The 288358-nt window shown below is 37.4% G+C and overlaps 1 protein-coding gene, 2 long non-coding RNA genes and 4 pseudogenes across 5 annotated transcripts, besides 4 other annotated features; 3 read left to right on the plus strand and 4 right to left on the minus strand.

Moving 5' to 3' along the window:
* Positions 1 to 7548: 7548 nt before the first annotated feature.
* MCHR2 (melanin concentrating hormone receptor 2) lies at positions 7549 to 83253 on the minus strand. Of its 3 annotated transcripts, none has more exons than NM_032503.3 (6): positions 83205 to 83253; positions 44996 to 45204; positions 36792 to 37001; positions 31979 to 32173; positions 23428 to 23547; positions 7549 to 10285 (listed from the first exon to the last, which is right to left on the minus strand). In NM_032503.3, the coding sequence occupies exons 2-6, from the start codon at positions 45175 to 45177 to the stop codon at positions 9970 to 9972; spliced, it is 1023 nt and encodes a 340-aa protein (NP_115892.2). In that variant the 5' UTR covers positions 45178 to 45204; positions 83205 to 83253; the 3' UTR covers positions 7549 to 9969. The 3 variants fall into 3 exon arrangements, with proteins under 3 accessions (NP_115892.2, NP_001035269.1, XP_024302339.1); NM_001040179.2 differs by having other exon boundaries at positions 82966 to 83253; XM_024446571.2 differs by having other exon boundaries at positions 82794 to 83253.
* Positions 20675 to 21174: an enhancer, noted in NCBI's record as "H3K4me1 hESC enhancer chr6:100379521-100380020 (GRCh37/hg19 assembly coordinates)". NCBI's record gives its function as "activates a minimal SCP1, AML or CMV promoter by ChIP-STARR-seq in naive H9 embryonic stem cells {active_cell/tissue: H9 hESC(naive)}" and the evidence as "EXISTENCE:reporter gene assay evidence [ECO:0000049][PMID:30033119]".
* On the plus strand, positions 83068 to 165449 carry MCHR2-AS1 (MCHR2 antisense RNA 1). Its single transcript, NR_038384.1, has 3 exons — positions 83068 to 83234; positions 89824 to 90026; positions 165272 to 165449. It is a non-coding gene; the product is annotated as an MCHR2 antisense RNA 1 (long non-coding RNA).
* Positions 139231 to 140311, minus strand: NPM1P38 (nucleophosmin 1 pseudogene 38; annotated as a pseudogene).
* Positions 182310 to 182843, minus strand: LOC100420742 (tetratricopeptide repeat domain 22 pseudogene; annotated as a pseudogene).
* Positions 216000 to 216049: an enhancer, noted in NCBI's record as "active region_24865". NCBI's record gives its function as "activates an Ori minimal core promoter by ATAC-STARR-seq in GM12878 lymphoblastoid cells {active_cell/tissue: GM12878}" and the evidence as "EXISTENCE:reporter gene assay evidence [ECO:0000049][PMID:35858748]".
* Positions 225028 to 225951, plus strand: PRDX2P4 (peroxiredoxin 2 pseudogene 4; annotated as a pseudogene).
* On the minus strand, positions 238172 to 252078 carry LOC105377911 (uncharacterized). Its single transcript, XR_001743887.2, has 5 exons — positions 251981 to 252078; positions 250311 to 250479; positions 245417 to 245453; positions 240584 to 240658; positions 238172 to 240414 (listed from the first exon to the last, which is right to left on the minus strand). It is a non-coding gene; the product is annotated as an uncharacterized LOC105377911 (long non-coding RNA).
* Positions 257079 to 257689: an enhancer, noted in NCBI's record as "OCT4-NANOG-H3K27ac hESC enhancer chr6:100615925-100616535 (GRCh37/hg19 assembly coordinates)". NCBI's record gives its function as "activates a minimal SCP1, AML or CMV promoter by ChIP-STARR-seq in primed H9 embryonic stem cells {active_cell/tissue: H9 hESC(primed)}" and the evidence as "EXISTENCE:reporter gene assay evidence [ECO:0000049][PMID:30033119]".
* Positions 261246 to 261747: an enhancer, noted in NCBI's record as "NANOG hESC enhancer chr6:100620092-100620593 (GRCh37/hg19 assembly coordinates)". NCBI's record gives its function as "activates a minimal SCP1, AML or CMV promoter by ChIP-STARR-seq in naive H9 embryonic stem cells {active_cell/tissue: H9 hESC(naive)}" and the evidence as "EXISTENCE:reporter gene assay evidence [ECO:0000049][PMID:30033119]".
* ARG2P1 (ARG2 pseudogene 1) lies at positions 266133 to 267414 on the plus strand (annotated as a pseudogene).

Below are 288358 nucleotides of genomic sequence, written 5' to 3' on the forward strand. Positions count from 1 at the left end.
CTTGTTTTCCAAATTCTCTATAGTGAGCATATTCTTATACCTTTTATAAGTTCAGAGATAAAAAAAAATGTTATCTTTAAAACCCACATCTGGACTACAAGAATATATTTAAAAATGTTTTTCAAATAATGCCATCATATTATAATAATTATATGGAAGCAAGATAGAAAGTATTCATGTAGAGAAGACACCTGGTATTATAGAACCAACTCTCTTTAGAATCTGTAGTTATTTAGCTTGATAACATTCACAGGAATTCGATTCATTGAAAAAGACGACAGAACTGAGCATTTTCCACTTGATACCTAATCTAATTTTATAATTTTGAAAAGGTTATTCTTTGAACTTTCAAACATTCTTAAAATATGCTAGGCATTTTTGAAGTTCAGAAATTGGTTTACAGAAGTGCAGGCTTTAAGTTAAGCACTTGTATTATTTATTAAATACCATTTTCATAGATTTACAGTAAGGCATTTGAAGCCACATTAAATCTTTTTTATCTCATTTATTTATATTTTTTCACATGAAATCTTAAGGAATGCAAATTGGTTGCCTTTTAGAAAATCCTAAGCTCAAATAAAGGGAAAATGTCTGCAAGGATTTTAATACATAAATGATATGTCAGTGCTTTATCACTACATTTAGAATAAAGAAATAAAAAGAGGAGGTTTAAAGAGATTAAAACATGTTTACCTGAATGATAAACATGTTTTCTCAGTTTATATGACAAATCTTTCTATTTGTTAACATCTAGATAGATATCTTTCCACATCCATGTGTAACTATGAACATGCATATAAATATGAGTATAAATATATGCACAACACATGCACACAGACACTCCTCAATATCCCTGAGAGTATTCTTTGTCTCTCTTCCTTTCTCATTAATTCATTCCTTTATTTATTTCATTAACTGTTTCCTGAATACTTCTTATGTAACAGATACTTAGGTACCACAGATGCTAAGATGAGTCAGATGCATTCTGGATTTAAGAAGCTTACAATGTAGTATATAAGATAATTATGCAAGAAATATCACTGATTATACTATAATAGAGGGAGTTACAAAGTATTATGTAAGTACTAACAAGAGGATGGCTAACTTGGCTTGCTTTGGGGTTAGGAATAGAAGGAAATAATATTTAAACTTGGTGTAATGAGCAGAGGTTTGTTAGGTGGAGGGGAAAAAGCCCCCTAGATTTGTGAATGTATACCCCTCATGTAGGACTGACCAAACTACAGGGTGAGTAGAGGAGAATGGTCACCGTGGCTCAACAGTGAAAGGCTTTGTACATCAGGTTACACTGAAGCCTCAATTCCAGAGGCCTGGAGCATGACTGTGATCAAGCCCCAGAGTGTCCTTTGTCTCAAGGCCAAGGATCATCTTGTTGTTCTTCTGTTCCAATTATCACAGAGTGCTCCTTGCAGGTATACAATCAGTACCCCTCTGTGCAGAAGGCAACCCTCCATTCTTGCTGAAGAAGTGCTTTAAGTAAGTCCATTTTTCTCTTCAGGTGTACCTTTTTCAGAATCAAATAGTAAACAGTACTCACAGTGCTTTCAGGAGACCTTCTCATTTGCAATGATCTGGGAATCCCAAACTCTGTTAAAAAGCAGCAAATACCTACTCAGGCTGGCAACTGGGTCAAAATGTTAATTACTCTCCAACAATCACATTTTTTTTTTCTCTCTTCATTTGCTCTTTCACCTCTTCAGAGACTGTAATCGAGTTTGAATTTTCCTTACTGCTGAGACTACTGTGGTGTTAAAAAGAAGTTAGCCCTTTGCCTGTCTCCCGGGCACTTATGATGTCAGACGTCATTGGGTTCTCTCCTTTTTCAAGTTAATTACATTCAGTGTGAGTTTGAATTTTCAAATCCATCTGTTTTCCCCATCTCTGTAGGCAGTTTATTTATATCTACCCTTTTAAATAGAAAAGAAATAGAACAACAGCTTCCTCATACTTTAAGCATTTTCTGTTCGCTGCTATAGCTATTTCTTTTAGAATAAAATTGCTGGAAGTGAATTTGTTTCACAGCTGCTCTCTAAGTACTGATGAAAAACTGCCCAGTGCAGGTTGGGTTTCTCTTTGTTATCCTCTCCTATAGGCATCTATTACAATTTATAGACTTGTGTGTTTGCACTTTTAATGCTAACTGGACTATAAACTCTGTAAGGGCAGGAAAATGTTTTTTCACCAAGCTGTATCTGAAACATATTTTATATTCATGCTATAGATATTTATGGAGCAGCTAGCATATTCAAATGGAATAAATGAATGAATGAATGAATCAAGATTCATAATAACTGCATCCTTTAGAGGCTCACAATTTTTTTAATCACAAGGACTATTTTACTAATTTTTACTTACATGGATGCTATTTTGGTAACCTATACTATAATACAAATCACCCCAAAACTTCTGGCTTTAAAAACAAGAACGACTTATTATTTCTCACAATTTTGTGGATTGGTGGTTGATCATTTGTTGGTTACATCTGAGCCACTCTCATGGCTGTGAATGCTGGAGAGTCAGCTGGTCCAGAGGGTATCATCCACATGTCTGGCAGTTGGTGCTGGCTACCATCTTGGGTACCTCAGTTCTCCTTCATGTGGCCTCTCAACCCCAGTAGGCTAGACTGGCTTCATTATGTAGTGTCTCAAGCAGGTTCAAAAGGGCAAAAGTAGAAGGTTCAAGGAAGGCTCCTTGAGGCCTACCTAGGCTTTGGAATTTACATGGTATCACTTCTGCCATATTCTACTGGTAAAAGGAAGTTTCAAGGCAGTCTAGATTAAAAATAGACTACTTCTCAATGGGAGAAATTGCAAAACACTGTGGCTGTTTTTTCAATCAAGTATTTTTAAATAATGATGTTGATAATCATGATAATGAAGATGATGAGGGGAATGATAAGGACACTAAAAGTACTGAGTATTTGCACTATCCAAGGCATGTTTGAAGCACCTTAAACATCCATGTCTCACAACAACAGTTTGAAATGGGTGATGTTATCATCTTCAATTTACAGATAAGGAACTGAGTAGTTACTGAACTTGCTCAAGGTCTTACAGGCAGTAAGTAGCAATTTAGGGATGCAAACCCAGGTTTACTGGCTTTATAGCCTGTGGTTTTTCTCTCTTCTCCAACTTCTCTATATTCTTTATGCAATAATTAATCCCTGGCGTCTGTATTATACCTTTCCATGTCAACATCAGTCTTGATTTTAAGAAACGATACAAAACTATAAAGTGTTAATGATATTATAAAACTAGAAAAATTATTGTGTGGCTGGGTTGCTAATAAACAATATGGTTGAATGAGCATGTAGATATGTACACACTGTTAATTTCTACTAGTAGCCTGCCAAAAAAGTATGTTAAATTCTTTTTCTTTTTAAGATTGATCTAGAAACAGATGAGCAGAAACTCCATTTAATGAATACAGATCGCAGCTGGTCCTTCTCCTGGGTTCTTATGTTAATCAGTAGCTTTCCCATTGGCTAGAAATCTCAAAATGGTTTCATCATCTTCTCTCTTCCTCATTCCACACAACCAAATTTATTTTTGAAGGTTTCTCCTATCTCTTTCCTCCCTTGCATTTCTATTGGACACAACTTTTTTCAGCTTAAAGTGTGTTCTGTGGAACAGCAGCATCAGCATCACTTGGGAGCTTGTTAGAAATGCATAATCTCAGATTGCACCCTAGAGCTACCAAATCAAAATCTGCATTTTAACGATGCATCCACTGTGAAGGCTAAGAAGAAAAGTGGATAAGAGCATCAGCCTGGGGTTGCTAGCTGAGTGACCATGGGCAGGTTACTCAACCTTTCCAAGCCCTGGATTCTTCATGTATAAGATGTGGACAATAATGGTATGTAGCTCTGAGGGCTGTGCAAGGATTATATGAGATTATGCACATTGCCTGGTACACTGTATGCGCTCAACAAATGGTAGGTAAATGTATACACCTTTACTGTCATTGTGCTGGTTGAGGCATTATTTCCTGGCCCATTGTGATAACTTCCTATGATTTTCAGCCTCAGGCTCTTCCTGTTCTTTTCATCACACACTCTAGTGCCAGCTATTTCTAAGAGCACAGATCTGATTCTGATCCTGCACTCCTCAAAAAGTTTCAAGGCATCTCACTGCATTTATAAACCAACTTCTTGGCATGGAATCCACAGCCCCCTACTTTCTGAGTACAGCCTGAGAAAGAAGGATATGGTGGAAACCAGGGAGGGCCTAAGAGTCAGGAGCTTCAAATTTTTGCCCTTGTTCTGGCAACAAAAAGCTTTTTGATTTTGAGTTATCACTTTACCCTCTTTGGGCTCCAGTTTCCAAATCTATAAATTAAGTAGTTTAGTTAACAGTTTTTAAAAAAATATTTTCTTCTGTACAGGATGTGCAGGTTTGTTACATAGGTAAATGTGTGCCATGGCGGTTTGCTGCACAGATCAATCCATCACCTAGGTATTAAGCCCAGCATCCATTAGCTATTCTTCCTGATGCCCTCACTCCCCTCAACCTGCTGACAGGCCTCAGTGTGTTTTGTTCTTCCCAATGTGTCCATGTGTTCTCACTGTTTAGCTCCCACTTATAAGTGAGAACATGCGGTGTTTGGTTTTCTGTTCCTGCATTTGTTTGCTGAGGATAACAGTTTCTAGCTCCATCCATGTCCCTGCAAAGGACGTGATCTCATTATTTTTCATGGCTTCATAGTATTCCATGGTGTATATGTGCCACATTTTCTTTATCCAGTCTATCATTGATGGGCATTTGGGTTGATTCCATGTCTCTGCTATTGTGAACAGTGCTGCAGTGAACATACACATGCATGTATCTTCATAATAGAATGATTTATATTGCTTTGGGTATATACCCAGTAATGGGATTGCCGGGTCAAATGTTATTTCTGCTTCTAGGTCTTTGAGGAATCATCACACTGTCTTCCACATGGTTGAACTAATGTACATTCCCACCAACAGTGTAAAAGTATTCCCTTTTCTCTGCAACCTCACTAGCATCTGTTGTTTCTTGACTTTTTAATAATTGCATTCTGACTGGCATGAGATGGTATCTCATTGTGGTTTTGATTTGCATTTCTTTAATGATCAGTTGAGCTTTTTTTCATATGTCTGTCTTGCCTGAATGTCTTCTTTTGAGAAGTGTCTGCTCATGTCCTTTGCAAGGGTCTTACATCTAGTAATTGACCAGGGTGGAACTTAAACCAGGTCTACTGACACCAGGAATTCCAAAGCAGTCAACACAACATTGAAAATTGAGGAGAGGAGGCCCGGCGTGGTGGCTTACGCCTGTAATCCCAGCACTTTGGAAGGCCGAGGCGGGCAGATCACAAGGTCAGGAGATCAAGACTATCCTGGCTAACACAGTGAAACCCCGTCTCTACTAAAAATACAAAAATTAGCTGGGCGTGGTGGTGGGCGCCTGTAGTCCCAGCTACTCGGGAGGCTGAGGCAGGAGAATGGCATGAACCCGGGACGCAGAGCTTGCAGTGAGCCAAGATCGCGCCACTGCACTCCATCCAGCCTGGGTAACAGAGCGAGACTCCATCTCAAAAAAAAAAAAAAAAAAAAAAAGAAAAAAGAAAATTGAGGAGAGGAATCTCATTCCTTATTTCTTATTCCTGGAAATAATTTTGTCAATTGCTTTGGAACAGACTTACATATGGCATTTTAGATAGCTGTTATTAAAAGATGTCTAGTATATTTGCCTTGAATGTTTTTCAGAGAACTAGCAAATGTATTCAGTTTTATAAATTAGGAAGAACAACACATTTAATAAGCTATAGGAACCACCTGTAGTCTCAGTAAAAATCATATAGTGTTTTAGAAATGCTTTTTTCCCCCACTTCTGATTAAAAGGCTACTTTATACTTTCAAATAGGTTTCTGATAGAAGAGAATACCTTTGAAGTAGTATCCCAGAATTACACTCCCAGTGATGGTGTGGTGAGCCAGAGGTAGCTTTTTATCCTCAAGAAGCTCAAAGCTCTGTTTTCATAATGCAATGTTAAGTTTTTCTGTTGTTAAGGTAGCAAGTTCTTGTGGTTTTGCTGCTGCTGCAATACATTTAATTCAAAATTATTCCCATTTTTCTCAGTTCTTACATGAAAAAGGTAAACATTGTTTGTGAGATATTTAATCTATTTTGACCCTTTGATATGATTCACTTTTGTCTTTAAATTCAGACATTAATAGCAATGAAATCACTTAATGAAGAATCCTTTCATAAACTGATGAGATGAGTACATTTAATCTTAGAAGAAAACGTACTGACAGTTATCGATACAGTTTTTTTCCCCTCAATTCTGTGATGTGCATTCCACATGTGTTTCTGAGGGTATATCTATTAATGTGAATGTTGTGTTTTTACCTCCCAAAGCAGTTATTAAATTAATGGTATATTTTATGAATTATATTTTAGAATCAAGAAACCATTGTAGATTGTTCTCTGGGACACCTAATGGGTACAGTTGATCTACAGGAAGCATAGGAAACACTGGATTTTCAGTTCTTGAGATGAGGTAATGTCTTAGGCATTAAAAAAAATTATTCTCAGTGGAGCTCAGCACAGTGCCTTGGAGATAGAGTGTTCTGTAAATATGTGTTAAATGATGAATTTACAAACACAAGAAATCAAGATACCAATTAAGTATAGTTTTTTGAGTGGACTATAGCTACATCTCAACATTGCTAAAATGGCCAAATGGAAAAATCTGATGCTACCCCTGCTAAGGTAGAGTCATAAAGGAATTGTAACTGTAGGAAGTGTAGTGCTGTTCCTAACTTTAGGTGAGAGAGGAGGCGTTTTGTAGAATGAACTAAATTATTGGTGTAGAGAGCTGTCAACAAAAAATTGGGGGCAGTAAAAGAAAATATTGTTAATTTCTCTATTTTGCTTTGGGCTGATTCCATAGAGCTCTGTGAAGAGAACGGATAATTAATGTCTGCCATTCTGACAAGAAATCCAAGTAAATTCTGAGTCAGGTATTTCTTTAAAATTTGACAACTTTTAGAGCATAATTATACAATCTTGATTTACTCAGTAAACTTTTAAGTATTTGTTATAGCTATTAGCAACTGTATCAGTGTTCCACAAGGGAGGGACCATGGTTTGGTAGAAAGGACTCAGGGCTGGTTTCTAGCTGCTTTTTAGGTGTGGGTCTCTGGACACACAATGAACTGTGTTAAAAATAATTTGGTTTATTTGTGGCTCATTTTTCTCATCTTTAACACTTGACAGTCTCTAAAGTATGTTTCAGATTCAATGTTCCATGACCCTGTGACATTATAACCCACAAAAAGCAGTAATTTCTGAGACATAATACAAGAATCTAGGTTTCCGACAATTTGGTATGATAATGAGTGCCTTCAAACTACTGGCCATATTTAAGATACATTTTACTAATTCAGAAACATTTGCTCTTTGTTGAGGAGAAGCTATTTCTATTAAGAGAATATAAAATCCCTTATAGAAAATCTTAAAAGTAGAAGCTACAAGCCTGAGGTAAATTAATACATAAGCAATTTTTACTCATTCATTTTTATTAATTGAGATCAAAGTTTAAATGAGGCACCTAGAATTGAATAAGAATAGAATAAGGATACGATTATTATTTGACTGAGTGACAAATACCCAAGTATCATTATTAACTTCATTTGAAAGTAAACATGTATACATATCATGGCCAAACATAGAAAACACACAAAGAATCTCTATCAAATCACCTCTGTAAATCTGCATATAAATATGCTTATGCATAGAAACGCTATATAAAGGGACAAAAATAAATTTATTAATCACCCTTTTTATTTTCTACTTTGATTAAATGCTAAATAAAGCTCCTTACAACTCTTAGTAAATATAATTTAAAATAATTCACTGGCCAATTATTTGAGGACTATTGGGACTGCTACTAGAAAAAGGTCTGTGGTTTAAAGCTAAGTCTTTAAAATCATAATATTTTTCTGTATTAAAAAAACAATGAAAGTAAGCAATTGCTCTTCAATTATCACATAATAAGATGTTTCTGACCCATTGTGCTGGGTCTTCAGAAGTCAATATTATTCACTGAGCCCGGACTGTTGCATCTTAGAAAAGTGAGAATGAAGACCCCTGAAACTGTGGCCATGACACAGCTTCTTATTGACGTTTTATAGGAGCATCCAGCTGCATATGTAGGTCTCTAGACCTCAGCTATGGAAATAAAATGTTTCAGATGCTACCTGTCTCAGTGTGTAGTTCTCATGTGGTTTACAGAACCATTCATCCAGATATGCATTTAGATACTATCCAGTTCTGAAATGGTGCCTAAAAATTCTAGAGTAAAATAAATAGGGTTAAAAATCACGTCTGGGTTGATTCAAATACAAGTTTATCCAAACACAATTGAAATATAAAAATGGAGATCAGATATAAAAATGGTTAACTCTTTTTCTAGAAGGGGCTGGTTGAAAATTGGTTTCAGATGTTTACGGAGAAAACAAATTTAATGTATTTAGATGAAGAAGGTGGGTTTACAGACTTTATCCACAAGCAAAAATAACAATATTTGTCTTAGTGTAGAACACAGGCATTAAATGCATTGTTTCCTTTCCTAACTATATATAAGTCTAAAGAGGAAAGATAGATATAATGAATACCTATGAAAATTTAAGGGCTAATTACTTTTTGTACCTTAGAACAAACATGTATACTGTAACCAAAAGGGAATGTTTCTTGTTTTTTTTTTTGTTTGTTTTGTTTTTTTTTTTGAGATGACGTCTCACTCTATTGCCCAAGCTGGAGTGCAGTGGCGTGATCTCGGCTCACTGTAACCTCCACCTCCTGGGTTCAAGCAATTCTCCTGCCTCAGCCTCCTGAGTAGCTGGGACTACAGGCACACACCACCATGCTCGGCTAATCTTTTTTTATTTTTAGTAGACAGGGTCTCACTATGTTGGCCAGACTGGTCTTGAACTTCTGACTTTGTGATCCACCTGCCTCCACCTCCCAAAGTGCTGGGATTACAGGCATGAGCCACTGCACCCGGCCAGGAATGTTTCCTAATTATGCTTAAAGTCCAGAAGTAAAGTATTATTATTAAAGTGCAGATGCCAGTTTCTACAGTTAGCAGGTGTGAGAACAAAGATAATCCAAAATGATGCTTAAAACATCAACTCATTTCTATCAGACTTTAGTTCTCCTCTTGTAGGGCTACAGGAGAAAGCAAAAGAAACTCCAAGTTACTGGGTTCTCCAGTATGATAAGTAAAGGTTGTCAAGGTCGTGCAGTAGAAAAGAAACAGGCAGAGCTGAATGTTAGCTCAGCTCTTAGATAGCTGTTGCAGCATTAGGCCTATCATTTCTCCTTTCTGAGCCTTAGCAAACAAAGGTAATAATACTTATTTCACAGGTTTGTTACATGTAATCTTACACATTGCATGTGTGCAATAAATGGTAACTTATTCTAAAAGGTGGGGCTTAGTTGTTGAGGGTATTAGTATTGGACCATATAAAACTGACATTTTTTATAGATAAAAAATAGCCAAATTTTAGACTTCACTCTAAGGTGATACCCTCCTAGGAACCTTGAGGAAACTGTTACAGTGAGGCCACAGTGTGGAGGGCAAGGTCAGGTTCCTTGGTGAGTTTTGAGTCAATGGTCATGGATGGCCATTTTCATTAGTGACTAGTTTATAATATGCTGAAATAATATACACCATCATGAAGCCTGGGTATCTCAGACTATCCCATTCCCTACCCACAATATAGATCAACATTTTACATCTTGCTAAAGTTAGCATATTAAGCTCATTGTATTTGCATGGTTACACTTCTCTTCCATGCTGCTAAGAGTCACAAGTACACAAGAAGAATGGGCATAAACATATCGGTACACCTGCCCTTTCTGATAATACCAGTAAGATAGACAATCATGTCTAGACTCATGGTGATCCATGTACTTTCCTAAAAGTGTGATTTCAGAGTGTTTCCCATATTGTTGATTTCCTTCTCAGTCGCTCTTCTTTGGATTTGAGGCAGACGTTTCTGGAAATTTCCACTCAGCAGGATGTAGAGAAAAGGGTTAATGCTGCTGCTGGCATAGCTGAGACAGATGGAGAGGTAATAACCCACATAGAAGGCCAGTGTGGGCTGTTCCATCTGTAAGTTCACCAGTTGTATCACATGATAAGGGGCAGCACTCAGGATAAAGACTACCACCAGCACCAGCACCATCTTTGTCAACTTCATCACTCTCTGTTTTGGTACACTGGGATTGCAGCTGCAGAGGAAACATTCAGATAGACAGGGTATAAACAACCATAGAAATTATGGGGCAATGTGTTCCTAGAACCTTTTGGACAGTTCATAATGGCTTTGTAGTGAAATATGAAGCTCATTATTATATTCCTACTTACTTGGTGCATTGTGATATATTCTTTTTTATTCTTGTTGAAAACTTTCCAAAGTTTCCAAAGCTGGAACTTTTTTTCGTTGTTGTTAATTTTTTAAATTTTTTGTGGGTACATAGTAGGTGTATATATTTATGGGGTAAATGAGATGTTTTGATACAGGCATGCAATGTGTAATAATCACATCATGAAGAATTGGGTATCCATCCCTTGAAGCATTTATACTTTGTATTACGAACAATCCAATTATACTCTTTTAGTTATTTTTAAAAGTACAATTATTATTGACTATAGTCACCTTGTTGTGCTATCAAATGCTAGGCCTTATTCATTCTTTTGAACTATTTTTTAATACCCATTAACCATCCTCACCTCACCCTCAGGCCCCTACTACCCTTTCCAGCCTCTGGTAACCATCTTTCTACTCTCTATGTCCATGAGTAAAATTGTTTTGATTTTTAGATCCCACAAATGTGTGAGAACATGTGATGTTTGTCTTTCTGTGCCTGGTTTATTTCACTTAACATAATGACTTTCAGTTCCATCCATGTTCTTGCAATTGACAGTATCTCATTCTGTTTTATGGCTGAATAGTACTCCATTGTGTACACATATCACATTATTTTTATCTATTGATCTGTTGATGGACACTTAGGTTGATTCTAAATCTTGGCAATTTATATAGCCAAGCTTTTCAACTTGTTGCGATCCCATTTGTCCATTTTTTTTTTTTTTTTTTGAGACGGAGTCTCGCTCTGTCGCCCAGACTGGAGTGCAGTGGCACAATCTCGGCTCACTGCCAGCTCCGCCTCCTGGGTTCATGCCATTCTCCTGCCTCAGCCTCCCGAGTAGCTGGGACTACAGGCGCCTGCCACCACACCCAGCTAATTTTTTGTATTTTTAGTAAGAGACAGGGTTTCACCGTGTTAGCCAGGATGGTCTTGATCTCCTAACCTCGCGATCCGCCCGCCTCGGCCATCCAAAGTGCTGGGATTATAGGCATGAGCCACCGCGCCCGGACCCATTTGTCCATTTTTTGCTTTGGTTGCCCGTGCCTGTGGAGTAAGAAATTTTGCCCAGACCAATGTCCTGGAGATTTTCTCCAATATTTTCTGGTAGAAGTTTCATAGTTTGAAGTCTTAGATTTAAGTCTTTAATCCACTTTGATTTGATTTTTGTATATAATGAGAAATGGGGCTCTAGTTTCATTCTTCTGCATATGGACATCCAATTTTACCAGCATCATTTATTGAAGAGGCTGTCTTTTCCCCAGCGTATATGTTCTTGGCACCTTTGTTAAAAATGAATTCATTGTAGGTGTGTGAATTTGTTTCTGGGTTTTCTATTCTGTTTCATTGGTCTATGTCTCTGTTATTATGCCAGTACCAGGCTGTTTTGGTTACCATAGATCTGTAGTATTATTTGAAGTAAGGTAATATGATTCCTCTAGTTTTATTCTTTTTGCTCAGGATATATTTGGCTATTCTGGGTCTGTTGTGGTTCCATATAAATTTTAAGATTTTTTTTTCTATTTCTGTGAAGAATATCATTGGTATTTTGATAGACATTGCTTTGAATCCGTAGATTGCTTTGGGTAGTATGAACATTTTAACAATACTGATTTTTCCAAACAATGAATGTGGAATATCTTTCCATTTTTTGGTGTCCTCTTCAATTTCTTTCATCAGTGTTTTATAGTTTTCATTATAGAGATCTTTCACTTCTTTGTTAAGTTTTTAGGTATTTAATTTTATTTGTGGCTATTATCAATGGGCTTACTTTTTTATTTCTTTTTCAGATTGTTGACTGTTGGCATATGGAAATGCTACTGATTTTTGTATGTTGATTTTGTATCCTGAAACTTTACCGAATTTGTTTATCAGTTCTAATAGTTTTTTTTGTGTGTGGAGTCTTTAGAGTTTTCCAAATATAAAATCATGTCATCTGTAAACAAGGATAATTTGGCTTATTCCTTTCCAATTCGGATGTCCTTTATTTCTTTCTTTTGTCTGATTGCTCTAGCTAGGACCTCAGTACTATGTTAAATAACAGTGGTGAAAGTGGGCATCCTTGTCATGTTCCAAATCTTAGAGGGAAGTCTTTTAGTTTTTTCCCCATTCAGTATGATGCTAGCTGGGTGTCTGTCATATATGGCTTTTATTATGTTGAGGTATGTTCCTCCTATAACTAGTTTTTTTAAGGTTTTTATCATAAAGAGATGTTGAATTTTATCAGATGCTTTTTCAGCATTTGATATTTCTATTTATTATATTGAATTTAAATGATCATATGTTGATCATTTAAATGATCATTCTGTTGATATGATGTATTACATTGATTAATTTACATACGTTGAATCATCCTGGCACCCCTGGGATAAATCCCACTTGGTCATGATGAATGAGATTTCTAATATATTATTGAATTTGGTTTGCTAATATTTTGTTGTGAATTTTTGCATGAATATTCATCAGAGAGATCTGCCTGTAGTTTTTTGTTGTGTCTTTGTCTGATTTTAGTATCACAGTAATACTGGTGTTGTAGAATGAGTTTGGAATTATTCCCTGCTCTTCCACATTTCAGAATAATTTGATTAGAATTTGTATTAGCTTTTTAAATGTTTAGCAGGATTCAATGAAGCCATTGGGTCCTGGGTTTTTGTTTCTTGGGAGACTTTTAATTATGGCTTTGATCTTGTTACTTGTTAGTGGTCTGTTCAGATTTTGGATTTCTTCCTGGTTCAATCTTGGTAGGTTATATATGTATAGGAATTTGTCCATTTCTTCTAGGTTTTCCAATTTAATGGCATACAGTTGCTCATGGTAGCCACTAATGATCCTTTGAATTTCTGCAGTATCAGTTGTAAGGTCTACATTTCCATTTCCAAATTTATTTATTTAGATCTTCTGTCTTTTTCTCAGTTAGTCTGGCTAAAAGTTTGTCAATTTTGTTTAACTTTAAAAAAAATCAGATTTTTGTTTCACTGATCTCTTCTATTGTTTTCTTCATTTTAATTTCATTCATTTCTGCTGTGATCTTTATTGTTTCTTTCTTCTAATTTTGGGTTTGGTTTGCTCTTGCTTTTCTAGTTCTTTAAGGTACATTATTAGACTGTTTATTTGACATTTTTCATCTTTTTGATGTAGGCACTTACAGCTATAAACTTCCCATTTAGTACTGCTTTTGATGTATCCCATAGGTTTTGGTATGTTGTGTTTCCATTATCATTTGTTTCAAGAAATTTTTCAACTTCCTTAATTTCTTCTTTGACCCACTGGTCATTCAGGAGCATATTTTGTAATTTCCATGTGTTTGTATAGTTTCCAAAATTCCTCTTGTTATTGATTTACAGTTTTATTCTATTGTGGTCAGAGAAGATGTTTGGTATTATTTCAATTATTTGAATTTTTAAAGACTTGTTTTGTGACCTAACATATGTTCTATCCTTGAGAATGATCCATGTGCTGAGGAAAATAATGTATATTCTGATGTCATTGGATGAGATGTCCTGTAAATATATATTAGATCCATTTGGTCTACAGTGCACATTAAGTCCAATGTTTCTTTGTCAATTTTCTGGCTGGAAGATTTGTTCAATGCTGAAAGTAAGTTATTGAAGTTTCCAGCTACTATTATATTGGGGCCTATCTCTCTCTTTAATTCTAATAATATTTGCTTTATATATCTGGATACTCCAGTGTTGGGTGAATATATATTTTAAATTGTTATATCCTCTTGCTAAATTGACCCCTTTTTATCATTATATGGTGATCTTCTTTGTCTCTTGTTATAGTTTTCTAACTGAAATCTATTTTGTCTGATATGACTACTCCTGCTTTTTTTGGTTTCCATTGGTATGGTGTATGTTTTTCCATTCCTTTTTTTTCAGTCTATGTGTGTCTTTATAGTTGAAGTGTGTTTCTTGAAGGCAATAGATCAACAGGTCTTGTTTTTTCATTCAGTCAGCCAGTCTTTGTCTTTTGATTGAAGAGTTTAGTCCATTTATATTCAATGTTATTATTGATAAGCAAGGACTTACTCCTGCCATTTTAAAATTTGTTTTCTGGTTGTTTTGCGTTCTCTTCCTTCTTTCTTTCCTTCCTGTCTTCCTTTAGTGAAGGTGATTTTCTCTGGTAATAGGATTTAGTTTATTGCTTTTTATTTTTTGTTTATCCATTGTATGTTTTCTGATTTGAGGTTGCCATAAGTCTTACAAATACTATCTTATAAGGCATTATTTTAACCTGATAACAACTTAACACTGTTTACATAAACAAACAAGCAAAAAGAAAACCAGTAAAAACTCTACACCTTAACTTTGTACCCCCAATTTTTAACTTTTTGTTGTTTCAGTGTATATCTTATTGTATTATCTATGTCTTGAAAAGTTGTTGTAGTTATTATTTTTGTTTTTTTTGTTATTTTATTTTATTTTTTATTTTTATTTTTTATTTTATTATTATTATACTTTAAGTTTTAGGGTACATGTGCACAATGTGCAGGTTAGTTACATATGTATACATGTGCCATGCTGGTGTGCTGCACCCATTAACTCGTCATTTAGCATTAGGTATATCTCCTAATGCTATCCCTTCCCCCTGCCCCCACCCCACAACAGTCCCCAGAGTGTGATGTTCCCCTTCCTGTGTCCATGTGTTCTCATTGTTCAATTCCCACCTATGAGTGAGAACATGTGGTGTTTGGTTTTTTGTCCTTGCGATAGTTTACTGAGAATGATGATTTCCAATTTCATCCATGTCCCTATAAAGGACATGAACTCATCATTTTTTATGGCTGCATAGTATTCCATGGTGTATATGTGCCACATTGTCTTAATCCAGTCTATCATTGTTGGACATTTGGGTTGGTTCCAAGTCTTTGCTACTGTGAATAGTGCCACAATAAACATACGTATGCATGTGTCTTTATAGCAGCATGATTTATAGTCCTTTGGGTATATACCCAGTAATGGGATGGCTGGGTCAAATAGTATTTCTAGTTGTAGATCCCTGAGGAATCGCCACACTGACTTCCACAATGGTTGAACTAGTTTACAGTCCCACCAACAGTGTAAAAGTGTTCCTATTTCTCCACATCCTCTCCAGCACCTGTTGTTTCCTGACTTTTTAATGATGGCCATTCTAACTGGTGTGAGATGGTATCTCATTGTGGTTTTGATTTGCATTTGTCTGAGGCCCAGTGATGGTGAGCATTTTTTCATGTGTTTTTTTGGCTGCATAAATGTCTTCTTTTGAGAAGTGTCTGTTCATGTCCTTCGCCCACTTTTTGATGGGGTTGTTTGTTTTTTTCTTGTAAATCTGTTTGAGTTCATTGTAGATTCTGGATATCAGCCCTTTGTCAGATGAGTAGGTTGTGAAAATTTTCTCCCATTTTGTAGGTTGCCTGTTCACTCTGATGGTAGTTTCTTTTGCTGTGCCGAAGCTCTTCAGTTTAATTAGACTCCATTTGTCAATTTTGGCTTTTGTTGCCATTGCTTTTGGTGTTTTAGACATGAAGTCCTTGCCTATGCCTATGTCCTGAATGGTAATGCCTAGGTTTTCTTCTAGGGTTTTTATGGTTTTAGGTCTAACGTTAAGTCTTTAATCCATGTTGAATTAATTTTTGTATAAGGTGTAAGGAAGGGATCCAGTTTCAGCTTTCTACATATGGCTAGCCAGTTTTCCCGGCACCATTTATTAAATAGGGAATCCTTTCCCCATTGCTTGTTTTTCTCAGGTTTGTCAAAGATCAGATAGTTGTAGATATGCAGTGTTATTTCTGAGGGCTCTGTTCTGTTCCATTGATCTATATCTCTGTTTTGGTACCAGTACCATGCTGTTTTGGTTACTGCAGCCTTGTAGTATTGTTTGAAGTCAGGTAGCATGATGCCTCCAGCTTTGTTCTTTTGGCTTAGGATTCACTTGGCGATGTGGGCTCTTTTTTGGTTCCATATGAACTTTAAAATAGTTTTTTCCAATTCTGTGAAGAAGGTCATTGGTAGCTTGATGGGGATGGCATTGAATCTATAAATTACCTTGGGCAGTTTGGCCATTTTCATGATGTTGATTCTTCCTACCCATGAGCATGGAATGTTCTTCCATTTCTTTGTATCCTCTTTTATTTCATTGGGCAGTGGTTTGTAGCTCTCCTTGAAGAGGTCCTTCGCGTCCCTTGTAAGTTGGATTCCTAGGTATTTTATTCTCTTTGAAGCAATTGTGAATGGGAGTTCACTCATGATTTGGCTCTCTGTTTGTCTGTTATTGGTGTATAAGAATGCTTGTGATTTTTGTACGTTGATTTTGTATCCTGAGATTTTGCTGAAGTTGCTTATCAGCTTAAGGAGATTTTGGACTGAGACAATGGGGTTTTCTAGATATACAATCATGTCATCTGCAAACAGGGACAATTTGACTTCCTCTTTTCCTAATTGAATACACTTTATTTCCTTCTCCTGCATAATTGCCCTGGCCAGAACTTCCAACACTATGTTGAATAGGAGTGGTGAGAGAGGGCATCCCTGTCTTGTGCCAGTTTTCAAAGGGAATGCTTCCAGTTTTTGCCCATTCAGTATGATATTGGCTGTGGGTTTGTCATAGATAGCTCTTATGATTTTGAGATACATCCTATCAATACCTAATTTATTGAGAGTTTTTAGCATGAAGTGTTGTTGAATTTTGTCAAAGGCCTTTTCTGCATCTATTGAGATAATCGTGTGGTTTTTGTCTTTGGTTCTGTTTATATTGCGGATTACCTTTATGGATTTGCATATATTGAACCAGCCTTGCATCCCAGGGATGAAGCCCACTTGATCATGGTGGATAAGCTTTTTGATGCGCTGCTGAATTCAGTTTGCTGGTATTTTATTGAGGATTTTTGCATCAATGTTCATCAAGGATATTGGTCTACAATTCTCTTTTTTGGTTGTGTTTCTGCCCGGCTTTGGTATCAGGATGACGCTGGCCTCATAAAATGAGTTAGGGAGGATTCCCTCTTTTTCTATTGATTGGAATAGTTTCAGAAGGAATGGTACCAGTTCCTCCTTGTACCTCTGGTAGAATTCGGCTGTGAATCCATCTGGTCCTGGACTCTTTTTGGTTGGTAAGCTATTGATTATTGCCACAATTTCAGATCCTGTTATTGGTCTATTCAGAGATTCAACTTCTTCCTGGTTTAGTCTTGGGAGGGTGTATGTGTTGAGGAATTTATCCATTTCTTCTAGATTTTTTAGTTTATTTGCGTAGAGGTGTTGGTAGTGTTCTCTGATGGTAGTTTGTATTTCTGTGGGATCAGTGGTGATATCCCCTTTATCACTTTTTATTGCCTCTATTTGATTCTTCTCTCTTTTCTTCTTTATTAGTCTTGCTAGCGGTCTATCAATTTTGTTGATCATTTCAAAAAACCAGCTCCTGGATTAATTAATTCTTTGAAGGGTTTTTTGTGTCTCTATTTCCTTCAGTTCTGCTCTGATTTTAGTTATTTCTTGCCTTCTGCTAGCTTTTGAATGTGTTTGCTCTTGGTTTTCTACTTCTTTTAATTGTGATGTTAGGGTGTCAATTTTGGATCTTTCCTGCTTTCTCTTGTGGGCATTTAGTGCTATAAATTTCCCTCTACACTCTGCTTTGAATGTGTCCCAGAGATTCTGGTATGTTGTGTCTTTGTTCTCGTTGGTTTCAAAGAACATCTTTATTTCTGCCTTCATTTCGTTATATACCCAGTAGTCATTCAGGAGCAGGTTGTTCAGTTTCCATGTAGTTGAGCAGTTTTGAGTGAGTTTCTTAATCCTGAGTTCTAGTTTGATTGCACTGTGGTCTGAGAGACAGTTTGCTATAATGTCTGATCTTTTACATTTGCTGAGGAGAGCTTTACTTCCAAGTATGTGGTCAATTTTGGAATAGGTGTGGTGTGGTGCTGAAAAAAATGTATATTCTGTTGATTTGGGGTGGAGAGTTCTGTAGATGTCTATTAGGTCTGCTTGGTGCAGAGCTGAGTTCAATTCCTGGGTATCCTTGTTAACTTTCTGTCTCATTGATCTGTCTAATGTTGACAGTAGGGTGTTAAAGTCTCCCGTTATTATTGTGTGGGAGTCTAAGTCTCTTTTTAGGTCACTCAGGACTTGCTTTATGAATCTGGGTGCTGCTGTATTGGGTGCATATATATTTAGGATAGTTAGCTCTTCTTGTTGAATTGATCCCTTTACCATTATGTAATGGCCTTCTTTGTCTCTTCTGATCTTTGTTGGTTTAAAGTCTGTTTTATCAGAGACTAGGATTGCAACCCCTGCCTTTTTTTGTTTTCCATTTGCTTGGTAGATCTTTCTCCATCCTTTTATTTTGAGCCTATGTGTGTCTCTGCACGTGAGATGGGTGTTCTGAATACAGCACACTGATGCATCTTGACTCTTTATCCAATTTGCCAGTCTGTGTCTTTTAATTGGAGCATTTAGTCCATTTACATTTAAAGTTAATATTGTTATGTGTGAATTTGATCCTGTCATTATGATGTTAGCTGGTTATTTTGCTCGTTAGTTGATGCAGTTTCTTCCTAGCCTCGACGGTCTTTACAATTTTGCATGATTTTGCAGTGGCTGGTACCGGTTGTTCCTTTCCATGTTTAGTGCTTCCTTCAGGAGCTCTTTTAGGGCAGGCCTGGTGGTGACAAAATCTCTCAGCATTTGCTTGTCTGTAAAGTATTTTATTTCTCCTTCACTTACGAAGCTTAGTTTGGCTGGATATGAAATTCTGGGTTGAAAATTCTTTTCTTTAAGAATGTTGAATATTGGCCCTCACTTTCTCCTGGCTTGTAGGGTTTCTGCCGAGAGATCCGCTGTTAGTCTGATGGGCTTCCCTTTGTGGGTAACCCGACCTTTCTCTCTGGCTGCCCTTAACATTTTTTCCTTCATTTCAACTTTGGTGAATCTGACTATTATGTGTCTTGGAGTTGCTCTTCTCAAGGAGTATCTTTGTGGCGTTCTCTGTATTTCCTGAATCTGAATGTTGGCCTCCCTCGCTAGATTGGGGAAGTTCTCCTGGATAATATCCTGCAGAGTGTTTTCCAACTTGGTTCCATTCTCCCTGTCACTTTCAGGTACACCAATCAGACGTAGATTTGGTCTTTTCACATAGTCCCATATTTCTTGGAGGCTTTGTTCGTTTCTTTTTATTCTTTTTTCTCTAAACTTCCCTTTTGCTTCATTTCATTCATTTCATCTTCTGTCACTGATACCCTTTCTTCCAATCGATCGCCATCAGCTCCTGAGGCTTCTGCATTCTTCACGTAGTTTTTGAGCCTTGGCTCTCAGCTCCATCAGCTCCTTTAAGCACTTCTCTGTATTGGTTATTCTAGTTATGCATTCGTCTAAATTTTTTTTCAAAGTTTTTAACTTCTTTCCCTTTGGTTTGAATTTCCTCTTGTAGCTCAGAGCAGTTTGATCATCTGAAGACTTCTTCTCTCAACTCGTCAAAGTCATTCTCCATCCAGCTTTGTTCCATTGCTGGTGAGGAGCTGTGTTCCTTTGGTGGAGGAGAGGCGCTCTGCTTTTTAGAGTTTCCAGTTTTTCTGCTCTGTTTTTTCCCCATCTTTGTGGTTTTATCTACTTTTGGTCTTTGATGATGGTGATGTACAGATGGGTTTTTGGTGTGGATGTCCTGTTTGTTAGTTTTCCTTCTAACAGACAGGACCCTCAGCTGCAGGTCTGTTGGAGTTTGCTAGAGGTCCACTCCAGACCCTGTTTGCATGGGTACCAGCAGCGGTGGCTGCAGAACACCGGATTTTCGTGAACCGCGAATGCTGCTGTCTGATTGTTCCCCTGGAAGTTTTGTCTCAGAGGAGTACCTGGCCATGTGAGGTGTCAGTCTGCCCCTACTGGGGGGTGCCTCCCAGTTAGGCTGCTCGGGGGTCAGGGGTCAGGGACCCATTTGAGGAGCCAGTCTGCCCATTCTCAGATCTCCAGCTGTGTGCTGGGAGAACCACTGCTGTCTTCAAAGCTGTCAGACAGGGACATTTAAGTCTGCAGAGGTTACTGCTGTCTTTTTGTTTGTCTGTGCCCTGCCCCCAGAGGTGGAGCCTACAGTGGCAGGCAGGCCTCCTTGAGCTGTGGTGGGCTCCACCCAGTTCGAGCTTCCAGGCTGCTTTGTTTACCTAAGAAAGCCTGGGCAATGGCGGGCAACCCTCCCCCACCCTCGCTGCCGCCTTGCAGTTTGGTCTGACTGCTGTGCTAGCAATTAGCGAGACTCTGTGGGCGTAGGACCCCCTGAGCCATGTGCAGGATATAATCTCCTGGTGTGCCGTCTCCTAAGCCCGTCGGAAAAGCGCAGTATTAGGGTGGGAGTGACCCGATTTTCCAGGTGCCGTCTGTCACCCCTTTCTTTGACTAGGAAAGGGAACTCCCTGACCCCTTGCGCTTCCCAAGTGAGGCAATGCCTTGCCCTGCTTTGGTTCGCTCACGGTGCACTGCATCCACTGTCCTGCACCCACTGTCTGGCACTCCCTAGTGAGATGGACCCGGTACCTCAGATGGAAATGCAGAAATCACCCGTCTTCTGCGTCGCTCACGCTGGGAGCTGTAGACCGGAGCTGTTCCTATTCGGCCATCTTGGCTCCTCCCTCCATGTCCTTTTATTTCTGATTGAAGTTCTCCCTTTAGAATTTCTTGTAAGACAGGTCTAGTGTTGATGAAATTCCTCAGCTTTAGTTCATCTGGGAAAGTCTTTATTTCTCCTTCATGTTTGAAGGGTATTTTTGCTGGATATACTATTCTAGGGTATAAGTTTTTTTCCTTTAGTGTTTAAATATGTTATGCCACTCTCTCCTGGCATGTAAAGTTCAAAGCTGGAACATTTTGAGAGACCAAATAAATAACAAAGCATTAAATTATGACTCAATGTGTGAAAGAAACATATCAGTCTATAGTAATATAAATAATATTGAATAAAATGAGGAGAGAAGAGCCAGACCTTTTTTACAGAAGCATTCTAAATAATATAGGGATTGTTACATAGATACTCCCCTTTCAGCAGATGGAGCTTAATTCCCATCTTCCTGCTTCCCCTTTGAAGGTAGGCTATGTTAGTGACTCATTTCCAAAGAACAGAATAGTGAAAGGGATAAATAGTAGTTTCATGGTGGAGAAACCTAGCAAATACCACCTTAACCAGGTAATCAAGGCTAGTATCAACAGTGATGTAACGTGGCTATCATGTGACCCCTGATATACTGTGATGAGAAGAGTTGATTTTTTTAAATAAAAACATGTAAGTACAGTCTAATCATGATACAATATCAGGCGAACTCGTATTGGGAATGTTCTACAGGATACCTGGCCAGTGCTCAAGACTATGAAGGTCATGAAAAATAAGGAAAGAGTGAGAAACTCACAGATCAGAGGACACTGGGAAGACATGATAACTAAATCCAATGTGCTATTCTGGATTGAATCTGGAACAGATTTAGGACTTTAATGGAAAAACTAGTGAAGTCCAGTAAAGAATGGAATTTAGTTAACAGTAATGTACTGCAATTTTCTTTGTTTTGACAAATATCCTAGGTAATGTAAGATGTTAACAATGGGAAAACTGAGTGAGGGGTATTTGGGAACCCTCTGTACTGTCTCTGTACTATCTGTACTATATCTCTACTATCTACTTTTTTAGAAATGCAAATTATTTTAAAATAAAACATATTTTAAAATTCCCATATTTAATCATGTTATGTCATATTTAGGCGTTTAATGGAAATTTCCCTGGGACATGGGGGTAACAGATGAATAAAAGTTGGGAATAATTTTAAAAGCATGGAAGCTAAAAATCATTTGATTCCCCTGCAATTTATCAGAGTAGGCACTATCATTCCTCTAATTTTTTGCATTTTTATGTGTATGAGATGTGTTTCATAAGATCCTCTTAGCATTTCTGAGAAATGAGTCAGGAGCAAAATGATCTGATTTGGAGAACTGTTTAAAAAAGGCTCAAGCATTCTCTCTAGCTGTTGGTATCTTTAATATTCCATATGATTTCATTTTAACCTTCTCACCAACTCAGCTCCCTGGGATACATTTATAAACTAATTTTTTTTCTGTAACTGTGGCTACTTCCTTTTTCTTCCCAAATGGACCACACTTTACTAGTGCAAGACTTTCAAAGAATTCCAAGAAACTAAGTGGGAAAAAAATGCTGTGAGCCAACAGACTACTTACAAACCTTTGGTTCAAGGGTTTGCCACAAATTTTGAGGAATGGTGGTTAAGTTGCTCACATTTTTTTAAACAAAAAGTTTGTAAAATTTGTAAATTTGTAGTGTGCAGGGAAACCCAGCAAACTTGCCTTTTCATAAGAAACACAAAAATATATTTAAAATATAATGTTTAATAAATGTAAGTGTGTTTTTAACCAACAGGTTATATAATTACTGACTTATTCATTTGAACAAGTAGATTGTGGAATACACAATCTCAAGGTGAAAATAATTTAGATTTATTTATGCAGCTTTAGAGACAAGTATCTTCAAAGGTCCTTCTCAAGTTTATTGACTTTAGGTTAACTCTTTGGTTTCATTTGCTCCTGATTAATCTTTTAATATTAATAAAACCCTTCCTTTAAAATTCAAATATTAATGAGACTTTTCTCCTTTAAATTAAAAAAATTGAAACACAAAAATTAAAAGGTTGCACATAACATCTAAGATATTTACATATGCATGCAACTCTGCAAAATGTGCAATGAAAACAGTTAAATAACTTAATAACAAATATAAAATTATTCTTTAAATAGAATCTTGAGTTCCGTATGCATTTTAATGAAACCATTACATCTGTGATTTCAACACTCGTCACTGAGAGATTCTTAAGCAGTTTATTTAGCACATGTCTTATTTTCCAAAAATTTTTTCTATAGACATATATCAATGTCCACATGTCTAAATGTGGTATGTTTCAAGTCACTGTTGCCTAAGTTTCTATTGTAGATGTCTTAGGCTATCTAAATTGTTCTTTTAACAAATAAAACAAGGCAAACACTTACCATCTGGCATCCTTATTCTGTTGATACATCTCCCAAGTATAGCATAAAATTAAAATATAGCACACCAAAATCAAGGGTAGAGGGAAAAAAAAAGTTGTTATCGTCAAATAAAGTGTATACCTGTAAAATGAGAGAGAGAAGAGAGAGAGAGAAAGAACAACACCATTACATTAATTGGATTAGGAATTGGCTTTTGCAGTTTCCGAGGCATAATTCTTTCATTTTTCAGGGTCCAGGATGAAAGTCCTTGTGGAAAAGCTCAAGATCTTTGGTTGCTTTATTGTAGAGAAGCCCTGATCTTCATTGTTCACTAACAACAATGCTTGTCTTTTCTCTAGCCACACCCAACTCTAATGAGTGTAGAATAAGTGAGGCTACCTATTACCAATCTTCAGTGTTTAACAATGACAGGCAACAGTATGTAACATTTATTATATAGTAGGCACTGTTCTAAGCATTTTGTATATCTTTACTCATTGAATCTGTGAAACCCCATGAGTATGATGCCATTAGTGCCCTTACATTACAGAAGAAGAAACTGAGGCACAGAGGGGTCAAGTGGCTTGCCCAAGATTACCCAAACAGTAACTGGCAGAGGTAAAATTTGAACCCAGGATAGCCAATGATGGTGGGAGAAGTAATGAATAAACAATATTATCTATGTTTCTTCTAAACAATTTTCGCTGATGCATAATAGATGTATATCATTTCAGAGTATATGTGATAGTTTAATACATTCATATAATTTGTAAAAATCAAATCAGTGTACTTGGAATATCCATCACCTTAAATATTTGTCTTTTTAAAAATGCTAGAAACATTCAAATTATTCTCTTCTAGCTATTTTGAAATGTACAATAGGATATTTTAAAGTATAGTCATCCTACTGATTCACCAAACACTAGGTCTTATTTCTTTTATTAAAGTGTATCTTTGTATCCACTTAATTATCTTTTCTTCTTTACCCACTTCCTCTACCTTTCCTGGCCTCTGGTAACCACCAATCTACTATCTTTATGAGATTCACTTTTTTAGCTCCCACATATAAGTGAGAAGATGTGATATTTGTCTTTCTGTACTTGGCTCGTTTCACTTAACATAATAGCCTTCATTTCTATTCATGTTGCTACAAATGACAGGATTTTGTTGTTTTTTATGGATGAATGATATTCTATTGTGTGTATATATATTATACTTTATCCATTCACCTATTGATAGGCATTTAGATTAATTACATATTTTGGTTATTGTGAACAGTACAGCAATAAACATGGTAGTACAGATATCTCTTTGGTATATTAATATCGTTTCTTTTGGATATAAACCCAGTAGTGGAACTGTCGGATCATATGGTAGTTCTATTTTTAGTTTTTCGAGGAGCCTTTATAGTGATTGTAACAATATATATTCCCACCGACAATGTACAAAGGTTCCGCTTTGTTCACATCCTTGTCAGCATCCATTATTGCCTGTTTTTTTGGTAAAAGCTACTTTAATTGGGGTGAGATGATATCTCCTTGTGGTTTTGATTTGCATTTCTCTGATGGTTAGTGATACTGAGCACTTTTTATGTACCCATTGGCCATTTATATGTCTTATTTTGAGAAATGTCTGTTCAGATTTTTGCCCATTTTTTACATTGGATTATTTGGGTTTTTTTGCTATTGAGTTGTTTGAGCTCCTTATATATTCTGGTTTTTAATCACTTGTCAGATGGATGGTTTGCAAATATTTTCTTCCATTCTGTGCGTTGTCTCTTCACTTTGTTGATTGTTTTCTTTGCTGTGCAGAAGCTTTTTAGTTTGAGGTAATCCTATTTATCCACTTTTGCTTAGGTTGCCTGTGCTTTTGAGGTCTTGTATGAAAAGTCTTTGCCCAGACCAATGTCCTGGAGCATTTCCCTATGTTTTCTTCTTGTAGTTTTCATAGGTTCAAGTCTTAGATTTAAGTATTTAATTCATTTCGGTTTGATTTTTGTGTATGGTGAGAGGTATGGGTCTAGTTTCATTCTTCTGCATGTAGTTTTCCAGTTTTCCCAGGACAATTTATTGAAGGGACTTTCCTGTCTCCATTCTTGGCTCCTTTGATGAAGATGAGTTGGCTATAAATGTGTGGATTTATATCGGGCACTCTATTCTGTTCCATTCGTCAATGTGTCTTTTTATGCCAGTACCATGCTGCTTTGGTTACTATAGCTTTCTAGTAAATTTTGAAGTCGGGTAGCATGATGCCTCTAGCTTTGTTCTTTACCTCAGGATTTCTTTAGCTATTCAGGGTCTTTTGTGGTTCCATATAAATTTTAGAATTTTTTGTCCTGTTTCTGTGAAAACTGTTATTGGTATTTTGAGAGAGATTGCATTGAATCTGTACATTGCTTTGGGTAGTAGTGTCATTTTAACAATAGTAATTCTTCCAATTAATCAACACGGAATATCCTTTTTTGTGTCCTATTTCTTGCATCAGGTATTTATGTACGTGTGTATTTTTTTAATCAGAGTTTTATAGTTTTCCTTGTATAGATATATCACTTCTTTTGTTGAATTGAATACTAGGTATTTTATATTCTTGGTAGCTATTTTGAAGGCCACTGCATTTCTGATTTCTTTGTCAGATTGTTTATTACTGCATATGTAAATGCTATTGATTTTTATACATTCATTTTGTATCCTGTGACTTTACTGAATTCATTTATCAGTTTTAATAGTTTTTTGGTGAGTTTTAGGTTTTTCTAAACATAATATCATGCCATCTGTGAACAAGGCTATTTGGCTTTTTCCTTTCCAATTTGAATGCCCATTATTTCTTTCTCTTGCCTAATTGCTCTGGCTAGGATTTCTGATATTACATTGAATAAAAGTGGTGAAAGTGGGTATACTTGTCTTGTTGCAGATCTTAGAGAAAAGGCCTTCAATTTTTCCCCATTCAGTGCAAAATTAGCTGTAAGTATGTCATGTATGCCCTTTGTTATTTTGAGGTATGTTCCTTTTATAACCAGTTTGATGAGGGTTTTATCAGAAAGGGATGCTGAATTTTATTGAATGATGTTTTGGCATTTATTGAAATAATCATATGGTTTTTGTTCTTGGTGCTGTTAATGTGATGTATCAAATTTATTGATTTGTGTATGGTGAACCATCCTCACATTCCTTGGATGAGTTCTACTTGCTCATGATATACGATTTTTTTAATGTGTTGTTGAATTCTGTTTGCTAGTATTTTGTTAAGGATTTTTGCATCTATGCTCATCAGTAATATTGGTCTGTAGTTTTGTTTTCTTGTGTGTCTCTGGATGGTTTTGGTATCAGAGTAACGCTGGCTTTGTAGAATGAGTTTGGAAGTATTCCTTCCTCTTCATTTTTTTTTTTTGAAGTTTGAAGAGAATTGGTATTAATTATTTAAATATTTGGTAGAATTCAGCAATGAAGTCATCAGGTCCTGGACTTTCCTTTGATGAAAGACTTTTTGTTACAGCGTCAGTCTCCTTATTCGCTATTGATTTGTTGAGGCTGTTTATTTCCTCATGGTTCAATCTTGGCAGGCTGTTTGTGTCCAGGAATTTATTTATTTCCTCTATATTTCCCAGTTTGTTGGCTTTTAGTGATTCATTACAGTTTCTAATGACTCTTTGTATTTCTGAGGTTTCAGTTGTTATGTTTCCCTTTTTGTTTCTGATTTTGTTTATTTGGAACTTCTCTGTTTTTCTTAGTCTAGCTAAAGGTTTGTTGGTTTTGTTTATCTTTTTGAAAAGCCAACTTTTCATTTTGTTGATCGTCTGTAGTTTTTTTAGTCTCAATTTTATTTATTTCTGCTCTAATCTTCATTATTTATTTCCTGCTACTAATTTTGGGTTTGGTTTGTTGCCTTTCTAATTCTTTGAGGTACATTCGTGGGTTGTTTATTTTAAGTCTTTCTACTTTTTTGATATAGGCATTTATAACTGTAAAATTCCTTGTTAGTACTGCTTCTGCTATATCCCATAGATTTTGGTATGTTGTATTTCAACTTTCGTTTGTTTCAAAAATGTTTAAATTTCTTTCTTGATGTATTCATTGACCCACTAATCATTCAGGAGCATGTTGTTTAATTTACATATATTTGTGTAGTTTCCAAGGTTGCTCTTGTTATTGATTTCTAGTTTTAGTCCATTGTGGTCAAAGATACTTGCTATAACTTCTACTTTTTTGAATTTGATCAGATGTGTCTTGTGGCCTGATAGGATTATTCTGGGGGAATGTTCTATATGCTGTTGAAAAGAATTTGCATTCTGCAACAGTTGGGTGAAATGTTCTGTAAATGTCAGGCCTATTAGGTCTAGTGTGTAGTTTAATTCTGCCGTTTCTTTGTTGATTTTCTGTCTGGATGATCTGTCGATAACAGAGAATGGTGTGTTAAAATCTCTTACTATTATTGCATTGCAGCCCTCTCTCTCCCTGAAGATCTATTAGTGTTTGCTCTATATATTTGGGAGCCCCAATGTTGGGTGCAGAGATACTGAAAATTGTTATATCCTTTTGCTGAATTGACTCCTTTATCATTATATAGTGACCTTCTTTGTCTTCTTTTACAGTCATTGATTTGTAGTCTATTTTATCTAAATATAGCTACTCTTGCTCTTTTTGACCTCCAGTTGTATGGAATGTGTTTTCCCATCCCTTCACTCTCAGTCTATGTGTGTCTTTATAGGTGAAGTGGGTTTCTTGTAGGCTGCATATAGTTGAGTCTTGTTTCTTTATCAAGCCTCTTGCTGCCTTTTAATTGGAAAATTGAGACCCTTTACATTCAGTATTATTATTGATAAGCAAGGACTTACTACTGCCATCTTGTTGCTTATTTTCTGGTTTTGTAACTTTTGTCTTCCTTTCTTCTTTTCTTACTATCTTCCTTTGTGGAAAAGTGAATTTCTCTGGCGGAATGTCTTAGTTCATTCCTTTTTATTTTTAAAATCTATTATGGATTTTTGTGATGTGGTTGCAATGATGCTGACAAAAAATATATATAACAAGTTATTCTAAAGAGATGATAATTTATCTTACATCAAAGAAAAAAGTGGAAAAAAATCTACATTTTAACTCCATTCCCCTACATTTTAACTTTTAGTTGTCTCAGTTTACGTATTTCCATATTATCTGTCTCTTAACAGGTTGCTATAGCTGTTACCATTTTTGATAGATTTGTCTTTTGGGCTTCATGCTAGAATTATGAGTGGATTATACACCATAATTACAGTATTAGAGTATTCTGGGCTTGTTAATGTATTTAATTTTATCCAGGGGTTTCATACCTTCAAGTATTTTCTTTTTGCACATTAGTGTTTTTTTTTTTTTCTTTCCAACAGAAGAACTCCCTTTAGCATTTCTTGTAAGACAGATCTGGTGGTGGTAAATTCCTTCAACTTCTGCTTGTCTGGAAAACACTTTAACTCTTCTTCACAGTTGAAGGATAATGTGCTGGATGCAATATCTTGGATGGCAGGTGTTTTTTTTTTTTTTTTTTTCAGTTTGAGAATGCCATTTCACTCCCTCTTGGCCTGTATGGTTTCTAGTAAGAAGTCCATTTCCAGATGAATTAGAGCTCCTTTATACGTTATTTGCTTCTTTTCTCTTACTGATTTTAGAGTTCTATCTTTGTCTTTGACTTTTGAGAGTTTATTATATGCCTTGGGGTACAGTCTTTTTGGGGTTGATTTTGTTTGGTGTTCTCTGATCTTCCCATATCTGGATATTTACATCTTTCTCAATTTGGGGAAATTTTCTGTTATTATTTCTTTGAATAAGCTTTCTACTCCTTGCGCTTGCTCAACTCCCTCTTGAACACCGATAAGTCTTAGATTTGGTCTTTTGAAGTAATTTTTTCTATATCTTGTATACAGTCTTCATTTCTTTTCATTCCTTTTTCTGACTGTGTATTTTCAAATAGCCTGTCTTTGAGCTCACTAATTCTTTCCTTTGCTTGACCCGTTCTGCTGTTGAGAATTTTTAGTAACTTTTTCAGTTTAGCAAGTGTATTTCTCAGTTCCAAGATTTTTTTTAATTTTTAAAATTATTTCAATCTCTTTGTTAAATTTCTCTGATATATTTCTGAATTGCTTTTGTGTGTTATCTTGAGATCACTGAGTTTCCTAAAAACCACTATTTTGAATTATTGGCCAGAGAGCTCACATATTGCTGTCTCATTAGGGTCAGTTACTGGTTCCCTGATGGTTCACTGTTTGCTGTTGCTTCTTATGGATGTACATCTATGTCTTTGCATTAAGGATTTGCTATTTATTCCAGTCTTCTCTGTCTGAGTTGTTTTGGTTTTTATTTCCTGTATTTGCTTAGAGAGTCTTTATCGCTAGGTTGCTGTCTCCTTTTGGCTCTAGGTGGTGCCTTAAGCCCAGGCTTGCTTTGGCTCTAGTGACCCATCAGTCACTGGCTGTCCTGAATGGGGGAAGTCCCAAAGGAGATATCCCGGAGGTGTGGGAAGCCTGGCTAGGGGTTTGTCCAGGGGACCTGCTGAATGTACCTCCTGGAGTGTACTGCTATATAGCCACTCTGATTTAGTGTCTCCTTTGGCTGAGTTACAGAGCAACAGTCCCACCTCCCTACTTTGTCTCTGCCTGTTCTCAGGGATATTTCTCCCTTCCAGAACTTATGATACTTCCCATAGGTTAAGGCAGAGACAGGTATTTTGTCAGGGAACCCAAGGTGGTGGGAAAGCTGGTTGTCTACCTTGATCTCGTTTTTTTCAGTGTAGAAACTGTGAGTTGGGGGGAAGTTTTTCATGTGTTTGGTGTCAGGCAGAATGGGGGAGAGGGGTGTCATGGATGTGGAAATCTGATTCTGTTACAGTTGGCTTGGAGGCTTTTTTTTTTTTTTTTCACTTCTCTGAATCCTGAGGAACCATCTCATCCACATATTTGAGTTCTGGAGTTCTGGAGTTCTGGGATATTGCTAATGATAACCTTGGTGCTGTATATTTGTCTTTGATTTTCTGAGGGCTCTGGGAGTGGGGGCATTCAGTCAGCTTGCTTCTATGCTGCCATTTTGGAACTGGAAGTGCAGTCCTATCTATGTTGCACTGTTATGTCCCAAATGTTTGTGTTCCCTCAAAATTCCTATGTTGAAAACCTAACCCCAAATATAATGGTATGAGGAAGTAGGGTCTTTGGGAACTAATTAAGTCATGAGAGTCGCGCCTTCATGAATGGGAATAGTGTACTTATAAGAAGAGACACAAGAGAGCTTGCTTCCTGTCTCTCTCTTTTGCCACATAAGGACAAAATGAGAAGTTGGCAGACTGCAACCTGGAAGAGGGCTGTCATCAGAACTTGATCATGCTGGCAGTTTCATCTTGGATTTCCAGCTTCTAGAACTGTGAAAAATAAATTTCTATTGTTTACAAGCCACCTAGTCTATAGTGCTTTGTTATACTAAACTGAACTGAACAAGACATGCAAGCATATGAATTTTTTTTTTTTAACTGGATTAGCGGATTTGCAGGTCCTTTACCGCCATCTTTCTTTGGCTGTGTCCACATAATGCAGAAATGACTTATCTATTTGACAAGTGATGGAGTAAGAGAAAGTAATCTGCCAGACTGACTTGAGATAGCATATGTAAAAATATCTAACACAGTTATTGGTCATTGGTAGTTGCTCAAATAATTTAATCATGAACTCCAATTCTGTGTTCAAATTTCAAATTGAAGACTTTTAATTTCTTTTTAAATTAAAATGTATAAAACGGCTATGGTAGTTGCATTAGTTTCCTAGGACTGCTATAAGAAATTAGCACAAACTGCATAGCTTAAAACAATAGAAATTTATTCTCTCACAGCTCTGAAAGCTAGACATCTGAAATCAAGGTGCTGGCAAATTTGGTTCTTCAGAGGCTCTGAAGCAGAATCTGCTCTATGCCCCCTCCTACCCTCTCTGCTGGTTTCTGGCAATCCTTGGTGTTCCTTGGCTTACAGACATATCACTCCAATCTCCGCCTCTGTCTTCACCTGTATTCTCTTTTCTGTGTGTCTCTGTGTTTCTTAAAATCTGCTTCTCCTTATCAGGACAATAGTCATTGGGCCCACCCTAATCCAGCATGACCTTAACTTAGCTTGATTACATCTGAAAAAACCCTATTTCCAAATAAGATCACATTCACAGGTATGGGGAGCTGGTGTAGGACTTGAACATGTCTTTATAGGGGACATAATTCAAGCAAACTGCAATTGCATACTGATGAGGTGGAGTCTGAGTGACTCTGGAAATTCCTTACCTCCCTTGATTGCTGCATTCCCACTGCGTCTGGCTGCTATGAATGTTTAAAATCCATGTTTAAATATATTTGTGTCCACTGAGGTTACATGATTGAATTCAAAATCTTTTTCTAAAGGTTACCCTCTCCTTAAAAATCAAACTTATCACCTTGATTGTATGTGTGGAGAAACCTAATGGAGATACTGGCGAGAAGAGGATCCATAAGGATACTCTTTGAGGCTGCTCACATGTTGACAAGGAGAATGAAGTTCTTCACAACTTAATTCAACTCGTTTTTCTTAAGTTTTCACAACTTACCAGAGTACATCGTCAGGGGATGTCAAATCAAAAGCACAACTCTCAACACCGTCTTTAAATTTGATGACCTTCGAGTAGACCCAGACAGGCAATGCCAGGATAAAGGAAGCTGCCCAAAGGCCCAAATTGATCCGGATGGTCTTGTACCTTGTTCTCCAACGTGTCAGTCGAAATGGTTGGACGAGGGCAAAGTACCTGCAAAGGCAGTCAGGAAGAGTTTTGGAACAATCAATAAAAGCACTGAGCTCCAAGGATGAAAGGTTCATGATGAGAGTAAATTCTTAGCATTATTTTCCTTTCTGAAGCACACCTCTATCAGGGCAAAAGAAAGTTTTATATATATATATATTTTAATTTTTATTTATTTTTTTAAATTTTTATTTATTTATTTTTATTATTATTATACTTTAAGTTTTAGGGTACATGTGCACAATGTGCAGGTTAGTTACATATGTATACATGTGCCATGCTGGTGTGCTGCACCCATTAACTCGTCATTTAGCATTAGGTATATCTCCTAATGCTATCCCTCTCCCCTCCCCCAACCCCACAACAGTCCCCAGAGTGTGATGTTCCCCTTCCTGTGTCCATGTGTTCTCATTGTTCAATTCCCATCTATAAGTGAGAACATGCGGTGTTTGGTTTTTTGTCCTTGCGATAGTTTACTGAGAATGATGATTTCCAATTTCATCCATGTCCCTACAAAGGACATGAAAGTTATATTTTTTAAGATCTGCCTGGTATCTGTAGAGAAAACAATTCTTGACCCTGCAAGTCTGAATAAACCACTCACTGAAATAGTTGTTCCTTCTATGAATACATTGATAATGGTAAAATTCTACAGTGCAAACTCTTTCTTTACAAAGGGGCTTTTCCTATAAACGAAACTCTGGAAAACTTTGTCTCTGAACAGGGATTTCCTGCAGGAGGAAATAACCCTTTTCCCAGCAAGATTTACTGACACAGAGGCAGGAAGGAAGAAAATGTGGGGTTAAGAGAATCCCTCAGCAGGAAGGGGTTCAGGCACATAGAACAAACATTTTGCCCTGATGGCTTTATACTTAAGTCACCAGGCTCATGGAGTTTCAGCTCACAGAAGTCACAGTGAGGATTAACAAGTATGGCTAGTATAGACAATGCAAATTCCTTAAGGAACTTAGGCTAGAAGCCAGAGGGAAGAAATAGGCTAATTTCATGGGGAGGCATTTTTCTTTATTTTTCTCTTTTCATTTTAGGGCCAGGAAAAAAGGGGTAATCATTAATCAAACTTGAAATTCTGACATATCAAATGTATTTGGTCCTCCAGCAAATCCAAGAATTTTTCAGAGCAAAATGAAAGCTGAGAATGAAAAACAAGTTCAGATTCAGAAGGAAGGCTATTTGAAAAAGCACAGCTTTGCTGGGAGCTGGGGGTGGTGGAGGATAGTATTAGTAGAAATTAAACAAATGTAAAAATGGTTTTTATGGTCACTTAATTTTCTCCAAGTTTTTGCAAAGCTACTTAATGAAGACTCACAAAAATAACAAATTTCCTGTCCTCTTGCGCTTTCAATTTTGCACCAGAAGCAGGACATTTGCATTCAGTTAAGGGGCCTTTGGTTGCAGAGAGTGGTTTCTGGCCAGGGCTCCTCAGCTACCCATCCTCTCTGCACACTGCACATGCATTCCCCATGGCTAACGAGGGAAGGGCCTCTTTTCTCCCTGCTGCGGAAGTGGATGATGTAGTGACTGCATAGCAGCCCAGCCATCATTTTTACTGGAATTATAGGATGAGGAAGTCATGGGATCAAGCAATTAAGGAATCTTCTCTGATAGCATCCCTCCCCAGCTGAAAACCTTTCAGTGGTTTTCCATCAATTTTCAGAATTCCTCCCATGATCCACAGGTCTTTTTTCCCACCTGGTTCTGCCTGCTGCTCAAGCTGGAGCCTGTGCCAGTCTCTCTCTTGACTTCCTCAAGCTCTTCCCCTTTCAAGGTTAGGCACTTGCTGCTCTACCTGCCTGGCAGGATCTGCCTCTGCTTCTTCTTGCTCTTCCTTCAAGTCCCTATTTAACTGTCTCCCTCTTAGGGAAGACTTCTCTGACCACCCATTCTATAGGAGGGACCATGACTATAAAAGAAGATTATAGGAGACTCTACTTTTCCCTCCTAGTGTATGATCGCTATGTGGAAATATACAATTACTTGTGGGACTCTTCACTTAATGTCTGTCTACACCACTAGAATGAAAGCCCCATGAGGGCAGGAGCCTTGACTATTAGTTTAAGGCCACTGTATCCCCTGTGTCCAACAATCTCTGGCATATGGTTCATGCTCAATAAATATTTTTTGAACAAATGAATGAATCAATTGCAAATTTTGGCTCCTACTTACTGACTCTTGATGTTTTAGAGAATTTATTTATAAAAGTAGCCACTAATGAAAGTCTAGGTAGCTTTCATTTGAAGGCAAACATTTTTAATATTTTGGATATTTATATATTGTTTTTGTATGGCTATGGAGGTAGAAGCCCACTACTAAATATTCTACACACTTGCAGTTATCACTAATTAGGGAAAGCAAAATGAGTTATTGGAAACACTTGAAATGCATGATCTATTAAACTGGCAATTAAAATGATTTAAATATGTAAACACTAAGGCATACTGATGGCACTGACATTTAGTTATGATCTTACAAAGCAAGCCTCATTTCTCTTTTACAAAATTGCAGATTTTGTTAAACTTTTATGAATTTAGTGGAGTTAGAATTACAAGAAATGTGAGGAAGGAAATGGTTCAGTTTTATAGGCTCTTCACTTGTTTCTTACCACCTGATCTTCCAGAATGAGGGGAAGGAAAGGGCAGAATGTCTTAAATGTGAAATGAAATTTTAGCATACTATGTCCATTGGATTAAAACAAAACAAAACAAAAGACTAGGAGTAAGATACCACGCCTGCATGTGTGCACACATATATACACAGAGAAAAACCTGTCAATATTTAAAAACATACACAGTTTGTCTCTTCCAAGGCAGAAAATGCCCATTCACTTCATTTACAGTAAGAGATTTATAGGAGTATACCTGTTTATTTTTTTTTTTTTCAAAAAAAGCCAATATTCTCCTGCATCCAAGGCACAGTATATAAAGAAGCTCGTATTATCCCCAAGAATGGGATTACTGTTGGTATGGTCTGTACTTTAGGTCACTTTTCTACAGTGAGCCTGGCCTGTTCAAGGCCCTCTTCCTGGTATTGGAACCCTGACAAGCATATGGGGCTTTTCTCATGACACAGTCACATTGGCTGGCATTAGCTGAGCTAACCAGAGCTATGCAGTATATTGATTTAAAAATGTGTTAGTTACAAGTTGAGAAGCACATTCTATATTTTGAAAGTTCTCTTGCAGAAAAACAAAAGGATATTTAAAAATTTACCATTATTATTCGTTCTTGTCAGAGTGAATTATTTATATGAACTTTGCAATTCTTTTTTTGTTCATCTGAAGAATGGCTCATCACTTCCCCACCAAAAAGTCTCACTTAGAAGGGTGAAAGAGGCAGGGTTCAGGACAATTTCTGGATGGACCCAGGGAAATTTAACATACCCTTCAAGACATTCATTCATTCATTCATTCATCAATATTTTTTGAGCACCTGAGTGCCAGGCACTGTTACATACACATTTATGATATATTGGTGGACCAAGACCCTGCCTTTGTGGAATTGACATCTGAGGTACAAGGGAATGAGACAATAAATAACACACACACACACGTGATTTATGTAATATATTTGAATCAAAGGAAAAACAGTAGATCAGAGCAAAGAGGATTAAATGTGTTGGGCTAGGGTTGGGTTGGGAAGAAGGCAGATGGAGATTTTAAGTGGGTTGTCCTAGAAGACAGAGTATCACTGTTGGAAGTACTATGGTTGTCTTTAGGCTCTGTTTCTGTTTGGGGTGAGCTGCTAGGACCTGGTGTGGACGTTCTGGCATCTGGATAATGCAGGGCATATCCTAGCTTGCATGCTTCCTAGACAGGCCAGATAGTGAGGCAGTTACAACTATCTGCCATCTCTAGAGTCAGATGGCTTGGGTCTGAACTGGATTCTACCACTTATTGGTTCCATAAGTACTCACCATCACCATCATCTCCTCAAATAACATTAGCTTACATGGATGGTGAAAAGGGCTATGGCACATTTCCAAGACATAGTGGAATACATTTCTAATAATATAAAATAACAGCATTTGTATTAACCAATCACAATAATGTTTGTAAAAGATGATCTCCCTGGCACTGGGAAATTGCTTCATGGTTGTATAATAACATCTATTTACTCCACTGATTCCTTAGAGCTATGAGGCAATAACAAGTGTATGAGACAGTGGACATATCAGAAATAGCCTTGGACAGAGACTAAGGAAACCTACTTTAATTCTTGGTTCTGCCACTAATTCTCTATGTGCTTCTAGCAAATCTCCTCACCTCTCTGGGCCTCAGCTTCTTTACTGTGAAATTGATGGGGGGAATTCATTCTGGTTTCTAATATTTCCTGGTTTTGTGATTTTTTTTTCTTGCACTGAATTGCAAATAAAACTGAGTCAAAAAGAATGATTAGAAAAAAGGAGATTTTTGTGTTTTATGTTTTCCATTAAAAATATTCCTCTGTGAAAGTTGAACAAAATATTCTTAAGTAATCAGTTCTACAGTGAAACAAAGGAAGAAAACCTCTGCTGTTATAAACCAAAACTGGTGTTGGAATTGGAATGAGCTTGGGGAAGCACAGGCACCTCTGAATTATATTAAGATATTTCAAAGTCTTTCACTTACCTGTCCACACTCATTACAGTCATGATGGCACTACAGGCAAATTGGTTACAAGTATCCAGGGATGTGATGATGGTGCAGAGAGGCCCCCCAAACACCCACTCTCCCCCTCGGGCCCATTGGTGAATAAGAAAAGGCATTCCAACTATGTGGACCAAATCAGCCACAGCCAGGTTGCAGATATAGATGTCAGGGACTGTTTTTTTCCTGGATCTGAAAGAGATAGAGGAAACTGAGGATTGACATTGAATGTATACAGACTATTCGATATATGCTACCTCATACAAATTTTTAATTGACATAATGCATTTTAAATGTTAAAGGAAAACCTATACAGATGCATAGAGGAAATGCCTAGTCTTGTGTGTATTTAAGCATTTTGAACTATTTATTTGATAACTTACTGTGGTGGTTTAAAAATATGTCCACAAAATATTTGATATTCCTTTCAGTAGGTGGAGCCTAATTCCCTCTGAGTGCTGACCTTATTAACTTGCTTCTAACAATGAGAATATGGCAGAAGTGCAGTGTGTGACTTTGAAATTAGGTCACAAAATTTTTGTGGGGCTTTCTCTTTGCTCTCTGTTGGATTGCTTTCCCTGGTGGTAGCCGGCTACCATCTTGTGAGGATACTCAAGCAACACTATGGAGAGGTCCATGTGGAGAGGAATTGGTTAACAACCAGTCAGCACCAGCTTTCCAGGTATGGGAATAAGCTACCTTGGAAGTAGATCCTCCAGCCGCAGCCAAGCCTTCAGATAACTGTAACCCTGGAAGACAGCTTGACAGCAACTTTATGACAGATCATGAGCCAGAACCAACCAGCTAAGCTGCTCCTGAATCCATGACCATTGGACACACGTGAGACAGTAAATGTTTATTGTTTCAAGCCACTATGTTTGGGGTAATTTTTTATGCAGCAACAAGTTATACCAACTTTAAATACACTCAGGTAAAAGATTTAGTCTTTACTCATTCCTAGTATTTAAAACAGCTGAAGACTGAAAATAAATGATTTCTGTTGTCTAATGCATTTTTTTTCTTATTGCAGCTTAGGCCATTGTTAAGATTTCAACAATGACTTAGAAATATTCCAGTAAAATCTAACAAATAGCAAAGACTATTAATAAAGACCCTGAGATCCAGACAGTGAGAGTCATCTGAAAAGAGGGAGCTGGTAGATGGCACTGAGAATGATCTCATGTCTCCTGTGGGGAGCCGGGGGTGGGAGAAGTGAATTCAATGCTATCTAGAAGTGGCCTTCTCATCAGCAGGTGAAATACATTTCTGAGAGCAGAAATTTAAAATTTAGTTGGTTCCTACTTCAAGGAGCTGGCACATTCAATAATAAGCAGGTATCATCTTTATCTGGGAGATTCTGTTCATTAATTCAAAAAACATTTTATTGAGCACCAATTACATGGCAGGCATAATGTTGTGCTCTAAGGCTGTAAAGCTGAACTATGTATAAACCCTGTCATCAAGGAGCTTATAGTCTAGACATGCATAAATAAATGATCACATCACAATTTGATGAGAGAAAACTAGAGACAAGTACAAGGACAAGAAGCACAAAGAAGGGGCCCCCTCCTCTTTCCTGGGAACTGTCAAGACAGGTTTATTGGCAGATGTGGACAAATAAGAATTTAAAGAGCATGTTAAGAACCAGTCCTAAGATTATGCCACAATTGCTAGTTTTTTCCTATTTCAGGGCTAGTGCTCTGCTGTTTGGAAGCTAGTGTGTGTCTTTATTATTCATTGGTTACAACTTCTATAGCCTGTGAACTTCATTTCTCAGCTGTCAGATTCTCATGTGAAACATTAGACTGGGCGAGGCCATCTCTTCTCCAGGCCTTGGCAGCATCCACTGTGTGGGGAAGTTACTGCCATGGAGTCCTTATTCAGCAACCATACTGTACGCATTGTTGCTGCCACTAAAAAAACAGGTTGGTTCCTTTCCCTCAGGAGCTTGGTGCCTCACACCAGAATGACCAAGAGGGAGAGGAGACATGAAGAAAAGATCATGTCAAACAAAAGACCAGCCAGCTGACTGTCCTTGGTCTCTCATCCCCTGTCCTCTTCAGGTCATTAGACTGGGAAATGGAGAGGGGACAGGGAAGAGGGACAGATATTAGCAGTCAGATAGAAAGAGCTCCAAACTAAAAAAAAAAAAAATCATAAATCTTAGTCTATAAATAGATGTTATTTTCATGTGAATTGGGATATAAACCATAAGCAGTTGCTTAGGTCTCAATTGCAGCAATTAGATCCATGGCCCTTGCTTTTCTCTAGAGGGGTACCCATCATTTACTGATAATGAATTATGGTAATTCTATTGTGGGAACAGTGCAGGCCATTAACTGGCAATCAAAAAGAATTAAATAAAAGTGTGTCTAGATGATATTCTGTATAGTACAAAGAGAGTTCTGAAGCAACTGATAAATTTATCTGGACATAAGTTACTAGGGCAATATGAATAACACATTATATTTATTATTGTCTTCTTTACTGAAAGCAACAGCATCAAAATTAAAAACAATTAAATAGAAATTGTAAAATTTCTAACTATATAAATTATATCCCTTTTTAGGTCTAATTTATCTTTAGATTTCCTGTTGTCAGACTTCATGGAATTTATATTTCTTACGATGTAAACATTTAATATAAAATACAAAGACTTGTGATAATTTTGGCTAACATGTGCTCCATATGGTTAACGTGGTCATATCTAATACTCATTAATTTGAGGAATGATAAAATAAATTATGGTATTTCCACACTACCACACTCAATAGGATGTACCTGTAGTCATAGTTTGAAAGAATATTTAATCAGATGAGAAAATACTAATACTATTAAGTAAAAAGAAAAAAGAAAGAATACTCATAATGTGTATAGCATGACTCTAAATTTATTTAAACATTTGTTAAAAAATTTGCAGGAACAATATGTCAAGTGATCACAGTGATCATCTATTTGGTAGTAGTATGACTGATTTTTTACTTTATTGTTTGCATTTTCTCACAATTTTTCAAAATTTCTATTAAAATCATGCTTACCTTTTGCCATCAGAAATAACAACATATGATATGAATTAGTAAAACTAACAAAACATAACACTACGCATGTAGGCTGCTGTGCTTGTCATTCGCCAGCCTGTCCTCAGGCCCCTTTGCCAATTGGCTTCTGATTAGGTTTAGCCAGTCAGAAGCACCAGTGGGAACTGGAGAGTAAGGAGGAGAGGAGAAGCCAGAATGTAGCCTTCACTCCATGGTCCAAGATACCAGTGGGGCTCCAGCTCCCACCAGGCAGCCCAGACTCCTGAGGACTGAAAAACCTCTTTCTCCCTTTTCCCTCCAGCTTGGGGCAGGGAGAGGAAAGTGGTGTTGGGGTGAGGGATGGGATAGGGTGTAGAAGTGGCTTCCTGCTCTTGTTAATCTCTGGGTTGCCTCACCATCCCATCTGGCATTTAACTCTAGTTGAATTAAATTGCTATCATGAGCCTATGCCAATGGATTAGTAGTCATTTCCTGAAGCACTGTGCTGAGAAGAATTCTGAGTCCTCACACAGGACAGACCTATACAGGACAGATGCTATACAGGACAGACCTGCGTGATTAGAGATGACTGCTAAGGGTGAGAGAGTTTATAGTAGAGTCCTATATTTGCCAACCCTTCCCTAGATACATAGAGTGACAGAGTGGAAAGATAACCTAACTGGGAATTTTATTTTCATTTCTATGCCCTCGCTCATTGTGTCCTTAGGCAAGCGATTCAACTTCCTTAGATTCCCAAGCCAGCTTCTCATATTGGCCAACTGGACCACAGCTCATCTGAACAGATGTTGTTGCATGGTACTCTGGCATCGAAAACATATCTGTGCAGCCAAGGGTATGGGTCAATTCCAACAAGAGTCTGTGTATGGCTGACACTTGGAATGGTAGAGGGCTGGGTCAGAGGGAGCTGTTAGTTATTATTTAATCTGGGTGGGGAAAAAAGAGACCTGTGTTCTAAAACGTTTTCCATCCCTGTCAGCAGCTGGAATTCTACCATTAGACAGTATTCCTCTAGGTTAACACATTGTCCATCTCGTAACCTCTGTTTCACGAATTCATGACTTAGTGTGAATTAGTTGACCTGACAGGGAGATGAGGGCAGGAAGTGACAAAATGGGAACTCTATTTTTGGAGGATAGGGCACCTTTTATAGAGACTCTGCCCAGTTGAAGGGAGTCTGTCAGTAAACAGAAGAAAGATGTGTTCAGAAGGTAGATGTGGGGGTCTGACAAAACAAAGTTGTCCGTTTATTGAAGTATAGGTGATTCCCAGGGCCTGCTGTGCCTGTGGAGACTAGTTGAGTAATGGGGTTGAGTTCATCAATCTGTCTCCTGGGAATGCAAGAGGAAAATATTATAATTGGCTCAATTTTCTGCCTACATTTTCTAAACTGGCTTCCTTTCACCTGCTGTAAATTTAATGTACAACAGACTAGTGATGATCAGGCCTCATTATTTTATAGTCACCCTCCTAATGCACAAGTTGTTTCTTGCTTTTAAAAAAAGGCACATAGAACATCTTATTCTTGAAGCTCCATCTTCCTTAAACATATTTATTTTATATACGTTTCTAGTCTTCATTTGGCAAAGTCAGAAATTAGTTCATTGCTTGCTTTCCAGCATCATTAATGATTTTATTGACTTTTAGTTCTATTGATGAACAATGGTTTTGATACAATTACTACTGTAAAAGGAAAAGTCATTAAATCTTGTTTAAATGTTATTTATTTCTCCTTATCATTACTGTAGTCTTAATATTTTATTTAATTCACCTGTCTGTTCATAAAGTAACAAATAAAAGATCATGGCAAAGCATGATGAAAACATTAATACAAACTGCCTTAAAATATTTAGAGAGCAATTTGCAAAAAAGTTGATAAATTCCTAGCCAAATAAATAAATAAATGTAAGTTGCTTTCAAATCACTTTTGAAAGATTAATACATTTTTGGAGAGCCATGTGCAAGGAAAAGTGTTAAAATCTTAGCAAAAAAATTAAAACTGTTGTTTTAATTAAAAGTTGTTCCTGATACTTTTTGAAAGATTACAATATTTATTTTAAAAGCTCCATTAGCATTTCTTTATCTAATGTATATTCTCACATTATGTATAAAATGATAATATGAAGAAATGATAGATTTTTCTCAATATTGCAAACCAATTGGTCCGTACAATGGCTCAGGTGTTTTTCTCCTCAGTTAAATGACGGTTGACTTTATGTTGAAAATCTGTTTCCATAAGTTACAGCTCAGAATTGACTTTTAGAAGAGTTCACATTGCCCATGTCTTCCTTTTTTACAACTTTGTCTCTGTATAAATAGATGGGATTAAGCTGTTATCTATTGGTGTAAATTGAGGGATCCAAGAAATTTCTCTGGCTCCAGACATCTCTTCAACAGCTTGTCACAAGAGCTGGAATCCCACACTGAAGAGGTTTTGCATATAAAAGTTGCCTGTGAAAATGCAAACATTTCGGAAGGGCTAACACCTAATAAGGACCTGGTTTTTCAATGGTGGTACCAAGGCTTTTGAGTGTAGGACACACCATATGTATCTGTAGAAGAGCAGGGCAGAAATACTGGAGGCCATGAGGGAGAGATGGAAGGAGAACTGGGCAGGTCCAACAGGCAAATGGGAGTGAGCTAGAAACATTCTCAAGTCTGTGGCTATTAACTCTCTACTCAGCACTATTGCCTCTTTGAAGCTCCCTTAGAATATTGATTACTTCCATTTTCTTTCCTGGAACTTATCTGAGCCATCTTTTTTCCCCCACTTGATTGTTTTTAAAGTCTTTCTTGTATTATTTTTCAAATTATTCCATGAGTTTAAATCTCATCTTCCCCACTAGAATATGAACTTTTTAGATAGACGCTGCTTTTTTTTTTGGTATTTTCATAAACCCTAGGGCAATGCAGGGCATGCAATAGGTATTTACTAATAGATATTGAATTGAATTTCTTCTAGCACTTAAAGAAAAATTTAAAATGCTTGATATTCACAAATAGCTTTACAGGACACAATAAGGAATGCTTGAATTTATTAAGAGTAGAATCCCTATGTACTAAATAAATCTTCAGCTGTGACTGGTGTAAAAAATACCATTGATCCTCTACTTCTAACTGCAGAGATAGCGAAACTGAAGGTTTGAGAGAGGGCTGGCTGATGAGACGCCACCTGGGGAAGTGACAAGTTACGAGCCTTCTCGGGGTGACCTTCTCACATGACCATCCTGAGGGCTCCTCTTGCTCTCAGTTAAGCCTGTGAGGATTCTTTTATCTTTACAGCAAATCCAACAACTGTCTCTATAATTTTGATGACCTCTTTGTTTTCATTAGTTGTGGAGGAAATAGCCTTGGATTCGGAATAAATCTGAGTTCGATTGCCAGGATCGCTACTTACTAGCTCTGATGCTGGACCAGTTATTTACTCATCTGAACCTCTTTTCTTAAATGGGTGTAATAATAGTACTGCTGTGCTTTTTAAGTGTAATATGCTCCACAAAAGTTTGTTGCAGTTATGTGTTAATATGATGCTGAAAACACCTATTAGGTAGTGCAGGTTGGGCATCCCTAACTTGAAAATCCAAAATCTGAAATGCTCCAAAATCTGAAACTTTTTGAGGAATAACATGACCCTACAAGTGGAACGGTCCACACCTGACCTCATGTGATGGGTTGCAGTCAAAATGCTGCTGTATAACACACAGCGTCTCCAAGGGAAAAATGACCCTCCCAGCCCCCTTCAGCTGCTGTCATTTCACAGCTGGTGCAGGTGTTCTGGTGATGTTACTGGGCTGCTTAGTTCCCCTGAACACATTATTTTTCACTGTATTAGTGGTGTTAATGGTCATATTTTTTACTGCTAAGTATTGTTGTGTGAATAAGTTTAAGAAAGTGATTGTTTATTGGTTGGATGTCAATATAGAGTCAGGAATGATGGTGATGCCAAACAACCACAGATGTCCACATGGGTGGCTGAGAGAGTGACGCCTTTACTTTCTGATGGTTTGATTTACAAAAACTTTGTCTCATGCATAAAATTATTCAAAATATTACATAAAATTACTTTCAGGCTATGAGTATAAGGTATAAGTGAGACATAATGAATTTTGTATTTAGACTTGGTCCCTTCTGCAGGATATCTCATTATGCATATACAAACAGCACAAAATAAAAAGAAATCTGAAATCTGAACCACTTCTGGTCGCAAGCATTTTGGATAAGGGATACTAAACCTGCAGTCTAGAATATCTTTTATAACATATGAATATGGAAGAACATTTTGAAAATGGCAATTTTAAGTATAATCAGAAACTAGGATGAAAAATTTAACATCCTATAGTTATTAAAACTAGCAAAACTTACATGTGAAAATAATCAGGATAGTAAATATACCAAGTAGCTATAGGGCTAGTGTGCACTAATTCTGAATCCATTTTGTCAAGTCCCTAGAAAACAAATAATCAGTTCTTATTCTCCAAGTAAAGTTCTTATTCTGTCTCTCTACTTGAGAGGAGGAAATTACCTGAATTAGGTGGGAGATGTGGTGCCCATGCAGGAGGTACTCGGGGGCAGATGTCTCTCAGTTTGGTTTATATAGGCTGGTCTACACCAAAGGGAACAGCCCACTACCTATGACTTCCTGCATCTTCTGGTGATAACATAAAGTCTCTCTTTTGCCCAAGTGAGTAAAAGAATCTCTTTCACCTGCCTAAACAGGTCAGCTTTTTAGGATAATTCTTATTGCTGGAAAATGAAATGTTGCATTGCAGTTTTAAATCTTACCCGGGCCCTACCCTTAGAGATTCTGAGTTAATGGGTCTGGGGTGAAACTGCATATCAGGAGTTTTTAAAGCTCCCCAGATGATTCTAATATGCAGCTAAGACTGAGAGTGAGAGTCATTTCCCTAAAAACTCACTGACCCAGCAGTAAGCATTGGCCTAGGTCTTAGCATGTTGAGATTTGCAACTGAGATGTTACCTAATGCATGACGAAAATATCTGTAGAATCTTCATTAATTATCTTAAGCAAATATTTCCAAAATTGCATTTCATTAAGCAAAATGCTACAGGGGAAAGGACTCATTTAGGGAGCTTTGACTGTAGTTTCCTAAAGTATGGAAGGAAAAAAAAAAAAAAGGAGCCATTCCTTACCTTATTATAGTGAATACAATGAGGATGTTGCCAACCAGCCCTGTTGAACAGATAATCCCAATCATGGAAGGGAGGATGACTGTATCTACCACACTGGCAGTTTGATAAGCAAACTCTTTATTCCAGGATTTGTTTAAAAGTTCGGCAGAGGTGTTCCAACAAGATGCATGAAATGGATTCATTGTTCGTGGACTTTCCAGGGATTAAAGCTGTGAAGTAATAGGAAGTGATTTATTTAGTGAACATTCCCTCAATATAACTTCCTTTACCTAATTCAAATAATATTTTTTGGAACCTCTTTTTTAAAACCAAGATTCCATGGAACACAGGATCCCAGGGTGAGTATGATTGGTCCCTGTTCATAGTAATCTCACAGATTACCACAAGAGATAGGTAAACAGCAAGTTACAGAACAACTTGAGAAGCATCATGATAATCTTTGTATCTTACCACATCTTACTGTACTATATGCTTTGAGCATAGGTGATATTTAGCTAGTATATACTGGTCCTGGTTGTTTACAGATCACGTCTATTCTTATTGGCCTGCAGATCTGTTCATATTGGCTAGTATTCTTGTAACACTTATGTTGTTAAATATATCCTCTCTGTCTGCTATAAAATGCATGGGGTCTACTGAACTCGGATTGTTTAGAAATGGAATGGGTAAGACCTCCTGATGTGATTATTGGACTATGTTGAAGCATGAGGGAGAGTTAGCTCAGCAAATTAGAGTTGTGGGAAGGGAAAAGCGTTGTAGCCAGCGGAGGCACCATGTGCAAAGAAGTATTCAAGGCCAAATGCTCACTGCCAAAAAATAAACAAGTAAATAAAGCAAAATAGAACTAGAAAATTATTTGCTTGATCAAACTTTTGATAAAAGACATTTTAAAAATATCATCTAAGTCTGGTATTTGGAAATGATAAATTGGATTACTCAGATTAATCTTCCCACTGAAAATAAAATATGCTGGACAAAATGTGTGTGTGTGTGTGTGTGTATTTATATTTATGTGTGTCTGCGTGTGTGTATACAGCAACTTAAAAATACTCAAGGTCTGAAAAATCAGTGGGCATTCCCTGGCTAGGTTTTGAATGAGATCTTGAAAAGTAAGTGGAATACTGAAGCACCAATGCTATCTTGATTTAGAAGGCACTTATGGATGACATAACATTTGAAGTCTGGTTCCATGTCTGGATGAAGTCCAGAGAAAAATCAGGGTCCAGGGCCTACTGAGGCTGGGGAATCTTACAGGAGATACCCTCTTCTGAGCTGGAGCCTCAGGGGCTTCATAATTAAGTGTATTTTATCTAGTCAGATTAAGAAAGTTCCCTCTATTCCCAGTTCAGCAAGCATTTTTTATCATCAGTAGATTTTTAGTTTAATATTAAAGATGCTTTTTCCATCAATTGAGAGAGAGATGTGATTTTAAAAAAATGTTCTTCATTTTCATTTGGTTCCTTTTCATGTCTGTCATGTTACTTTGATAATTGAATCTCCCCTGAAGAGAATTTTAATCATGAAATGCTGAACATTTCCCTTTCAAAACATGAAAGAATGTCCACTATCACCACTTTTCTTCAATATTGGACTTTTCTAGTACAATGGGGGAAGAAAAAAATAGGATGTATGAGACTTGGAGAGTAAGAAAGTCTCAGAGTTGTTATTACGTAACTCTAAGAGAATTTAGTAAGTTTGCTGGATATAAAAACAAGCAAAAATTTAATTATATTTCCATATATTTTCTACAAACCATTAGAAAAAGAAAGTTTAAAAGAGTTAACATTTGTTAAAAATATATATACCTAATGCTAAACTCAGCAAAAATTTGTAAGAACTCTACTGGAAAAATTATAACATTTAACTGATGTTAAAGAAAATTTGTAAATGGAGAAAAATACCAAGTTAATGAATTTGAAGACTCATTAATCTATAGATGTCAATTTTCCCCAGACTGACTTATAGATTCAATGCAATTCCAATAAAATTCCAAGTTTTATTCTGTGAAAGATGATAACATACTACTTCTGAAATTTAAACATAAAAGGCTAAGAATACTAAATAAACTCTTGAAAAAAGAGAATCAGATAGAAGGACTTAATTTATTTGATACTAAGACAAATTATAAAGATACAGTAATCTACACAGTGTGATATTTGAATAGGGATAGACAAATAGGTCAAGGAAACATTAAAGAGAGCCCCCAAACAGACCCATACATATATATTACACTTGATATATGAAAAGATGTCACTTTAGAGAAGTGAGGAAAGAATGGACTCTTCCATAAATGGTGCTGGGACAATTGCCTGTCTAAATGGAAAAACCAATCTCACCTATATAAATATATATTATACATACACATATACATGAATTCATATATGCTTACATACATTTATATGCACATTGATTTGAAATCTATACGTACATAAAAATAAACTCCATGTGACTTAAAAACAAATGTAAAAGGCTTTTAGAAGTGAATATAGAGTATCTTTAGGTCCTTGGAGTAAAAAATTCCATAAACAAGACACAGATGTTTAATAAAAACCAGAAAAATTTGATTACAATGAAAAAAAAAATCTGTTCATTAAAAGACACCATCAAGATGGTAAAACAGGAAATCTCAGACCCTCTTTCTCCCATGGCACCACTGATTCAACAGCCATACATGGAACAATTCCCTTTGTGAGAAATCCAGAAACCAGTTAAGAAACTTGCATCCAAGGCAAATGGGAAGCCAGCTACATCAAAGCCAATAGAAGAACCTGTGGCACCCTCTTGCCATAGTCTCTCTGGCACAGTGCCATATGATCGGGGGAAACTTCCAGCTTCTGGCTTCTCCCTGGGGAGAGAGAGAAAACTGGAGCACATGTCCATTGTTCTAACTTTCAAGGGGCTTCCTTGGGGACAGGTTTTTGTCTCATCTATCTCAGTGTACTGCCAGGGAATGGCATATTCTGGATACCTGGGGGCTCCTTAGAACAAAAGAGCTGGGCAGTGTGCTGCTGCTCCAGAGGACCTGTGGTATAGCTGACAGAGGTCAATGCTGCTTGGCAGTATCTTCCTTAGGAGGAGTGAAGATTGGAGCATATATGCAGTGTTCTGGCTTTTGGGGGGTTTCCAGAGGGACTGGTTTCTCTATAGCTCAAACTGGGGCACTGATGAGACCTCATGTACTCTGGATGCCTGGAAGGCCACTGGGAACAAAAAGAGTCAGATGGCATGCTGCTATTTTGGAGAACCTGTGGTACAAAAGATAGATACCAATGGAAAAAGAAATTATGCGTTTCAGGAAAAAAGAAATTGGTAAATCTCTCTAAGTAGGAACCTAGACACACATGTCCAGAGGAGTCATGTCCACAGAAAATGTTTGAGATGTCCCCTGAATCTGTAGCTATGCTGCTTGGTGAAGATGTTTCCCTGTCTGGAGCCAGTCTACAAAGACTGGGAGAGGTAGCTATATTGTTAAAATGTGTAGATACCAATGCAAAGTTACAAGGAAAACAAAGAAGCAGAGAAAAATTGCCCAATCAAATGAGCCAAGTAAATTTTCAGAAATTGATACTAAAGAAACAGTTAGATACTAATTACCTGACAAATAATTCAAAATAACCACCATAAAGGTGATTGATAAACTCATTAAAACAATACAGGAACAAAATGAGAGTTTCAGCAAAGGGATAGAAAATATAAAAAAGAACCAAACAGATTTTGGAGCTGAGAAATGCAACAATTGAAATGAAAAATTCACTATAAAGTTTCAACAGCAGACTTGATCAAGCAAGAGAGAGAATCAGAAAATTTGAAGACAACTCATTTGAAATATAAACTAGGCAGAGGAGTAAAAAGAAACAATAATAATAATGATAATAATAATAATAATAATAGGTAAAAAAAGCCTTAAAGACTATTGGACACCACTGAAAGGATCCATATACATGTTATGGGCATCTCAGAAAAAGAAGAGAAAGAAAGGGACAGAAAGCTTATTTAAAGAAATAATGGCTGAAATCTTCCTAAATCTGGGAAGGGAAATGAACATCCAGATTCAAGAAGACCAGCCTACCTCAAATAGGCTACATCAAAAGAAGTCCACAAAGACAACAGAAAATTTTGAAAGCAGCAAGAGAAAAATGATTCAAGGGACTTCCAATACATCTGTTAGTGGATTTCTTAGCAGAAACCTTGCAAGCCAGGAGAGAGTGGGATGATATAGTCAATGTGCTGAAAGAAAAAAACTGTCAACCAAGAATACTATGTCCAGCAAAAATATTCTTTGAAAATTAAAGAGAGATAAAGACTTTATCAGATAACAAAAGCTCTTCAAGGAGAACTACAAACCACTGCTCAACGAAATAAAAGAGGACACAAACAAATGGAAGAACATTCCATGCTCATTGATAGGAAGAATCAATATGGTGAAAATGGCCATACTGCCCAAGGTAATTTATAGATTCAATGCCATCCCCATCAAGCTACCAATGACTTTCTTCACAGAATTGGAAAAAACTACTTCAAAGTTCATATGGAACCAAAAAAGAGCCCCCATAGCCAAGACAATCCTAGGCAAAAGGAACAAAGCCAGAGGCATCATGCTACCTGACTTCAAACTATACTACAAGGCTACAGTAACCAAAACAGCATGGTACTGGTACCAAAACAGATCTAGACAAATGGAACGGAACAGAGGCCTCAGAAATAATGCCACACATCTACAACCATCTGATCTATGACAAATCTGACAAAAACAAGCAAGGGGGAAAGGATTTCCCATTTAATAAATGGTGTTGGGAAAACTGGCTAGCCATATGCAGAAAACTGAAACTGGACCCCTTCGTTACACCTTATACAAAAATTAACTCAAGATGGATTAAAGACAGAAACATAAGACCTAAAACCATAAAAACCCTAGAAGAAAACCTAGGCGATACCATTCAGGACATAGACATGGGCAAAGACTTCATGACTAAAATGCCAAAAGCAATGGCAACAAAAGCCAAGATTGACAAATGGGATTTAATTAAACTAAAGAGCTTCTGCACAGCAAAAGAAACTGTCATGAGAGTGAACAGGTAACCTATAGAATGGAAGAAAAATTTTGCAATCTACCCATCTGCCAAAAGGCTAATATCCAGAATCCACTTAAACAAATTTACAAGAAAAAAACAACAACCCCATCAAAAAGTGGGCAAAGGATATGAACAGACACTTCTCAAAAGAAGAAAAAAAAAGCGTTTTAGGAACACTTTTTTTTTTAGAATGTTTTAGGAATGCTCTTACACTGTTGGTGGGAGTGTAAATTGGTTCAACCATTGTGGAAGACAGTGTGGCGATTCCTTAAGGATCTAGAACTAGAAATACCATTTGACCCAGCGATCCCATTACTGGTTATACACCCAAAGGATTATAAATCATTCTACTATAAAGACACATGCACATGTATGTTTACTGAGGCACTGTTCACGGTAGCAAAGACTTGGAACCAACCCAAATGTCCATCAAGGATAGACTGGATTAAGAAATGTGGCACATATACACCATGGAATACTATGCAGTTATAAAAAAGGATAAGTTCATGTCCTTTGCGGGGACATGGATGAAGCTGGAAACCATTATTCTCAGCAAACTATCACAAGGATAGAAAACCAAACACTGCATGTTCTCACTGATAGGTGAGAGTTGAACAACGAGAACACATAGACACAGGGTGGGGGACATCACACACCAGGGCCTGTTGCGGGATGGGAGGCTGGGAGAGGGATAGCATTAGGATAAATACCTAATGTAAATGTCAAGTTGATGGGTGCAGCAAACCAACATGGCACATGTATACCTATGTAACAAACCTGCACATTGTGCACATGTACCCTAGGACTTAATGTATAATAATAATAAAAAAGAATATGAAAATCATGTCAAGTATCTTTTCCAACCACAATGGAATGAAATCTATGACAGCCAAACTAGCACGAATTTATTTTTTCCTTCTTCACAATTTCACAGATAGATTTTTTCTCATGGTATATCACATCAAACTCAGCATATGATTTTTAAAATTTCTTTATTAAGTAAAAATCTTTTTACCTTTTCACTTAAAGCACTTTATAGCTTTGCTTTGGCATATCCAAATTGCCAGCATTACTAGTCTTGTGCTTTGGGTCTGTTATTAAGTAAAATAAGGGTTACTTGAACACAAGCACTGCTACACTGTGACAGTCAGTCTGATAACTGAGACAGCTACTAAGTGACTAGCAGGCAGGTAGCATATGCAGCGAGGATATGGTAGATAAATGGACTAATCATGTCTTCAGAGAAATGAAGTTAGATAGCATGAGATTTCACCATGTTCCAGTAATGGTGCACAATTTAAAACTTATGAATTGTTTATTTTGGAAATTTCTATTTACTAGTTTCTAACTGTGGTTGTCCACAGGTAACTAAAATCTTGAAAAGTGAAACCACAGATAAGGAAGGACTAGCGTATGGTCAACTGATCTTCAACAAGGGTGCCAAAGTATACAATTGAGGAGAGGATAGACTTTTCAACAAATGATGTCGAAAAATCTGGATATCTATATGCAAAGGAATGAAATTGGACCCTTATCTTGCACTACACACAAAAATTAACTCAAAATAGGTTAAAGACTTAAATGTATGACCAGAAATGTAAAACTCCTCGAAGAAAACATAGGGGAAATCTTCATGATATTGGTTTTGACAATGATTTCTTGGATATGATATCAAAAACACAGGTAACAAAAGCAAAAATAGACAATGAGTCTACACTGAACTAAAAAGCTTCTGAACAGCAAAGGAAACAACAGAGTCTAAATACATCCTACAGACTGGGAGAAAAATTTGCAAACCACAATTCTGATAAATGGTTAATACCCAAATTATAGAAGGAACTCCTATAACTTAATATTGATAGCAAATAAGCAAATAACTCGATTTAAAAAATGGGCAAGTAACCTGAACAGACATTTATCCAAAGACAACATAGAAATGGCCAACAGATATATGAAAAGATGCTCAATGTCACTAATCAGGGAAATGCAAATCAAAACCACAGTGAGATATCACCTCATCCCTGTTAGTATGGCCATTACTAGCAAACAATAAAAACATACAAATGACAATTAAAAAAAAGTGGCAAAACAAAAAACCCAGAAAACAAGTATTGAGGATGTGGAAAAGTTGGAACTCTTGTGTACTTTTGGTAGGAATGTAAAATAGTGTAGCCACTATGGAAAACAGTGTGGAGGTTCCTCAAGCCAACAGGTAGAAACCATCTTAATGAACACTGATAGATGAATGTGTAAAAAAAGTTTACACATACAATGGAATATTATTCTGCCATAAAATTAAGGGAATTCTGTCATATGCCACAATATGAATGAAACTTGAGGGCATGATACTAAGTGAAATAAGTCAGTCACAGAAGGAAAGATACTATATGATTTCATTTGCATGAAGTACCTAAATTAATCAAACTTATTGAAGCCAAAAGTAGAATGGTGATTGCCAGGGGCTGGAGGATGAGGAAACGGAGAATTGTTGAATGAATATAAAGTTTCAGTCATGCAAGGTGAAAACAGTTTAGGTATTTGCTGTAAAATGTTGTGTTTATAGTTCATAATACTGTACTGTTCATTTATCAATTTGTTTGGGGGTGGATATCATGTTATATGTTTTCTTTTTAATCATAATAAGAAATGCATGTAGAAGACAAAAATGAATGTTTGAGAAATGATGCAGAGTTTACTGGTTCATGTTCTAGGTATAATATTCCATTCAATGTCCTATTGGTAAACTATGTTTGCAAAAAATAAAAAATAACATGGGAATTAAAAATAATGACACAAGAAAGCCGAAAGTCAAGTCTCAGAGTGAAGATATTTCTAAGACATATAAACAACAAAAGGCTCTTGTTCAAAATATATAAACTATCTATACAAACCTATAAAAAAAGATAGAGAAGCCTACAGAAAAATGGCAAGTGACTTCAATAGGCATTTACAAAACAGGCATCCAGCTGGTGAATAAACATATTTAAAAGGCATTTAATTTCACTGAAGATAAGGAAAAGGCTAATTAAAAGCACAATTGGATACCTTTGCTTAACTATCAGATTGGTGAAAAGTTTCATGTCTAACAGTTCTAAGTGTTGGAGCCACAGAAACTCCCACCACTGGTGGCAGCATAAATGGATATATCACTCTGGAAAACAAGGAGGCATTATTAAAGTTGAATAGATACATATTGCTGTATGACCCTGAATCTTCCCCTTAGGTAGGATATACCTAAAGATACACATGTTTATATGTACCAGGATATGTGCTCCAGAATGTTCACAGAAATATTCATTTAAAATGCCTTAAACTGAATGTATTAGTCTGTTATCACAATGCTATGAAGAAATGCCCAGGACTGGGTAATTTATAAAGGAAAGAGGTTTAGTTGACTCACAATTCTGCATTGCTGGGGAAGCCTCAGGAAACTTACAATCATGGCAGAAGGCAAAGGAGAAGCAGGCACCTTCTTCACAGGGTGGCAGGATGGAGTGAGCACAAGCAGGAGAAATGCCACATGCTAATAAAACCATCAGACCTCATGAGACTCACTCAGTGTCATGAGAACAGCATGGGGGAAACTGCCCCCATGATCCAATTACTTCCACCCTTGTTCTGGCCCTTGACACATGGGGATTATGGAGATTACAATTCAAGATGAGATTTTGGGTGGGATACAGCCAAACCATATAACTGAAATTAACCAAATGTCCATTTACAATGGAATGGATAAATAGATTGTGATATATTCACACAATGAAATACTATATAGCACTGGATGGGAACAGACTCTAGGTACACACGATAACATGGATGGATCTAAAATCATAAGGAAGGGCAAAAAGCAGAAATTCATATGTATGATTCCATTTTTATAGAATTAAAAAACAAGGCAAAACGAATCTATATTACTAGGGCTACATATAATGATGGTAAAAATATAAAGAAAAGCAAAGAAGTGATAACTGCAAATGTCAGATTGTTGGCCACCTCTGAAGAGAGTAAGTTGTGACTCGTTAAGTGATTCAGAAGGACCCTGATGAGCCAACAATGTTCTGGCTTTCTTGTCCTTGGTAGCCAGTGTTTTACGTATGGTTCTGCAGGTTATAATAACAGTAAAAGTATTGTTAAAAAACCAGTCTAACATCTGACCATATGGTTTCAAGGCAATAATCTAACTCTCTGTTCTCTTCTTTATTAATGCTTATCTTAGTCTTAATTTTCTGCCACTGTTCTCTTTTACTTTCCAATTTATTTCAAATTTTAAAAATCAGCTAATATGATGTTAACTTTGATTGTGGTTCTGTTATATGAAAATTTAATGCCAAAGTGTTTACAAAAATGTAGCAAAAGAGCTATTTTCAGGCAACACAGATAAATATGACTGACTGGCTGAACCCATTGAGGAAATTCGTATAGAGAAACATATTCAGTTAGTTACCTCATGTTGTTTTAAAAATCACTGATGTGGCTCTTTTAAAAAGTCAAAATGATTAATTTATTTTAATTTTCATTTCATTGTTTAGACAATGAAATACTAGTGTTTAAGAGAGATTTAGGATACACGAAAATCTAGTGTTTTGTAATTACAAAATGTAAAATAACCAGAGAAAGTTAACTTTTATGACACTTGTTTTTTAAGCACTTCTATAAGTTTAAAAAAGAAAATATGGATCATATATGCAAATGAATAGGTTTGGGAGGCATATGCATTTTTTAAAATGATGATTTCAGTTTAAGCCATAAGCAAACTTTTTCCAATGAATTATGTATAGCAATTTTTATGATCTCACAAATCATTTATGAATTTCAATATCTCTTCTCCAAATATAATCTACAGGAAGATAGCTCGCCACATGTGTTTCCAAGACTAATGGCTTCACATCATAAGATTTGGGAGTATAATCAATTTGGCTACGTATTAATTTCTTTTAATGCTTAATCAAAAAGAATTGCAGTCAGAAGGCTTACTTGTTATTGACAACTCCCAGGCTAATGAAATCTCAGCCCAAAGCTTTGTAGCCCCACTCTTCCACCTCTCTATACAACTTGCTTTATTTATTTTCCAGCTCTCAAGTCCTTTGAGGAAGATGGGAGCTTCAAAGAGTAGAAAAGAAAGAAATATGTTAAATAATACTGTGTGTGGAAAGGACTTTGAAAGTAAACTGTAACCTTTTTATCCTTAAATACCTGAAAAAGTAAGAGCTCTTTTATCTTAGCTGTCACTGTTTTTCTTCAGTGTCAATTAAAACTTCATGTTTACTATCTCCTGTAAATGTTGGAATTTGAAGTAAAGGCAAATTGGTGTATCAATGGAAATTCATCATAAATATAATTTTGTGAATCCTTGTCATATTTGTAAGAAATTTGTTGCTTTATTGACTTAATATAATTTCAAATTGGGAAACTCACCAAATCAAATAATAAATCCATGTCAAGAAAAATAATCTACTTGTCTTTCTTCTTGTTTTGTGAACTGTGGCAGGTAGCAGCCTGCCTTCCCTCCAGGTGTATGGCTGCTAAACTTGAAGAGTGAATGCCCAACAATATTTGGTACTTCACCGGTTCAGCAAGTACCATATTCTTATCTTTGTGTTTTTAATAGACTGTTTCATTAGTTAAATATACAGAAACAAAATATTAATTCACTGATGGTTGTTAAATATTAGCTGTTGAAAAAGTTTAAGCATTAGTATTTAAATTATGTTCATAATTTTAATTATTGTTAATATTTAATCAAAGGGTTATTTTAAAGAATCTTTTGTATAAAGAATCTCTCAATTCTTCAGTATGATTTCATTATATCTAGGGGCCATTTTCATCCAGGAAAACTCCCCCTAATTTTATAATGAAAGCCAATGCTAAATAAGATTAACTGCATAAAAACTCCTTTGCAAAAGCCCCCTTGCACTGTCTCTCCATCTGTGCTCATGTGGTACCTTTGGGTTGAACCCATCCATCCTGAATATTAAAGAAAAAAGTACTTTTTTTTGATACTTTTCAAAGTATAAACTTTTTTCTCATTCCTTAAATTGCAAGTTTTGACACTTACTTGAAATATGACCCCAGAAAACAGGTCTTAAACAGTTAAGTCTTTTGGTAGCAAGATTGTTTTTCTTAAAAAAAAAAACAGAAATTTATGCTTGTGAGGTTGGTGTTGAAAGAAGACTGACAGTGTCAGTTTAATGTATTCTGATTCACATCATTCATCTATGTATACTGACATCTTCATACATACACAATTTATTCATGATGACTAGGACAAGCAAAAGGAGAAATGCATTTAAAGAACATTAGGCTTTTTAAAGCAAAAAGACAGTGTTAAGAAGTCTGAAAAGTGATAATAAAAAATGTATGGCAAAGAGGAACATGATGCAGAGATTAAATCAAAAGACCTAACAGATGATGAGCTTACTTACATGGCAGTGATAATTTCATAGTTTTGATTATTTTTTAACATAAACCCTAAAATAATTATCTTCAACTTATTTTAGTAAATAGTCATGATGATGAGATTAAGTGAAATGGTAAGCCAGCTTTTGGCTGCTGGTTTTGTTACTATTTTCAAGTTAAATATCAGGGAAAAAAATCATCTGGGGAAAAAACCTACTGCTAATGGAAAACCACTGAAGACAGTTCAATAGCCACAATGTGCAAAATAGCACAATTACATTTACCTGTCAACAATCCCCCCTCCATACACACCTATGGATCCAAGTTTTATACATTTGCTCTCCAAGTTATGTCCCAACTAACTGGAGGATCTCATTTTTCACCTAATCCACCCATCTCCTTACATTCTATTCAACCTCTATTTGTGAAATCTCTATTTCAGTGATCTCCAGGCATACTCTATCTTATGTCATTCACTCACTTAACACACATTATAGTGTCTATAGCAAAGAATTTGGTTTAGTAATCTCTCTTAGTCTCAGGTTCCCCATTGGTAAAACAGTAATAATAATAGTACCTATCTCATACTGAGGTTGTGATGATTAATGTGATAATCCAAAAAAAGTATTGAGAATAATGTATTCTAGTAAGTATTCAATTAATATCAGTTATTACAATAATCATCATGATCATCATTATGCACTAGATTTAGTTTACTGGGGGTATGGAACCCTGGGATGGAGAGGAGGTGGTAAGAACTGTAGGAATGAGTTGTGAACCAAGACAGGGCTGAGGTTAAGGCTCTCAGTTGTTAGTCCTTAATCTACAGGGAATGGGTTTTGAAACATAGCACCAGCTTTTAGTTCAAAACACTTCAGACAGTGAAGAGAACCAGAGGAAAGTGGATCACTCCCATGATCCCATCTTTATATATTGATATTGTTTAGACAACAGCTAGAATGACTGGATTTAGATATGGGGAAACTAGGCTTGGTCTCCTCTCATAGCTACACAGCAAGCTAGGGGTCATTCTACCTCTCACATCTCAGTTGCCCACATATCTCTAAGTGACATGGAGAAGCTAGACAGAAAAGACTAATGGAGTTTTTCCTAATGAGGAATACACCATGAGTTGGTGATCATGATGTAAAATTACAGTCATATTGGCTGGGATTTTTTTTTTTACTATCAACCAAAAGGATTTAATCAACATTTATAAAATACTCTACCCAACAACAGCAGACTTAACATTCCTTTCAAGTGTTTCTGGAACAAATGTCAAGATAGACCATATCCTTGTTATAAAACAAAGCTCAATAAATTTCAAAGAATTGAAATCATATAGTGTTTTTTTTTTACCATAACAAAATCAAACTAGAAATCAATAACAGCAAAATGTTCTCCAAACATTTGTAAACTAAACAACACACTTCCTCATAATCTATGGGCCAGATAAGTCTGAAGGGAAATTTAAAAATATATTGAACTGAATCAAAATGAAAATATAGCATATAAAATTTTATGACACAGCTAAAGCAGGGCTATAAGGGAAATTTATAGCATAGGTTAAACTTAAGTGCATTTATTATAAATGATGAAAAGTCTCAAATCAATAATCTAAGACAATAAATGTAATTTACCCTTATATCTCTTTACTGTCTCCTTTTTATAATTGTCTTAAATGTTTCCTCTAAATACATTTAGAATCACATCAGATAATGTAATTTTTCAGCCATCTAACGTAATTTAGAAAACTCGAGGGCCAGGCGTGGTGGCTCATGCCTGTAATCCCAGCACTTTGGGAGGCTGAGGCGGGAGGATCACGATGTTAGGAGTTCAAGACCAGCCTGGCCAACATGGTGAAACCCTCTCTCTACTAAAAATACAAAAATTAGTCGGACATGGTGGCAGGTGTCTGTAATCCCAGCTAGTCAGGAGGCTGAGGCAGCAGAATTGCTTGAACTCAGGAGGTGGAGGTTGCAGTGAGCCAAGATCATGCCATTGCACTCCAGCTGGGTGAGAAGAGCAAGACTCCATCTCAAAAAAAAAAAAAAAAAAAGAAAAGAAAACTCAAGAGAAGGAAGCCTGTTGTATTTAGGCATATTTTTGAGTAAAGCATTTTTTCTTTTTTTTCTTATTTTAATATTATTATACTTTAAGTTTTAGGGTTCATGTGCACAATGTGCAGGTCTGTTACATATGTATACATGTGCCATGTTGGTGTGCTGCACCCATTAACTCGTCATTTAGCATTAGGTATATCTCCTATCCCTCCCCCCTCCCCCCACCCCACAACAGTCCCCAGAGTGTGATATTCCCCTTCCTGTGTCCATGTGTTCTCATTGTTCAATTCCCACCTATGAGTGAGAACATGTGGTGTTTGGTTTTTGTCCTTGTGATAGTTCGCTGAGAATGATGGTTTCCAGTTTCATCCATGTCCCTACAAAGGACATGAACTCTTCATTTTTTATGGCTGCATAGTATTCCATGGTGTATATGTGCCACATTTTCTTAATCCAGTCTATCATTGTTGGACATTTGGGTTGGTTCCAAGTCTGCTATTGTGAATAGTGCTGCAATAAACATACGTGTGCATGTGTCTTTATAGCAGCATGATTTATAATCCTTTGGGTATATACCCAGTAATGGGATGGCTGGGTCAAATAGTATTTCTAGTTCTAGATCCCTGAGGAATCGCCACACTGACTTCCACAATGGTTGAACTAGTTTACAGTCCCACCAACAGTGTAAAAGTGTTCCTATTTCTCCACATCCTCTCCAGCACCTGTTGTTTCCTGACTTTTTAATGATGGCCATTCAAACTGGTGTGAGATGGTATCTCATTGTGGTTTTGATTTGCATTTCTCTGATGGCCAGTGATGGTGAGCATTTTTTCATGTGTTTTTTGGCTGCATAAATATCTTCTTTTGAGAAGTGTCTGTTCATATCCTTTGCCCACTTTTTGATGGGGTTGTTTGTTTTTTTCTTGTAAATTTGTTTTGAGTTCATTGTAGATTCTGGATATTAGCCCTTTGTCATATGAGTAGGGTGCGAAAATTTTCTCCCATTTTGTAGGTTGCCTGTTCACTCTGATGGTCGTTTCTTTTGCTGTGCAGAAGCTCTTTAGTTTAATTAGATCCCATTTGTCAATTTTGGCTTTTGTTGCCTTTGTTTTTGGTGTTTTAGACATGAAGTCCTTGCCCATGCCTATGTCCTGAATGGTATTGCCTAGGTTTTCTTCTAGGGTTTTTATGGTTTTAGGTCTAACATGTAAGTCTTTGATCCATCTTGAATTAATTTTTGTATAAAGTGTAAGGAAGGGATCCAGTTTCAGCTTTCTACATATGGCTAGCCAGTTTTCCCAGCACCATTTATTAAATAGGGATTCCTTTCCCCATTGCTTGTTTTTGTCAGGTTTGTCAAAAATCAGATGGTTGTAGATATGCGGCATTATTTCTGAGGGCTCTGTTCTGTTCCATTGATCTATATCTCTGTTTTGGTACCAGTACCATGCTGTTTTGGTTACTGTAGCCTTGTAGTATAGTTTGAAGTCAGGTAGCATGATGCCTCTGGCTTTGTTCTTTTGGCTTAGGATTGACTTGGTGATGCAGGCTCTTTTTTGGTTCCATATGAACTTTAAAGTAGTTTTTTCCAATTCTGTGAAGAAAGTCATTGGTAGCTTGATGGGGATGGCATTGAATCTGTAAATTATCTTGGGCAGTATGGCCATTTTCATAATATTGATTCTTCCTACCCATGAGCATGGAATGTTCTTCCATTTCTTTGCATCCTCTTATTTCATTGAGCAGTGGTTTGTAGTTCTCCTTGAAGAGGTCCTTCATGTCCCTTGTAAGTTGGATTCCTAGGTATTTTATTCTCTTTGAAGCAATTGTGAATGGGAGTTCACTCATGATTTGGCTCTCTGTTTGTCTGTTATTGGTGTATAAGAATGCTTGTGATTTTTGTACATTGATTTTGTATCCTGAGATTTTGCTGAAATTGCTTATCAGCTTAAGGAGATTTTGGGCTGAGACATTGGGGTTTTCTAGATAGACAATCACGACATCTGCAAACAGGGACAATTTGACTTCCTCTTTTCCTAATTGAATACCCTTTATTTCCTTCTCCTGCCTCATTGCCCTGGCCAGAACTTCCAACACTATGTTGAATGGGAGTGGTGAGAGAGGGCATCCCTGTCTTGTGCCAGTTTTCAAAGGGAATGCTTCCAGTTTTTGCCCATTCAACATGATATTTGCTGTGGGCTTGTCATAGATAGCTCTTATGATTTTGAGATACGTCCCACCAATACCTAATTTATTGAGAGTTTTTAGCATGAAGTGTTGTTGAATTTTGTCAAAGGCCTTTTCTGCATCTATTGAGATAATCATGTGGTTTTTGTCTTTGGTTCTGTTTATATGCTGGATTACATTTATTGATTTATGTATGTTGAACCAGCCTTGCATCCCAGGGATGAAGCCCATTTGATCATGGTGGATAAGCTTTTTGATGTGCTGCTGGATTCGGTTTGCCAGTATTTTATTGAGGATTTTTGCATCAATGTTCATCAAGGATATTGGTCTAAAATTCTCTTTTTTTGTTGTATCTCTGCCAGGCTTTGGTATCAGGATGATGCTGGCCTCATAAAATGAATTAGGGAGGATTCCCTCTTTTTCTATTGATTGGAATAGTTTCAGAAGGAATGTTACCAGCTCCTCCTTGTACCTCTGGTAGAATTCAGCTGTGAATCCATCTGGTTCTGGACTCTTTTTGGTTGGTAAGCTATTGATTATTGCCACAATTTCAGAGCCTGTTATTGGTCTATTCAGAGATTCAACTTCTTCCTGGTTTAGTCTTGGGAGGGTGTATGTGTCGAGGAATTTATCCATTTCTTCTAGATTTTCTAGTTTATTTGCATAGAGGTGTTGGTAGTATTCTCTGATGGTAGTTTGTATTTCTGTGGGATCAGTGATGATATCCCCTTTATCATTTTTTATTGCGTCTATTTGATTCTTCTCTCTTTTCTTCTTTATTAGTCTTGCTAGCAGTCTATCAATTTTGTTGATCCTTTCAAAAAACCAGCTCCTGGATTCATTAATTTTTTGAAGGGTTTTTTGGGTCTCTATTTCCTTCAGTTCTGCTCTGATTTTAGTAATTTCTTGCCTTCTGCTAGCTTTTGAATGTGTTTGCTCTTGCTTTTCTAGTTCTTTTAATTGTGATGTTAGGGTGTCAATTTTGGATCTTTCCTGCTTTCTTTTCTGGGCATTTAGTGCTATAAATTTCCCTCTACATACTGCTTTGAATGTGTCCCAGAGATTCTGGTATGTTGTGTCTTTGTTCTCGTTGGTTTCAAAGAGCATCTTTATTTCTGCCTTCATTTTGTTATGTACCCAGTAGTCATTCAGGAGCAGGTTGTTCAGTTTCCATGTAGTTGAGTGGTTTTGAGTGAGTTTCTTAATCTTGAGTTCTAGTTTGATTGCACTGTGGTCTGTGAGACAGTTTGTTATAATTTCTGTTCTTTTACATTTGCTGAGGAGAGCTTTACTTCCAACTATGTGGTCCGTTTTGGAATAGGTGTTGTGTGGTGCTGAAAAAAAATGTATATTCTATTGATTTGGGGTGGAGAGTTCTGTAGATGTCTATTAGGTCCGCTTGGTGCAGAGCTGAGTTCAATTCCTGGGTATCCTTGTTGACTTTCTGTCTCGTTGATCTGTCTAATGTTGACAGTGGGGTGTTAAAGTCTCCCATTATTATTGTGTGGGAGTCTAAGTCTCTTTGTAGGTCACTCAGGACTTGCTTTATGAATCTGGGTGCTCCTGTATTGGGTGCATATTTATTTATGATAGTTAGCTCTTCTTGTTGAATTGATCCCTTTACCATTATGTAATGGCCTTCTTTGTCTCTTTTGATCTTTGTTGGTTTAAAGTCTGTTTTATCAGAGACTAGGATTGCAACCTCTGCCTTTTTTTGTTTTCCATTTGCTTGGTAGATCTTCCTCCATCCCTTCATTTTGAGCCTATGTGTGTCTCTGCATGTGAGATGGGTTTCCTGAATACAGCACTCTGATGGGTCTTGACTCTTTATCCAATTTGCCAGTCTGTGTCTTTTAATTGGAGGATTTAGCCCATTTACATTTAAAGTTAATATTGTTATGTGTGAATTTGATCCTGTCATTATGTTAGCTGGTTATTTTGCTCATTAGTTGATGCAGTTTCTTCCTAGCCTTGATGGTCTTTACATTTTGGCATGTTTTTGCAGTGGCTGGTACCGGTTTTTCCTTTCCATGTTTAGTGCTTCCTTCAGGAGCTCTTGTAGGGCAGGCCTGGTGGTGACAAAATCTCTCAGCATTTGCTTGTCTGTAAAGTATTTTATTTCTCCTTCACTTATGAAGCTTAGTTCGGCTGGATATGAAATTCTGGGTTGAAAATTCTTTCTTTAAGAATGTTAAATATTGGCCCCCACTCTCTTCTGGCTTGTAGAGTTTCTGTCGAGAGATCCACTGTTAATCTGATGGGCTTCCCTTTGTGGGTAACCCGACCTTTCTTTCTGGCTGCCCTTAACATTTTTTCCTTCATTTCAACTTTGGTGAATCTGACAATTATGTGTCTTGGAGTTGCTCTTCTCGAGGAGTATCTTTGTGACGTTCTCTGTATTTCCTGAATCTGAATGTTGGCCTGCCTTGCTAGATTGGGGAAGTTCTCCTGGATAATATCCTGCAGAGTGTTTTCCAGCTTGGTTCCATTCTCCCCATCACTTTCAGGTACACCAATCAGATGTAGATTTGGTCTTTTCACATAGTCCCATATTTCTTGGAAGCTTTGTTTGTTTCTTTTTATTCTTTTTTCTCCAAACTTCCCTTCTCACTTCATTTCATTCATTTCATCTTCCAACACTGATACACTTTCTTCCAGTTGATTGCATTGGCTCCTGAGGCTTCTGCATTGTTCACGTAGTTCTCAAGCCTTGGCTTCAGCTCCATCAGCTCCTTTAAGGACTTCTCTGCATTGGTTATTCTAGTTATCCATTTGCCTAATTTTTTTCTCACAGTTTTTAACTTCTTTGCCATTGGTTTGAATTTCCTCCTGTAGCTTGGAGTAGTTTGATTGGCTGGAGCCTTCTTCTCTCAACTTGTCAAAGTCATTCTCCATCCAGCTTTGTTCCGTTGCTGGTAAGGAGCTGCGTTCCTTTGGTGGAGGAGAGGCGCTCTGCTTTTTAGAGTTTCCAGTTTTTCTGCTCTGTTTTTTCCCCATCTTTGTGGTTTTATCTACTTTTGGTCTTTGATGATGGTGACATACAGAAGGGTTTTTGGTGTGTACTTCCTGTTTGTTAGTTTTCCTTCTAACAGACAGGACCCTCAGCTGCAAGTCTGTTGGAGTTTGCTAGAGGTCCACTCCAGATGCTGTTTGCCTGGGTATCAGCAGTGGTGGCTGCAGAACAGTGGTGGCTGTACAACAGCAGATCTTGGTGAACCGCAAATGCTGCTGCCTGATCGTTCCTCTGGAAGTTTTGTCTCAGAGGAGTACCTGGCCATGTGAGGTGTCAGTCTGCCCCTACTGGGGGGTGCCTCCCAGTTAGGCTGCTCGGCGGTCAGGGACCCACTTGAGGAGGCAGTCTGCCCGTTCTCAGATCTCCAGCTGCATGCTGGGAGAACCACTACTCTCTTCAAAGCTGTCAGACAGGGACATTTAAGTCTGCAGAGGTTACTGCTGTCTTTTTGTTTGTTTTTTCCCTTCCCCTAGAGGTGGAGCCTACAGAGGCAGGCAGGTCTCCTTGAGCTGTGGTGGGCTCCACCCAGTTTGAGCTTCCAGGCTGCTTTGTTTACCTAATCAAGCCTGGGTAATGGCAGGTGCCCTTCCCCCAGTCTCGCTGCCGCCTTGCAGTTTGATCTCAGACTGCTGTGCTAGGAATCAGCGAGACTCCGTGGCCGTAGGACCCTCTGAGCCAGGTGCAGGATATAATCTCCTGGTGTCCCGTTTTTTAAGCCCGTTGGAAAACCGCAGTATTAGGGTGGGGGTGACCCAATTTTCCAGGTATCGTCTGTCACCCCTTTCTTTGACTAGGAAAGGGAACTCCCTGACCCCTTGCGCTTCCCAAGTGAGGCAATGCCTCGCCCTGCTTCAGCTCGTGCATGGTGCGCTGCACCCACTGTCCTGCACCCACTGTCTGGCACTCCCTAGTGAGATGAACCCGGTGCCTCAGATGGAAATGCAGAAATCACCCATCTTCTGCGTCGCTCACGCTGGGAGCTGTAGACCGGAGCTGTTCCTATTCAGCCATCTTGGCTCCTGAGTAAAGTCGGGAATGTATTTTAAACATACTCACTACTTCATTTCTGCCTCTTACCCATCTCCTTAGGATAAGTAGTGGCTAAACACTTAAATCAGTATAGCTTAAACAACTGAACTTTATGATAATTCTTGACTGACAGAAAGGCATGTCACTTTTCAATCACAAACATTCATAGCATCCTTCATTTGAATTCTTTTGCTAAGTGACCAAAGAGAAATTTCTGTCTGCTGGAATGATGCAGGAATTGAATCTCACAGTTTGAGGGTGGGTATGCAGACAGTCAGGAGCAGGTGCAGGGTTTGTGGATCTTTCAGCTTATACAACTAGGGGAAGGTCTTTAGGAAAAACACAAATTTACAAACACAAATATAAGGGCAAAAAAGATATGACAGCACATTACAAATTTTAAAAAGTTAAAAATATCCCAAAGATAAAATCCAGGAAAATAATATAGTGTTTTGATTAACTGCCTAACAAACCTATATCTTTCTTCAACATGTTTGGGTTGCATAATCTTTAATTATCTCTTCAAATGACAATGATGATATAACATCCATTTCTGAACATCCAGTTCAGAATCTATAGCCTTAGGAAACTATGTGATTTTTGCACAAGTCTCAACCTTTTTATGTCTGCACATTTTCAGCCTACATGAAAACCAGCCATAATCTGGTGGGCACCAATTATGTGCAGCTTTGGGGTACCTCCAGGTGGCATTAGTGTCCTAGGAGATGAAGCATGGATGGTGACTGATGGTGTGAAGGAGCAGAACTGCTGTAGGCCCTAGTTGTGTAGCCATAGTTGTGCCACAGCTCATCTCTCAAACCACCATCTATGGCTTTGGTCAAGCTACTCCAGGTGTGGCTGCTGCCAGCTAGCCACATCTGTCTACTTTCGTGGAGCACCACCTGTGGCTTTTTTACAGTGCTCCCCAGCTACCTCATGTTTGCCAATGCACCCACCTGGACCTCTAGGCATCTTCAAAACCCTGTCTCCTACTTCAGTTCACCTTCTGACACCTGCTTTTGCACCATCCCCATCCAGCCCTGCATAGGGACTGCCTAAGCCTTGCTAAGGTAAGGCCTGCTGACTAGGAACCAGGGCCTACTGCTCAAATTCCAGTTTTGCCTTTAAGAAATTGACATCCTTTTTTGACATTCTTGCCTCACACGCTTGCTGGCCCCTTGCCACAGATATTTTTGTCAGCAACTCATACATTCCATAGCATCAAAAGCAACCTTAGGCGAACGGAGGCCAGAATGCCAATATTTACCTGACCTGCTGATTTTCTTTTGACTTCATTTTTATAACAAAGTTATATTTTAGTGATTTTGGTTTGGTATAAGTAAATACTTAGCTTTTGATAAGCACCTGGGGTCTGAGATACAGTCTGACATGTTATCCTACTCATTCATGAATCACTCTCAAAATGTGTGCATAAAAGTTAATTTTCTTCTGTTCAAGCAATATCTAACATTTTAATTAGCATGTTCAAAATCTCCTTTGATCTTGAACTGTATTAGCTGGAAGCGAATGTTCTTTGAGGATTTGAAAAGAAGTTAGGGAGCTCAGACTCAAGTTCTATGCCTTCTAAGACCTATTAGATTCTTAGGAAACCTCCAGTTCATCATTTCACTAGAGAAGTTTTCACACATAGTTGGAGGGAAATTTTGAAGAAAATTTACTCTGCTTAGGAAGAACAGAAGAAAATGTACCCTGCTCCTGAGACTGTTCACAGGAGTTTTGATACCATACGGAGTAGGGCTGCATCATTACTTTCATGGGCTCTAGACACTTTTGTCTTTGTGAGCCCATTCCTCTGCAAAGAAAAAAAAGTCATATTTACCATTGCATTGGTATAAAGGCAAATGTACTTCAGGTTGGGGTACATTTATTTTTTTTCCCTTCTGAATTTAAAAGAAATGTAAACATTTCCACTGGCCCCTAGAGGTCCTGTGGGTCCTGGGCATAATGGCTACTATGCCTAGTGGATAAGTCGGTTCCACTTATTCTTATCCTTTAAAAAAAAGGTAGCAAAGTTTTAAATTAAAAACTTGAAATGTCATGCTATTTCCTCAGCTTCAGAATCAAGAAGACTCATCTACTTAAAAACAAGGCTACTGCTAGCTAATTCAACCATAATAAAGTTTGCTAGATGATAAGTATAATTTATGATGTTAATATTCAATCTTGGACCATATCACTGCTTTTCTGGAAACTAGTACAAACAATGTAAATACTCTGAATATGAGGTAAACTCAAAAATTATACCCACGAAGTGAGCAGGCACAGGGAAGAAACACTTTAAGAATCAATATAAACAGGGATCCCAACATGATGTGGCAAAGGTATAGAGGAATGCAAAGGAAGGAAGTGCAGCCGATGGGCCTCTCTGGCAGGGCCACAATCAGAGACAAGGTAGGTTTCCACTTGATTAGCAGCATTTCAGCGGCTCCAGGGAGATGCCCCACCTCTTACTTACCTGACATTTAATTTAACTGAGAATGTAGACTTTCATCTCTATAGTACAAATGGTGCTTATAATGTGAAAACCCTTAAGATGAAGTATTGTATTCAATGCATGACACAGAATTAAGGACTGCCATCTGACTCTTCTCTGAAAGCAGGTTGTGTTAAGAGGACATTTCCTACACTTGCCCATCTTACAGAGTCTGGAAGAGGCTATGGGAGGTCAAGACAGTTTTTTTTTTTTTTTTTTTTGAGACGGAGTCTTGCTCTGTCAGGCTAGAGTGCAGTGGTGCAATCTCGGCTCACTGCCAGCTCCACCTCCCGGGTTCAAGTGATTCTCCTGCCTCAGCCTCCTGAGTAGCTGGGACTACAGGTGCCCACCACCACGCCCAGCTAATTTTTTGTATTTTTAGTAGAGATGGGGTTTCACCGTGTTAGCCAGGATGATCTCGATCTCGTGACCTCGTGATCTGCCCACCTCGGCCTCCCAAAGTGCTGGGATGACAGGCGTGAGCCACCATGCCTGGCCCAAGACAGTTCTTTAGAAGAAAAGCTCATCCATTGGCCCTCCCTGAAAGAGGATAGCATGTTGGGGGTGGCTAAAAAAGGCTAGGACACCAAAAAAATGTACCCTGCTTCACAGTTTGTGCTGCAGTCAGTGTGAGATGGTTAGTGGGCTTTTAATTAGATGGTCCTGTTCTGACGTTGGTTGGAGTACAGGCAGGGAAAGAACTGGGGAAAGGAAAAGGTGCCATGGCCAGTACTAGGCAAAGGGAATAAGCAGGTCTTCTGGTATGGCTGTGCAGGTTGCGTACTGCTCAAAGGCGCCACATCCAAGTGGTAGGAGGTGGGGCGGAGGGAGGTGGGTTGGATGGGGAATATCATTTACTTCATAGACATAATAGGTTGGTGTATTTATTAAAACAATTTTTCAGTTGATAGTGGTAGAGCGTCTTGTTTTAATAAAATCAGCACATTATGCCCATTTTCTGACATATGGAAGTCCAGTGACTTGGGAACACAGAGGGTCTCTAATTGGCAGAAAGGTCCATAGAGGCAGCACTGTACACGCAAGGAAAGAATCTGTCCCAGCCTGAAAGAATCCCTGCACTTTGCTCACTGAGGGCAGGAGTCATGTTTTATTCATCTTTTTTATTTATTCCTATCACCTAAGACAGCAGCACAGTATGCATGTTCCACTGAACTTCCCTACAACCCCAGTAGCCACTAGCCACATGTGGCTACTGAGCACTTGCAATGTGGCTTGTCTGAATTGAGATGTGCAGTAAGTGTAAAATATGCACCTGATTTTGAAGACTAAGTATAAAAAATGTAAAATAAATCCTTAATAATTACTTTATATTGATTGCACATGGAAATAAAATTTTTAATAGACTAGGTTAAATTAAATGTATTATTAAAATTAATTTCACCTGTTTCTTTTTACTTTTTAATGTGGCTACTAAAAAATTTAAGATTACATATGTGATTTGTATTTGTTCCTCCTATTTGTCTTGGGCAAAGCTGCCTGGGAAAGCTGACTATAGACAATATCCTTGACAGCAATTCATACAGTGATTATTTACATTGTTGCTATTTTAATATCCTTTAATTAAAATAATTCTGATTTACCTTATATCCCTTTTAAGAATTCCACGAGGAGGGATCTTTAATAGGGTTAAAGAAGAAAATTTCTGAAAAATGTATGCTCCTTTGCAGAGACAGTTAAATTCAGAAGAAAAAAATTTGTAAATGGCTTGGCACTTTGCTCAACTGATCTACAAGATTTTGTTTGGTGAAGAGAGTTGTTTGTTGTTGAAATTTGCTAGCATTAAAGTACTGTCATATGAACTTGGTGACACATGCTTGTTAAAGATCTTTGTTTAATTTGATCATTTCAAGTTACATGATGATTGTTCTGTTTTATAGTTTATAAAGTAATGAGAAAGTAAACATTCTAAAAAGCACAGTAGCACACTTGACTCCACCTGCTATGGGCCCTTGTTAAACACTAGTTCTCAGGTACACATATAAATTTTCCCAGCACCACAGTCTCACCTATGGGGATGAGTGAGATGTTTTAAAAGAAGGCAACGTGCTCCACTGAATCTGGACTAAGCTCACTTTAAGGAAAAATATCTTACTTGGGACCATCTGGTTGCCAGGTCAGGGCAGGCTGAGATGGAAGTTGTTTGTGCTAATGGCCTGGTCAGATCCAGTTCTGAGAGCCTGGGGGAAGCTATCGGAGGTCAAGATAATTCTATAGAACTATGGTTCATCCATTGGCCTTCTGAGAGGCAGGGAAGAGCTGTCCAAATAGTCAATGGGATGGACTTGAGAAACTTCATGTGAAAGCATATGTGTGTGTGTGTGTGTGCGCTCACGCACATGAGTGCAAGTGCGTGAGAGTGAAAGAGAGGAGAGTGACAGAGAGAGACAGAGAAAAAAAATTTTCGAGATATAACCTTTCCAACGACTAGATACTACCATTGGCAAAAAAAATACCCTCTATATTGGGATTTTCACTTCTGAATCAAATCATGGATGACCTAAAACTGTGAGTGAGGTATTTAATAGCAATGAGAATGTGGAATAATTTTTTATTCTGCCAATATTCAGTGCTCCACTGACAGGTACTGATTACATGAAACTAGCTCCAAAAACATCAAAGAAAAGATATATCCATTCAGACACCACAATCCCAGAAGGATTGCATGAAAATATTAGCATTCATTTCTGCTGCAGGTTTTATGATAAAAAGTTATTACATATTTGAGTGGATGTCAAAGCAGGGTTGCAAATTTAACAAAGGAAAAATCCTTAGATAATCTTCATGTCTTTCAAATAGGTCAAATGCTTATAAAATAGGAGACATTTTACTTTGACAATCAGAAATCTACCACAGTAAAAATAAGCATCTAGAGGTTTTTCTAGCTGTCAATCCTTTTGCTTATTTATTATTATTATTGTTGTTACTATTTTCACTTTAAAAGTACAGATTGTCCTATGCTGTGGTCCAAACATTAACATAGCAATCCTATGTCTATCATGTAACATTCTAGATTGAAGGCAAAAAACAAAGATGTCTTATTAGAATTGAGATAAAATTGACTGGTACTTTTCTGCTAAACACTTCCCTGTGGGGTAAGCGTTTCAAGCACAAAGAAGAGGGTGGCCATAAGAAAAAACATGTTTCACTACTGGACAGTGGCTTGTGACTGGAGCTGTTTTCCAGTCACTGGAGTCTGGCCGCTGGGAAAATCCTTTCTCTGTGGGAATCTGGCCAATGGTATGTGTGGTTAAACATGGAGATGTTGGGACTGAATCCAGGTTCTACCCTACAGGGATTGAGAATGGGGTCAAATTCATTAACCTCTTTTGTAACCTCAGTTTCCTATTTGTTTAATGGGAATAATATAACCCATTGCATAAGGCTGTTGTGAGGAAATGAGATGTAAGGCACCTGGCACACGGCAACTAGGAAATGAGTGTTGGTTACCATTGCTGTTACTATTAATTTCATATCTGTGCTTTCTCTCATGTTCTCTCTGCATGAAAGTCTCTTTCCCTCCTTGTTGATGTGGAAAGCTCTTCTTTTCAGAAATGGCTCACCTCTAAGAAACAGTCGGTGATTAATTCCAGCTCTGTGAGTCTCCCCTTTCTGTATACTGTCAGGCTTTATACACACTTCATAATTATTAGTTGTGTGTTTACATGCACTTCCCCAAAACTGCTAGCGACTGTAAACATATGGTGTAAGCTCAACACAATGCTTGTTGACTGAGGTGATGGTTTTTCTCTCCAACCCTTTATCCCTCCCGACAACTTCCCACATATCTTGCATCTAATTCCGTACTCTAGATACTGATTTCACATCTCCCTAAACCCCCCGCTCCCTACCTGTCTCTGTTCTATTCAGATGGAACATCGGGTTTTCCTCCTCACAGCTTCATTGCTTCCTTCATTACTTCTCACTGCAGTTATGGCGGCCTTGTCTCCCACTTCGACAAAATTCCTTCTCAGTCTTTTGTGGTCCATTTCAAATCTGCCTCCTAAATTAAGCCTCAGTTAACGACTCACATCAACCCACCTTCCCCAACCCTACTCAGGATGGCTGTTCGGAAATCTAATATTGATATATAAAACAATCTTAATTGGGGCCAGGCACAGTGGCTCATGCCTGTAATCCCAGCCCTTTGGGAGGCTGAGGTGGGCAGATCACTTGAGGTCAGGAGTTCAAGACCAGCCTGGGCAATATGGAGAAACCTTGTCTGTACAGAAAAAAAAAAAAAAAAAAAAAAAAAGCCAGGTGTGGTGGCGCACATCTGTAGTCTCAGCTACTCAGGAGGCTGAGACAGGAAGATCGCTTGAGCCTGGGAGGTGGAGGTTGCAGTGAGCTGAGATTGCACCACTGTACCCTAGCTTGGGCAACAGAGTGAGACCTACTCTCCAGAAAAAAACCACACCCAATTTTAATTGGGGTGCTATTATGGGTGCCATATGAGTTGGGTGGATGAACTCTTGATGGAGAAGTGGATTTTTCCATTTCTCCCTAAACCTCTGATGCAGGCTGATCAAATTGAGCACTCAAACATTAGATGTTAGGAAAAGAAGTTACTATTTAGATGCTGAGACAAATGGAAAGTGACACTAGATGTTCCCTTTCTCCCTTTTGGACTCAAGACAGAGCACTGTCTTGGTAAGTGTGGTCTTTCTTAAGGTATATGTGGCTGGTGCCGGCCATGATGTTTTTGTTTTTTTGTTTTGTTTTGTTTGTCTTATTATTATTAGAGTCAGGGTCTTGCTCTGCTGCTCTGGCTGGAGTGCAGTGGTGCAATCACGGCTCACTGCAGCCTCAACTTCCCAGGCTCAAGTAATCCTCTCACCTCAGATTCCTGAGTAGCTGGGACTTCAGGAGGGCACCACCATGCCCAGCTAATTTTTGGTTTTTTTTGGTATTTTTGTAGAGACAGGGTTTTACCATGTTGTCCAGGTTGGCCTCAAACTCCTGGGCTCAAGTGATCCTCCATCCTTGGCCTCCCAAAGTGCTGGGATTACAGGTGTGAACCACCATGCCCAGCCCCTGCCATGGGGTTAGTAACAACTCATGGAAAAGAATTGTTTTCACTCCTGAGTCCTCATACTTAGATGTTTGTCTATAGAGGATGTCACAAGTAGAATTAGGTCTCAAAAAGCCATCTGAGCTAGCAGAATATGCATGTCACTCATCTTTCCTTTTACTAGGCCCTATACATACTATTTTTTAAATGGACCTGCCCACTACTGTGAACTTTCTGAAGCAAGCCTGATCCCAGTTGTTCCCCAAAAAAGAATTTGAAATCGTCACACTCAAGCTTTTGACTCACCACTCTAAGAAAACCATTGTTTTCAAGGTTATTTAATCTTATTGTTGGCTAAATCCAAGTAATACTTCTTTGTCCTTATTTTAGTTGGTTTCCTGGCAACAACCAACATCATTGCAAATTTCTTCCTCGAAACACTCTCTTCTCTTGACTTCCTTGACATGATGCTCACTTGTTATTAAAAAAGAGTGCCTATGTTTGCATTTACCAGATACACCTTCGCCTATATTTTTATTTTTCAACCTTTCTGAACTGCTTTATTTAAGGGATTTTTTTCTACAGCATAGGGTTGGATATTCCATTATAAGCCAATTTGAAGTTATTTTTCTATATTAGAGATAGAATTTAACTCCTTTACATCTATCATAATGACAGATGTGTTTGTTTTTAGCTCTGGAAGGAAGGATTGGACTCTTTACAAGGGGCTTCTGATTAGGTATTCTTTAGCTGGTAGGTGAATCATTTGGGATGTCTTTGCTAGTTTCAAAAAACTCTATACAAATGGCTTAAACGTAAAGGGTATTCATTATCTTGCATAATAAAGAAGTCCAGAAGTATTTCATATTTTGTCTTCTGTTATACACACATACATGCACATACACATATATACATACATATATATACACTTATACATGAAAGAGAAACATTTATTTCTCTACATTTTTCACTGTATCTTTTTGTTTTTTATTTTTTTATTTTTATTTATTTATTTTTCTTTATTATTATACTTTAAGTTTTAGGGTACATGTGCACAATGTGCAGGTTAGTTACATATGTATACATGTGCCATGCTGGTGTGCTGCACCCATTAACTAGTCATTTAGCATTAGGTATATCTCCTGAAGTTATCCCTCCCCCCCACCCCCGTCTTTTTGTTTTTTAACAATGTTTAGGAAAATGTACATTTTTATTTTATAGGTTACATTTGTTTAATTTTACACACTACTTTTAGACTTTATTTCTTTAGATAACATCTTTTAGTTCTTTCATATGTGACTCACCACATACACAGAATTTTAAAAAACCCTATGGTCACATCAATAGATGCAGAAAAAGCATTCCGTAAAATCTAGCATCCCTTCATGATAAAAAACCTCAAAAAACTAGGCCTAGAAGGAACTTATCTCAAAATAATGAAGGTTACATATGTCAAACCCATAGCCAACATCATAGTGAATGTGGAAAAGTTAAAAGCATTACCCCTTAGAATGGGACAATACAAGGATGCCCACTTTCACCACTACTATTCAAACATAGAACTGAAAGTCCTAGCTGGGGCAAGCAGGCAAGAGAAAGAAATACAAGTCATTCAATCAGAAAAAAGTAAGTCGAATTATTTCTGTTTGTTGATGATATGATCGTATGCCTAGAGAACCCTAAGGACTCCTTGAAGAGACTCCTAGAGTTGATAAATGACTTCAGTAAAGTTTCAGAATACATAATCAATGTACAAAAATTAGTAGCATTTTTATACAAATAATGATCAAGCTGGGAACCAAATCAAGAACTCAATCCCATTTACAATAGCTACCAAAATAAAATAAAATACCTAGGAATAGATTTCACCAAGGAGTTAAAAGATCTCTACAAAAAGAACTGCAAAACACTGATGAAAGAAATTAGAGATGACACAAACAAATGGAAAAGCATCCTATGCTCATGAATTGGAAGAACCAGTATCATCAAAATGACCATACTGCCCAAAACAATCTACAGATTCAATGAAATTCCTATCAAATTACCAGTATAATTCTTCACAGAATTAGAAAAGGCAATGCTAACATTCATATGAAACCAAAAAAGAGTCTGAATAGCCAAAGCAGTCCTAAACAAAAGAGAATAAATCTAGATGTATCACATTACCTGACTTCAAATTATACTATGGCTATACTAACCAAAACAGCATGATGCTGGCGTAAAAACAGACACACAGATCAATGGAACAGTACAGATAACCCAGAAATAAAACCACATACCTCTACAACCAATAATCTTTGACAAAGTTGACAAAAACATACACTGGGGAAGTACACCCTATTAAATAAATGGTACTGGGAAAATTGAATAGTCATATGCAGAAGAATGGAATTGGACATGCATCTCTCAGCATATACAAAAGTTAATGCAAAATTGATTAGACTTAAGTGTAAGACCTGAAACTACAAAAATCCTAGAAGAAAACCTAGGCAAAACTATTCTGGACATTGGCCTAGGCAAAGAATTTATGACTAAGTCCTCAAAAAGAAATACAACAAAAACAATAGGCAAATGGGATTTAATCGAACTAAAAATCTTTTGTACATCAAAAGAAATAATCAACAGAGTAAACAGACAACCTACAGAATAGGCGAAGATATTTGCAAACATTGCATCTGACAAAGGGCTAATATTCAGAATCTACAAGGAACTGAAACAAATCAAGAGGAAAAAAACTCAAATAACCCTATTAAAAAGCAAGCAATGGACATGAACAGACATTTTTCAAAAGAAGACATACAAATGGCCAAAAAACATATGAAAAATGCTCAATATCACTAATCATCAGAGAAATGCAAATTAAAACCATAATGAGATACCACTTATACCAGCCAGAATGAATATTATTAAAAAGTCAAAAATCAACAGATATTGGGAAGGATGCAGAGAAAAGGAATACTTTTACATTGTTAGTGGAAATGTAAATTAGTACAACTTTACAGAAAACAGTACGAAGATTTCTCAAGGAAGTAAAAAAAGAACTACGCTTTGATATAGTCATCTCATCACTGGGTATCTACCCCTAAAAAAGAAATCATGTATCAAAAAGACTCCTACACTTGTATGTTTATCTAATGCTGTTTACATTAGCAAAGTCATGCAGTCAACCTAAGTGTCCATCAACTGATGAGCAGATAAAGAAAATGTGGTATATATGTATACTATGGAATCCTACTCAGTCATAAAAAATAATGAAATAATGTCTTTTATGGCAACATAGATGGAACTGGAGGCCATTATTCTAATTGAAATGACTTGAAACAGAAAGTCAAAAACCACATATTCTCACTTATAAGTGGGAGCTAAACAATGGGTACATGTGGACATACAGAGAGGAATAATAGACACGGAGATTCCAAAAGGTGGGAAGGTGGGAGGCGGGTGAGGGATGGAATAATTCCTATAGGGTACAATATATCCTATTTGGGTGATAGGTACACTAATAGCCCCAGACTTCACCACTATGAAATATATCCATGTAACACATGGATATATTATATACATGGACCCTTAAGTATATACATGGACCCCTAAGTATATAATATATATACATGTATAATATACATGTATATATATCCATAAGTATAATATATATACATGGACCCTTAAGTATATAAAAATATAAAAAAGGAAATGATAACATTGGCATATTTCCCCTTCCTTGCTTTTTTCTTCTGGCCCTCCACTGCTCAATTTTGGTCAACAAATTATATTTTTAGTTTTAGCTTTGTACATTTTAATGTTCTTATACTCTATTGTATTGTGTTTGTTGTGTTGTGTTGTATTTATTTATTTATTTATTTATTTTTTGAGACAGAGTCTTGCTCTGCTGCCCAGGGTGGAGTGCAGCGGTGTGATCTCGGCTCACTGCAACCTCTGCCTCCTGGGTTCAAGCGATTCTCCTGCCTCAACCTCCCAAGTAGCTGGGATTACAGGCACATGCCACTGCACCCGGCTAATCCTTATACTTTAAATACTTGTTTTGTCAGGTTGAATAATATATCCTTTGACTCAGATATATTACACGAGGCCATAAGTGAATTTACTCTACCTTCCACCTTCTTTCCCTCTTCCTCTTCCAGTTTTGGATAGGTATGTAATTAAATTTTTTCACAGCATATAGTATGCCATCCAAATCCCCACCCTTGCTTTAGGATTAGTTCTACAATTAAATACATTCCATGCTCGCTGCCATTCTTTTTGCTTTGGGTTAAGGAATTTGTCAAAAACTATACAAAAATTAGATAACAGAGTCAGGATTTAAACCAAAGTTTGACACAACATTCCATGCTTTTTCCACTACATTATGCTTCTTCTGAAAGTCTGCATACACACACATACAGACATATGCTTTAACTACACTGAAAGCAAAAGAGATCAAAACAGCACACAGAAAAAGTAAGCAAAATATAAGAAATTAAGAGTTAAAAAACAATAAAAATTGAAATAAATGGATAAACATATAAAAGTGACTGAAGTCACTTCATTAGCACCCCAAAATAAACACTGTTTTAAAATTTTTCATGGGGGCACAAAAGGTTATTTTTTATTGATAAGATTGGCAGGCCAATATTGAAAGAAAAGAAAAGGAAACAAGAGACTAACAAGTCTATAGAGGGTTAATCATTTTTTCAAAAAGGCTTTAAAACAGGAGGCTAAGTTAAAAATCATTAGGGATTATTTGCATCTCTGGAACTAAGGCAGCCATAGACTTCAGCAGAATATTTAACTCATTTGATGTCCCAAGGGATGGATTCATTGCAAGAGTTTTCTGATTTGGTTCTCTATGGCTGGTGTGTAAATCATTTGGGCTGTCTCCTACTGTCAGTTTCAGAAGACCCAGCCCTAAATAGCTTAAACATAACAGTGAAGTCCATAGGGTAGACTTTCACAGGGGAAGACAGGGTGGTACTTTCAAGATTGCTTATTTCAGTGGCCTAATGGTGACATCAGAGTCCAGGTCTTTTCCTTCTTTTCCACTGCAGCTATCCTCAGTATACAAATCTTTTCCAAGGATGGTCCCCACAGGGATACCAGATGATTACAGCAGCTAGTCCTCATCCTCATGTAAGCACAATAAAAGCCAGAAAGGACCATCCCTTCTTTGTGGACATTTTAAAGAAAGTGCAGTCCTTTCCCAGCAGCCTCTTTTGCACACTGGCCCACAAGTATCAATGGCTGGAATTGTGTCACATGCTCTTTGCCAAACCAATCATTGCATTGGTAGGAGGAGTGAAATTACAGTAATTGGTCTAAAATAATCTCAATTCATCCCCCCACCCACAGGGCTAGAAATGGACACACACTTGCCTGAAACTCAGAGCCACCCAAACTCAAGGCAAGGAAAAACGAGATAATCAATCAACAACATTTCTCATAGGTAGAAATAGAACAGAAAGACCTTCCTTTTACCCTCTGCCTCTCACTTTTGAACATTCTTAAATACTATAGAGGATTAGAAGACACATCACTCCATCTTTTTTACGTGCATCTTCTAATAGTTGATTGTTATTGGGCACAAGTTGCTACCAGCAGGCATATAACTTTTTCCATATAATGAATGGCATACTGGGTTTCTCTTCCAGAATGGCCATCAGGTAGTATTTATTTATGACTAATGTTAGCTTCTCAAGGCCGTTATGAGTCAATTAAGAGACCAGCCTGAATGTCTCCATGAGCTAAATCGATATTTACCCACATGCATGTACATAGTCATACTTATGAAAACACTTATGACTCCTATGAGAAAAATAAATATTAAACACAGGTTAAGAACAAGCACTTCCAATGGCTGAAAGAGGGTCTAAGATCATATGAAATACACCACAGGTTTAAAATTACTACCTACCAGAAGGATCATTTGAGCCCAGGAGTTTGAGGTTACAATGTGCTAAGACTGTGTAAGTGCACTCTAGCCTGGGCGACAGAGCATGACCCTGTATCAAATTCAAAAAAAATTATTGCCTAGATTTTCATGAAGGAAGACATAAAAAACAAGATAAAGAGGTAAAGTACCAATTTTAAGCAAGATTTATAGAATGTTTGTAATGTGCCAGATACTGTGTTAAGTACCTTATGTACATTACCTCATTTAAAGTTCACAGTCAGATCAAAGGTAAAATTACTATTATCTTCATTTTGCCAAAGAGAATACTGAGGCTAAGAGGGTGAGGATATTGCTCAGGTTCCTCTGTAAGTGAGTGGTAGGGCCAAAAATTGAACCCAGTTTTGTCAGGCTCTAAAACTATGTGCTGACCTTTGACCTCTACCCTGAGAAGACGATGGGAACAATGGTCCCCCTGAAATGTTTCCTCTCTCTTTAGGGTCCAAAACTGCTCCTGAAGAGCTACATAGACTTTGCTTAATAAGCCATCACTGCTGCTTGAAAGAATCAAGACATATTTCAAGAACATTACATAAGTCTCTGATACAGAGGCTCTCTGTAAACAACAAACTGTACTCACCTTCCACTTTTTGAAAATATAAAATATTTTAGGCAGAATTTATGCAATGAAATGCCTTAATAGTACACAATTTTATAACATTTTTATTTGAAAAAATGTTTTTATATGTGCTCCGTGAAATAATCTCCCTCAAAGAGAGCAGCTTCTTTTAAATTTCCGAAGAATTTTAGTTGGAGAAAAAATTCACCTAGATTTTTTTAAGTAGCAATATATAATCTTTTTACATTTCTAAGATTAAAAGGCATTTTCAACCAAGTAAACTTGCAAGTTCATTGGCTTTAAAAAACAAAAAAAAAACTAAATTCCATCTTAATGAAAGTGAGCAGAGCATTGTAAATGAATTAGCTCAATTATTTAGAAGGTTTGGGATGTCAGGTATATTTAGAACAAGGTGGGACCCAGGTGATGAGATTTCAGTGTTTTGCAACCTTACATTAAAATTGGAGTAATGAGCTACTAAATGTGTCAGACTTGAGTTCAGCATAGCAAAAGCTTTGCCAATATTTTACATGCTTAATACAAATCCCAAAGATAAAACTTGTTCTCATAAAACAAGTGGTTTCTATCTGTCTCTCTTAATGTTAGAGTCATAGGATAAACACACTATTTACCCTGTATGTGTGTGTGTGTATTCATTTACCCTGTATGTGTGTGTGTGTATTCATTTACTTCAATGATGATCAGATAATCATGCCAGAAGCTAGTATTCAAGAGAAACTTTATTAGTCCTGAGAGTATAGAAAGATTTAAAAATGTATGTTAATTAAGTAAAATGTACGGTAAAGTTATTTGGAACTGTATTTAATGAAATACACAATTGTTACTGAGCTGCATGGCAATTAGCTGTAAGTCATAAGAAATTTACAAAAGACTGTCATTTCATCAGCATTAATTTTACACAATCAATCTAACTTTTAAAAACTTTTCTATAATCATAAACTTTTCCCTGGATAAAAGCCATTTACATAATTCTGTCTCCTCTCTGTCTCTCTCTACATTTTTTTTCTTATCTTCCTGCCCTTCACCAAGACAGAGGAGACCCAATCCTGGACCCTGCCCAAGGCCTCAGTATCCACCTCTCCTCCTTCCCACCCTGATGATCAGGGTATCAGCTGCTTGGAAGCTCCAGGCCCTCGGTTCTTCAGACCTTGGAGCCACATCTAGTATGTCCTTAGATATGCATCTCCTGCTTTATTTGGAGGGGTCTTTATGAGATTCCCAATAATGTTGGGATGGGACAGAAAGAAGAAACCCAAGCATGTGGTGAAAGGGTGGTAACCCCAGGGAGAGAAAGGGCATATGCCAATGGTTCTGAAATTGTAGCATCGAACAGTTTGGGGTCAGAGGAGTGAGAAGGTGCGGGCATGGAGATAAAGAGTGGGGAAAAGAGGGGAGCAGAGCCGCCTATGGGGCCCAGGACCTCCACAGGAGACCCTAGCGGTGAATACATGCTCTCCAGGCACAGCTTCTGGAAGATTTAGCCTCAGTGCATCCTCCTCAGGGAAGCTGGGAGACAGATGGGGCTGGAGGACAGAGCTGCTTGGGCTTTTCCTGACAGCCCTCACCAGCAAAGCATACAGGCCTTCCTAGAAGACTTTGATAAATTTGGACCTAATCTTGGCTCTGTCATTTTTAGCAGTGTGACTTTAGGTAGTCACCAACCTGTCTGAGCCTCAGTTTCCCCATAGGTGAGGTGAGAATAATACTCTCTACATAGTTATCGTGAGGATTTAATGAAATGAAGCATCTGAGGCCGGGGCGCGGTGGCTCACGCCTGTTAATCCCAGCACTTTGGGAGGCCGAGGCAGGTGGATCAGGAGGTCAGGAGATCGAGACCATCCTGAGCAACATGGTGAAACCCAGTCTCTACTAAAAATACAAAAAATTAGCTGGGCATGGTGGTGGGCGCCTGTAGTCCCAGCTACTCTGCAGGCTGAGGCAGGAGAATGGCGAGAACCCGGGAGGCGGAGCTTGCAGTGAGCAGAGACCGCGCGACACTGCACTCCAACCTGGGTGACAGAGTGAGACTCCGTCTCAAAAAAAAAAAAAAAAAAGAAAAGAAAAAAGAAATGAGGCATGCGAACATTGCCTAAAACAGAGCAGGCTCTTGACAAAAGTGTTTTTCTTTTCTTCAGCCCTGAGGCATGAAGAAGGTTCTTCTTCTCATTTCCAGCTTTGCTCTAATTTCCCCACCTGTATATATTTCATTTCATTTCTGAGAATCAGAATGTTAAAAATAAATGCATAAGGGATTGGAGATGAGTAAATTGGAGGCTGAATAAGTGATAGCTTGGGTTTCTTCCAGCTGGGTTGAAGGAAGAGGAGTCATGTTGGGTGAGGGGGTGTCACTGCGGAAGGCAGAGGCATCCCGGCATCTTCAGGGCACAGGGACATTTTCCATCCCTTGTGGAGTGGGAGCTGTGACTGTCCCTTGCAGGGATTTAGGACCTCTGACTAGACAGTGTCCTGAGCCATAGTTCTAATGGGCATCCAAAGGTCCTGTGAAGGGGGAGGCTCCCTCCCGCACACCTGACTCTAGGACTAAAGTGCTAGGCTGGGGAATTTGGGGTCTGGTAGGATAATTGCTGCCTCTTATGCATTTAGCCCACAACTTGGGTTAAATCTACAGGCTTGCCTCTCAAAATAGACACTGGACTTAGCAGTATACACAACAGACCTCCCCTCAAAATCTATTTCTAGTTTTTGAGGAGAGCCAGGCTGACACTAAAAATGAAATTGGTTCTCTCACAGCATCTTGGACCCGTAGGATTGTTCCTGGCTCCTCTTTACAGTGCCTGGTGGCTTTTCCTTCCCTATTCAATCTCCGTTTAACTAACTACATTAATATTTCAGAAACATTCTGTGGCCTGTACATTGGTGGTACTTTATTCCCCAGGCTTGAAAAACTTTTTTCTTGTAATTGGAATGCTTTGTGCAGTCTAATAGTCTGTGTTAGGCTAAGAGTCGAATAACATTGCCCTTGTAATTATCTTGTCATAGCCATAAGACAGTAAGTGAGGGCATGTCTGCTCTGCAAAAGGCCAATTCAATTGTGACATTAAACATATGCCTGATCCAAATGAAACACAAATAATGGGTTACCAACCCAATCCAGTCATTTCCAGCCAGTCAGCATCCCCACCCCCCCATCTCTACCCACTAAGTTATACTAACAAACAGGTTATTATTTAAGTAGAAAAATGCATTATTAAGAAGTCAGAAAACATTCATTGAAAACAGATTGCCTCCCCATTTGCGCTGAGCTAAGTTCTATGAAATTAGAACTGCGCATTCCTCAAATCCAGAAGATTTTGTGTTCATGCCTGATTCTTTAGTGGTAGCTTCAGGGCCATTTTAATAAGAAGATTCCACCTCAAACAAAGATATTAGGCTTTGGGGCAAAGCCTCATTAAAAAATACAAGAAGCACATTTTTAGAAAGAATTTTTCAAAGGCTGTCAGAAGCCCCAGCTGAGTTGCAAAGGGCCTAGGCTACCACCTGCCTACTTTCCCCAGTTCTCTGACAGCCGCTAACTAACTTCCCTAGGGCCACTGAGGAGTTCAGATGACCTGACCGTGCAGGAGTCCTGTGACAGAGGAATAATATTAACTAAGTTAACTAAGTGGGAATGGGGGCTTCACAGAAGGCCGTCCGGAGGCGCGTACAGGGGACACGGGGATCTACCTGGAGGAAGAACTGAATTTGTCTTTTCTAGTTCAAAAAAGCCTTCCCGAACTCTTAGCAAACAAGCCAGTGATCGCCTCCTCGCCTTCGCCACTTCAGTTCAGCCTCTTTAGTCCCCATGGAGAGCCGGGATGAACTAGCCCGGCGCGCTCCAGCGGTCTCGGTCGGGGCCGCTGCTTCCCGGAAAGCCACTCCCTTTTTCTTTTCCCACCTGTGTTTCCATTTTCTTTGCCGAGTGTGAAACCAGCCGGCCACCCACCCGCCCCGCTCCGTCTCGTAGGTGCCTCCACAGAGCCAAACTTTGTACCTTCTGGGGATGGAGGGGGATCCCCCAGCAATCAGACACTACCGGCGAGCCAGCCCCGGGGAGGGGCGACTGGTGGACCAGGCGCCAGACCTTCCCGGGCGCGCAGCCCACGGGCCCTGGGGCGCGCCCACGCCAGAGCCCGGCCCTCGCGCGGCAGCCCGCGGGACGTCACCTGGGTGCTCGCGTCCTCCCCGCGCGGCGGACAGCCCGGGCGCCCTTCCTCTCTGCGGGACTGCAGGTCTATCCGCTAAGCGCGCGTGACCAAAAACGGCTCTCAGCGGGTCCCAGCTGACGGAAGGTGGGGGAGGAGTGCGAGGGTCTCTGAGACAGGTTGGGAGCCAGCCCCACCTCCATTTCCAAAGCGGGGGTCCAGGCACAGGAACAGCCAAACGCCCGAACCAGCGGGGTTACCTTTGCCACTTCATCCAATCCGAGCATCGGGTGCGTCGTGCTCTTTTCTAGGAGCGTGGGGTGCCTTCGCGAATAAAATCTGAAGGCATCTCTGCTCTCGCGGAGCTTGTTCTTTCTTATTTTCAAGTGCTTATCTAGACTGGTAGTCACTAAAGTTCCTGTGAACATTTGTAGGTGTTTTCAGCTAAGCAGTAATAGAAACTCGACCTCCATTTTATATGAACAAGTGTTTATTGATGTACCAAAGGTTTAAAGGAAGGGAAAGGGGAAAGGAGAGAGGAAAGAAGAAACCCATAATACCACCAAGGAACTTGTTTTGTTTTCACGAACTTTTAATCCACCCAGTACAACTGCTTTATAATGATCTTTAGCTTCATGCTTGCACCCTGATCAAATCTGCTGGCCTTAGTAGCTACTTAGCAAATAAGGTGACAAGGACGAAGCTGGAGTTGGATCACTTTCCACCCAAGGGAGCCTCATACGATTTTGGAGACAGGCAGCCCGCCCCGCATTCCACCTCAGCTTTATCATTTACTGTTAGGCATATGACCTCGGGCAGGTTCTTTAATGTTTCTCATCCTCAGTTGCTCATTTGGTACTACCAGAATTGTAAAACTGCCCTCCCAGGGATGCTAAGAGGCTTCACTGGCTTGACATATGCAAAAGCCCTCAAATCAGGCCTGCCATGTAGTTAGTGCTCAATATGTGGTCCCTATGATAATTATAGTCATTAGAGCACCTTTCAGAATCCTTCCTTCATCTATAAGATGAGTAGTCAGAGTGGCATGGCAAAATGTCCTGTATTTCACATTAAGTTAGGAAAATGAGAAAAACTTGAAAGGTTAGTGAAATTGGTTAAAATTTCAAAATTCAACAGATCAGAATTTTTAAAAGCAAGTGTAGAGTCAATGATTATACATTTCAGAACTGGAAGTCGCCTTAGAGTTAGTGTTTGTGCAAAAAGACATCATCTCTAAAATCTCTCAGAAAAATCAAGGAGATATGAGGATGGGAGATTAAATTTAAAGAGAATTTGGATTTCAAAGTGGGAGATTTCAAAGCATCTCTTAGGAAAGAAAAACAAGAAGAAACACTTGACCCATTTATTAGGCTGATTATCTAAACGCCCTCTACAATACCCTTGTGGAAAAGCCTTTTCTAGTTCTCTAATAATATAAAAATTCAGTCCACTATAAGTTTATACACCTTATGTTTTTTTCCAAGTTAAAATTTTGATGTACATTTTCCTGTTCAACTTTCCTATCCCTGACCAAATGTTAAGTCGTTTCAAAGAAAACTCAGAGTGGCTTGTCTTGAATTTCTCATTTGTAGGCAATCCATTTTAAAAAAGACAGGAATATTGGCAATGCCAATTTTTGCTACTTCAATTCTTTGTTCCAGTGATTGATAATGATGAGGATGATGATGTTGACGAATTCTATCTAGTTGTGTACTCTAAATGAAGGATGAATAAATCTCATTTTGTTGTTGTTGCTAAATTGAAAAGTGAAGAATACTTTTTTTTTCTAGCCCAATATATTGTATTGTGTTTTATGGAGCATTGGTGGCTAAAAAGCCTGTGCTAGACGTCACTATTTAGGGAAATATTAGCATATGAGGCTTAATTGCATCCTTGCTTAAGTTTGACAATTTCTATTGGTGTCAATGGAGGATATGTGGCCTTACCTTACATTTTGGTGCCACTTTTTATGCATACTTTAAAAGGTATCATTACATTATTTTTATAATAATTGGAAGGTACACAAGATGGGTGTTATCCCATTTTACTAATAAAGAAACTGAGGTTAAAAGTTAAAGTAAACCATAGACAGTGAAACAGAGGCTGAACCAGAAATAGAATCCCACCTAATTCTCACCCTGGACCTTGAGCTTTCTGATGAGGTAACATTCTTTAGATAGCAGTAGGAGAGCCAGAATGCCCAGTTAAAACCCCACCCCTGTAAAGTCCCTGCCTTTTTTTTCTCAGCTGGAAACTGGGAAGTTTGTCAGACAAAGCTCTTCAGGTTACTGGCAATTTATGTGCTGGGAGGTGGATTTGTGGGCAGAGCTCCGGCTGACCTGGTGTTGTCCTGCTATGGCTACAGACTTCTGACTATGCTTATCAGAAAAACTTTCATTTGGTTCAAGGATTTTTGGTGAGTCTCATTAATTCTGGTTTTATAAAAATAAAAGAGATTGGTGCAATGACTGACCCCTCATGCTGATGAGAATGAGGCTTATTGTGTTCCAAACGTGTATATACCATGGACTGCAGAGTGTCCGCAGCAGGTCCTGATCTCTATTCCTTCTCATTAAGGGATTGTTCAGGAACATCTCTCTGCTGACTTGGCATGGCTTTCTTCTGAGGACCCAGGCTGTTCTTGAGCTCCTCACTGGCCTGGGCTGGGATATTACTTGTCTCTGCAATCATCTGCTACCCAGCTTGGTCTTTGGCTCTGCACTTCCTCGAAGCACAGTCTCTGAGAACTTAGTCTTAATCATCCACTCCTATCAAAGCATCTGATTCCCTCCAAAATCCTTTGCAGAATCCTGACTGAGGCTCTCTAGGAAAATGATCTCTCTCTAAACTGAACCCGCTGTGTCCATATTGACTCTATAAGCTGAATTTTCATTGAGTTTTCACAACAGAAGGGATTTTAAAGACCTATTAACAAGAAGAATTTCTGCTAGGAATCTAGTAGTGGGTTCCATTTAGATTATAATATTTTAAATTGTCTCTCAGGCTGCAGCATCTCAGGAAATTAGCCTGAATTAGGAAATTCTCAGAAAGTTAGTCAGATGTCATTTTGTGCCCACTAACATAAGCATTGCATAAAAAGCAGTGAGATATTGCAGTGTTTCCAAAAGTGTGTTCTGTGGAGCACTAGTTCCATGAGATGATCCATAAACAAAGAGTTTTGTTGTGAGACAATTGTTGGTCCTAGCTCTTTAACCCCTCCTTGGATCCACTCCTTGCAATGGCCTCACCATGGATGGAGCATATTTCATCACTCCCTGACTTTGGGCTTGGCTATGTGACTTGCTTTGTCCAGTTGAATATGGATTACAGACACAGTATGACAATTTTAGGAGTAGGACTTAAGAAACTTAGTGCATTTTCACTGCCTCTTTTGTACCTCTGGCATTGTCCAAGAAGAACATGTCCTGGCTAGCCTGCTAGGCCAAGGAGGATGAGAGAAGCATAGAAAACACAAATTCCCAGGCCTGCTGCTTGAAGCAGAAGTGTTCCAGTCAAACTTCAGCTCTGTGAGAATACATGAAGATTGTTCTGAGACACTGAATTTTGGTGTGGTTTGCCATCTGGAATTATTGTGGCTGTAGATAACTAATATAATAGTCAAAAGAGTTTGGGACACATATAACTCCCTCTTCTCAGAGTCATAACCCACATTAATATATTAAAGGCTCTGAGAAGGACTGCATTATTTCATTACTTCCCAAACTCATTTCATTTTTTACCTTTATATTATAATAATATTATATAAAATATACACTTTAGATTAAAAAAAAAAAAACAAAGAAGAGCAGTTTGCCTAAGTCCTAAACTTGCTATTAAGAAACGTGGATGAACTCTTAGAACAACTGACAATGATTTTCAAGCCTTACCAATCAATCAGATTCATAAAGTTTACTTACTAGTAAATCCCCATTTACCTTCTCATGGCTGCTGAATTTCACATCAGTGACTTGTCTGGTATGGCTCTAAATTTCTAAATGAGTAAGAATTATTTTCCACTTCTGGTGCTAGCCAAATTTCAGAATGATTTTATAATCAGTATAAAGAACATTCATTTTTTAAGTAAATGACCAATGAATTATATTGATCAATTTTAATTAAATTCTTTTTTTCAAATAACATGACTAATATTTGCTATTAAAATTACTTAGCAGCTATGTTGGTGTTAAAAATGAGAATGAATAACCTAAAATACTGGCTGATCTCTTTTTCTCTTAATTTTTGAGAAATGGGGAGCACTTTCAGGAGAATTCTTTTTCAAGCTTAGTCACAATGCCAAGGCTTGGGACTGCTTTCAAGCACAAAAGAAAACACATGGGTTTCAGGAAACATATAGAAAACACCTCCTTTTTCATTTAATTTGGTAACTATGATGCATTGTTGATATCTGTTTATATTCCCTAAGGGGCCTTGGCCTGTGCTTTCATTTCAAACACAGGTGCTCATGTTCAACACCATTGGCAGTGATGTTTGTACAAGAATTTATTTCTTTCCAACTTCTTGAAGAATGGTCATAGCTTATCATATAAGCTGTCTCAGTAAGCATAAAACATTATGACCTGGAATGTCTTAAAACAAAGTGAAAAATCAGTTGACCTTTTATACTTTTCTTCCTTCTTCTAAGTGGACTTCTTTCTTCTCACTATATTTGCCCCTAGCTGGCTGGTCTATGGTAAGGTGCTATCTATTAACTAAAGCGTTAGTAAAATTCTTTCATTTTAAAAATCTTTCATTTTATAAGTGGTACTTTTAAAAGACATTTATTTCCAATAATAAAATGCTTGGAGAATTATTCCAGATACTAGGGGTACAAAGATGAACAAGATATCATCCCTGCCAATGAGGACCTTCAAATCTTGTGGTGAAAATAAACACATGAATAGTTACAGTGCAAATGAAATGAAAGTATGATATGCATTCTTAAGATAGAAGTAAGACATGTTAATTGAGTATTCTTAAAGTAAGTCATTTTTATGAGTTTGCTCATGTTGGCTAGCAGAATTGTGATGTGTTAGTGAGTTGAGGTATACAGCCTAGTTTTTATTCTTTGAAAAAACATGAAGGGTGCTTTACCTTGGGTTCTAAGAGAGACAATCACCACGATTCACTGTGAACTACTGCCTTTAATATTTGGAATGAGAACTACATACTCTACTAAACAGTTTTCCTAAGCCTAGTTATAGATAATAAACTATGTATAATATAAATAGAGAAAGTGGATGTTAATATCCAACTCCATCCTTAGGAATTATGAGAAACTTTGAGGAAACAAATTTAAATGAACTGTCTTTGGCTTAATCCACTCTGTATTTCTCCTGCTGCATCAGGTTCCGTAACCCTCTGCTATGTCTCCAGTGCTTCTTGGGCTAAGGTAGAAATACCAGGGCTGGTTTTCAGTCTCAATTAATTTGCACAAGTTTCGCTTTGGCTTCAGAGTTTATAGGGATAATTACCTCCCCAAATGCTCTGGGAAATGCATGCTCTTATTACAAGGGTTACCATATATCTCAGTTTATCTGGGACAATCCCAATTAATGCCTACTGTTCTGGTGGGACTATTAGTTATATCTTATGCCAGTGTAATGGATTAACGGGGCAGCCACCTATTAGTCCTGCTCACCCTGTGGGAAAGGGATGGGAGTGTTATAGTCTGCTCCCTTTGTCTTTGAGATAACAGCTGAAAACAGAGCAGAAATGTGGGTGCCATGAAATTTCCTGTGTGCACATTAATATCTTTCTTGGGGGGCAGTAGCTCAGAATTCTAAGGTTTTACCATTTCATGTCCCCATCAAATTAGCCTCATATCCTTTACCTCCCATGCATTCATTCTTTGAGAGTGAAATGTTTAAATGCCTGCATTTAATATTTACATTTGTTTTTTGAATTATTTTTGAATTATAATGATTTATAAATAATTTATAAATGACCTTCATTTTACTGGAATAGATATTCAGAGAATGATTTAATTTACTCAGTTTTAGTGTAGCACCACCATAAATCCAAAGGGAAATTGAAGAGAACTCACTGGTTTACTGTTTCTCAATCTTGGTGAATTTCATCTCTTTATTTCAAAGATACATTGTGTCCTTGTGTATTGAGTAAAAATAGCTCCACTATCTAATAACAAAGGCATACTGTATTTGACAAATTCCAGATTATAAAACATGTTTATAGTGGAATTGATAAAATTCATAGTAGCAGTACAGTAGGGAAGACAGATCTATGTAATGGGTCTAGGTATGGATTGGAATCAAGTCTAAAGGCCCCTTGTGTAAGTTGTGTGCTTTGAGGGAAGTCATTTAATGTTTTTGAGCCTCAACTTCATTATGGATAAAATGAGGAAGTAAAACTTGCCCTACCCACCTCATAAGGCAACAAATGTGATTAATGTAAAAATAATTTATCCAATGCAAAGCACTATGTGATCATAAGTGGTAGCAGAGAGCTCTGTCCTTCAGGCTATTTAGAGGTATTATACTCACAGAAGAAAAGATATCCACTTGAAAAGTGAGATTTCGTAGTCTATCTCTCTTTCCATTGGCAGTTCCATTCCCCCTATACAGACTAAAGCTCAAACAAGTTCAAGCCAACAAGAATTTGTCAGGAACTGATCAGGATACAGCAATGGGTTTGAGGTGGGCAGAAACTGCTAGTCAATGGGGCATTTCAAAGATGCTAGTGTTTGCAAATTCTGTACCACTGGTTCCTACTCTTGCCAGTGCCTGAACTTGATTTGGTTATAAAGATAAATAAGACATGGTTCTGCTCTAGGGAGCCCACAATTCAATGAGGGAGACAGACATACACAAGTTAATTTCAATATAATGTAATAAAGAGTATAATTTTTTTTTTCATCTTCAGCTGACAAGTTTATTTAATCCCTGAACCTGGATCCAAGGCATCTCCCTGTAGAAAACATCAGACCGGGGCAGAGATTGACAAAGCAACCCAAAGCAGCAGCTGCCAACGGCCGCTGTGCCCACCTCATCAGCAGCTAAAGAGTATAATTTTAAAAAAAGTCACAGAAGAATGTGGAGACACTTAGCAAAACGGACTCTCATAAGGTAAGTTTAAAGAAAGATTTCAGGTGCCAACGATATTGTGTATGTCTGAAAGCCTTCTGTAATGATCATTATGGCACAGTTCTCAGGTGTAACAAAGGGTCAGAGATTACACCTCCTTGCTCCTAGCATAAAAATAACAACCACAGATTTTGTTGTAGAACACACCAGTGCCTAATACCTCATTCGGTCAATTACTTGCTACATTTCTGAGCTTCAGCTTCTTCATCTGTGGTGCAGGGGTAATCATATCTACCTCAGTCTACTGGAATGTCAGCTCTACAAGGGCAGGGACTTTGGCCTCTTTTGTTTATTACTGTGTCTCCATCACTTAGAACATGGTAAGCACTATGGATGTTACCTTATATAGGAAGTACTTACCTGGCCCATGGTAAGTACTCAATAAATATTAATAGTTGTGGAATTTGTTTTGTAAATGAAGGTAGCTATTCATCTCCCAATCACCATTTTTTTTCCTAATTTTAATGAAGATCCACAGTAGAGTCAAGGAGATATTGGACCAGGTCCACTGGTTTACTCTTTGCTTCTCAATCCTGACCAATTTCACCTTTTTGTCTTTCAAGTATGTATTTCAAAGGTACATAGTGTCCTCGTGTATTTAGTAAAAATGGCTCCATTACACAAGACACAGGCAAAAGGCAATGGACAGACCATGCTCATGATGCTTCCCCGTGTATATCCATGTGGTCTGCCATGCTGCAATGTCCTTCCCCGTTGAGAAATTTGCAAGGATCTGAAGACTCAGGTCTGTATATAGAAAGGGTATCATCAAATATGCTTACTTTTTCTGTTTTTCAATGTTTGGAGTCTCTGTTTTTATAAGTGTACAGTTATTCTGAAAACAACCTTTTCCCAAATTGTCAGAGAAAAAACTGTGACTATGCTAGAGTAGTTCATCCATCAAGCTACATCCTTTAAGTACTTTCTCATCTAAAGGATTGACAGATTGCACATTTCACTGGAAAGCTGTCACACAAATATTTCCCTGGAGAGTTGGTAGCTCCAGAGCTTGAGAGTCGGATCTCAGAACGGCAAATACCTCATTGAGAACTAGCTCTAACACCAAATGCAGTTCTCCCGACTGGCCACTTGGTGGCAGTGCCAACTAAGTGCCAGCTCAAGCCATTAGATTGCACACAGGCATGTGATTCCTAACTTCTATTTATTCATTCAAATTTTAGGACCTACAAGTGGTTTTTGGTCAATCACATGGGCTAAGGCAAACTTTGCTTACTGACAAAGAGACTACATGACAATTTTAAAATACATTTCTTACCCTAATTTATGACATTATGTTAGGCCCCCAGTTAGGATACACCTGAAAAGGTGAATAATGGCAATTTCCTCAGTGTCTTTTAATAATCTCTATCTTGACATTATACATAGGTCAAACATAATCCAGGTCCTATCCCAGAACTGGTTATTACCCTGAACTTCTCCACCTCATAAATCTTAAACTCTGTTCTCTGACCACAAACATCTATCTCTCCCTCTTTGCTGTTACAGCAAAGGTGTGCTTTCTCAGAGATCACAGTCTCTTGAGCCCTTCTCTTTTTTCCTGTTTTCCATGTTCCATAGTCCATCCTGCAACCCTTCTGTGTTAGGGTTCTCCTGAGAAACAGAATGAATAGAATGTAGATGGTAGATACATAGATTAGATTAGAGCTAGATAGATATAGAGATAGATAAAGACTTATCATAGAAATTGGCTCATATAATGATTGTGGAGACTGAAAAGCCCCACGGTCTGGCATCTGCAAGCTGGGAACCAGGAGAACTGGTGGTGTAACTCCTGGTCTAATTCCTTAAGTCCGGAGAACCAGGAGCTCCAATGTCCAGGGGCAGGAGAAGACAGATGCCCCAGCTCAAACGGGGACAGTGAATTCACCATTAGTCCACCTATTTGTTCTGTGCAAGCCCTCAATGAATGGGATAATGTCCACCTGCATTGGTGAGGGCATGGGCTCACTGCTGCACCTCTTTTGCTGTGAAGTGAGTTTCTGGATCAGAAACAATGCTGTGTGGAAAACCATGATGGTGGATAAGGCATTCTGTGAATCCACAGATGACAGTTTTGGCAGAGAAGCATTGCAGGTGAGAAAAGCAAGTTTGTATCCAAAGTAAGTTTCTATTTTAGTATGGACAAAACACTGCCCCTTCCATGATGGAACTGGTTCAGTGAAATCAACTTGCCTCCAGGTAGCTGGATGATAACCATGGGGAATGGTGTCATATTGGTGTTCAGTGTTGGTTTCTGCTGCTGGCAGATTGGGCACTCAACTGTGGCCATATCCAAGTTGACTTTGGTGAGTAGAAGTCCATGTTGCCGAGCTCATGCATAACCACCATCTCTGCCATCATGGCTACTTTGTTAATGAGCCCATTGGCCAATGACAGAAGTGGCAGGAAAGAAAGAGACTGACTGGTATCCACAGGACAGGTCATTCTATCTACTTGATTATTAAAATTCTCCTTTGCAGAGGTTACTCTTTGGCAGGCTTTCACATGGGACACAAATACCTTCATTTTTTTGTTTGTTTGTTTTTGTTTTACTCATTCAGAGATGTTTCCTCTCTGTGTGTTGGCTCATTCTTTCCCAGGCTCCTTTGACAACCCTTTAAGTGTTGCTGGAATTCTTCCTTAGACTTATTTTCTCTCTATACAACCCCATGTGACCTCTTTTATGGCTTCAATTATCAATTATATACTGAAGAATATACTCCTGAAACAATATCTCTAGGCAGCTTGTCTAAACCTGAACTCCCCATTCCTTCATGTTTTCTACCAAGTCTTTTATTTTATTTTTTTAGATGAAGTCTTGCTCTATTGCCCAGGCTAGAGTGCAGTGGCATGATCTCAGCTCACTGCAACCTTTGCCTCCTGGGTTCAAGTGATTCTCGTGCCTCAGCCTCCCAAGTAGCTGGGATTACAGGAGTGCACCACCACACCCTGCTAACTTTTGTATTTTTTTGTAGAGATGGGGTTTTGTCATGTTGGCCAGGCTGGTCTCGAACTCCTGGCCTCAACTGATCCGCCCACCTCGGCCTCCCAAAGTGCTGAGATTACAGTTATTTACCAAGTCTTCTCATCCTTTATTCTTCATCTCATTAATGGTTCTGTTAACCACCTCGTTATCAAATTGGAAACCTAGAAGTCATGCTTTACTCCCTCTCTCTCACTTCACACATCTATGTAGGCACCAAATTCAGTTAAATGTAGTACCTTTACATCTACTGAGATAGTTCACTTCTCCATCTCCATAGCCACTGTCTTAACTCAGGCTGTCTTCATTTTCCCCCATAAATTACTGAATAAGTTGCTCATTCCTTGTCCCAACAAACCAATTCTCCAAACTCCTGCAAGAGGGAATTTCAAACAGGAAGATCTGATTTGCTTAAATTCATTTTTGGTTTTTCATATTGTTCAGCATAAACTCCTAAGCATAAAGTTTTGGAAATGCATTCTGAAAAAGTGAAACAAATGACAACTTTCTGAAGCTATTGGAAACTTAGATAAAATGTTTAACATTACAGAGAAAGTATTTGTTTTGTGGTAATGACATGAATTTAAATTTTGGTGGAGCAAGGCTTTGTGGTAAATATAACATTTGTATTAATATAAAAATCTATGGAGAAGAAATAAATTTGAAGCTGTTTGTCATGTACGGATAAACCATAATTGTATTCAAACAAACTATGATATCATATCTGTTAAAATAGAGTCTGTAGTTGTTGCAGTTTAAAGAGTTTAACATATCTTACATGGTTAATGTCATAAAATATTTGCTATGAAGTTGATGTTGAATAATAAAACAAGCTTTGACATGGCAAATTGCACTTTATCTCTTTTCTTCCCATCATCAATTGAATTTACAAGTGTTTTAGCCTTTGAAGAACTACTTTGCAAATCAATGTTAATGTTCTACAACAGCGTTCAACTTTTTGTAAATGAGCTTTTTAACCTTTTAGTATATTAAAAAGTCAACTGTACATCTATCAATCATTAAACCATTCTGTGAATGTAATGCCAAAAAGTCAGCTTTGGCAGCATTTACTGAGTTGAAATTATTAAAAAGAAAGCCTGCACCCAGATCCCAGATGTTGCTTTCTAAATATCATTCTCCAATAAAAGCAACCAGGGGTCCTTAGAGAAATGGTTGATGTCAGCAACTCTCAGTTTCGGCTAGGATTGGAACAGGGAAAATATAAGATGAGCTTGAAGCATTTGTAGCCCCAGGAAGCAAGGAAGAACCCCTAAAACAAAGGATAAAGGCATGCCGAAGGGACTAAAGAGCCAACCTGAAAGAGCTCCCAGTGGCCACATTGGAATAATTTGAAAAACAAAATAATAATAATGTTGGATTATTACTGAAAGCATAGTATGATTATACATGAATCTGCACTGAATACATATATACAGTTCCCCTGGAATGGAAGTATAATTCCCTCCTCCTTGAGTATGGGCTGGGCTTCATGATTTTCTTCCAAAAATAGAGCATGAAAAGGAAGAAAAATAATAACTTTATTGTAGAGAAACCTGGCAAACACTACCTTCAGCAAGTGATCATGGTTAACATCACTAGTGCTATGGTATGTTGACACCATGTGATGAGGAAGGCATTTCACCTTTGTGGTATTCTCCCAATCCCATAACTCCAGTGCACCATAAGAAAAACATCAAACAAAAATCAAAGAACATTTTATAACATATCTGACCAGTACTCTTCAAAACTATCAAGGTCATCAAAAATAAAGACAGACTAAGATGAGACTAAGGAGATATGATGACTAAATGTAATGAGGTATCCTGGATGAGATCCTGGAACAGAAAAAGGACGTTAGGGAAAAACTAATGAAATCAGAATAAAGGGTGGAATTTAGTTAATAGCAATGTACCAGTGTCGATTTCTTAGTTATGACAAGTGTACCATGGTTAAAGCATGATGTTAACAAAAGGAGAAACAGGGTGAAGGATATACAGGAATTCTTTGTACTACTTTTACAGTTTTTATGTAACTCTAAAATTATTCTAAAAGAAAAAGTTGATTTAAAAAAGAAAGCCTATAATATTGAAAATGTTAAATGCATTAATCCAGAATTTTGGGAGGCCAAGGTGGAAGGATCACTTGAGCCCAGGAGTTGGAGACCAGCCTGAGCAACATAGGGAGATGCCATCTCTACAAAAAAATTTTAAAAATTACCCAGGCGTGGTGGTGCACACCTGTGGTCCCAGCTATTCAGGCAGCTGAGGTGGGAGGATCACTTGAGCCTGGGAGGTCAAGGCTGCAGCAAGCCGAGATCACATCACTGCATTCCAGGCTGGGTGACAGAGCGAGACCCTGTCTCAAAAACAAAAACCAAAAAACCTTATTTCTACAAAACCAAGGAGAAACTGAAGAAATTATGGGGAACTCAAACAGTGTGTACAGGAATAAATTTTGAGTATCTTGACTTGTAGAAAGAATATTTTGATGGAGCTCCAATTTTTAATTTGATAATTTATATTGACGTCTGGAATTGAAAGATATTGAGAACTCTTAGATTTTGCAGGATTTATATTTGGCAAAAAATTCAAAAGTATATAAATTCAGGCTATGTTTTTTTAGAAGTTCTTTTTTTCCTACAAAATAATTTGTCAAAGAAGTTGTACTCTGAAGGAAAGCAAAAAGCAGTGCTTGTGACAATATTGGGGTAAAATATTTATACATTTCAATTAGAAGAAATTAGATTTGAGACTATTCTTCATAACTGGCTCCGAGTTTGCCAGGAACCTCAGTGCCTATGGAGAGAACATACTATCAAATAAAAAAATAGAGAAGTATCAATTTCGGATGTTAACAATTTCAAATGTATTAACCACCAAAATAACACTTTGCAGACTACAATTTGATGAACAAATTAAAAATAATAAGATGCTTATTGAAAAAACTGCACTCTTCAAGAAAATACTAGTAACATATTAGAGACAGATGCAGCTAAGCAACTGAATATGCATCACAGTCATTGTTTTGTTTATTTCATTTTTAAAGCATTCAGGTAGTCAATATAACAAAATAATTTTAAAAATTGTTTAAGGTGCATGAATGTATGTTATTTTCAATTTTTAGAAGTAATTTTATTTTTTAAAAGTTTTTAATAGAACTGCCAATGTAATACAATAGGACCAATATAGTAAAAACACAATTTGTTGCTCGATAAATATTTTAATTATGTAATTTTCATGATTGTGTTAGCATATTCTCTTTCACTCTCAAACACACTTTCACGTGGATAAATTCACTTAACATAAAGATATCCTTGAGCAGCCTGCAGACAGGCAACAGTTTCTTATTCATTGTTGTACCTTCAGCATCTAGCATGGGGATATTTAATACATGTTTATTGAAGGGATGAATAAATCAATGTACGTTTTGCCCTGCAGAGTGTTCGATGGTGCTGCTACTAATGAAAGGTAAGCAGTAGCAAAGCTTGACATGAATGCTTTTCCTTTTAGCAGCATGTGGACCTTTAACACCTGGGTGAACCCTAAACAGGTGGTGCATGGTGGAAACCCAGGTGCAGAGCGGAGTGCCTCATTCGTCTCTCACAGCTGCTCCCTCCTTTTGGGGTTCCTATAGCCTCAACTTTTTTTCTTTTGAAGCTTTTAAAATCTACCAAAAAATTGAAAGAAGAATATAGGTAACACCCATGTTTCTTTCACTTCAGAAAATTAATAATTTTATACTGTCAAACATGCACTTAAATTTTCCTAATTGTCCCCCAGATATTATTTTTAGCTGCTTTAAACCTGTATCCAATGAAGTTTCAGGCATTGCATTTGTCTGTGTCTCTTTTATCTCTTTTAATCTAGAACAGTCCCTGCCTTCTTTTGTTCATTTTTCACATCCCTGGCTTTTTCAACAAGTCTTGCGGACTGGCCTTTTGTCTACTCTTTAGTTTTTAAAATGTTATAAAGTGAATTAAGAACATGTGGTCAAGTTCCCTTTTACTAGACAAGGATGATTTAGAGAGATGGGCTTTTAGGCAAAAATGCCAGTCAGAGAATGAGGAGAGATTTCATTTAACATACAAGACTTAGGGGCTCCTTTCCATATAGTCAAGGAAAAAAATCCAGCTATTTCACTGAAGAAGTAATCATTTAGAATTCATTGATAATTACTCCTCAAAAATATTAGGTAAAATTTTCATCGAGCAATTTCTGAAGCACAATAACTACATTTGAAAAGAAATATTTTACATATTTAAGGCATTATTTTAATTTAGGTTTTTCCACATACATTATATGTGAGTACATTTAAAGTTAAATGACCTGCTACCACATGTTAATTATTATTTGTGCTAATAAACAACAAAATAGGGTGATAAAGAGGTATTTTAAATTGTATTCCATTTTTCTATACACTCTTGCTAGGAAATTAACTGTGCATTTTTTGGGGGGGGCAGGGAATAAAGCAGGCTTAGGCACCAATCCAAATCGATTCTCCTTTCATTAAAACAGACTGATTTGTTGCATTGAATCAATGAATAGCAGTTACTAGGTGCTGAGAAGAGATAAAAGATAGCAAATATATATAGTATAAATAAGAGAAACATGCTGATACATGTTCTTTTACTTTCCACTTTTTGGTATATACCAAATATTTTATATTTGATAGGTATATATAGTGTACATATATATATATATATCCTATATATCTATATAGCATACATATATCTATATATGTATCTATATATCTATATATATCCTATATATCTATATAGCATATATATCTATATAGCATATATATGCTATATAGATATATATAGGATACTATTATAAATGCTTCATTATCCATGGCCTTAAGTCTTCTTTCAGAATTTGTACAGAAAATGGTAGGCACTCAATAAATGCTTTTCGCACAAATGAACTCGAATTTGTTCCATGCATATTGCTATTTTCAAATTGATGTCACACATGGTCTGAGTGAATTTCATCTGCATTGAAATGTGGAGGAAGCGCTTGACAGATGACAGTGTGAGGCCCTGCAGGGTGAGAAGAAAAGCTGTGCCAGCCTGATGGAGAATACTGTGACCTTAAGGCTGCCCTTGAAAGACAGCGGGATTGTGTGGCTCACACAGCACCCCCAGCACATCCGTGCTGGGGTGGTGGGTCCCAGGATGTGCACAGGAGTAGAAAACAATAACTACATTAGCATTCAGAGCCATCCACACCAAATCGCTGCCTCCTCCAATGTCATCTGCAGATGGGAAATCTGGGGATTTTTAGATGGTTTTTATGACAATTATAATGCCACTTACATGCGCATCCTTCTCTAAAACACTGCTCATGAAGTAACTACCTAACCTATTATGCTGTTGTTAGAGGAGGAAAAAAATTAAAATTACTCCATTTCTTTGTTTACATGGAAGTCTTACCGTGTAGCATATATTTGCATACATTTAGATAAAATGTATCCCTTCTGGCTCCAAACAGTGTTGAATCAGTCCCTTCACCTCTCTGAGATTTAGTTTCCTCATAAGTAGAGAATGAGTAAAAATATTCACTATGTTTATCCCTCAGAGTTGCTGAAAAATCAAATGAGAAAATGAATGTGTATGAAAGTAAAAAAAAAATGTGTTATTACTACTATTACCTGTCTCTTCAGCTCATATGTTTGTATATGACTCACATCCATGGATGGAGAAAGGATGAAAGTTTATTCACTAGGGTCAGAACATCTCCCAAGAATGGCCTGGGACGCTTTGAAGTCAGGAAAGAGGGTGGCTCTATCGGCTTCTTAAAGTTTTCTCACTCTCTCTATATCCACCAAAACCCAGTTCAGTATTTTCCTGTCCAACTTAGTGGTGCTGTGCATCCCCACCCAGAAAACATTATGAGGTGGTGGAAAGACTCCAAAAACAAATAAAACAGCAGGGATGGAATTTCGATTCCACCTTTGTGTTAGTTCGTTCTCATGCTGCTATAAAGACATACCTGAGACTGGTAATTTATAAAGAAAAGAGGTTTAATTGGCTCACAGTTTCACCGGCTGTGTAGGAGGCATGGCTGGGGAGGCCCCAGGAAACTTACAATCATGGCAGAAGGCGAAGAGGAAGGAGGCACGTTCTACATGGCTTGAGCAGGAGAAAGAGAGTGAAGGGGGAGGTGCTACACACTTTCAAACAACCAGATCTCTTGAGAACTCACTGGCTATCATGAGAACAGCAATGAGGAAATCTACCCTTGTGATCCAGTCACCTCCCACCTGGTCCCTCCGCTAACATTGGAGATTACAATTCAGTATGAGATTTGGGTGAGGACACAGAGCAAAATCATATCAATATTTAATTTGGTGTGTGACCTGGTACACACTACTGAATCTTTCCAAGTCTTATTTTTCCTATTTGTGTAACAATCTTAGTATTGTTAGTCAGTTGTGTAACATAGAATGTGTGAAGCAATACATAGGGGGCTTTTAGAAAATAGTTTACTTTGCTCAAAATCGGCAGCCCACACACCTTGAATTTCCTCATTTTAGTATTCAAATTAATGAGACAATGTATGCAAACTCCAGCAAGGAGCTTGGCATGTGGGATGTAATTAATTCATTCAGGCTTCAGCCTTGTAATGGTAACATAGTGAGATGGGGCTGGAGGAGGAAAATCAAAGGAGTCTGTGGCTCAGACAGAGACCTAGGTCATGAGGAAAATAACCTGTGCTGTGTGTAATAGGGCTGAATTGAGTCTGCTTGACCAAGAATTTCTTAGTAAAACCCACATTCTATTTTTCTTTGTTTTAAAGATACAGCAAGTGCCAATCGTTAAGTTTTTCATGCCTGACTTGTCTGTTGACACTGCTGCCTAGAAGGGACTTGGACTAGCAAGTGCAGAAGCTTTTTCTCTGGTGTCAGTAGGCTGGAACATAGGCTTGCCATTCATTGCTCTCCTGATCTTTATTTGGCCTGAAAGAGGAACTAGAGTAGATGTGGGAGAGATACAGTGTTTTCTAACCTGTTTTTTCATACTTAAAAATTTAGCATAAATGCTCAAGTCCCAATCTGGCAGTAAGTCTTCTTGTCCCTGCCTTCAAAATATATTGTCTATTCACTTCTTTCCACCTCCACTGCCACCAGCCCAGGTCAAGTCATTATTATTTTTTAAATTATTATTATTATTTTTTTGATACAGAGTCTTGGTCTTCCGCCCAGGCTAGAGTGCAATGGCGTGATCTCTGCTCACTGCAACCTCTAGCTCCCAGGTTCAAGCAATTCTCCTGCCTCAGCTTCCCAAGTAGCTGGGATTACAGGTGCCTGCCACCATGCCTGGCTAATTTTTTGTATTTTTAGTAGAGACGGGTTTTTGCCATGTTGGCCAGGCTGCTCTTGAACTCCTGACCTCAGATGATCCACCTGCCTCAGCCTCCCAAAGTGCTGGGAATATAGGTGTGGGCCAACGTGCCTGGCCCACTCTGACAACTGTGTCAAAAGTATTCTATCTGATTCTGCTTTTTATTTATTTATTTTTTTTTTTTTTTGCCATTCCTCCCTGTAGTAGACATGGTGATTGTGTTGACAGCCTCCAGTCAACTCTCTGTATTGTGGCAGCTGTGTGGTTTGTGTGGGATTGACCCCACCACCATCTCTAGGGAAAACCCTGATGGCGTAAAGCCTATCAGGAAAATCCATGTGCTGTTGTTGCAGCACTTGTTTCAGACAACCCAGGACTAACCCAAGCAGCTCCTGATATTTATCTGGCCAAAGGATTGGTTCAAGGTAGTTCAATTGTGCAAATCTTAGGGCATTTGTCAAATGGATAGAGGGAGCCATCCTGTTCTCTCCTCCTGGATGTGAAGGAGAAAGCATGATGTGGTGTACAGACTGGTAGCCATTTTGCCCAGGCAGCCTGAGAAAGAAGCCACCAAGTAGGAGGCAAAGCCACTGGAGTCTCAGAGAAGTGGAGTAAAATCCCCAACTAAACCACGCCTAAATCCCTTTCTTCCTTTGAACTTTCAGTAACATGGGCCAATAAATCCCTTCTAAGTCATTTTTGCATTCTTATAATGGTTCCTAATGGCTTTATTCTCTACACTATAGACAAAGTGATCTTTTCAAAACATAAATCAGACTATGTTACACCCTTGCTTAAAATTCTCTGCTAAGAATTTAAGATACAGTATAACTTCTTAATTAAATTGGACATGACACTATATAATGAGATGTTAACTTCTCTGACCTCTGTGGCTGCCACCTACCCTTTCTCTCACTACACTGCAGATACCCGTGAATTCTTTCTATGCCTCAAATTCATCAGGTTTATTCTAATCTCAGATTTACACTTGCTGTTTCCTCTGCCTAGAATGCTCTTCCTTCAGATCTTAAATTGCTGATATCCTCTTCTCATTCAGGTCTCAACTCAAATATTGCTTCCTCACAGAACTTTTCCCTAGCTACTCAATTTCATTTTTCTTCTGATCAATGCCACCCTGTATACTACTAACCTGTTTAGTTTTGTTCATAGCAGCATTTGGTATCTAAAATAATCTTATTTCCTTTTTTTAGTGTCTCCCCACTAAAATAGAAGCTTCTGGTGAGAGAAGACCTTATCTTTCTTCTTCATCCTGTATCTTATTGTCTAGGGCAGTTCTTGGAACCATAGTAAATAGTAAATAAATATTTGATGAATTAATGAAAGTCACTAAATATAAGATATTTTTAATACTCTATTATATGAATGTCCCATTTATTTTTTATTAACTTTTGATAAGTCCTTATGTTGAATTCAATTTTCCAGATCAGCAAAGGACCCGGTGGTCTCCAAAAATAGTTTTAAGTCTGGTATCCTGTATGTCTGAATAAGAGAATACCAGGAACCCATCTCTCCTACGCTTTCCAGTCCTTTGGTCTGCTCTTCTTCATTAGGTTCAATCTCCCTTTGGCTGATGTGAGCTCATTTGCATAGAGTATAATTTGGATAGTGCTCCTGGAGTTTTTCAGGGCCTAGGTTCAGATCTGATCTTGCCTTCTAATTGGTTGGTTCCCTCCCCTGGGCTGGATATGTTTTCTTCATGTTAGCCACTATGTGGCCTGAATGTGGGTCCAAACTACCAAATCACTGGACCACCATGAATCATGAGTTGCTTGTTTTTCATACAGCTAAGGGCTAGAGGAACCTGCTGCTTTGTCTAACTCAGTAGATGGGCATCTCTTAGACTGTGTTGCCTACCTACAGAAAGTTAGAATGTGTCACCTATTCAGCCCATCACAGGCAATACACACAGGAGCTTCCTCCACTCCCCTGCCATCTTCCACCCATGAATCTTTTCAATTTAATTTTATTTTTTTGAGATGGAGTCTCACTCTGTCACCCAGGCTGGAGTGCAATGGTGCGATCTCGGCTCACTGCAACCTCTGCCTCCTAGGTTCAGGCGATTCTCTTGCCTCAGCCTCCCGTGTAGCTGGGATTACAGGCACCCGCCACCACACCCAGCTAATTTTTGTATTTTTAGTAGAGATGGAGTTTCATCATGTTGGCCAGGCTGGTCTTGAACTTCTGACCTCTGGTGATCTGCCTGCCTCGACCTCCCAAAGTACACCTATGAATCTTATTGGGTAGTTTCTCTTTTTCTCCTTGAGCCAGTTGTGGAGGAGCCAGCATGACTTGTGGCTGATCCTACTTTCACCTTAGAAAGATCTTGGCCACTTTCCTCCAGGGTATTCTTGACTGTTTTCCTTCCGGGCACTCTTAACCATTCTCCTCTGAGCTGCATTGTCATCAAAGGGGACAGAAGGATAAATAACCAGTCAGTGTAGGAAAGTGGATTATGGAGTGAAGGAACACTTCAGTTGTGAAAGAGTTAAATCCAAGAGATAGGACAGCTATATTTTCTGTTAACTATGGACATAAAGTGAAGACAAATAACACAACTATTTAGCTGTACTTCCCATTCAACCCCCTGGTTTGCCTTTGTCTTTCCTGTCATTCACATGTGGAGTTGCAGCAGACCAGAGATTACTGGGAGCAGGCAAAGTGACAAAGTGGAGTATCTCTCAGTTCAGAATGTACTGTCTCTTACACCACAGAGGATTTATATTGTAATGTGCAATTGAGAGACCTAAGGGTGTCTTACAGATGAAATGTTGTCATTTAGGAAAAGAAGTAATGCTGTGCAAAAGAAAGTGGGCTGACTTGTAATTTAGAATTTCAAACACTCAGATCTGTTTTTTTTTTGATAATGGAACTGATAAACGTTATTTTGTCTACACCTTTCCTTTTAGATATCTCCATCATTTATTCTGATTTTTAATAACAAAGGAAAAATCCTTTAGATGTAAGACTTTAGTGACCACCATGTTTTAGATTAATCAAAGGTTTGGGGACCAAGTCGGCAAAAAGTGCCATCACCTTAAATCTCCTTGCTCTTCCCATTACTCTTACAGGATTTCAAAGGGGTATTACCACCTGTAAGAGGCCTTGGCTGAGGGGTCCTGCTCCAATTACTTCCAGGATGACCCTGGCACCAAAATTCTTGTGGCTCTGAGCCTCACTTCATACACATGTGAAACAAAAATCACTAAAAACCTTTTTAACTGTTCTATGATTCTAACTCTATTTGTGGCTTTGTTTGGGAATAACTCAGAAACCAGGCGGAAGTGTTAATAAATGCCTTTCTGTTCTAAACCAAAAAGTATCTGTGACAGGTCTCAATCAGTTTAGAAGTTTATTTTGCCAAGGTTAAGGACATGCCTGGAAGAAAAGAACATAACATCGCAGAAACAGTCTGTGATTTGTGCCTTTCTCCAAAGATGATTCTGAGGGCTTCAGTAATTAAAGGGGAAAAGCAGGCTGGAGAGAAAGAGGAGGGGTACAGTAATCCACATGTTGTTAGAGAAAAGAAGCAGACAGGGGAATCGTGAATTATGTAATAGTCTCATGCTCAGTAAATCGGCACTTTACATAAGATAAGGTGAACATAGAATAGCTACCTGTGCAGATATTTAACCTTTTATCTGTAGCTAACTGCTTAGGAACAATAGGAAAGGCAGTTTTTTTGCATGACAGCTTTTGGCTTAATTCTTTCCTTTTGGCATAGTGAATTGGGGTCCCAAGTTTTTTTCCTTTCACACTGCTTACACCCTACCAAAAAGTCCAAATGCAAATAGACATCTCATCTGAAACTCTGTCTTTATGGGAGTACCCAGTAAGTCACAACCAGAGTTCTAGAATCAGGTTAGTCCTTAGAATACTACTGATTGAATTTCTCTCACGAGTTTGTGGTTTGGCCATTCTGATAGATAAGAGAAAATAGTTTCTTTTTACTAAGAAATCTTCTAGACCTATACAGTTCTAATTTATGAACTGTCACAGTATAGGACAAAGAGTGGGGTTTAAGATAATAATGAAAAGTATAAACAAGTCATGGGGGGTTTATAAATCTTGTAAAGAGAATTTTGTGTGTAATTGGGTTGGCTGGGATTAGAAGGGAATTGCTTGTAAGTTTTTCTAAGAACTGGGCATTAATGTCAGGAGTGTGCTGATACAGGACCAGAATCTGATTCTCTGTGTTTGAAGCAACAAGGTTTTCCTAGAATGTTGATCAACTCTTAGTAAAAAAAAAATTGCAAGAGGTTTGGATTTTAATTCTCAAATCCATTTCTTTAAATTTTCAACCATCTTGTGACCTACAGCTTTTCCATGTTTTACAGCTTCTACCTAATTTCAAGTTAGAAGTGCTGTTTTCACTTAAAATGATAATTACATTTTTTGAGTAGACTTTTCCTCTTAAAGCCTTTCAGATTCATATGCCTAGGGTTTGGCTTTTTACTGCATCTCACTACGTGTGATTTGCAGGTCATGCATCATTGCTTTCTGCTTTTCTTCCTTAGCTCCTTGAAAATAGGATACATATTTTGCTTAACTAGAGTGGTTACTTTATTCCTTAACCTTTTCATCCATTTCTGTAGCCTTTTTCCAGGTTTGACTCTGCTATTGTGGTCTAACACTAAGAAAGTTTGTCTTAAAGGACTAATAAAACAATATCTCTTCCATTATAACTTGATTCTACACTCTTGGCTTTTCCTGATGCCTCTAAATTGTTCCATGTAAACAGATAATTTCACACACTTTTACTTTTTCTCAAAGCTATAGATTCCCCTGCTCAAGGTAATGGTTCTCTTGTTTACGTTGTTATTTTATAATAGGGTGTACACTCATAATCATGGACATACACTCTTTCAGTGTCCAATTTAATTGAAATACCTTTTCAACAGGTTTCTACTTCAAGGTTATCTAAATGGGCTTCCAATAAAGAGAAGCACTAATACTGCAGGAGGTGTGTGTGTGTATGTGCGCATGTGGTTGTTTTTTAACGTTTTAAGTAATAAGCCTAAGAAACAGGATTTTTTTTTGTTTTATTCATATAGTTTCTTGTGCTTTCTGCTGTCCTTATTAGGTTTTTGATTACTTAGAAAAGCTGAATCATCTCTAATTAGTGATGCTAAATCTTTCTTAAAATTTATTTATGTAGATGTGTTGATGTTTTAAAAATTATGTAAAATTTATAAAGGTCTGATAGTCCTTTTGTGACACTGTCAGTCGTAATTCTGGTCATCTTAAAATATGGTAGAAGTGACTAAATTTCCTTGTGTTAGTAACAAAAAATTCTCATCAGATTTTTAACCATGGCTATTTTAAGTTTTTGTCATTTACGATTTTGATTTTTCTCTAAAGGCATCTTCAATCAGATTCATAGAAAATACTCTAACAAGTACTTTTGAATACAGTTTCTGATAACTTTAAAATCAATGCATGAAGTAAAAATGTCCAAAATGCTTATAAAAAATAATTGAGGAGTTCATGAAACTGCTAACCAAGATCAGACAAAGCAAGAATTAATTATATGGACTAAACTGATAAAGGAATATGATTTTTATAATATTTATTTAAAATATTTATGGTTCTTTAATGAATTGTGGTTCTTTATTTTTCAGATTTGAGGAAACTCCTAAGGTCCCTCCAGTGTACAACAATTTGGTAAAATATACTGTGAACAGAATTAAAATATTTGCCTTTTCTCTCTATCTGGTCCCTTCAAAATTCAAAAACTATTTGTGGCTATATTTATTTTATGACCACATATTTATTTACATAAGTTCAATACAAATATTTTCTTTATAACAAGATATAATTTAGAATAGTAGCAAGATTTAACTAGGTTGTCATATTTAAAGTTGTTTGTAGATACTATGCTATGGAATTGTATATTTTAAACCAGTTAATTTTATGGGATATAAATTATAATCACAAAAAAGATTTTTAGAAAACAAAAACCAGTTTATAGGTACTACAGGTAAAACCTAAAGCCCACCTTGACTTGTTTTCCTAGCCTTGAAAATTTTTCTAAGTCCAATATGAAATCTAATCACTATTATTATTATATTTATGTAAATAATAAGACCAAATCTGATAAAATTAGATTTATTTAGAGCAAATTAGTCTTAATCTGATTATATTTGGCAAAAATTGAGATGAATACAATATACTTGTTATTGGCTTACTGTCTGAAACATGTTTTCAAGTTTTATTATCTACCTATAGACTGAACTGGATCCTACATTTTTCTAGCTTCTTCCAATCCAATTTTCTCCCATGGAATTACTAAACAAAAACTTCTTTTCCCTGAAGTCCTTTAATAATATAACTTTTCAATAACACTTCAATGCTCAGACACTGACAAACATTCACAAGCATGGAGACCATCCAGGAAAACATGACCTCACCATGTGAACTCAATAAAGCACCAGTGACCGATCCTGGAGAGACAGATATGTGACCTTTCAGACAGACGACTCAAAATAGCTGTTTGAGGATGCTCAATGAAATTCAAGATAACATAGAGAAGGAATTCAGAATCCTATCAGTTAAATTTAACAAAGAGATTGAAATCATTAAAAAGAATCAAGCAGAAATTCTGGAACTGAAAATTACACTAGACATACTGAAGAATGCATCAGAGTATCTTAACAGCAGAATTGATCAAGCAGAAGAAAGAATTAGTGAACTTGAAGACAGGCTATTTCAAAACACACATTTGGAGGAGACAAAAGAAAAAAGACTAAAAACTATGAAGTATGCCTACAAGAACTAGAAAATAGCCTCAAAAGGGCAAATCTGAGTTGTTGGCCTTAAAAAGGAGGTAGAGAAAGAGAGAGAGGTAGGAAGTTTATTCAAAGGGATAATAATGAATAACTTCCCAAAGCTAGAGAAAGATATGATATTCAAGTTGAAGAATGTTATAGGACACCAAGCAGATTTAACCCAAATAAGACTACCTCAAGGCATTTAATAATCAAATTCCTAAATGTCCTAAATGTCTAAAGAAAGATCCTAAAAGCAGCAAAAGAAAAGAAACAAATAACATATAATGGAGCTCCAATATGTCTGGCAGCAGGCTTTTCAGTGGAAACTTTACAGGCCAGGAGAGAGTGGCATGACGTATTTGAAGTGCTGAAGGAAAAATTTTTTACACAAGTATAATATATCTGGAAAAAATATCCTTCAATCATGAAGGAGAAACAGCTTGGAATCTATGCAAACACATGGAAATTAAACAATATGCTCCGGAATGACCAGTGGGTCAATGAAGAAATTAGGAAAGAAACTTAAAAATTTCTTGAAAAAAAAATGATAATGGAAAAACAATGCACCAAAACCTATTGTATACAGCAAATGCAATACTAAGGAAAGTTTATAGCAATAAGCATCTACATTAAAAAAGTAGAAGAACTTCAAATAAACAACCTGATAATGTGTCTAAAGAACTGAAAAAGCAAGAGCAAACCAAACCTAAAATTAGTAGAAGAAAAGAAATAATAAAGATCAGAGCATAAATAAATGATATTCAAACAAAGAAAACAATAAAAAAATTGATAAAATGAAAAGTTGTTTTTTTGAAAAGATAAACACAATTGACAAAACTTTAGCTAGACTAAGAAAAAAAGAGAGAAGGCCCAAACAAATAAAACCAGAGATGAAAAAGTACAGATTACTGTTGATACCACAAAAGTTTAAAGGATCATTAGAGGCTGATATGAGCAACTATATGCCAAGAAATCGGAAAATCTAGAAGAAATAGATAAATTCTTAGACACATAAAATTACCAAAATTGAACCCTGAAGAAATCCAAAACCTGAACAAAGAACATGTAATGAGATAGAAGCCATAATAAAAAGTCTCCCAGAGAAGAAAAGCCCGGGGCCTACTGAATTCTACCCAACATTTAAAGAAGAACTAATATCAATCCTACTCAAACTATTCTGAAAAATAGTGGAGGAGGGTGTACTTCCAAACTCATTTTACAAGGCCAATTTTACTCTGATACCAAAACCATACAAAGATACATCAATGACATTCTTCGCAGAAATAGAAAAAATAATACTAAAATTTATATGGAATCACAAAAGACTCAGAATAGTTAAAGATAGCCTAAGCAAAAGGAACAAAACTGGAGGAATCACATTACCTGACTTCAAATTATACTACAGAGCTATAGTAACCAAAACAGCATGGGACTGGCATAAACACAGACACATAGACCAATGGAACAGGATAGAGAACCCAGATATAAATTCATACGTCTACAGGGAACTCATTCTCGACAAAGGTGCCAAGAACATACACTGGGGAAAAGACAATCCCTTCAATAAGTGGTTCTGGAAAAACTGGGTATCCATGTGCAGAAGAATGGAGCTAGACCCCTATCTCTCACCATATCAAAAAAAAATCAAAATGGATTAAATACTTAAATCTAAGACCTCAAACTATGAAACTACTACAAGAAACTTTGGGGAAACTCTCCAGGACATTGGTCTAGGCAAAGAATTCTTGAGTAATTATCCTACAAGCACAGGCAACCAAAGCAAAAATGGACAAATGGGATCACATCATGTTAAAAATCTTCTGTGTGGCAAAAGAAACAGTCAACAAAGTGAAGAGACAACCTACATAATGGGAGAAAATATTTGCAGACTACCCATCTGACAAAGGAACAATAACTAGAATATATAAGGAGCTCAAAAAACTCTACAGGAAAAAAAATCTAATAATCTGATTTTAAAATGGGCAAAAGATCTGAATAGACATTTCTCAAAAGAAGACATAGAAATGGCAAACAGGTATATGAAAAGGTGCTCAATATCATTGATCATCAGAGAAATGCAAATCAAAACTGCAATGAGATATCATCTCACCCCAGTTAAAATGGCTTTTATTCAAAAGATAGAATAATGAATGCTGGTTAGGATGTGGAGAAAAGAGAATTGGAGGTAGGAATGTAAATTAGTAAAGCCACTGTGGAGAACAGTTTGGAGGTTCCTCAAAAAACTACCATTATGATCCAGCAATCCCCTGCTAGGTATATCCCAAAAGAAAGGAAATGAGAATGTAGAAGATATGTCTACACTTACATGTTTATTGCAGCACTATTGACAACAGCCAATATTCGGAAACAATCTAAATGTCCATCAATAGATAAATGAATAAAGGAGATGTGTTACGTAAACACAATGGAGTACTATTCTGCCATAAAAAACAATAAGATAGTGTCATTTGCAGCAATATAGATGGAACTGGGACATATTATGTTAAGTGAAATAAGCCAGGCACAGAAAGGCAAACCAACTTCACATGTTCTTACTTATTTGTGGAAACTAAAAATTAAAAACACAGACCTCATGGAGACAAGAGAGTAAAATGATGATCAACATCATTGATCATCAGAGAAATTCGGTGGGTGGGAAGGGTAGTGGATGGTGGGGAAATAGTGCTCATTAGTGGGTAGAAAAATATAGTTAGATAGAATGAATAAGACTTAGTATTTGATAGCACAACAAGATGACTACAGTCAACAACAGTTTATTATACATTTTAAAATAACTAAAATAGTATATTTGTATTTTTGTTAAGAAAAGAAGCTTGAGGTGATGGATACCCCACCTACCCTGATGTGATTATTACACATTGTATGCCTGTATCAAAAAAATATATAGAGAGAGTACATAGGATATTTATATATATGTATTATATATATAATATACTCACAAAAATTAAAAATTAAAACAAATAAAAATAAATAAATTAGAAACTCTTGAGGTGAAAAAAATATCAAATGTCAGCTGTGGAGACTAAAGGCATGTCTCCTGCCTGCCTGTGGTCTGGAGGGTCTGTGCTGAAGTTACAGGCCACCTATTCTGCTCTAGGTAGTTTGGGCAGTTTTATTAGAATAACCCATAATAATAAAATATGTGGTTTTAACTTTAGTAATATAATTATTTATAGCAGAGACTATTAATATTAATTACAATGTCAACAGGTTATTTTTACTAATGACTTTTTTTGAGATCTGAATATTTATAATAGAAATCATTTAGGCAGAGCAACATGTATATAAAAAGATTATTGCATATAAACCATTTGAGCAGTGTTGAGTACATTTGAAAACTCTTCAAATATCTAAAAGCATACAGAACAATGCTTTATAGATACGTCACAGCTCCAGGAAAGCACATAGTCAAAAGCTCGACATTGATAGACTTACTTTTCCATAATTTTTCCAGAAAGTGTCTTGAATTTAAACATAATAAAAATTATATTTTCAAAGTTTTCCACTCTCCTTAATTAACTAGTAAGGCAGTATTCTTTAATGCCCTAAGAAACAAGCACATTTTACACTACACATTTTTGCATATGGCTTTGATAAATTTCTGCATATTGCCTAATTCTGCATATTGCTTTATGAGAGAAATTCTTGTATTTCCCTTTAATTCAGTTAGCAGACATTGACTGAAAAGTATAGAAAATGCACGGCACTGTATTGGTTACAGATGAGTACTTTGACATGGAAACCCTGAGTCCAGACTGACCTGCAACAATCCTAGCACCGCTTATGAATCATTTATAAGCTGGGATGCAAGTAAGGCTGGAGTGAGGTGTGTACTATGTCATAGGTGCTTTTGAGAACCAAGACACATGGAAGGTTATTGCTACTTATATGAAAAGTTTAATAGGAAATTAACAGCTAATACAGTATATAGAAGCTGTATAGGATCAATTTAAAATAGGAATTATCTTACCTAGATTGAAAAAACGGAATACTAATTCTAATGATGCAAAAAATACTACTGCGAAAAACAAAATGAATAGATGACACTCTACAGAGTGTAATAATTTATTGAATATAGACACTAAAGCCTGGAAATGCCAGGTAATGGAGAGGCCAAAGAGCTGAGGTAGAGAGATTAATCTAAAAAAAATGTTCTCTATGTTACTTGGGAAAAATGCTATATTTAATAACTACAAATTAATCTTTGTCCTACTTACAGACTTACACATACATAGCATTGTTCCAGTCATTTCTTATGATGTACAAATGTCTTTGGAGATTTTGAAATGTATCAAGTTTTAATTAGCTTAAGCTATTTAAGGTGTTAGAGTTTAACTAGAATTTTATAAAATTTTATTACATCAGTCTAATTCAGTGTTTACATGCCAATAACCAGATGAAAATTAAAGTATTAAATTATTGGCTTTAATTGCATAATTCAACAGCTGTCATTGGGCACTGACTTATGTCCTCAAGAGGCCTATAGTTTGATGACCTTTGAGTTGTATAAATTGGGACATCCCTGACACTTGCATTCTGGTCTCACTTGTTTACTTCTGAATTTATTACAACTGCAATGGTGGAATTTGGATGAGACTTTTATGAGGGAATAATCTACATATACCCTGGGAAACTGAACAATGATAAAATTTCTGAAGGCATTAATTGCCAACGGACAATGGGTGACCGAGTAGTCAGTGACGTACTGGTGGAGAAGTTGAGGGGGCGAGGTGGTGGGCCAGGATTATGAAAATTCTACATTTGACTACTGCACTGAAGGGAGGAAAAAGGGAGAATGGGAAGCAAGCAAACTGGGGATACTAGCTCATTCAGCCAGGAAGAGGGGTGGAGGCTGTGTTGGTTCCGACTTCTTGAGACAAGGAAGCTCCCTGGGAGGCTGAGTGAAGAGGGAGGGAAGGGAATGTGATGTGGGGGTCAGAACACACATCATGTGGCAGGAAGGCCTGGTCTACCCCATCAGGGAGGAAGGAACCTCTGATAGAAATTTGCCAGATGAAAAGCCCTGATTGATAGATTCCAATACCATTTTTTTTCTTTTTCAGAAAAATAATCATTTCTCCATCTGTCTTATTTTAAAGCATTTAGCAAACATTATTTACTGAAATTTCAAAACATACATTAATGATTATCTTGCGTCCTCAATTGTTTTCTTATTTTGCAAGATAGTTACCTACTCTATGCAAATGTAAAATACAGATTTTATTACGTGTAAAAAATTCTGTTTAGAGTATAAGCAAATAGGGAAATTAAGCAGGCCCCATTTTAAAGAATTGGACAATTTGGATTTTCCTGTTTATTTTTTCAATAGTTACCAAAGAAGAGATCCAGTCACCCCTTGGCCAGTGTTTATCGCAAAACTGAATATCTTTTCATTTCTTATGATTCCATCAATATAGAAAGGAGAAATTTAACAGAATAATGTATACCTTTTAGTAGAAAAATGTATTGTTTTATTTTCCAATCATCTTCAATAGTTTAATCCTAATTAATGCCATGTGTTGGTTAAAATAAGTAGATTTTCCTGAAGAATCCCTGATAATCTCAGAGCTCTAGAGTAAAAGGCAAAATCTTTAATACTATAGTAGACATAACTAAAGAATTTTGATTATGGATGCGGTTCTGATATATATACAGCACATCCTGTGTTTATTGACTACAGCAGGTAGTTAAGCATCATTTAGAACCAGTGTTCACATAAAGATTGCTTATTCTTGAATAATGTATATCATTATACACATCTGGCATTTTCCAGGGACAGACCGCATCTATACTTTCTAAGTCCCAGTACACACTGGAATGTTAGAGAAGAAGGGATGCATGGAATGTCTGAATTGTTGGCTAACCCGTGATGTAATTAGTTGGCATTACTTTGAAGTGTTAAACTGTCCTTTGGTTACAGTTGTAGCTAGTGCCATCTGATAGCCTTGAAAAAGACTGTGAGAGCTCTAATTTTTACTTGTAGTGGAAGCAGGCATCACAAACCAGAAGACAATTTATCTTTAAGATAAATAAAAGTGATGTTGGTGAAGGTGGAGGTGAAGGCTGTGGTCAAGGCACAAGGATGAAAGGCACCTATTTCAAAATTTCTTCTTTGGGTTCAGAAATATTGCTTGAATGAAATGTTCTAAAATATTGGAAATAGAAGCAGCATAATTTTCTTGTACTTATCAGAAAAAAGTTAATGTCCTCAGATTGATGTTTATATAAAAATGATTTGAAATCCAATAATAATGGCTACTAGTACTTATTTTCTAGTTTAAAAGTCATCCATGGGAAAAGTAATTTGTATTATGTTTTAAAAATATGTAGCCTAAAGAAATATTGATAATTATATTAAAAATCCTCTTTTAACTCGAAATAAAAGCAGTGCTTAACAGTAGCAAGAAATTCCGCCTTTGGCTAACATGAAGTAGCAGGGACTAAATTTATCCTCACACCTAAAATAACTAGAAAATTGGGAAAAATGTGAAACAATTGTCTTTCAAGAATTCAGACGTCTGACAATGAAGAACAGTAATCATAAAGAGATAGGAAATTGATGTAGCATGATTGCCCCAGCTTACTACCCCTCTCCAGGAGAGTTTCCAGGCCATGGCTCATGGAGGGGGGACCCAGGTGGAGCCCAGCATTATCCCTGGGAAGAGGAGATGGAGCTGGGACTCCAGGCAGGCCAAGGTAGTCAGAGTTTGTGGAGCAGTGGAAATGAGAGAGCTGCACAGCAGAGCACCCTGGAGAGCTGCAGAGGGTCTCTGAATCTTCATCTGAAGACTGATCATCACACACTTGTGAGGAAAAGACCAAGGCTGGGACATGAACCTCTGGAAAGAACTACAAGTAATTATCTTTAGAGATTTCACAGGACCAGGAATAATTCCTATTTTCCCACCAGCCAGAGTAGAAAACCTCATAAATCAAACATTTGTAGGATACTCAGAAGAATTTTTCCTCAGTAGTGGGGCAAAATTAGATCAAAATTAAAAGCTGCTCTGTTCCCACCTAATAAAGCTGAAAAGCAAGATCTGAATGGATCAAACTGTTTCCAAGTAAATTAATTATATCCTACATCAAAGCTCAAGAATATTTATAGGAGTATAAGAACATTCAGCATCCCAAATGTACAATCCACAAATTCTGGCATCCAATAAAAAATTATTAGCATGCAAAAAAGTAGTGGTATACATATTTGAATATAAACCCGTATTGAGAATAACCAATTAATTTGAAACCAAACCAGACCTGACACAGATGTTAGAATTAGCCAACAAGTACATTGAAAGCTATTATAATTGTATTCTATGTGTTTAAAAATTTAAGTGGAGACGGAAGATATAGCGAAGAGCCCAATTAAACATCTAGAGATGCAAACCACAATGTCTAAGGTGAAACTTTATTATAGGCTAAGAATGAAGAAATGTTGTCGGCCTATCAAAATGGAGTTACTGTTAACAAACATTTATGAAAAATATTCACCTCACTACATCAAAGGTGCTAAAACAATGTACCTGCATTTATCAGAAGTAAGTAGAAAGGCCATCCAATTGTTTTTAGATCAGTCCAACCAGAAGTGGATTTCAGTAGATGAGAGTCTCAGGCAGAATGGTAACTGAGACTTTCCCTAATTTCCATTCTTAGATACTGGTTTCACATTTGTTTACCAGTGGGAGAAAAAAAATTATTTTTTAAGTGATAGAAGTTACATATCTCTTTGTATTGAACATTTTAAGTTTATAGTAGCCACGGAATATAAAACATATTTTAATTTATTTCGATAGTCTTTTTTTCTCAGTAGTTATTTCTCAATTATTACTTATAACTGAATAGTGTTAATTACACAGAATCTCTAAAAACAGAGGCAGCCCTGCTGGATACACTCACCACACTTCTACCCCTTGCTCTTTGCTACAGGAGGCTGATGGACTACATCCATGGGGTACTTTGTCCTCTGGCTTCCAATTAGATTCAGACAACAGGAAGCATCAACAGCTAATGGGAGACGAAGAGGAAAAATTGGGGTACCTATTCCCCTAGATTACTCCCTGCTGATTGCTGCAGAGGGGCTTCATCCTTGCCCTGGTTTCTGGAAAACACTCTTTCATTGCCCATGCAGGCCTAGGAGTGATGATGCCTCACTGGATGGCAAAGTCTCTTATTGGTTTCCCTAAATCTTACTCACAACTTGTAGATACTCCCTCTATTAAATCCTTTTCAGTTACCCAGTTTGAGTGTGCAGTCTCTTTCCTGATAGACTTTTACTGATATAGTGTCCTTCTTGACCTTAGTTACAAAGTCATTTTCAAATCAAGTTCATGTCTAAATCATGTTTTCTCTGGCTTCCATGTGTGTAAAACAGTTTCTATATTTTTTTTTTTTTTTTTTTTTTTTTTTGAGACGGAGTCTCGCTGTCGCCCAGGCTGGAGTGCAGTGGCGCAATCTCGGCTCACTGCAGGCTCCGCCCCCTGGGGTTCACGCCATTCTCCTGCCTCAGCCTCCCGAGTAGCTGGGACTACAGGCGCCCGCCACCTCGCCCGGCTAATTTTTTGTATTTTTAGTAGAGACGGGGTTTCACCGTGTTAGCCAGGATGGTCTCGATCTCCTGACCTCGTGATCCGCCCGCCTCGGCCTCCCAAAGTGCTGGGATTACAGGCGTGAGCCACCGCGCCCGGCCGTAAAACAGTTTCTATATTTTTGTGTCTCTTAATCTCTTCAGTTTCTTTTGTGAAACCAGGAAACTTCTGAGAAAGGGTAACAAAGCCTTTTAAATTTTGATTTATATAACAAATAGCCCACTGAATCAACAGTAAACAGGTTTATGCCATGCATTATTTGGTTTCAGAATTTCAATCAACTGCAGCTATTGACTTTAGCCAATATCACGTTGAGTATTCAGCAGAGAGAGTTTAGAGCCACTACCTTCCCTCCCCAACTAAAGAGTGCTACATACTTTGGTAGGAAAGTAACCAATTTACAATTTGTCAGCTTTATGTAAGAAAGTGAATGAAGAAACTAAGTGATGTGAAAGCATAATTTTAATTTATTTAGGTGATGTTTTAGTTCACCTTAAAGGCCTATTCCTTAACTCAGCTTTGACAGGCATTCTTTCTCTAGTTAAAAAACCATTTGGGCTTAAGGTGGAAGTAAGGCAAAGTCTGGCCAATTTTGAGACTTGGTCTTTGGAAAGAGTTTGGGAAAAGAATATAAAATAAATAATGATAGCAAGAGGGGGAATGTCTTAATAAATATAGTCATTAGGATTAAATTGGGAATTCTCTCTCATGTCACAGAAAGGAAACATTAGGATTTCATTGGCTTCATTTTACTCTGAGTATATTTTGCCTATTGAATTAAATTAGCAAAGCAAGAATTCTGGCACCGATGCCTCAGTAACCTTCTCTCTGACAACCATAAGTAATTTTTTTTGTCTGCTTAGTCTTCAGAAATGTTGTTGGTAGATCTGGAATAGCAGTGTGCTGGAGTAAATGTTGTTCAATGTTGAGTAAATTTCAATTAAAGTTAAAAATACAATTCCATAAATTTAAAAAAGTCATCAGCTATCTTGTAAGAATTTTTGATTACGTGTAAACTTGAATAGATATATTAATGACTATTAATGGCATTTAAGATACAAGACTAACCACTTCATACCCATTAGGATGGCTGTTAAGGAAAATAACTAGAAAATGGCAAATATTGGCAGGAATATAGAAAAATTGAAACCCTTGTGAATTGCTAGTGGGAAAATAAACTGGTGCAGCTGCATGGAAAACAGTATGATATTTCCTCAGAAAAGTTAAACAGAATTATTACACAATTAAGCAATTCCCTTTCTGGGTATATGCTCAAAGGAATTGAAAGCAAGGGCTCAAACAGATATCTGCATACCCATGTACATAGTATTATTACTCACAATAGCTAAATGGCAGAACCAACGCATGTGTCCATCAGTGGATGAATGGATAAATATAATGTGATATACATATACAATGAAATGTTATTCAGCCTTAAAAGAGAAGGAAATTCTGACATATGCTACAACATGAACCTTGAAGTCATAATGCTGAGTTAATAAACCACTCACAAAAAGACAAATACTGTATGATATCACTTTTATGAGATACATAGAGTAGTCAAATTCACAGACAGGATGGAATTGTGGTTGCCAGGCACTGGAGGAGAGGAGAATGAGAAGTTAGTGTTTAATTGGTACAGAGCTTCAGTTGGGGAAGATGAAAAGTTCTGGAGATGAATGGCAGTGATGACTATAGAACAATGTGAATTTACTTGATGCCAGTGAACTGTACACTTAAAAATGGTTAAAATGGTATATTTTGTGTAATGTGTATTTTACCACAATAAAAAAGACTAAGCATAGTTTACTGGGGAGAGTTACATATTTTAAGTAAATATTTGGAGTTGGCAATGCTAGGAAAAGAACCTAATGAATGCAGCAACGCTATGTAATGGCCTTCTTTGTCTCTTTTGATCTTTGTTGGTTTAAAGTCTGTTTTATCAGAGACTAGGATTGCAACCCCTGCCTTTTTTTGTTTTTCATTTGCTTGGTAGATCTTCCTCCATCCTTTTATTTTGAGCCTATGTGTGTCTCTGCACGTGAGATGGGTTTCCTGAACACAGCACACTGATGGGTCTTGACTCTTTATCCAATTTGCCAGTCTGTGTCTTTTAATTGGAGCATTTAGTCCATTTACATTTAAAGTTAATATTGTTATGTGTGAATTTGATCCTGTCATTATGATGTTAGCTGGTTATTTTGCTCGTTAGTTGATGCAGTTTCTTCCTAGCCTCGACGGTCTTTACAATTTGGCATGATTTTGCAGTGGCTGGTACCGGTTGTTCCTTTCCATGTTTAGTGCTTCCTTCAGGAGCTCTTTTAGGGCAGGCCTGGTGGTGACAAAATCTCTCAGCATTTGCTTGTCTGTAAAGTATTTTATTTCTCCTTCACTTACGAAGCTTAGTTTGGCTGGATATGAAATTCTGGGTTGAAAATTCTTTTCCTTAAGAATGTTGAATATTGGCCCCCACTCTCTCCTGGCTTGTAGAGTTTCTGCCGAGAGATCCACTGTTAGTCTGATGGGCTTCCCTTTGTGGGTAACCCGACCTTTCTCTCTGGCTGCCCTTAACATTTTTTCCTTCATTTCAACTTTGGTGAATCTGACAATTATGTATCTTGGAGTTGCTCTTCTCGAGGATTATCTTTGTGGCATTCTCTGTATTTCCTGAATCTGAATGTTGGCCTCCCTCGCTAGATTGGGGAAGTTCTCCTGGATAATATCCTGCAGAGTGTTTTCCAACTTGGTTCCATTCTCCCCGTCACTTTCAGGTACACCAATCAGACATAGATTTGGTCTTTTCACATAGTCCCATATTTCTTGGAGGCTTTGTTCGTTTCTTTTTATTCTTTTTTCTCTAAACTTCCCTTCTTGCTTCATTTCATTCATTTCATCTTCCATCACTGATACCCTTTCTTCCAGCTGATCGCATCGGCTCCTGAGGCTTCTGCATTCTTCACGTAGCTCTCGAGCCTTGGCTTTCAGCTCCATCTGCTCCTTTAAGCACTTCTCTGTATTGGTTATTCTAGTTTTACATTCATCTAAATTTTTTTCAAAGTTTTCAACTTCTTTGCCTTTGGTTTGAATTTCCTCCTGATGATTACATAATGATAAAGGTATCAATTCAACAAGAAGAGCTAACTATCCTAAATATGTATGCACCCAATACAGGAGCACCCAGATTCATAAAGCAAGTCCTGAGTGACCTACAAAGAGACTTAGACTCCCACACAATAATAATGGGAGACTTTAACACCCCACTGTCAACATTAGACAGATCAATGAGACAGAAAGTTAACAAGCATACCCAGGAATTGAACTCAGCTCTGCACCAAGTGGACCTAATAGACATCTATAGAACTCTCCACCCCAAATCAACAGAATATACATTTTTTTCAGCACCACACCACACCTATTCCTTCTACCAGAGGTACAAGGAGGAACTGGTACCATTCCTTCTGAAACTATTCCAATCAATAGAAAAAGAGGGAATCCTCCCTAACTCATTTTATGAGGCCAGCATCATCCTGATACCAAAGCCGGGCAGAGGTACAACCAAAAAAGAGAATTTTAGACCAATATCCTTGATGAATATTGATGCAAAAATCCTCCATAAAATACTGGCAAACCGAATCCGGCAGCACATCAAAAAGCTTATCCACCATGATCAAGTGGGCTTCATCCCTGGGATGCAAGGCTGGTTCAACATACGTAAACCAATGAATGTAATCCAGCATATAAACAGAAGCAAAGACAAAAACCACATGATTATCTCAATAGATGCAGAAAAGGCCTTTGACAAAATTCAACAACGCTTCATGCTAAAAACTCTCAATAAATTAGGTATTGATGGGATGTATCTCAAAATAATAAGAGCTATCTATGAAAAACCCACAGCCAATATCATACTGAATGGGCAAAAACTGGAAGCATTCCCTTTGAAAACTGGCACAAGACAGGGATGCCCTCTCTCACCACTCCTATTCAACATAGTGTTGGAAGTTCTGGCCAGGGCAGTTACACAGGAGAAGGAAATAAAGGGTATTCAATTAGGAAAAGAGGAAGTCAAATCGTCCCTGTTTGCAGATGACATGATTGTATATCTGGAAAACCCCATTGTCTCAGCCCAAAATCTCCTTAAGCTGATAAGCAACTTCAGCAAAGTCTCAGGATACAAAATCAATGTACAAAAATCACAAGCATTCTTATACACCAATAACAGACAAACAGAGAGCCAAATCATGAGTGAACTCCCATTCACAATTGCTTCAAAGAGAATAAAATACCTAGGAATCCAACTTACAAGGGACATGAAGGACCTCTTCAAGGAGAACTACAAACCACTGCTCAATGAAATAAAAGAGGATACAAACAAATGGAAGAGTATTCCATGCTCATGAGTAGGAAGAATCAATATCGTGAAAATGGCCATACTGCCCAAGGTAATTTATAGATTCAATGCCATCCCCATCAAGCTACCAATGACTTTCTTCACAGAATTGGAAAATACTACTTTAAAGTTCATATGGAACCAAAAAAGAGCCCGCATCACCAAGTCAATCCTAAGCCAAAAGAACAAAGCTGGAGGCATCACGCTACCTGACTTCAAACTATACTACAAGGCCACAGTAACCAAAACAGCATGGTACTGGTACCAAAACAGAGATATAGATCAATGGAACAGAACAGAGCCCTCAGAAATAACACCGCATATCTACAGCTATCTGATCTTTGACGAACCTGAGAAAAACAAGCAATGGGGAAAGGATTCCCTATTTAATAAATGGTGCTGGGAAAACTGGCTAGCCATATGCAGAAAGCTGAAACTGGATCCCTTCCTCACACCTTATACAAAAATTAATTCAAGATTGATTAAAGACTTAAACGTTAGACCTAAAACCATAAAAACCCTGGAAGAAAACCTAGGCATTACCATTCAGGACATAGGCATGGGCAAGGACTTCATGTCTAAAACACCAAAAGCAATGACAACAAAAGCCAAAATTGACAAATGGGATCTAATTAAACTAAAGAGCGTCTGCACAGCAAAAGAAACTACCATCAGAGTGAACAGGCAACCTACAGAATGGGAGAAAATTTTTGCAACCTACTCATCTGACAAAGGGCTGATATTCAGAATCTACAATGAACTCAGACAAATTTACAAGAAAAAAACAAACAACCCCATCAAAAAGTGGGTGAAGGACATGAACAGACACTTCTCAAAAGAGGACATTTATGCAGCCAAAAAGACACATGAAAAAATGCTCACCATCACTGGGCATCAGAGAAATGCAAATCAAAACCACAATGAGATAACATCTCACACCAGTTAGAATGGCAATCATTAAAAAGTCAGGAAACAACAGGTGCTGGAGAGGATGTGGAGAAATGGGAACACTTTTACACTGTTGGTGGGACTGTAAACTAGTTCAACCATTGTGGAAGTCAGTGTGGTGATTCCTCAGGGATCTAGAACTAGAAATACCATTTGACCCAGCCATCCCATTACTGGGTGTATACCCAAAGGACTATAAATCATGCTGCTATAAAGACACATACACACATACGTATGTTTATTGTGGCACTATTCACAATAGCAAAGACTTGGAGCCAACCCAAATGTCCAACAATGATAGACTGGATTAAGAAAATATGGCACATATACACCATGGAATACTATGCAGCCGTAAAAAAGGATGAGTTCATGTCCTTTGTAGGGACATGGATGAAATTGGAAATCATCATTCTCAGTAAACTATCACAAGAACAAAAAACCAAACACTGCATATTCTCACTCAAAGGTGGGAATTGAACAATGAGAACACATGGACACAGGAAGGGGAACATCACACTCTGGGGACTGTTGTGGGGTGGGGGGAGGGGGGAGGGATAGCTTTAGGAAATATACCTAATGCTAAATGACGAGTTAATGGGTGCAGCACACCAGCATGGCACATGTATACATATGTAACTAACCTGCACATTGTACACATGTACCCTAAAACTTAAAGTACAATAATAATAAAATAAAATTTTAAAAAAATGCAGCAACAAACCTAAAGCACTTAAAAAATGCAGAAAAATCCAGTATTTCTCTTAAAGGTATCAAGTATCTCACTAGATTTTTTTAAAAGCCACCACAAAGTAGATATTATACCCAATAATTTCTTTGAACTTGAAAAGATGTTTAAAATTATGTGCCATAAACTTTATTAAATAAGACATTAGAGGATTTTCTATCTTGGTCTTTATGATGGTTTTTACTTTTTCAAATACATATGATTTTTCTAAATGTTGTATTAAAAAATCAGATGTAGTAAACCCAATTATGCTAACTAGGCAGAACTTTGTGGTTTTGGAAAGAAAATGTTAAGTCTGAATAAAAAATTAGCATTTTTTTCTCTCTTCTAATAACAGGAACTTCCATTTTCTCAACAACTGCTCTTCCAAGATGCTGCCTCATTTCAGAGCCATGTTTTACTCATGAGCTGGTCCTGTCCAGAAAACAGCCAATGCTCATTCCCGACACTTTCTTGTCACTGCTCTTTTCTGTGAGTGAATTTTGTGACATTCTCCTTAAAGATCTGAAGTTACAAATTGTTTCTTTGTTTCTGTTTTATGAAATAGAAAAGTGGCCAGTCACATTGGCTCACACCAGTAATACCAGCACTTTGGGAGGCTAAGGCGGGTGAGTCACTTGAGTCCAGGAGTTCAAGGCCAACCTGGGCAATACGGCAAAACCCCATCTCTACAAAAAATACAAAACTTAGCTGGGTGTGGTGGCACGTGCCTGTGCTCCTAGCTACTCGGTAGGCTGAGATGGGAGGACCGCTTGAGCCCGAGAGGTCGAGGCTGCAGTGAGCCAAGATCGCACCACTGCACTCCAGCCAGGGTGACAGAGTAAGACCCTTTCTCGAAAACAAAACAAAACAAAACAAGGCCCAGTATCAGGGAAAATTGACCTGCCGTGATCAGCACTGAGACATATCCTAATATAATTATTAGACTTTAAAAATGTCCTGAGCATCTCCAGGCCAAAAAATAATAATAATAATAAATAATTTATAAGGGCAAGATAACAGACTGCATTTGACCTCTCAAAATCAAAGTAAGAAAACAAACAATGAAGCAGCCTTTTCAAAACACTCAAGAAAAAAAGAGTATGAACGAGATTATATATTCAGCCAAGCTCAAGTATCAAGCTTCAAGTATCAAGACTACAGAAAACATTTCCAAGAGCCTGAGGGCCAGGATAAACTGTGGCCAGCTAACCTATACAGGCATCATTGAGAATTGATTCTACATAAAGTGTATTTTGAATATTTTAACTTATCTAATTTAAATGGTCAGCTTATATTTCCACAAAATAATTAATCAATATAATCTGATAGTACCAGTGTTATGTGGACTATAATTTAGAGAAAGTTTACCTACATCAATGTGTGATATAGACTACATTACAGTTAGCAGTTCTTGCCTCCTGCTAATCCTTCCTACCACATGTAGAATGAAAATTTGGGGTAGCGTAGAAGGAGTATTCATTCATAGCACACTTCAAGCCTACCATGTGTGATACCTTGTGATGGGCACTGGGGATACAAGTATGAATAGGCTAGAAATGATGCTTTTGGCACTATCTTGAAAATAGGTTCAGAATATATTCACTTCTTACTCTTACTCTTGTATCACTCTTGGTCCAAGCTAATCTCATCCGCCTCTACCCTTAGCTTCCTAGTTTGTCAGAGAGTCTTTTTAAATCCAAGTGAGAGCATGCTATTCCTTTGCCCAAAGTCCTCCAATGGTTTCTTATCTCATTCAACATGAAAAATGAAATTCTTAAATTAATCTACAAGGACCACACAGATGATATTTATGTAATGTTAAGATATAAAAATCAGTCCTGTGTATAATTTATGAATTCATATAGGTATAGGACATTATAAAACATGGATCCATATCAACTTTAGGATAGTTGTTATTTCTGAGGAGGAAAGAAATAAGTTTGGGAAGCTTTAATAGTACACATAAAGCTTTACTTCTTAAAGAAAAGTATTTGTGCAAGTGCAGCAAAATGTTTGCTTTTGCTAAATCTGCATAGTGGGTACTAGGGTATTCACTATAATAATTTTATGTTTTGTATATTTAAAATATTATATTTAAAACATTTAAGTAATACATGTATCTAAATATGGGACTATTCTCAATAATTTTTCAAGAAATAAGATAAATGATTTAAATTGACACATTTAGACAATGTTTTTCAGTTTTAGGGATTCCCTCTTCATTAATATCTTGATTTCTCCTTTGAGAATACCTATCACTGGAGGACCAAATCTCTATTGTCTCCTCTTCTTAGCATCATCTTCTTTCTCATTTTGCATTTTTAATTCCTTTTAATCCTTCTTTATTTCACTCAGATCAGACAATATATCTCAGCATATTGTCTTTATAACTTATTGTGTTGTCTTCAATCGACATGTTCTTTCTTCATGATTTTCTTTCATAAATGAAATCATAAAATCTTACAGCCTCTTTTGATAATACTATTCTTTTAAAAATGTTCTCTGGTTATGGTAGTAAATTATTTTGAAAAATATCTTTTACTCTAAATTTTCAGGATGATCTTCCCTTTCTTCTGCTGCTCCATATTTTCAGAATTCCATGTTATTTTCATTTACTCATGCTGAAATGGCAGACTTGTCTCCAATCCTGACATTTACCAATAAGCAGGATAAGTGGTTTCTTCCCTATCTGGCTTCCTGTCTACTTGGACCTTGGTAAAATCACCTTCTCAGATCTTCAGCTGGAAGACAAGTTGGTATTTTATAGTTTCTCTTCTGGCCGGGCACGGTGGCTCACGCCTGTAATCCCAGCACTTTGGGAGGCCGAGGTGGGCGGATCACAAGGTCAAGAGATCAAGACCATCCTGGCCAACATGGTGAAACCCCGTCTCTATTAAAAGTACAAAAATTAGCTGGGCGTAGTGGTGCACGCCTGTAATCCCAGCTACTCGGGAGGCTGAGGCAGGAGAATCGCTTGAACCCGGGAGGCAGAGGTTGCAGTAAGCCGAGACTGTGCCACTGCATTCCAGCCTGGTGACAGAGCAAGACTCCATTTCAAAAAAAATAAATAAATAAAATAAAAATAAAAAATAAAAAAAAAATATAGTTTCTCTTCAAATTCCGTCTTCCAACAGGCATCACTTTAGAATAGCTCTGAATTTAGTGGTATTTTCTCCTGAGAGGGACCTTGTACATATCAATATACATTGTTTCCAGAGTCTGTTTCTACCGTGTGTTGTTATGACTCAAAGAAGTAAAATGCTAGATCTCTAATGTGGCGTAAATCATTGTTAGCTCTCTTTACTTCGTATTTCCTGTTGTGTTGGTTTCCAGGTTAGTCTCTGAAGAGAAGTAGAAAAAGAGGCATTAGGGAAGTGGGTTGCTTCCGAAAGTATCCTGTTCTGAAGAATAGCTGCTGAATTTCCTGTTGCAATATCCTCTGAGTCTCTGTGAAGGATTTTGGGAGTAATGAGGGTACAACATTTCCCTTTGTTTGTCTTTAACCTGGTAGATATGTTCCACTTATGGCAGCAAAATATGCATAAGCAACCATGTGGGATTCTGAAGTCAGCTCCATCGATCATGCAGTTAGTAGAAAATCCTCTCATTTCCTGGCAATAAGATGGCTTTGAGTCATGATTTTCTGTTATGACTTGCAATCCTTTTTTGTGTTTTTATGAATCTATTAGTGAGAAATTGGAAGAGACCAAATCTGAAATGGAAAGCTATGTCTTATACTTTTGAGTCATGAAATTGCCGTGAATATTTTAGTTGACTGATCTGAATAGATGAAAAATCTGTGATTTGAAAGTACTCAATGACTTCTTCGGTCACAGAGTCAGAAACAGGAAGAGTACAATATTCAACCCCAACTTATGGGATAATTTGTAAAGGAAATATCTAAAATAAACTTAATTATGAAGGAGAGCTGACAGTCATATAGGTCAGCCAGGACTTTGCTTTCCTCTTCCTAATGTCCTGTTAAACCCTTGTCATATTCATTTTTATTAACACTTTATCAGAGGGCAGAAAGAGGTGATACTTCAATCTGTCAACTTCACTGCTCATTAGCAACTCATGTAAAGGGCAGTAAGGGGGAGGATCAAAGGCTAAATTGAGGTTACAAGTTTTCTGTGGCTGTCACTTACCCTGCTGTGTCATTAGCACATATAATAGAGAGAGAGCTGTATTAAGGTATTAAGAGTTCAATGGAAGCGATGCATGGTGAAAAGCTGAAGAAGTGTTGAGACCCTAGATGTGGTAATTCTATCTGGGAGCCATCGGAGCTACAGGCATGCATAGGAGTTAATATGACACTGTGCAATGTTGCACACAGATAAGCATAATTAATGGCCTTTGTGTGGTTGAAGAAAAAAAGGATATACTAGTAAATTACATTTAAAACCCATACCAAGTGGTGAGGTCCTGAAGAAGGACAGATAGGTCATCTTTAAGGATGTGCTTAATTCACCTGTGAGAACCAATGTGTGCAGATCTGTGCATGGAACATATTTGAAAAAAGTAAAAATATTTACAGTAGAATTAACACTACTTTCAGGTCAGCAGAATGCACTCTTGCTTAATTATCTTTTCTGCTTTTCACTAGTTAATATAAAATATAAATCCTAAAGGTACACTGCATGAAATTTAAATACATGGCTTGATTTTTCCCTCGATACATTAGGCATCTTTCATCAGATAATTTTGAACTTTTCCAAAAAATATCAATATGAGAATAAAATCATGGTGAGCTACAGTGATAAAATTAAATAATTTGAATAAAAGGACTAAGTAAACAATAATGAGCTATATAAATATGAAGAATTTTACTTTTATAATAAATTCTTTTTTAAGTATCACATATTGTTATTTCTTCTTCCTATTCTGCATGTATTTACACATACAGCACAAACATTTTATTTTCTTCTTTTCTTTCTATATCAGAATTTAAAAATAACTTGACATCTGCATTATTTGTAGGCCACTTTCAAGGTGAGATTCCAGTGAATATCAATCGATCAGACAATCTTTAAAAATTTCAGAGCATCTATTTTATTTTAGGACATCTATGTTATTTCAGGCAATGTTGGGAATAAATGCAATCTTGTCTTCCTCCCTAAAGGGTTCATGATAAAGTTGAGGAATCATAAAAACCTACACAAAGATGTGAAAGAGACCATGCAGTATTAAATATAATGCAACAGGATTTCAAGTTAGAGCCAGAATAACTCTTAAAACTTGATAAAGGCTTTGATGGGTGGAAAGGACTTGAAATTTGGCTATGAAAATAGTTTTCCCTTGAACGGTCTGAAGCTTCACTTCATGAAATGATCAGCCATTATAAAGGCAGTTTATACCTACTTCCTTAGATATTTTTTGAGCTGAAAGTGGTCTCAGTGGGGGGCAGCACACAGTGGTTAAGAGCTCAGTTTCTAAATTAAACCTGGAAGACAAGTCATTTCTGCTTTCTTCATCCCGTAAAACCTCCCTACTGCACCTTTGTGCTACACCATCATCTTTTCCTGGAGTTTTCCAATAGATTCCTCACTGACTGATATGGTTTGGCTGTGTTCCCACCCAAATCTCATCTTGAATTACAGCTCCCATAATCCCCATGTGTCTTGGGAGGGACCTGATGGAGATAACTGAATCATGGGGGCAGTTTCCCCCATCCTGGCATCATGACAGTGAGTGAGTTCTCATGAGATCTGATGATTTTATAAGGGGCTTCCCCACCCTTCACTCAGCACTTCTACTTGCTGCTGCCATGTGAAGAAGGATGTGTTTGCTTTCCCTTCGGCCATGATTATAAGTTTCCTGAGACCCCCACCAGCCATGTGGAACTGTTAATCAATTAAACCTCTTTTCTTTATAAGTTACCCAGTCTCAGGTATGTCTTCATTAGCAGCATGAGATGGAACCAACACAGTAAATTGGTACCAGGAGTTGGGTGCTGCTATAAGGATACCCAAAAATGTGGAAGCAACTTTGGAACTGGGTAACAGGCAAAGGATGGAACAGTTTGGAGGGCTCAGAAGAAGATGGAAAAAATTGGGGAAACTTTGGAACTTCCTAGAGACTTGGAGGGCTCAGAAGACAGAAAGATGTGGGAAAGTTTGGAACTCCCTACATACTTGTTGGAAAGCCTTGACCAAAATTCTGATAGTGAAATGGACAATAAAGTCCAGGCTAAGGTGGTCTCAGATGGAGATGAGGAACTTTTTGGGAAATGGAGTAAATGTCACTCTTGCTATGCAAATAGACTGGCGGCATTTTGCCCCTGCTCTAGAGATCTGTGGAACTTTGAACTTGAGAAAGATTATTTATTGTATCAGGCTGAAGAAGTTTCTAAGCAGCAAAGCATTCAAGAGAAAGCAGAACATAAAAGTTTGGAAAATTTGCAGCCTGAGGATGCAATAGAAAAGAAAAACCCATTTTCTGAGGAGAAATTCAAGCCTGCCACAGAAATTTGCATAAGTAACAAGAAGCTGAATGTTAATCACCAAAAGAGTAGGAAAAATGTCTCCAGGGCATGTCCGAGACCTTCAAAGCAGCCTCTCTCAACATGGGCCCCCTGCTATATGCAGCCTCGTGACTTGGTGTTCTGCATCCCAGCTGCTCCAGCTGTGGTTAATAGGGGCCAAAGTACAGCTTAGGCCATTGCTTCAGAGGATGCAAGCTCCAAGCATAGGCAGTTTCCATGTGGTGTTGAGCCTGTGGATGCACAGAAGTCAAGAATTGAGGTTTGGGAACATCTACCTAGATTTAAAAGAGTGTATGAAAAAGTATGGATGTCCAGGCAGAAATTTGCTGCAGAGGTGGGGCCTTCATGGAGGAGTTCTGCTAGGGTAGTAGAGAAGGGAAATATGAAGCATACACAAGTATCAATAGCCTAATTGATTAAGTGGAAGAAAGGATATCAGAGATTGAAGATCAACTTAATGAAATAAACCATGAAGACAAGATCAGAGAAAAAAGAATGAAAAGGAATGAATGGAGCCTTCAAGAAATAAGGGACTATGTGAAAAGACCAAACCTACATTTGATTGGTGTACCTGAAAGTGACAGGGAGAATGGAACCAAGTTGGAAAACACACTTCAGGATATTATCCAGGAGAACTTCCCCAACCTAACAAGGCAGGCCAACATTCAAATTCAGGAAATACAGAGAACACCACAAAGATACTCCTCGAGAAGAGCAACCCAAAGACACATAATTGTCAGATTCACCAAAGTTGAAATGAAGGAAAAAATGTTAAGGGCAGCCAGAGAGAAAGGTCGGGTTTCCACAAAGGGAAGCCCATCAGATTAACAGCAGATCTCTCTGCAGAAACCCGACAAGCCAGAAGACAGTGGGCAGCCAGTATGCAACATTCTTTAAAAAAAGTATTTTCAACCCAGAATTTCATATCCAGTCAAAGTAAGTTTTATAAGTGAAGTAGAAATAAAATCCTTTACAGACAAGCAAATGCTGAGGGATTTTGGCACCACCAGGCCTGCCTTACATGAGCTTCTGAAGGAAGCACTTAACAGGGAAAGGAAAAACTGGTAGCAGCCACTGCAAAAACATACCAAAATGTAAAGGCCATCAACACTATGAGGAAACTGCATCAACTAATGGGAAAAATAACCAGCTAGTATCATAATGACAGGATCAAATTCACACATAACAATATTAACCTTAAATGTAAATGGGCTAAATTCCTCAATTAAATTATTCAACTAAATTAAATTCCTCAAACTAAATTAAATTAAATTCCTCAAACTAAATTAAATTAAATTCCTCAACTAAATTCCTCAATTAAAAGACACAGACTGGCAAATTGGATAAAGAGTCAAGACCCATCAGTGTGCTGTATTCAGGAGCCCCATCTTGTGCACATATAGGCTCAAAATAAAGGGATGGAGGAAGATTTACCAAGCAAATGGAAAGCAAAAAAAAAAAAAAAAAAAAAAAAAAGCAAGGGTTGCAATCCTAGTCTCTGATAAAACAGACTTTAAACCAACAAAAATCGAAAAAGACAAAGAAGGGCATTATATAATGGTAGGGGGATCAATGGATCAATGCAACAAGAAGAGTGAACTATTCTAAATATATATGCACCAATGCAGGAACACCGAGATTCATAAAGCAAGTTCTTAGAGACCTACAAAGAGACTTAGACTCCCACACAGTAATAGCGGGAGACTTTAACACCCCACTGTCAATATTAGACAGATCAATGAGACAGAAAATTAACAAGGATATTCAGGACTTGAACTCAGCTCTGGACCAAGCAGACCTAATAGACATCTACAGAACTCTCACTACTCCAAATCAACAGAATGTACATTCTTTTCAGCATCACATCACACTTATTCTAAATTGACCACATAATTGGAAGTAAAATACTCCTCAGCAAATGCAAAAGAACGGAAATCATAACAGTCTCTCAGACCACAGTGCAATCAAATTAGAACTCAGGATTAAGAAACTCACTCAAAACCATACAATTATATGGAAACTGAACAACCTGCTCCTGAATGACTACTGGGTAAATAATGAAATTAAGGCAGAAATAAATAAGTTCATTGAAACCAATGAGAACAAAGACACAATGTGTCAGAATCTCTGGGACACAGCTAAAGCAGTGTTTAGAGGGACATTTATAGCACTAAAGGCCCACATGAGAAAGTGGGAAAGATCTAAAATCGACACCCTAACATCACAATTAAAAGAACTAGAGAAGCGGCCGGGTGTGGTGGCTCACGCCTGTAATCCCAGCACTTTGGGAGGCTGAGGTGGGTGGATCACAAGGTCAAGAGATTGAGACCATTCTGGCCAACATGGTGAAACTCCATCTCTACTAAAAATACAAAAAATTAGCTGGGTGTGGTGGCAGTCACCTGTGGTCCCAGCTACTTGGGAGGCTGAGGTAGGAGAATCACTTGAACCTGGGAGGCAGAGGTTGCAGTGAGCTGGGATTGCACCACTGCACTCCAGCCTGGTGACAGAGTGAGACTCTGTCTCAAAAAAAAAAAAAAAAAAAAAAAAAAGAACTAGAGAAGCAAGAGCAAACAAAGTCAAAAGCTAGCAGAAGACAAGAAATAACTAAGATCAGAGCAGACCTGAAGGAGATAGAAACACGAAAAACCCTTAAAAAATCAATGAATCCAGGAACTGGTTTTTTGAAAACAATAACAAAATAGATTGACTGCTAGCCAGACTACTAAAGAAGAAAAGAGAGAAGAATCAACTAGATTCAATAAAAAATGATAAAGGGGATATCACCACGGATCCCGCAGAGATACAAACTACCATCAGAGAATACTATAAACACCTCTATGTAACTAAACTAGAAAATCTAGAAGAAATGGATAAATTCCTGGACACATACACCCTCCCAAGACTAAACAAGGAAGAAGTCGAATCCCTGAATAGACCAATAAAAAGTTCTAAAGTTCTAAAATTGAGGCAGTAATTAATAGCCTACCAACCAAAAAAAAGCCCAGGACCAGATGGATTCACAGCCAAATTCTATCAGAGGTACAAAGAGTAACTGGTACCATTCCTTCTGAAACTATTCCAAACAATAGAAAAAGAGGGACTCCTCCATAACTCATTTTATGAGGCCAGCATCATCCTGATACCAAAACCTGGCAGAGACACAACAAAAAAGAAAATTTCAGGCCAATATCCCTGATGAACATTGATGTGAAAATCCTCAATAAAATACTGGCAAACTGATACAGCAGCACATTAAAAAGCTTATCCACCACGATCAAGTTGGCTTCATCCCTGGGATGCAAGGCTGGTTCAACATATGCAAATCAACAAATGTAATCCATCACATAAACAAAACCACATGATTATCTTAATAGATCCAGAAAAGGCCTTTGATAAAATTCAACACCGCTTCATGCTAAAAAACACTCAATAAACTAGGTATTGATGAAACATATCTCAAAATAATAAGAGCTATTTATGACAGACCCACAGCCAATATCATACTGAATAGGCAAAAACTGGAAGCATTCCCTTTGAAAACTGGCACAAGGCAAGGATTCCCTCTCTCACCACTCCTATTCAACATAGTGTTGGAAGTTCTGGCCAGGGCAATCAGGCAAGAGAAATAAATAAAGGATGTTCAAATAGGAAGCGAGGAAGTCAAATTGTCTCTGTTTGCAGATGACATGATTGTATATTTAGAAAACCCCATTGTCTCAGCCCAAAACCTCCTTCAGCTGATAAGCAACTTCAGCAAAGTCTCAGGATACAAATCAATGTGCAAAAATCACAGGCATTCCTATACACGAATAATAGACAGAGAGCCAAATCATGAGTGAACTCCCATTAACAATTGCTATAAAGAGAATAAAATACCTAGGAATACAACTTACAAAGGGTATGAAGGACCTCTTCAAGGAGAACTGTAAACCACTACTCAAGGAAATAAGAGAGGACACAAACAAATGGACATTCCATGCTCATGGATAGGAAGAATCAATATTGTGAAAATGGCCATACTGTCCAAAGTAATTTATAGATTCAATGCTATCCCCATCAAGCTACCATTGACTTTCTTCACAGAATTAGAAAAAACTACTTTAAAGTTCATATGGAACCAAAAAAGAGCCTGCATTGCCAAGACAATCCTAAGCAAAAAGAACAAAGCTGGAGGCATCATGCTACCTGACTTCAAACTATACTACAAGGCTACAGTAACCAAAACAGCATCGTACTGGTACCAAAATAGAGATATAGACCAATGGAACAGAACAGAGGCCTCAGAAATTACATTACACACTTACAACCATCTGATCTTTGACAAACCTGATAAAAACAAGCAATGGGGAAAGGATTCCCTATTTAATAAATGGCATTGGGAAAACTGGCTAGCTGTATGCAGAAAACTGAAACTGCATCCCTTTCTTACACCTTATACAAAAATTAACTCGAGATGAATTAAAGACTTAAAAGTAAGACCTAAAACCATAAAAATCCTAGAAGGAAACCTAGGCAGTACCATTCAGGATATAGGCATGGGCAAAGACTTCATGACCAAAATACCAAAAGCAATGGTAACAAAAGCCAAAATTGACAAATGGAATCTAATTAAACTAAAGAGCTTCTGTATAGCAGAAACTATCATCACAGTGAACAGGCAACCCACAGAATGGAAGAAAAATTTTGCAATCTATTTATCTGACAAAGGGCTAATATCCAGAATCTATAAGGAACTTAAACAAATTTACAAGAAAAAAACAAACAACCCCATCAAAAATTGGGCAAAGGATATGAACAGACACTTCTCAAAAGAAGACATTTATGAGGCCTACAAACATATGAAAAAATGCTCATCATCACTGATCTCTAGAGAAATGTAAACCAAAACCACAATGAGATACCATCTCACATCAGTTAGAATGGTGTTCATTAAAAAGCAGGAAACAACAGATGCTAGAGAGGATGTGGAGAAATAGGAATGCTTTTACACTGTTGGTGGGAGTGTAAATTAGTTCAGCCATTGTGGAAGATAGTGTGGTGATTCCTCAAGGATCTAGAACCAGAAATACCATTTGACCTAACAATCCCATTACTGGGATGTACCAAAAGAATTATAAATCATTCTACTATAAAGACACATGCACACGAATGTTTGTTGCAGCACCATTCATAATAGCAAAGACTTGGAACCAACCCAAATGCCCGTCAATGGTAGACTGGATAAAGGAAATGTGGCACATATACATCATGGAATACTATGCAGCAAAAAAAAGAATGAGTTCATGTCCTTTGCAGGGACATGGATGAAGCTGGAAACCATCATTCTCAGCAAACTAACACTGTAACAGAAAACCACACAACGCATGTTCTCACTCAGAAGTGGGAGTTGAACAATGAGAACATATCAGCACAGAAAGGGGAACATCACATATCAGGACCTGTAGGGGGATTGGGGGCAAGGGAAGGGATAGTATTAGGAGAAATATCTAATGTAGATGACGGGTTGATGAGTGCAGCAAACCACCATGGCACATGTATACCTATGTAACAAACCTGAACGTTCTGCACACGTATCCCAGAACTTAAAGTATAATGAATGAATAAATAAATAAAAATAAAGCTTGAAAAAAATACAAATAAACTCGAGTTGGACAGACACTTTGTGAGCTTATGCTCTGGCAGGTTACACTTAACACCTCTGAGAAGACCCAGAGCTCAGACTTTGACAGGACCACACCCGGTTAGCCTCTGAGCTAACCTCCAAAGCATCGCCTTCTAGTACTGGCATTGCCCTCTAGCATACAGGAATCTTATGTGTCCGTGGAGAAATGCTCATATAAAGGTACACCTCAAACTTTAATTTCCACAGACTTTTCTTTCCACAGAAGCCTGCATCCATCCTAATAAAGCAACTAGACTTTAATATTTTGGAACTCACTCACAATGTGGTTAATGTATTTGGTCTATCAAGTATGTTCTCTGTGAAATTTGTTTACATAATTCACCCCCTCTTTAAGCATTGTGAAGCAAAAGAAAAGAAATATCTTTATATGGCAACAAACTATGTGATCTGTGAAATCATGCTTTAATTATCTCTTTATTTTAACCATACAAAACAGGAGGGGAAGTGTTTTGTATGCATTTAGTAACAAGAGAATAAAAGTTAGGTGGAACTGAATCAAAGATGAAAAGAATCAGAGATTATTTTCTTAGAGGGAAGATTTGAAGACACAGGATAGACTGAGGAATGAAATGAAGTAAGTAAATTCATGACTTAAAAATTTCCTGGGGTGTGATGATGGCTCATCAATGATTCAACAATAGGATTTGTTCCTACATACGGGACAGGACATAAAATAAAACTTAATTATACTTTGTCCTTAGAACAATGTCTTGTACACAGTAAGCTCAATAAATATATGTTGATTAAATATGAATGCGTGGAGGAGATAAGATTCTATCTAAAGACATGAAAAGTATGACTATAAACTAAAGCAGTGTGATTTCAAGTAATAAAGGTACATGTTAAAGCTAAGATAAAATTCAATGAAAACAAGTAACTTATGAAAACATTATGAAAAATGATATATAAAAATATAAATTCAAATTAAGACATTCTTCCAAAAATTTTATTATATTGTATTTGATGTCCTTAAAACATGAATGAATTAGATCTAAATTAACTAAGTGCTTATGGTCTGTATGTTTGCATTTCCTTCATGTTTATGATTCTCTATTAGCACATTGCAGATTTCTGGAGGACAAGGATCATTACTTTTGTTGAATTTTTATTTATTTATTTGTTATAACATATGATATTCATACACTAATATTTCACAAACTGATATACGTAGCACAAAATATGTGAATTTAATTGTGCCTATTTTAATTTATTATTGCTAACAAAAATGCTGATAATTGCCTACTATATAAAAGATAAACACAGTTTTGTGGCCACCACACTTCTTTCCTGATTTAATTCTATTTCCGTAGGTACCTTCTAAACCTATTTTGAGCTTTATGCATCATTAATTCAAAAAGGTGATATTAAAACTCTGTTCACAGGTGGCATAGACCTTTGAGATGTCAATCATTATGAGTATGATTGGAGAAAGAAGTGGTTCATAGAGAACTAAAACCAGGCTTGAAATACAATTATTTAGAGTCTTTAAACCAGGGCAACTCTATGCTCATTTCACGTGACATGTGTTAAGCATATAGATTTATATTGAGATTTTAGAATATGACAGTGACAACAGAGCTCTTGCAAGTTTCGATAGATCTCCGAAGAGCCTAGGTTTTAAAATAATATTTATTAGCTGTAGTAAACGCCTTTATGTATGATTTTGAAAATTGATTATCCAATGTTATATTTTAAAGAACTTGTTTTTAAAAATATGTCAATCATTCACTTGGAATCTACATATAACATGACAAAGCTAAGAACTTTGTTGAATCATGTCCCTGCCCCAATTAGCCCCACACTCTCCTCTCAATTCTCTTCAGTATAATGAATGTCTGTGCTATGTTTAACCATCTTTCAAGAATCACCTCTTAGAGAGTCTCCGAGAAATTCCATTTGAATGTTTAGCTATTGCCATTGTCAAGTAATGCTTCAGTAAGATAACTTTCCATTGTGTATACAAACACATGCACAAATTCCCAAAACAAAATCTAAAGGGATATGTTTTTGTTAAATGACCACCTTGCATCATTCTTTAATAGCTGGAGATCTTAGTAAAGCTCAGGAGCTATCTGGGTTTGAGAGGGCACATAAAATACCCAGTTAATCTTAGACTTTAGATTGTCACAGGAAGTTCATCTTCACTGGGAAGTAAAATAGCTGGTCCCACTCTGCATGCATTCATTCCTTCTAATGTACATTTCCCCCATTTTTCTTTATAACATAACCTTGAAAACTGTGGCCAGCTAAAAGACTATGGTTGACTCTTGAACAACACAGGTTTCAATTGCACTTACACACAGATGGAAAATACAGAATTGGCAGAATGCAAAACCTGAGTACAGGGAGGGCTGACTTTCTGCGTTCATGGATTCTGCAGGGCAAATGTGGGTTTAGAGTATATGTGGATTTTGGTATTGGGGGTGGGGGAGTCTTGGAGCCAATCCCACGTATACCATATACCTACGACAACTGTATTTCCCAAACTCTCTTTCAGCATTATTTGGCCATATGATTAAACTCCAGGCAATGAGATGTAAGTAGAAGCACGTGAGACTTCTGGGAAAGATCTTTGAAAGCATAGGTACTGGCCTGGAATGTAGACATAGAAGCTGAAGCTCTAGCAACTATCTTGTTTTGGAAGTGACCTTGAATATGGAAACCACGCACAGGAGACGGTGGAGCCTGGGCCCCTAATATTTATGCTTCACCATCTCCTGTGCATCTCCTGTGCTGCCAAACTAGGCCTGGACTTTCTATCTCTGGATTTCATTTAGATTACAGTAAAATGAACTTCCCTATTATTTAAGCTACTGTTATTTTTTCTTTCTGTTACATGCAGCTGAATATAATTTTAACTGATATGTCACATAAAAGCTATGAATGCTAATCCAAAAAGTGGACTAATCCAAAACTTTCTCCCCTAACAACTTGCCCATATGCCTAAAATTCTCAACATTAAAATTAAGTTATTTTGCAACAGGCCCCGGTGTGTGGTGTTCCCCTTCCTGTGTCCATGTGTTCTCATTGTTCAATTCCCACCTATGAGTGAGAACATGCGGTGTTTGGTTTCTTGTCCTTGCGATAGTTTGCTGAGAATGATAGTTTCCAGCTTCATCCATGTCCCTACAAAGGACATGAACTCATCATTTTTTATGGCTGCATAGTATTCCATGGTGTACATGGGCCACATTTTCTTAATCCAGTCTATCATTGTTGGACATTTGGCTTGGTTCCAAGCCTTTGCTATTGTGAATAGTGCTGCAATAAACATGCGTGTGCATGTGTCTTTATAGCAGCATGATTTATAATCCTTTGGGTATATACCCAGTAATGGAATTACTGGGTCAAATGGTATTTCTAGTTCTAGATCCCTGAGGAATCGCCACACTGACTTCCACAATGGTTGAACTAGTTTACAGTCCCACCAACAGTGTAAAAGTGTTCCTGTTGTGCGGTGGGGGGAGGGTGGAGAGATAGCATTAGGAGATATACCTAATGTTAAATGACGAGTTAATGGGTGCAGCACACCAACATGGCACATGTATACATATGTAACTAACTTGCACGTTGTGCACATGTACCCTAAAACTTAAAGTACAATAAAAAAATAAAATAAAAATAAAATTAAGTTATTTTGGCATTAAGGCATTATTTCTAAATGCTTCTATTAAGATATATATGCTCCATAAGGGTGAACTAAGTAAGTTTGCTTAATAAGGGTCTAAGAGTAGAGCTTTGAGAGTGGTAGAGATGGTGCAGGCATAATAATGTTGCCATGGGCAACTGGAGCTGTGTCTAGGGCAAAAAAGGAAAAGGACTGGGCATTGCAGATATGTTCACTTACTTTACACTATTGCCAATAAGGAAACATGACCTCATGGAAAATATTTTCCTTAAAGTTAAGTTTTGCCTTAGAAATGATGTGATGCTAAATCATCTTCAAAATCTATTATTACATTAAAGAACTTTAAAAACAGCTCAATGTCTTAATATTTAACTAATTCAATAAATATATTTAAACTCTTAATATTTATTGCTCTTTTAAAAATCTAAGTTCAGGCCGGGCGCGGTGGCTCACGTCTGTAATTCCAGCACTTTGGGAGGCCGAGGTGGGCGGATCACGAGGTCAGGAGATCGAGACCATCCTGGCTCACACGGTGATACCCCGCCTCTACTAAAAATACAAAAAATTAGCCGGGCGCAGTGGTGGGCGCCTGCAGTCCCAGCTACTGGAGAGGCTGAGGCAGGAGAATGGCGTGAACCCGGGAGGCGGAGCTTGCAGTGAGCCGAGATCGCTCCACTCTACTCCAGCCTGGGCGACAGAGCGAGACTCCCTCTGAAAAAAAAAAAAAAAAAAAGTTCAAATTACTAATAATTTTATTCTCCTCATGCCATTGATATCTTATATGACCTGAAACATCCTTATGCTCTTGTAACTAGGTTTCTCTAGTGTATTTGAAAACCGTGTTCTAAGGCTTGGTTGTGTCCATTTTTTTTACTCAAAAGTCAAAAATGAGACTTTATTAGGGTGACACTACCTATGGATGGATGGAGGGAAGAGGGTATACTCTGAAGCTAAACTGCCTGGATTTGAAACTTGACTCTATCACTTACTAGCTATGTGAGCCTAAGAACGTTGTTTAACCTCACCATGCCTCATTTTTCTCATGTGTAGAAAGGAAATAATAATAACGCCTACCTCATAGGTTTGTAGTGAGAATTAACTAAGTCAATTTTTATAAGGCACGTAGAACTTGGCCTACATGTTTGCTCAATACATTAGATACAATTCAGTTAGTATATGAAAAGAATGTAGGATTGAAACATGGGTTTTAGATTTTTTTTAAATAGAAACCATGCTACTTTATTAAAATACTGAGTTTTATTTCATATGTATATTTTTGTCTCCCCCCCATTTCCATGTCCGACCACCACTACTACTGTGTCCTATCATAACATTCCCTACATACTTAAAACCAACTAAATGGTGGAGTTCCATCTTTAAAAACTAAACAGGCATTTTTTAAATTTTACTTTAAGTTCTGGGATACATGTGCTGAACATGCAGGTTTGTTACATAGGTATACATGTGCCATGGTGGTTTGCTGCACCCATCAACCCGTCATCTAGGTTTTAAGCTCCGCATGCATTAAGTATTTGTCCTAATGCTCTCCCTTCCTTTCCCCCCTACCTCTCGACAGACCCCAGTGTGTGATGTTCCCTTCCCTAAAACAGGCATTTTGGACAACAACACATTCTTGGCAATAGAACCTGAACAACATTTGTCAAACGTGGTAGGAGAAGTTCTCACTCTGCATAATAAAAAAGACAGCCAGATATCAACGGTTACAGAAATGGAATAAGATGGAAAATTTTTAACAAATTGTTTAAACTATTTTCTTAAAGAGACTTCCTCCAGTGCCAGAGATCTTGAATAGCCTCCTGGTCAGTCATCCACAAGCAATTCTTCACATAATTGATGAACTTGGCTTCCACTTTGAGAAGAGAACCACCTTTTTCTATACTTGCATTTTTGCTTTGTTTTCTACAGAACTATGTCCTTTATGTGTTTCAGGAGTTTTTTCCTGTTTTTTGAAGGATTCTTGTCCTTTTGATCTTGGTGTTGATTTTTGTCCTTTTGATCTTGGTGTTGACTCAAAAGGCTTTGAGTCTTTTCCATTCTAGTTTGACTTTTGTGCATTTTTGGCTGGAGTATCTCCTATAGATTTCTTCACTGCAGCTTTTTCTTCAGTTTTCTCATCATCAAAATCACCATCATCATCATCTTCGGCATTATCATCATCATCTTATTCATCAGCAGCAAGTTTTACTTTTCTCTGTGGAAGCTTGCTACCACCTCCAGGGGCAGATCGCCTTCCAGGTACACTTAAGAGTTTCACATCCTCCTCCTCTTCATCTTCTGACTCTGCATCTTCCTCCACAACTAGTCAGTGCTGTCCAGTAATATGCACTGATCCTGAACAACGCTTCAATTATAAGACCACTGGTAGTGTGATTTCAAAGCCCCCAAGGGAAACTGTTGGCTGTACAGACATTTTCAAAGTTGCCAGTGTTACCTTAGTTGGATTGCCTTCATAATTCATTGTCTCTGCTTCAACAATGTGCAACTTATCCTTCGCACCAGCCCCTAAACTGACCGTTCTTCAAGATAACTGGTGCTCATTTTCATCATTATCCACCTTAAAGTGATCATCTTTGTTGGCCTTCAGTTCACAATTGAAAAAGATAGTTCTGGGGCCTCAGGGTCATGTCTATGTCCATGAAATCTTCCATGGGATGGTGGCATGCACTTAGGTGGGAGAGAAGGCAGACAGAGATAAATGACTACTGCTCCAGAGAATGGCCATGCAGGACGGAATCACACCAAGGGGTTTAGATTCTAATATGGGTTCTGCTACCTCCTAGTTGTATGATCTTGATTTATTTAAATTGTCTGAGACTCAATTTCCTTACTTGTAAATGAGGATGATAAAGCCAAACTTATGGGGTTATTATAATGAGTAAATAGGATGGCCAGGTAAAATACAGAATATGTGGTTAAATATGATTGTTCAGATAAGGAATGAATAATTTTTCAGTATGAGTATGTCCTTTGTAATATTTGGGATATACTAATACTAAAATATTTCACTGTAATCAAAATTTAACTGTCCATCCTGTCTTTATCCTCTGTAAATCTGGCAACCCTGTTAGTAAATGAGTTAGTTGGCAGTCTCTTCATTTTTCATAAGAGGACATCAATCTTATATATGTATAATATATGTATAATATATATAGAATTCATGTCGAAATAACCCTTCTGTGATTTTCTGTATGCAAAGAAAGCATTTACTGTAGTTGCCTATATTACTTCCCAAATTCCCCAATATTTTCTTTTTAAATAGAGGTGAGTACTATACCATCACCTGGATTAAGCTTAGCAATATCCTTTGTGGCTTTCATTGTCTTATTTTTCTATTACAAAATAATTGTGACTCTATGAATTGCATAGTTACCAGGGAAACTCATTTGAATCGAGTTCTCTTAGTGGATAATTATACCTCTAGCAATAACTTGGTGCTAAAAACAAAAATGACATTTTAAGCATGGCTATATCTGTATTTTGAAGGGGCAATTTGCCCTGTACCCTACAACTAGAGAAGGTAGAAGAAAAAACATGAGAAGACTTTGACAAGTGAATCTGAGCAGCCTTTACCTTCCAGCAACCTCAGCTAATGACAGGCAATGAGCTATTCTTAAATTTAACTTCTTCTATTGCTGGATAAAGACAATTTGTTCTTCCTAGAACAACCATCTTTTTTTTTCCTTCTAAGCTGCTATTCCGAAATGAAAATGTAAAAGTGAGGATGAGAAAAGTATACGGTAAAAATATTTTTTCTTGATTTCTTTCTCAAAAGTTTTAGAAGTTAAAGAGCTTGTGAGAAGAAAAAAATATATAGGCTGAATTTTTAAGCATGAATAAATATGTTTTTCTTGTAGAAATTTTTGAGGCATTTATCGATGAATAAAAACAGAAATATTAAGATTTAATCACTTGTATTTATTTGCCAACTTGAAATTGGACAAATGTACTAAAAATAATGTGTCAACATTTTGTCTTTTGCTTAATCATCTGAAAACATTGCTTAGTGATTAGTGGCTTAGGAAATCTCCTGGTGAAAACAGTAGAGCACTTTTAAAGAAATGTTCATCATCGTTGCTTTTGGTGCACAGAGGATGGTATTTGGGGGATAATAAGCATGTCTCTGACTCTGGGGAGAAAGGTGATTCAGAACTGCCCTTCGACCCAGGCTAGAGGGGCCCTACTGTGGGTCCTGCCTTTGAGAGGATTGCGTATTTTGCACACATTGAAACGCAAATGTGTCTTATTTTTTTTTTATATTTTGTAGGTAAGTCTTTGGAAAGTTTGGCAACTGAACTTTCCAGAATTATGGCTGGTGCCCACACACTTTCTAGAGGAAGTGGGGCTGAGGGTGGAGGGAAAGGGTTCTAGATTCTACTCTGGGAACCCAGAGAAAGAGTGGCGCTTTGGTTTAAGTTGGTGCCTCCACACCACACAGTGTGGGTGTCTAGGCAGGGCAGGGTCCCAGGAAAACAGTGTGTCTTCCTCTCCTCTAGCTGGGTGGTACGGTTTTGGGAGGTGCTGAGAACATCTTGAAAATCCTGAAGAAAAGTGAGGCTGGGGAAGGGGAATGTGTTTTTCCTGTCTCCTGGGGAGCTTGACATGGTTGGGACAGGTCTACTCACCACCCAGGAGTCTAGCCCCAGCTTCCACTCTGCCCGGGCCTAGCTAGTCTCTGATTGATAGGAGGCAAACCTGGTGTGGGACAAGGGGGCTCCTTTAGCCTCTGGGTAGGGTAATTCCTGGAGAACATAGGTGAGAACAAGGTCTGGGCTGTGGTATAGTTTTGAATTATAACTTCCAACTATTTAGAAATATAGCACGTTGGCCTCCACTTGTATTTTTTTCCCGGGCTCTCCCAATGTTAGTGGTGGGTCTGTACAGAAGAATTGAACTCTGAATATGAAAAAATTTTAGGAGTACCTAAATGGAATGTTTTTGCTTATTTTTGTATGTATGCCCTAGAGTAATAACTTGTTGTAAAAGTCTACTTTTGAAGAAGTAACCAAGGGGTCTTATTGTCAGTCTTAATCTAAGTTTCAAAAAAAGTATATGTCAGTTTATTTTAAAAATTATTTTACTTATTAATATTATTTTTGATTGACAAATCATAATCATATACGTTTATGGTATACAGTGTAATGTTTCCGTATATGTATACAATGTGGAATGACTAAATCAAGCTAACATATCTATCACCTCTCTTAGCTATCTTTTATTTATTTATTTTTTTTGAGACAAGGTCTGCCTCTGTCACTCAGGCTGGACTGCAGTGGCGCTATCTTGGCTCACTACAACCTTCACCTCCTGGGCTTAAGTGATTCTCCCACCTCAGCCTCCCCGGTAGCTGGGATTACAGACGCATGACACCATGCCTGGCTAATTTTTGTATTTTTTGTAGAGACAGGGTTTTACCATGTTGCTCATGATGGTCTCCAACTCCTGAGCTCAAGTGATCCACCTGCATTGGCCTCCCAAAGTACTGAGATTACAGGTGTGAGCCACCATGCCCAGCTTTACCTATCATTTTTTATGAGACATTTTACATTTACTCTCTTAGTTATTTTGAAATATACATTATTATTAACCATAATCATTCTGCTATGCAATAGGTCTCAAAATCTATTACTATTGTCTACTATTGTCTATCTAAATCTTCATACCCTTTGACCAGCAATTCTTCTTTCCCTCCCTCCCCAACCCTCTAGTAGCCTATGGTAAGCATCTTTCTACTCTCCACTTTTGTAAGTTCAATTTTTTCAGTTTCCACATATAACAGATTAGCTGTTCCACATATAACAAGCGATCTGAAGCAGGTGGATCGCTCAAGCTCAGGAGTTGGAGACCATCCTGGGCAACATAGTGAAACCCTGTCTTGACAAAAAATACAAAAATTAGCCAGACATGGTGGCATGCACCTGTAATCCCAGCTACTGGGGAGGCTGAGCTGTTATATGTGGAAACTAAAAAAAAAAAATGAACTTACAGAAGTAGGGAGTAGAATGTGGCATCTGTCTTTTTGTGCTTAGCTTATTTCAGTTAGCAAATGTTCATCAATTCCACATGTTGTCACAAATGACAGGATTTTCCCCCTTTCTAAGGCCGAATAGTATTCCATTGTGCATATACCCTACCACATTTTCTTTATCCATTCATCCGTTAAAGGGACTCTTAGGTTGGTTAGTCATAGCTTGACTATTGTGAATGATGTTACAGTGAACATGAAAGTGCAGATATCTCTTTGACATATTGATTTCAGTTCCTTTGGATATATATACCCAGACGTGGGATTAGTGGATTATATGGGAGTTCTATTTTTAGTTTTTTTGAGAAACCTCCATATGATTTTCCATAACAGTTACACTATTATGTAACTGTACACAATTTCCACCAACAATGTAAAGAGTTCCCTTATCCCTGCATCTTTGTTATCTTTCATCTTTTTGATAAAAGGTTTTCTAGCAGATGTCAAGTGATATCTCATAGTGGTATTAATTTTCCTTTCCCTGATGATTAGTGATGCTGAGCATTTTTTGATATACCTGTTGGCCATTTATGTGTCTACTTTTGAGAAGTATCTATTCAGATCCTTTAACCCCCACCTTTTTTTGAGACAGGGTCTCACTCTGGAGTGCAGTGACACACATAGCTCACTGCAGCCCTGACCTCTGATATGGTTTGGCTCTGCATCCTCACCCAAATCTCATCTCAAATTGTAATCCCCCCATGTCAAGAGAGGGACCTGAAGGGAAGGTGATTGGATCATGGGGGCAGTTTCTCCCATGCTGTTCTTGAATTAGTGAGGGAGTACTCACAAGAGCTGATGGTTGTTTTAAAAGTGTTTGGAAGTTCCTTCTTTGCAGCACTTCTCTCTCTCTCTCCTGCTGCCATGTAAGACATGCCTTGCTTCCCCTTCAACTTTTGCCATGATTGTAAGTTTCCTGAGGCCTCCCCAGCCATGTGGAACTGTGAATCAACTAAACCTCCTTTCTTTATAAATTACACAGTGTCAGTTAGTATCTTTATGGCAGTGTGAAAATGTACTAATACACCCAGATTCAACTGATCCTCCCACCTCAGCCTACTGAGTAGCTGGGACTACAGGTGCACACCACCATACCCAGCTAATTGTATTTTTTGAAGAAATGTGGTTTTGCCATTTTACCCATACTGGTCTTGAACTCCTTGGACTCAAGTGCTCTGCCTGCCTTGCCCTCCCAAATACAGACATGAGCCACTGTGCCCAGCCCTTTGCCCATTTTTAAATTGAGTTATTTGTTTTCCTGCTATTGAATTGTTTGAGTTTCTTAAATATTTTAGATATTAACCCCTTATTGTATTATGGCTTGTAAATATTTTCTCCCATTCTATGGATTTATTTTGTTGTTTCCTTTGTTGTGCAAGCACTTTTTTAGTTAGATGTAGTCCGATTTGTCTATTTTTGCTTTTGTTGCCTATGCTTTCAGGGTCATGTCCAAAAACTTGTTGCTCAGACCGATGTCCTTGGAGCATTCTCTCTGTTTTCTTCTAGTAGTTTTACAGTTTCAGGTCTTTAATATTTAAGTTGTTAATACATTTTGGGTTGATTTTTGTATACAGCTTATTTTGTAAATTGGATAAGGATCAACTTTTATTCTTTTATATGTGAATATTTAGTTTTCCCAACACTATTTTTTTAAGAAACTGTTCTTTCTTCATTGTGTGTTCTTGAAATCTATGTCAAAAATAAATTGATTATAAATGTCTGGGTCTATTTCTGGGCTCTCTGTTCTAATCCATTGGCCTATATGTCTGTTTTTATGCTAGTACCATGCTGTTTTAATAACTATAGCTTTGTCGTAAAATTTGAAATCAGAAATTGTGATGCTTCCATCTTTGTTCTTTTTGCTCAAGATTGTTTTGGTTATTAAGGGTCTTTTGTGGTTGAATATAAACTTAGGGACTTTTTTTATTTCTGTGAAAAATGACACTGAATTTTCATATGGATTGCATTGAATTTATAGATTGCTTTGGGTAGTATGGACATTTTTACAATGTTTATCCTTTCAATCCATAAATATTGGATATCTTTCAATTTATTTGTGTTTTCTTCAATTTCTTTCATTAGTGTTTTATAGTTTTCAAAATACAGGTCTTTTATCTCCTTAGTTAAATTTTCACCTAAGTATTTGATTTTTTTGTTGCTATTGTAAATGGAGTTGTTTTCTTAATTTCCTTTCTAGGTAGTTCATTATCAGAATATATAATGCTACTTATTTTTGTATGTTGATTTTGAATCCTGTAACTTTACCAAATTTTTTATAAATTTTAACTTTTTTTGGTAGAATGTGCCGTAATTTAATGGGAGCATTTTATTTTTTAGTGGAATATAAAGTATTTGTGCGCCTTACAATTAATGGCATTTTGAGTTTAATGATATGTGATGGATCACCAGTCTCATGTTTTCTGAGCTAATGCAATGCCATGGGTGGAAGCCATGAGGACTGTGTGGCTGCAAAGTTTCCATAACTGACATTAGGATGTGGACATTGCTGAGGCATCTTTTGGAGGAGAATAGCAGAATAGCCCTTCCTCAGTGTTGTGGGTCAAGAATAAGGTGAGAAAATGACTTGTCAACATACCAGCAGGGTGTGGTTAGTAGGTGAGCCATTCAAGCGTGCCTGGGAGAGTCTGAGCCTTTGTGGAAGCGTTAATATATCAGGAAAAAGTCCCACGCTGAACAGTGTCCACCCTGAAAGAGACTGCCAATTAATTATAAAGTTACCAAATAATAAAGGAGAGCATATATTACCAAATATAAATATATTATTAACAAAATAATTCAAATACTTCTCAATTCGTTTATAATCTATATCCAATAAGTCCTGATACTTGGAAAAGGCAACAAGCAGTCCAACAGGTTTGCATAAAGAGATCCGGGGGCTGGGTTTGCTGCCCTTTGTCCTCCCCACTCCGAGAGAGGATGAGGGAGGTGACAGACCATTTGTCTCTCAAGCCTGACGAGGAGTGCAGGAGTACTTCTGAGCACAGGTTCATCTTGGGCATGAGAAAGTGGCTCCTTACCTGGAAAGCAATTTCCCTCCTTCCCTCCCTCCCTGCCTTCCTCCCTTCCTTCTTTCCTTCCTTCTTTCCTTCTTTTTTTTTGAGACAGAGTCTGGCTCTGTTGCCCAGGCTGGAGAGCAGTGGTGCCTCTCGGCTCACTGCAACTTCCGCCTCTCAGGTTCAAGCGATTGTTGTGCCTCAGCCTTCCGAGTAGCTGGGATTACAGGCACACGCCACCACGCCTGACTAATTTTTGTATTTTTAGTAGAGACAGGGTTTTGCCATGTTGGCCAGGCTGAGGTGGAACTCCTGACCTCAAGTGATCCACCTGCCTCAGCCTTCCAAAGTGGTGGGATTACAGGCGTGAGCCACCATGTCCAGTCCCTGTGGCTTCTTTTTAATTCCAAGTTGTCAGGTCTCGGTACATTATAGCAGTCTACATAAGTTGCAAAAATAAACTTCCTGATTCCAAAGCACACCATGTTTAATGAGTCATCCTGGACACTGAATTTCAAAAGGATTAGAAATTTATTTCTAGGTCTCTTTATGAGAAGAATGAGCAAGAGTCTATGCAACTATTTGAAGAGGAGATTCAGTCTTTAGAGATCTTTTGGTAATAAAATAATCACACACTAACTCAATAACTATTGAGACTTATAATGCTGTGATTGAGGAAAGTAAACATGTTGCTAAATGGTTGAACCTTTCTAGACCTTAAAAAGCGTAAAGTTCTAAACAGATTTACTTCATTTTTATTTCCATTCCTATTTTTAGAAATAAGTGAAACGTTTGAGTAAAGCCAGATTTGAGGGGTCTTTTTCCCTTCTCTGCCACAAAATTTGCTGGATAAATGGCCTCCTTAGTAGATTTATATTTGGGTTGCCAGATAAAATACAGGACATACAAATATTGCATAGGACATACTTATACTAAAAATTATTTGTTGATTATATGTAATTAAAATTAAACTAGGTATCTTTTTTTGGTAAATAGGGCCATCTTAATTTATATGTACTTTGTATGGCTGTTCTTATTTGCTACACAGAAGTTTTTTTTTTAGGAGAAATAGCATTTCTGGATTAGTTGACTGTTACTGTCAATAACTCATAATATTAAAATTTGATAATCTTGTCAGTTTATTAATTTGTAAGATGGATTCTTGGTGCGTTGGGCCCAAATATTCTGTAACTATAGCATGTTAAAAGCAGACCATCCTTTTTTCTGAAGAATCAGAGTTGTTTAGTGAATTATTTTAATGTTATCCTCAACAGTTACCAAATGCCTGGCAAGGTAAGGTTCAGCTGGCTTTCTTTTTTTTTTTTTTTTTTGTAAGTCAGAAGACCTCTCCAAATTTTTTTGTATTATAATTTTGTATTATAAAACTAGCTTTTCTTCCATTTTGGAAGTCAAATCCAGAATGATGGAGATCTGGAATTTTGAATCCTTTATGATTGCTCTTCCTTATTGACCCCAAATCAGATGATTGCTCTACTGTTTGCATAGATGACCTTAGTAATTGGATATACTTTAACATCTTCTGAGAATTACCAGAGACAGTGCTTGAATAAACATCAGATTTTAAAAAAACTGTATAAGCTGAGTGCTATTGGTTTTATTTGGCTCATTTCACATTCATTTTTACATGACGAGTGCCTATGGAGCTGAATATGGATATTAAAATGTGATAGGGAATGTGTGAGTGAATGTGTGTTTGTGTGTGCGTGTGTGCGTGCGCGCACGCACTGAGGAATGCTGTATATTAAGTGAGAAAGAAAGAAAAAAAATCCTGCAGACATCCAATCCTGATTCTTAGAAACAAGAATTGATAGAACCTATGGATCAGTCATGGGTAACCCTAACCATTGTCAAAGTGGGTGCTTAAGTGATGTGTGGTAGAAGGAAGAACAAATAAAGAGACAGGTGGTTTATCTGACATTCTATTTGCCAGAGATTTGCATTAACTGGCATTTGTGGACATATTCCACAGAGCAGCAATTGACGTTTATAATGATGACCCTGAGACATGGTAAGTGCTGTGTGAATTATCACAGAAAAATGAAAACCTGTTAGTGCAAATCAGGTGTTAAGTGCATTTTATTGTGTGTTTTTTTTAAATTAATGTTGACTCTTTATGTAGAGCACATATGTTTTCGCTTTAATCAGGATAATTATACTTTCTGACCAAATCAGATGACACAAAGCGGATTGTAGAAATTTAACACACATTTGCTCATTACCTGCTGTGTAATAAGCTATAGGCAAACATTGATAGACACAATTTTATGTCCTCAAGAAATTCATAATTACGGGAGATAGAGAACCATATGTTTTTTATAAAATGTAAGAGGACCCTAATGTACATACAAATACAATGGAAACCATAGTGTAGAAGTAATTGATAAAAGAGAAGTCAAAGATTTATTACTGAGGAGATAACATTTGAATTGCACGTTGAAGAACGAGTAAAGTTTCTCTAGCTAAATAGAAATGTTACTGTCATTTCCCAGAATAGGGATTTTATGTACTTTGTCCCTTGTTTTCTCCATCATCTCCTCATTTTTGAGATTGACGGTGGATACATTAGATAGTGGAGGATGAAGTTTGATATGAGTTAAGAAATACTACTCTGAATACCCTAGGTCCTGCTTTCAATTGTTATTTGCGTGTCAGAGTGGGCAGTGGAGTAATGTGAAAATCTATCACCTCAAGTTGAGGAGAAAAACCTAGAAATTAAATAAGGGATTCAGGAAAAATCATGATGGCCTATGGGATTATTTGCCTTGTTAAATCATCTGTTTTTATTGTTTTAAAGTACAATTACTTTGGATTTCTCTTGGTATTTCCAAATTATCTATCTTATGGACAGAACTTCTTACAGAGCAGAGCCACCCTCAGCAATAATAAGGGTCACAATGGCTCAGGCTTTATTTCTCCTTAAGTAATCTTCCATACAGCCTGCTTGTTAATAAATAGTTAATTATTTGGGCAGCTGCTAATTATGCTGGAGCCCAACAATGGATATAAGACATTGGCATTTTGCAGCTGCATTTTGCCCTGGGTGGGAGTGTCGATGTGGAGTGCAGGACAGGTAGGGTAGCCTCTTCAGTCAGTCACAAATCAGGACCATCCAGGCCCAATACTAGACTCAGAGTTTGTCATCATTGATTACATAAACCAAAGATCGATCAACTCCCCTTCATGTCTGGCTCTGTAAGTGCAAAGAAACTAACAATGGTCAATTTGTTTATTTTTATCAATTATTCTTTTCATGCAAATGGAATGACGAAAAAGACACTAGACTAGGTACATGTGTCTGGATTCTGGTGCAACCTGTGCTATACACTGACTGTACGACCTAAGGCAACTATCTTAGCCTTTCGGGACTTCATTTTCTCCATAGTATACTGACTAAATGATCCTCACAATTTTTTTCCAGTTCTAGAATGCTAGGAATCTTTCTTGTTAATTTTTAATTTTTGTGGGTACATAGCAGGTGTATACATTTATGGAAGAAATGAAATGTTTTCATACAGGCATGCAATGTATAATAATCACATCATGGAGAATGGGGCATCCATTCCTTCAAGCATTTATCCTTTATGCCATGAATAATCTAATTATACTCTTTTTGTCACTTTAAAATGTACTACTAAGTTATTATTGACTGTAATCACCCTGTTGTGCTATCAAATAGTAGATCTTACTCATTCATTCTATTTTTTGTACCCAGTAAACATCCCTACCTCCTTCCAACACCTCCACCTACCCTTCCAGCGTCTGTTCACCATCCTTCTACTCTCTCTGTTCCATGAGTTCCATGAATTTAATTATTTTGATTTTTAGATCCCACAAATAAAGAAGAACTTGCAATGTTTGTCTTTCTGTGTCTGGCTTATTCTGCTTAACATAATGACCTCCAGTTCCATTCATGCTGTTGCAAATCTCATTTTTTTATGTTTGAATAGTACTCTATTGTGTACATGTACAATATTTTCTTTATCTATTCATCTGTTAATGAACAGTTATGTTGTTTCCAAATCTTGACAATTGTGAGCAATGCTACACCAAACATGGGAGTGCAGATATCTCTTTAATATACTGATTTAATTTCATTTGGGTACATACCCAGCAGTGGGATTGATGGGTCATATGGGAGCTCTATTTTTCGTTTTTTGAGAAAGCTCCGTTTGGAGCTGTTTTCCATGGTGCTTGCACTAACTTACATTCCCGTGAACAGTGCATGAGGGTTCCCTTTTCTTCACATCCTCTCCAGCATTTGCTATTATCTGTCTTTTGGATGAAAGCCATTTGAACTGGGGTAAGACGATATCTCATTGTAGTTTTGACTTAACATTTCTCTAATGATCAATGGCATTGAGCACCTTTTCATATGCCTGTTTGCCATTTGTATGTCTATTCAAATCTTTAGCCCATTTTTTAATCAGGTTATTAGATTTTTTCCAATAGGGTTGTTTGAGCTCCTTATATATTCTGGCTATTAATCTCTTGTCAGAAGGGTAGTTTGCAAATATTTTCTCCCATTCTGTGCGTTGTCTCTTCACTTTGTTGATTGTGTCCTTTGCTGTGCAGAAGCTTTTTAACTCAATGTGATTCCATGTGTCCATTTTTGCTTTGGTTGACTGTGCTTGTGGAGTATTCCTCAGGAAATTTTTGTCCAGACCGATGTCCTGGAGATTGACCTCAATGTTTTCTTGTAGTGTACTAGGATTCTTAAAAGCCACTTTTACAGATATCTATGTACATAAACAAATACGTTTATGCCTTTTCATTTAAAAATAGATTTTAAGTTTATTTTACTAAAATACTGAGTTATCAGTGTGTAAGTCTAAAACATTATTCAATGGAATAATGTGCTTTTTCAAGCACTACATAATTCCAAACAAAATAAATTCGATGGCATAAGGAGAGAGGCACCAAAATCTACCTCTATGCTCCCCTTTCATCCAAGACATAAAAGAAAGCAGCAGCAATCATTTCTTCTGCTAACCCCAGTAAGTAACTAATGCAGAATGCTTTGATGTGTTTGACAGACAATTCCCAAATGTGGTTTTTAATCCATAGTCACAGAGCTACCTGGTTCATTCTCTAAAATTTCTCATGTGGAAATTTATTACGTATTCACATGCACTCATGCTGAAAGCCTCCTTTGCTTGCTACTTAATCACATTTCCTAAATGACTGTCCTACAGCCATTAAGTTTATTAATGGAATCCCAAACAAAGGAATTTAGCTTTCATAATAGCACCAAAGAAAACTTGCCAAAATTACTCCTTAGAATTTTTTTAAATGACATGTCAAAATTCCACGCGTATACAAGATTGTTTGCCATAGCGAACAATCTTTAGATTGGAGACAATCTAAAGGCTCATTAAGAGGTTAAAAATATTTGATACATAATTGGTATGTAAATATTACAATCCACTTATGGTACATGTTATGGAGTATCACATAGCTGTTAAGAAGAATGAGAACTTGTCTGTACTCACATGGAAAGAAAAATATTAAGTAGAAAATAAAGCTAGTTGCATAACAGATGTTTGTCAAAGAGTTAGCAGTGTTAACTTCTTGAAGCTATGCATTAGAGGCCTGGGAAGTGGTACAGAGGTTAATTTCACTTTCTACATTATTTCATATTGCTTAAATTTCTCACAATAACCATACATATTTCAAAAATCAAAGCAAAAAGCTCTTCCAGCAACACTTGTAATTACCTCTTAAATATACAAAATTATTTAGACATGCAACTATTAAGAATTCATATAATACTTGTGAAATTGCATCCTCTTTTCAGGAACTGAATAGAAAATGGATAGAAATTATTTTTTTTCCAGAGCCAGACTAGCTTATGTTAAAAGGTTTCAACCCAAATGTGCTCTCTCTTTATCTCACCATTCTTTTTAAAAATCAAGGTCTCTAAAGCAGAATCTTCATGTTGCTTTCTCTTAGTAAATGTTATGGTATTATATCACTATATTCTGGCTTCGAAAAATGAATTATTAGGCCCTTCATTTAATTTTTGCCTTTTTCCTCAAATAACAGAGGGCATCTTTAACATGAGTTAGTCATCCTTACCTATGGTCATGATATTTCCATTTGTCATGCCGTGCCCCTTGCCAACCTCATCTTTCCCATTCTCTATTATCCTAAATGTATACTTCCAACCCCCACCTTTCCCACTTCCACCCTGGAAGATCTTTTAGTTACCCACAACCCAGGTTGGAGGACCTGTTTACTATTTTATGCACCCCCACAATGTTATGATCAGAGTTATTTATGCAAAAATTCCCGTTAAAGCTATAGAATGTGTAGGTTAGAATCAAACACTTGCACCTATTAAACACTCTATGAAGAGTGACCTCTTCCTGAAAGTCTTGTCTGTGCTTTCTATTGTTCACACTTCACTGAATATTAGCTCTACCAGTGAAATCTCATGCAACAAAACTATTCTTTTTCTTAAAAAACTTCTTAATTGTGGATCTTGTGTATAGCAGAATATTTGCATAAAGTTGTTTTGATATTGTAAGTCAATGTTGTTTTTCTTTAAGTATATGTACTAATGTAGAAGGTGTGCAATGCCAGAAAGTACAAGGGGGATTGAACAGGTGTTTTGGAGGTATCAATTTTGCAATGAGTATTAGCTACATCTGGAATTTCATATTCCAAGAGTTGGATTTCACTCGTGTTATGAACTCATGATATTACAGGCCTGAAATTCAGCCCCTGCTTTTTAATAACTGTGCAATATTCAACAACTTACATAACTCTAATTCTTTGTTTTCTCACAAAATGAAGAAAATAATAACCATTTCAGTCATTTGTTGGGACAATTAAGCAGGAGGAATTGTGAAAACATCCAGCACAATGCCTAACATACAAGCACTCAATATGTTCATTCCTTCTTTCTTTTTTCCCTTCCTCAAAAAGAATTGAAAGAAATAGGACCCTTAATCTCTATAAGAGGCATAACGATGGAAAAATTCAACACCACTGGGCCTTCAATGCAAGCTATAAATCACTTACAAAAGTGAAAACACATATTTGGGGTTATTACTCAAATGAACTGTAGATCATGATAAGATTACACCAGCCATACTCTAGTGAAACTTAGGTGTCATGAAGAAAAAAAAAAGATCAATTAAATGATGATTTTTTTATGCCTTTGTGAAATATATAAGGAGATTTTTATCAGAAGCAAACTGAGTTTTTCTGCTTATTTACAAGAAATCAAAGAGAATGAAATGGGATTTATATAGGAAAGATTTTGATGGAAATAACAAAACGAAATGTTAAAGAGGGCAGAGAGCTCCGGATACTTCAGGGTATCAAAGTCTTCTGGTAAACTTTTAGGTTTATGACTCTTTGATTGCATTTTAATCAATACTTAATAGTTATTGGTGTTTGTGATCACAATATTTAAAGGTTATTTGTTAGTATGTTCACATCCAACAATTCTTCTATTAATGTTCCTTGTTCATTAAGAAACTGTGAAATGTAGATGCTGAATGTTTATTATTTGAATTAGGCTTTTTTAAAGACATGGTCTTTCTCTGTCACCCAGGCTGAAGTCCAGTGGCATGATCTCTGCTCACTGCAGCCTTGACCTTCTGGGCTCAAGTAATACTCCTACCTCAGCCTCCCAAGCAGCTGGGACTACCCATATGCACCACCATGCCCAGCTAATTTTTGTATTTTTTTAATAGAGATCAGGTTTCTCCCTATTGCCCAGGGTGATCTCGAACTCCCAAGCTCAAGTAATCTGCTCACTTTGGCCTCCCCAAGTGCTGGGATTACAGACATGAGCCACTGTACCCTGCCTGAATCAGGCATTTTAACATAAGATTAATGAAAGGGAAAATTCTTATCAGCTCCTTCCACACCACAAGTGTTGAAATGATAAGCTCAACATCATACTACACAGTACAATGCACAAATGATGGAGTATAAAGTGGCTTATTCTGATAGAAAGCCACCCTTTGCAAAGTGGCCTTTGTGCTTAATTTTTAAATAGAAATGAAGGCCAGAGGCTTCCTTCTGTCTCACCACTTTTGATTACCCCAGGTAAGCTTCTATTCAACAACTCAAGAATAGGAAACTATAAATGCTATTATTTAAAATCAACATCAAATTGTGAGGAAATAAATACACTCTCAAGACTATTTTCGTTCTGGAATTTTGTACTTAAAAATGTGTTTGCATGTTTTTAACCTTTTGGGCTGAAGTACATCCTTTATATACCGAATTTGCTGAGTACTTTTTTCATGAAAGAATGTTGAATTTTCTCAAATGCTTTTTCTGCATCTAATGAGATGATTATATTATTTTTGTACTTCATTCTTTTAATGTGGTGTATCACATTTATTGATTTGTAAACATTGAACCATCTTTGCCTTCAAGGGATAAATCCCCCGGATTATGGTGAACGACCCTTTTAAAGTGTTGTTGAATTCAGTTTGCTAGTATCCTGTTGAGTATTTTTGCATGTATGTTTATCAAGGATATTGGCTTGTAGCTTTCTTTTCTTGTGATGTTTTTATCTGGCTTTTGTATCAGAGTCACGCTGGCTTCATGAAAAAGTGTGGAGGTATTCCACCATCTTCTGTTTTTGTGGAAAAGATTGTGGAGGATTGGTAGTAGTTCTTTAAATGTTTGATAGAATTCAGCAGTTAATCCATCAGGTCCTGTGCTTTTCTTTAACAGGAAACGGTTTTTTTTTTTTTTTTTTTTTTTACTTATTCACTTGTTATTGCTCTGTTCAGATTTTCTATTTCTTAATTATTTAGTCTAGACAGGTTGTATGTTTCCAGGTATTTATCCAGTTCTCCTAGGTTATGAAATTTGGGGGCATATAATTGTCCATAAAAATCTCTTATAATTCTTCATATTTCTGTAGTGTCAGTTATGTCTCCACTTACATTTCTGACTTTGAGTCTTTTTTTTCTTTTGTTAGTCTAGCTAAAAGGTGTCCATTTTGTTTATCTTTTCACAAACGAACTCTCAATTTGATTGATCTTTTGTATAATTTTTCTGATCCTTATTTTCTCCTTTCTTTTGCTAACATTGGGTGTAGGTAGTTCTTTTTTCTGTTTCCTTGAGGCATAATGTTAAGTTGTTTATTTGAGACCTTTCTTCTTTTTTGACATAGACATTTATTACTATTAACTTTCCTCTTAGAACCACTTTTGTTGCATCTTGTAAGTTTTGGGATGTTGTGTCTTCATTTCTTGTTTATCTTGACATATTTTTAAATTTCCCTTTTAATTTCTTCATTGACCCATTTGTTGTTCAAGAGCATGTTACTTAATTTTCATGTATTTGCTAATCTTCTGAAAATCCTAATATAAAAGATAGTTTTATATTATTGTGGTTGAAAAAGATATTTGATATGATTTTAATATTCTTAAATTTGATAAGACTTGTATTGTAGCCTAACTTATAAATTCTCCTGGAGAAAGATTTGTGTGCTCTTGAGAAGAATGTGTATTATGTTGTTGGATGGAATGTTCCATGAGTGTCTGTTAGGTTCATTTAATCTAAAGTGTTGTCCAAGTCCAGGGTTTCATCATTAGTTTTCTTTCTTAATGATCTATTCAATATTGAAAGTGGTGTATTAAAGTCCCCTGCTTTTATTGTACTGGAATCTATCTCTCCCTTCAGATCCTTTAATGTTTGTCTTACATATCAGGTGCTCCACTGTTGGGCACATGTATGTTTACAATTGTTATGTCCTTTTGATGTTGACTCCTTTATTATTATATAATGACCTTCTTTGTCTTTTTTTTCAATTTTTGACTTAAGTCTATTTTGTCTGATATAAGTGTCACGACTTCTGCTCTTTTAATTTCCATTTGCATGGAATATCTTTTTTCATCCCTTCACTTTGTCTATGTGTGTCCTTAAAAGTGAAGTGAATTCCTTATAGGTAACGTAATTGGATCCTTTTTTACATTTTATCCATTCATTCACATTATGTCTTTTGACTGCAGAATTTAATTCTTTTTTATTTAAGGTAATTATTGATAGCAAAGAACTCACTACTGCCATTTAAAAAATTGTATTCTGGTTGTTTTGTAAATACCTTCTTTCTTTCTTCCTTTCTTTCTGTCTCGTTTTGTGGTTTGATGGTTTTCTGTAGTGGTATGATTTGAATATTTTACATTTTTGTTGTGTGTATCTATGGAATTTTGCTTTATGGTTACCATGAGGCTTACATTGAACATTGTACATTTAGTCTATTTCAATCTGATAACAGCTTAAGTTTAATTATATACAATGCTACACTTTTACACTCTTTTCAAATTTTACATTTTTGATGGTTGAATTTACATCATTTTATAATACATATCTGTTGAAAATTTATTTCAGCTATAGTTTTCATTAATGTATTTTCACCCTTGAAATGGAGATAAAGTTACTTTACGTACCACAATTACACTTTAAGGGCATTCTGAATATTGCTCTGTATCACTTATACCATTGGGTTCCGTGCTTTTGTAAGTTTATTCTATTAATTAGCAGCCTTTCATTTCAGTTTAAGCCTTTTCCCATTTAGAAAAAAAGTGCAGTTCATTGCAAGCACTCATTTAATTTTACATAAACACATTCTTTGAGGCTGAAGCAAATCTGACTGATTTTCAATGTAAAAATAAAATATAAAAACTGTTCTTGGAATTATTTCTAAACAGAACTAATATCAGAATCATCTAAATAATCAGAATCAACTATTATGGAAAAATCAGACTTATCGAATGAATCTTCAGCCAACAGCTGTTTGAGAGTGATGTTAACATCACTTGTAGGAATGCTACATTTTCCAGGATTTGACATTTTCAACTATCTAGAATTATTACATTTTGTAAATGGAAATATCACTACTAAAAACAGAATTCTATAAACAGAATGATGTCTTTTTTTTCCCAAAGTCGATAGACTAGAGCAATGTGAAAATAATAATAAAAGTGAGATATTTTGTGGCAAAGTTATCTCAGGGTAAATGCTACAGCCATAACCACCACTGGACAGTGTTCTTAGGGCAAATGGGAAAAGGGTTAAATAACTCTCTCACAATTCCTGTAAGGCAGGCCTTATGGTGATAATCTCCCTTAGCTTTTGTTTGTCTGGAAATGTTTTTATTTCTCAAATATAAGTTGGCTGGGTAAAGTATTCTTGGTTCGCAGGTTTTTTTTTTCCCCCTTCAACACTTTGAATGTATTATCACACTCTCTCCTAGTTTCTACTGAGACATCCACTGATAGATGTATTGGGACTCCTTTGTATGTGATGTATTTCTTAATTCTTGCTGCTTTCAGGATTTCTTTGTCTTTGATTTTTGGTAGTGTGATTATTATATATCTTGGTGAACTCTTTGGGTTGAATTTCACAGGTGACTTCTTACCTTCGTGTACTTGAATTTTATCTTCTTTCTTCCAATTAGGGATGCTTTATTTTATTATTTCTTTAAATATGCTTTCTGGCCGTCATTCTCTTTCCTTTCCTTCTGGAATGCCAATTTTGTGTGGATTAGGTCTCTTGATAGTATTTCATAATTCCCATAGGTTTTCTTCATTTCCTCTTTGTGTTTCTTTTTTTCCCTCCTCTCTTGGGTAATTTTACATGTTCTACCTTTGAATTCACTGATTCTTTCTTCAGCTTGATTGAGCTGGCTGTTGAAGCTTTCTATTATACTTTTTAGGTTAATCATTGTATTCTTTAACTATAAAATTCCTGTTTATCTTTAATTTTTTTTTGTTTGTCAAACTTCTCATGTTATGCATGTATTCTTATCCAAGTTGTATTTAATTTTTTATTTGAATATTCTTGAAGTTCATTGAACTTTTTAAAAGAAGATTATTCTGAATTTTATTTCTGTCATGTCATAGATCTCCCTTTCTTTGGGGTTTATTGTTGGAGATTTGTTAATTTTTTTTTTTATTATTATACTTTAAGTTTTAGGGTACATGTGCACATTGTGCAGGTTAGTTACATATGTATACATGTGCCATGCTGGTGCGCTGCACCCACTAACTCATCATTTAGCATTAGGTATATATCCCAATGTTATCCCTCCCCCCTCCCCCCACCCCACAACAGTCCCCAGAGTGTGATATTCCCCTTCCTGTGTCCATGTGATCTCATTGTTCAATTCCCACCTATGAGTGAGAATATGCGGTGTTTGGTTTTTTGGTCTTGCGATAATTTACTGAGAATGGTGATTTCCAATTTCATCCATGTCCCTACAAAGGACATGAACTCATCATTTTTTATGGCTGCATAGTATTCCATGGTGTATATGTGCCACATTTTCTTAATCCAGTCTATCATTGTTGGACATTTGGCTTGGTTCCAAGTCTTTGCTATTGTGAATAGTGCCGCAATAAACATAAACATACGTGTGCATGTGTCTTTATAGCAGCATGATTTATAGTCCTTTGGTTATATACCCAGTAATGGGATGGCTGGGTCAAATGGTATTTCTAGTTCTAGATCCCTGAGGAATCGCCACACTGACTTCCACAATGGTTGAACTACTTTACAGTCCCACCAACAGTGTAAAAGTGTTCCTGTTTCTCCACATCCTCTCCAGCACCTGTTGTTTCCTGACTTTTTAATGATGGCCATTCTAACTGGTGTGAGATGGTATCTCATTATGGTTTTGATTTGCATTTCTCTGATGGCCAGTGATGGTGAGCATTTTTTCATGTGTTTTTTGGCTGCATAAATGTCTTCTTTTGAGAAGTGTCTGTTCATGTCCTTCACCCACTTTTTGATGGGGTTGTTTGTTTTTTTCTTGTAAATTTGTTTGAGTTCATTGTAGATTCTGGATATTAGCCCTTTGTCAGATGAGTAGGTTGTGAAAATTTTCACCCATTTTGTAGGTTGCCTGTTCACTCTGATGGTAGTTTCTTTTGCTGTGCAGAAGCTCTTTAGTTTAATTAGATCCCATTTGTCAATTTTGTCTTTTGTTGCCATTGCTTTTGGTGTTTTAGACATGAAGTCCTTGCCATGCCTATGTCCTGAATGGTAATGCCTAGGTTTTCTTCTAGAGTTTTTATGGTTTTAGGTCTAACATGTAAGTCTTTAATCCATCTTGAATTGATTTTTGTATAAGGTGTAAGGAAGGGATCCAGTTTCAGCTTTCTACATATGGCTAGCCAGTTTTCCCAGCACCATTTATTAAATAGGGAATCCTTTCCCCATTGCTTGTTTTTCTCAGGTTCGTCAAAGATCAGATAGTTGTAGATATGCGGCGTTATTTCTGAGGGCTCTGTTCTGTTCCATTGATCTATATCTTTGTTTTGGTACCAGTACCATGCTGTTTTCATTACTGTAGCCTTGTAGTATAGTTTGAAGTCAGGTAGTGTGATGCCTCCAGCTTTGTTCTTTTGGCTTAGGATTGACTTGGCGATGCGGGCTCTTTTTTGGTTCCATATGAACTTTAAAGTAGTTTTTTCCAATTCTGTGAAAAAAGGCATTGGTAGCTTGATGGGGATGGCATTGAATCTGTAAATTATCTTGGGCAGTATGGCCATTTTCACGATATTGATTCTTCCTACCCATGAGCATGGAATATTCTTCCATTTGTTTGTATCCTCTTTTATTTCATTGAGCAGTGGTTTGTAGTTCTCCTTGAAGAGGTCCTTCACATCCCTTGTAAGTTGGATTCCTAGGTATTTTATTCTCTTTGAAGCAATTGTGAATGGGAGTTCACTCATGATTTGGCTCTCTGTTTGTCTGTTATTGGTGTATAAGAATGCTTGTGATTTTTGTACATTGATTTTGTATCCTGAGACTTTGCTGAAGTTGCTTATCAGCTTAAGGAGATTTTGGGCTGAGACAATGGGATTTTCTAGATATACAATCATGTCATCTGCAAACAGGGACAATTTGACTTCCTCTTTTCCAGTTGAATACCCTTGATTTCCTTCTCCTGTGTAACTGCCCTGGCCAGAAATTCCAACACTATGTTGAATAGGAGTGGTGAGAGAGGGCATCCCTGTCTTGTGCCAGTTTTCAAAGGGAATGCTTCTAGTTTTTGCCCATTCAGTATGATATTGGCTGAATCAAATAGACGGAATAAAAAATGATAAAGGGGATATCACCACTGATCCCACAGAAATACAAACTACCATCAGAGAATACTACAAACACCTCTATGCAAATAAACTAGAAAATCTAGAAGAAATGGATAAATTCCTCGACACATACACTCTATCAAGACTAAACCAGGAAGAAGTTGAATCTCTGAATAGACCAATAACAGGATCTGAAATTGTGGCAATAATCAATAGCTTACCAACCAAAAAGAGTCCAGGACCAGATGGATTCACAGCCGAATTCTACCAGAGGTACAAGAAGGAACTGGCACCATTCCTTCTGAAACTATTCCAATCAATAGAAAAAGAGGGAATCCTCCCTAACTCATTTTATGAGGCCAGCATCATTCTGATACCAAAGCCGGGCAGAGACACAACAAAAAAAGAGAATTTTAGACCAATATCCTTGATGAACATTGATGCAAAAATCCCCAATAAAATACTGGCAAAACGAATCCAGCAGCAGATCAAAAAGCTTATCCACCATGATCAAGTGGGCTTCATCCCTGGGATGCAATGCTGGTTCAATATACACAAATCAATAAATGTAATCCAGCATATAAACAGAGCCAAAGACAAAAACCACATGATTATCTCAATAGATGCAGAAAAAGCCTTTGACAAAATTCAACAACCCTTCATGCTAAAAACTCTCAATAAATTAGGTATTGATGGGACGTATTTCAAAATAATAAGAGCTATCTATGATTTGTTAATTTTTTTGTAGGTGCCATGATTTCCTGAGTCTTTGTAATCCTTGTGTCCTTGCCTTGGTGTTTACACATTTGCATGGATAGCCACTTTTTCCAACTTTTATAGGAGATTTCCTTTGGCAAGGATAGATCTTCACTAGTTAGTCTAGCCTGTGATTCTAGATGGACTGGCAAGCAAAGCTTTCTTTCAGGTTCTCTAGATGGCTTGGATGATACATTTGCTCTGAATTTGAGCTAGGTTACAGAGTATGTTCTCAGGCTATAAGGTACTGTCATCTGAGTTTAGAAGCTGCACAGGGTTGCAGGAGGAGCCTTGAGGTTAAGTAAATTAGGATGGATGAACCAACTGCTATGCTCAGTAGAAATGTACAATTGAGGTTTTCCTCCCTCCCTGGACAGGGTCTAGGGTTGAGCTTTGAGGTTGCAGGGAATACTGATTAAGCTTTCAGATGTGGCCTATCTAGATACTACTTGTTTAGAAATTCACTGCAGGAATTTTCTCCCTCCCTGGGTAATGATTTTGGGTAGAGTATACTGCTGGCTATAGAGGCTGACCATCCAGGAATTCAAGCAATGTAGCACTTCTCACCTTTTCTGGGGTCACCAACTTGGTTTTGTGGATGAGCTATGCTGTTAGTTGGCACCTTTTATTGAGCAACACTGCTGTCAGGTACACTGTGCTTTCACCAAAATTGACACATTGCTCTCTGTGGCCTCTCTCTATTGCTTTGTTTTTTGCTTGACCCCAGGGAGTCTAGCTGTGCAGTTTTTCTGTATGTTCCCCGTTCCCCATGAGGTGAAAGCAAAGTGAGTTTCCTGGTAGGCATCTCAGAATGCTAGGGAAGCTGGATGTCCACTTACTTGGATCTCTTTTCCCACTGTAGAAACCATGGGTCCTGGAGAATCCTCTCTGTGTGGCATTGTGCCAACTTGGAGGAGGAGGAATAGTAATGTGGTTAAAGTGAGATCATTTCTCCTATCCTTTCAATGAAAGTTTTTATTTAGTTTCGTGGAACACACAGGTAATTCAGGTTGATTTTTACATGCTGAGGTTTCACCAGGTGCATTGGTCTGTGTATATTTGCTACTTGATCTTCTGTGAGAGAGAGTGAAGCCTGGGACCTCCTATTCCACCATCTTGCTGATATCACTTCTGATATTATTTCTTGTTAATGTCAAGAAATTCTATGTGAAAGAATCTTTGGTTGAGAAGGGGTGGATTATTTGTCTTGCTGTCACTTCATTTTCCTCTCTATCCAAAAGCATTGATCTTAAACTATGCCTGTATAAGATTAGCAACCTGTACAGCTTGTATGAACAGCTTAGTTCAGTGATAAATGGTCAGAAATGCTTCAGATATTTAGGATGTCTGTAAAAACCTGAGTTGAGTTTATGTTTTTATGTCAAATTTACATTCACATAAGGGATATCTTTGATAAGTTCGTCCAATTACTTAGTTTATGATATTAATGAAGGAAAAGATCTTAAAATCCACCCTGAGACTGAATGGCTGGCTGTGCTGTAAACACTGCCCCATACCTCGCCAACCAGTTCACAAATAATGACTTTGGCATAAACGGATCATCATCTGAAATACTTCATAGTGTAGAGACAAAGGACAGCATTTCAAGAAGACATCCCTAAGTTTAAATCCCAGTTCTGCTACCTACAAGCTATGTGATCTTAGTTAAGCTGAAACTCTCTGAGACTCAGTTTGCACACTTGTAAAACTGTGTAATTGTAATGCTATCTACCCCAGCTATTATTGTAGGGATTAAATTGTATGAGATAACATATACTGAGCATCTGGTATATGCCTGGCACATAACAGTCTCAATAAATGATAGCTATATTTTCACTACTACATGTGGCTTCATTTTTAATCCAAGGATCAAAATATTATTGCTAACTTGGACTCAGCCAGAGGTTCTCCCTATTAAAAAGAATGAATATTTTTGATTGGTTGACTAGTTAACTTAATCATTTAGGCTTTCCAAAAGATGAATTCATATCCCCACATCACAAATATAATTACATTATGGAGTCTCTAAATTTAATGTCAAATATATTCACTTTAGTGATTGCCTAAAGTAGTCAGGAAAGTTACTATACTTATTTTTTTGAAACTGTCCACTGTCTTTTTGATAGGAGAGCAAATAAAAATAATTAAATACATAATGACTGATGTTAAAAATGGAATGAAAATCTCTGTCTTTGATATAGTATTCTATAAAAAAATTTGTGTGTGTGATGAACAAAGAATAAAGTTATTAAAATTCAACACAAGTTATGCCAAGTGAAGTTTACATTTTGTACTTTTAGGGAAGTATTAGAACATAATCAGTGGACACAAGTCAAATGGCTAATATAAATTCTCTTAGAGAAGTAGTAAAATTTATCTTCAGAAAAGCTCATTTTGGAGGTTAATTTGCATTTGTAAATGACTCTTTTTGCTCAAGCATGATTTTCTCATTATTGAAACCACTAAGTTGTGACGAACTGGAAGGGCTGATATTTATGAAACTCCCATAGACATCGGTATGTGCTATCCCCTTAATGAGAGTAGAGCTTTTTTGGTGTGGAGGTAGAAGTTTGGCATCTAATTATTTAAAAATTAGCAAATCCTCACTAAACAGATGCTTTTCTATTTTTTTGTTGACTTGTGTGAGATGCCAAACAACTCTATTCTTTGCCTAGAAGATTAAAATTTTCAATCTGATTTTTATTGCAGGCTTAATTTTAATGTACAATCATCCATGTAAATAAATCCTAGAGACTAGTGGTGTTCAAAATAATTAAAAAGATGTAGAAGAAAATATATTCACACTTAGTACTAGAGTAATAAAATAGTAAGCCTAAGGCACTTTGTGTGGCTCTACAACCTATGTTAATTTCACCTACAGTCCACTGTGGATGACTTTTAAAGACTTGGCAGTAATAGACAAACAGATATACATATACATATATTTCAGGATGAATATAAAAATGATAAAAATAGATGGAATTCTCATACTTTCAAGTGTATTTATACCTAAATCTATCTAAATCAGAGTAGTCATAGCCTTTGTACTGAGCTTTTATGAGTGAAATTGCTGGTGTTAGAAATTTAAACAGATCCAGTAAATGGTACCCCTCTTCTCCACATGAATTTGGAACTATATAAAAGGCAGACAGAGTAGGGAATGTGAGATTAAATTTCACCTTTATTACTGATAAAGTGGTTATTGAAGTTGATTGCCTATATCTATAGGATACTGGGGTTTCCAAATGTGAATTCCAGAATTTGGCCTCCTAATCATGGCAGCACTAGACCACTAGAGAAAGAGAAGGAACTGGGCTTTGCATGCCCAGTTTTTTTCCTACAAATTCACCGATCTAATAAGGTATTCCATCCATCTATGTTTTGCTCATTGTTGTATGTCTGGCGCCTAGAACACAGCTTGGCACCAAATAGATGTATAATAAACTAATAAATGAGAAAATGATTTTAAAAGGCTAAAAGAGTAGGTACAAACCAGGTTGTGAAGGCTTAGTATCTTTTACTGTGGTTTCAGACGGTTTTCTGTAGGCAATGGGGAGCTCACTAAAGGTATGTACATAGTGGGGAATGTGGACAAGTTTGCCTTTTAGAAAGACTGCTTCAGCTGCTGTTTGGAAATTGGATCTAAGTCCAGCAAGAATATTGGAAATTAGACCAAATTAGGAGGTTATTTCAAATAGTACAATCACTGATATAAAATTTTATTATAATTTATCCACAGGTTCCCTATTTTGTCAGTAAGGAAGTAAACAACCGCTAAAACAACCCTCTAACAACAGAAGACCCTCATGAGAACACCAGGCAGCAGAAGCTTCTTTAGCAGTAAAAGATATCTGGATATTCATATTTTGTTCCATGATCTTCAACATTAAATAAATAAACTTAATATTCAAGTCTCCTTCTGCATTCCTAGAAGAGGATGTTATTCAGATATCCAATGCCCTGCAATACTGTCAGTGCAGCTCAACAAAGTCAATTCTGTTAGCATCAAGAATGCTCCTGACTGAATGAGGACAAATCCCATCTTTATTATCAATAACACTTTAGATATGGAAAAGTGATACTATTCAGGAAAATAAGGAGAGCAGAGGTTTGCTGCCATAAAAATCCCCATGCTTGTTACTCTAGCTTTTACCACCCTAATTTTGCTTCATTTCCCCTAGCCTTAACTCAGTTACATTTCTTAAATTATTGTTCAGAATCATCTGTCCTTTCCACTGTCATGTAAGCTTCATGAAAATAGACTTCACCTTTTGTTCACAGCTGTCTCAGCACCTTTAGCAGTGCCTTATAGGAGGTGTTCAGTAAATACCGTTGAATGAAAAATGAATTAAGCAAAGAGGCAGAGCAGGGTGCAGGCTGACTTAAGCTGTGACCTGAGCCATTTCCCTTAAGTTCTCTTTTTTATAATTTCCCTTTTCAATGGATATATATCCTCAGACATGGGGCAAATTGGCTACAGCAGTTTCTTACTGGCAACATTGAGGGGAAGATAGAGGTGCTTCCAGAATCACTCCCATAGGAGCAAAAAAGTTTCCTGGAGGTGCCCAGTAGACCTTGACAGGAGCCCTTCCAGTGAAGTGATTTGGGTTAAACGAATGGAAAGAGTGAATGTTAATAAGAAAAAAAAGCTAATGGAGAAAACTCTAATGATGAGTTTTGCTGAAAAACAAACCAGAAAAATTTAGCTGGGAGGAGGATTTGGAGTCAATAAGGGTGGTGGTATTTTTCTTCATTGTGAAAAAAACAGTGCATTTTTATACTACTGGAAAGAACATCAGGTAATTTTAGAAGGAAAAGCAGATAATTTCAGGAGCAAAGTCCTTGAACAGGCAAGAGAGGATACAATCCAATAAATAAATGGAAGTGGTAGTCATCCCTAACAATAAGAAGAAAGCAGAATTTATGGCTACATAAATGAATACGTACCAGATTTGCTGGTGGGAAGATGAGCTAGTCTTTTCTGATTGCTTCTACTTTCCCAGTGAAATAAAAACCAAGGTCATCAGCTGAAGTGGGGAATGGAGGAGAGGATATTGGAGACTAGAAGAAGAGAAGAAATTATTAAGTTGTTATGAGAAAGTGTGAATTTTCTAGAACTGCTGAGCAACACTGAAGTCCTGCTTTTGAAATTTTGGTCATAAATTTAAAGTATGACTAGTCAGCTAGGTGTGGTAAGCCATGGAGTAGGCAAAAAATTGGGTTAATTTGGACCTATGTTTTGAGTTTAGTATGTGTTGAAAGAAACTAAGGAAATGGTGCATGTTTGCAAAGGAGAGAGTATGGTGATGGACCATGGACTCTAAGCCAGGAAGAGCAGACGTGAGAATATGAAGGGGGTGATGGGCAGCATAAATTAGTGAGATCAATAGACTCCATGTGCCGTCAAATTAAAGAATTGTAAGTATGTTCCAGAGTAATAAGGCTGGATAGAGAGGAGAGAATTATGTAGCTGGGATCTATCATGCCCGGGCTTCTTTGTATGAGAAACAGAACACTTGCTACTAATTTTAAATATTTCCATTTTCAATTCAATAACTTATGTCTGTTAAATTTTTTAATGTAAACATTTAAACACTACTTACACAACTAACAAATTATTAATAAATCAAAATGTGTTAATTTTATAAATAAGTTTATCTTAAACATTTAGATGTGGATTTCAAACACAAATATCCTTAAATATTAGGGAAAAACATGATGTAACATATTAAATTTCTTAAGTGCTTTTACTATCTTAAACATATACACCAATTATTTCAATGATAAACATTTATTATTTCATATGCTACTTCAAAGTTACAAAATTTGGGGTTTGTTTCATCTCTTTATTATACTGTACTTCTTTCTCTACCTCTTTAAGGTGTCATTAACCACATCAGGTCCAAAACAAAAAAGGATGTTTCAGACCAGCTGAGATTTTCATTTCTGAGCTACTGAATATTTGATTCTTGGCTGGGCTAGAGAAGTGTCAAGCAGTCAAGCATTCCCAAAGCAGCAGCACAGTGGCTAACAGGGCCACAAATATTACTACTACACCTGTTAGCTTGGCTTGCCACATACCTCCGTAGCTTCAGCTGGTAAAAAAAAAACTACAATGAGCCCAGATGGAGTCAGAAAGCAAAAGCAAGTGGCATAGTGTTGGCTCCCTGCATCCCTTGTACCACAAGATGGCACCAAACCAGAGAGGCCAGATGACTAACTGTATGAGCGGTGAGCCGCTCTGTTGTAGACGAGCCAACTCTAAACTACAACCAAGCAGTTTTATAGACTTAACAGAAGCCTGCAGCTGTACCTGCAGCTGTAAGGGAGCGTCAAGATGAAAGTTGTGTGCTCAACTGAAACTAGGGAGATGGATAACAAACAGCCATGTAGCAATCTCCTGCAAGATGGGGATAAGAAACTCTTCTGGCGGCTCCTCACCAGACTTATTACCCCTTGCTCTATGAAAAATGGCACGACATACTGCCAAGACTGGTCAGACTGCAGTCTACATAACTTATGTGGAAAAATTCAAGGTCACCAAGGCATTATGGTAGAGCCATTTCCTGCAAGGACCTGGTTGTTACCTCAAACTGAAGCCTGTGGTAGTCAATGTTCAGTTGCCACTTGCATGGGACACTGTAAACCAGATCTCTCCTTGACATCTGATGATGTTTTTTCACTCCCATTGAGTATTTTTTGCAGATGTTCTTCCTCCTTCACTGTTTACTTTGTTGGTCATTTTTACTATTTCATTATTAATAGCAGGGAGATCCCAAGGATAAGGAGGTAATTTGGTGCAATGAGAATGTCTTTCAGGACATTGGGCTAATCCATTATTTGACCTCTCGTTGTTTCCTCTTCTTCTAACTAGTTATTTTGAGTGACTTCTAGATCAAATCTTTCCTTCCAGTTCTTTGCATAGTTTCTAATGTTTATGATTTTCACCTGTTTACAACATTTGTTTCTTACACAGACAGAGGCAAATGCATATTTACTGGTTGACACATATGAAATTGTCATTTTTGTAACTCAAAATGGCCAAATGTTGGTAACTTCAAGTTTTAATAATATATTTCATAGAGAAGCATATAAGTATAGAAAAAATAACATCCATAGAAAGGCCTGAAATTTATTAAAATTAAGTTAAAAAGGCAGTCATGCCCTATTCTTGCCACTTTTCTTTTTTATTGTAACTATTCTAAAAAATACACTTTATATTAACTTTTCCTTTTATGAAATTTATTATAAACTAGTTGTTTTTCATAGACTCAACTTGCTCCAAACACTAATATTTATTTTGGTATTCAAATTGTGGAAACACCTTTCAAGTTCAACTTTAAGAAGCTCCTTTGTTATTTAAGCACTTTTTTTTTTTTTTGAGACAGAGACTCGCACTGTTGCCCGGGCTGGAGTTTTGTGGTGTGATCTCGGCTCACTGCAACCTCCGCCTCCCAGGTTCAAGCAATTCTCCTTGCCTCAGCCTCCCAAGTAGCTGGGATTACAGGCACCTGCCACCACGCGCGGCTAATTTTTTTTTTCTTTTTCTTTGGTATTTTTAGTAGAGATGGGGTTTCACTATGTTGGCCAGGCTGGTCTCGAACTCCTGGCCTCGTGATCTGCCCACCTTGGCCTCCCAAAGTGCTGGGACCACAGGCGTGAGCCACCGCGCCCAGCCTATTTAAGCACTTTTAAAAAAAGTATTCTTGACTTTTCAAAACAACAATGTATTACAGACCCATCTGGATATATGCCTCATTCAAAACACAGATTCAGCCGCTGTCACACTCACCTGGTTCCTTTGGAGGGAGAATGGTATTGGAGACTAAAATCTGAGAACTAAAATGCATATCAGATTATTATAAGTGAAAACCATTAGTGGGAAAAATGCTTCTGTTGTGAAGATATTATTTAAACTTTTAAACCCTTTTTTCTATACATCAATTGTCCACTTCTTTGGTGACAATGAGATAACTTGACATTAAGATGTCTGACATCTTAATGACTGTCTGATAGTGCCCACTGATATAGCACATTACAGGATGTGACTATAAGAAATGGTGGCTGAGGTGAGATGGAGGGCGAGATCCTTGAGAGTGAGGATTTTGAGGAACTGAGCGTCCAGGGATGAATAGATAATTTGTGCAACATCATCAAGAATGATGATGAAATTAGCAGTAGAGAAGATGGTAAACCAGGAGATAAAATCTTCAGTGAGTTAAGAGGAGTGACTGAAGTTCTGTAGATGACTGTAACAAGATGGAATAGTGAGTTATATTCATATATAATGCACATCATAGGTCTTTGAGGAAGGAGGAAAAAGAGTTGATCTAAGAGAATACTTACATATCATATTACCAATATGATAGGTGAAATGATATTTGTGCTTATATTCATTTCTTTGATTAATAATGAAGCTTAAAATATGCATTTGAATTTTAATTCTTTTATAAATTGTTGGTTTATTATATTGTTGTCCATCAATTTTTTTTATTGATTCTTTTTTTTTTCCTGAGATGGAGTTTCGCTCTTTTGCCCAGGCTGGAGTGCAGTGGCACAATCTCAGCTCACTGCAACCTCCGCCTTCTGGGTTCAAGTGATTCTCCTGCCCCAGCCTCCCGAGTAGCTGGGACTTCAGGTGTGTGCCACCATGACTGGCTAATTTTTGTATTTTTAATAGAGACAGGGTTTCACCATGTTGGCCAGGCTGGTCTCAAACTTCTGACCTCAAGTGATCTGCCCACCTCAGCCTCCCAAAATACTGGGATTACAGGTGTGAGCCACCACGCCCAGACTATGTTTCTATTATTGATTCTTAAGAGCATTTTTATATATAAGGGATGTTCAACTTTATCTGCCATAGTTTCCTGGATTGTATTTGTGCATGTATGTGGGTGTATGTATGTATATAAAGGAATTTGTTACAGGAATTTGGCCCTCTGCAATTGTGGGAGCTAAGCATCTGAATCTGATGCTGGAGCTTGAAATCCACAGAGCAGGCAGTTGGGACAGGAGGATGACTTTAAGGTAGGACAGAGCAAGAACAAGATGGAACCCACAGGCAAAATCTGGAGTCACTGGGACTAACAAAAGCCTGGGTCTATTATTATTGCATTATATAGTGCCAAAACTTGGGTGAGGTAGATGTGGCTTCTAGGTTGCAAATTTAGGTAGGTCCATGCTTTCTGGTTTGCGCGAGCATGGGGCAGTACTTACACAAATCTAAGAGTTAGGGCCCCCTTAACTTTTATGTCCTAGGTGCCTGGCTTTTCTCACTCTAGTCCTGGTCCTGTCTCAGGTTTTGATGGTATCCTGCAGAAGCTAGGCACCTTTGTTATGGCCCAAGAGTCACATACACCTGGCCCAGTAGTCCGAGAAGCTGAAGGAGAAGGTGCAACAGTTGTAGGTCCAGCTGCTGCCTCCCTCATAACAACGGAGTGAACCAGCAGATAAGAGATAAAGTGTGTGAGCTACAAAATGTCTGTTGCTTCACCCCCAAATCTCATCCAAGCATCTCCCTGAAAATATATAAGAAAGGGAATTCCAGGAAGTGTAGTTTAGCCTTGCCAAGCTGACACATCACAAAGCCACCAGAGGGCAAAAATTAATTCCACTGAAATTCACCTAGTCATTCACTTAAACATCCAATAATTTTTTTGGAAATTGACTAAGTGTTTTATCTAGAATAATATATTAGAACAGGGGTCCCCAACCTTGTACCAGTCCATAGAACTGGGCCACACAGCAGGAGGTGAGCGGCGGACCCAGTGAGCAAAGCTTCATCTATATTTACAGCTGCTCTCCACCACTCATGTTAGCCTGAGCTCCGCCTTCTGTCAGATCAGCAGCAGCACTGGATTATCATAGAAGCACAAACCGTATCGTGAATTGCGCACTCAAGGGATCTAGGTTGCATGCTCCTTATGAGAATCTAATGCCTGATGATCTGTCAGGGTCTCCTATAACCCCCAGATGAGACCATCTAGCTGCAGGAAAACAAGCTCAGGATTCCCACTGATTCTATATTATGGTGAGTTCTATAATTATTTCATTATATATTACAATGTCAAACAATAGAAACAAAGTGCACAATAAATGTAATACACTTGAATCATCCCAAAACCATCCCCCACTCCACCTACGGTCCGTGGAAAAATTGTCTTCTGTGAAACCAGTCCCTGGTGCCAAAAAGGCTGGGGATCACTGTATTAGAAGGGGAACTAAAAATATTCTTTAAGTGTAATAAAATTTCTCTACTCACTAGCTATTAAGATATATCAAAAAGCTATAGTTGATATTACCACTATAGACAGAGACAGGCCAATTATTCTAGAGAAATTACAAAAAGATAACCGTGTGTATATAAAAATTTTGCCTAAAATAAGACGGGTATTTTAACTAACTGAGCAAAATAATGATTTTTTCAACAAAGGATATTGGGACAATATTTTAGCCACTGGAAAAAAAAATTAATCCCTATCTCCATCCTCATACAGAAATCAATCCCTTATGAATCACAAAATTTAAATGCAAAAAGTAACATAATAAAATTATTAGAATTGAGTATTTTTCTAGGCATGTTATGACATAAAAGCTATAAGTGTAAAATTGACTACATAAAACTTTGACTATATAAGCTACAAATTTTCACAATTAAAGAATACTATACACAAAACTGAAAGATAAGTAAAAAATTCAGGAGATTATTTTAATTAAATATGGCAGACAAAATTGACCATCCTAATATGTATTTTTAAAAATATGATCTTTAAAATCAATAATAGAAAAGAAGATGACTAAGGACATAATATACTGACAATTCACAAAAGATTAAAAATTCACATTAATATTTTAAGCTTTACTATTAACCAAAGAAACATAAAGCAATTAAATATCATTTTCACTAAGGTGGACAACAATGAAAAAGTTGATGAAACTTGGTGTTTGCAACAGTAAACAGTGTTAGCAAAGTAAATGAAGTAGATCATGCATTGTTTTGGGAGTAAACTGAAAAAGCTCTTCTGGGGGGCAGTTAAGTAATATGTATCAAAAATATAAATGAATAGTCTTTTTGTCTCAGAAACACCACACCTAATAATTTATCTTCAAGAGACAACTGCACCAATCTGTCAATATGTATACTGAAAGTTGTTTATGGAAGTTTTATTTATAATAACAAAACATTACAAACATTGTATATCCATCAACCTAAATGTACATACATCCAATATAATTCTATGCAGTCATTTAAACGTATTTTTGACATTAAACACTCATAATATATTGTGGAATGAAAATATATTGCATAATACGATCCTACATATGAAACTTGGAAACACAATTTTATATGTGCTTATGTATGCACAGAGATGGAAGGATGCATACAAACAAGCTAAAAGTGGTTGAGTGGAAAGCTGCCAAGTGATTTTTAACTTTTGTCATTTTCCTTTTTGATCTTTTTATTAAACAGTAAATAATTGTAATCTTTACAGTGAGCAAAGCAATACATTATTTTCATTTCAAGTAAAAATGCAGCTGTATTAAAATATTTTTAACTTCTTTTGGCAGATGTTCAAAGGCATAGAAACAATTTGAGGACTGGTAACATCTCTATTGGGTCATTTATGCCACTTCCTGGGTTAGTATATATTCAATTCCTATGGCTTTCAAAGAAAATATGACCTGTCATAAACACCAAATGTACAGAGGCAGGATAGATTCTCCAATATCTGCCATGAAAGAGCATCAAAAATAGATTCTGATTTGCCTGTCACTATCATGAAAAGTAAAATGGAAAGATTACTTGGTGTTTAACTTCAGACATCTGATATCAATTGGGCAGAATCCATCTTTCAGTTTAGAGTCGTTATCCCTCAGCCTGCTTTCAGGCCTAATCCCTTTTAAAAAATCTTAACAGTTTCCAGAGTTTGGTCTTTTTCCAATTTTCAGGACGTAAGCCTTTGGGAAAACTTTAGATCTAATCTTCCCTTACTGCCTTTCCCTTTCCTAAAAGAACAGAGTATTTCTTCACATGTTGGATTTTTGTGGTTATCATTTATCACTTTAGGCTTTCAACCACAAGTTCACCCATTATTTTGTAGACTTCTTAGTCTTTGTTGCAGTGTATAGGAGCATTCTTAAAATAGTTTTCTAGACTAGGACAACCTAAAAAGTAACATAAAAAGCTTTGGAATTATTAAAAATGATCCAATGATAAACTCCAGTGATGTAAATAAAAACAAAGCATTATATACGAGAGACATGGTTCTTTGAGCAATGAGTCATGTTATAAAATATTGCATTCGTGCTATATGAGAGGTGAGCTGTGTTTAGACCAAGGAAAAGTAATAGGCATACCCTGATTGATTTTAACAAGCCTTTAGATTCTCCTTCACCACCACCACCTACTCACCTCTTGGCAGTTTTGTCTATAAGCTAAAAAGATTAAGTCTGGACCTACCCACTGGTAGTGGGTGCATAACAAGCTGAAAGATTACCCATTAAGAATTGCTCCTCAGGAGCCTCTCAAGGGCTGATTTCATTTAATAGCTCTGACCTGGATAAAGAAATTGAGATTTCATCACATTTGCTCATGACACTAAATTAGCTGGGGCACATAACACCTTCTAGAATTTCCTTGATATATTTGAGAATGGCTTATAGACCATGTTGCAAAACAGTTCATTTAGGGACTAACTTAGGCCGCTCTGGGATGGAGAAAATCCACACATATGCAGCCAAGTTCTGAGAGTCTTATCAATCACCGTGAGCACTAGGCAAGAATGCAGCCTTTATGAAAAATACAAGATAAAATTTCAACATATCCAGAAAATCATTCATCCTTGATTCTTGGCACTGGTTTCTATATTCTCTTTTCAGTGCAGGAATGAGAGTGAATCTGGGCAGGGGATTCAAGTTGATTTAAAAATGAGAGAAATAGATCCTTTGAGAAGAAGCTAATAATCTTGCTTTACTTGCATTAAAGACTGAGAAGATAATATCTTTGGGAGACACTCACTGTATCAACAGAATTTGGCTAGAAAAAAATTAAGCTAAACAAACACTGGAATGGACCAAAAAGAATTATTGAAGTATTTTTGTCCTTTGAGATCAATTAAATGAAGAGAAGTGGTCATTTGTTTGGAAGTAACAAGGTGAATTGCAATCCTTTTGAAGTTCATTGCCTGCTCAGAGATTCTAGCAAATAACTTACTGTGTGTAAGATTGAAAAATGCAAGGAATTTTGAAAATGTAATACACATTAAATTATTTCAATAGATAGCATTCTTTTGTCAAAACATTGGGTTCAATTAATATCTCTCAATCACCAGTGATATTCAAGACACTATATTATTGATTTTTTGATACAAAAATTTGTTACATTCATTGTAACTTCCTTAAAGAAACTTAAAATTTAAAAAAGAGCATAGAATATATATATGCTAATGTATCAAAGCAAGTGTGATAAGTACCTTATCACAAGATAATACCAAATAGTACTACAGTTTAATAAAAGACCAACTTCTTAAATTATAATCATGAACTAATAGCAAATGCTTGCATAACACTTACCATGTTTCAGTCATTGTTCTAAGACCTTTCCATAGAGTAGCTTATGTAATATTCATAACAACCCCATAAAGTAGTTATTGTTTGTACCCATTTTATAAATGAGGAATCTGAGGCATGGAAAGTGAAGTAACTTAACCATTCTTATACAGCTCTCTGATAATTAAAACTCAGAGAGCAGTTGGTCAATCTAGAAAACTGGCAGAAATTTTGACCAGCAAAGTTGGAATAAGATTAAAGAAAGGAAAGAGGACTCTGACAGAGCTCATCAAGAAAAGAGGGTGATGTTAAGAAGTGTGTATTAGGAAATGAGTGGTTCTAGTTGTCTAGGAATGGTGTTCTTATTATGTGAGACTGAAAAGAGACACTGGGCTAGATGGTGGTGGGTCTTGGATGTGAGAGCAAAGGGTTTAGACTTAATTAAGTAGTCACTGAAAAAGCAAAGAAGCTTTTAAAAAAGAGGCACTTTAGTAAAAATGGATTTGGCCGGGCGTGGTGGCTCACGCCTGTAATCCCAGCACTTTGGGAGGCCGAGGCGGGCGGATCACGAGGTCAGGAGATCGAGACCATCCTGGCTAACACGGTGAAACCCCGTCTCTACTAAAAATACAAAAAATTAGCCGGGCGTGGTGGTGGGCGCCTGTAATCCCAGCTACTCGGGAGGCTGAGGCAGGAGAATGGCATGAACCCAAGAGGCGGAGCTTGCAGTGAGCCGGGATAGCGCCACTGCAGTCCAGCTTGGGCGAAAGAGTGAGACTCCGTCTCAAAAAAAAAAAAAAAAAAAAAAAAAAATGGATTTAAGGAAGACAAATTTGTGACAGAATGAGAGAAGTGGAAAAATCAGAAAGTTAAAAGTTACTGATAATCTATAATTAAAATTATGGAAATTTACTAATTCCAGAAGCACTTGGGTATTTTTTATGATTTTGTAATCAAGAATTAGCGGTATGGAATAACACGTGCAATAACATTCTATTGACAGAACATTATTCCAGGAATGAAAAAAATTGGGTTTCTTCTGGCATTTTAAACCTAACTAATTTATAGTAGATGCTTGGAGACTTGTGTTGTGAAAGACTGTGAGGCCACCTCCAATGACAGGAAAGAGTGGAGAGTGCCCAAGTAAATGTCAGTGATGTTTCATCTGCACTCTTTGCCTTAATGCCTAAAGTTGTGATGGGTATGGAAGATTTATGTATCATTTTACCAAAGTTGTGCTCATGTTAAAGTTAATCCAAATAAAACATAGTACATAGAAAGATGACTGACTATACTGAGAATATTACCAAAAAATGTACCCAGAGAACGGGATTTGAATTGAACCTTGTTGTTTACTATTTGAATGTCTAGAGTAGGGCACTTAGCCTCCTGAACTGCAACAGTTGTTTTATGAATTATCTCAAGTAGGAACTACATAAAGCTCTTTGTAAACTGTAAAACACTGGTGAAGTAAAAGCTTTAGATAGTAATTTACCATATTAATTTATATATTGTCAAAATTTAAATTTGTGTATTTTTGAGAATTTTGCTTGTTGATAGCATGCTAGGCTTAAGCATACTAGGTTTTTCAGCTTTAAGCTTCTTTTTTGCAGAATTGGGTGTTATGGAAGAAAAATCTATCTTTTTTTGATGGGTAAACTATACAATCCTATAATTAAAAACTACATCCTTCATAAACCCAATGCCTTGTCATAGATCAGGTGGCACTCTCTAGCTAAAAAGTGGACATAGGCAATACACTATTATTTGTCCAATAGAAACTCTCTTTTTTAGGTTCAAAAGAGCTTTTGTTAATTAAATATTTGAGACTACCTGTGCAATACCAATACCATTGGTAGATCTTTTAGTTTTTTTTTAAAAAAATCAATTTATAAAAAATCAATTTTGTGGGAAGAAAATACTAAGTTGATCTGCCAATTGAATAACATTTAGACTAGTAACCCCTGTTAGGCAAGTCCCAAGTTTACCAAATTATCTTAGTCCCAATATAAACAAAGTTGTAATTGCTTCACTTAGTACCTTAGCACTTGTGTAGTTATGAAAAACATCATTTAATAGCAGCAGTGAGGAGAGCAGAGGGAATTAGCTGTTCCCATGATGCCATATTTGGCTTACCTGATGAAATACAAAGACATAATCCAAGTTCTAGCAGCAAATAAAATATTTAACTGCCAAGCATGACTCATAGCTTCCACATCTTTAATGACTATTTGAAACATCAGTAGTAAGACTCTATTTTTAGGAGCTAACAAATGTTAAATAATTGTGGTTTGCATTATTTTCTAGAGGAAAAGGCTTGAAAATATACCTTCTAATTCTAGTATATTTTACCCGTGTCTGCACATAAAAGGTTTGATAGGATTTAGCCAGAGAGCAGAAGCAGAATAACAAGACCAGTAAGTTTCTATCTGTAAGCATTTTGTTGCTAAGATTCCAATAGTTGAATGGAGTCTCTGGTTCATTATTGGATTTACGGAGCTTTAGTGTGGTAGATATACAGCCTAAAAAGTATAGAAATTATAAATTATTATTAAAACCTAGATATGCACCTGCCTTGGCCTCCCAAAGTGCTGGGATTATGGGCGTGAGCCACCGCACCCAGCAAAACCCGGTCTCTACTACAAATACAAAAATTAACCAGGCACAGTGGCACGCGCCTGTAGTCCCAGCTACTCAGGAGGCTGAGGCAGGAGAAACACTTGAACCTGGGAGGCAGAGGTTGCGGTGAGCCAAGATCAAGCCACTGCATTCCAGCCTGGGCGACAGAGCAAGACTCTGTCGCAAAAAAAACAAAAACCATAACAACAACAAAAAACCTAGATATGCAAAGTCTCCTAGTCACATAATGATAGTATTCACTTATAACCATATTTCCTTTTCATAAATAGCAATCTAATCTTCATGTTGAATGACTGAATGTTTCATTACATGTAAATTTTATTTTATTATATGATCCCTTATTGTTGGTTGCTTAGGTCCAACTTTGAGAGATGGTAACTGTCCTGTACGCACAGTTTTACATCCATCCATTTCTGGGCCCAGTTGTGCTCTGACCAGTAGAGTATGTATGATTGTTTACACAGCAACTCCAACTCTACATGTAACCATTCTTTTAAAAATCTTTTTGTAAACTTTTAAGTTCAGGGGTACATGTGCAGTTTGCTACATAGGTAAACTTGAGTCATGGGGGTTTGTTGCACAGATTATTTCATCACTCAGACATTAAGCCTAATACTCAGTAGTTATTTTTCCTGATGCTCTCCCTTCTCCCACTCTCTACCCTCCAACAGGCCCGAGTATGTGTTGTTTCCCTCAATGTGTGCATGTGTTCTCATCATTCAGTTCCTGCTTGTAAGTGAGAACATGCGGTATTTGGTTTTCTGTTCCTGCATTCGTTTGCTAAGGATAATTGCCTCCAGCTCCATCCACGTTCCTGCAAAAGACATAGTCTCATTCTTTTGTTTTGGCCTCATAGTATTCCATGGTGTATATGTACCACATTTTCTGTATTATTCCAGTCTACCACTGATGGGCATTTAGGTTGATTCCATATCTTTGCAATTGTGAGTAGTGCTGCAATGAATATACACATGCATGTGTCTTTATGACAGAATGATGTACATTCCTTTGGGTATATAACCAGTAATGGTATTGCTGGGTCAAATGGTAGTTCTGTTTTTAGGTCTTTGAGGAATGGCCACCCTGTTTTCCACAATGGTTGAACTAATTTACACTCCTACCAACGGTGTATAAGTGTTCCTTTTTCTCCAAAACCTCACTAGCATCTGGTTTTTTGTATTGTTTTGTTTTGTTTTGTTTTAAATAAAAGCCATTCTGACTGGTGTGAGATGGTATCTTATTGTGGTTTTGATTTGTATTTCTCTAATGCTGAGTGATATTCAGCTTTTTTTCATATGCTTGTTGGCTGCATGCATGTTTGTCTTTTTTTGAAAAGTGTCTGTTCATGTCCTTTGCCCACTTTTCAATGGGGTTGTTTATATTTTTTTCTTGTAAATTTGTTTAATTTCCTAGATGCTGGATATTAGATCTTTGTCAGATGTATAGTTTGCAAAGATTTTCTCCCATTCTGTAGGTTATCTGTTTATTCTGTCGATAGTTTCTTTTGCTGTGCAGAAGCTCTTTAGTCTAATTAGATTCCATTTATCAATTTTTGCTTTGATTGTAATTAGTTTTAGCATTTTTGTCACGAAATCTTTGCCCATACCTATGACAAGAATGGTATTGCCTAGGTTGTCTTCTGGGATTTTTATAGTTTTGGGCTTCACATTTAAGTCTTTAATCTAATTTACATTAATTTTTGTATATGGTATAATAAAGGAGTCCAGTTTCAACCTTCTGCATATTTCTAGCCAGTTATCCCAGCACTATTTACTGAATATGAAGTCCTTTTCCCATTGCTTGTTTTTATCAACTTTGTCAAAGATCAGATGGCAGTGCAGAAACTTTTTAGTTTAGTTAAGTTTCATTTATTTATTTTTGTTTTTGTTGCATTTGTTTTTGGAGTCTTAGTCACAGATTCTCTGCATAGGCCACTGTCCAGAAGAATTTTCCCTATATTATGCTCTAAAACTTTAAGGTTTTCAGGTCTTAGATTTAAGTCTTCAGTCCACCTTGAGTTAATTTTTGTATATGGTGAGAGACTAGGATCTAGTTTCACTCTTCTGCATGTGGCTCTCCAATTTTCTCAGCACCATTTATTGAATAGAGTATTTTTTCCACAGTATATGTTTTTGTCTGCTTTGTTGAAGATCAGTTGGTTGTAGGTATTTGGCTTTATTTCTAGGTTCTCCGGTATGTTCCATTGGTCCATTATACCAGCACCATGCTGTTTTCGTTACCATCACCTTGTAGTATAATTTGAAGTCAGGTAATGTGATGCCTCTAGATTGGTTCTTTTTACTTAGGATTACTTTTTTTATTCAGGATCTTTTTTGGTTCCATGTGAATTTTAGGATTGTTTTTTCTAATTCTGTGAAAAATGACATTGGTATTTTGATAGGAATTGCTTTGAATCTAGATCGCTTTGGGCAATATGGTTATTTTCACAATATTGCTTCTTCCAATCCATGAGCATGGGATGTTTTTCCTTTTGTTTGTGTCATCTACAATTTCCTTAATGAGAGTTTTGTAGTTCTCCTTATAGAGATTTTTTCACCTCCTTGGTTAAGCATATTCCTGAGTATTTTATTTCTTTTACAGCTTTTGTTAATGGGATTGACTTCTTGATTTGAGTCTCTGTTTCATTGTTATTGGTGTATAGAAGTGCTACAGATTTGTGTACACTGATTTTGTAACATGAGACTTTACTATTAATAAATTCATTTAGCAAATCTAGGAGTCTTTTGGAGCAGTCTTTAGAGTTTTCTAGGTATAAGATTATATCACTGGCAAACAGAGATTATTTGACTTTCACTCGTCCAATCTGGACGCCCTTTTTTTATTTCTCTTGTGTGACTGCTCTGGCTAGGCCTGCCAGTACTATGTTGAATAGAAGTAGTGAAAGTGTGTTGCTACTCTGCTACTCTTCTTTATTAATGATTTTAAGGGTATTAACCCTACTTTTAGAATTAAGTTTCATAAGGGTAGGGACCTATCTGTTTCTTCTCTCTATACTCAGTAACTAAAACAATGTCCACACACAGTAGGCATTCAATTAATACTTATTTTTTAGAAATATTTTATTATTTGGGCGGGCGCAGTGGCTCACGCCTGTAATCCCAGCACATTGGGAGGCCTAGGCGGGTAGATCACAAGGTCAGGAGATCGAGACCATCCTGGCTAACACAGTGAAACCCTGTCTCTACTAAAAATGCAAAAAAATTAGCCAGGCACAGTGGCGGGCGCCTGTCGTCCCAGCTACTCGGGAGGCTGAAGCAGGAGAATGGCATGAACCCGGGAGGCAGAGCTTGCAGTGAGCCGAGATCACGCCACTGCACTCCAGCCTGGGTGACAGAGTGAGACTCCGTCTCAAAAAAAAAAAAAAATCATTATTTACTATTATGGTTAATTTTATTATTATCTATAATAATAACCACATCAACTACAGTGAAGGATTTCACTCTTGCCTCATACTTGCTGGCAAAATAATTAAGCCATTGAGACCAAGACTAGGAGCAGATTTGCCACTAGGTCATGTGAACTGTAGTAGAGTAAAGGAGGGGATGGGGGAACTCTTTAGCTCGCAGCAAAGTAAACTCAGAGCCCCAGGTCTGTGCTCCAAGCAAATGGGCTCTGTGGTGGTTTCAGAGGGCAGATCTGGGGCCAGTGCCAGAAGGTAGAGGGAGGTAGCTATCACCTACATGTGTAACTTGCAGAGCTGAATGACTGCAGTGGACTGCCTCAAGAGACGGTTAGTTAATTAGAAAACATATCTAATAGTAGCAGTCAGCTACTTATGAGCTCTTACTGTATGCTTGAAGCTGAGTTTATCATACAGAATCTAATTTAATTATCATAACAACTCTATTAGACATACTATCACCTCCAGTCTACAGATGAAGAAACTGAGGCTCAAAATTTGGACAACAGTATTTTGCCAAAGGTCCCATAGCACATAAGTGGTGATGTGGGATTTGAACCAAGGCTGTCTGTGTTCAAAGCCAGAGCTCTGATCCACTATATTAAACAATCTCTACTGCCTTTCAGAAGCACCTCATATGTCCAAGGCACTGTGCTTCAGATGCTACCTCACTGAGTCCACTGACAACATATTAAGGTGGATGTTATTATCTACATCTTACAGATTTCGGAACTGAGGTTTGGAGGGATAAGTGGCTTGCTGCAAGTTCCACAAGACAGAGAGGCCAGATTTCAACTCCAGTCAGTCTGACTCCACCCATGCCAATCCAGAAGAGGCTAGAGGCTCATTGACCAGGCATTCTAGAAGGGATTCCTGCAGCGAGTGGAGGCTCCTTCATTCTTTCACTCAAAAACCTTACAGGGCCGGGCGTGGTGACTCACACCTGTAATCCCAGCACTTTGGGAAGCCGAGGTGGGAGGATTGCTTGAGCCTAAGAGCCTGAGACCAGCCCGGGCAACATAGTGAGACCCCATCTTTACAAACAAAAAATTTAGCCAGTCTTGGTGGTGTGCTCCTGTAGCCCAAGTTACTTGGGGGGCTGAAGCGGGAGGATCACTTTAGCTTAGGAGGTCTAGGCTGCAGTGAGCCATGATCAGGCTGCTGCACTCCAGTTGGGCAACAGAATGAGACCCTGTCACAGCCCTTGTGCAGTATGTCTGCCAGTTGAGCTCTGGATCTTGTAGGACATTCAGGGCCATGTTGCAGGTTCCAGTGGCCATATCCTGCTTTCCTAAGTGGAATATTTTGGCCGGGTGATACAGGATGGGAGGTTGGTTCTTGGCGATCTCGAAGGCCTTGCCAAAGCAGTCCAGAGGGTCGGTCTCCGAGTACTCACAGTATGGATGCCCATGGTGGTGATGGATAAGGGGTCCTTCCTCTCCAGCAGCATTCTGTTGCAACACCAGGCCAGGGCTCGGTAGTGGGGGAGGTCCTCAGACTTGAGCACTTGCTGGAGCAGGGCCAGCATGCAGTTGAAGGTGGGCAGCCTTTTCTGCTTCTCTCTGCCCAGCTCCAGGAAGATGCCATCTAGCCTGATGAAGAGCATTGCCATAGTGAAGTACCAGCCCCTTTTCTCTTCCATTTGGATCTGCTTCCCCCTTTGGCACCATCCTTCCACCTTCCTGAGAAAGCCCCTTTGGGCATATTGAGCCCAGCTCAGCTGAAGCTCAAGACCCCCGTGAACTGTTCTGCCATTATTATTCTTGCCAACCTTGCTGTGCATTCAGAACGACTTGGGCTTCAATTAATATTTATTATTAAACACGTTACAAATAGTTTTTTTCCAATTTTTACATTACATTTTAACATTGTTAATTGGTACGTACTGAATTTATAGAAATTGTAAGTCAATGTGTTCTTTACACTTTTTAGTAAATATCTGTTTCTGAAAAACAGAAAAATCTCATTTCTGTTCTTAAGATTATTTGAGATTTTTACAATTTCAGTAGCATAACTAATGCTTCAGAGCCCTGGCTGGTGGAGGAGGGGTGAGTGAAGGAAGACATAGGCTTTAATTATAGGCTGGCACTTACAAGCTGGTCAAATTATTTCACCTCTCAGCCTGAGATTTCTTATCTGAATATTAGAGTATTAATTATTCCTGCTCAGATAATCACTGTGAGAATTAAATAAATGAGAATCTTTGTAAAGTACTTAGTACAATATGCAGAATATGCAGTCTAGTAATAATGTTACCTTGGTTCTGATAATAATGATGACAATAACTTCTCTAGATTTCAATCTTCTTCTGTAAAATGAAAATAATGATGCCTACCTCATGTGAATATTGCCTGGAACATATTAAACACTCAATAAGTGACAGTTATAAAAAATAAAAATTAAAAATTACACAAAACAAGAGTGATTTTAGAATTCTCTCTCTCTCTCTCTCACACACACACACACACACACACACACACACACACACACAGAGATTCCGATATGCTTACATCCTTAGGAAAGATAATCGAGCCTTCTGATCCCTACCTCCTCTCCATTGAAGATGACTGTTTTAACATTTTTAAAAATAAAATCTACTAATCTTTCCCTTTGAAGGAATCTGCCTTTGAAGTCAAGCTAAAGAAGTCTATACTCATACTAAAATTTGTAAAAAAAAAAAACACTCATCAATCCTTTATTGTAGTTTTTTTTCAGTTAATTTCTAATTCAGATGGAATACATTATGGTAAAAATTATGAGGTTTCCAGTTGATTAGCAAAGTGTCCCAAGTGTCTTTTTGTTGCTAATAGTACTTCAAACTTTATTAAATGATTTCCAAAGAACATTATATCATCATACATCTTCCACATTTAGTAAGTATATTTTAGGTATTTATTTTTGTGTTGTTATAAATAAGACTTTTAACTATTATATTTTGACTAATTATTGATATTTAAAATATTTTTGTGTATTTAAAAGGTCTGTTGTCTTACCCATAACTTTTTAATAAATTACTTTTAATATTTTTTCAATTAATGGAAGCTTTCAAGTATGTAATTATATTACTTGCAAATTATAATCATATTTGCAACTTTTTGTCTAAAATAACTTTGACTTGAACTTCCATTACTTTGTTAAATAATAATGGAGATAAATATTCCTGATACTCTCCTCGGTGTCCTCCCATCAAGCGTGACATGGGCTGTTGGTTGGAAATAGATTTCCACCTCTCCCGCACAATAAAGAAATATGTTATATTTCTATGTTATTGAGAATTTTAATCAGATATAAATTTTAAATGTCATCTTTTTTTTGAAATCTATCAAGATCTTTCCTTTTCCCACCCATTTGTATAATAAGATGTATTTTCATCTTGCTAATTGTATTAGTCCATTATCATACTACTAATAAAGACATACTGGAGACTGGGTAATTGATACAGGAAAGAGGTTTAATTGACTCACAGTTTTGTGTGGCTGAGGAGGCCTCAGGACATTACAATCATGGTGGAAGGCACCCCTTCACAGGGCGGCAGGAGAGAGAATGAGAGCCAAGTGAAGGGGGAAAACCCTTATGAAACCATCAGATCTTATGAGAACTCACTCACTATCATGAGAACAACATAGAGGAAATCACCTCCATGATTCAGTTATCTCCACGTGGTCCCGCCCTTGACATTTAGGGATTATTACAATTCAAGATGAGATTTGGGTGGGGACACAGAGCCAAACCATATCACTAACCAATGCTAATATTAAACAATACTCAATGGTACTGAAGTATATCTCTTGTGGTGATTGGGTTTTTGTTGTTATATTGCAGAATTGTATTTTAAGATTTTTGCATCTACATTCAAAACTATATATTTTGTCAAATTTTTTTTATTATATACCAAACTCAAAAGTTTTTTCTTTATCTCTATATTCTTCATCTTCATTCTCTCTTTGTCAGGTTTTGGAATTAAGGTTATAATTGCTTTCAAAAAATTGGAAGTTTCCTTTTCCTTTCTGTTCTGGAAGTGTGTACAAATAGCATGAGACTAATTGTTCTTTGTGGGTTTTAATGAATTTGGACAAAAATCTTTCTGAGCCTAATGCTATGTTTTCAAGATTGTTCTTTCAAAACTGTCATTTTGTTATATTATTAATTTGTAAAAGTTATTGTCTTTTTAAAGTAGAAAATTATTGTAATTTATATTTTTCTTAAAAATTATTCTTTCAGAATTTCAAATGCAGTTAGAAAATAAAATATTAGTAGTGTGTATAGTTGTAACTGGCTTTATTACACAAGGTTATACAAGAAAAGGGAAGAACACAAGCAAGAATTAGCACATTTGCAAGAGAAGGGATAGGGAATAAAGTCAGTCCAGAAACTGGACTTAGAGGGATTGGAAATGCCAATGACTCATAGGTCCTAAACGAGAAGATGCAAAACTTTAAAAGCTTTTAAGTAAGAAAAGCTTGTGAATACTTAGCCTTGAGGAAAATACCATATTAAGATTGTGGCCTTTCTTCCTAAGTCTGGTGCCCTCAAGGAAGATGCTTTAAATTGAGAGAGAAAAAAAAAGGTATGAGGGTAAGGAGAAAAGCAAGAATCTGAGCTCGATAATTATATCTAGAAACATGAATTTCATTAGCTTTCTATTGCTACGTCAGAAATTAACATAAATTTAGCAGCTTTGAACAAGGTTTGTCCCAGTTCCATAGACCAGAAGTGTAGCCAGATTATCTGCTCAGCTCTCACATGACTACAATTAAGATATTGGTCTCATCTGAGGCTCAAGTTTCATTTCCCAAATCACTGGTTGTTGGCAGAATCAGCTCCTTGATGTTGGAAGACTGAGGTCCTCACTTCCTTACTGGCTGTCAGCTGGGGGTTGCTTTCAGCTCCTAGAGGATGCTCTCAGGTCCTTGCAGGTGGTTCCCTCCATCTGCAAAACCAGCAGTGGGGAATCCTCCCTATGTAGAATTTCTCTGACTTTAGAAAGGGCCCTTGAGGGACTCACCTGATTATGTCAGGCCCACCCTGAAAAATCTCCCTCTTTTCTCTTTTTAGAGACAGGGTCTTGCTCTGTCACCCAGGCTAGAGTACAGTGGTGTGATCTTCACTCACTGCAGCCCTGAACTCCTGGGCTCAAGTGATCCTCTTGCCTTGGCCTCCCAAAGTGCTGGGATTACAGGCATGAGCTACTACACCCAACATAATCTTCCTTTTGATTAACTCAAAAGTCAATTGATTAATAACCTAATCACGGAAATAATGCCTCATGATATTCACAGGTCTGCTTAAACTCAAGGAGGTGGCATTATATAAAGCATGCATGCCATGAGGCAGGAATCTTGAGGGCCATCTTAGAATTCTGCCTACCCCTGGAGCTGACAGGAATAAATAAGTTAGAAACCTGCTAAGGTATGGAGAGAATTTTGTCTATGAAACAACAAAAATAAAACAAAAATTTAAAAATATGTTTTGAGACTCCTAATTTGCACAAGCAATAAATACTGGATGTCACAAGCCCAGGATCCAGAACCACACAGAAGATTATAGAGCCTCAGTCGACCTAGGTCTCCAAATGTTTGCATGGAGTAGGTGCCCAACCTTCCCACAACCCCTCCCAGGTCACTCTCCAGACTTAATGCACATGAGAGCTGAGTGTGTTGAGCCATGAGATGTTTGATTTAGCGTTCCCAGGTGCTAGTATCACCATAAGCAAAACAATACTCTGTGGACAGTGAAGCGACTAAGTAGAAGGAGCTTCGGGTTCCCGGATGACCCAGTGAAGTCAAGTTACATACCTTCACTGGACTGTCTTTCCTGTAGTGTTTAAGCCTTTAAATTCTTAGAACTCTCTTTCTTTTACAGTAGTTTTGCCTAATTTTTATAACTCTCTTTTGTAGTAGTCTTGTCTATACCCCAACTAATAAATACATTTTCTTCTAAATAACTTTTATAGTTTTGTATTTGTACCACTCATTCAGGAAATCTTAGGTACTACCTTTAACTTCTTATCTATATCTGCCTTGAATTGTTATTTACATCTTTTATTGTTAATTACTTTTCCAAATGTTTATACCTTTTCCCTCTAAAATTTTAAGTCCTGTAAAGAACAGAAACCATCTCATATATTTTTATATTACATGATCCTTAATACTGTTCCCTAGAAACAGATGAGTTCAGTATATGTAATTTTTGGCTACTCTAAAGCTCTTGTATTCTTTTCTAGTTGCTTATAATTCAAGTTTCTGTCTCCAAATATATAATATTTTCTTCTCTTGAAACAATGACATGAACAAAATATGTTATTAGTCTAAGTTTTAAAAACTGCATTTTTAGTTTTTTTTGGTGTATTTATGTTTTGATAATGGTATTCCTGCCTTTAATAGTGAATGTATTCAGAGCTTATCCAGCCACAATGGCAATATTTTATGAGCAAAGACAGTCTTAGATAAATCTCTAACAGAACCTCCCCAATTATTTTGAAAATATTCCTTCCCAATCACTTAACAGGACTGTATTCCATAAGAGAGAATGCGACCTAGCAGTACTAGGAAGGATAAATTGATCTATCAGGATAAAGGGCACATTTTTTATCCTCTCAAATGCGATGAAAACAAATTTACATTTACTCTATGAAGACTTCAGTTACATGAAATCAAATATTCAGTTGAAGTTTTTAAAAATTAATTTTATTTCACCATTGGGCATTACTTTCTGATTTCATGAAGGTGTTCTCCTTGATATCACATATGTAGACAGCTCCAAAGGACAGAAGACATGAGTTTGGAAACCAACCGAGATGTCTCCAGGTGGCTCAGGGTCCCCATCAAGGTGGAATCAAATGCACCACTCGCTCAGGCTGCTGACAGCCCCCATCCATGAACTCTTTCAGGGTCCTTAATTTCAGGTTGGTTACAAAGACCAATAAAATGCTGCATTTTTATATATAAAATTTACTTTGAGCAAAGATCCTAAATTTATGAGGTATAATTTACTGAGATTATTGGATATAAATTACCTATGTAACAATGATTTAAGTAGAAAAAACAATAAATCATATTTTTAACTTCTCACATAACTTATTCTTTTATTATTATGCAATGCCAGTATATATTTTGCTTTAGTTTTCTGAGAAAACAAACAAACATTATTTAGCTGTAAAATTTGGTGGACATGCTGAAACATAAATTGAGGTTTCATCTGGATGAATGAAAGGATTTTTGAATAATTATAACTGTTTTAATCAGTTGCTGCTTTCCAGCAAGTACTGATCATATTTCAGTTGGGTGGGGTGGGAGGACTTATCTTTTTACCTATTACGTTATATAAGTTAATTCACTAAGTCAGTGTATTAACTGCATAAGGTTTATTTCCTCTAATAAGTACTAAAAGGCTTCAGTATTTAGTATTTTCTGGAATATGGATTTATTACACTCTTTTGGTTTTCTTTTTTTGTTTTACCATGTATATATTCGCACTGTTTTAGACTTTGATCTGAATGTTATTTCAAACTATAGTGCCACCTAGTGTTTATGCAATTTATCTGGGCCACCCTTTCTAAGAAATAAAGTGATAAGAAGGATAAGTATTTTAAAATATGAAAGCAACATTATTTCCCAAATTTTTCATATCAATGGGTTCTAAGCAAACTAAACTTATGTCTTAAATAAAACCAACCTTCTACTTTTAACTAAAAAAAGCCAACCAGCTATTTTTAGTAAGCTTTCCCTAGGTCATGCTTAGTATTCTACAGACTTAACTGAAATGTTTGGAATTCAGAGTGTCACACATTGTCAAGTTCCGAGTAGCTTGTTAGCAGACACAGTACTTAAAATCATAGACTGCTGGAACTGGAGTGTCTTAGCTGAATGGAGATAAGGGACAATGGTGAATAATGAGCATCATTATAAGTATGCCACACTCTTGTTTTCTTTTCACCAGCTTCTTATTTGTTCACGTGATTTCAAATTCTGCAACCACATGTAACTATTCCAAAAGTCAAAGAGGAGAGATTTTAAATAAATAAAACACTTACCTGAAGATAAGATGTTATCTAAGAAAATAAGTGATCCTGGCCGGGCGCCGTGGCTCACGCATGTAATCCCAGCACTTTGGGAGGTCGAAGCGGGCAGATCACCTGAGGTCGGGAGTTCGAGACCAGCCAGACTAACATGGAGAAACCCCGTCTGTACTAAAAATACAAAATTAGCTGGGTGTGGTGGCGCATGCCTGTAATTCCGGCTACTCAGGAGGCTGAGACAGGAGAATCGCTTGAACCTGGGACGCCGAGGTTGTGGTGAGTCGAGATTGCACCACCGCACTCCATTCTGGGCAAAAAGAGCAAAACTCCATCTCAAATAATAATAATAATAATAATAATAATAATAATAATAATAATAATTGATCCTAAAGTTAATTCTTTACAGACATCAATCCTTTAGAAAGAGATACCAGAATATTTGCTCCTTCTTTTTTAGAAGAAAATGTATCACTTAGTTAGAACTGATGATGAACCTTCAGCTTAACTTTAGATGTCATCTAAACTAGAAAGATTATTTCAGAAACTTCTGATTGTTGTTTTGGTAACTTCTCACCTTCTTTTTGGTTGATGGTTCTTGATATTGTTTCAGTTGGAACACTTTTGTCTCAAATGGTAGAAAACCCATACAATCAGTTGCCTGTGTAATAAAAAACTTACAGGGCTGGTTTGATCATAACTTTGGCTATGTTTCTTCAAGTTCTCTTAGCTCTGCTCTCCTTCCTGTAGGTTTTGCCCTCCAGCTGGCTTTTCATAGCCTGATAATACAGTCAATCCATTACCCCTGCTGTTACTTCCTACTGAGGAAGGGAAAGCTTCTCCTTCCTTCCCCTTGAACAAAGCTCTAGGCAGGGCTTCACTCTAATTGGACAAATTAGATCATGTGTTTCATTCTGGGACCAGGTCAGGAGAATGGGATTATGCTAAATGGTTTAATACCATTAGCAGTTTTCCTTGGGGTACAACTGGTATGAATAGCAACAAAAACTCATGCCTGAGAGACTCAAGGTTCTGTTAAGAAGTGGGACAGTTATATTTCATTCTTTTCTAGAAATGTGACAATCCTACTTAATTGTAGTCAGGTCATTAGTTCAATCATGGCTTATTCACTTTAGTAATTCCAAAACACAGGGCTTCATACAAAGTAGGTGTTTAATAAATGTATTTTTAAAGATAAATTAATGAGAAGTTACATGACGAATTAATAATGGCTTATTTGCTATGACTTAATCTTCTTGGTTTAGAAATGTCTTCCTAAAGCAATGGATTGAGAAAGTGGTCATATTTAAATGGAAGCAAAAATTATTTTGGTTATTTTTGCTATTGATTGTGATAATAGCTACCATATGTTGTTATTACCCTATACAACTAAACTGAAAGTTGGAAACCTGATTCATGGAAGAAACTTTACCCTAAATATGGGGATTAAAGTATAAGGAAGTGGAAGACAGCATAAAATGTTCATGTTATTACTTTTCAAAATTTGTTTCAGATGTCATCACAAGAAGTAAAAACAATAAATCTGGATATATTCATTGAAAGTATGTGACTAAAATCATGTTGATATCATCTTTTAGCTGAGTCAATGTTAACAAATAAAGTTGGAAACCTGAGACTTTTTAGGTTGCTAATGTAAGGTATTACTTTGCTGGCAAGCCACAGTGAATAAAACCAACCACATCTTTAGTATAGTCCAAAGATATGTCACATAGAAGTAGCTTTATGTTAAGCCTAGCCCACAGTATCATACCGACCATGTCTTCAGAGATGAGATGTCCCCTGCATCAACTGTTCGCAATACTTTTTCCAGTGAGTCATCTGTTATAATTGACTGCTGTAAATATGAAGGAAGTATACAACATGTAAAGCCCGGAGTTTAGTTTATTCAAGGAAGAGCTAGCCATCTATGTAGCTAGAACCCCAAAAGTAGTTTCCAGTTTTGTTCCTCAGACACCCAGAATTTGGCGTAGCTTCACAGACTGACATGATGAAGAGATTAATAGTGGACATGTTTCCACCTTTTTACCTCTTTTGTCTGTTTTATAAATTCAAATTTTGTATGTTGAGATTCTGCACCTAGTTTAAAAAAAAAAATACTTTGTGGCTAAAAAGTTTTGATGGTCACTGACATGCACTACAGTTGAGTACCCATGCCTGGAGGGGAGAGCAGCAATAACTATGGTAAGGCGGTGAACATTTCAGTACCACAGGAATGCCGAGGTCTATACGTTAACAAAACACTTAATGGAAAGAGTATTCTCAGTTCATCATCTGGATGGATTATTTGCCACTCTAATATTACCTGTATATGACTCTAAATTCTCAAGTAAACATATGGAATATTACATGATTTCTAAAACAAAAAGCCATCTGATGTTATATATCATTACAGATCTGCCAATGATTTCTGTGTGGGTCGATAGAACTTCTTGAAAGAGTTCAGCACATTGGGTCAGTGGCTCTCTGTGGCATTGTGACACAGGAGATTTAAGTTCTCCTTTAAAAAATCTCTCCTAGTGACTTGTGACTATTTTCAGAAATTCTCGTGTTAAAAATTCACTTTTCTGGATTAAGACATTGTCTTCTGTTAAAATGCAAATAATTCCACTCAGAAAATATAATGTTTTACAAAATACATATTCAAGTTTCAAAAATGAAATTAAGAAATATCTGCAATTAAATTCATTTTAGTGTATGAGTTCCTGCTTATCCTCAATAGCAAAAAATTGAATCTTGCCAAATTGAAATAACTCTGTCACTTCTGATTTTAAATTTAATATTTTTTTGGGGGGACTCACTACTCAGCCATTCAAGATTCTTTCCCACCTTCTTCTTTCTCTGTAGAGAAATCTGGGTTTATGGAGGTTTATGTAAGGGAATTGTGGTGCATTTTCAAGGGTGCATATCTGGCTTATGGTACACCTGCTCTCTTATGCCTTCACTTGAGGTGTAACTTGTCCCACTAGATCTTGAACATTGACTTCACCTCATTCCATGTGCCACTGATGCTTGCAGTCCTGCTGTGACCTCCAGTTGCCTATTCCATGCATTTTGTGTACTTCTCAAGCCAATCACAGGCTCTTTAGTCTGTCAATCTTCTCAGACACTTCTCTGCCCTCTTGGGGACCGGGAACTTCTGACTGGCTTCCCCACAGTAAACTGAGGTGAGTAGGAATCCGGGTGGCTTCCCTCAGGCCTATGGCCTAGATGAGAGCTATAAAAAGTGCGCTATGTAAACCCAGTCTTAGTATACAAATTATTTAAATTATTAGTTACTGACTCATTTGGATTGCTATAACATAATACCATAGTCTAGGCAGAAAGAAATAGCTAACACTTATTTCTTGTAGTTCTGGGGCTGCAAAGCCCAACACTGAGGTGCTGGCAGATTTGGTGTCTGCTGAGGGCACATTTCCTGATTCATATGTGGTGCTTTTTACTGTGTCCTCACATTGTGGAAGAGGCAAGGTAGTTTTTTGGGGCCTCTTTTACAAAGGCACTAATCCCATTCCTGAGGGCTCTGTCGTCATGACCCAATCACCTACCCAAAGACTCCACCTCTTAATATCACCACCTTGAAGGTGAGGATTTCAACATAAAATTCTGGGGGGACATAAACACACAGAGCATCACATTTGTTCCTGTGAAATTAAGTACAGAAATTGACAGTAAGAGTTTAGAACTTTCCGTAGTAATTTAACTTAGTAATTAAAACTTGAATTTAAATATTAAAGAGCTTGTTTTAAAACAATTCAGGAGTTTCATTTCATGTATATTGTCATTTATTTTATTATTTTTATAAAAAAAGTAACTTCCCCTTTACCACAGTAAGCTTAAGAAGCCCTGGTCTGGACTATTCCTTTTTCCTGCTCAGGCACCATGTTGGACCTGACATGGGGCTTCTCTGTGAAACATGTGTTGCCCCCAGCTTCATCCTCGGAAGTTGCATCTGCCCACCCTCAGCCAGGCAGTGAGTGCCACTGACTCGCTGAGAGAAAAACCACAGGCAAACCAAGAAAGTATGTAAAAAAAAACCTCAGTTAATGTCTGAAATTATTATCCACCTCATCATCTGTGATTTCCCTGGACAAAAATTACTGTAGAGAGGAAAAGAGCTACATAAACTTGAAAAGTCATTTTACCTCTAGGGAGCTTTATTTTCTCAATAACAGAAAGAGAATAAGCCCCATTTCATGGAATGTTGGAAGGGAAAACATAAGGAAACTTAACACAGGGCCTGGCACAGAAATGTTAATTGCCTATAAGGTAAGTAGAGTTTCTAAAACATTTTGCATTTCAACAGTTTTCTATCCATGTATAAAACATAAACATTTATTCATATAATCTTAATGTTATGGAGAATGTTGAAAGTTGATAAATTAATTATACAGGGCTATAGTTGTAAGAATCGTATTTATGTATACAGTAGTCCCCTGTTAGCCATAGGGATATGTTCCAAGGTACCCAGCAGATGCTGGAAACCATAGACAATAATGAAAACTATATATACTATGATTTTTCCTATACATACATATTTATGATAAATTTTCATTTATAAATTAGGCTCAGTAAGAGATTAACAATAACTAATAATGAAATAGAATAATTATAACAATATACTGCAGCAACAGTTATGTGGCTATGATCTCTCTCTCTCTTTCCCTCTCTTTTTCAAAATCTTAATTTTTTTTTACTGTGGTTGATCACTGGTAACTGAAACAGCAGAAAGTGAAACCTTGGATAAGGAGTGACTAGAATTGTAAGAATTAAATAAGAGAAGAAATGTACATTGGTTAAGCCTTGTACATAGTAGGTGTTTAATTAATGATAGTGCCTGCATACACACACTCATTTACCCACTCACGTACACACATATGTATATATTCATACATACCTACCATACTCAGATACAAGATTCCGAAGCTGTTTTCTTTTAGTTGGTAAACTACAAAAGCACTTAGACCTGCACATCTGTCGTGGATGACATTTTGCTGATATATTTAGTGAATGGGTTTATTAAGTAGAAACAAGGGGAAGAAAAGACTGCTGTTTCCTAATGATTTTGTTCTTCAGCTTTCAAACAGTGACTCTAAATTTGCATTTTTTTCCTGTCTTGCCATGGTGTGATTTTTGCAAAGTAATTATGGTAGTGAAAGTTGGTTTAGACCTCAGAAGTTAAATATTTCACTTAAATACTGCTGTGTTTTAATTAAATATAACCCTGGAGAACAGTGTTTAGTTGCACAGATGAAATGGGCTAAGCCTTGGGGCACTGTGACTCCAGTGGAGAAAATTGAACAGCAGAGTCAATTGGGCACAAGCTATGAGAAGAGTGAAGCAATTTATCAGGCCGACTGGAAGTTAATTGTTTAGGCAAAACGTAATACGTCATAGTATGACAAACACATCAAGCTACATGGGGCAAATACATAAATGTGATGACTATTGATTACCACCAAATGAAGGCTTTGGCTGTTTAATCAGTTATGTATTAGTTTTCAGCACTTTAAAATCAGTTAAAATCTAGTGTAATTTTAAAAAAAAGGGTTAGAAACAGAGAGACCAAATAATTTCAATGTAAGCAATTAAGTTTGGGTCATGTAGTCCCAGAAAGTATGGTGCCAGAGTAATGACTGAGTTGGGCTGAGTTTTATGGGAAAGATTCCTCAATGGTATAAATAAGACCAGTAAACAAAGTAAGAAAGACAGTCATTGTCTTCCCTTTATATATCTCTCATGCCTCAAAATTTACACGCAGTGCTAGACAACACATACTTTCACATTAATACTGGGAATAAAGTGCTGCCGGAAAATGGAAATGGTGCAGACGAGAAAGCTCCACATTATTAGGGACCTGTTTTAAAATGTACCCAGCGTTTGTTTTGATGAGGTATAGTAAGACACACAGACATGGAAACGGCTGCTATGAAGAAAGACTGTTTCATATTCACAGGTCCTGGGTGATGATGTTGACTTTCTAGGAGTCCAGGCACACCACGTGGGGCCACATGGGGAAGCAACCAGGGTTAGTCAGGGGACAGAGAAAGAGTGAGGGGAAAGTGTGGGTAAGAGCCTTTATTGTGGTTTCTGTAGGAAGAAATAGGACAGACAGGAGAAGCAGGCTTGGGATTGACTAGCAGAATAATTTCAGTGGGCTTGTAGAGAGTGGAGAGACTGTTCCAAGTTGTCGGATACTTTGTCCTGAGGGGATTGGGGGAGGAAGCAGCGGCTTGATGTGAGTCAGTTCAGTTCAATAAAGGAGGTAGTTGGGGGGTGTGGGCTCTGGATTGGTTGGTTTGTGTATGAAAGGCATACTTGCAGATCAGGCTTCTACTATCTTTAGGAATTGGCTAGTTCTAGGTGGGGAAGGCTCCCCATAGGGGAAGTGAGGCTCCAGATGCCATGTCATTAAGAATAGAGAAAATTAAAAAATATAATTAATATAGGACCTTCCAGTCTCTGTGTTCTGGAGATATGCAAAATGTTAAAATATTGAAAACACCAGGGCTAACATCCCTCAATATGTCACCTCAACTGTGATAAGGGCTGTCTTTACCTCTACGCTCTGTTAACCATTCAAAGATGCTATCTGAGCTTTGCAGATGCTGGCAATGCATTCTTCTTAACTACAGATTATTTTGCAGCTCTGCTGCTAATCATGTTTTCTTCAATAGCAAGAAGGCTTAAAAAGTTAAATAATGAGAAAATGACTCTTTTAGACGCCAGTGATCCTGCTGAAGTTCTCTTGAAAACTCTTCACTTATGGAGCAATGCCTAGGAAGGCCGTCCACTGAGGGTGTCAGTGATGGTATTAAGAGATCAAGCATTGTTGAGGAAAGATGAACATCCCATTGTGGCACAAACGGAATACATTCTAGAAATTAGGGTTTTCATACTCCAAAGAACTGAAGAATATCTTTAGACTGAACTAGATGGAAATGATTTTCAGATCACTGTTTTATACTTCATACACAGAATAAATGATGAGCTAAACTGTAGCTAAATATACAATTTCAGAGGTGTATTTTACCTTCATTTACTTAATGCAATCACTAAAATGCCTATGGTTACATTTGTGCCAAATTTTCAGTTATAAAATTTGATTTTCAGCAGATTAAATTTAGTAATAAAATGTTCTCTATGCTAAAGAATAAAAGGAAAGTCCTTGGGCAATAGTGTTTTTTCAATCACTGGTTTTTGAAATGCATTTGGTTGTAATAAACACAACCGCATATGGTAAAATATGACAAGTATTTTTCATTGTTAGCATTTTCATCTGTAAATAAGGTTGAAATTTAGCCAACAATTATTTTTCTCAAGAGGTTAAGAAGTGAAAACATAACATTTATTTTTTTTTCACAGAAATTGACACCACATTGATCACATCTGAGCTCTGGAAAAATAACAAAGAACCAGTCCTTTATCTCCAGGGGTGCTGCTGTTAAACAGTAACTATTCCCTATCTGACCACTGTGTGGTGCTGCTTACTTTTAAATTGTGTGTGTGTGTGTGTGTGTGTGTGTGTGTGTGTGTGTGTGTGTGTGTGTGTATCTGGGTGTGTACGCATATGTAGGCTTGTCTGCGTGTGCATCTTTGCTTTGTACATTTAGATATTTCTGATTTCAAAATGTAGCATACATTCAAGTTTGGAAACATCGAGTGCTGAGATTCTATTTAATGACTACAGATTGAAATTGACCAAATAATTAATCTCAAGCTTGAAATTGCATTTACTTCCTGCTTAACAAATGACCACCATGATGGTAGCAGAACTCAACCTAAGCATATTGCTAATTAATCTGATTTTACAAATAGACATAGATTTGGTGCAGAAACATTGCAAATAAAGAATTTTCCAAAATCTGGAAGCATTTAACTCTTTGCTTCTTCCCAATCGACATTCCGATGTTTCACTATTTTTGTGAAAGTAGGATTAAACAAAACAAACAAAATTTTTCTACATGGGTGATAATACAGACTTTCTAGTTAGAGTTTGGTAGAAAACGAAAAAAAAACCCACAAGCCTACTGCACTGGCTTAAACTAACAACGAGTAATTTAAAGGCTACAGCAATAGCTTAAGGAACATGAAGAAAGAAGATGCATTTTTGAAGGTGGGAGCTGGGAATTGACAGTACTCAGGAAACAATAGAACTGCTATCTCTATTCATCTGAAGTCGTATTTCCTCATTTATTCAATTTGGTTTTCTCCGTAACGTTTGGCCTGCTCTGGCTTTCATGTGCCATGTCACTATACCTGGCCCTGCTTCTATCTGACCTTTCAGTTTAACCCCCAGCCCCTAAATTATTGTAGTGTAGGTGTCTCCGTGGTCAATTTTTAGGGAGAGACAGTGTGGTCAATCAGTGGATTGATGCCTTTCTATTATGTAGTCATCATGAAACTCTTAAAAATGCTAATCAATTCAGTGCAGTTCAACAGAAAGTATTAAGTCATCAAACTGAAATGAAGAAAAAGACCTGAGTAGTATTAGAATACTCTTGATAATATAGTTCAACCCTTTATACTGGAATAAGATCAATCCTAATATATATAAAACCAGATAGTCTATTCAAACCATATCACTTTATGTAAAGAAATGTATTATGGAAACTCTCCAATTTTTACCTCATGGGATTTTATTGTGCTTAAATACAAAAAAGAAGGGAGGAGGGCATTTTTTCATAGGCAAATAATCTAAAAAGAATTTCATAGTAGAAAAGTATTCTTTGGCATCAGGAGTTTTATTGCCCATCTTTGGGAAAAGTACACAGAAGAATCTAGTGATTGAATGACCAGGTTATTTGCCTATTTCCCTTAGGAATCTGAGGCTAATGATGTGGGGACAGAGGGAGTATTTGTTTAAAGATGTCTTCCTCTCCAGATTCAACTCCAGAGAGGTTGGATAACTTTAAAGGACCTGGTAAAATACCCTACTTTAAATAAATTTCTAAAGGAAAAGGCATCATGAATATTGCTAGGTTGAGCAAGTCAACTGCTAATGCACAGATGGTGAATCTGGTTCTGCCTTCTTCACCATATCCCCCCTACTCAAATTTCTGCCATGGCACCTCTGGGACAGGTGACGGAATAAAGGAATTGCCTCCTCAGTGTTGGGGACAAAAGAGATGCCATGGCTACCACTGCTGGTTCCTCATCAACATTTTCTTTTGCCTCTTACGTTGATGGTAGAAAAGAAAGGAAAAATATATGTACATATTGTTATTAAAAATGTAAGCCCATTGATGGGGCTATAACATTTATTTTAGATAATGGCACTTCTACCAGATAACAGGAATTGCTCATTTCTAGAAAGAGCTCTGAACGATAAATCAGTGTTTCTAATTTTGTTCTATCACAAACAGACTTTGCTAATTAAGGAGCAGGTCTCCTCATTTCCCTAGGCCTGAGTTTTCTTTCCTGTAATATATTCAAGTCCTTTCCTGTTCTCATCATGCATGTTTTAATACTTTTCATTATTCCCATGGAACCTTCTTAAGGTGGCTGTACCCATCACCAAAGCAGATGAAAAGCTTACTTTTCTAGCCCAAATAAAGATGTAGTTTTGGAGCAGTAGACCTGTCAGTGTTAGCTTTATAAGAACAAATAAATTAAACAAACAAACAGCCTCCCTCCCCACATAAGATGGGCTTATGTCAATCATTTGTTTATTTTGAAAAGAGGAAAGAGGATCCAGGCAATTACTTGCTATTCAATGAAATTAAATCATCTCCATCCTCCCTTTCTCTCTCCTTCACCAGCACACACCATGATTCCAAGCAAACTATGCATCTGAAACCCATATGGAAAGTCAGGAGAGTGCAAAGAGTGTAAGGATGTAGACCCTGAGGCCAGGCTGCCTAATTTCACAGCCAAGCTCTGTTGTTTGCTACCCTTTCACCTTGGACAAATTGCTTAACTCTGGCCACGTTCTCCCCATCTGGGAAATGAGGATAATAATGGAACCTTCATCAAAGGATGGTTGTGAGAATGAATAAAAGCACTCGGAACAGTGCCTGGTACATAGTAAGTGTTGTGTAAGTGTCCTATAATTAATATAAGCAGTTCTATAATTGTTATCTGAATTAACTGGTAAGGAAAGGGTTAAGAGTCAGTGGGCTTTGCTATGGTCTGGGAATGCTTCAAACAAAGAAAAATGAATTACAGACAGACTTTCTCTGGCTTCCTATGTTTTTCCCATTTTTTCCTATATTTCCTATTTTTTCCCATGTTGCCATGCCCCTCAAATTTGTCCTTTCCTAACAAAACATCATCTGATTGGCAAGTAGCTTCTCATCTTCAGTAAGTCCCCAAAAACAAAGATGAGAGAATATTTGTAGGCAACCCCAGATGATTGCCTTCTTTACTTGATCCCCTACTTTAGCCCCTTGTTTTATGGATAATCACCTACCTCTGCTGAAGAAAAGGGAAGGAGGAGAGCTGAAGGAGCCACTTCCCATGCAGGGCAGTGCACAGCATGGAGAAGGCACTGTCTCAGATATTCTAAGCAGAGGGGAGCAGAGAATAGAGGAGAGAGCACCCAAAAGCAGACAAGGAGGAAGAAGCATAGAAGTTATAAGAATTTCCCACCAATAGCTCCAATAATCATAAAGGCTGGGAACTGAGAGATATCGGTGGAGCAGGGATCTGTTGTGTCCTCAGCATTTATAGTAGCTCAGATAGACAGTGTCCTAGAGACCTAACCTACTGCACAACTAACTCATGAGGGTCTCGTGAAGAAGATGCTCAAGAAGACAGAAGAAATAGGCTGAGATGGGTTAACTCTTCAACAAGGAGGGATATGTGGAGGGAAAAAATGCAGCTGCCAACTGTTTAATCACTTGCAGGTACTGTAATTTGTTCAATATTTTATTTAGCTGTCTAATAAAGGTGGTTATCATTTTGTCCATATTGCTTTGGAGTTATTCTCACACAATGTCTCTTTGTTCAAAATTCTGATGTAAGAACTCTAATTAGTTTTTGAAGAACTACCTGAATCTGGAGGGACTCTAATGATCAGCAGCTGGTTGCTCTGCTGGTGCCCAGAGAGAGAAGGCCTGCCCCTAATTGGATTTACCTGCATGATTTAGTTATAAGAAAAGAACTAAAGGAGAAGCGCTTTTATAGAAAAATCACATAACATGCTATAGAAAATACGTGAAAAAAGGACAGGTATGTGTGCATAAGAGACATAGTCAAATATCAAAGCTGGGCTTTCTGTTGTATTTATAAAGTTTAATATTGAAACTATACTCGACAGAGATTTCATAGTTACCTAGCCTAATTCCTCATTTTTTTAGATGAGAAAACTGAGGCACAGCATGGTTTAAACATTTGCTCAACATCATCCAGTCTAATAAGTGGTCTTTGTCCTACTTAAGGCTTTTTACACCGTTATCCCACCACCTCTTGTGGATGTTGTTTAATCTTTGTCTTTGGTGGAAAAAGGGTTGTTTTTCTCTTTGCTTTTATTGTGTAAGCTGAAAGACATTTCAGTAGAACATACTAATGAAAGTTGCTGTTAGCTATTTTCTAAGTGAAATTCTTTTAGAATAAGTATTTCAAAGATATTTTCCAGTTAGAAAAGATCTTTGCAATTATGTGTGAGGCAGACACGCATTTTGAACATCCCAGGACTCATTTCCTATGGAGAACTCAGGATATGGGCCAGGAGGCTGGAGCAAAAGCAGCAACACTTTGTCAGAAAGGAAAGTGTGTTGATGAGTGGGCCAGGGTAAATATGTGGGGAAATGCACACTTCAAAACTAGCTGAAGGGAAGGTGTGTTTGCTCATCTCAGAATGGCCAAATTAAGGGTACGACTAGGCCAAGTGACTTAGACTTGTCTGAAACAAGAAGTAGCTTATCCAACTACCTTTCAGGAAAGTGTCTCTTCAAGTTTGTTGGCTTGTCTCTTCAATGCTCTGTGACTCTTCAAGTTTGCTTGGGCTTTTAAAATAGGATTACCAAGGAGTCTGACAGCAATGGGAATAATGAAGTGCCCAGAATAAGCAGCAAGGTGGCTTATGTCACATTGTATGCAGCATCATGGATAAGAGGTGATTTATCCCTTTCATCAGACCAAGCTCTTCACAGGCAAGAAAACTTATTCAAACTGTGGCCATAATCGCTAGAACATAAATAAAACTCCAAGCAACCCAAAACACCCTCGACCAAGTATAATTTAAAATTAGACTGCATTCATGTGATTTTTAAAATAGACAAATGTTTCAGGGAACCCAATATTTTATACACAGTCTATGAATGATATCATGGTCTTCACAACTTTGATATGCAAATTTCAGTTGATGAAAATGTTGCTATATTTTCCCAGGGCTTATGGGAAACATGAAAAGAATCGTAAGCCACTTGAAGCCAAGGAAACTTCAGAAAGGGCGGGAGTGTTGATATTTCCTGAGGTTCTGTGGGAAATATCAGAAGGGAGTCCCTGTATAATGTAAACAAGATAGAAATTTTAAGAAGAAAAACAATTTGAGGTTCTGCGTTTAATTATTGTCTTACTTTTGAAGAGTCTCAAGCTTCTTTTATTTTTCCTGATGCAAAATATGCATGTGTGTAGTCTCTGCAAACCCGAACTTTCTTTTTACGACCTATAGTGGGTAAGAAGCATGAAGTGGGTCATTTTTAGACCAAAAAAATGCCTCATAAATTTGTCTTTTATTATATAATAACAAAACTCCCAAAAGGTTTTATTTATTAGTTAGTTTAGTTGAAGAAAAACTGATATTGTATGTTATATTTACCTACCAAGTAAAGCCTTTAATGAGATCATTGAAAAAGACTTCCTAATTCCACTGTGCTTATTTTTTTTTAAATAAAATTAGGGGAAAGGCTCTCATTGTAACCTCTGCCCCCTGTTGTAAATCGACCTTGCATACGCCTGTCTGGTATGTGAACCGTGAAAAATCTTTATGGAACTCTTTCAACCCTCTCTCTTTGCTCGTTGTGGTACTTAACGTCTACAATGAATGATACACATGTAAAAGGCAAACGACAACAGTGCTCATTAATTAGAGCACATGATATGAATTTGTAAGAAGATTGAGGCTATGAGGATTCATATGGGTAAGTTGTGGGCAATCGGTTTATGTAGCGATCTTTGTTTTTTCTATGACAAAGTAGTAAGGGACATGCTGCAAATACCAATAGGACTATGTTCTAGGGATCTTTTTTCTTGGCTCAAAAATCAGTTAAAAAGCCAGAATGATGGTAGCTGTTGCCAATATTATGAAACTCCAAACAAATTTTCCAGTTTTTTTCTTAAGCCTTTTTTTAGGGGAAGTTTTTTGTTTGTTTGTTTGTTTGTTTTTTTAGATGGTGTTTCACTCTTGTCACCCAGGCTGGAGTGCAATGGCACAGTCTTGGCTCACTGCAACCTCCCTCTCCTGGGTTCGAGCAATTCTCCTGCCTCAGCCTCCCGAGTAGCTGGGACTACAGGCACACACCACCATGTCCAGCTAACTTTTTTTGTAATTTTAGTACAGATGGGGTTTCACCATGTTGGCCAGGCTGGTCTTGCACTCTTGATCTCAGGTGATCCGCCTGCCTCAGCCTCCCAAAGTGCTGGGATTACAGGCATGAGCCACCGAGCCCGGCCCCGGGGGGAAGCTTTTTAATGGAGTGACAGAATGAATATATTTCTCAACTGCCAGTTTTTTAACTCTGTATTCTTTTTTTTGGACTTAAAACTATGCTATCAACTTGGTTTATTTGAAATAAATTTTTTTTGACTTTTTAGAGGTTAAGTAGTTTAAATGACTCTGTTTCCTTGTTCAATGTAACTTGGAAAACAAAAACAAATACAAACAAAACAAAACAAAACAAAACAAAAACCTGAGCAGATTCTTTCAGAACATCCCTCAAGCAAATTTAGGTACTACAGACACCACACCAAAATGCACTATTTAAAGGACAAAATGTGCTAAGGTTAATAATCAGTGTAAACAGAGTCTTGAAATGGAAATAGAATAATCAAATGAATACAACAGGATGATCTTTACTGTGTGGTTGTTCGCAGGGTGATTTCTGGTGTTAGGCTCCAGGTGTTTGAATTCTGATCTGGCATCCACTACTGTACAATTCTGGGCCAGTTAAATCCCTATAAGTGTCAGGGTGAAATGGAATAACAAGGACTTCCTGAATGGGCTGGGAGGACTAAATGAGATGATGTATCTAATGCATCTAACATGGTACTTTGTTTATAGTTACCATTATTCTATTATTGCTTTTTAAGGTTAGTGATATACACATTCATATGGTTAACTGTTTATCTTGAAATTCTCATAATTCTAGAAGTCTGTATTGGCAGCTACACTATGTCGTATTTTATTTCTGTTTTCAGATGAAGAAGAAAGACAGAATGGATAACAATTTATTTGGTCATTGAGTTAAATATTAAAATATTTTAAAAGTATCTGATGTTGGGGCATAACACAATTTGGAATATGAGTCTCAGTATTCATTATATCTTGTGACTAAATTTGTCAAGAAGCTCAACAATTGCATTTTTCCCTTTCCTTTTTTTTTAGTTTTGCAGAATAAGCTGATCATTTTGCTTTTTAAGTGTCATTTGATAGGAATATGTCTATACTATACTTCTGGCAAAAATTTACCCTCTCTTTTATGGTAAAATATATTCAATTCAGCCAACTACTTTGTGGCCAAACCATCTCTCTGTACTCACCACACAAATGTTGAATCAGAAAACAGAATGGCCATATTACAAGTCCTTGGCTCAATAAAAATAAACCAAGCCAAAAAAAAGGCAAAGGCAAAGAAATTTCTGTGAGAGTTGATTGGGGTTTATTTCAGCTAATTTTGCATTCATTTCACAATCATTTTTACATTCTACACTATAGAAATAAAAATGATTAATTCTGAAAAATCTTGCTCTATGAAGGGGCTGATGATGGGCACCCACTGCATGGGCCTTCCACAGTGGCCCAGGGCTCTCTAGCAATGCCACTGTTAATTGTTGGTGGCTCTCAACCACTTTCCAGCAAGTACCTCTTTTTCCTTTCTCCTGTTTTCTATCTCATTCCTCTACATTCCTTAATCAATAAGTATTTCCTAAATGCAAGAGACCAGCTCCTGTCATCAAAAAGCTTATTATTGAATAGATGTGCCTTGCAGTGATCCTGATGGACTCCTTCATGCGGCTGTCATTCTCCAATCAAAATGGTTTTGGACCCATCAAGTTTATCTACATTTTATGGGTCAATTAAGTGCCTACTGGGTAGCATTTTTGTAGTATGAGAATCAGCAACAAGAGAGAGCATATTTTTTCATGATTACATTTTCTGGAGGGAAAACTTAAAAGATGCCATTTTATTTTCCTATATGTAAAACTGTGTTTCCAATGGAAATGAATTTAGCAATCCAAGAGAGCTTTTGTAACTGCCAATAGAGTTCCAGGTTGCTTGGCAATGCAAATGAAGATCAGAAACCATCCCCACCCAACAAAATGAAAAACAACAAAAACAACAACAAACCAAGAAACCCCATATGTCTGTCATTCCAGAGATGCACAGTTGAAAGGAGCCCAGAATAAAGCTTTGAATGAGAAACAAAAAAATGTGAGGGCAACACATGAAATGTGTTTCATTTTTTTAAAGCAAAAACAAAATAAACAAAAACCAAGTTGTTAATGTATTATTTCCCATCAGAAGGGAAAATACCAATAATGGGTTTGAGGGTTGTGGTGCCAAGTTCTCTAGGGTTATAAACTAGACTGATGCAAAGCAGATGAAATTTCATCTGCGGCTTACAAATGAAAGCTTTTTAATGGGGAAATGGAACATTTCTGCCCCATAGATGTGCTGAGACCTCAGGTTCAATAGAAGTTCAAGTCCTCTTTTTCTCAGCATGCCAGAAGCAGGCACCTTGGTGAACATCAGGCTAAAGAATTCATGGAGAATGCACTAAAGGGTTAATGGAAAGGGCTTCTAAAAACCAAGGAATACCCCCCCGCCAAAAAAACCCAAATTAACAGTCTACTGTTTAAGATTATTTTTTAAAAATATATCAACCTAATGTACAAAGAACTAAAGCTTTAGCAAAGGGGACCAGTCAATAAAGAACACCTTTGGTGATATGTCACATTGTCTTTTCATCTGTAAATGATAATGAATTTGGCAACCATTTTGCCCCTTATTGCAAATTTAAGAATAGTATCCCATCCATTCCTAACTCCTGTTTTCTGAGCAGGATTTTTAGAGCGCTGTTGTCCTAACATACAGAATTAATGTTGAAAGAATTGGTAGAGTTTGGGAGAGTTGGAGAGGTTAGGGTTTTATAATTATTTTTCTTCGATTATGTCTATATTTTAAGTTATTTACTCATTTCATGTCAATTTCAACCTCGAGGAAATAAAAACCTTTTTTCTTTCTCTAGGCATTCTATATTGTTCATGGGAAGTGGAACTGTGTAAAAGGCTCATGTGAGTCTAAGCAGTTACCAGTGAGGAGAATACAAAAGGCCACCTCACCCCAGTGCCTGTGGCATCTGACACTAAAACATATGGCTGAAAAATGTAAAGTGCCATCAGTTACCAGGCTGCTTGTCTCCCTGTTCTGTGATATCCCAAACCAGAGAGCTCGGTTTCTTTACAGAGTAGAATGATTACGACCACTAGTCTGCCCTTGCTTGGTAAAGGCAAAACTCCAAATGGGCAGAAAAAATCCTCCAGGTGGCAGCACCTTCTTAGCTTTCAAATCCTCCTCTAGTGTGTTTTTAATTAGAACTAAAAATATAGTAACTACCAAAACCAAATTGATCCAGGAATAAACATTTATATGGTACCTCCAATCTGGAACTAGTCAAGATGTATTAAATTATTAATGATCTCTTCCAGCTTCTGACTATTGCTTGTTTTGACTTACATATTTAAATACTCCCTTGTAAGTAAATATGAAAGTTTATAGACTTAAAACAACATAGAGTTATAAGAATGAGGTCATAACCTGTGACTTCTGGATTAATGTAATTCATTGTGTCTGCTTGTTTCTCATTACCAACTAGCATTTCCAGTCCTTCATATCAGCCATGTTGTGCTGTTGTGACCATTGCTCTAATTTCTATGTCCTTATGCTTAAGCAAGAAACCATTACAGAAGCTTTGAGCCAAGGTAATAACAATAAAAAAGTGTTTTTAAGCCAGAAGCAGAAGGGGAGAAGGGAGTAACAGACATTCAGAAGGCTGGTGAAAGGTGAGCAAGACTTCCCCGGCAGAAAGAGCTTGTTTAGGGAAAATGGCATGGTGTTCTTTGAAAAGTCCTTTTTATTTTTGGCCTTAGCAAATGAACCTATGGAAAGCATTTACTAATTGGACATACAGTCAGATCAACCAGCAATCTTTCTGTAATGAAAGAAAATATAGGAAAGGTTAGCACTTTCCACAAACCCTAATCAGTCTCCTCTTTCTGTATTTGTCATTGAATGTCTCCACAACATCAAAAACAACTAGATGAAAAAGGAAATATTCAAAAGCTTGCTGGCTCTTCTACATACCAGTTTGATTTTTTAAAAACTGGATATACTGAATTAAATGAACTGACTTTGAGTAGCCATCATGTCAATGTTGTGTAGTCTCCGAGACAGTTAAGCCTATTTGAAGATGCTTATGATGTTCTTGTCTGTCTATCAATATTTTAGTCACCTAGACTCAGAACCTGAGATTTACTTATTAGTCACCCATTCAAACACCATCCACTGAATATTCACTGTGGCAGACACGATGCTGGGACCTGATCTTCAGCACTTCATTTTCTTCAAACTCTGTCAGATCGGTCCTTGCCTCATGTTTTCAGTTTTATTTTTTCTTTCTGATTCCGTGGACTCTACCCTAGACCTTAATCACTTAATGGGTATATTACTGTGAAAACCGTCCTCTAAATTTTCATGTTTGCAGATGCTCTTTCTTTGAGTCTATTCTACTTGCTACTGCTCCCAACTGGCATGATTCATTTCACTGATTGAAAAACCTACCATGACTATTTGTTTATAAGATCAATTGAAAAATTCCTGTTTCTAGGATTAAAACTTCTTATCATCTGGCCCCTCCTAATGGGGACCTCATCTCTCAAGGCTCTTCACTGCGTCCCATCATCTGCCATGTTCTCTTGCCCTCTGACATTTCACTCAGGATGGCCTCCCTACCCTCTTGCCAAATTCAAGGTCTCCCTTAACATCCCTTCTCTCTTCATTGCAATATCTACCACCAGCATCTATTATTTCTATTCCATATTCTACCTTGTCTTTCTTTCTTTTTTTTTTTTTTTTTGGTATTTATTGTTTTTTCAACAAGATTACATTCCTATTGTTGAGGGACTTTTCCTTAGTTTGGCTAAAGACGGGATCCTTGTCACGTGACCACAAAAGATTAGGCTCCCAGACAATTTGAAGGGTGAGAATAATGGGATTTGTTGGGTGAAAAGGAAAAAAAAAAACAAGAAACAAAAAATAGGGAAACATGAATTCTCCATAAGGCTAGGGTCCTGCTAGTGTGCTTCCTGCCTCACAGTTTGAATTCCAGTTTCCACCCAGGAAGAGGAGGGGCCAGGCTCCTCCCCACTGCAAATAGCGCGAACTTCTGTGGCTCCGCCCAAGTGTGCACTCCTCCCAGTGCACAGGCTGGTTGGAGTTTCCGTGCGGACCACTTCCCACCTGGCTGTCTCACTATAAAAAACATCCCCTGAATCCTGTACTCATTTCTTATCACTCACTCTGTTCAACACATAGTAGGTGGCCAAAAATACTGAACCAAGAAATGCTTATTAAGTTGAATGTTTTCTCTATGCAAACTGGTCAACTAATACATGCCCATCATGGTCATCAGCCCCCAAAGCAGCACTTCTCAGAAAGACTAAATGTCATTCTATTCATAAAAAGAAAAGATTCAATTTAACAATGTTCCTAGCATGTACTAGGAAATGTTGAATCCTCTCATTTTTTAAAAGCCACCTTTAGAGAATTACATGATTGCTAATGTAACAGAAAAAGCTTATATTTGATTTTCATTTGAAACAAAAAGGTCAGGTTACTGCAACATTTTCTCTGTTGTGATGACATGTTTAATACAGGACAGTTTGACCTCTTATTCTATCTTAATACTTTTCTTTTCTCTAATAACACGGTGTCTATAATGGTGAATTATGATATTTAGAAATGTTTTGAAAACTTCCTCGAGTCAAGTGAGTAATTCTGACCACTGAAGATGTTTTTCTGCACTAAAATAAAGGATTGCAAGGCAGTTGCCCTTTGCCATCATCCCAGTTGACTTTGAAGAGCATAGTGACATAGCAAACATGCTTTCCTTCATAGGACTTGTTAAATGTGTGTCTTGCCCATATCTGAGCGTCTCCATTACTGATATTGCCTCAGCCCCTTGAGACTCTGGAAAAAGAGGATGATTCGGGTTAGTATTTCCAGCTTCACAGGCAGTATTTGCTTTAGAGACACATTTATTTCTGAATGTGTCTCCTGAAGAAAAAAATGGCACAATTTTATGACTTAGGAAAAACACAGGATATTTAGAAACCAACCTTTTAAAGAGTGTTTGTTCTAATACCACTTCTGCTTGTTGTTATATTCTCTAACTTGGTATAACTGCCCTTAATTCCAAACAGCCTTCAAATTTGCAAAGATTGTCTTCTACTGATTAAGAAGTTAACGGGTATTGAGTTCCTGGTACTGCACAGGGATTTACAAATGTGGTCCACAGTAAAAGGCAGGAAAACCTCTCAGCAGCAAAGGCTAAAACCCCAAGAAAGGGGAATTGCCCATGGCTTCTGTCATTGGCTATTGACACTTTCAGCCACTGCCCCAATTCCATTTTTCTACCATCTTGACCAAATAGTCTGTTTGGCATAACTAGTATATTCCATGTCTTCTCGGCATTAACACACAGGAAAAACGTGGCAACCTGAATTTTCTAACTATTATGAAAATTATATCTTATTTGGTGAGCTTTAATGAAACACTTGCACTGGAATTCAGAGTACACCAGATAGGAAGGGCTTTCCTCCCCCATCTGCACCTTCTTTGTTGGGGCTGGGGAAAGGGTCTGGCTCATTCCTCTCCTTGAGCGTTGCCTATGTCAAACCAGAGCAACAGAAGTAGATATTTGACACAGCAGAGAAAAGGGGCCATACAATAATAACACCCTAGCAGTATGCTGAAAGAAGTAGTCTATACTACAAGAGGCAGAAGTGTGTTTACCTAATAAACATTTTACTTCAAAGGAACTGAAGAACTTAAAGCCCTCCCACTTTCTCTCACTCTCCCTGGCTCTATGAGAAGAAGGTGAGGAATCTCAATAGAAAAACATGATTGGAATCCAGTACCTTGGAATGGGGCTAGAGGAATGAAAGTGTAGTCAGATAAAAGGGATGGAGATGGGAAAAAAAAGAGAGTAGAGAATCCTTGACAACGAGCCGAGGTGACATCAGTATAGCATGATAAGCAATTTCAGAGGAAAAAAAAAGGGTTGGTCTGCTCCATCCTCTGGTCTAGATGTATGCTTGATTAAGTAGCATATTATTTCCTTTTTGACAATATGTCTTTTATCCCTTTAAAACATTAGGCTATAGAAAATATACACACAAAAAAGGAACAGGATTCCTGCAGTGGCAGTTCACTAGAAGACAGTTCATAAATGAAACACAAGTATTTTCTACAGATGCACCTGAGCAATAGTGCACTCATACTCTTCCTCCTTTTTTTCCTAATATCATTATTCAGTACTCAGTGCCTTGCACAGCCTATTTTAGAAGTTCTCTGCTCTATTTTACCCACTTCCATAATGGCTGTAGATACAAGCTGAGAGATCAGAAAAGGTGTGTGCTGGGGAGAGTAGCAAAGAGCCTGTCCCTTCTTTCCTATCTACTTCTGCCTTACTGTTAGTCTGCATGCTCAAAGCCTACAGATTTTGTAAAGCTTTTCAAGGTGCAGAAGTTATATGTACTATCTTATAAAATGTTTATTTAAGAAAACATTTTAAAAACTCTCTCATTCATATGGGCTGTAGGCTGCTTGAGCAGAGGGGCAAATTAAAAAGTAGAAAACACAACAGAAAAACAGACTGGTAGAAAACCAGAAACAGCCTTCTGCAGAAGGAACTGATGGTTCTGAAGTCTTTCCTGGCTCTTTTTCACTCACTGGGGGCCTGAATTGGTTTCTGATGTCCATCTAAATTAACCCCTTGTTACTGAAAGTCAAGACCCATTTGTAGGAGTCAAAAAGTTGTTCTCCTGAAATCCTGGTGCCATGCAGCTATGCAGGAGCAGGCCAGAGTTTCTAGTGAGATGAGAACATTGATTTCCCTGCTGCTCACACAACTCTTTTTCACACTCCAGAAAAACCTGCCAGAAAACATGTTGGTGCTCAGAATCAAGTGACTGAATTAGAGTTACCATGAAACCTTATTTATTTTTATGTCACTTGCTATCATTGATGTAAACAGAGAAAAAGCTAAGAGGAGAGGAAGTTAGATGTCATTCTAGGTTGAATCATAATACATGAAGAATGATCAAAGATGATCTATGAGGGATCTGCACATGCCAGTGCCTTGGAAAGTTTACTCATGCCTCGGGTTCCAAGTACCACAGTAATTCTTTAAGCTCCTGAGCCCAGGACCCCAGCTCAGCAGCTCCTCTGAGAACCTACACCCTGGAAACTGGTACAGCCGTGGCTACCTGTGGGCCATGTCAGATCTGGTGCCAAGAGGCATCCCCTTGGCTAGAATTTTCCATTGTGAAAAAAAAACCCAACCAATCTCTACCACAAAGGATCCCAACAGCTCATGCTACCATTGCTTCTGTCACAAACACCTGCAATCTTTGCCAGGACTGACTTCAGCTGATAAAGCTGTACAGAGATTACACTGCTGCAGCTGCCCACTCAGAACCAAAGCTGCTGCACTCCCATCCAACCAATACCCTCACACCCACCTGCAGGTAAAAGTTTTCACCACTGAACCCAGACTGTAAAGTCTGGAAAATGTGACTACTCCATCAAATGCACAGACATCAAATGCAAGGCCATAAGAACCACGAAAAAGCAAGGAAGCATGACACCACTAAAAGAACACTGTAATATTTTTAGTAATTGATCCCAAAGAAATAAAGAAAAGGAATCCAAAATAATTATATTCTCCACAATTTTTGAAATTCTACTCTCTTCTATATCTCTCTTTCTAACTGCAACTGTTCCAACCAGCAGGGCAGATGAGGACAGAATAGATAAACAGTAACTGTGTGGTGAGTTGCTGTTGCATAATTAAAAACAGTCTTTTCCTAGGTTATGCTGCAAAAACATTTTGTAGGCTAGAAAAGTATTTATTAACTACCAACTCTGTGTATAGATTGGCGATAGACACTGAGGATACCAAAAAGACCAAAGGAACAGGTTCTGTCTTTGAAGATCTTAAAATTTAGCTGGGGGTGATAAACATATAAACAAAACTAGAGGTCAGTTCAAAGCAATTCACAAAACTGTAGCCTGTGCAATGTGTTTCATAGCCTATAAGCAAGCTTTGTAATGGCTCCAGTCAATGGAGGATGGAGAAACGTGCTTCATAGTTACCTAGTGTCTTTTGTAGTGCCCAGCTCTAGGTGTCAGCTGTAGTAACACACTCTTTGAATATGTCCCTGGAATATTTCACTTATATTGCATATCCATAGCATGTCCACATATCACCTGTATGTCTTGCAACTCTTTATAAAATCTAACCCTCTTCTGAGTTTCCATAATACATTGGAAGCCCATCAAAAGGAGAGAGACTTTCTCTGCCCTGGTGTTCATACATTAAGTCTTGCACATGGAAGTTAAGATGGAAACTCTGCAGCCAGACTGCCTGGTTCTAATTCTCATTAACTGCGTGAAATCAGGGCAAATTATTAATTTCCCCATGCCTCAGTTTTCTCACCTATAAAATGAGGATAATAATAGTATCCACCTCTCAGGCTGTTATGAATATTAATTTAGTTAATGTATATAAAAGCACTTTGAGCTGGCCTGGCTAATAGCTGAAAATGCCTGTTAGCTTGTTTTATTATTTTCCCTTTCTTCGACAGCAAGATAATTCTCTAACTTTTGGAACGACTATATATTTTTAAATTGTATTCTGTCATTCCTTCTTTTACAATATCTCCATCATTGCAGAGAATTTATTTACCATATATCATGTTCTAGCATGCTGTGGGAAAACAAAAACAGGATCTTCTGTGGGACACTTCCTCTCCATTCCTATGACCACCGCTATCAAATCTGGGCCACTGTAATCAGATCAGTTTCTCTAATACCTATCTCTAATGAAGCCATCCTACTCAAGCCTCTGTACTATTTCCTAATGACCACTAGCTTGAGCTTGAACACTGGTTACGTGTCTTTCTCCATGGATTCCACCTCTTTTTGCTTCACTCTGATGACAATTTTCCTCCAGTCCAACTTCCTTGGTTGTCAGTGGAGACACCATGCTTCTTTTATTCTTGTGCCTTTATTCTCAATTAGATTCTAATTTTTTTATTGGTAAACAATGATATTATGAAAAGAACACAGGCTTTGCACTGAGACCTGGCTCTGGCACTACACAGCATGGCAGTTAGCTAACTTGTCTGAGCCCCTGTTACTTCATCTATAAAAGAGAAAACGTCTAGCACAGTGGTGGGCATATAGTAAATTTGAGTTTCCCTCGTTTTTCTGTCATCTCTAGCTTCTATTAGAATGCTGAGTGATAAACAGGTGTGTTGGCTAAACACTCAAGGAGTATGTAATTGCAAAACCAAAGAAATTCATCTAAAAGTTGCTTCCTTAGCTCCACTTTCTCATTGAGGCTATGGGAAACGAAGAAACCTTCCCTCTTTTGTTAGAATCACAGCCTCTGTTTAACACTTCCTCTATACTATTACTAGGACAAGAACTGGAGTCTGGATTTTTCCAGCAATTCCTCCTGTAATTTTTATTTCTGATGTCTCAGATGGAGCTCCCATACTGCCAGAACTTCAACATCAGCTTTGGAGGATATCCAAAAGGCCTTTTTTTTTTTTCTTTTTTTCTTTTTAGTAACCAGGACTCCATGCTGCTGCACAAATTGCCTGGCAGGAGGGATATGGTGCATGAGAGTCCAAATCTTCCAGCTGGAGAACAAGGTGCTGCCTGGCTTTCCATGGGCTTGCAGAGTGGACCTCTATGGCCAGATTGGATTTGATGCTGCAGCTCAGTGGTGAGTTGGCAACTACAGTGTGAGAGGATCGGCTTAGATTATTAATGGTTGAGGCTGTGTGTGGTGGCTCACACCTGTAATCCCAGCACTTTGGGAGGCCAAGTGGGTAGATCACTTGATGCCAGGAGTTCAGGACCAGCCTGGTCAACATGGCAAGATCCTGTCTCTAATAAAAATACAAAGTTAGCCGGGCTTGGTGGCATGTGCCTGTAGTCCCAGCTACTCAGGAGGCTGAAGCAGGAGAATGGCTTGAACCAGGGAGGTGGAGGTTGCAGTGAGTCCAGTTGACGCCACTGCACTCCAGCCTGGGCAAAGGAGTGAGACTGTTGTCTCAAAAAAAAAAAAAAAAAAAAAAAAGCTTGAGTCTCTGATGATTCAAAGACTGGGTTCCTGTGAGCAGCCCCAAAAGAGTCCAGGGAGTTTAATCTTGTGTTGCTATGGTGTTGAGCCTAGAAAACTTACCTAGAAAATTCGAGGGCTTGTTTGTGCCAGAAATTCTAGGAGAAATATCTTTCTTAGATGTATTTACATGAGCTGAAAAACCAGATATGAGGCTAAAAGGAACAATTAGAATCATTATTTGAATAAAATTATTAATATTATATTAAAGAGATGCACGGTAAGTTTCAACATAGATTAATGTAAAATATTTTTGGCACTCTACCTTATTTAAAAAACGATGGAAAGTATTACTGAACAACATGACACATAGATGAATCTTAATGGGTTAGTTATTCTTGTGTTAGTCTTACTTGAAGATACTGAGAATAAATGAGAGAACTCCTGATGTTTTACTCTAGATTTATTATTCTGCAGGTGATGTTGCCTGGTTTAATATAACCTAAATTTAGGGTCATACCATTCACAGTGGGAGAATATATAAGCGTTTTCTTCCTCTCTTTTTCTTTCTTTCTTTTCTCTTCATTTCTTTCTTTTTTGAATTTTGTGACAAATTTTCTATTTTGTGACAAAAGGAGATTCATGAATAATTATGGGAACGTATTATTGAATGACAAAGTCAAGAGCTATAGAACCTTGGACAACAGGATATCCTTTCCAAGAAGTTTTTAAAAAGCAATTAAACAAAATATCATTTAGGCATAAATGTGATTAAAACCACATTTTAAAAAGCATGGGGATCGTAGATAAAGACAAGGTTCAGGATAGTGGCTCCTGTGCATTGGAGGCAGGGGAACTGGAACACATAGGCTAATCTATTTAAGTTACTGGCAATGTTCTAGTGTTTGTGTCAGGCAGTGTGTTCACAAGGGTTTGTTGTGTTTATAAATAAATAAAATGTTTTTAAAATGTGACTATGCATGAACCAATAGATAATGTGTCTCAAAGTAAGAATTTAGATCAGTCCAATTTGGTACACCTGAGGTTCATTTTAAAAAACTTTTTTTTTTCAAAAATAAAATAATTTTGGAGGAAAGAATTACACTTTTCAAACTTTTTTTTTTAAAGGTTTCAGACATTTAAAAGTTTGAAAAAAAGTTTAAAAAGTTTAAAAAGTTTAAAAAAAAGTTTAAAAGTTATTTTTAAAGGTTTTCAAACTTTTTTTAAAGGTTTCAGATTTAGGTACATACATTTTTATCACTAGCGCTAAAATCATATAAATTAGGTAAGGGATAATTTCCCCAAAAGCAACCAGACCTAGAACCATACACTGTGGTGGGAGGCAGAGGAGGAGAAGGAAGGGACTGGAAGAGAGAAGTGGAGACTAAATTAAGAAAGAAATGGAGGGTCATTCCATCTGTAGATGAAGCGTCCATCTGTAGAGATGGAAAAATGTCCAGAATATAAAGTCATGAATCAAAAAAACCTATTGGCTGACCGTGACCTCATTGGCAGGGCCATTAGATAAGACATGAATATGCAACTATCTATTGAACATCTATTATGCTAGATATGAGATACAGTTACACACCTCAAAGAGGCTTACAGCCTGAAGGTAAAAGGCCTAGCAGATTCTCAGCTTCAAAGAAACCATTATCTTCCCTCATCTGAGTAAAGAAATTAGGGAATAAATGGGGAGAAGATCAGGGTACCTGTTTTGTATAAATACACTGGACATAAGTGTGGGAAACTTGATTCAATTTCCCATAGTAAACCCACCACATTCCCCCCCCTCCCCGATAGTCACAGGACTTCCTTCCTTATAATTTGGAAGCAGAGAACTTGGTAATAAGGATGATAGAAAGCTCTTTGAAATGGGTACTTTCCCCTTCGTATCTACAGGACTCATTTAATTCACATTCTTGGTTGCCTGCTCTATGCAAGGCAAACAGGCATTGAATTAACAATGAAGACAGTTTTTCCCCCGTCCCCCCGGATAAGACAGTCACCTAAAGCAGTTTTAAAAATTGAGCCTGTCCAATTTTATTCCACCCAGTCATGGCATACCTCTTGTGAATATTTAGGTTTGCTTTTGATTTGTGATGCCTCGCTAGGAGCATCTGTCCTCGCCACTTGTGGGCACCCTCCCCCTTTATTTTGTAATATATATTACTTAGGATTGGGGCTGAAGGACATCTGTAAGCAGCATGTTTCTGTTCATATACAACAACTTTACTGGAACTGCAATCTGATTTGCAATAAAACTTACTTTCTGGTATTTACTGACTTCTTTAGTCTGAACACCAATTCTAGTAATTAGGCTGAAACCATGACATGATTGATTTAGAGAGGCTGGTGTTAGCTGCTTACATCAGCGCATTCTAGGGACTTTCCATGAAATAATTTTACTGCAAACTGCCATCACCTTATAGTAGGTGAAAAACAATGTCCATAGAAGCCCTCTGACGTACTTCCAACTTTGATTATTCATGGTAATGAAGGCTAGGCAGACAGCCCTGCAATTCCCAGTGGAACATCAAGTTAAATGCTGATGGCCTAGGAATCATGGCAGCCCCTTGGTCAGTATGCCCAGGGGCCAGTTTGGCATTCATTAGTGGTACTTTCTGCACTTTTCCTTGGATGGGAGTTTAGCATACCACCTACTCAACAACCCGTCTATCTCTATTGACCTCAAATGATGCTGGGACTCCAAAGATCACCCCAAGAAGCACCTGGAGTTCCAGCTCTTAGATAAGCAACGTAGCTTATCTTCTCTGTGGAGACATACTAGCAGCCCTGGCATTCTATCATGGGGGTAGCCTGTCTTCATCCCCTTCCTACAGCCTTTCTCTGAGTGTAAGTAAGGCAGAGCCACTGGTAAAGAAGGCTCCACCGGAGTTGAGGGAGCAGCTGGCCAGGTGTAGAACGTGCTGTGTGAGGTGGGGGCTCAAAGGAGAAGGGACCCAGCAGGCAGAGGAGGCAGGTGTTCCATTCCAAAGGGGCCAGGCTGCTGGCTGTGTCCCTGTGGGGACTCCGGTGTGGAGAAAGTACTTTCTCTTGCTCTCACTTCTTATTTTGTAGTGCAACAAAACAATATCATAGTCCAGGACATGGCGCTAGCCACTTATTTAAGAATTCTTATTTTGTTTTTTTGTTTTTTGTAAAGTCACTAAGAAGGGATTATGTCCCAGAGTGGGTTGGATGTTGAAAATAACTCAGTAGCTTCGGCAAAGAGATTGAATCTGGGAGTAAATAACATGCTAAGAGATGGTCTTAGATTTCCAAGAAAAATTGGGAAAACCCTTCTTCAAGTAAAAGCTGATGGGAAACATTCTATTAATTAGTGTAAATGAACAATGTAGTTTGGATCACTTGTAATATATCAGCAATGCCATATACATTTAATAACACATATAAAACAGGCATGTTTTATAGTTATTATTTGATCCTAAAATGGTCCTGTTGGGTACTATTGACCAGGTAAAGCAAAACATGAACATCAAAGAAGTTGTATGACTTGTCCATGAAAAAAAATTTCATGTAGCTAAGGAGAATGGTGAGGAAAGGCAATGCTATATGATGGAAAGTGCTCAGGTTAAGGATAAGAAGATCTGCTTTCTAATTCAAATGGACTAACTGATTTTCCAACAGTAAACAAGAAAATCACTTACTTGCTCAAGAAATTCCTCACTCCGAATGTGATGGAGTTTGAGAGGATTAGTTGTTATCATCGTTAACTTCTCTTTTGATTCTCCGTCTCCCCATCATTGGAGAGTTCTTTAAAATATTAAGTCTCAGACTCCAGATTTCACTGGAGTACTAATTAATTAATTAATATTAATCTGTGTACTGGGACTTCAACCATTGCCATTTGTTTGTTTGCTTGCTGGTTTGTTTGTTTCTCAGCTGTCTATGTGGTTCTATGCTGCAGCCAGCATTGAGAGCCCTTGAATTAGATTATTTCTGAGGTGACATCTAGCTTTTACATTCTAAATTAATTTATTTTCCAAGCCCCCTATTTAGGGCCAGGTGTTTTGAAGTCCATTTGCGTCTCGTTGCTTTACCTATCACAATGTGAAAACTTGATGAGAAGCTAAATGGAGTTGTTTACTCACAAGAGCAAAGATGGGATAGAAATATGTGCATCATAATCTTGCCCCTCCCACGCTGTTTCCTTTGATATCCCAAAGGCCCATGGAAATGTTAGTCTAATGGAAAGAAAGAACTCAGTTGTATAAGAAGAAAACAGTAAATTTTCATTGAAACATAATTTCGATTTAAGGAAATGATAAAAGAGAAGAAACAACTATTCTTTTTCAGTTCTAATTATCAAAAAATTGCTGGCAAGAATAACCATCTTTTAAAAAAAGAAATACTACAACTTAAAATAGTTCATCTTGTCAAAAAAAGAAATGATACTAATTCTCATATCCTTGGTATCCACAAGGTACTGGTTCCAGGACCCTCTGCAGATACCCAAATCTGCAAATGCTCAAGGCCCTTATATAAAATAGCATAGTAAATGCATATAACCTACACGTATCCTCCTGCATACTTTAAATCATCTCTAGATTACTTATAATACCTAATACAATGGAAATGCTATGTCAATAGTTGTCATACTATATTGTTTAAATCTGTATAATTTTTTATTGTACTGTTACTATGTATATTGTTGTGGGTTTTTTAAAAATATTTTTCATCAATGGTTGGCTGAACCTACAGATGCAGAACCCATAGATATGGAGCGCTGACTGTACTTGTTTTTTCAATAAGAAACAAATAGTAATTTTAAGCTATATAAATTTGATTTACAATTGATTGAAGATCCTAAAGGCCCAGGAAATATTTCACTTTTGTACTTTTCCTCGGCACACTAATATTAACTATCTGGCATTATTTGTTAGATATGATCTAGCCAGTGTTTGGAATAATGAAATCTACATTGCATTTTGACTTAATGTCTATTTTAATTCTGATACAGGTGTAGCCATCCCTGTTTTCATTTATTATTTGCATAGAACATCTTTTTACTTTCAGCCTACATGTGTCCTTAAATCTAAAACAAGTCTCTTGTAGACATATAGTTCAGTCTTGTTTTTATTTTTTTATTCATTCAGCAACTCTATCTCTTTTGATTTGGGTGGTTAATACATTGACATTTAAAGTAATTATTGATAGGAGGGACTTACTATTGTCATTTTGTTAGTTATTTTCTGTTGATCTTGCAGTTCTTTTGTTCTTCTTTTCCTCTCCTGCTATCTTACTTTGTGCTTTACTGATTTTTTTAAAATAATAATGTGTTTTGATTTCTTTCTCTTTCTTCCCTGTAGCTTCTTTTTTGGAGACAGGGTCTTGCTCTGTCACCCAGGCTGGAGTGCAGTGATGCAATCATAGCTCACAACAGCCTCAAACTCCTGGGCTAAAGTGATCTTCTTGCCTCAGCCTCCCAAGTATCTGGGACTATAGGGGTACACAACCATGCCTGGCTAATTTTTTAAAAAAAATTATTTTGTAGAAATGAGCTCTCACTATATTGCCTCAGGCTAATCTCACACTCGTGGTCTCAAATCATCCTCTGCCTTGGGCTCACAAAGTGCTGGGATTAGAGGCATGAGCCATCTCTCCCAGCCTTCCTGTTATCTTCTATAGGTATTTTCTTTGTGGTTACCATGAGGCTAGATAGAACATCTTATAGTTGTACCAGTCTATTTTTAACTGATAACAACTTAACTACTGTCACACAAAAAAATTCTACTTTTACTTCTCCAACCACTCACACTTTATGTTATTTATGTCACAATTTACATCTTTTATGTTGTGTATACATTGAAAAAATTTGGTAGTTTTTCTTTTATAGTTATTCTTAATACTTTTGTCTTTTAACATTTATACTACAGGTGATTTATATACCACCTGTACAGTATTATAATATTCTGTATTTATCTATGTATTTACTTGTACCAGTGGGTTTTATACTTTCATATGCTCTTGTGATACTGCTTAGCATCATTTTGTTGCAATTTAAAGAATTCCCTTTAGTATTTCTTGAGATGCGAGTTTAGTGGAGATAAACTTCAGCTTTTGTTTGTCTGGGAAAGTCTTTCCCTCTCCTTCATTTCTGAAATACAGTTTGCTGGTTATAGTATTCTTGGTTGATGTTTTGTCATTTTTTTCCCAGCATTATTTTCTTTATTATTATCCTCTCTTCTGGCCTGCAAGCCTTCATCTGAGAAGTTCACTGATGGTCTGATAGAGGATCTCTTGCATGGGACAAATCACTTTTCTCTTGCTGCTTTGAAAATTCCTTGTCTTTGATGTTTGGCAATTTGATAATAATGTATTTTGGTGTAGATTTAATCCTATTTGGGTCTTTTAGACTTAATGAAACTGCAGTTCCATATATCTCCCAAGATTTGGGAAGTTTTCAAGATTATTTCTTTAAATAAACTTTCTACCCCTTTCTCGCTCTCCTTCTAAAATTTACATAGTACATAAACTAGTTTGCTAGAAGGTGTCTCATAGGTCCTTAGATTTTCTTTACTATTTTTCCTTTTTGTTTCTCTAACTAGATAATTTCAAATGACCCATATTTTTAAATTACTTCTTCTGTTTAATCAAGTCTACAATTTAATTTGCTGAATTTTTCAGTTTAGATATTAGGTATTGTATTCTTCAGCTCTAGAATTTCTATTTGGTTCTTTTTTATGGTTTTATTTCTTTGTTGATAGTCTCATTTTGTTCATGTATAATTTTCCTGATTTTATTTAGTTGTCTGTGCTGTCCTGTAACACACTGAGCTTCTTTAAGATGATTAATTTGAATTCTTTGTCAGGCAATTCATATATCTCTATTTCTTTATGGTCAGTTGTTACACATTTATTTTGTTCCTTGATTGTGTCATATTTTGCTAATTTTTGGTGCTTTTTGTAGTTTTTGTTGATGCCTGCACATTTGAAGAAATAGCCACCTCCTCTAATCTTTAAAGACTGGCTTCAGTAGGAAAAGATCTTCACCAGTAAACCTGGTTAGAGATTCTAGGAGCCTCCCAAACCTTCTCTATAGATGTGCATTGCATTCTCTACTTCTCTCTCTTCCTCCTGAGGGATAAATTGTAGTGTTGTGCACCTTCTCTCAATTGCAAGGAGCGATGCTGGCCATGGTAAGCTGCCAACCCCTTTTCCCTAGGGCAGTGCAATAAAAGACCAGGGCATTGGATGCATGCTTCACTCTTCTCCCTCATCTTCTGGGAGAGAAATGTTAGGATTGTATGCCTTCTCCCAGTCTTGCAGAACCATGCTGGCTGCAGTAAGCTGTCTACCCCATGTTTTTTGTTCTTAGCTGTCCCCAGGTGTTAAAACTATGCTGTGGTTTCTTTAGCACTCTGAGTGAGGTAGAACAGAAACAGGTCTCTCAGCACCCCAAAAGACTGAGAATGTTGGGTGCATACTCCTTTCTTTCCCTCCAAGAGAGGAGTCATGGGCTGAAGCAATCTTTCTTGACACTGAACTGTGCCTGAGGAAGGAAGTGATGTGAGTAAAGTGAAATTGCTCTTTTGCCTAGTTCAATGTGGTATTTTGGTTTTATGTGAATCTGAGTGACTGCAACTTCTTAAGTGAATTTTGAACTTCTCATAAAGATATTTGGGTTCATATATCACTGTTAAATTGGTGTTTCTGTGGCAGGATGAGGGCTAACAATTCCTATTCTGCCATCTTGTTGACAGCACTCCAAACCTACATTGTATTTTAAAGTTAGCATATAATTTGCTAGTCAGAAGGCAGCTCTTTTTGTACTGTATGTTTAACATATAGTAATGACACAGATACTAGTAAGTGTGTTTTAAGCAGGAAACAATAAATCAGTGTTTCTTACATTTATTTTTGGAACACTTCTTCCAAGAGGAGAGGAAATGATTCTCTGTCTAAATAATTGTGGAAAACACTTGAATAAAGTTATGCAGGTTACTTTACAGCAAGTTTATTCAGCCCGTAATATACTAATAGGCCTTGGATATCTCCAAAGGTGAGTATGCAGTGCAGCATTCTCCAAAGTCATCTCATCCCAGAACCATTTTTATGTGGAGCATCCTATGAACTAGGCATTTTTAGAACAACCTTGGAAAACAATAGACTAGAGAGAGAAAGATGTACCAGTTCTATCATTTATATTGAATTTTGCTATTGTAAAGCATTTATGTTGAATTTTCTTGTTGACTTTTTGCATAAGATAATGAAGATGACAGCAGAATAAATCATTCTTTCTCTACTTCTAGTATATTGAATGTCTTCTAGAAAAACTCTCAGTAGTGATAACCTTAAATACCTGTTTGACAACAAAGATATCATGAAGGTAAAACAAAGCAAGAAGAAAAAAGAGCACAGTTTCAGAAAGAATAATGGATGCATTAAAGTAAGTCATTTGCTGAGGGGCAGATAAGTCAGTGGTATGTTACAGTCAGAAATAATGTACCATGAGAGGACTGAAAGGACACTCAAACACTTGCTTAATTTGGGTAATGATGATTATTTATTCGAAGAATGCTCTATGTCTACATTAACTATAAAACTGTTTTTAGTTATGAAAAATATATTCACAAAACTAAATTGAAACTCAATTTTGTTTTGATAACATTACCAGTTTAATTAACACATTCACAAATGATGAAATTATGGGCAGCATATTTTAAATTAAGATTGCTAACCTAAATTTCAAGAAATAGAGACAATTTATGCTTGTTCAGAATTCAGAAAAAGCATTTAAAACTAGATTATGTTACTGCATGAAACTTTTTCCCCACTCATGGTGAACAGAGTTCTTCCCTAGGGTTGGGAATAACAAGGATGAATGAAATCTTCCGATAATTCAAAAGCTTAATTTTAGTTCACAGTTCCAATTTCCTTCTCTAGTAAATCATATCAATACTGGTAAAAACTAGAAAACATGACTAATTTTAGTTTAGTTATTTTTCCAACTCCTGCTCACACATTAATTTAATGAGCAATGAGAGTTCATAAAGCATAGCACAGGAGAGAGAAGAGGAGAAAAAAAGAACATCAGGAAAAAAATAGTCTACTGGCTGGGTAATCACTTCTTAAATTAATGAAGAAAGCACTGGCAAAATTGGAATTCAAAACAATGCTGACAGAGTGAAAAGCCTCTTTTAATGGTATTGTTAAGATACCTACTGAAAGAGTGACCACTTTTTATTTACAGACCCAGGCTGTTTGGAAAACGTGCATATGCACACTACTTAAAGTAAGGGAAGCAACCAGTGTACATGTTGTTAGTAATGACATTCTGTGGTAGGATTTTTGGACTATTCCTTATCTTAAACAAAAGGGATTAAAGGATTCCAGAAGAGCAGTCTGGACCCATATTGCCAAGCACCAAGTAAGTCTACAGCAATTGCCACTGAATGGATGAAAGAATGACAAAATGAAGAAATGGCAGAAAGAGGGGATGCTGCCTTTGATATTAGTTCTTATTTTATGCCCTAGTTGTTCATTTGTGCCTAATTTCTTTTTAATTTTGTGAACTGCCTAATATGTTATTTCCCCTAGGCCTAGTATCTTTTCCCCTGTCCCCTATTTTGCCTTGCTCTTGCCCCCTACTGATGGACTTCCCTGATGCCAACTGCCTTCCCAAATTTCCAAGTTTTGCTTACTCTTGGATCCTCTTTTATACTGTGTCTTCTCTCATCTCCCTGACTACCATATGTAGGGCCAATGAAATCTGTAGCTACTGATTTCCTGCACACTCATCTGTTTTCTTGTCCACTTCCTTCCTGTTGGGTCTGGCTCCACGGTCTATCTCCCTGTCTCCAGTTTATCTGCCCTACCACTATGGAGTTACCTGAGGGCGTACATGGTTGCCTCATGGTATCTCCATGGATGTGAACCTATTTAAACAACTAGATATTTTTAAGTAAATATTAATTGCATCAATACTATCAGTCCAAGTTTGTGGACATACTCATAATCCATGAAAAGACTCCTCACATATGGCCAGGCGAGGACTATAACTGTTGGGGGAGCTCTATGTGATTCCAAGTTCCCAGAGGTTCTAGCTTCAACTATCTGGTGTGAAGATTCTCACACACAGTCAGGCTCAGGAACCACAGGCTGTGTGTCATATTTTTTTACACTGAACTGGCTTCTGAACACCAGCTGTGATTCATCTGACTAAAGCAGCTTGGATAGATAGCAGTGCTGTGCTGTAGTTTCTGTTATTTCTTACTTCAGATATTCTCTTACATGTTAGACTTTTGGAAGATTTTTTAAAAGAATCCAACTTTTTTTTTTTTTTTTTTTTTTTGAGACGGAGTCTGACTCTGTCACCCAGGCTAGAGTACAGTGGTGCAATCTTGGCTCACTGCAACCTCTGCCTCCCAGGTTCAAGCAATTCTCTGCCCCAGCCTCCTGAGTAGCTGGGATTACAGGTGCATGCCACCACGCCCGGCTAATATTTTTGTATTTTTAGTAGAGACAAGGGTTTCACCATCTTGGCCAGGCTGGTCTTGAACTCCTGACCTCGTGATCCACCCGCCTTGGCTTCCCAAAGTGCTGAGATTACAGACATAAGCCACCATGCCCAGCCTAGAATCCAACTTTTTAATGTAGAATTGTAGAAAACAGCATGGAGATCCCTTTAAAAAATTAAAAATACAGTTACCATATGATCCATTCCACTTTTGTGTGTTTACCCAAGAGAATTAAAAGCAGGATCTCAAAGAGAGATTTTTACACCCATGTTCACAGTGACATTATTTACAATAGCCAAAAATGGAAGCAAGGCAAGTGTCCACTTATGGATAAATGGATAACTAAAACGTGATATGTGTGTGTGTGTGTGTGTGTGAGAGAGAGAGATGGAATATTACATATATAATATATATACAAAATATTCTCTCTATATAATCACTATTCAGCCTTTAAAAAGAAGGAAATCCTGACACATGTTATAATATTAATGAACCTTGAAGTCATTATGCTAAGTGAAATAAGCCAGCACAAAAAGACAAATACTGTATGATTTCACTTATATGTGGTGCTTATAATAGTCAGATTCATAGAATTTGATATTAGAATTATGGTTCCCAGGGGCTGGGAGGAAAGGGGAATGGGGAGTTATTGTTTAATGGGTATAGAGTTTCAGTTTTGCAGAATGAAAAAAGTTCTGAAGATGGATAGTAGTGATAATTACAGAACAATATGAATGTACTTAATACCACTGAACTTTACGTGTAAAGTTGGTTAAGATGGTCAGTTTTGGTCCTGAGAACGTGAGTCCACGCGTCTGGTTGCCCGTGAGTCCAGCCTTAGCCCACGCAGCTTTCAGTCATGGCCTCCGTAATCGCGCGCATGGCATAGCCCGCCCCTGACTTCAAGGCCACCGCCGTGGTGGATGGATAGCGCTTTCAAAGAAGTGAAGCTGTAGGACTACAAAGAGAAATACGTGGTCCTCTTTTTCTACCCTCTGCACTTCACTTTTGTGTGCCCCACGGAGATCATCGCGTTCAGCGACCATGCCGAGGACTTCCGCAAGCTGGGCTGCGAAGTGCTGGGCATCTCAGTGGACTCTCAGTTCACCCACCTGGCTTGGATCAACAACCCCCAGAGGGAGGGAGACTTGGGCCCCCTGAACATCCCCCTGCTTGCTGAGGTGGCCAGTGGCTTGTCTGAGGATTACGCCGTGCTGAAAACAGATGCGGGCATTGCCTACAGGGGCCGCTTTATCAGTGATGGCAAGGGTGTCCTTTCCAGATCACTGTTAATGATTTGCCTGTGGGACGCTCCGTGGATGAGGCTCTGCGGCTGGTCCAGGCCTTCCAGTACGCAGAAGAGCACGCGGAAGTTTGTCCCGCTGGCTGGAAGCCTGGCACTGACACGATTAAGCTCAACGTGGGTGACAGCAAGGAAAATTTATCCAAACACAATTAGGCTGGCTGACGGATAGTGAGCTTGTGCCCTTACCTAGGTGCCTGTGCTGGCTGCCCACCAGTGCCGCCACCTGGGTGCCCTGTGCTGACCCAGGAAAGGCCAGACCTGCCCCTCCAAAGTCCACAGTCTGGGACACTGGAAGGCTAGACCAAGGCCGTCTCATGCCTCCACCTGGGAACTAGTAAATAGTGATGCCCTCCTACAAGCCCACCCAGCCGCACACAGGCCTAGAGTTGACCAATAAAGTATAAGCGACAGAAAAAAAAAAAAGGTCGATATTCTGTTATGTATGTTTTAGTATAATTTTAAATATCTTTCTTGGTCTTTGGTTTCTAATTCCAAGATGCCATGATGCAATAGATACAGTGATACAGTTTGAAAAGTCAAAATGAACTTTTTTTCTTTTCCTTTTTTTTTTTTTTTTTTTTTGAGACAGAGTCTCACTCTGTTGTCCAGGCTGGAGCGCAGTGGCGGGATCTCAGCTCACTGCAAGCTCTGCCTCCCAGGTTCATGCCATTCTCCTGCCTCAGCCTCCCGAGTAGCTGGGACTACAGGCGCCCGCCACCACACCAGCTAATTTTTTGTATTTTTAGTAGAGACGGGGTTTCATCTTGTTAGCCAGGATGGTCTCGATCTCCTGACCTCGTGATCTGCCCGCCTCGGCCTCCCAAAGTGCTGGGATTACAGGCGTGAGCCACTGTGCTCGGCTCCAAAATGAACTTTCTAACCTAGAGTAAAACTATTGTTGTCAGACCTTGATCAAATAGTATAACATTCAATTAATATCACTGAACATCAATTATATTCAAGGCACTATGTTAGATACTGTTGGGAGGGACTGCAGGGTAGAAGACTGTATGGGACAGAATCTAAGGCATAGGAAAATTTTAAATCTACTTGAAAGGATAAAATATATACACTAATAACTACACTTTCACATGGTATATAAAAGAGGAATTACACATCATGGGAAAATACAGAAGGAAGAGTTTGGGACCTAAGTGATGGCTTCATGGAAGAGGTGACGTCTCATCTGAGTCTTAAAGGCTGGGGTGCCCATTGAGAGGCAGAGATTTTGGATGGCCATTCCAAATGGAAGAAGCAGTAAGTGGAAAAATATGGGCAGTATTCCAAGAACAGGGAACTGTCAGTTTAGGCTAGAGAATAAGAGAGACATAGTAGCCTTTTGGAGATAGGCAGGCAAGGTGGGTTGTATCTACTTTGACCTCATTTGAGGCAACAAGAAGCCTTAGTTAAAATAACCACAAAAAGCACTTTTAAATACATTTTTAACATGTAATCTGCAGTGGTTATCTTAGAAGAGATTTGTGCATGCAGGTGGGATATGAGCCAGGAAGCTATTACAAAGCTGTGTGAAACTCAACAACTACTTGGAATACAAAATCGACTATAGAAATAAAAGTAAGGGGAGAGGGGAAGATGTTGTAGGAGGCATTAGAGAGGATACGGAGTGGTGGAAGGAGCACTAGGTTGGGAGTCGAGGCAGGTTCTAATCTGATTTTTTTAGCCCCTTCTTTGTACAATCTTGGAAAGTCATTTGCCATTTCAGAGCTTCAGTTTTCTTAACTTTAACATTTGGAAGTTAGACAGGACAATTTCAGTGGCAACTTTTAGCACTAAAGTTCCAGGATTCCATATTGAACTGATGGTTTGGGAGAGTCATCCCAAGAGAAGTAGTGGTGAAAGCCTAAATCATCCAGGAGGAGAAAGTCAAAGAGAAGATATAAGCTATCATAAAAGACTCTTATCTCTCTTTTCTGGGTATGGCAAACAGGCTATATCTCATCACCATTGGGTTGATGAAGGGAATTGACAGATAAAAATATAAGAAGAAGACAAAGAGAACAGTCACGTGCATTAGGGAGTCCCACATGTGCCCCTCTCTAACACTCAGGCTACACTTTTTCTCCCACAGGAAGTTAATGAAGCTGAGTCCAACCTGACCAAATTTACTTGTGCCTCCCCAGAGAATCTGTCTGTCTCCTGCAATGGTCTGCACAGTTGTGCGACAACCTGGACTGGCCATAGGTTTGGCAGGACGGCAGCACCAGGGAGGGGAGCAGCTGAGCTTGTGAGGGCATGTGTCTGTTTTTATGGTCCTTTCCTCTTGGCCTGAATGACGGCACCATCATCACTCTGGCAGGCCTGGCAGCAGGTGCAGGACCATTGTTTGTGATTCCCAGCTCTGCAACAATAAAAGTAGGGCCAGGGAAATGGCAGCTGCTCAGTTGAGCAAGGCTGTGGTTTGTTTCTAGATGGCTTTGCAGCTGACATCAGACACAGATCATTATTGTTTATGAAGATGCATTCTCCTGTCATTTAGCATTCCACTGCTGAACAAAAAGATTAAAGGACCGAATGAACCCAGTATTTGGTTTGGTACTGTTCTTACCTTTAGTCTAGAACTTCAAGAAAGCACAGTCCAAAGCTGCCTAATTTGTTCTATGCACGGCTGCTTTTAAGCTCTGCTATTAATGAACTAGACTTAACAGCTGCTAAAGAGAATCCAAATGGCCCTCACATTCATTTCATCCCAATGGCAGTAACACCCTACCTTATAATAGTTTTTTCCCACTGTTATTATAGTATTAATATAGACCCTATTACATTTCTCAATTGAGAATTCGTATTTATTCCAGTTTATGAAAAAAAAAGTCATTCTTACCGGATCTCAATAAAAAGTTAGTTATTTCTGCTATTTTTTTTTTTTTTTTTTGAGATGGAATCTCCCTCTGTCACCCAGACTGAAGTGCAGTGGCTTGATCTTGGCTCAATGCAACCTTCGCCTCCTGGGTTCCAGCGATTCTCCTGCCTCAGCCTCCCAGAGTAACTGGGACTACAGGCACGTGCCACCACGCCCTGGTAATTTTTTTTTTTGTATTTTTAGTAGAGATGAGGTTTCACCATGTTGGTCAGGCTGGTCTTGAACTCTTGACCTCAGGTTACCAGCCCCCCTCAGCCTCCCAAAGTGCTGGGATTACAGGTGTGAGCCACCGTGTCCCGCCTTTCTGCTATTCTTAACATCCCTTTTGGAACATTAGTCTTAGGAAGCTGTGGATTTCACAGTCTGGGTTGAAAAGGATGTACTGTACCGTAAATTCCATATGAACAGAAAATCATTTTCTATTTTGTTTATTGATGCCTAGAATTGGATTTGATGCATAGTAGGTGCCCCATAATTATTTGTCAGGTGAATAAAAATGATGGCTCATGATAGTAGCCAGGCCTTCATTGCAATGATTGCAGGTCAGAAACCTGTTAACATCTGTTAACAACTCTTGGCTAAATATTCTAATTAGGACCTCTTGACTCACACAGAAGCAAAGTTCTCTATTAGCAACTATAGCTGTGGTCCAATAAAAGTATGTTTCAAAGGAAACACCCCCAGTAGATCTTAGGACTATTTGATGATAACAATTATGTAGAAAAACTAAGGGAAGCCCAGAGAGTTCATGATAACATTTCCATCTGGGACAATTTTGCTGGTGGCCTTGCAGACACAAGATAGAATGGGGCCTGGCATACTTGTGTATACTTTGTGTTCAATGATAACAATATTTATATATATTCATATATAAAATAACACCCAATGAGTTCTAATGACCATGTGTCCTAATGTTGGTTAGCCACTTACATTCTAAACAGAGCTATATATGAGATACAAGCTATAGATATGGTGATTCATTTTGTCAAAAAATAATTTTTATTGTATTGTTTTGATATTTCCTTAATTTAATATTAGTCTATTGATTTGTTTTATTTCCTCCCAGTACCCAGCAGTTCATATCCAGAAGGAATATTTTTATTCGTGCATCTTTAGCAACTGATTGAAAACAATTTTTCCAACTTCACTTTTGGGTGGATTAATATAGGATGTATATATCAATTTAAAGAACAGCTTAAACTTTACATTAAGTGGCATTTACACAACACAGAAAATATTGAAGTAGATAAAATGCCTTCAATGCCGTAGTTTTTAGTGGTGTATAGGGACACCTAAAATCTTTAGTGGAAGTACAGAGATCTCCAGAAAAGAGATAACTGATATGGGATAAATTAGCATACCAGTCTATGCATAGATATTTCAGGCAGGATAGAGAGGATCATAGTTTTAGTGGCCAAAATATATGTGTTCTTTACTATTGTGGAGAATCAAAGCACAAGGCATTGCAGACTGTAACATTACATAGACAGCAAGGCAACCCAAGAAGGAAACTTGTTGAAAGCTAATATAATTGATAATCACTAAAGAATCAAATGTGACTATTGGAAAAGTATATGGCGAACAAACAGGGTCCTATCAGTACAACCACTCCAGGATGAGGAGGGATAAATATGGAAATGAATAAAGTCAAAGCACTGGGTAGAGCGTTCATGCATCTGAAAGCTAGATCTCGGAGAAAATGTGACATGAAAGCGAACAGATGGGGTAATTGAGGACCAAAAAAAAAAAGAAAATGCTGCAGGGCTTTCTGTGATACTAATATCTTCTGTTTAGCTGAGCAGCACCTGATAAATTAGGGCATAATTTCATCTGTATAAAATGATATAAATCCTTGGAAGGGAGGCATGAGAATTATCTAGTAAATATGAAGATTTCCAAAATAAGGAGTACTTATTTTGCAACAGGTAATATTAGGCAAGTTCTAGGTCATCAAATTGCCCTTTTAAAATATTTTCTTATTTTTTCTCTGTGTGTGAAACTTCTAAGGTTTGACTTAAATGCTACATTTGGTATTTTACCTTTACCTTACTGCTTGAAAAAAATGGGAGGACTCTTAAATTTCGAGGTAATGTACTTCAGTCTAATTAATTACTAATTATATCAGAAAACATTGGAGATCCAGATACATTAAAGAATTTAATGTAAAAATAAATAAACACATATATAAATGAACATATAGCTGAATACTTTTGTGGTTTTGGAATATAAAATTACTTCTTATACTGGGTTGAATAATTTGATATTATTTCTAAAAATTTATGTCTACCTGTACTTGTGAATGCGACGTCATTTGGTCTCTGCAGATTACATCTGCAGAGATTAAGATGAGGTTATATTGGATAGATATGTGTCCTAAATCCAATATGACTGGTGTCCTTATAAGAAGAGGGAAATTTGGACACAGAGTCGCAGATATACAGGGGAGAAGACCGTGTAAAAGTGGAGGCAGAAACTGGAGTGATGCATTTACAAGCCAAGGAATGTCAAGGATGGCCGAGAGCACCAAAAGCTAGGAGAGAAGCATGGAAGAGTTTCTCACAGTCCCCAGAAGGAACCAATCCTACCAAGATCTTGATTTTGGACTTCTAGCTTTAAGAAGCATGAGAGATAAATTTCTGTTATTTTAAGTCACCCAGTTTGTGGTAATATGTTATATCAGCCACAGAAAAATAATACACTTCCTAAATAATAAAAAGAAAAAAGAAAAAAACCCTGTACATACAGGTTAGTTATTTGATTTAATAACAAACTTAAATGTCTGTATGTAAAAAAAAAATAACCAAAATTAAATGACAAAGAACTGAGGGAAATATTTAAGACATTTATGCCAGACACAGGGTTAATACCCTTAGTATATGAAGAGTACATAAATAATAACCAAACACTCATTGGGAAGTTGTGCTAAAGATATAAACAGGCAATTCATGAAAGAAGAAATAAAAATGTTTAATAAATATATAAAAATACATTCCATATTCTTAATAACTAAAAACAAAATAAAATAAACTGCTTTTACTTACCATATTTGCAAATAATAAGAGCAAAACTGTGTGTGACATTGCCTTAAGTACTTTATATACTACTAACTTATTTAACACTTGTAACAATCCTGTGAGGAAATAGGGTTATTGCTAGGTATTATTATCTTCGTTGTATGAATGAGGAACCCGAGGTGGTATATTAATATCATTAATATAAGGTAATATTACCTTCATGTAATAAATGAGGAAATGAGGCCATAAAATAACAAAGGTGTACTGAAATAGCCATTCATATACACTACAGATGGGAGGGTAATTGGGCAAAATGTCTCAGGAGTTTTAAACATCTCATATCTTTTGACACAAGATATTCTCTTTTAGGAATTTGTCCTATAAAAATAAAACTGGAGGGAAACAAAGTGTTAACAGGTGTTATCTCTGTGTAATTAAGATACAGTTTATGCTCTTCTTATATTCTTTATAAGAGTTTTCCCAATTTTTATGTTATGTTTCCTAATTTTTAAGATTTCTAGCATGTAGTCTGTGGATAGTACTCCCTAGAGTTTGGCAGTGCACAACCTGATGGCCCTAATAATTTTTAAAAAGCAGATGAGAATTTCTGTATATAATTGACACTTTCTTCTGTTACTGAGAAATTAGACCTTGAGGATGGGAAGGTTGGTGGTGGTGGGCGGGGGACAGAGGGGCGGTAGAAAGCAGTGGGAGTCTTTACAATATAAGCCTTTGTCTTTCCTTTAAAGGAGTCATACCCATTTAAAAATTATTTGATATTATTTCTATTTATCCTAAGTAAGTATCTGGTAAACATTTTTTCTCACCAGTTTTTAGGTGGAAAAAATGAGGTCTACATTGTTTGGCTTACTTAGAATTCAAAAACTCAGCTTGGAGTCCAATTATGACCTGCTGCCAGCAAGAGTGTGTGCATGGATGGCATACATCATCATATCTGTTTCCAACTTATTTCCCTATATTCTCTTTGATTTTCCCCCAATTTATTTAAATGTATTTTATATTACCAAAATGTATGCATTTTTATAGACCTCCTTAAGTCTTTTCTGTGAAATAAGGTAGAGTATAAATAAAAAGTTAGTTTTTTAAGAACTTGAATCCAGTGCTCATTAGTAAAACTGGGGTGTCAGGGAGATAAACCATGTTTTTTTTTTCTACACACCTACATTTTTAAAACTGGGAATCAAATAAAATATAAACTAGTAAATGAGATATAATGAAAACTAGTATAAGTGACTTCTAGATCAATGTGAAGTGAACATTTTTAGTAAGAGATCACCAAGTACCACTGAAAGGCGAATTGTGTCATATTTCGAGAGCCACTCTGTTGTAAGCCCTCTTAAAATCTGGGTCCCTCGGGTTGTTCCTTTCTTTTAACAGTTACACTTTGGAGACAGGTGATGGTGCGTTCAATCTCCATGGCTAAATGTTTGATTTATTATTGGTTTGGGAATATTTCGTGTATGAAGTCAAAAAGGAACAAATGAAACAATGACATTTGGAGAGCAGTAAAAATCTAGGGGTAAGAGTTCAGAAGAAATTAAATATGCCCTAATAGCTACTAAAGACAAATAAAAATTAAAAAGCACAAATGCACTTAGAAAAGTTCAAAAAGTAGAGTTTCACATGTCTAAGAGGAAATAAATCATTTTATTCACTATGGCCTCCATCAGGTGGCCCAGGGTATTATGTATAATTTTCTGCTTACCAAAAAGAAACATCAATACCTTCACTAAAATCCACAGGGATCCAAAAGAGGGAAACCAAGATGATAAAAGGATAAAAGAAATGAATCTATGAAGAAAGATTAGAGAAAATTAATGTGTGCAACGAAGAGCAAAAGAAGAGAGGGGATTGAGAATTTTTCTCAAATACTTAAGAAAAAGTACTACAAATGAAAAGTTGGAGACTCCGACAGGAATTAGGCAGAGTGGCCGGGAGCGGTGGCTCACGCCTGTAATCCCAGCCCTTTGGGAGGCAGAGGCAGGCGGATCACGAGGTCAGGAGATCAAGACCGTCCTGGCCAACATGGTGAAACCCCGTCTCTACTAAAATACAAAAAATTAGTCGGGTGTGGTGGCACATGCCTGTAGTCCCAGCTACTCAGGAGGCTGAGGCAGGGGAATTGCTTGAACCCAGGAGGCGGAGGTTGCAGTGAGCCTAGATCGCGCCACTATACCCCAACCTCGTGACAGAGCAAGACTCAGTCTCAAAAAATAAAATATAGATAAATAAATAAATAAATATTTTTTTTAAAAAAAGGAATTAGGCACAGTAAGCACCCTGCCTAGGGCCCAATATACTTTTAGGGGCACACAAAAAAGGGCTAAGTTCTTTTAAAAATCAGAAGGAAAAGTGAATGTTATATAATAATGAATATATAAAAATGAATCAAGCCTGAATTATCTTTATACCAACAGATTTGCAAAACATAATTTTTAAGATTTTTTGGAGGCAGAGGCCTACAAGAGTAAATGTGCCTAGTGCCTATGGAAAAGGTGGCCCTAGAACTAACCCTGCAAAGTTTTGAGAAATATTAGGTCAAAGTAATCTCCACAGAAGTTTGCTCAGTGCCAAGCACAGATGATTTCGGGAACTGACAGGGAGACACACTGGGTTGAGACTAGAAGGAAGAAGAGGCTCACCAAAAAAACCAGTAAGACCCTGACCACTCTGCATCTGTGAAAATCCAATGGCACTGTCTTGATGTCTTTCCATGTGTAAAACTCTCACATAATTAATGCTCACAGTAATGCCCTGAGGCAGGATTTCTTATTTCCTTTTTACAGATGAGAAAGTTGGAACTTAGAAAGATTGGGTAACTCACCAATGTTACAGGTTAGAAATGGAGGCATAGTCAGACCTGGATCTGTTACTATGAGCTGCCAGTCCTTTCTCTTGTCAAGTTAACATGCATCACAACACACAACTAGAAAATCAAATGGGCGTCATTTTCACTTACCCCACACCACCCTTACCCAACTCCTCATCACCTCACCAAGGCCCTTCTTAGGTTTCTAAGCCAATGCTCATTCAGTTTTGCAAGTTACTTCTTAAACATACAGTGACATCTTTAATAACTACATTTGCAAATCCAAATTTCTTTGATATTGTAAGAAAAGAGCATTTGTCTTTGAATAGAAGCTCTTTCATTGGCTGAATCTGTTCCTTTAAATAATTTAGATCCCCTTAATATAAACTTATGAGATATAAAACTTTCTAAGGCTTTTTAATCTAAAAACTGGATTTACTCTTAGGGGATGTAGTGGAGAAGTGATGATGAGTAATTAAAGGTCATTCTCAAACAAAAATATGTATTTAGAATCAGGTCTTCTAGATTGACCAAAACATATGTGGCAATGTATACTTTGATATTATAATTGCTTGGAGTTTATTTTAGGAGACAATTCTCCAGAGAGTTGATGGATATCTTTGTGCATTATCCTATTCCTTGGCCTTTCTTACTGTGTAGTTAAAGGATATTAGGATTGCTCAATCAGAAAAATGATAGTATTATTAAAACAAATGGAGAATTTTTTATTCTACAAAATTTCTCCTAGGGAGAACATCATATATTTTTAGGAAAAGACACCATTTGGACAAACTTCTTAGTATGGAAGATGAGATCCCTATGGGTTAATTAATCATCCTACAAAGCTTGTGGGACTTGTCCCTCTAGCCCTATGGCTGAAAGCCCTATATGCCGGGTTTGAGTATACCATGTTGGCATGGAAGATGGGCAGAGTTGAATGGCTCTGCACAAAAGATGGGGGAATGATTTGAAGTTTCCAGGAGAAGATCCAAAAGGAAAGAAGAGTAAAAACTAGCCAGAATGATCAGAAAGAGAGAAGAGTTGCGGGTGTCTGAGAAAGGAGCTTGGGAGATATTTTTTTATATATATAATTTTTATGTTGTTTTCTATGAAGTTTGCAAAGCAAATCTCCTTTTTCTCTCCTCAAGGTCTTCAGTAAAGTCTATCTTAATAATGCTTTTGAGAGGGAAGCTTCTTTTCAAGGAACTGCAAAAGGTGCTGAGGAAAACCCAGAGGCTGCAGACCTGGAGGCAGGAGCTGTAGGGCCAGGAGCAGAAATACCTTGGTCCCATTTAAATTTTACTCCAAAGGCAATACCACATGTTGGGAAAAGCAAAAGCATCCACATCCTGGCCCAGCACTGAATATAGAAGGAAATTAATGTTTCTGACAGGGAAATTATTTAAAAGGTCAGGGAACATTTTTCTCTAAAATTCTAAAAACAAAAAACTAAAATATACTAAAGAGATTCATTTTCCCTAGTGATTTTTAAATCAATATTATAATCATATAAAGCCTGTTGGTATGACTTTATTTTGATATATGTAAGGATTTTAATAATGTTATGATTCAAGTCAACATTGTAGATAAATACTGATTTTTGTCCAGTGATTTTTATTATTACTATAATAATAAAGATGAGATATTATTTTATTATCAATCTTTTGGGAGGACAACATATCAAACACTGATATGACTAGGACAGATGATTATGATAATTCCCCTCTAAGTGACTTAGGTACAAATCCTTGGTGTGGTGCACAAATGTTTTCCACACCTGCTTCTATTATTTAGCAGTGTACTCTCCAAATAAACTATTTCATAAGATTTAAGTTGTTTATTTAGTCCCTTATGTTTTCCTTTGGAACTCAGCAGATTACTCTGAATAGGTCTAAGCTGGCAAAGTAAACAATTAATAGAGACATATAATCTTGGTAATACATGTGTCCAAAACCTCTTCTTTTTCCTCATATAGCTGGTCTTTATGAGAATTACTGTAGGTCTCCACTTTCTTTATTTTACAAAATAGCCAAGAAGATAGTTGAGTTTTAGCATGTAATCCCTGGAGCTCTGTTTGCTTTCCTGAAATGACCTGAAACCACTGGGTTACATCTAATTAATATGTTGTTGGCAGAACACACTAAACAGAAGTTGTCAAAACCAAGTGATTAGAGATTTAGACTCAGGGTTTAATTACATGTGTGGCTTCCCAAGAGTTACTGCAAAGAATATAACTGCTTCAAGTCTGTGAGATCCAAGGTTATTTTTTAAAAGCCTCATTAGTAAATTTTTTAAAAATCATAGAGTATGCTGACAGCAAATATTTTCAAATGCAATTTCTTTTAATCTTGTCAAGTAGTAAATATTTGGTGTTTCATAAATTTGAAACCTCTTCCCATAAAAATGAAAGAGAGCTGTGAGATGAAACATTCTCTCAATAGTTTTGACCTAAAAGTTTTGATAAGAAAAAGCAAACTTTGGGGCCCATATTATTCAAATTGACTGTCTACATTAATAAAGCTCACCGGGTAAGCGGGGCTTTTTTACTTATCCAATGTAAACACACTCATAGCCCAATATCTTTGCAAATTTCACACTATATTTGCCAACCATAAAATCTCTGCAAACATTGGACAGAATCACCTCTTGCTACCTGGTAACGATGTTTATAAATGTATTTATTCAGATAAGATGACAAAGTGCATTTAAAAAATATTTCTCAGAAGAGATTTTAGAAATGTTTTTTAGCAATCTGAAATCTTCATTCCCTGTTCTGCATAGATGCTGCCAATGGCTAGATATGCAAAAATGGGGAAAAGTCTGAGGTAGTTAGTCAAATAATTTTTATTATCATTATTTTGCAGAATGCTTTCATAAGATACATGAATGTAACTGAGGCAAAGTGTGTGTGTGTGTGTGTCTTTTTTAATCATTAACTTTTGGAATACACGTATGACCATACTGTCAATGTGACCTGAGGACTCTGTAAGTTCCTTCCATTTATTTAGGGTTCATTTGAAGCAATTTTGTTCTCCACTCTGTGGTGCTAGCTCCATCTAACTTTTTGTCTGCCTCAGCAGTGGAGCTTATCTGGATTCTGCTCTAAGACAATCCCATGAGATTTTACCAGTGACTAAGGTTCAGTTCTTCCATTTGTCTTATCCTTGGCCTTTACCTACTTGGGGTCTGGAGCTGGGGGTCAATCCTATGTGATTTCTAAGAATTGTTCCTTGACTATGTCCCTGTGAGTGTTGCTCCAACCCAGGCATCTTTCCCAAACAGAGTGGGTGCCTTCCTCTCCTTCCAACATCATGGCCACAAGACTCCAATAGCTTCTACCCTAGAGCTTGGCTCCCTTAAGGTGGTCACTGACTGACGCTTGGTTACTGAATGAGGCAGATCCAGTTTAATATTGTTCCACTGTGGCTAACTAAATGCTGCAGAATGCAATGCCTCCTTTTGAAATTATTAATATCCTTCCCTAATTCAGAAATATGTAATTCAATTCTCTGTTTTTATTGGTGTTGAAACAAACAGAAAACTCCTCAGGGATGTAATTCAAAGGTTTATAATTTGTGAGAAGTATATATTTGGCATCATGGATTTCTGAAGTATAAAAGAGAAGTGCTTGAAATAATGCAGAAGAAAATGAAGAAATCAGTTATAATTCCTCCTTGACTAATGAAGGGATTAATCTTCATACTTTTTCCAGAAACTGACATAAATTCCTCCTTCACTGAATGATTTGTTTTGGTCTAAAGAAAGATATTAATAAACAAAATTTGTATTTTTACAAAAGAGAAGCACAAATGAAAAAAATTGTGGAAGTCAAAACTATTGCTTATGATACATAACAAATATCAGCAACTTTTAGGAAATTTGTAATTTTCAATAAATAGCCATAGTAGATAGTTTTATAATTTTATTAGTCTCTTTTATTAATGTTCATAGTTTGCAGCTAATCTGGTTATATATTCTTTAATCCATAACTCTAAATTTCATGTACATAAGCAATAGTATCAAAAGGCAAAAAATCACACTTAGAAGTAATCAGGCAGTAAATCTACATAATAAAAAAGAATGATTTTGACAATCATTATAAGCTATATCTTCTTTGATTAGAACATATATGTTCACAGTAGACTACTCATGAAATTTATTGCAAAAAGATAATTCCGTTGTATTAGAATAGAAATAGAAAGCAGGAGAAAGGGGGCTAAAAGTGCCTGCACCAGTCAATCAAAATAAGTGCCCAGAGACACTGCAGAATTTTTTCATGCATTTTTTCTCAGTAAACTATTTTAAAGATTATTTACAAACATGAAAGTGTTTTCCTTTTAAATGCCTTAATTTGTGAAAGAGGAATTATGTAAATTATTTTACAACATGAAGTAGTTTCTTTGAATTAGAAACTTTTGGTTGGAAGAAATTGAAAAAAGCATCCAATTACCTATTTGATGCATCAATCCCAACTTTGCCTCTCCTGATCTTTCTGATTCCTTTCTTCTGAATATATTCCAGCTTGTTTTTATCTCAAAATATGGCACCCAGAACTTAATCCAATGCTCCAGGTGCAAATTGGCAAATATAGAGAAGATATGGACTCATCTTCTTCTATTTTATTTCCTCCCTTCTTTCCCATCTTCCTACCATTCTTCCTTTGGCAAATACTCACTGAAAGAGCCTCATCTATGTCCGGCACTGTATTAGAGGCTGGAGATAAAAACGAACAAAAGACAACATGTCCCTACTTCCTTAGAGCTTATTGTTTAGTGGAGGATACTGAGAGGTATCAAGTAATCACACAAATAGATGTAAAATTGCACCCATGACAAGTCCTAATAAAAAGTATACAGTCTTATGAAAACCTGTTATAGGAAGATTTGAACTAATCAGGAGATCAAAATGGCTTCTTTCTTGAGCAGAAGCTGAAGGAAAGGTAGACTTGATAGGTTAAGAAGAGAAAGAAGTGTGTCAGGACATGTGCAGTGGGAGTCACAGGAGAAAACCTGATGAAAGTTTGAGGGATGGAAGGAAGTCCAGTATGAATGGAGCAAAGAACCATGGAGTCTGCAGGAGGTGAGGTGAGCCAGAGAGGTAGAAGGCGCCAGAATGTGCAGGATCGTCAAAATCATGTTTTATCATTAGCCTAACACAACAAATGGAAAAACTATTGAGGAACTTTAAATAGGAAAGAGACAAGTTTTTAATTTTTAAATATTACTATGAAGAGTGGATCAGGATTGAAGAGACACCAGAGCATATGCACACAGATTAGTAAAAAGGCTATTGCAGGAGCTTGGGTAAGAGATAATGGCAGGATCGTTGGTGGAGCCAGCAGGGAGAGAATGCATTTGATAAATATTTAGGAGGGAAATTGATAAGACTTGGTAATGGATCAGCTAAGGTGGGAGAAGAGTGGACAGGGGTGAGGAAGGATTGCTGGACTTTTGGTTTCTGTCTCATGTGACTGGATAGGTGGTGTGCCATTCCCTGAGGTGGGAAACATTGAAGAGGGCCAGATTTGGAAAGAAAAATTCTGAGTGCAGGTTTGTATGAAGAGTCATTGAAAAGTCCATGAGAAAATATCAATTAGGAAGTTGGATTATGTGTGTGGAGTGCAGAAGAACATTTAAGGTAGTGATATAAATTTCCGAGTCTTCTCGCATATAGATGGTAATCCAAATCACATGAAAAAAAAAATGAAAAGAGGAAAGGCCAGAAGACTGAACCAAAAGAAACTCAACAATTAATAGTCCTTTGGAAGAGGACACAAAGAAAGGCAGAGAAAGGAGCAGCTAGCAGGACAGGAGGAAAACCTGGAGGATGCTGGGCCACAGAAGCAAAAGGAATTGAATGTTTCTATTAGGAAAGGGGGCTTGTAGTTAAATATTGCTGAGAAGTCAAGGATAGAAAGCATCTTTCTAGTTGATCCATGTAAATTTACTGCCAACTAAAATCCTTAAACATATTTCAGAAGTAAACAAACAACTTCAAGATCTTAATGGCTTGATAGAATCAAGACTTATTCTTGCTCACATCCCAGTCTGATGAGATTTAAGTTGTTCACTTCAAAGAGGTGACTGAGGAATCACACTGCTTTAAACTTGTGGCTTCACCATCTCACCACTTCACAGTCTCCTGGTATCATCCTGCTGGCAGAAAGGAGGAAGAGAACATGGAGAAAGGCACACCTGATCTTTAACCACCTCATCTCAGAAGTGACACATGTCACTTCCACTCACATTCCACTGTCAGAACCAGTGAATGGCAAACTTAACTGCAAGAGAGCCTGGAAAATATAAAAGAGCAAACACATACCAGCGAGCATTTATAATCTCCATATATCCCTGCTCTGCCTTTGTGTAGTCGAAGTCTGGAGCCCAGGTAAAGGATCTGGAATATACAACCAATAGGTCTCTCAGTGTTAGATTCAGCTGATCCATTTCAGCCTACAAGACCTTTGCTCTGCTTGCTAGCTGAAGTGACAAGCAGATCAAGTGAAAATAGGCTTGGCTGAGTTTGAGATGTCATTCTCACCAGTGCTTACACATGGACCTACCTTTGTAGTCTGGCATAGTGAAGGGTTCTAGCTTCAAGCCAATTATAATTCAAATAATCTAGCTCACTCTTTTTGCTTTTGTCATATATTTCTTGACTTCCTATAAATTGATTCCACACATACAAAATTTATGTCAGTTGAAATAAGAAGACTGCTCCACCTTTATCATTCTCATTATAAATTAATAATATTGGTAATCTGATCTAAACATTACACTTATCAGTAGGATTATACTTAGTCTGTCTTTGGGAGACCTATACTTTCAGACGTGCCAGCCATCTGGTGTTTCTGGACATAAGAGCTGACGATCAGGCCAAGGCCCCTGTAAGGGGCTGTTAAGTGTCCAGCTGACCTCCCCAAAGGCTATCCTTGTTCTTTAACTACAATGCTTTCCAATCATTGTCTCTCTATCAGTCTACTTGACACTGTTGGCAAATGTTTTCTTGAAGTTTGGACATACCATGTCTACTAAATTCCTGTAATCTAAGAGTTTGTGACATATACATTTAGAGCAGCTAAATGCTTCCTTACAACCTTTTTATTCTTCTTTGGCCTCAACTGCCTTTTTCTAATCTGTCTACTCTTTGCTCACATTTCCCAAGAGCCTTGTGGTTAGGCGAGGCCAATTGACTATTTTCATCCAATGAAACATGAGTGGAAGTGAAATGTGAGACTTCTGTGCTAAGGCATTTTTTAAGAATTGATATGCCACTTTCATGTCCTCTCTTCTGCCAAAAAAAAAAAAAATACCTGAGGTACAGACCCACCTTGGACATGTAATGTTATTGTGTCATTTTATTGCCATAGTTTAGCCAAGCCTATCCTGACTGGTAATACTGTTGCTTGGAAAGTTTCTCTCCCAAGGTAACAGTTTTCTCACACTACATAACATAAAAACTTGAAATAGTCTACATTTTTTTTATGAACAATAGTATACAATGTGACAGTTTAGCCAAATGCAGATTCTGGAGTCAGAATGCTGGTATTTGAATCCTGGCAACACCATTTATTAGCTATGTGATGTTGGGCAAGTTAATGACCTTCCTAAAATTTGTAAAACAAGAATGAGAATAGCACCTTTCTCTTAAAGTAGTTGTGAGGATCAAATGAGTTTAAAATGTTTAGAGTGAAGCCTGATACGTATGGTAAGCATTTGGTAAGTGTTTGCTATCATTACTGTGTGTAATAGGACCTTCATGAATATGGCTATGATTAAAGTGTGAAGCATTTTGATAATCTGATATAAGTGAGTGTTTTTGTTGCAAATAACATATATTTTAAAATTGTGTCCATGAATGCTTAATTTTATTTACCCCAAAGAAAAATAGTAGACCTAATCATGAAGCAGGTTATAAATAATTTCAAAGATAGATTCCCTCTTCCAATATGGATAATGAGCAGCTGTTCCACATCTGCCATCCTGTTTGGAGGTATATATGTGTTCAGCGACTGCACACAATAAACAGTTTTCAGTTTTTTCTCTGATTCTTATCTTTGCTAGACAATATTATGGGCAGAGTCTATTGAGCTTGTGCATACATTTCAAATATGTATGATTCCATTGTGACTTTAAAAGTTGACTTGATTTATAATTTAATTTCTATTTTTTTCAAGGGATGCACAGCTAGTAACCAGCATCTTGTCAGTAAGATTTTAATGTTCAATTTTGTATTTCCTTTATGAAATGATTAATGAGAAAATGTATAAAAGTTGGGATTTAATCATCCTGAATATGAATATGTGAATGCCTTTACCTCTAGGGGTGGAGTAGGGTGGCCATGACTTCTGTGAAGGCTTCCATTCTAAGAATGGAGAAGCGTTATTAAAAAATATAAATGTGCAGTTTTTTTTTTTCCCATGGAAAAGGGCTAAGACTTCATGTAATTTAGTTCTCTGAATAGCCAAAAATGGTCTCTGCCAGTTTTTACCATCCAACACTACAAGGCTATTTTTCATAAAGTAAACATTCAGCAACAGTTTTCCCAGATGGGATCACACAGCTATCACTCTGTCCTCTCCACACATGGCAAAGAGCTCCATGAAGAATCGACCTTCACATCCAGTGTGGAAAGCAGGTGGGGCATGAATGTGCAAAACCTCTCCCATAGGCCTAGTGACCAGGATAGTATGTCCTGCAAATGGAAAGCAGTGGCAGGAAAGGGAAAAAGACAATTCAGATAACAATGATGAGCAGCAGAATTTTTGGTTGGTTTTCTCCCAAGATTAGTATTCAGAAACTACCTCATTCCTACATGTCTATCGTGCTTGGAAATGTGAGGATAATACTAGCCAGCTGCTGTCTACAAATCTTGGCTCTTGGATGTCAAAAACCTCTCCAACTTCACTTTTGCAAACTCACCAACTTACCATAAAAAATAACTTTTGCCCTCACTGTGTTTTTCATGTTCAAAAGATTCCCAAAAGTGGATCTACAAAATTATATGCATTTAAAAAATTCATCCTTTTTGCTTTTGCTTTCCTTTTTGTAAAGTGTTGAGCTCATTTTAACAAGTATTTTGTGATATGTATTTTCGGCTCGTTCCAAGCCCCGAAAACTAAAAAATAGTTACTGAAGCCTAGGTTATACTAAACAAATTTTTCTATAAAATTGTCTATCATGAGATTAAACTATTTTGCAAAATTAAGTAATCAAAGATAAGAATCTGCAACATACATTTATTTATGTGCCTGATTCTTTCTTTTATATCTCTGATAGGACTCAAGGATATATGTTGACAGAGTTTGTTCTCCCTAGAGAGAGCTGTACACCAGAATTATCCATAGGCTTAAATGTGTGTGTTGGGACCTGGGGAAAAACAAGATACGTTCATTTAGTACCTTCTATGTATAGTCACTATGGTTTATCTATGTAATCGTATTTAATACCCTCAACTAATTACCAAAATAGCTATAAGTATTCTCCTCTTACAGATGAGGAAATCAACACTTAGAAAGCTGAAGTAACTTCCTGAAGTTTGTGTTCAGTTTGGTGTGAATAAAAGCCTAAAAACTTTTTTACTGCTCCACACTCTAAGCCTTTTACCATTTCATTTTATTCTTTTAGACACTGCAGCTACATGAAGTTACCAGAATATTTATAATACAAGTATAGTACAATAATCTAACTACTTTAATTAGGGTAGAGAGTACTAAAAAGTGCAATGGGTTCATGGGGTATAGGGAGGAATGCCTAAACTCTGCATCAGAGTTTTCCAATCTGAGATGCGATAGTCTGGGAAACAAATTCTAGAATGAGATAGCCTTTGGACAACACTCCTGCTCTGCCATTTACTTCTCAGCTTGCAAATTTAGGCAAAGGACTTTATCAATTTAACTTTCAGTTATATCAGTGCAATAAGCACAATAAAACAAAGTTAAATGAAGTAAAAAGGGTTGATATTCAAAATATATGAAGACTGGGGCAGAACAAGGCACCCAATGATCAGAACCAGCTAAAATCACCAGCATAGTCCTACATATGTGTATAGGAACCACTTTACTCACTGCCCACAGGCGCCCTCCTACTGCTGATAGCAGTGTGTAAAGTCAGAGGTGCAGCTGATACTGAGATAGATTACTTTCTAGGAATGCAGTGATTGCATCCTAAAGCATTTGAGAGGAGACATAGTTGAAAGATACGTTAATCTACTTTGACACTATCAATTTCCAAATGGTAAGTTTAACATAGTCACAAAGTGAATGTCTTCACATTTTCTGGTATAACTTAGGTAAGACTTGCATTTGGGGTGACTCTTGTTCAATTAGACACAGGATGAAGAATCTTCACAGGGCCAAATGAGATCCAGTGATTTGTCGATGAAGATTTAATTATGGTAGAGAAAAGGAACTTACGTATTTGTGCATTCCCCAAGCAGTATAAAAGACTTCATCCTTATTCTGACTGAGTGAGAGTCACCCAAAATAAGCACGTGAGCCTCATTCTTATAACCCAATCTCACATGCTTTTGTGAAAGAATTCTGCGTCAGACAGTGGGAGGGCTCAGTTTATCAGGGTGGACCACTGGAACCAGGCTGGCTACCAGGCCTTGGGATGACTGATATGAGTTTTAGAGCTTCCCAAGGCATCTGGTCAATACCACACAAGGAGTAGAGGTCAGAGAGTACCCTAAAGAAAAGAAACAAGAACCAGGGCCTATATGGTTCTAATTAGGGCTTGGAGTACTCTGTCTGGGTGGCATTGCCAGCCCTGGTTAATCCCAAGCCCCACAGAAGGCCTTATAACTATATTAGCCTTAGCCAGGTATGGTGGCACTTGCCTGTGGTCCCAGCTACTCAGGAGGCTGAGGCAGGAGAATTGCTTGAACCTGGGAGGCAGAGGTTGCAGTGAGCCAAGATCACGCCACTGCACTTCAGCCTGGGAGACAGAGCAAGACTCCATCTCAAGAAAAGAAAAAAAGAAAAGAAAAGAAATTATGTTAGACAGGGTTTTCTAGAGAAACAGAACCAATAGGATAGATAGATAGATAGATAGATAGATAGATAGATAGATAGATAGATAGAAAGATAGATAGATAGATAGATAGATAGATAGATAGATAGAATAAGATAATATAATATGGCAATTGGCTCACCTGATTATTGAGGCCAAGAAGTTCCATGATGTGCCATCTGCAAGCCAAAGAACCAGGAAAGCATGATTTTGCCTTTGTTCAAGGGCCTGATAACCAGAGGAACCAATGGTATAACTCTCAGTTTGAAGTTAAAGGCCTGAGAACTGGGGGAGTGCTGATGTCCAAAAGCAGAAGAAGATGGATATCTCAGCTCCAGAAGAGAGAATTAATTTGCTATTCCTCAACCATTTTGTTCTACCTGGGCCCTCAATGGATTGGATGATGCCTGCCCACATTGGTGAGGGTGGATTTTCTTTACTCAGTCTGCTGATTCAAATGCTAATGTCTTCCAGAAACACCCTCATAGACATACCCAGAAATTAGGTTTTACTGGGCATCCCCTAACCCAGTCAAGTTGACACATAAAAAGTAACCACCACAGAAATTGTTAAAGTAGGCATTCCCAAAGTACAAGACCCCTTGAGTTTGGGGCTTTGTGTAAGAGCCTCATGTGCCTGGATCTAAGAGCACATATAAATGGTGTGCCTAAAAATTAACAAAAAAAACCCCAGTATACTTATTGCAGCACTATCATAATAACAAAGATGTGGAATCAGCCTAAGTGTCAATCACTAAATGATTGGATAAAGAAAAGGTAGTATCTATACACAATGGAATACTATTTAGCCATAAAAAAGAACTATATCATGTCTTTTGCAGCAATGTGGCTGAAACTGGAGGCCATTATCTTAAGTGAAACAATTCAGAAACAGAAAGCCAAATGCTACATATTCTCACTTGTAAGTGGGAGCGAAATAAGGTGTACACGTAAACATAGAGTGTGGAATAATAGACATTGGAGAACTAGAAGGGTGGAAGAGAGGATAGTGATGAGTCATTACTTACTGGATACAGTGTATGTTATTTGGGTGATGGATACACTAAAAGCCAAGACTTCACCAATATATGCATGTAACAATTGCATTCATATCCCTTAAATTTATACAAAACAACAAAAAAGTAAGAACTAAGTGCATTTGGCTATTATTATCATCACCATCATGATCCTATCAATATTGTATTTTCCATTGGAAATGTGTTTCAACAATAAAAGAAGTGAGATGCTAAAGCAAAAAGTATTAAAAAACAGTTCAGAGTTTGAATTAAAGATGATGGGTTGAACCTATTAATTTGTCTCCATTCCTTCTCACTAAAACAAATGCAAGAGGATTTTTAAAAAATCATAACTCAACAGGATTAATAGAACTGGTGAGGAGCCAACAAAAACAAAATACTGGAAGCTATAATGCAGATGGATGAATGGTTAATCACTTAGGAGACTTAAAAAAAAATGGAATCCCAAGTCAAGGAGTGGGAAACTCTGAGAAGCAATCCAATTTCTACTGTCCTTAGGAATTAGGGGCAACTACTTCTGGAACTAGGATGGACTGAAAACACAAGGACTGGTTGGATATTAGACTCCCAGACCTCCTCCCGACTCCAGAAACATCACTGTTCAACATTTCAATCAACTTGCTCTCCACTCCCAACAGAAAACTGAGTTATTTCTGGAGAGCTGGTCTTTGGACTAGAGAACACGTGGCATCATGAAGTAAAAGTATACAACTAAACAATGAAACACAGTCCCCACTACTAGCACTACCACTAACTCAGCTTTTGTGTCCCATTTAATTCTCAGAATTCTGAGCTTTCCAGGCAGGGTTTTGGAAGAATATTTTCTGGGGGATGTAACCAGACTGAGAGAAATCCCCTAAAGGCATGACTGGCAGAGTTTTCTAGGTGTCTCCCAATATCTAATTTTCCCTTCTTCCATAATAATATAATTTTTTATTAAGCATATGGCTATATGCATATTGTAAAAAAAAATGGACAAATTTCCCAACCTCCCTTGCCATGAGATGTGGCCAATATTTCTAGCCAATGGGATGTAAGCAAATGCTGTATGTATAACTTCAAAAGGTGGGATATATATATCCTTCCTTCCTTCTTCTTATTAGCTAGAATGTAGACATGATGCCAAGGCTTCTTGGAACACAGAATGCACAGAAACATCCTAGAGACTGTGGAGCAGCAAGACAGAAGATGTCTGAATCCTGGACACTCTATAGCACTCTACTAACCCAGATTTACATTGAATGGAAATAAGTGTCTTTCTTGTTTAAGCTTCTCTTCTTTCAATTCTCTGTTACCCAAAACTGAACACACATTTTAACCAGTACAATAATGTAAGATGTCTCCCACATGAAACAGCATAGCCTAATAACTGTACAAAGAGGCATATAGTTGAAGAACTCTGGCCAAGCACATGGAATTAACAAACAGCTTTTCAGCACCTCACTCTTAAAGTTAAGAAGTCAACCAAGAATTACCAAAAATCTGAGGGATTCTTGAACTATCATAAGGACAGAGACCACACCAACTGTAATGATAACAACAGAAAAGAGTATCTTTTATAAAAGAGATAACAGCAAGAAAGCAACTTGGAGAAAATAGAAACTATGCAAGAAAAAAAATCCAAGAATTATTAAATCTTTAAATAAATAAGATAAAATATTGAGTCTGTGAAACAAGATAAAGACACCATAAAAATAGAACTGAGAAAATTATTGGTTTTAAAAAGCTATATAAATTTTTGTGGAGGAGGGTTGTTCATTTTTTTCCTTTTTTAAAAAACAAAAACAAACAAGCAAACAAAAATGATTTTAGTCTGGGCATGGTGGATCACGCCTGTAATCCCAGCACTTTGGGAGGCCGAGGCGGGTGGAGCACGAGGTCAGGAGTTCGAGACCAGTCTGGCCAACATGGTGAAACCCTGTCTATACTAAAAATACAAAAATTAGCTGGGCATGGTGGCGGGTACGTGTAATCCCAGCTACTCAGAAGGTTGAGGTAGGAGAATTGTTTGAACCTGGCAGGCGGAGATTGCAGTGAGCTGACATCGCACCGTTGCACTCCAGCCTGAACAACAAGAGCAAAACTCCATCTCAATATATATATATATATATATATAAATTTTGTGAGTTGTTAAAGGTTAAAAATATGCTTACAGAAATGAAAAATTCAGAGAGGATTAGAGAATAAAATTGAAAAATATCTTCCATAAAGTAGAGAAAAACACAAATTAATGATAAATAAGAGAAAAATATTTTTAAAAATAATTAATTCAAGAATTCCAACATCCAAATAATAGGGATTATAAAAACAGAGAACAGACAAAACTAAGGGTGGAAAGTCTTCAAATAAATAATTTCTTAAAATTTCCCAGAATTGAAGTACGTAAGTTGCCGATTCAAGCCCATTTTGTACTCAATGCAATAAATCAAAATAGACTCATATCAATCCATATCACTGAGAAATTTCAGAACACTAGAGAAGAAAACAGACCCTAAGAATGTACACTGAAGGGAAAAAAAAGATAACACAAAGTTCAGGAGTCAGAAATTCACCAGACTTCTCAACAATAGCAATGAACGCTTGAAGTAATGAAGTCCTATCTCCAAAATTCTGATGCAAAATTATTTCCAATATAAAATTCTACACAAAGTAAAATGATTTATCCCGTGTGAGAGTAGAATGAAAATGTTTTATGTCATTTACTAAATAAAAACTTAATTTCCCACATGCTCAGGAAGTTAACAAAAAGTGTCTTTTACCCAGGAAAATACACCAAGAAAGAGAAAGACCTAGATCCAGAAAAAGAGAGTCAACTCAAAAGTTGTGAAAATAAACCTTAGGGTCGTGGTTGTCTTAGGTCAAGTATCCTAGAAGCAGAGACTGAATTAGGAATTCATGTGCTTGTTATTTACAGAGGGATCACTTTCAGCAGAGAGAGAGAGAGAGACAGTGGGGAGCAGAATAGGAAAGGGGAAGGAAGCAAGCAAAGATGTCAACTCAGCTGGAGGGTATCTCAGCCTGGTCCCACAGGGAGCTTTGGGGCATAAATTGCACCACAGAGATGGTACCACCTAGAGGCAAGGAGACCCAACTTTTGTATTTTTGTGTCAATCCACCATTGACTGTGGAGAGGTCCCAGTGAGAAAGGTGTAACCTTCTGGTTGAGGTTACTCTCATTGGGCTGAAAGTCATTCCTGAAGAAGAGGGCATCTTTGAGGCATTAGCGTTCACATCAGTGGGAGGGCATGTGCCCCAACCCTATAAGGGGATCTGGGCAGGGTACCAAGAGAGGACACTTCAACAGTGAGAAACCAGAGTACAAGTGTGCAACAGGCATTGAGGGCAAAAAAAAAAAAGATATTCAGACAGAGCAGGTCTGAAGACTCTGGAAAAGGTATTTCAGGAAAATAAAACTGCAGGAATGCTTAATGTGTTTGAACATATTAAGAAGAGATCCATATGACTGAGAGAGAGTTTGTGTATAAATTAGTGACAGGTACATAGAGAACTTTGCAAACATAAAACAATAAAATAATTCCAGGGAAAATAAAAAGTTGTACTGAAAGAGAAATTAATCAAAGGATACTATATGGTTCAACCATGAATAGCATTTTAAGTGGTCATGATATTGAGCAACTGAATACTAATCTAATCAAACGTATTAAAAAAAAAAACTCTACTAGGAGGATAGGGCATTGGAAGTGGGGGCAGTAGAGTGAAACAGTCCTATAGGATTGCCCACTAGTGAGCCAGCACTTCTCTTCTCTGGTTGCCTGGCAACAAGTCAATGGGACCAGCGCTCCTCTCCCTACAGGGTCTATCAGAACTGGTTTGCCACTCCCCTAGGCAGCTGGTATCAAGCTGCAAGGTGTTGGTCTCCACTGGCAACACCACTTTTATGTATGTAAAAGCCCTATTGTCACATTGCCTGCCTTCCCCAACCCCATATGCAAAGAAAGCAACAGAGACTACAGAGGCATTCCTCTCCTAGAGTACAAACCTGGCCCAAGTACACCTCTCTATGTGATGCCGAGGGTCTGCAGGCTGGGGTCTCCATGTATTCTGCCCGTTCTTTTGCCTGTGAGTTCTAGCCTGCACTGCTTGAGGCTTGTGACACTGTCTGAGCCCTTCTCCAAATACTTTCATTGTCGGAAGTCAATATATAGTGCCTAAAACAAAAAAAAAGGGAGTGTAAGCAATTGTTTAAGGCTACTTAGAGGCATTGAAATAAATGACAACAGAATCAATCAGTGCCTTGGGGAAGAAGGAAATGAGAAACTGGGGTGAAGGATTGCTATTTTTCATAACACATATTGTAGAACTATTGTGTATACAAAACCTTCATAAAGATAGAAACATGTTTTCAAAGAGGTTAAGCAAGTTGCTTTACTGTCGTACTTCTCAAATATTTAGTTAAGTAGAAAAATTCTAATGGTGGAATAGTGTAATCAGCATTCCCCAATCTTATTTGATTCTAGAATCTTTAAAAAATTTATTTCTTAAAACAATTACTTATTAATATCCACAAAGGCAGAAATGTTGCCATTTGGTAAATCATCCCTGTATACTAAAGTACACAACTTTATAGAAAGCAGAAAATACCAAGGTCTATAGGAAGACATCATCTAGCACTTGCTGTGTGCCCACCTGCTCTTGTCCTGGGCATTGTGCTAGAGGTCATAGTGTGTGCTTGCTCATTTAATCAGCTTCTGATCATATCTGATGCTTTAATTTTGAGTCAGCCTCACAGCTCACTCATTCAAGAGAAATTCAGTGAGTGCCTACTATGTGTCAGGCACTTCTAGGGGAAATTACACAAAATACATGTGGTCCCTGACCTCACCAGAGAGATTCCACAGTACTGAAGAAGAAAAGGAGAATGGATACATACATATTCAGACAATCCATCACCGTGGATCATTTTGCATTTCATTTACGCAATCCATTTTTGTAGGCTCTAAAGTAACTTTTACATTGCTTTCAGCTGCTGCATGATTTGCTATATGCCAGCCCAGCCCAGGTAGGTTAGAGCCAAACACTATTCCCTTAATTCAAGATGCATGTCCATTTGCATCCTACATTCAGGGCTTCAAGGGTAGAGGGCTTCTACAACTTAAGCTGTAGTCTCCTTCTTTAGTTCTCTGAAGTATAGAAACCACTGCTATACAGTAACGTGACTGAGTTGATTGTACCATGAAAGCTCTCAAAAGTAACAGTGAGATATCTTCAGGACATTTCAGCTTCAGCTTTTCCCAGTGATGGCCCTGAGTCCTGCTTTCCTTAGACTTTGGTAATAGATTAAGACATAAACTCAGATTTTACTGAACTCCTGAAATGTACTGAAAGGCAAGGACTCAAATTATAAAAACATCAAAATTCCTTTTTCTTTGTTAGATAAAGTTTGCTCAATTATTTTACCTACAAAAGTCATATTTGTTTATTTAAGCACATTTTTAAAAATTTTGGAAATACAGTTAAAATAATCAGCTATAGTCCCTCATCTAAAAATATCCATTTTTATGCATTTTCTTGCAAGATTAAAAAAAAGCCATTTCCATATAGATACTTGTCTTAATTTCTAACAAATTAAGAGAACAATGGCCATGTGGGAAGCCACTGGTGGAAAAGCTGCAGGTACACACTGGGTCAGTTTTCCAGGCCATGACTTACAGTGCACTTGATTTCCAGGGAGCAATGCATGCCTCACCACTGTGTTGTTAGAGGCTATGGACCACTTTATGACTGTGAGCATCTTCCTTTTGGATATAAGTACTAGAGAGAAACAAATCATTAGAGAGAGAGAGAAGTGAGTTTTGATTGTTAAAACACACGAAAGACATAGACTGCTGGAACTGTGCTTTGCTGCATAAAGAGCTGCTCTATCCCAAGAGTTAATAGAGTGCAGGGGCAGAGGCACGCCTAGGACATCAGCTGTCTGTCAGGTGGGGGAAGGGTGCAGAGCTATATGGATTCCTCAGCTGGAGGTCACTAGGCGCCCTTCATATGCTACAGGAGAAGAACGTTTAGCAATTGAAAACAGCTATGCTGGAAAACATGCCTTTCAATATAGTTCTTTGGCTTTTCTCCTTTGTTTAACGCTTCTAACATGTCATTTAATGTATTGATTTTCTTATTCAAAGTACATGTTAAGCATGTTCATCACAATCTGTGTTCATTTCTTCTTGGCTAAAATAACTCACCATATTTTTAAAATAATAAATGAAGGTGATGTTTTGGGTTTTTTTTTTCACTTTTCACATTTGAAATATTATAAATGGCTTGTGCCTTTTTCTAGGTTACATTTTAAAATAATCACAGATAGCCAGGGTTGGGAATAAAATTATTATTCTCGGAACTGCTTTACCATTTTAAAAATATCAGCACCAACTTTAATTCGACTACTTGCTAAACAATTATAGTTTATACTATCATTATAGCTCTAGTTATAATATCATTCAGTTAAATCTTAGTCCTCCAACAGGCATCACTATACCTATACTTCATATAAAGGTGGTAAGAAAGCCAAGACTGAGAAAGGACAAATAATTTTACCTTGATTGCCATAGAAGGATACTTAGGAAAGTCTCTTTTGGGATACTATGCAGGGGGCCCTAAAACAAATGTCTCTTTGTTATAAAACTTATTTATTTGGTCATTGAACTCCGCCTTAAATTAGATGAAGCCAGCAGGCCTTAAATATAATCCAGCTAATGTAACTGGATTACAATGCAGCAATTTGAAATAGTCATTAATGCCATGCTTAAAATATGAGTGGCTTCCATCAACATAATATAAAAGGATTACCTCTTCCTCAGTGGTCCAGTTCCAGAACACATGGCCGTATTTCCTACACCAATTTGACACCATAAACAAAAAAGACCCAAAGGCCATGTCTCCAGTGAAGCTCAAGACAACAGGACAAACACTGGGACAGTGCTGCTATTACCGCATATACCAAGAGCTGCTGGCAAAAGTGATGTTCTTCTACTATCCTGATGAGGCAACAGTTTCCACAGGGACCCACAGGTTGCTGGAACAATGCTGACACCTCTTTTCTAAGGGAAGTGGATTGAGTCCTTCTTAGGTAGAATTGCCAGTTAAAATACAGGACACCCAAATATTTCATACGACATTCTTATACTAAAAAATTATTCATTCTTTATCTAAAATTCAAATGTAAATGGGTGTCCTATATTTTTCTTTGCTAAATATGGCAATCTTATTCCTGTGGTAGGGATAAATTACTTCCCTTTTGGGGTAGAAATCCTCCATTTTTCTCTTTGCTTAATTTAGGGAAAATAGGAAGGGATATAAAAATTTTGCTTACAAGTCTGTGTTCTCCTCGTGAAGACCCACTTATTTAGAGGAAAAATAACTTAGAAAAATAGAGTTTAGTCAAACTGGTCCGGAAGTCTAAGAACTCAAAGTGATTGCATAGTCTGAAGTCTGAGAGTTACATATTCCCAGCATCTACTCTTATCCATAAAATCTAATAATAAATAAATCAGCATAATTGGTCATGCAAATGGGAATTAGAAAGGTTCCATGTTTGCCTTGATTTTACTATTGGAAAATAACTTCTCCACGCTTCCATTTTATCTTCAGGGATTTGAATAAGGGAAGATGGATAACAGTCTAAGATGGAGTTGGGTTTTAAAAAAATCAGACCATTGTGGGGCACCTCAAAAGTGGGTAGTCTTTAACTAAATATGTAATATTATTCATATTGTAAATGTTCTTTAAAAAAAGCATTACCTTTTTAGGGTCAGGCATATTTATAAATAGGTATAAACGTTAGTTTTTACATAATCTGAATTGAAGAATGCTGGGAAACTCCTCTTATGTCAAATTATTTCCTCTCCCTAAATGCTACAGTGCTTAAAAGATCAGCATCCAATATTCATTTTATCAGTTTCTTTAAATCTCCAGGAAGGTATTATTACAGCACTAATACTTTTAAGTAAATGATTTTATAGGGATACTGGAGTTCAGACAGCAGAAACATAATTAATCTTAATTCAGGTCACCAGATAGTGCAAAAAAGGACAAGAAGGTAGTGGTGGGAGGTGAGGATCATACCCAAGAGAAATAACAGTTGCCCCATAAATGTGCCTGCAGTGGTCCTTACTCATGCTCTTTATTCCACTCCCAAATGTGTCACACTTTTAGTTGAAGAGACAGTCATTTTTGTTTAACCATTCCCATTTTCTCCTGCTCTCTGAGTACAATCCATTCACTCTTGGCCCTACTCTTGTCCAGTGTAGGCTGCCAAACTGGCTCAATTCAGATAACATAGGAGGGTTCAGAGGAGCTTTCCCTATTCACCACTAACTTGCTGTGTGACTCCAGGCAAATTGCTTAACATCTCTGGACCTTGGTTTCAGCATCATACAATGTTGAAGTGTCATTAGATGGTCTGTCAGTCTTACCAAGAAAGGAAAGAGAAAAACTTACATCACTGAAATCTTGTAATTGGTTCAGCAGGGGAAATATATTATCCCACCCACCATTGCTTGACCCCTTACTAGCCATATGTTCTGGGGAAATTTACTTCATCTCTCTTTGCCTTTGTTTTTGTTTTATCTGCAAGCAGGGAAAAATAATGCCTACTAGACTATGATGTCATGATAATAAAAGGAGTTAAATCAGTTGACATGTAAAAGATGCTTAATGCATTTTATCTATTATCATAACTAATAATAGCTATTACTTTCTCCAAGAATTATTTTTCTTTCAAAGAAAAAAATTAGTTATGTCAACAACCCTGAGATAGTGTTGGCTCTAGAGTGAGTTAGTTATAACTGGCATTTCAAGAAGATGTAATTATCTTTGTTTCCAATTAATACTTTTCTTTTTTTTTTTTTTTTTTGAGACAGAGTCTCGATCAGTCGCCCAGGCTGGAGTGCAGTGGCGCGATCTCTGCTCACTGCAAGCTCCGCCTCCCGGGTTCACGCCATTCTCCTGCCTCAGCCTCCCGAGTAACTGGGACTACAGGCGCCAGCCACCACGCCCGGCTAATTTTTTGTATTTTTAGTAGAGACGGGGTTTCACCGTGTTAGCCAGGATGGTCTCGATCTCCTGACCTCGTGATCCACCTGCCTCGGCCTCCCAAAGTGCTGGGATTACAGGCGTGAGCCACTGCACCCGGCCCCGATTAATACTTTTCAATAAGAACTTTGTTTTTAGGAAGAATTTTTAAAAAGTAAAAATTCATATTATCATAACCAACTGCTCAGAACAAAGACTTTTTTTACATATAAGGAATTCAACAAACCAGAAAAAATAATCTTGATTTCTGCTCCCAAGTAATCCCCATATTTTAATACCTAGGTATAACACAGTCATACTATTGAGCAAAATACAAAGGAAAATCACACATTTAATTTTGAAATGACAAATTAAAGTTGTTACCTTCCTAGACCGACATAATAAAAACACATCATTACTTAATGGAGTAGACTGTAGATAGATTGTAAATATCTGAGACTTAAACAAAGATTTCAACCATATTTCATTCTTTTCTTCTTTCAATTTAAGAAGTCTACTGTCTGCTGAGGAGTACTTTTCTCTCTCTGGTTGCATTTATTTCCACCACCACATTCCTGGTGCTGCTCCTGAATTTATCACTTACCCAAACAATTTTTGTTAACCTAAGTTTCACCAGTAGTATATTAAAACATTAAATATTTTTCTTAACAGAGAATGAAGAAATCATTTATGGTACAAAATGCTTTGTGTTGTCATGAATTTTCATTTGTCTGGCATCTATCTGATTGTTGCAACTGCACTATTTCATGTTATCATCTTTTTTCTTTTCTTTTTGGAATGTAGAAAATGTTAGCCCTGGAAGTGGTTAATGTGACGAAAAGCACATTAGAATAAAAAAAAAAATCCACCTCAATCCAAAGGGATGGCATTAAGTGGAATCCAGTGTATCATGGAGCACCTAATGCACACAAGATGTGGAGCATGTCCCCTGGTCGGAACTTTTAAATACTAAGTAGCAGTGAATGGGAGAAATAAATCAAATGGGAGGATAGCTGGAATAATAAACAGTGAAGATGCTTCATACTCACACTCCAGCAAAGCAAGATGAAAAAGTGATCATGGCTGTCGTGAGCTATTACTGAATGAAGAACTTCGTTTTAGCTCTTCTAACTTGAAAAATGGAAAAAAAGAAAGAAAGAAATGAAAAGAAAAAGAAAGAATGCTGGAGGCAAATAGCTTTTTTTTCCTTGAGTCTCTCAAACTCATTGTCAGTAAAACAAACTGCTATGTATCATCTGTTTAGTGACAGAAAATATATATATTGAGATCAAAGATAATCAAGGTACACCTGGTTATTATTTGTAAAGACTTAACTGTAAGTTTTTAATGATTAATTTATCTGCCACATAACGCTTTAATAGATCATGTGAAACATCAAGGGAGGAATGTGGTACTGCATTTCTAAAGCCTCCTTCTCTGTCTCTGAATGATAATAGGCATGGGAGTCATCATTAGTCTTGTTAGACGATGGTTCCTTTAGGAATCTCTACGTGTTACCTTTTAGAGGGAAGGTCAAAGAAGCCACCCCTGGGGACTCCCCTGCAGGATACAACTAACACAAGCATAAACTGTATGGAAATGGCTAAATTGTCTTTACTGAGACCTTAGTCTTTCGCATCAATCAAGTCCTTCTGAACTAGTAAAACAGATAAGCACCCTGCTGGCAAAAGTGTTACTATCCTTATGCTTGTCATGACTGGCACTACAAATTTAACAATAAACAGGCAGTTATTTGTCTTCCTTCTTTAAAAAAACAAAATAAGTGTGCCGAAAGACATACAGTTGCAAGGAAAACTCATTTTAATGGCGAACAGAAAGACGAAAAAATTGCTAAGTGGATTCAGTGTCACTCTCTTTCAGTCCTTCCTCAAAAGACCCTGTATCCAGGATCCAATTGTAACTGCTATCATGCACATGGAGAAGGTAATATGAATCTGACAAGCCAAAACAAAGCAAACCGGGACCCCATGGCTGCCATGTGGGAGGGGGCAGATTTATCCACCCTCACGTCTCAGCTTCCTGAGTGTGGAGCCTGTGTCAATGCCTCATCCTGACACCTAACTCATGGGGGAATTATAAGTCATCAATACCAATGACTGTAAAACACTTTGTAAATAAAAATGGCTTAGAAGTTCCAATTAACAACAGAAAGTAACCCTCTGGGATGTACTAGAGAGAAATAACTACAGCCATAAATAAGCAATGGTGAATTTAGGTTCACTTCTTATTTCAATGCCATTAAAAATGGATCTCCTTCCAATCTCCAATCTGAAGACTCAGCCATGATATTTTTTCTCATTTACACTATACAAAGTCATGCGCATGAGTGGAAGCATTGAGGAAATACAGGATTGGGCATTCCCTACTATTTTAATATGAGTATTACAAGCATACATACTCTTATCTACCTTCATGTCAAACAGAAACAAAAACAACAACAAAACAACCAGAAGTAGTATAACTTAACTTAGCTAACTGTATGGCCACCACAGATGTGCGGTAAACAGGGAGCATAGCAGGCCCAAGAAGTGGCTATAGTGCACACCCTTAGTGTACTTCATGCTTGCCCCATTTAGAACCTTCACAGGCTCACACGATGGATTATCAATCTGACTCAGGAAGTATCCACTGAGCCTGTAGCACAATGTCCCAGGCACTGTGCTAATCACTGCCAATATATCTCACTTATACCTGTGAGGAAAAGAGGCTTGGGAAGCAATTTGATATGACCAAATTATAATTAAATTAATAGCCATATAATACTTACTAAATGTCATGAATTATTCTAAATGCATTATAGAAAAATCAACCCATTATTACTCAGAATAGCCCTATGAAGCAAGTACTACTGTTATCCACATTTTAAGATAAAGAAACCCAGAGAGATTGAATAACTTGCCCAAGGTCACAGAGAACTGAGACTTGAACCTGGGCAGTTGGACTCCAGAGTCCATGCTTTCAACCACTTCTCAACCTGGAAAAAGAGCCCAAGTTTTTGGTTCCACACTTAGTGTCTAGGGTCTCTGCTTGATTTTAAAAATTAAAAAATAAATAAATCTGGTAAGACACAGCAGCTTATCCTTCAGGTCCTCATGTGCCTGTGCAATGACAGACAGGCAAACAACTATAGGGTGATAGAAGTCACAGGAATGTGCAGAATAGTCAGGAAATGTAAATAAGGGAGCATTTAGCTCAGACTGGGGCCTTCAAAGAAATCTTAGAAGAAGATAATGAATTGTGGTTTCCATTTCCTTAGAAAATCTAGTTATATGTGCCTCTATTTTTTGGCAGGCATTCTTGCAACCTTTGGCCTAAGTATGCACAGCATGTCCATAGGAATAATTTCAAATATAATATGAAAAAAAAATTAGCACCACCCTTAGCTTCTATTAAGTCTATTGTAAGATCAGGGTCCATAGTAGCAAAACTCATGCTGCCATAGCTTGACCAGAAACCAGGGGACAGTTCAGGGTACTCAGCTGCCCCTCTGAAAAGATGTTAGCCATGAGGCATCTATAGAGCATCTTTAGCTGCCTAGTGAGTTTGGCTGACTCTCCAATCACCACAGAGGTCCCGATGGGCAGAGGTTCTGACTATCCTGCCCAGAAGAAGCATGAGGGGGAGAGCAGCAGTTGTTCTACCCAGCAGGGACTATCTCTACAGCAAACATCACCTCCAAATCAGAGCTCCCAACCTTGCAGAAAGACCCCCACTTACAGGAAGACAACTCAGTGGGGAGAAGGTGTTTGGGGAAGATGAATTGTGGGAGGAGGAAGGGAGAAGGGATTGGCCGACGCAGGCAGCGTCCTCAGCTTCTGTTTGGCCCTTGATTTCTCTCTGTAGAGGAGATTGACCTCCAGGAAAAACAGACCTCCCTTCCCCCTCCACCCCTTCAGCATAGCAGTGATGCCTGCACAGGTCCTGTCCCGGCCATACACCTACCAAGAATACACCAAAGCCATTAAACATACCGATCTTTAGTGACTAAAAGGCTGCCATCTTTTTAGCCTTTTAAAATATATGGCACATGTATACAATGAAAAGCAATGATGTTATAGATTTATTGACATGGAAATATGTTCACTATGTATGGAGTGAAAATAAATAGGTTATGAGAAATAAATACCAAATCCAGTTTTGTAAATGGTTATATACATATAAAAAGGCTAGAAAAATATGCATCAGGATATTTACAATGAAGGGATTATTACAAGTATTTTTTCTTCCTTGTGCTATCTGTCTTCTTTATGAAGACTATGTATTATTTATTTGTTTATTTACTTTTTTGAAAGAGCTATTTTAGTTTTTCCTTGGGAAGAGGGAGATTTTTATTTCTTATTTTTTATTTTTTGGAGATGTAGTCTCACTCTGCCTCCCAGGATGAAGTGCAGTTTCTGAACACAGCTCACTATAACCCTGACCTCCTGGGCTCAAGCAACGCTCCCATCTCTGCTTCCCAAGTAAAAGGGACCATAGGTGCACACTGGGACCATAGGTGTGTGCCACCATGCCTGGCTGATTTTCTTTCTTTTTTTTTTTTTGTAGGGACAGGGTCTCATGTTGACTAGGCTGGTCTCAAACTCCTGGCCTCAAGCAATCCTCCCACCTTGGCCTCTGAAAGTGATGGGATTTCAGGTGTGAGCCACTGCGCCCAGCCAGGAAGTAGGAGATTCTTAAATAGGTGATAATAGTATCAGTTATTATCGGTGTTAGTGGTTTGATTTCATTGAAATAGCTCAGGCTAAGGAACAATACTTTAATGGCAGGGAGAGAAGTATGTTGATGAACTGGATTTGTCAGCTCTTTCCTGATGACTAAAATCAAATGTGAAGTGGTTATTGCCATTTAGCATATCCCCAGAATTCAGACTTTATGATTTCCCTGTCACTCACCAAATCAAAATCAGAGTATCCCAAAGTAGATATGTTAGAAGAAGAAAACCAAAAGATTGAATAACTCAATCAATTTGGGAAATGTTGAGCTAACTGGTGTTAAATAGTCATCTTTCTTGCAGGATTTCTGAGAGCCTCATTATGCTAATGTACATTGTATATTTCCCACAAAATAACAGTCTTCCCAACTTTATATTTATCCATGGAATTCATTTTTGCCAAAGCATCACATGTGACCAGTGACAAGTGAATGCTGCATTGCTTGGCAACACCGTTCTAAGTAGTAATCTAGAAACACCTGTAAACACATATACTAACTCCCTCAGGAGAATTTTTAAATGGTTTCACAAATATAAATCTATTATTTTCATCAATGATGCGCTAATTTCAGAAACTATGAGATTAGTCATGATATTAAGTCAGTTCCACCAGGTTGCTTCACCAGAAGCACCGAAGAGTTTCATATCAGTGAATAAATGTCTGAATTCAAAATCTGTGACATCACTTTCAAGTAAAGGGGACCAGTCTGTAGACAAAACAGAATGTACACCTGTCACTGCCATTCTTTTGAGTCATTACAGTTTATAAATTTATACACCATGAAAAGCTTTATTTATGTTCATACGGTGTGAAAATTGCAAGAAAAACTTTAAATTAATTACCTTTTTTTAAAGAAAGCAATTGAAATTTATCACAGACAGTAAGGGAATTTATTTACATGCCATAAAGCTTCTTAAAATACAGTCATGAAATATGAGTTAGGAAAAGTAGCTCATGCCCTCACATGTCCTCAAGACGGAAAAGCAAATTAGCTGGCCTTAACTGCAAACCACAGTCTTGTGGCTTTGGTCTCTCTCCTCAGCTTAGCTTTTGCAGGATCTCAAAGGCAGACTTGACTCAACAATATGATCTTTTCTTTTGGGTTTACTCAACATTTTCCCCCAGAATCTACATGATCTGCTCTTAAGAAGCTGAGCAGTTAAGACAGTTTATCATGGTTTCCCCTCACACCTCAGGAATAGACACCAGTTGAACCACATCTCAGAATCCATTTAGCTGGGGGTGAGGAGGGGTGCTTCTAGGACTGGATCTTTTTTCCTCTCTCTCTCTTAGAAGTATCTTTTTATTTCACTGTGAAATAAGCTGATTAGTATGTAGAAAAGCAACAGTCCGTTGATTTCCACAAATGCGTTTTGATTTTTTATTCTGGGCTTCAAGTCTTTCCTGCATACATTTAACCGCAGCCCACTCCATCAAAGGTACATTTACTGGGCTGAGGGTTTAGGGGGTGGGCTCCTCCCTGGAATCTTGCTTACATTTGCATGTGAAAAGAAAGAAATGCTTTTGAGTAATTAGTCATCTGAAATTCTGCACCATGAGGAAAAAAAATTGCTTTTGGATATTTATGGAGAGAAAAATCCATATGGACAATGAATACCCTATTAATGCATTGGGGGGAAGGGACAGGGATGTAGCACATTATGTTGAATTTCATCCAAACAATGATAAAAATAATATTGCCACTTTCTTATAAATAGTAGCTACAATAGAAAGTAGCACAAAGCTGTCTTACTCACAACTTAAATTTCTTATATTTATTCTATGATCTTAAAAAGCCCTTTCTTTTTGACCTAATATGTTCATGCCATATTGAAGAAACTCATGATCAATATGTATTGATTTGATCACTAATTGCATTAATTTTGCTTTAGAAATTAGAAAGGCTCTAATGAAAATGTGAAGTCACTTCAAGATAGTACATTATGGGCAGGCTAATTTAGCTGGGCTCTGTGCATCAGATTATTTCATTATGAACCTTCAATTACCATACAAACGAATGAGATAAATAGCCTTTTCTGAGCAGATTTACATTTTTGAATTCGTCTATAAATTTCAAGAGCTTAAGTTAATTTATAACCTAACATCATATTTAATATACAAATAGTTCAATCATGAATGCATTATCTGCATAAACCCTTACTCTGGCCCTTCACATTATGCTTTGAACAACATTTGAAACAATCACTGTTTTTTAAATACTTGCTTGTACTACATTTAATCTCTTAAAGAAAAATGTGAAATAAATATTTTTGTTAAAATCTTGCATATTATTGCTTAGCAATTGGCGCAATGAAACCAAGTGATGAAGAGGTATGCTGTTCAAGATTTATAAAACCCTAGAGATGTGAAATAGTCAAGCTGATTGTGAAATTGAGTGCAGATGCTAAAATAACATCTCAAGAAACAAGAGAACATAGAGCCTTTTAAATTCTTAATGTATTTCTGCTGTTTGAAAAAACCTACCTGTACAATTGAATTAAATAAAAAAGACACCAGAAGTAGATATCTTTACCATAAGATTCTACTTAATTTGGTCTTGGGGTGGAGTGGTATTGTGGTAGATGGGAGAAATGTGGCCAGAAGGCAAAAGTAAAGATAATGTTAAGGAGGTGCCCAGAATTCTGAGATATCTTGAAGAAAAACAATGCATCAAAATAAAATCTAGGTAATATTTTGCAAATAAGTATTTGAAAGTTCATTCTGTTCTCAGGCTGTGTATTTATATACACTGAAGAAAATGAAATAGCTAGCACTAATGGATATTTCATGTGGTCCTATAAAGTTTTGAAGTGGTGCTGATAATAATAATGGACAGAACATGCCATCTACTTTTGCTGTTTAGTATTTCATGATAAAATCATGAACACACAGTCTGGGCATCTAATTCGTACAGTTATTATTATTGTACACTTAGGAATTTTAAAACCTCTAAAATAGTCCAATGGTTCAATTTATACCTTCATTCATTATTCTTATTCACTGACATTATAAGACCCTCATGGCATGATAATCAAAAATCAGTGAATTATCACATAATTTAGGATAAAGCATATTTCACAAGCAAAGGCTTTATGAGAGAATATCAGGGCTGAGGGCTCAATAGAGATCAACTAGCCCCTTAGCACTCAATGTGCAGTCTTAGATGAGCACCTGGGAACAAATGTGGACTCTCTTTGCAGACCTTTGAATCCAAATCTAAATTTAGTATGATGCCCAGGAAATTCATGTGCATGTTAGTTTGAGAAGTACTTGTTTAGTCTTTCATTATCTTTTTATAAACATGGCAACTAAGGCAAAGAAAGCTTGAGAATGCTGTTCAAGGTGGCAAAAATTAACTCTTATCTATGGCTGAAAGCTATGGTGGTTCAAGCATGGTGCTTTGTAGATCCCAGTCATGGGTCAGGTCTACAAAGGTTAACTTTGCTGAACTCCCAGCCAGCTTTGGGAATTGCTTGTAATGGTTATAAAGAGCATGTTTGAGAGTATGTTGATGGATGGATACTAGTGTAGCACCATTCCAAGAACAATCATTCTGAATTTCTATTTTTCAGAATCATTTAATCAGTCCAGCTCACGAGCAAGTGCCAACATCCATCTACCCTGCACTACCTTCTAGATAGAAAATTCAGAATAAGAGATAATAGTTGTATCCTTAATTTACCCATTCATAGAAAAAGTGTGAGAGTCAAGCATGACATGTTTGTCAATATTTCACCACATAAAAATTAAAACAGCAAGGGGTGATAACAAGTGGAGGAATTTTTAGTGTGGCTACCTGCAGCTGAGTATGTACAAAGCAAGTAAACAGTGGCCCAGTATAGACACAGCTGAGGGCACTTAATTAGTGACAATTACTACATTGTTCTAAGCTGCCTGTAACCTTGCTTTCTCCCTTTAGATAAACTCATTTAAGTAAATACAATGTCAAGAAAATGGACAAGCCCTTTGACTTGCTAGAGAACCATGAAAGTGCTGTATTCTATCAATTAAACATGATTCTTTCTTTTAAGAGGAATTAGATCTAACATTTGCTTCAAAATTTCATACAGCTCTCCACACATTGTGTATATTAGTTCTTTAGTGTTAAATGTGTAGCAAATCGATTTTTCTTTTCAAAAATTTATACTAATAATGATCACACACTAAATCTTTTTTTTTAATTATACTTTAAATTTTAGGGTACATGTGCACAATGTGCAGGTTTGTTACATAGTTATACATGTGCCATGTTGGTGTGCTCTACCCATTAACTCGTCATTTAGCATTAGATATATCTCCTAATGCTATCCCTCCTCCCTCATACTAAATCTTAATGGTTGGAGCCTTTCAGAAATTACTTACCTAGAAATACGTTTTAAGAAACAGTTTTGCAACTCACTGATAAAAAATATTGTTAAAGGGATAAACAATTTGGATGCTTTTCTAATTCATCACATTAAGTGAGAATGGTGTCCAGGCAGTAGTTTGGAAATGCTTTGAAAAAGTCACAAATGAATTACCTTTTAAAAGTTTTTCACTTAACAAACATTTATTCAGAAGCTAGCATATAAATCTTTATTTAACAAACCTCTTTTTAGCAACTAGTACATGCTAGATGCTATAAGCAATAAGACATTGTATCAGCCTTTAATGAACTTATAATCAAAAAAGGCAAAAAGAATAGTGCATAAATAACTGTCATACAAAGAGGAAGGCCAAACTACAAGTCCAACTTCTTCAGTCCTATAGCCACGGCATTCTCAAGAGACAAGGTCCAGGCATTTTGTTCTCCTCTAACATCTGCACCAAACAACTCCTATGTCATCTGAGAGTCAGAGGATGGTGACAGCAGCTCCTCCAGCTCCCTGCCTCCTGCAAAAATGAGCAGAACCTTGTGCATTCACCCTGACAGATAAATGTCTTGCATTTGCTGCTTTTTTCTGGGAAATGTGGTGCATGTAAAATGAATATACTTTTATTTGGGACATTAGTCATGGAATGTGGGGGAGAAGGAGATGTTTGACCTACTTAAATATACTTAAGTATACAAGTTAATTTCTTCACAAACTATTTCCAAACTTCTTTTGTTTGACTTGGCATAGACCCCAGGTGACACCAGGCACGCACAGGAACATGGGAAAAAATGCTTTGTTGGTGGTGGATTCCCTCATGGTTTCACAAAGGAAAGGCATTAAAACTCAAGGAAGGTTTTAAGACTCAGTGTTTAATTTATGAAACCACATTTTAAAAATCCAAGCAGAGTAGTCATTTAATGAGGTCAGAAAGTAAGCTGTAACAACTTTAAGCTGGAATTTTACTGTTGTTCTATCACATGAAGAAATGAACGTTTTCTGTCTGTTAAGGATTTGAGATAAGCGCCTCCCACCAGTTGATACCTGACACTTGCAATCAGCTCACAAGAAAGGGGTGCTGCATCTAAAGCTACATTAACTCTTCAGTAACAGCTCAATCTCACTTATCCATGAAGTTCTGTCCGTGAAGTTTACAAGCACTAGGAACATGTCTCCAAGTTACACACAAGAGTCCTGGCCCTGGGCCCTAAATTACACATGGATCTGGAGCTGAGGAAGGCCTCGAATCTCTGGAATTCACCCTCCTCATCTGCACAATAGGGGCTGCAGTGCATGATCCCTCACAGCTCCATCATGGCCAGGGCAGAGAGTGAGATGTCCCTGTGTCAGTGGTACAGCTTGCTTGACTTCATTCCTTCTCTAGATTAACCATTCAAGGCTACACGATGTCAGGTTGCTCTCTAAGTCTACTGGCAGGGCAATGTATTGTGGTTTTCCACAGTCTTCACAACCAGCAGAGGGAGCGAAAGTGCATAGTAAATCAACTTTAATGAAGTATAAAATCTCTTTAAAAATTCTGTTTCATTAAAATAAAATCTGCTAAATGTGTCTGGGTTGAGAAATTTGACTTGCCTGGTATATTTGCCTGCTGTCTGTTAGTGTTTGTGTGTGGGAAGTCAGAATTTAAAAATTATGGCCACTATAGTTAATAACAATATATTGTATTCTTGAAAATTGCTGAGACTGGAAGCTTCCAGCTGCACTGAGCTCTGCCTCTATCCCAGTGATTCCCCACACTGCCAGTCAAGTCCCTAAGGAACTTGTCTCCTCCAGACGCAAGTGCATTCTATCCTGAAGAAGTCTGGTTGTGATAGGAGCCCCGTTCTTGTAGGGACAGAAAAGAAAAGGAGTGGAACATGGTCCAGCTGCCAGAAGAAAAATTGGATTGATGAAAAGGGTCTCCAATTTGGGCTGCTGCCTGAAAGACTTTGAAAAGTTTAGTTTTACTCCAGTCCCCACAGATGAGCTCTTCAACAACCCTACAGTGAATCTGTGCTCAGTGGCCCAGCCAACCAGCAACTGGCTGAGTTGGTTAGCAGAGCAGTGTTGTCTGGCTACAGCTGCGTCACGGTGAGAGGAGACCCCAGCCTGGCAATTAGTACCATTAGTGGTCATGCCTGGAACTGCCCAGACCTTTGTGTCACTTGGGTTGATGCCCAGAAGACATCAGTACACCCCTTACCACTTCATCAGGAAATCTCCATGGACTATCAGTTTCATTTCTCCTCACAGAACTACAGGGAAAGGTACCAGAACTTCCAGGATTTCCCTGGACAAACCTTGTATCTCCTCCCCAAGTATAGCGTATTCTGATCTAGGAGACATGGACCCTCTGGAACATTTTTTTAAAAGAACAATGATATCTAGTATTTTTCCGTGAGAGACATCAATCCATTTGGCACCCAGGAGGTCATGCAACAGAAATTTGATCTGCTGATTGGCAAAAGACAAAGGTCTGTCCATCTGAGTTTTGATATTGATGTATTTGACTGTACACTGGCTCCAGCTGCAGGAATCCCTATTGTAGGGGGACTGACCTTTCAAGAAGGCATCTATATTACTGGGGAAATACATAGTACAGGGTTGCTGTCAGCACTGGATCTTGTTGAAGTCAATCCTCAACTGGGCACTTTAGAGGAAAGGGCAAAGGCCACAGCTAGCCTGCCAGTAGATGTAACTGCTTTATGTTTGGGTCAGACAAGGGAAGGAGGGCACATTGCCCATGGCCAGATTTTCTCGTTTCCCAGCCAAGTCAGAAAATGAAGTGTGTGTGAGAATTTAGGAAATACTGTGCACTGTTTTGTTTCACAATGGGCATTCCAGAGCTGTAAGGCATTTGAGAATTTGAGAGGACAGGTATTAAGTGCTTATCTGGGTTAATATTGCCTTAATTAGAACACTTGCACATTCCCACAATTGTAGTTTCCCCTCTCCATTTTGGTGACTAATAATACCACTGTAAGTGTGTGTGTGTGTATATATATATATATATATATATATATATATATATATATATATTTTTTGCAGTTCACTGGGTATTAATGCATTGTAGTGCTATGTAAATTTAAAGATGCATAAGCAGCATTCGTTACCTTGGTATATCAAAAAATGGTAAGAAAGGAGATTTTTTAACTGTTTTCACCACAAAAAATAATTATGTGAGGTCATACATATGGTAATTGGCTTGATTTAGCCATTCCACAATGTGTACATATTTCAAAACAATATGTTGTGCCTGATAAATATATGCAATTTTTATTTGTCAACTTAAAAATTAATTAATTGAAAAAATAAATACCAAAAAGCCACAAGAGGAAGGAGATTAAGTCCACCCACACCTACCATTCTGCTGTCTAAAGATAAAGGAGGAGCCAGAGGATGCTGGGCCTGCAGGGAAGGAGGAGACGCGTATCAGCATCCTGGCTGGGAACAGAACTCAAGCCTCTCGACTGGACCCTGCTTTCCTTTTTTCACTCACTTACATGAAAATGGGCTTGGGATCAATAAGAATAATTCTGCTCAAGCTTTCCAATAGAAGAAAAACAGAGTAACCAGCCATGTTCTGCAGCTCTCACAGCAATCCTTCCCTCCAGCTGACTTGCTTCTCATCTGCTACTTTTCATGACGATAACGTGCTCCCGCATTTCATGGTGAAAGCTAAAGTCTTTAAAGTGGTCCGCCAGTCACTACACCACATGGCCTCCCTTTGCCCCTCGGACCTCTGGGTCTCCTCAATTCTCCCACAGCACCAGTGGCCAGTGTGCCTTTCCTGAAGCATGTCAGGCCTCTTCCCACTGAAAGCCTTTGAATTCGCTGTCCCCAGAGCACTGTTCCCCCAGAAGTCTGCATGGCTTAGTCCTTCTTTGTCTACTGAATGTCAACCCTCTTGATGCCCTATTTTAATTGTAAACTATCTGCTTTTCACTTTTCCTCCTCCCTTATTTTTCTCTACCTGACGTTCAGTACATATTATATGTCTTACTGTTTTCCTTATAAGTTCAGAGGTTTCTATCATTTTGCTCACTGTCGTTCAATGAATGACTAAATGAATGAGTCAATGAATTTTAAATTTAATTACATATGCAGTGTTTGAAAGAAAGAAAGCAAGTTTCCTTTAATGAAGGTATCATTATGTGCATATTATAGTTCTTTCGGCCTTACTCCCAAATAATTTTTTAATCGGTAGCTCCAAGATTGCTACATTGATTGAAATTCTAATTATTTGGCTGTGAGCACAAATGTGCTCATAACTTTATCATGTTGACATAAATATCAGTTATTTGGTAAGACAATGCTCCAGTCACCTCCTCCTGCTATAATGTCTAATTATCTATCTTGGGCTCTCACATTCCATTGTGAAAAACTAACATTAGCTCATATATAATAGTCATTCATAGTCTTTGCATGTTTGGTATGTGTGACCAAATGCCCTTTAATAGGTTCCATACTAATATTACATGAATATTAGTGAATTATCTAGTATAAATTTCTACAGGGCCTCTTAAGTAAATATGTATTTAGTTGGTTATGTTTTATGCATATTTAGAATTTGTTTGCATTATCCAACTTCACATGTATTATTTACCTGGTGGGAATATTTAGCTTTCTGACACTCTACTTTATCCTATGTATAAATTCACATATGTTTTATAATATTCATAACACTAATTCACCAAACGATCTTGATATCTGGTATATTATCATTTTCTTAATGAGATGTTATCTACAGCAAAGCATTTACTTAATCACTCACTTTTTGTTTGCTTGGTTTTGGGTGTTCCTCACTAAAAACAAGTATCTGTTGAAAAAAAAGGATGTCTCCAGAAAGTCAATGAGTCCTATAAAGAAAATTGTAGCAGACATTTTCTGAAGAAAAACTAATGTGTCAAAGGTAAGTAAAGCATAATTAATTTCTTGAAATTTTTTTTTATTTTCTTCCCCAGCTTATAAAAAGAAACCTCTCTTGTATGTTGGTCGGGCTGAAACCTAATTGCATAATCTGCATTATTTCATTCTCAATTGTCATTGAAACAACTCAAATTATTAAGTGTTTGCTTTCTATTTTCACATTTTTAAAATCTGATCTTTTGTTTAAAAAGTTGAGTCTAAAGAGCTAAAATTTGGGACAATTTAGAAGCTAAAGGGGGTGGATTAATAATTTGGTTATATTTTGCTGTCCAATCGGCATCTCATGGGAGTTTAGAAATAATTTTAGTTATTTGCTTTTAGTCCTTCTTATATAACGCTAACATAGTGGACCTACCATAGGCTGTTATTCCAACTAGTCTGATGGTTTGTTTGCAGACTATTTCATTAAGTTCTTAATTTTTTTCATTAAAATCTTTATGAAAGCTAAGTGGCAATTTCACATTGGAGAAATGAAGCAGTGAAAATGGCTATCATATATCCATCATTTAAACACAGTACTTGGGGTGCCATGTTCCAGCACCACAGCTTAATGTGCCAATACTGTGTAGTATAAACATCTCTTAATAGGTACCTGGGGTTGGAGTTTCTCTACTGTGTTCAACCTAAATGAGTACATGAGATTGCTATTGAAAGTGTTTTTATATCTGTTTGGAATCCAAATAAATTTATTGTTATGGAGTCTCTGTCTTAGAAAACAGATATTTAGGGTCTCTAAACTTTTATTTTGAAATATCAGTAGACTGACAAGCAGTAGCTAAAATAGTATACAGAGATTCTGTGTACCCTTCACCCAGCTTCTCCCATATAAAAAAATCCCATGCAACCATAGGGCTTTATTTGATTTTTAAAAAGGTATTATTTTATTAGAACAGTTTCAGATTTGCAGCAAAATTAAGAGGAAAGTATGGAGATTTCCCATATGCTTCTTGTCCTCCTCCCACATGCATAGCCTTCCCCGTATCAACATCCTCCACCAGGGTCATACATTCGTTAAAACTGGTAACTGCACATCATAATTGCCCAAAGTCCATTGATTACATTAGGGTTCACTCTTGGTGTTGTGCATTCTATAGGTTTGGGCAAATGTGTAATGACTGGTATCCACCATTACATGACTATTCACAGTAGTTTCACTGCTCTAAAACTCCACTGTTTTGCTTATGCATCCTTTTCTGCTACCTTCAACCCTTGGCAATCACTGATCTTTTTGTTGTCTCCGTAGTTTTGCCACTTTCAGAATGATTTGTAAAGTGAGGAGACTTTTGATGAACCTGTTCCTTCTGAGGCAGGATAGTTATAAAGATAAAAAACCAAGCCCCGTTGATTATCTCTTAGAACTAGCAACTAAACCCCATGATTCCTTGGGCAGTTCCAAGATTTCAAGTGCAGTATTCTTTATTTATATTTGCTTTGCTTAAATGTATCCAGCCTATTATTTAATAAATCAGCAAAAGAGAAAAGCAGAGAGAAATTAGCAGAGATATCTTTCCCCCAATTCCCTCCCCATCTCTTTTTTCCTCACCCAAAACAGCACTCCTGGAGAGATGTTTATGAGATCTGTAATTTCTGGGCCTATCAAAAGTGTTAATTTGTGAGTTTCTGGGTCTTTTTTCTCACTGTCCTTCAGAACGGGCACCCCAGGAGCATAAAGGCCAAGTCTGTCTCAGATCTGTCTATCATCTAATGACTGTCTTGAATTTTATAGTCTAGTATTATATAACTGTTTCTGTATTAAAGATTGTGGGTTTTTAAAAGCTGATTTCTATTTTTTCTTGAATAGATAGAGAGAGTTATTCTCTCTGAGAAGATGGGTTCTCCCTTGTCTGATGAACTTCAGAGCTTAAAAATAAGGCTGATTTGAAAGTAAATTTGCTGTCCTCTTTTGTTTTTATTTTTTGGTTCTGAGCCCAGGAACCTTTACCCTTTCTCTTCTCTTCCCTCATAATGAACCTGGTCTCTTGTCTCATTCTGTATGTAATCCCCTGGCTGACTCCTAGCTTCAGCTCCAGACTTGATACCAAAACCTGTGAACAGGGGAATTAAAAGCAAGCTGTACTCTCTCACCAACTTTCTCTGATTTCTAGGCCTCCTTCAGGTTGGACCCCAGGCTTCTCCTACTTCCTGTCCAAGTGGAGCAAATGCAGCTCAGCTGGTTCCTGAGTTGCTACTGCCCCACCCCTATGTCCACGTGCTGGTCTAAGAAGAGGGCAGGGATATTGAGAAAGTAACAGAGAAGGAGCAACAGTGACCATCTCTGCCCAAGTGTGAAGGCCTCCCTGGCCCTCCAAAGAGATGTACAGACTTGAGGAGATGCAAAGGTCCTTCTGGTTGTAGGACTTCAATTATGATCTCTGAGGATATGCTTCAAAATAAAGTCCCCCATATTGAAAATCACTGATCTCATTTCAAAGGATAAAAGCAATCTTTACTAGAAAAGTCACACACACACACGCACACACACACATACTGCCCCCCTGCCACACACACACAATGGTAACTATGGGTGGTGACATATGTGTTAATTAATGTTGTTGTAATAATTATGCAATGTATGTGTAATTAATTCATCCCATTATATACCTTGAATATATGCAATTTTTATTTATTAAATATTTTCTTAAGATCTCCTTAAAGTATTTCTTTTAACTCTTTAACCATTTCAGCAATATCATCTTTTCTTTCCTTCATGTTCTTATTCTTTCCCATTTAATTTTACTTTTAAGATAATTTTTCTCTCTGTTTTTTCAGGAATAACAATCTTCAAGGTTCTCCCTTTTTCCTTTAAAGGCAGTGATTGCAGATAAAGAAGCTGAAATTTTTGCTATTATGACACAAAACAGCATGGCTTGTAAAGAATTTTCCAGGGTCATTTGCCTGGGAGGTGCCCTGTCCCCTCCAATTTTGTACCAGATCTGAATTTTTTCTCTGTGACCTTGACAACAATTCTTCACATATTCATTCAATACTTACTAACTTTCCTGGGTGTCAGATAAGGCACTCAGGACACAGTGGTGACAAAATAGATAATTAAGGGAAGCTTACACTGTAGTTGGGGGAAACAGTCCATAAATAAGTAATTGAACAATAAGCAAGATACTGTCAGAATGAAACCAGGATCATGAAGAAAAGGAATCAGAATGATTTCAAAAAGCATTTGAGGGCAGGGGAACCTGGGACTCTTTTAATGGGTGCACCTAAAAGAGGGAAGACCTCACGAACATGTAAAGTCTGAGCGGAGTCCTAGAAGATAAGATAAAGCAACCATGAGAAGATTTTCTCTGAGAGCATGAGAAACAGGCTGCAGAGAACATCAAGTACCTGCCTTCTTCAGACATCTGTTTCCCCACAAATAGCCATCTATTTTACCTGCAGAGAATTTTGCAGTTATTCTCCTTCCCTCCCCCTCTGCCTTTCCCTCTCCCTCTTCCTCTCTCTCCGTGTGTGTGTGTGTGTGTGTGTGTGTGTGTGTGTGTTTGTATATGTGTAACTCTATGAAAAACACTTCATCTGAGAAGCCAACGTGTAAGTTAAATTTAAGGCAAATACAGAGTATAATAAGATTTGAGGGTGTAACAGAAGTAAAATAACCTTATTTGATCAACATTTTATTTCTACCTTAAATAAAAAGAAAAATGTTTCTATTTACAATGATTTGATACACTTCTGTAAGTGCATAAAAGCCTATAAGCTATCAAAGTTCATTCTATTAACTAAGGAGAAATCTTAAGGGCTACATCTGGATAATACCACAAATTCATAAATTAGTAATTTATAATTCCCCATTGTAAATGATCACTCAGCTGATACACATGAGGACACCTGGCAATCAAACTAAATATTCCCATTTCCAGATGCAAGACATAACTAACTGGTTAATTGCCTTTAAATTTTTGGCCTTATGGTTTATTTTTTAAAAATCATTAGAAAATAGATAGATGATGAAAAAAATGTGGTTCCAAAAGTTTTTCATTTTTCTGAAAAATACTTCCATTATCACTATTTTTAGCAAATTTAATTTAAAAATCTTTTTGTTTTTCTAAGCTTTGAGTTAGGGAAAATTTTAAAAGACTATAGGAGTTGGGGGAATTTTAATATTAGCCAAAAGGGTTTGAAGCAGAGAACTAGGATAAGAAAGGAAGTGAGGGGTGAGCAAAGGTCTCAAGCCAAATGGGGCAGAAGAAAGAGCCCAGCTAGTTGTGACAAATAGAGGGAGAGCAGCTGCTGACCAGCCTCATGACCTTATTTATTACATGGGGAGGAGAGTTGGCCAGTGATGGAAAAGGAGGAAAACCATATCCTCCCTTGGGGACAAGGTATAAAGATCAAGGGATCTGTGAAGTCTAGCATGTCCCACAATGATGATGATGGTGATAATGACCACAGCTGTCCCTAGAGTGTGACACCAAAGCAAAGGGGAGGACAAACATACTCGCACGGAAACAAGGAGCACTGTGCAGCAGACGGAAAGCCTTCATTTGATTTCAAGCTCTTTTGACAGGAGACCTGTGTCTATTCCAGACTGGAATTGTCTCTTTTCTCATCACATCCTTTGGAGAGAACAAAAGTTAGGGAATATCCATGGGGTTTTTGTGAAGATTCTTTGTACTGGGGATGGGAGGTACTGATGCATTGGCAGCTCTTCACTTCCCCCATGAAAATATACTGTATCCCTCTCAATAAAAAAAAAAAAAGCAGGGAGAAGAAAGTTGTGGTAGATGTTATTATCATAATGCCAAAATTATTCTGAGGAAAAGAAAAACCCACTTCAGAAGTATGCTCTTTCTTAACTGTACAAGGTATCAGAGGAAGCAGATGTTTTGTCTGTTACTCAATCTCCTACTCTCCCTCTCTTTCTATCCTTGCCATCTTCCCCATCACTTCTCCATCATAAATTAATGACAGCATTGACTAATTTTATCATATTTTGAATCAATTTTCATAGATCCATCTATTCATTTAAATAAATGTCTCTGATATACATCATCTTACAAACACCCCAAAATGTAAAACCTTAAGCACAAGAAGAAAGGCACATGGAGAATTTGTGTTCCAGGACTAATGCTATTATCGTGGATTTTTTCCAGAAGAGGCTGAGCTGTGCACATCACAAGATAGACTCGGGGATAGGGCTTTATTTATTTTTATTTTTTGGTTATTGAAAGGAAATTAATTGGGAAACTGGGTAAAATTTTGTCTCTTATTTTACAAACAATAATACCCATAAGGCATGCTAAGTGTAAGTAACAGGAAGCCAGCCATGCACCGATGTGTAATATGAAATGAGGACCCCACAATTTATGCTTCCTATGTAAAAGCATACATGATGGCTGCAAAGGCTTTAAGATCCGAGATACAACTAAGATGAAGAGTTTAAGGAAGGTGGTCACAGCCAGTGTTATACTGGGCCGAGCAGTTGCCACTGAGTCTCTACTTGTGAAAGGTGTGAAAGCAAAACTAAGACTTTAGTTCCCTCAGCCACAGTCTCCCTGAAGGGCAGCAGTTGGCGTCAAGAGTCACTTTTGCAAATGAAGTCACTCACACTAAGTAGAAACAGTCAGCCAGGGCAGGAAGGGCTGTGACTCCTCATCAGTATCTCAGGGACCTTGGTCTCCTTCCTTCTTCTCCTAGACTTTTGTAAAAGTCTAGATGTTTTTCTCAGTGTGATAAATTAAACTCATGAAAATAACCATTTATATTTCTCCTATCATCATTCCACTTACTCTTACAGACTGTTAAATTGGATGATACATTGCTGAAGCAACAAAGAGTCCCTAAATAGAAAATGCCTTTAAAATAAGGCATAAGTTAATAGATACCAGTTTAATTCAGTACTAGTCAAATTTTGCTGTCTTCCCTGCAAGATCATTGGATTAGAGAAGTCAGAAAACATGGGTTTTACTTTAGGATCCCTTATTAGACAAGTGACCTTGAACAATCACTTTAACCCAAGTCTCTGTTTCTCATTTATGATATAAAATTAGTCCCACTGGCCCTGATTACCTATCAGGGCTGTTGTCAGTATTGTATCAAATAATGTGTGGAAAAATCACTCATTATTAATAAAATACTATTTAAATCCAAGGCCCTATTCTTGAAACAAGTTCTCAACTCAAACCTCACTTTTCTTGCAAATCCTTCGTGGACCTCTCTTTTGCCCAGGGTGGTAGAGGTTCACCTCTCCTTTAGTTGCACTATCCTGAGCTGGGCACGTCAACACTCCACTGAAGATGACACCGCTCAGCCTCTCCAGTATGGCTGTGTAACGAAGTTCTTGCCAGTGGTACGTGATCACAGGTGCTGTACACCACTTTCAGGTCATTTGAAGGGTGGCTGTACTCCTCCCCTTCCCCACCTCCCCTCTTGCTCACCGAATTATAGTCATTGTAGAGGGAGCTGAACAGCCATCTCAGACCACAAAAATAGAAGCAACAGATGAGGCTGGCAAAGCAGTAGGACTCAAAGAGCCTGAGTCACCCACACTGTGGAGCAGTTATTAACAGCCTCAGAGTGTCTTGTTCAGTGAGAGAATAAACTCCTATTTGTTTAAGCTACTGTATTTTGGCCTTTATTATAAAAATATCCTAACGGATATGTTCCAATTAATTTAGTCTATCTGCATTGTAGTACTCATCACTGTATATTATCTTACTATTATCTTCTTAGCTTACTTGTTAAGTCCTTTAGCTGAACTCTGAGAGCAGGGACCATCCATTCTGGTGTGCCCAGCACTGAGAACAACATGTAACTCAGAATAGACTCTATAACATTTAAATGAATTAAAAATCATTTTTTAAAAATTAAGAATGAACAAATAAGGCTTTTGAAGGAAATCTACAGCTTTGCATTCTAGTTAAAATAGTAATTAAAAATTTTCAGGACTTCAATGCTGTTTATTTTCTGTCATTTAATTTTCATAATAATGCTACAGTTTGATGCTTCTTGAAGCCCAGTCAACTGTTTCATATTATATTTCCCTATTTCACTAATTTTAATTTTTGACAAAATTTAGTAGTTACCTAAGAATAATATTTCTAGGAGAGTGATAGGAACTCAGTTCTCAGTGGGGTAGGGAAACAAGTTTCTATAGGGTAGTACATATATAATATATTGTGAAAATGCTGCAGTAAAATTAGGTATAAATTAGTTAGGATTTATCAGTTAGGATACTACTATAAGAAAGGCCAAAATAATAGCATCTTAAACAAAAAGAACTTGTAACTACAGTGATATGATATTGGTAAAAACCCAACTATTATCAGTGTTTAGGGAATAGGATTTAAATGCTCATTTTCTACTTGTAACTAGAGATATTCATACAAGAATAACCTGTAATAGTGAAAGAAATAAGGGAGACTGGGAAAGAGAGAGAAAGAAACAAAGAGAGAGAGAAGGAAGGAAGGAAGATTCATTTAATAACAGAGGAATGGTAGTGTATTTATCCAATGGAATATTATTCTGTCATTTAAATCTAGCCATAGAGGAGCTGTTCTGCCTCCTGAAGCCAGTTCCTTCACTTGTGGTTTAGATTTGGCCCTTTATCCTCTCTCAGAAGCCATACATTACCAATTATACCCTTTCTCCTTAAATTGCCACTTCCTGTAAAATGGATTCTTTCTTTGGCATTTAAATACTTCAAGTCTTATTATCCTAAAAATAGCCTCTCTGCCCAAGAGCCTCCTCTAGCTATGCCCTACCCCACTAACCTTTCTTAGCCAACCTTACTGAGGGTGCTCCACACTCATGGTCACCATTTTCCCATCACTTTTATGCTTCCAAGTGACCTAGGAAATGAAGCCTTCAGAAATCATAAGCTCTACCCCTGCTTTAAGAGATTCTCCCCAGGCTCAGCCATAAATTTCTTCAGTTGTAAAATAGGGCAATTCAGTGTTAAAGCTGAAAGGGCTCTCAAAGAGTCTACCTCTCAGTATTATTCAGTGGGATGATGAGGTTGATTAGTTCAGTACTAGCCACATCTTCTGAGTTTCTTGTGTGTTCGATCCTTGGAACCACACTTTGATGTGATTGCATCCAGTCCCATGGCTTTGAATACCATCTACATGATGTTCTATATGATCATCAACCACTCTCCTTAACTCTGGAAGTGTGTATTCAGTTTACACCTATTCTCTGTTGCTCCAGGCTTCTGAAACATAACATGTCTAAAACTGAACTCTTAATTTTCTTCCTTAAACCTGCTTCTCCTGCAGTAAATGGCAACTCCATCCTTCAAATTGATCTACCCTAAAATATCGGCATCACTCTTGATCATTTCTCATGATTTCACTACTATTGACCTTGTCTAAGCCAATATCATCTATCTTGTCTAAACTATTGCAATAATCTTTTAACTGGTGTTCCTGTTTCTGTTCTTACTTTCATCCCTTTCAGTATCTTCGTAGCAGCAATATTTTTTTTAAAAAAAAAAGTCATGTCACAGCACTCCTCTGCACAAAGTCTTTCAATGGTTTTTTTATTTCACATGGAATAAACTCTAAAGTTATTTCCTAAATGGCCCTCCATCACATTGGACGGTCTTTGATTTTATCTCTCACCTACTCTGCTTTAGTCACTTGGATATGGCTATTCTTTAAAAACAGCCTCACACTCCCCTGACTCAGAGCCTTTGTATCTGTTATTTCCACTTCCTAGAATCTCTCCCCAGATATTGGCATGGCTTACAGCTTTACTTTCTTCAAGACTTTGCTGAATGCTGTGTAAAATATCATACCTATATCCTGTTTACTCTGTAGGCACCATCTTTATTTTTTCCATAGCACATGTCACCACCTGACATATTCTATTTATTGATTTATTTATGTGATTTTTGCTTGCCTTCTTCCACTGGAATGTAAACTCCCTGACAGCAAGGACTTTCTTTGCTTTTTAGTTTTTAAATAACTGAGCACATAAATATTCTTGAATCAATAAATGCATTTCTCTTCATCTAGGGTTCTACTAGAACTGATATGTATATCACCTCATCTGACAGTCTGTTTTACACTTATTTTAGTATATAAATATGTTCATCGTATTTCAAACTGTAGCAAAGTAAAAAAATAATAATACCTTGAAATAGTTGGTGTTAGAATTCCTTTGAAGAAAATAACTGTCTTTTGTTTGGAAAAATACCTGATAACTGGTTGGGTTGAAAAGTGAAATCATGACAGCAAGGTTTGGCAGAAGGCAAGCAAAAAAGGGATTAAGTCGCTACGCAATTGCAATTTGGAGTGATGAAAAGACAAACAAATAGAGTGGGAGAGAAACAGAAGAGTATAAATAAGGAACAGTTGGGTGAATTGGGAGGCATGGCAAAGGGTTTATGACATCTAATTGTTAAGTTTATGTGGCTTGAGTTTTTCTGGTATAAACCATTATCTCCCCAAAACCTTCTATAAAGTCTGCTGCTTCCAAAAGGGTCTTTCATTAGTGGCTAGTGTGTGTGTGTGTCTGTGTGTATGTGTGTAAATAAGGAAACAGATTGCATTGTGTTTGGGCCATGCCAGGGTGAGAGTAGAGGAAGGACAGGGTATGGTGGGAGAACAGAAAGTAGTGCGGGCAGGACACAAATGCCATAGATGACCCTGAGTTATTGAGCCCTGCTGGAGTCAACAAGTATTTTGGTGAGAACATTGGGGTCTGAGCCAATCTTCCATCATACTTATGGGGCAGAAATGCCTGAGGATACCTCTGTGTTCCTTGACCAAACTTTCCTTGTATTTGAAGACTCTCCTTTTATTTATGCTAATCTTTACAGAAATGTAGTGACTCGAAGACAGAAATTGTTACTCTTGAATCCTTTCCAGACTACATAAATAAATAAATAAGGACCAATTTCACCATTATCATCTAGAAAGTTATTTTTTTCTTTCTTTTTATTTTTCCTCTGTACTTGCTTCAATACCTTCAGGCTCCTTTTATTTCCCTTAAAATAGAGAAGAAAGTTAGAGTGAATATGCCAAAGCAGGTCTAAAACTGAGCACATGAGGACGATTTCTTATTGCCTACATATACCCCTTCCTCATAAAAGATAACAATGGACTTTTGACGTGTTCCAAATGGTCTTGCCTTGCCAATTCAGATGTAACTTTTGGTCCTACTCTAATTATTAGAACTTCTAATTAGATCAAGAGAACTATTTTTCTAAAAATTAGATGCATAAATAATATTACTTTTGCTACCCCATCCATAACAATGTTCCCCACTAGAATTTTCATATGAACTGTGTAGTAAACTTGTGAGTAATTTGAATCTCATTGCAGCAAACTCTCTGGAGCCTTTCTAGGGAAATATAATGGGAAACATTATTTGAAACAAGCACACCATTGTCTGGAGCTCAAAAATCTACTTTGAAATAATAGATGTTGCTGCAAGACAATTTGATGCCCTAATATGTTTAAAGTCATAGTTAAATACACTTAACCCATCACACATCTCAGAATTAGATAGTGTCTATATGCCACGTTTATACTATTGTTTAAAAATACATTGTGTGACTTGAAGGTCTACAGAGGTGGCCTGAAAGAGAGCCTCTTGCCTCTTCCCCCTGTGTGAATTGTGCTGTTGATTAGCTGTTCCACGAGCCTAGAAAAGCTGCCAGTTAATGCCAGGGACCCCAAAGCTGAAGGAAGATTTGCAGCTGTGACTGGCCTAGATTCTGGCAGTGCCAGGCTTGTGATCTGTTGGAGCTGTTGCTGCCTGTGCTGCCTCTTCTAGCATTTTTGAATTGGAAAAAAGATGGAACAGGGAAAGCTGGAGATCAGAAAAAGGAGGCTTGGCTCACATAATAGCTATTCCCTTAATCTATGCAGATTTGATATCTTCCCTTTCTTTAAACGATTCATTTCTGTGACCGTCACTCCCCCATTGCCAGCATTGACCCTAACAATTCTTTTTTGTCCTCATTTACATGGCCCTCGAACTTTAGAAATAAAACATTTAGAACAAAGCCATATTTCCCCACTTCCATAAAACTTTCCTGTTTGTGCAATGCTACCTATTAGAACACTCTAATCCAAAGAAAAGTGACTGAAAAAATTTAGATTACTCAAAATGGCATCTTGATTTTTATCAGTTGGCTTTATTCTGAAATTAGATTCTTACCTTGATCTATGTTGGACTGAAACCTCCTGCCCACCAAATAAGGTCATATTTAATCACCAAATTATGCCCTATGGTCGTGAAAATCACGACACTTGTTTTCATAGGCAGGCTCTCAAATGTCCAAATCTTAATTTGGCTAAATTATATCTGTTTGATATGTTTGTTGGTTTGTATTAAACTGAACTGAATGAGGAATGAGAGATCTGGTCCTTTACTTATTGTCACCATATGTAAACTATTCCATCTATAACCAAAAGAAAGACAACACACACATACACACACACACACACACACATACACAAACACACACACGTTAGTCATTACTCCACTCATTATTTGAGCGGCAATAAATTTATTAGTTTATTATTAACTTTATTATTCCCAGTTGAAAACCTTAAATCATATTATACAAATACATTCAATCTCTCAAATTAAATTTAGTAGGAACAAAATAAAACTTTATAGTTCATAGACTGAAAATCTTCTACATTCAAATAATAATTTTTGTAAAAATGTAAGCAATATTGTTTTTGCTGCCCAGCTTTAATTCTTTTAGGGACATGAAAGGAGGAGGTCACACCAAAAAAAAGTCAATTTACTTTTGAAATGTTTTCAAATGATGAGAGGAAGGGGACTATATTATAAAAACAGGATATTGAGCTCAAATGAAGATGAGTATAGCTGTGGCACCCAAGGGATGTTGGTTCTTGGAAGTAGAGTGGGGGCAGGTTTTATTTGAAAATATGTAATGAAGTTTGCCATAATACAACAACCTGGGGACTCTAATTAAGAGGTAGCATAATAATAATATTGATTTTTTAAACTATAATGATTTCTCTCTTGGCAAGCCCTGCAGGACAAATTACCAAAACTCCAGACAGCTCTTATTTTCCCTTTCTTCTGAGTAGATTCGATCATGAAGATCACTCATCCATTACCAACTCTCCATCTCTTAGAAGCTTCAGGAACATGCAGTGTGGCTTTCCTGGCCACCACCTCTTCAGCAGTGTTTTCTTTATGCTGTGACATAGCCATTTGTTCCCTGTTGCTAATCCATCTCTCCAGGAATGGTCCTAGAGATGCTTCCTCTCCATTGGGCACTATTCTTTGGTGGGGATAAGGTTCTTTCTTCAACCAGAGGTGAAATTCTCTGGACCAGAGGAAAACATGGAGCACACTTAAGGGTCCTAATCTCCAGCAGAAGCCCCAGCATTAAAGTTCTTTATTTGAGTCATTCTTTCCATTTTTTTACAGCAACCCATCTCTCTAAAGAAATATATACAGTCTTCTGCAAGGGTTATATGAAAGTAACATTGGTTTGTTCATTATTTCTTCATTATACAATGTTGATTTAGAACCTACTATGTGCCAACCTCCTTCTCACATCATTGATCAAGACAATAAGCTCCCCTAAATCTTATTTTCTAATGAAGGGAAGCTGGTAGGAAAAAAATAAATGCATTAAAATGATCCAAATAGTGACATATTCAATGTAGGAAATTAAGTATGGAAGGAGAATTTTCAAGGGAGTAGACATGCAGTGTCTTCAAATAGGTGGACAGGAAAAACATCTCTGAGGCCCACCGGTGCTGAGGCCTGGGAAAAAGCAGGTGGCAGCATGCTTGCTGCTTTCCTTTGAGAAGCAGAAGGTAGGTTAGTGTGGCTGGAGAACAGTGAGACAGAGAAGGGTGCAAAAGGAGGTCAAAGCAGTCCAGACCAGGGCCTAGGAAGCTATAGCAGGAAATTTGATTCTTGGTTAGCAGTAGTGTGAAAGAAGAATAACCATATCAGCTAAATCAATATGATTATATGACTAAGTCATTTGAAAAGAGAATTTGCCAATAGGTTTACATATCAGTGCATGGACTGAGCTAATGCCACACCTGAGCAATTGTCCACCTTAGCAATTACCACACCTTAGCATTTCTTAGAAAATGTATACAGAAAGAGTTTCAGGCACAGGCCAGCTGATGTTCCTATTCAAAGAAAAAGAGCAAGAAAAAAATAGAAATAAAATTATATCCTTTTTCAATAAATATGGCAAAAAGATAATATAATTTCATTTTTCAAGAGCAAGGTTACATGCATCGGTCTATGAATTGGTATAAGAAAGTATAGTTTCTACAAAATGTGTTACATACAGTAAAAATTTTCATTCATTTAAGCAATGCATGTCAATATCACTGAAAAACGTGCCAATGTGCAATGCCATGATGTACGCTAACCAAGAAAGCCCTAGGTTCAGCTGTCTTCACAAAGGAATAAGTCATAGTTTTGACCACTCTAACAAAAAGAACGTTTTTAAATAGAGCATGTCATTGGGCAAATTTTGTTCCATTAACTACTACTTCTGCCTATGAATGAATGCTTATACAAAAACTGTTGTTCTAACAGTTTGAGGTGATTGGAGAAAGGGATCTAAATTTTGTTTTCTTTATTTTTATTTTTATTTTTTTTTTGAGACAGAGTCTCTCTGTCGCCAGGCTGGAGTGCAGTGGCGTGATTCCGGCTCACTGCAACCTCTGACTCCCCGGTTCAAGTGATTCTCCTGCCTCAGCCTACCGAGTAGCTAGGAATACAGGCATACGCCACCACGTCCAGTTAATTTTTGTATTTTTAGTGGAGCCGGGGTTTCACCATGTTGGCCAAGATAGTCTTGATCTCCTGACCTTGTGATCCGCCCACCTTGGCCTCCAAAAGTTCTAGGATTACGGGTGTGAGCCACAGTGCCTGGCCTGAATTTTTATTTTCTCCATCACTTCATTCCTATTTGGAAAGCCAATAAGTAACAACAAATATTCTGAAGCACTCTAAGAGCTTGCCTGCAATGTTAAACCAATGAGTATTTAGGAAGAGAAATATAATCCACATGTTCTTGATTAACTTATAATTAAATCATTTGTAAGAGCCATTTGACGTCCAAAACGACTTGTAAGATTTTTTTATAAGCTTTGTTTCCTTAAAGCAAAAAGATCTATTATTGCCAAGAGTAAACAAAGCTTAAAGGCACATCTACTTTAACAACAACAACAACAACAAAGCCTAAAAAGCAAATAACCAAACAAAAAAAAAAAGCAACAAAAACAAAAGCCATTCAATAGCATGATGAAAATGCACTGTACCTCAAAAGTAGACAATACTCCGACTCCAGAGCCATGTACATTGACAATCCTCTTAAGTTTTGACCCAGATATAAATTGCTGGCCAATCTCACCTCATTTACCCTTTTATGATTGGATGGGTAGGACTTGGAACAGAAACTTAACTTTAAATGCAAACAGCTGCTACAACTGACCTAACCCCAAACAACTCCAGAACGCCTACTCTCAGACCTTGCTTTGATCTTGGACCATTAACAATAAGACTGAGAAATTTGTGACAGGGAGACAAATCGAAATTTTCCCACATATGTAATAAAAACAGAGTTCTTTTTTTTTAACTATACTTTTTACTATACTTTTTAAATTTACTTTGTTCCATGTAGGAACAAAGTAGGAAGTATTTATGTCACTCGGTATGGGACTTCAGAGTAGATGGTCCTAACCAACTCTAAAATTTAATAATCTTCTTGTGACCAGCTTGCCAATAGAAAAAGCATCTTATAGTTTGCCCTGTAAGTGAACTTGGGCAAAGAAACAAATATAGGGACAAAGATTCAGCAAGAAAGTTGAATCTTTTTCAAAAATAAAGAATATGATTGACAAATATTTAATGACTCCACATTTAGAATCGAATCATTGAATATGTTTTTGGTAAAGGATATATGTGAAACTTAACTCTAAATGTCCTATATTTTTAAAATAATGTATACAAAAACACATTTTTAAAACCAAATTGTTTACTATTCATGCTCAAAGTATTTGCAATTCACTAGAAACCTAAAAATACTATTTTCAAAAATTATTACATAACAAATTCCTATTCGTTGTAGAAAACTAGGAGATACAAATAAATTTAAAGAAATAAATTCACACCATGGAATACTATGCAACCATAAAAAAGGATGAGTTCATGTCCTTTGTACAGACATGGATGAAGGTGGAAACCACCATTCTCAGCAAAACTATCGCAAGGACAAAAAACCAAACACTGCATGTTCTCACTCATAGGTGGGAATTGAACAATGAGAACACTTGGACACAGGAAGAGGAACATCACACACCAGGGCCTGTTGTAGGGTGGGGGAAGGGGGGAGGGGTAGCATTAGGAGATATACCTAATGTAAATGACGAGTTAATGGGTGCAGCACACCAACATGGCACCTGTATACATACGTAACAAACCTGCACGTTGTGCACACATACCCTAGAACTTAAAGTACAATAAAAAAAAAGAAATAAATTCAGATCACCTGTATTTCCACCATCCTGTAGTAACTATTATTAACATGTGTATATGTATGTATGTGTGTGTATATCTATATGTGTGTATATATACATATATATGTATATGTGTATATACATATATAAGCATATATATGTATATGTGTATATACATATATAAGCATATATATGTATATGTGTATATACATATATAAGCATATATATGTATATATACATATATAATACACACACACACAGATACTTTTTTCCACCCATATTTATAAATGTAGTTTTTCTTAACAAAAATAAGATGCCACTATAAATGTTTTTGTAATTTAATTTTTTTTCCTTCATTCCATAGCCTTTCAACAAATATTAAACTTTCCCTTCTTTACAAGATGGTGTCTGAGTACAGGGGTAGCTTACGTATTCAGATAGCTCTACAATCCATAGAGACCATCTTTCTGGTCTCTTGTACCAGTTTGAAATCATGCATCCCCACTTGCCAAGTCTGCAGATGATAAACCCTTGATCTATTTTCTGGCATGGGCCTTTCCCAAGGGTAGGTCTTGTGGCTTGATGATGCACCACCCTCGGCACACTGATGCTTACCTCTGAGTCCAGCTTTGGGCTGCCTGTTTGCCTGGTATCACCTCTATGCTTTGAAGACAGAAAGTCTTTAAAATTAAGACTTTAAGGGAGGAGCCAAGATGGCCGAATAGGAACAGCTCCGGTCTACAGCTCCCAGCGTGAGCGACGTGGAAGACAGGTGATTTCTGCATTTCCATCTGAGGTACCGGGTTCATCTCACTAGGGAGTGCCAGACAGTGGGCGCAGGTCAGTGGGTGCGCGCACCGTGCGCGAGCCGAAGCAGGGCGAGGCATTGCCTCACTTGGGAAGCGCAAGGGGTCAGGGAGTTCCGTTTCCGAGTCAAAGAAAGGGGTGACGGACGCACCTGGAAAATCGGGTCACTCCCACCGGAATACTGCGCTTTTCCGACCGGCTTAAAAAAGGGGCGCGCCACAAGATTATATCCCGCACCTGGCTTGTACGGTCCTACGCCCACGGAGTCTCGCTGATTACTAGCACAGCAGTCTGAGATCAAACTGCAAGGCGGCAGCGAGGCTGGGGGAGGGGCGCCCGCCATTGCCCAGGCTTGCTTAGGTAAACAAAGCAGCCAGGAAGCTCGAACTGGGTGGAGCCCACCACAGCTCAAGGAGGCCTGCCTGCCTCTGTAGGCTCCACCTCTGGGGGCAGGGCACAGACAAACAAAAAGACAGCAGTAACCTCTGCAGACTTAAATGTCCCTGTCTGACAGCTTTGAAGAGAGCAGTGGTTCTCCCAGCACGCAGCTGGAGATCTGAGAATGGGCAGACTGCCTCCTCAAGTGGGTCCCTGACCCCTGACCCCCGAGCAGCCTAACTGGGAGGCACCCCACAGCAGGGGCACACTGGCATCTCACGCGGCAGGGTATTCCAACAGACCAGCAGCTGAGGGTCCCGTCTGTTAGAAGGAAAACTAACAAACAGAAAGGACATCCACACCAAAAACCCATCTGTACATCACCATCATCAAAGACCAAAAGTAGATAAAACCACAAAGATGGGGAAAAAACAGAACAGAAAAACTGGAAACTCTAAAAAGCAGAGCGCCTCTCCTCCTCCAAAGGAACGCAGTTCCTCACCAGCAACGGAACAAAGCTGGATGGAGAATGACTTTGACGAGCTGAGAGAAGAAGGCTTTAGACGATCAAATTACTCTGAGCTACAGGAGGACATTCAAACCAAAGGCAAAGAAGTTGAAAACTTTGAAAAAAATTTAGAAGAATGTATAACTAGAATAACCAATACAGAGAAGTGCTTAAAGGAGCTGATGGAGCTGAAAACCAAGGCTCGAGAACTACGTGAAGAATGCAGAAGCCTCAGGAGCCGATGCGATCAACTGGAAGAAAGGGTATCAGCGATGGAAGATGAAATGAATGAAATGAAGCGAGATGGGAAGTTTAGAGAAAAAAGAATAAAAAGAAATGAGGAAAGCCTCCAAGAAATATGGGACTATGTGAAAAGACCAAATCTACGTCTGATTGGTGTACCTGAAAGTGATGGGGAGAATGGAACCAAGTTGGAAAACACTCTGCAGGATATTATCCAGGAGAACTTCCCCAATCTAGCAAGGCAGGCCAACATTCAGATTCAGGAAATACAGAGAATGCCACAGAGATACTCCTCGAGAAGAGCAACTCCAAGATACATAATTGTCAGATTCACCAAAGTTGAAATGAAGGAAAAAATGTTAAGAGCAGCCAGAGAGAAAGGTCGGGTTACCCTCAAAGGGAAGCCCATCAGACTAACAGCGGATCTCTCGGCAGAAACCCTACAAGCCAGAAGAGAGTGGGGGCCAATATTCAATATTCTTAAAGAAAAGAATTTTCAACCCAGAATTTCATATCCAGCCAAACTAAGCTTCATAAGTGAAGGAGAAATAAAATACTTTACAGACAAGCAAATGCTGAGAGATTTTGTCACCACCAGGCCTGCCCTAAAAGAGCTCCTGAAGGAAGCGCTAAACATGGAAAGGAGCAACGGGTACCAGCCGCTGCAAAATCATGCCAAAATGTAAAGACCATCGAGACTAGGAAGAAACTGCATCAACTAACGAGCAAAATCACCAGCTAACATCATAATGACAGGATCAAATTCACACATAACAATATTAACTTTAAATGTAAATGGACTAAATGCTCCAATTAAAAGACACAGACTGGCAAATTGGATAAAGAGTCAAGACCCATCAGTGTGCTGTATTCAGGAAACCCATCTCACGTGCAGAGACACATATAGGCTCAAAATAAAAGGATGGAGGAAGATCTACCAAGCAAATGGAAAACAAAAAAAGGCAGGGGTTGCAATCCTAGTCTCTGATAAAACAGACTTTAAACCAACAAAGATCAAAAGAGACAAAGAAGGCCATTACATAATGGTAAAGGGATCAATACAACAAGAAGAGCTAACTATCCTAAATATATATGCACCCAATACAGGAGCACCCAGATTCATAAAGCAAGTCCTGAGTGACCTACAAAGAGACTTAGACTCCAACACATTAATAGTGGGAGAGTTTAACACCCCACTGTCAACATTAGACAGATCAACGAGACAGAAAGTCAACAAGGATACCCAGGAATTGAACTCAGCTCTGCACCAAGCGGACCTAATAGACATCTACAGAACTCTCCACCCCAAATCAATAGAATATACATTTTTTTCAGCACCACACCACACCTATTCCAAAATTGACCACATACTTGGAAGTAAAGCTCTCCTCAGCAAATGTAAAAGAACAGAGATTATAACAAACTGTCTCTCAGGCCACAGTGCAATCAAACTAGAACTCAGGATTAAGAATCTCACTCAAAACCGCTCAACTACATGGAAACTGAACAACCTGCTCCTGAATGACTACTGGGTACATAACGAAATGAAGGCAGAAATAAAGATGTTCTTTGAAACCAACGAGAGCAAAGACACAACATACCAGAATCTCTGGGACACATTCAAAACATTG

Source organism: Homo sapiens, chromosome 6, assembly GCF_000001405.40.
Source record: "Homo sapiens chromosome 6, GRCh38.p14 Primary Assembly".
Taxonomy (NCBI): domain Eukaryota; kingdom Metazoa; phylum Chordata; class Mammalia; order Primates; family Hominidae; genus Homo; species Homo sapiens.

Bases quoted from the DNA above. Each gene is read 5' to 3' on its own strand.
- MCHR2 (NM_032503.3), bottom strand. From the start codon at position 45,177: ATGAATCCATTTCATGCATCTTGTTGGAACACCTCTGCCGAACTTTTA. The intron at 37,002-44,995 runs GTAAGGAATGGC...TATCTCTTTCAG, and splicing joins ATTGTATTCACTATAATAAG to ATCCAGGAAAAAAACAGTCC. The intron at 10,286-23,427 runs GTAAGTGTTTGC...TTTCCTCTGCAG, and splicing joins CAGAATAAGGATGCCAGATG to CTGCAATCCCAGTGTACCAA.